Genomic DNA, 254,717 nt, shown 5'->3' with positions numbered 1-254,717 from the left:
AGAAGTAGAAGTAGTAGTACTAGTAGTAGCAGTATTAGTAGCAGTAGTAGAAGTAGAAGTAGTAGTAGTAGTAGTAGTAGTAGTAGCAGTAGTAGTAGCAGTAGTAGAAGTAGTAGTAGCAGTAGTAGAAGTAGTAGTAGTAGTAGTAGTAGTAGTAGTAGCAGTAGTAGAAGTAGTAGTAGTAGTAGTAGCAGTATTAGTAGCAGTAGTAGAAGTAGTAGTAGCAGTAGTAGAAGTAGTAGTAGTAGTAGTAGTAGTAGTAGTAGTAGCAGTAGTAGTAGTAGTAGTAGCAGTAGTAGTAGCAGTAGCGGCAGTAGAAGTTGTTGTTGTTGTTGTTGTTGAATGTTCTCACCCCGTTGTTGTCCGGTTGGTTCCCAGTGGAAGCGCTCGCAGTCTTCAGGAGACTTTTGTGGACTTTGAACTCCTTGGCTTTGGTGGTTGCTACAAACCCGTCTTTCAAAGAGATCAGGATCGGCTGGCCGTCTTTGTTGTTAAACCAGTCGTCCGCTTCGACCGATGGCTCCGGACCGATCGTGTCTGGGTACAGATCCTCCTGGAACAGATCGGACTGCACAGACACATCAGATGAGAGAGTGAGTGAGACAATGAAAGAGATGCATGAATGAACTTGTTTTTATTTTAAGCTCAGATGACATTATTTACCTTGCGGGGCACCGTCATGACAACGGGCTCACACTTCCTCTCGTGGAGTTTGTAGAACCTGGAAGTAAAAAGATGTATTGTTCAAATTTTAGGTAATCAAAGACATCAGTAAACTGTGCATGTCTGAACTGAATGTGGTAGTAAGTTACAGTGTTAAGTGATTATTTTGCTTCTCATATGCTTGAGCCTGTGGTGTAACACCTACTGGCCTGCAAATGGTGCTAATTGATTACTTTGGCAGGATATACTGCCAGTGAGACAGCACCCATAATGCTGTTCTGAAGATTTATATACATGTCTTTCTGTAGAGGAATCACTTTTATGGTGTGTATAAATGGATAACAATGGATTGTACAATGTTTTCCCATAATAAGCCATTCACCATTTTATTTGCATGATTGTACAACAAAAATAAAGAGAACTCCTCATTGTTCCATGCAGGCACTTGATGTTTGCAAGGAATTATGGGTAGTGTTAGGTAGAGAAACTTGGATTTTTCTACTTATGTTCCTGTTCTAGAATAAGAGCAGAAGTAGGGAGATTTTGCCTTCGAACTGGCAGTCATCAAAGAAAACACGTACAATTATTACATTACTCGCACGCAGCTGACAAGCATGTTCAATGCACTATGCTAGTTTTCACTTGTTTTTATAAATATGTAGGTATGTAATATGTTTACCTGGCGATTTCACATTTGTTGACTTCCAGCCCCCTCTTGGGCATGTAGCCCATCCCCTTCTGGCTGTCCTTGCTGCTGTACATGGAGAGGTAGTGGACGTAAGGAGCTTCATCTGTCACCTCAAAGTAACGGATACTGCTATCCCCCTGTGACAAGGAAGTGACGAGTAAGTCAACTGCGTGTGTGTGTGTGTGTGTGTGTGTGTGTGTGTGTGTGTGTGTGTGTGTGTGTGCATGTGTGTGTGTGTGTGTTAATCCCAGTGCCCAAGGCAACACATTTCATTATGGGACAACACCTATGGCTTGTAGAAAAAAAATAGATAGTGCTATCCCCCTGTGACAAGGAAGTGACGAGTAAGTCAACTGCGTGTGTGTGTGTGTGTGTGTGTGCGTGTGTGTGTGTGTGTGCGTGTGTGTGTGTGTGTGTGTGCGTGTGTGTGTGTGTGTGTGTGTGTGTGTGTGTGTGTGGAGAGAGAGAGAGAAACCTCTAACCTTGCCACAGAGGTAGACAATGCCGGTGTCTGGGTCAAAAAACGGCAGCAGGACGCCGCTACTGGTATCCAGCTCTTGCAGGGTCAGCGGCTCTCCAAAGTTGTTCTGTTGAAAAACACAGGGATTCACATACTGTAGGCCAGGCTGACTTCTATATGTTTACATGCTGTCAGATGAAAAAGGTAATATACTGTAGAAAAAGAACTGCAGAACCAGACTGCAGGTAAGCAGAGGAATTAGTGAATTTAGCTTCATGTGGAAGAACAGAGAGCAACACTATGCTTAGTGCTGTAAGCTGTCAGTCTGAAACATGCTGCTGTAAATAAATGACTCCCTTTAATAACTAGCATTTTGAATATATTATAAAAGATATTATAAATAATAATAATAATAATAATGATAATTTCATTGGTTTATGGGCCCAAGGGTCGAGAAACTCACAAAGCACAATAGGGGAAAAAACCCTCCAGCATTGTAGTTAAAAGGTTTTCAGCCTGACAGCAGCGACTGTAGAGACAAACCAAGAACTCGTAAAAAACTTGAGTATCTAGGACTTTTGTCACTCACTGGGTCCCATAGCGCCACCTGCCTCTCACTCATGCGACTGAAGCCGGTGCTGAGGATCTTCCCATCGGACACGAACACCGCTCTGACGGGCCTGGAGCCCTCATGGGGCTTCTCCTTCTCCTGCAGGTGTGTGTGTGTGTGTGTGTGTGTGTGTGTGTGTAGGGGGCAGAGTAGAAAGACAGAGAGGTGGGGCGTTAGTGATAGAAAAATCAAACTCAGAGCTAAGCGCTCAATATTTGTATTACCTCTGTCTGCACTTCATCATATTAAGTCGTCTTGAAATTGACTCTATTTCACATCTATCTATTCTTCATTTAAGTGTTCTTACAACAGCTGCTTTCTCAGAGGACATAGCATTGCTTATTCAAGTTAATAAGTAATAATATTCTAAGGTTATCAAATATATTAAATTTTACATATTAAATATTTAAAATAATAAAAATAATAATGATAATAATATAAGAAATAAGCAAAAATGAAGACATGGTCATGTTTCTATTTGGCTCTTTGCTCATTGATAATAAAATCAAGGTTATGTGTCTTTTGGGCAAATTTTGTATTCACACGTCAAGAATTGCTCATTCCAAACCAAATTCTTGCTTGTTTTGCACTGAAATTAAAGGTCCTCAAATTGCTACTGAAATTAACTATTACAATCCCAAATATTAGAAAAAATGTTCGATTAACAATAAAGATAAGCTTTACAGGCGACACTGTGATTCGTTATTTTATCCAAACTTTGCTTCTTTGTTTTATCTTATCTTATCTATGATATGTGAGTTCAAAGTCACATTTTTGCACTATTTTTTTTTAATAAAGATTATTATGCATTATGGAGAAAACCAATCAGCTAAGCCTTGTCCTCTAAACAGCAGTGAGGGTGCAGAGGAGGGTGAGCTGGGGACCCACAATAATGACGGTGCCCTTGCGTGGGTCCAGCACCCGCAGGGTCTTGTCCTTGCAGGAGGTGAGGATCTGGGAGCCGTCCCTGTTCCAGCAGGCGCTGTAGATGAGATCAGTGTGAACGGTGTCGAGCCGCACCACCGCCTCGCCGCGCACCACGTTCCACAGGATCACCACGTTATCACAGCCTGCAGGGGCGCAGCAGTGAGGCAAAGACAGTTCAGCCACGGGACCTCCAGTTGGTGATCATCATCAGACAAACACCCTCCACTTTATTTTCATACATATTTATATAAATGTCTGGTTTGTTAAGCTATATCGCCGACTGATACAGTGATTCATTGTGATGATGTATAATGTAGGCTATTTTTTTAATTTCTGTACTTTTTATTAGCCTATACAAGACATTTTAGACCGTAACCCTAACCCAATTAGGGACTAAGGTTGGAAATTAGTAGTAGCTACAAACTCTTTTATATTTCAATTGTGAAGTGTAATTATGTTAACTGCTCTGTCCCTATCAAATAAACTACTAAATAAATAAATAAATAAACCTACACCCAGTTCATGAAAGCTTTAACATTTGCTGTTCTAAACACCGGTTTAGAACGGTGAGTACGCCGTTCTCAGCTCAAGTTTGCTGATACAATTTGGTTTCTGAACTGCTGACCGGGCTGTTTCAAGCCAGCAGGGTCAGCCGTAATATTAGCCTGTTAATGCTGAGACCAAAAGATAGTTGAGGAAGTACTGGGTAATGCTGTCAGCCCTTGTTCCTCTAACTGGGTTTGGATGTCAGAGTCTAACACTAAAACTAGCACAAGAGGACAGTTCCATCTAATGCTGTAACTGCAGCTCGGATTGGGTCGGTGTTTTAAGGGGGCTCATTCAGGGTGGAGTGTAGTACCTGCACTCAGCAGCACGTTATGGGCGGTGGGGTGCCAGCTCAGGATGCCAACACGTTTAGAGTGGCCATCCAGCTTCACAACAGGGTCTGTCAGGGGCGAAGTCAGGCCGCCGTCCGGGATCTCCCAAATCTACCACACATCGAATTTAAACATCACATTACAGAGCTAAGAATCTATTGTATACACTCTTTAGTGAGGACCAAAGTGATCATACTGAAAGATTCGGTCATATTGAAAACAGTAGTTGCTGTTGGAGTATTAAAATGCCGTACCATCACACTACAGTCCTCAGAACCGCTGGCGATGATGTTGTCGTTGTGAGGACAAAACTCGATGTCCAGAACGGGACCCGTGTGGCCGCACACAGTGGGGTAGGACATGTCAATACGTCCTGTCTGCAGACAGAGAGAGACAGACAGAAGAAGAGCTGTCAGAAATCAAAACTCATCTGGACAACACACAGGAACAACATGGCAGCTCAAAAGGTCAAGAGGGGGTAAATGTGATAGCTGGCTGGCTAAAACAAAGGATTTCAAAGGTAAAGCACAACTGTGATTTTTCCAATCGAGCAGAGTAGGACACAGGAGAGTTTAGCGCAGGTGGGAGAAGGAAACTTGATCGTCAGCTGATACAAATTGCACAGCTATGCCTCCAATTACCCCTAATGCCTGTTAACTGGGTTAGAGAGGAGAGGAATCCACTGTACAATCAGGAAGATGAACTCCCATGATCCTCCTGGTCCTCCGTAGCTCAGTCTGGGCCGCCCTCCCTCTCCCACCCCGCCTCACACTGGCCCACTTCTGCCTGGACCAGGGCATCCAGAGTTCATTATTTCACTCTTATGTGGATTCAGTTTAGTTTTGACAATCGTTCTTATGATGTTGCATCTGTTTGATCAGGTTGAGCTGATGCTGAGAAACAACTAAACAACCACAAGAGCATTTTTCCAGCATATCATCACAAGAGGCTCCACTGAGATTCTTGAGCTGACTGAGGAACATTGGCAAAAATTGACCGAGTCATTAAAAATACAGCGAGACAAGCTTGACAGCAGCACCGCTCATCCCGGAGCAGTTCATCCCACAGCACATTTTCCTGCAGTTTTAGGCTCTATGGTCCCTCAGCCCTTTTTATTCCCTCAAGAGTTCCACATTACATGAGAGAGAAAGCCATGAATAATGCTGTATATTAAATTCACGGGCCTGAGGAAACATGCAGGTGATCTCAGGGGAAGCTTCTTTGAATGTGAATTCTCGTAAGAAATTCAGATGTTATAACTTAAGACGAGTCAAGTAGACCACAGGGTTTGCAATTTTTCTGGGTTTCCAGGCAGATAGAATGTAATAAAGGAGTAAAGCCACCTAACTTACTCCACACAAGTGACTGCAAAACAACTGTGTTGAGGCCACATCCTGTCCTGACTGATTTGACACTGAAGCTCTCCTAATATGGTGAAAATCTCTCAACAGCAGGGTGAGTGACGTGCGGAGAGAGTCAAAGGCGGCATGAAACTTCCTTATTCAGCTAAATGCGTGATGCCGCTTGGCAATATTCAAATTCTGAAGTGTAAACGTGGTGTTAAAAAACCGCGTCACATCGACTCGCATCTGAAATGTCATGACCAACATATCCAAAAATGGTATTGTCAAGAGGTAGACGGAAGTAGCTCAAACATCAGAGTGCAAATAGGTGGTTTTGAGTGTTTCGTTTCGCTGCAGAGTGAGCATTGACTTTGTTCACACCCACCTTGCTCAGAGGCAACACGATGAAGGCCCCTCCGCCGCTGGCGTCCACAATCATGGCCACGAACTTGGGGTTAACCGAGCAGAAGTTGCTGTCCCATGTCATCTGGGAGATGCGGATGTCATCGTAGCACTGGTCGGCTTTCACCCCCTGGCCGAAGACGTGCCGGAACTTACTGGACCGCACGACCCTCCTAGACATTGTGAACTGGTTGTCGGGAGGGGGGAAGAGAAGCGGGGGTTAATATCAGAAGTAAACTCAAAAAGAAAGGCAAGAATTTCACATCTGTAAGCGGGATGTTGCAGCTGTGACACAACTGTAGAAGAACCCAACTAAACCTTTAAGTCTCTTATAGTGAGAGAGCAAGTGACTGAGTTGAAAAGAAGAGATGTGAGGCTCTCTGAGGTGTGGGTACAAATGCACACAAACTGCCATCATTTGAATGAATAGTATACGAGTGTGCATGCAATCAATGTACATACAAATGGGTGATGATGATGATGAAACTGTTTTGTCTATAGGAGTTTCACTGACGTCCCTTCTGCTTATGAGACTGATTTATCATGTGGAAATAAACTGACAGACACAAAGCTGCAGGAAAGAGACAATACAGGAAAGCTAAGAAAAGAGGAAGCAAAGGCTTTCACAACTACTTCCTCTAGTCTGTCTGAGCGCATTGCTCTCCGCCCTGCTCTCTGTCTTAACGTTTGGGATTCTGTATGTTAAGTACTCACGCATGCACCCAGCTAAAATATGAAGGAGACAGTACAGAGTGTAATTTATCAGCGATACAGGGTCACAGAGTTGCACGGCATCATGCTGTGACACTGTGTTCAGTACAAAGCTGTGTGAAGCAACAGTTACACCACATCCTCCAGCACAAGCAACAAAACCACAGAGCCTCTTCTCTCTCTTTTCTGTCATTCACACACACACACACACACACACACACTGTCTTTTGTTCCCACGTACTGGTGTACCGTGTCTCTTTGCATATGGATACACATGCATGCAAATAATTCACTCAGCAGTCAAGCTAACATATATATGATGCAGCATTTAGTAAAGCTGGAATCAAACCAGTGACTAAAGAAAAATGCCTGTCTTAGCCTTAAGCCTCAAATCAATTGGCATTTCATTCAATATTGACTTATTAAATGCAAACCTCCCAAAATGAACCAACCTTGCACTGATTTTGCACAATGCCACCAAACAAAAAGGCTGAATATGGTTTTGTTTACCTCCATTTGTAGATTTTTACTTCCTCAAATGCACAGCCGCGCCTAAGCTCAGACTCAGAAACGTAGAACTCTTTTGTTGCATGTGCATCACAAGACCGCTCAGGCCGTCCCACAGCTAATTTAATAATCCTTTATAGAGTGAGCCTTAATTTTATCAGGAGCCTAAATGCATGTCAATAATCTCTCTCTCTCTCCCTCCCTCTGTCTGTCTGTCTCTCTTGTGATGGAAAGCATGACTGCTACAAAAAAGCACACACTATGTTTCACAAACATAAAACAGAAGGATAAACTCAACCCATCCACAAAGTGATGCAAAATTTGAATCCTTGACATCCGTCTATTATGAAATGATATCTTCAGTGACTATATCTCAAATGGACTGTAGGTGCAGAAGCATGACAGGCTGGAGAGTGATGCAGAAGGCCTACCTGGGAATTGTGTGGGGATGGTTCGGCTCAAGGAGTTTCAGCAGTGCACCAAACACCCTGCCAGTAGAATGAGGACTCAAGAGACGCTGCTAGGTTAAAGTACATCTCTGTACAACATGGAGGAAGTGAGACTTTCGGCTGGAGGTGGAAGTGGGAGGTGTCTCCTTTGACTTTCACATATTGGGGTTGAAAAACTGCAGATGGCAACCTGATGGGGAAACGCTGCCAGTTTTGTGAAATCTCTCTTTTTGAAGGATAAAAATACCGGGGGAAATGCAGACGGCGGTCATCGGCGCCGTCATATGTGGCACAGTCAGGCCCCTTGGTTCAAAGTGGCAACACATGAGGAGAGATATCACAGTCAAAATCCCTTCACTTCTAGGAGGGACTGTGATCAGAAGCTTCAGCAGGTCATGGTGGGTCGTGGCCGCAAGGATGAACTGATGAAAACACACTTCTAAAAGACGATGGGAGGGAAGTAAAGGCTTTATATGGTGAATGTATGATGCTGTGCTGCTTTCACTGCACCATGATGACACAGTTGTCAAGCTGCTGAGGGCCAAAAGCTTCAGGATCAGCTCTACTTCTGTTTGTACATTGATTTGACCAGAATAGTTTACTTACAGCAAACAAAAAAGATATACTGGGGGAACTACCAAGGAAAAGTAGATACAATTTATTTGACTGCTCCTGATCTGAGCACATACTCTCTCTCACACACACACACAGGTTTCTTTTACTGTGCTTGTGAGGACCTTCCATCGACTGCATTTATTCCTTAACCCCATAATCTAACTAACTTTAACCCTTACCTACACTAAACCTAATCCTAACTCTGACCTCAACCCTAAACCCCAAACTCCAACCCTAATTTAACCCCTTGTAGAAGTGAGGTTGGGCGAAATATCCTCACTTTGGAAGATTTTCCTCATATTTTTCCCTCTGTGAGGACATTTGGTCCTCATAAGGAAGTACAAGAATACACACACACACACACACACACACACACACAGACACCACCACCTCTCACTAAAATGTAAAACAGGACAAAAGACAAGGCCTATAGGCAGGTTTAAAAATATAGACTTCAGTTTATTGCACAATCGTTGCTGGAGACTGAGGAGTGCGAGAGCCTGTCTGTTACACAGGACACTAATGTTGGACAGACGTGTGGACTGACAGACACAGGAAGAAACTGCATGTCTGCGTGTCGTGCACACTATTTGCGAGGACACAGACCGGACAATGAGGCACACGAGGGATGCGGTCGGCACCCTGTTAGCGCATGAGGAGAAAAATATGGATTAAATCAATAGCTACAAACAGATTTCATGCTTGCTGTATGAGACAGTTCATACACGCCCGCGTACACGCATGGTCCGCACACATAAATAAATACCTGGCTTGTGCAACCCTGGACGACAGAAGGGGTTTTGTCACTCCTTGACTGCATACCACTGATGACAGTATCAATCAGTGTCAATTAGTTCCATATACCTGCAGTATGGCTACAGTACGCCTGCAACAGTGCACAAGAACATCCACTAGATGGAGGCACACTCACTCGCTTATAATTTAAAATGCCATGACAGAGTGGACGGGAACAGACAGACCCTCCAGAAAGCTCCCTCCATCCTAAAGGAAAGGGCTCGTCTCGCCATCTGTACACACGTTTAGACAAGTGTCATTATTAGTATCAATTTTTCCACAGAATAACAGTAATCATAATAATAATCATCATATAACAATAGTTCTGACGGTTAATCCATTATAAATAAGTCATCAACAGGCTATCCGGCACCTGCGTTAATTTAAAAAAAGAAGAAAAAAAAATCTGTTTTGTTAGTAACGTTTTCCATACATCATGTCATTGTTATAATCGTTGAACATACAGACAAAGGACAAAGACCAATTTGCTGGCCTAGTTCCACTTCTGAAAAATGGTTTTCTGGGGGGGAAATCCTCCCTCTCCCTCTCCGCTTTACCTCTCCCTTTCAAGTCCGGGCTGTTATCCCGTTCCCAGTCGTACACCCTGTTGACCCCCCCTCCCCCCCCTCCCCAGTTTAAACCCAGCAGTCCTTTCTAAGCAGGCCAGACGGAGAGGGCAGAGCCTGACAGCCATGTTTCAGACGGCAGAGACTAGGCCTTGGATGTTACAGCTACTGTTATGGCACCCTGAGAAGTGGGAGACCCAGGATGTTGGAGTGAAGCCCTCCGTTAAGAGTGGATCAGAGAGTCGAGGGCATCAGAGACACCTGTTTAACAAACACAAATCCACTTCAGTGTATTTTTTCCTCTGATAATGCATAGATAGACCAGTGGTAGTCAAGAGGTATTAACATGCCCGCAATATTCCCCACGATGGTCACAAATGTCTTTCCCACAGATTAAAAAAAAACAAAAAAAGGTTACATTTAAATGATCAAAAGCATTCTTGATAAGGGTCTCAAAATAACAAGGTCTAACAGCTCTACAATAGCACTGAAACCAATTTCAGCTGTTGTTTTTTTTCTGTGTTGTTCACATACATATGGAAATAGCTAAGCAAACTCATGTCTTTGATATTAATCAAAAGCACAGTACCGAGCCTCGGCCTGCTTCCCTCTCATGTTTTCGCCGTGGCTCTGAGAGAGAGAGCAGCGACTGATGTGTGGCATATTATTCATAATATTAATCCCATGTCTTCTTATTTTTCTTTCCTTTTACATACCGTGTATGTATCAAAAATGTATCAGAGTATATTGTTTGCACTGTATGTATATATAACCTACATACATGTATTTACATTATTTATACGGACTTGAAATAAGTTTCATTATCGTAATTCACTTTGATCCAAAGCCCTTTTGAAAACAATAAACAGTGCAGTTTATTTGATAGAGATGTATTGCCTCTGTTCTGGGCCATCGTGTTCCTATAATGGTGTCTGCCCCCCCACCCCACCCCCCCACCCCCAATAGCGTGTAAAAACTTGTCCTGGAGTGAGTGACATGACGTGTGGATGGTTACAATGCACAAGCGCTTCGCTAACACTAGGCTGAAATCCGCCTGTGAGACGTCAGTTTCTGATTCACAGCTACTATCATGCACTATTCGGTTTCATTCAGTGGCCAGCAATACATTAGTTTCGGCTTCTACATCGGGCCATGGTTATACAAGGTAATAATTGCCACAGTGGTGGGGGACGAGCAGACATGTCTGGCTCTTTTGGCAGGCAGGGGGAGCTGACTGTGGGAAATCCTCCCTCACCTGTGAGTCAGTGTTCACACAGGAAGCGGAGGATGTGCTACACCTTACTAGATGTCGCTAATTTGGCAAGATGAAGTGGGGGGGGGGGGGGGGCGAGCTGTGGGTGGGTGTGGCTGTGACTGTTGGCGTGGGAGACAACAAGTGCAATGTTGCTAAGAGACAAAAAAAAAAAAAGAAAAAGTGCTCTTTTAGGTCCATCATCAAATAATCTACCTCCAGAAAAGAAATCATGGTCTCAACCACCAGACTTGAGCAAAATCAAGTAACAAAGTAATCCAGAAAGTAAACATTACTATTACTCAGAGTAGTAACTGAAATACCAGTGCAGAATATAGTGCCAACACAATCATGAGCGTTAGAGTTGAGAAACCGCTAACACACATAGTTGCTCTGGGGAGGGCTAGGGGTTCATTCCTGCCTGGTTAGACCAGCTTAACAAAACACTCCTCCACTTTAAATCAGCCATGGAGTGTGCAAGCTCCCTCTATTCAGGTTAGAAAAGTGCAAGTCGAGCTGGACTCTGTTTCAGAACAGGCGTCCAGCTGCAGAGCAGAAAGCAGTGCATTCAAATGAGAAAGTTAAACGTGGCCACGGCCGTTCCTGGGGCAACAATCCCTCCATCCTGGAGGTCGGCCCTCACTGACGGACCGCCAGCCGATAGGGTTAGTGTAAGAGTAAACATCCGAAAACAGTAGAACCTTGTTCATTTCAAGCCCCCGGGAAAGAAGGTCATCGATAAAAAATGACTTCTTCACAACGAAAATACTTTTTCACCAACATAAATGCGCAAAAATGTGTTTGTGGGGAGAAAATGAGATGCTAATGCTTAGAATTAAAAGATTTTCTCTGACATTCAACTTGATTCGTCAGCCAGGAATTCTGCACAGCAACAAAGTAAGCTGTTTAGGACGCCGTGAAACACAATCCCACAAAAACAATCGCAGCCTCTTGTTGCAGTATTGATATTTCATTTTTTTTCTTCCATAGGGGTGGGCAATTGATAAAAAAAGTTGACACTGACATATCAATATTGCAATAAGAGGCTGCAATTGTTGGGATTGTGTTTGAAACAGCGTTCTAAAAGTATTGAAAACGATGTACAGAAAATTGGGAATGTGCATGCACACAATTTAAAATGTGATGAAATATCCTGCTGAATGGAATACATTTTTTCATTGCTGTATTTTCTGCATATTGTGCCAAGAAGCGGGACGGTTCTTGTCTGGGGTTTGTCTAAACAAGGTTCTAGTGTAAAAATATTTCAATTGTTGAAAATAGTTTAAAAATGTAAAAGTTGGCAACTGTTAAATGGCATCCACTATTTCTTTCAGTCCATCCTGCTGCCATGTGCACAGCAAGGTGTAATGGACACATGCCAGCTATTCAGTGTAAAACATAAAATGCAACCTTAGGAGCATGTAATCACTTGTTAAGTGCCTGTCAACGTCTGTACATTAGAAGCGTTTTTCTTAACAAGGTATATGATAAAAGTATTACCTTTAAAAGTCATAAAATCCCATCTTCCATAAACGGAACATCATAAATAGTCATCAAAAACAATTCCTCTTCCTCACAATGTGAGGTGTCATAAATACACAATAATAAATAATTAGGATGTGGAAGCGTCTCGTTATCCAACTGAACCACCCAAATTGTAAACGTGTGCACTTTTTTTTTTTTCTGATCAAAAATGCCTGAATTTCATTGCCACTGTGTTCAGGTGCAAACTAAGCCGATCGATAACACTGCACTTATCGAGTCTACGGCGCGGTCCGAGCCACCTAAAGGACGTAAACTCAATACACGACATGCTAGCGAACCGAGGAATGAACCCCCTCACCCGTTTTCAACTCTTTTTCCATCTAGCTACAGTGAGGGACGAATCAGACAGACACACAGAGAAAGACAGACAGACAGACAGTGGCAGGAGACAACTGAAACGACGAAGAACGGACAGAGAAACCAATCCTCTGTCATAAATAAAACTAACTCAAGTAGTTCCATTGGACTCTGTGACAAGTCTAGGAGTGCTTTGTGCATCACTACTGACATGTAGTATAAAAATATAGGTGTGAGGGTGGTGTGTGTGTGTGTGTGTGTGTGTGTGATGTGCATGGAGTGAGATGTGGATATGCTGCATAGGTAGCAACAGTGACATCTGAGAGAACTTGAACATGTGATATCATTTAGCCACCGTCTCTCTCCATCAACCGCCTCAACTACTGCTCAAGTAAAACGTCTGTATATGATTAAGTAAAGGCTTTACACTCTAGCAGTTACCCTTGTCTAAAAACCTTTACTAGAGCCTTTACTTAAGGCTTTACAGTATTTGATACTTAGTCGTTAAGTTTACTATGTTTAAAATCTTCCCTTTTACTGCGTGTTTCTGCGTGTTTGTGTGTGTGTGTGTGAAGTGTGTGTATGCGCCCGTGCGTCCATGTTTGTGGCAAGTGAGTAAAAATTTTATGCTTGTGCGTGTTACTTGACATACATTTTGCCCGCATACGCACAAAATATCAAGATGGACAAAGATATGAACATTCTGGGTTTGAGCGCACATGTCCAACACGCCATCTCACCTCCATCCACGTGTGATCTTTTAGGAATTCAGCAGCAGCAGCGACTCCCCCCCTCCCCCGATTTCCCCTCCCGACCCTTACCTTTCCAAACGGCCCTCCTCCCCGCCCCCCCCAGCCCCCGACCCTCCCCCAGAGGTCCTTTAGCGTTGCGTCCCGGCGCTCCTCCCTCCCGGCGGGGGAGGGGCGGGAGGGCGGGTCAGTCCGAGGGACAGTGGTAGCTGTTGATCCACAGCAGGTCGTCCAACACGCCCCAGTGCAGGTAAAGGATGGAGCCCACCACCAGTACGTGCATGATCTGGTGGCTGTTGCACCAGTAGTCAAAGAGGCCCGGGCGGAAGCGCTCCGGGATCCGCGTGATGTTGATGACCCCGCCCAGCACGGCCAGCGCGTCCATGGTGAGGAAGTGGCGTAGCGAGGTGGGGCTGCCGCCGCCCACGCCCACCCAGCGCAGCAGGAAGAAGGAGAAGCGGAACAGCGCCTGCCAGGCGAAGGAGCGCAGCCGGCGCACGCTGCTCCGGGCCGTGACGGCGCAGTAGATGGCGTAGCTGGACAGCAGGATGTAGACGAGCAGCGCCACAGTGCGGGTGAAGGGGTAGCACAGCAGCGTGCTGTAGACGATGGGCAGCGCCCCTGAGGGGAGGAAACACACACAGATAAGTCAACACACACAACCTGCATACATTAGTTCCTTCTGATAAAATTAGAGGTGCACTGATAGTATCTGTACTATCGGGATCGGCAGCGATCCAGCTGCTAAGTAAGCTACGTAAGTAACTAAGCTGTCCTGATAAGGATACTTTCATGAAATGTGCACTGGTGCGATATAAAACTTTTCCAGTGGGAGGAAAAATGTCTCCTGATGTGAAAATGATGATGATGATGAAATGCTGCTATTTGTGAAGTTGATAGGCAGAGTAGCTTTTGTTTAGAAGAGAAGTCTTGGCTATGAAGGCTGAATACTTCCTTTCATTAGGCCTAACCTACTACACTGTTCTTTATCTGTTAACCTATCCTGAATAAACTGGTTTTCCATTATTAAATTGTGTTTGACCAGTGTAAAAACATTAAAAGCTCCATCCTCTAGCCTGTTGTGTAGCCTATTTTCTATTTATTATCATCATAATATTTATTGTTTTATTTAACTGAGGATTGTTATGCAAAGGTCAGTGTATAATTTGATCAAATGAATAAATTAATGCAACTGATGCACTTGTTCCTGTAATTGTTTTATAATAGGCCAATATAGGTGTCACGATCGACTGTAAATCCAGTAGAATTGGATCGGCACTCGCACTGGCCAATCTACTTAATGAGGCACTCAGCACTTGTATTTGTTCTGAAAAACTGGTATCGCTGCACCTCTAAACAAAATACTTCCATGGAAAATCAATTGACCTGACAATCAAAAACAAAACGCCAAACTCAAAGTAAACAGGCAGAAGACAAGAGAAGAAGCAGAGCGAGGAAATGGATCCAAACAGAGGAACAGTGAGAGAAATCAGCCGAAACATCAGGAAGCCTGTGCGCTCACCCAGTGTGTTGATCATACAGATTCCGCACATGTCGAGTTTGAGGAGGGTGTGGTAGACGGGCTCGCCCCCCTCGTGGTTCATGAAGAGGTGGTAGAGCACCGAGCCCAGCTGCGGCGACAGGCAGGCCAGGAAGTGGACCACGCCCAGCCACGTGACGCTGATCTGAGACCAGGGGATGTTGAGAGGCAGAAGCACCAGGAAGCAAACCAGAGGGATGCCTGGAGAGAGACGGGAGGGCATAGGGTCAGTAGGTTGGGAAGGTTAGCAGGGTAATTATTTGCCTTAGTGGTGGTAGCCCAGGACAGGTATTAAACTCAAGACTTTAGTCAAATGTGTGACTTCACATATCATGTCATGAGGCACACAAAGAAAGGAGAATGCCAGTGTCGTTTACTTCTGTGTCTAATTTACATTTTCCCAGTCACTTTGCAATGCACACCATGTGTAATTTGATTTTTTAACATTTAGCCTACTTGTTTTTCTTTGTTTTTAAAATACAAAATTATAGTGTCAAAACTAGCTTTAAATTAACTGTCTTGTGCTAACAAAGACTGCCTAGATAAAAACACATGGATGTGACAGTAAAGTTTGTTAGGCGAGGGATTATTTCCCTCAAAAACCTGACACCCACAGGAAAGACTTCCATCTCTTCCTGTGGGTGTCAGGTGATTGACACCGATATGAAAACACTCAGCTCAGCACAATGAAGTAATGCTAAAACAGAAACGCTGACAAAACCAAATTAAGGCTTCATGTTTACTGTGACGAATAATCTCGCTCAGGCAATTTTCCTGTGGAAGTTGTTTTATACAAGAATGAATGGCAGCAAATGGCTTCATCTGAAGGTGGGAAAACAAGCCCTGGTTTCTCCAACTAAACTGTCTGCAGACACCAGCAGGAATAACATAAAGGAGGGGAAGCCTAGACCATTGATGCAAACGTAAAGGACAATGCCAGCGTTATTGGAGTTTTTGCTCATTTCCTGCACTCCCTTACTGTTTTACATCGCTGTAGATCATTTTCCAGTGTTTTTATGACTGGAAATTTGCTATTTTTCCCTCATCTTAGTTGTTTTTCAAAGTAAATCTTCTGAAATAAACGCTGTCTAAATATTATAAGTTACTCCTGGTAAAGAAGAGGGCAGCAATTTTAAGCCGTAGCTAATTGTGTAAAATCTAGCTATATTTTCTGTTTAATTTTACAGACTGCAGCTGGCGGAAGAAGTCTTTGGTCTGTCTATCAGCTTGACTGGGTTGTGATTGACAGAAAGCGGGTCCTGACATAACTACAGAGAACAGTAGCTATTGGTTGAAAGTTTTATCTTGGAGAGGAAAACACAGAAAACAGTGCGGCAGAAAGCAGAAGTAAGACGCCCCATCCTGTCTCGTCTCGGCTCTCGCGGTGTTCCTGAACCCACACATTAATGTTAAACAGTCACTGGAACTTCTTTTAAAATGTAAAAGTTTATCACCTGATATTAGCGTTCTGATACAACTTTATAAAACTTTATAAAATGTGATTGTCAGCTTCTATGCCATTTGGATTTGAATGGGAGTGAATGAGGCAGAGAGGTATGTCAAAACTGATTTTAAAATATCTTTACTTGTGGCGCATGCATGTACAAACTATCACAATTAACATTAAATGTTTGGAAAATGTAAAAAATGAGCAACAACTCAAATCACGCTGGAACTGCCCTTTAAAAAACACCAGTGTTATCCTTTAAGGGGAAGACAACAGCACCACTGAGCTCTTGTTTTAATGCAGCGGTGGGCCAAATTGCTAATGCACACAGTGTATAAGTTGCTGTATTTGGCAAAGGGGAGGTGCTTACTGCTATGTGAGCAAAATCTGGTCCTTGAAATTTGATCCTTATACAGTTATCATCATCATTTATCACTCTACCACACACACATCACACCCCCTGTCCCCTCTCTTTTGCTCACTCTGCCTTTCCCAATGTCAAGTCGTTTGTCCCAGCCAGGTGATACAGCCAATGCCATCTAACACATCTATTTTAAGTGTGTTATCTCTGCTACTCCCCCCACTCCTCCCTAGCCACTTCCCCTACTCAGCAGCACTCAGGCTGTGCTGCTGGACACGCTGGATAAAGCCTCCGCTGAAGGCCCCGAGCACCAACTTCACACCGCTTCCCTTCCCCGTCCAAGAGCCGGGCTGTGGGCAGGATGTTTTTGGTTTGTATGCAAAACAAACTAGCCCACGTAACATAGCTGAAGTGTTATTATACATTTAAAAACAATGCTGCTCTGTAGATGCCTGAGCTACAAACACATCTGTGCATCTCTTTAATAGAACACTCTAATGTGAACATAATTTCTCAGAATTTGATTAAAGCTCATGCCTTTCAGTCACCATGTTGTCTTATGTTATATAGACAGTGATGTTAAGCAGGCATTTGAGGTCACATGCTCAGTTGACGTCACTTGTTAGTTTGACTGTAATAAAAACTTCCAGGGCCAGTTCCCTGATGGTCACTGATGCCGTTTACTCTGTGTGTGTTCTGGCAGTTGGAGTGCCATGCAATGATGAACATCAGACTGAAGTAGTTGGCAGATTCTCAGAAGTCAATGAACCCATAGATAATGTGCTGTCCTCTCTACAGCTCCAGGATTTGTTTTGATGTAAGGGAGAGGAGAGGGCCAAAGAATCACAGCATGCTTTTCACAATCTACTCAAATCAATCTGAAAACAGAACAGAGGGTAAAACCAGACAGATTGCTAACAAGCCAACACATCAATCTCTCCTCTGGCTGAATAGATTAAGACATATGCTGCTGCAATTAATTTCAGTTTGCACAAACAAAGAATGGCATAGTGTTTAACCATGACATGTTGGGCCAGATCATTTGTCACTTTGGGTAACCCTTCCTTTATATGGAGAAAACTTCATGTCAAACTCCAGTAAGAAATCTGGCAATTTCAATGTTGCCTTGCTTATTTGGTACAGGTACACACCTGGTAAAACATTACTTAAGACCTTTTACTAATCAGTAGGATCCACTCGTCAATTCGGCACACATACAATATACCAAGCAGCACTTGTTTCAATGAAATGTCAACTTTTAAAACTGATTCACTCTACCGCCATTACTCTTTAAGGTGACATTTTATTGAAATAGGTGATGCTTGATGTATTGGGTGTATGCCGAATTTAAGTTGGAACCCTATTGATTCTTAAAATGGCTCAAGTCATGTTGTACAAGGTGTATACATTTGCCGATGAGCAAGTCTACCTTAAATTTTCAGATTTTAATAAGAGTTTGGCGTGACGTTCTCTCCATACGGGAGAACGGCACGGATGGGACTACTGTAGGTAACGGTCACTGTCAACTGCCAGTGCCTGTCACATGCACGAATCTCACCTGCTGACTAAAACTTGATTCATATTTTTGTACTCACCGTGAGTGTATATGTTGCCAAGTTCATTGTGCAGGTAAAACAGGCTTCTGATACAGTCTTGCACAGAAGAGATTGGCCGGTATCCAGTTAGGACGTATTTGTTGAACTGAAGATGAGGAGGTGAATTCGCCCAGTCCAGTAGCCTGGGTCCATTTAAAAATGCCATAGCAACCACGACAGTTAAAACGACGCCGCCAAACAAGTAAAAAAGGGACTGTACACCTATATACACGTTTAACAGGATTATTGCGACTAAAACCTTATGGGATACCATTGGCGTTGGTATCTATCTGAGGTTTTTATATTGTGCTGTTAGCCACATAGCTTCCCACTAGCTAGCTCACGTCAAAATGAGTCTCTCAGCACCACTAACGTTACCCGGCGACGGTGTTTCTGCCCCGCCGCTGTTTGATTTTAATCCCCGGTGCCTGTAGTGTCATCCGCAGGGCTGGACAGAGACGCGGCCAGCCACATACATGGTGTGAGCCCGGGACGGTCATTACATTTGGCATCTAAAAAAATCTCTGAGTACCATCTAAAATCCGTCGGAGGTTGACAGACAAAATGTTCCTCGTCATGGTAAAGTAACTTCCTCGTTAGCATTCCAAAGCAGAATCACAGACTTGAACATGTCCAAGGTAAGGATGCTGTGTGTCTGTGTGCCGCGCATCCATCCGAGCCCAAGTGATGCTAGCTTGCTCGGTAGCTAGTATTAGCTTACATACTTTCTGCCTCCATCCATCCGTCACCTTGATGCAGCCTCACAGTATAGAAGAATGGTTCTCGCCTAGCGGTCAGATGTGCAATGGAGGACTAGGAGGTCATACCTTTACTTTCATGAAAGCAAACCGTTGTCACACGCCGAGGTCAGCCCTCTCTGATGCTAGCTTTCGTAACGCTATTCAAAGACAGATCCGTGATTCTGTTGCTGAGATTTTGTTACCGACCGACACAGCAGCAGATGCGGCTAGCTAGCTGAGGCAGTCGGCTACCGGTGATGTCCTGGGAGTGAGGATGAGGCTGAGATTTGAGCCGGCAGATTCCAAAGACAAACGGTCCGGTCCGTAAAGTTTAGATTTAAAGTCCTCAATTTCCGAAGAACTCAATTCCTTTCCCACCATCATTTCTATCATCTGTGAAATGCGGCGTCTTTCCCGGCCTCAGGTCCCCTGCATCTTCTGTACACCACTGTCAAGCCCGCCAGAATAAAAAAATTGGAACTTCCGGTCAGATTTTTCAAAATAAAATTCGAATTGATGAACATGCTATATGTTACAACCAGGTTACAACGTGTTATACGAGTAGGCTACTACAAAGTACCAACATTTTAGAGAAGAGTTACTCACCCCAGAACTCATTTTTCCCACAATCCTCTTCTTCCTCCCACTTGTAACCAACCCTTTAGCAAATATGAAAATAAAGCATGCATTTGTTGGCAGTTACTTAGAGGTTAGAGAAGCAGGTTTTATCTGAACGTTGCTGGTACAAATCCCCAGACGGGCTGGGAAAATATGGGTGGGGTAAGTGAATACTATCCCTCACCTACAGCTGAGGTGCTCTTGAGCAAGGCACTTAACCCCAGATTGCAGTGAAGTAGCAGAAGTAGTAGGCATCTCCCAGTCCCAGGTGTGAATGTGTGTAACTGTATGAATGTAAAGCAGGACGTTGCTCAACAAGGTCATGCTCAATCAACTTTCCTTGAATAAATAAAGGAAAATGATAAGGAGGGATCTGTTGCAAACACCTATGCAAATACCTCTGGTGTGTTTTTGTTTGGGTTTATTTATTTATTTTCAAACTATTTTGTATACCCCAACACTTATTCTTTTTATTTCAAGTGGGGAAAAAAACGTTTTATTTTGAAGACAAAATCACATAACTTCCCGTCTCACCCCTGCTAATTCTGGGTTATTTGACGCAGCTCGGCTGTAGTTGGCTCAGTAGATGCCGACACAACCCGGGCTGTGGCTGCCTTCAATGACAGGCGGAAATATTGGAATTACCTCTCGAACGAAGTGGTAAATCCGACCAGAGTTGGGCGGTAAGTTATTACTAGTATCTACTAGTAACACAGTCAGTAACACTAACATTATGCTACTTTTCCAGTAAGAAGCAATGTAACTCAATTTAGTTATCAATCAGAAATATTCATTACATTTGCTGTCACTCCTTCTACCAGTGAAGTTTATTTTCTCTAGGTAGAAGTATTCCCACTACTTTGCTTTTAATGCGAAAAGGGATGACAGTAACATTGGACATTAATGATTATTTACACAGAAATCCACAATCAAAGAGCTGAGGAGGCTGGAGCCTATCCCAGCATGCACTGGGTAGAAGGCAGGGAGACAGGTCGCCAGTCCATCACACTGCCATGTAATTGTTGTTTTAAGTAATTTATTATGGAACAAAAGCAGAATATGCACACTGAAAGACGCTCCAAACAAAGGTATTTAAGGTAAATGTGTTAATATCTAGACAGGCGAGTTCAAATCTGTGCGCTCTGCTGCTTGACTTCTAAAAAAAAAAAAAAAAAGCCACAAAAATTACTCTCAATTTGGGGTCCACTATGGGGTTTTTTGGTTGGGGATTTTACGAGGGGCACCTGAAGGCAGCAAGTGACGCGCTGTAATCCTCTAATGGGAGAGGCTGGGTGAGGAGACTGCTGGAGGATCCGGATGAATCACACCACCTCTATCCTAACCCCTCTGCTGCTCGGACCTCATGGAGCTCTATATGGCCCCCGTCACATGCTAATCAGACTTCAATACGATTTCAGAAAGACTCTAATTCCTTTTAGTCAAAGCAATTATTCCTTTTTTTCCATGTGCTTTCACACAGAGACACAAAGAGATGAACAATAGAACAATAAGGCTTTATGTTTACACACACACACACACACACACACACGCACGCACAAACACCAGTGCCAATGTTGCTTTCCCATCAGCAGGATACCTATAAAGGCCTTATGTCAGATCGACCTAACATGGGCAATTGCTGAAACATAGTTTATTTGTTATACTGTACATTGATATTGATATATCAATCTCAATCTCTATTTTGCAAACGCTCTTAGTGCTGTAATCCATAACTTTTCATACTTTCCTGAAATTGCCAGTTCTGTATATTTATATGACTCCCTTTTTACTATATTCGTACTTGTATTTTATTTTTCTTTGCTGAATCTTATTACTATTTGCTGCTGCAGCAGCCCAGTTTCCCCACAGGGATCATTAAAGTTTCATCTTGTCGTATCTTACACAACTATTAGGCCGCTCTATTTTTGTAATAGTCTTTAGAAATTGATCATCAGCGTCTCCTTGTGTTCTCGCCCAGTAAGACCACAGCCCCCCACCACTTCAGAGAAATGATAGGCTTGTGGTGTGTGATACGCTCAGGGCCGGATTAACCAACCATAGGGCCCCTGGGCACACATGGGCCCCCCTCCCCCTGGTATGCACCCACACACCGTAACTCAACGTACTAGCCTTTTTACAAACAATACAAAAAGTAATCTGAAACTCATTTTTAGCTATTACTGCTATTCCTTGTTTCTAGAGCTTGCTCATTCAATTTGAGAGTGATAAAATTTGTCCAGTCCCAAGGCAAGCCCCTTTGTTTACATTTGGATTGCAGGTTGTGACTTTAAGGAGGCGAGGTGACAGGTGGCGGGAATGAAGCACCAATGTTGAAATTTATTGAAAATGTTTGATTATGTCTGTACCTAGACCCCCACTGCCCCACCAGTATATAATTAGTGCACTGTATGTTAGTTGGGTGATATTCACTAAATGCATTGCTCATAAACATACAATCAATAGATGGCAGTTTAATATTTGTGGTTGGGGTCTCTATCAATAGAAATTGTGTTTAGGGTTAGGGCCCTCAATTTCAATCGAGGCTGTGGCTCGGGCCCCATAATCATTCTAAACTGTGGGCTATACGGTTAAGGACCTGAGGCAGGTCATGTGTGTCAGGGTCCCACCTGGCTGCACATTTCAATTGAAATTAGTGAAATGTTGCAAAATGCATTGAACACGGAATGTGTCCTGCATGCCCGGTCGGTAATAAAGGCATGGATACACTTAGCTGGAAGGCCAGGTTCACCTCGGCTTTGCTGTTGTTTGTTAGAGCTTCTCATGCAGATCACCAGCTCCACCCCTTAGTTCTAGGACTGTTCAACACCTACAGAACTGTCAAACCACGTGATTTTTCCTCTGTTCTTATGAAGACCACTGTCACCCACCCCCACCCCCCCACCCCCCACCCCACACACTCATCCAGTCAGTTTCACATGTGCAGCATGATTAGGCAAGATAAAGGTCAGTAGCCTGATTTGCTTTTATAGTAAGTAAGTAAGTAACATTTTATTTATATAGCACCTTTCAAAACCTAGGTTACAAAGTGCTTTACAAAAGAATAAAAGGTTAAAAGAACAAACGATGAGATTTAACAACATTACAACAACAAAGCAACAACAGTTAAAGGCATCACAAATCAAAATCGTGTACATGATTACTCAGTCATAAAAACACATAGAAAGATAGGTCTTCAACTGTGACTTAAAACACCCAAGAGAGTTAGCTGACCTGACTCCCAGGGGGAGACTATTCCGCAGCCTGGGACCCAGGACAGCAACCGCACAGTCCCCTCGTGTTTTCAGTCTAGAACGAGGTACAACTAGCAGGCCTTGCTCAGAGGACCTGAGGGGCCTAGCAGGGGTATAAGGCATTAGTAGTTCACCAATATACTCTGGAGCAAGACCATTCAAAGCCTTATAGGTGAGGAGGAGGATCTTGAATTGAATCCTAAATTTAATCGGAAGCCAGTGTAGTGACATAAGAACCGGGGTGATGTGAGACCGATATGAGGTCTTAGTGGGCGTATTTTTGCAATATTCCTCAGGTGGAAGTAGCAGGACTGAATAACTGACTTAACGTGTTTATCGAATTTCAGCTGGTAGTCAAAAATGACGCCTAGGTTTTTGGAAAAAGATTTTCTATTCGTAGCCAATGGACCGAGTTGTTGGAGGATATTAGTAGAGACCTGATCTGGGGCGAAAACCAGAACTTCAGTTTTACTGTGATTTAATTGAAGAAAAGTTTGAGACATCCAGTTACTAATCTCGGCCAGACACTTGTGCAGAGTAGTTAAGTTTGAGAGGTCACCGGGCCTAACGGATATGTAGTGTTGTGTATCATCAACATAGCAATGATAAAACACACAGCCAAATTGACGGATCAGGTGCCCTAAGGGGAGCATATATAATGAAAATAAAATGGGTCCAAGAATTGACCCCTGAGGCACCCCACAAGTGAGAGGAGCACAGGTGGATGCCTTGTCATTAGCTGATACAAAAAACTTCCGGTTGGATAAATAAGAGGAAAACCAGTTTAGTGCTACACCAGATATCCCAACCCATTTTTCAAGCCGATCAGTTAGGATAGTGTGATCAATAGTGTCAAAGGCCGCAGACAAATCTAACAGAACTAGAATGGCAATTTCACCATGGTCTAACTGCATGAGAATATCATTCGTGACCCTGAGGAGAGCTGTCTCAGTGCTGTGTTTCTGGCGAAAGCCTGATTGGTATTTATCAAATATGTCATTTCCTTCAACCAGTTCCAGAAGTTGCTTGCAGACGAATTTTTCTAAAATCTTAGATGCAAAAGGTAGCTTAGAGATAGGTCTGTAGTTTGTTGGTATGCTAGGATCTAGGTGCGGTTTCTTTAGAAGAGGTATGCAAATATATATTTTATGTAAATATATTTCACTAGGTTTGAATGTTTCTACTTCAATAACATGTAACCTAATGAATTTAATATGGTGTGTCCTTGAGTTATTTAGCATGTGGGAGAAACTGTTCATTTCTGTCACGTTTTCAGCATGTTCCATCAAGCTGAAATGAACATACAATTTGATCTGGTAACTTTATTTGACCAGAGATTACATTTGTTCAACTGATCACTTCAATTTTTAAAACCGCATTTCTTTTTCAGGATAAACCAGCAGTTTGCAGAAGGGCCAAGACTGCTGCCCGACACGCAAGGGCATGGCCCGGGTCGTCATCACCGTACAGCGAGGGGCCGATCTGTGGGGCGACTACTTCACCGCCACCGACGGCTACATGAAGGTGTTCTTCAACGGGCAGATGGTCAGACGCTCTCCCGTCATTTGGAACAACAACCACCCCCAGTGGGACATGACCGTCGACCTGGGCAGCCAGGTTCTGTCGACAGGGAGCAAAATAAGATTTGAAGTGTGGGATGAGGACAGCAAGTGGGACGATGACCTGTTGGGACAATGTGAGCGAGACCTGACTGCAGGAGTGAAGCAGGACCTGTGCAACCTTCAGCACGGCCGGCTGTACTACAAATTGGAGGTGACATGTGCTCCGAGTCTGAGCGGACCTACATGTGCGGATTAGGGCTGAACAATTAATCGAAATTTTATCGAAATCGCAATATGGCCTACTGCAATTTTCAAATCGCAGGAGGCGCAATATTTGTTAAAGGCGAAATGTGTGTCAAAATACCATTTTAAATTAAATATTGTCGTGCTGCAGAGATGTCCTGGCCTACACATCATATTCTACAGACTTAAGAAAACATCTTTGTTTGGTACAGATCCCCGCAAAAATCAAACCATAATCATTTTAATACGTTTTTCAATGAAAATGAAAATAATTATGTAAAAATTATCATTCCCTCTAATATCACAAATCATATCGCAATTGCAATATCAGTCAAAATAATCGCAATTAGATTTCAAAATCGTTCAGCCCTAGTGCGGACTATAAACCTTCTCTTATGAGTCAACATCTGCAGAAGCTGTATGTGTCCCGTCATGCCCACCCCGTCCCGAAGGCCTTCCTGATCAACATTGGTGTGTTTGTGGATGAATCTCGCTCACAGAGCAACCAGAGTCTTTCTGCCAAGAGTCAGCAGTGTGCTGGGATGTGATAACAGCCATCCACAGCCACACTGATGCTCAGACTGAACGTAGAAAATATTAGGGACACTTAACTCTTTTCATGAAGTGCAGTGATGAGGTGAATCCAGGTAAAAGTCATTATCCCTTATTGATTTCCCTTATAAATCTATACCAATCACAAAGGAGGAGATGTGGATAAAGAGATACAGATAACTTAGAGAAGGGTTTTTAAACTTTGAGACAGTTGCAACTCGATATCAGGAAGATGTCCCTAATATTTAGTATATTCAGTGTATATTTCAGTTAAATCTACATTCAACTATTTGTTCCAATTACATTTGACATGGTCAGTTTGTATACTGAAAGATTGAGAGTAAAATGAGATTTGTGTACCGCAGTAGAGAATTTCTAGACAAATAGCTCATCAGCATCATCTAGCTCATCAGCATGAGCAAAACATTCAGATGACAGAAATATGTTGACATAAAGGGCCAAAACATGTTCAAAATATGAATGAAAGCAGCAGTGTACATCTTCTAAAAAGGACTGTACAGTCTGAACTGGTTCTGGAATAATTTAAATTGCCTCTAACAACAAGATAATTTCATAAATCTTATATAACTGCATATTTGCTGCATTTGCTGCATATTTTGCTCATTACACTGTAGATGTTTGGGCCTGGTCTTTAACCGGATAGCAAAACTTGCAATAGGACATCTTAAAGTTACTGCAGTTGTTGAAATGGTGAGTTGAAACAAAAACATTTGTTTTGTAAAACAGTGTTCTATTTAATTGCTTATTCTTTGCAACTTTTGCTTATTCTTTGCAACTTTTGCTTAAACCAGCCCTAATATGCCCAAATACTCTCTTAGTGCTGTAATCCGTAACTTTTCATACTTTCCTTCATACATTTCTATATAACATGTTGAAATTGCCAGTTCTGTATATTTACATGACTCCCTTTTTGCTGTATTCTCACTTATATTTTATTTTTCTTTGCTGAATCTTATTACTATTTGCTGCTGCAGCAGCCCAGTTTCCCCACAGGGATCATTAAAGTTTCATCTTGTCGTATCTTACACAACTATTAGGCCGCTCTATTTTTGTAATAGTCTTTAGAAGTTGATCATCAGCGTCTCCTTGTGTTCTCGCCCAGTAAGACCACAGCCCCCCACCACTTCAGAGAAATGATAGGCTTGTGGTGTGTGATACGCTCAGGGCCGGATTAACCAACCATAGGGCCCCTGGGCACACATGGGCCCCCCTCCCCCTGGTATGCACCCACACACCGTAACTCAACGTACTAGCCTTTTTATAAACAATACAAAAAGTAATCTGAAACTCATTTTTAGCTATTACTGCTATTCCTTGTTTCTAGAGCTTGCTCATTCAATTTGAGAGTGATAAAATTTGTCCAGTCCCAAGGCAAGCCCCTTTGTTTACATTTGGATTGCAGGTTGTGACTTTAAGGAGGCGAGGTGACAGGTGGCGGGAATGAAGCACCAATGTTGAAATTTATTGAAAATGTTTGATTATGTCTGTACCTAGACCCCCACTGCCAGTATATAATTAGTGCACTGTATGTTAGTTGGATGATATTCACTAAATGCATTGCTCATAAACATACAATCAATAGATGGCAGTTTAATATTTGTGGTTGGGGTCTCTATCAATAGAAATTGTGTTTAGGGTTAGGGCCCTCAATTTCAATCGAGGCTGTGGCTCGGGCCCCATAATCATTCTAAACTGTGGGCTATACGGTTAAGGACCTGAGGCAGGTCATGTGTGTCAGGGTCCCACCTGGCTGCACATTTCAATTGAAATTAGTGAAATGTTGCAAAATGCATTGAACACGGAATGTGTCCTGCATGCCCGGTCGGTAATAAAGGCATGGATACACTTAGCTGGAAGGCCAGGTTCACCTCAGCTTTGCTGTTGTTTGTTAGAGCTTCTCATGCAGATCACCAGCTCCACCCCTTAGTTCTAGGACTATTCAACACCTACAGAACTGTCAAACCACGTGATTTTTCCTCTGTTCTTATGAAGACCACTGTCACCCACCCCCACCCCCCACCCCCCCACCCCCCACGACCACCACTTCCTGGCCTGTTTTTTTTTTCTGGTCTTTTATAAAGCAAAGAACTGACACTCATCCAGTCAATTTCATGTGTGCAGCATGATTAGGCAAGATAAAGGTCAGTATCTTGATTTGCGTTTATGCAAATATCTTTCACTAGGTTTGAATGTTTCTACTTCAATAACATGTAACCTAAAGAATTTAATATGGTGTGTCCTTGAGTTATTTAGCATGTGGGAGAAACTGTTCATTTCTGTCACGTTTTCAGCATGTTCCATCAAGCTGAAATGAACAAACATACAATTTGATCTGGTAAATTTATTTGACCAGAGATTACATTTGTTCACCTGATCACTTCAATTTTTAAAACCGCATTTCTTTTTCAGGATAAACCAGCAGTTTGCATCCATCGCCCAACTTCACAGCAACATGTTTCTGTTGAACCTCTGCCTCAGTGCCGGCCTCCTGCTGTCCCTCCCTCATTGCAGTTATCAGTCCTGTACAGCAGGGACAGCCAACCAGTGCAAAGATGCAGAATTCGCCCCGGGGACCAACTTGGCGGGGGAAGGCTTCGACATCACCAAAATGCAACGCAAAGGAGCCTATGTGATCGACATGAACGTGTGGAAGCACAAGGACAAGACCTGCAGGCTGTGTGCCAACCCGTACCTGGAGGGCAGGAAGCAGAAGCTGCCCTTGTCAGTAGTGGACTGGAGACCGAAGCAGGTGTGCAGCATGAAAGTGTCCAGCAAACTGCATAGATCCAGCGAGTCTCTGGTCAGTTCCAGCAGCTCTGCAGTGGAGAACAACTGGCGGGTCAATCTAGATGTCAATGTGGGGAATAAAGCCGGGTCGCTGATGCTGGCTGGCACTCAGTCGAAACTGGCTGAATACTCCATGGAGAAAACCAAGAATGACAAGTTCAGTTTCACGAGCCACAGCATGTCCTGCGAGTACTACAGGTAAGAACATAGCTGTTCCAAAACACATGGGGCCTCGAATAAAACTCTCATCTCTTCACACCCTGAATGAAACATTATTAGCAATGCATATATTTGATATATAATTGTTTATCTTTCTTTTCTGTCTTGCTTCTCTCTTGAAACAGCTACAGAGTGTCCAGCAGTCCCAAGTTGCACAGAGAATTCCGCGCAGCAGTGAACAAACTCCCCAAAACTTACAGCCCTGAGAACAAACAACAATATTACAAGCTGATTGACAACTTTGGCACCCATTACATCACTAAGGTGAACCACAATAGGAATGAGATGGTTGTAAGAAAAAACAAGACAATTTTTCCAAGAAATTCACACATCAGGAGACTTAGAGAAAGTGACACATTGGCTTTCACAGCAGGTGTTTAAATAGTTTCCTCCATCATTCCAGGTGAAGCTGGGAGGAAGTGTCGAGTCTGTGACCAGCATCAGGCAGTGCCAGGCCAGACTGCAGGGCCTCAGCGTGGAGGAGGTGCAGATGTGCCTGGAGGTGGAGGCGTCCGCCAGCATCGGTGAGAACAACATGAAGGCCGAGTCCAAACACTGCCAGAAGGACATGGACAAGACAGAGAGCAAGTCCAGCTTCTCCAGCACCTTCAGCGACAGGCAAGGAACATTTTCTGCAGAATATTTGTTGCGTCTTCTCTCTTCTGTCACACACTTTCATCAAGTTCTTCCCTCTAAACGTCTAAAGACTTTCAAAATCATACAAGGATATAGTAGTTATAATTATATTTGCCCCATTCAATTGACAGCTGGTTGTCCTTCTCTTAGATCCCCCAAACCCATTTTCCTTTTTAGTGTTGATGCATGTTCTGGCTCTACACCCCTTCACAAAATCATCCTGCCTTCTCTCTCTGCAGGTTCACAGAAATAAAGGGCGGCCAAACCACAGAGCCGGAGCTTCTCTTCTCCGCTGACAAAGATCCATCGGCCTACAAGGAATGGCTGAACTCCCTACCGCAGAATCCAGACATCGTCTCATATTCCCTGGACTCCCTTCACGAGTTGCTGCCCGTCAACAGCCCAGTTCGGAAGAACCTGCGCTCGGCCGTCAGCCACTACATCCTGGAGAAAGCCCTGCTGAGGAACTGCAGCGAGCCGTGCCGGGCCGGCATCAAGAGCGACCGGAACGATCCGTGCCTCTGCAGCTGCCACAACGACCCCGCTGTGGGCCAAGACTGCTGCCCGACACGCAAGGGCATGGCCCGGGTCGTCATCACCGTACAGCGAGGGGCCGGTCTGTGGGGCGACTACAGCACCGCCACCGACGGCTATGTGAAGGTGTTCTTCAACGGACAGATGGTCAGACGCTCTCCCGTCATTTGGAACAACAACCACCCCCAGTGGGCCATGACCGTCGACCTGGGCAGCCAGGTTCTGTCGACAGGGAGCAAAGTGAGATTTGAAGTGTGGGATGAGGACAGCAAGTGGGACGATGACCTGTTGGGACAATGTGAGCGAGACCTGACTGCAGGAGTGAAGCAGGACCTGTGCAACCTTCAGCACGGCCGGCTGTACTACAAATTGGAGGTGACATGTGCTCCGAGTCTGAGCGGACCTACATGTGCGGACTATAAAGCTTCTCCTATGAGTCAACATCTGCAGAAGCTGTATGTGTCCCGTCATGCCCACCCTGTCCCGAAGGCCTTCCTGATCAACATGGGTGTGTTTGTGGATGAATCTCGCTCACAGAGCAACCAGAGTCTTTCTGCCAAGAGTCAGCCATACTGAAGCTTACATTGAATGTACAAAATATTAGGGACACTTAACTCTTTTCATGAAGTACAGTGATGAGGTGAATCCAGGTAAAAGTCATTATCCCTTATTGATTTCCCTTATTAAATCTATACCAATCGCAAAGGAGGAGATGTGGATAAAGAGATACAGATGAGTTAGAGAAGGGTTTTTAAACTTTGAGACAGTTGAGGTGTGGATTGTGCAAAAGGGGCTGCAACTCTATATCAGGAAGATGTCCCTAATATTTAGTATATTCAGTGTATATTTCAGTTAAATCTACATTCAACTATTTGTTCTAATTACATTTGACATGGTCAGTTTGTATACTGAAAGATTGAGAGTAAAATGAGATTTGTGTACCGCAGTAGAGAATTTCTAGACAAATGGAGCTCATCAGCATGAGCAAAACATTCAGATGACAGAAATATGTTGACATAAAGGGCCAAAACATGTTCAAAATATGAATGAAAGCAGCAGTGTACATCTTCTAAAAAGGACTGTACAGTCTGAACTGGTTTTGGAATAATTTAAATTGCCTCTATCAACAAGATAATTTCATAAATCTTATATAACTGCATATTTGCTGCATTTGCTGCATATTTTGCTCATTACACTGTAGATGTTTGGGCCTGGTCTTTAACAGGACAGCAGAACTTCCAATAGGACATCTTAAAGTTACTGCAGTTGTTGAAATGGTGAGTTGAAACAAAAATATTTGTTTTGTAAAACAGTGTTCTATTTAATTGCTTATTCTTTGCAACTTTTGCTTATTCTTTGCAACCAAATACTGTCTTAGTGCTGTAATCCGTAACTTTTCATATTTTCCTTCATACATTTCTATATAACATGTTGAAATTGCCAGTTCTGTATATTTACATGACCCCCCTTTTTGCTGTATTCTTAATTTTTCTTTGCTGAATTTTATTACTATTTGCTGCTGCAGCAGCCCAGTTTCCCCACAGGGATCATTAAAAGTTTCATCTTGTCATATCTTACACAACTATTAAGCCGCTCTATTTTTGTAATAGTCTTTAGAAATTGATCATCAGCGTCTCCTTGTGCTCTCGCCCAGTAAGACCACAGCCCCCCACCACTTCAGAGAAATGATAGGCTTGTGGTGTGTGATACGCTGTTGACTGGAAGGCCAGGTTCACCTCGGCTTTGCTGTTGTCTGTTAGGGCATTTCATGCAGACCACCAGCTCCACCCCTTAGTTCTAGGACTGTTCAGCATCAACGAAACTGTCAAACCACTTCATTTTTCCTCTATTCTCATAAAAACCACTGTCACCTCACCCCCTCACCACCTCCTGGCCTGTTTTACTTCTTTTTTTGGGGGGGGGTTCTTTTATAACACAAAGAACTGACACTCATCCTCACAGTCAGTTTCACATGTGCAGCATAAGCAGGCAAGATAAAGGTCAGTACCCTGATTTGCTTTTATTCAAATATATTTCACTAGGTTTGAATGTTTCTACTTTGATAACATGTAACCTAATGAATTTAATATGGTGAGTCCTTGAGTTATTTAGCATGTGGGTGAAACTTCATTTCTGTTTCAGTGCATTATGTAGTCATGTCACATTTGTTAGAGAGCAGCGTGTTCCATCAAGCTGTAATTCTAGCCGGTGGGTTACGACTATGGTGTTGTTCTGCGTTGTGTTCTGGCATTTCAAATAAGGGCAGTACTGGGTCTCAGGTCTTTTAGTGAGGATCTGGTAGAATATAGACAAAAGTACAAAAACATCAGCTGCTTGTGTGTATGACTGCTTGGCTCCCCTCTTGGTCAGTTGGAAAAAGTTTTTGTTTGACCCTAAGTTACAGAATAATATCTAACAGCCATTTGATATAATGCAGTTTCATAGACTGTAGTAGTATAAATCTCATGACATACCATGACCATGAATAGCATGACATTATAATATTGATATAGTCATATGAATAATTAGACTACAATTAGAATTAAACACATAACAGAAAAGACTCAATTAGTAACCAAAAGACCCATATTTCATTACTGTAACAATTAAATAGAATAATAAATAATAAATAAATAAAAAAATCACAATATTAATTCACATTGAAGTTACATTGAAGTTTGTTTACCCTATAAACTACATAACATGCAGCACTGTAGTGTTACCATAGCAGCCACACTAGCTAGACTCGGCTTATATAGCTAGACTTGTATGAATTAAACTATAGGCTACAACCTTTATTCCAGTATAGACTAACTCTCCATACCTGGTAGAATATAGAAAAAAGTACCAAAAAAAATCAGCTGCTTGTGTGTATGACTGCTTGGCTCACCTGATAAAAAGAACAGAACGAACAGAAGTAACATGAAGAGCCCGCGAGTACAGCGGGGTTGTTAAGCTAGCTAGGCAACGAACTCAGCATTCTAACATTAGCCCAATCTCTCCAAAAGGAAATTAATTAAAACTGTGGCTAGCAATCTCAAATATTGACAGGATTTACACAGAATGAAACGGATATCACATAGAACAAGATACAACCATTAGATCACGTTAGAATCACATCTAACAAATTTTATAAACGTTTATCAGGGAGTTTCACTCAACGTAGCCTACCTCTTGGTCAGCTGGGAAAAGTTTTGACCCGCGTGCGCGCGCATGATAAAAAGGTTCACGCACCTACATCACTATGCTGAACACACACACACACAAACCCCAAATGACACCCAGATAAGAGAACAAAAATAATGAACGGGAATGATTTGGTGAAATTCATAAGCTATATTTTTAACCTGTTACATGATTAACAAACATACAATTTGATCTGGTAAATTTATTTGACCAGAGATTACATTTGTTCACCTGATCACTTCAATTTTTAAAACCGCATTTCTTTTTCAGGATAAACCAGCAGTTTGCATCCATCGCCCAACTTCACAGCAACATGTTTCTGTTGAACCTCTGCCTCAGTGCCGGCCTCCTGCTGTCCCTCCCTCACTGCAGTTATCAGTCCTGTACAGCAGGGACAGCCAACCAGTGCAAAGACGCAGAATTCGCCCCGGGGACCAACTTGGCGGGGGAAGGCTTCGACATCACCAAAATGAAACGCAAAGGAGCCTATGTGATCGACATGAACGTGTGGAAGCACAAGGACAAGACCTGCAGGCTGTGTGCCAACCCGTACCTGGAGGGCAGGAAGCAGAAGCTGCCCTTGTCAGTAGTGGACTGGAGACCGAAGCAGGTGTGCAGCATGAAAGTGTCCAGCAAACTGCATAGATCCAGCGAGTCTCTGGTCAGTTCCAGCAGCTCTGAGGTGGAGAACAACTGGCAGGTCAATCTAGATGTCAATGTGGGGAATAAAGGCGGGTCGCTGATGCTGGCTGGCACTCAGTCGAAACTGGCTGAATACTCCATGGAGAAAACCAAGAATGACAAGTTCAGTTTCACGAGCCACAGCATGTCCTGCGAGTACTACAGGTAAGAACATAGCTGTTCCAAAACACATGGGGCCTCGAATAAAACTCTCATCTCTTCACACCCTGAATGAAACATTATTAGCAATGCATATATTTGATATATAATTGTTTATCTTTCTTTTCTGTCTTGCTTCTCTCTTGAAACAGCTACAGAGTGTCCAGCAGTCCCAAGTTGCACAGAGAATTCCGCGCAGCAGTGAACAAACTCCCCAAAACTTACAGCCCTGAGAACAAACAACAATATTACAAGCTGATTGACAACTTTGGCACCCATTACATCACTAAGGTGAACCACAATAGGAATCAAGAAATTCCCGTGTCAGGGAACTTAGAGAAAGTGACACATTGGCTTTCACAGCAGGTGTTTAAATAGTTTCCTCCATCGTTCCAGGTGAAGCTGGGAGGAAGTGTCCAGTCTGTGACCAGCATCAGGCAGTGCCAGGCCAGCCTGCAGGGCCTCAGCATGGAGGAGGTGCAGATGTGCCTGGATGTGGAGGCATCCGCCAGCATCGGTGAGAACAACATGAAGACTGAGTCCAAACACTGCCAGAAGGACATGGACAAGACAGAGAGCAAGTCCAGCTTCTCCAGCACCTTCAGCGACAGGCAAGGAACATTTTCTGCAGAATATTTGTTGCGTCTTCTCTCTTCTGTCACACACTGTTATCGAGTTCTGCCCTCTAAATGTCTATTACTGTTAATGCTAGAAAGGCCAAGCTGTGGTCAACTGAGGGCTGTTTTGAATCTTTGAGTTGAAATATCTCAGATTTCAAAATGTCCCTCCATGACTTTTCCTAGTACAAACCAATGTTGTAAGACTTTCAAAATCATACAAGGATATGGTAGTTATAATTATATTTGCCCCATTCAATTGACAGCTTATTGTCCTTCTCTTAGATCCCCCAAACCCATTTTCCTTTTTAGTGTTGATGCATGTTCTGGCTCTACACCCCTTCACAAAATCATCCTGCCTTCTCTCTCTGCAGGTTCACAGAAATAAAGGGCGGCCAAACCACAGAGCCGGAGCTTCTCTTCTCCGCTGACAAAGATCCATCGGCCTACAAGGAATGGCTGAACTCCCTACCGCAGAATCCAGACATCGTCTCATATTCCCTGGACTCCCTTCACGAGTTGCTGCCCATCAACAGCCCAGTTCGGAAGAACCTGCGCTCGGCCGTCAGCCACTACATCCTGGAGAAAGCCCTGCTGAGGAACTGCAGCGAGCCGTGCCGGGCCGGCATCAAGAGCGACCGGAACGATCCGTGCCTCTGCAGCTGCCACAACGACCCCGCTGTGGGCCAAGACTGCTGCCCGACACGCAAGGGCATGGCCCGGGTCGTCATCACCGCGCAGCGAGGGGCCGATCTGTGGGGCGACCACAGCACCGCCACCGACGGCTATGTGAAGGTGTTCTTCAACGGACAGATGGTCAGACGCTCTCCCGTCATTTGGAACAACAACCACCCCCAGTGGGCCATGACCGTCGACCTGGGCAGCCAGGATCTGTCGACAGGGAGCAAAGTGAGATTTGAAGTGTGGGATGAGGACAGCAAGTGGGACGATGACCTGTTGGGACAATGTGAGCGAGACCTGACTGCAGGAGTGAAGCAGGACCTGTGCAACCTTCAGCACGGCCGGCTGTACTACAAATTGGAGGTGACATGTGCTCCGAGTCTGAGCGGACCTACATGTGCGGACTATAAAGCTTCTCCTATGAGTCAACATCTGCAGAAGCTGTATGTGTCCCGTCATGCCCACCCCGTCCCGAAGGCCTTCCTGATCAACATGGGTGTGTTTGTGGATGAATCTCGCTCACAGAGCAACCAGAGTCTTTCTGCCAAGAGTCAGCAGTCTGCTGGGATGTGATAACAGCCATCCACAGCCACACTGATGCTCATACTGAACGTACAAAATATTAGGAACACTTAACTCTTTTCATGAAGTGCAGTGATGAGGTGAATCCAGGCAAAAGCCAGTATCCCTTATTGATTTCCCTTATTAAATCTAAACCAATCACAAAGGAGGAGATGTAGATAACGAGATGCAGATGAGTTGGAGAAGGGTTTTTAAACTTTGAGACATTTGCTCATTACACTGTAGATGTTTGGGCCTGGTCTTTAACAGGACAGCAAACTTGCATAGGACATCTTAAAGTTACTGCAGTTGTTGAAATAACGAGTTGAAACAAAAACATTTGTTTTGTAAATCAGTGTTCTATTTAATTGCTTATTCTTTGCAACTTTTGCTTACAAATATATATATATATTTTTTTTACAGTAACATTTTCATTTGTAGATTCCAGATAAAGGGCATGTAGTAGCAGATTTATGGTATTGTACAATTGTGTTTTAACATTTTACTCTTTTTATATATTTTATATATGTGTTTTATGCCTAGAAGCATTTTCCTCATGGGTTTTTGACTTGATATTATTTATGCCAAATAAAAAGTAGAGTATATGATTTGTAAGGAGTATATTATGTTTCAGCTCATTACTTTTAGTTTTGATTTGTCAATGCGAGTGTTGAATTTATCTTCGGCGGTGCTGCCCTACATGAGAGAGGAAGTGGTAAAACTTCCTGTGTACGGATGAGGCGTTCATGACGTTACTAAAGAGAACAATGTGTGAAGGTAAACATTATACACAACGTTTTGACTCAGAAACTTTATTTGACAGATAATTTATTTGCTTCAAACTGTTTATTACCCATTTTAATATTTATTTTTAAACATAGAGACAATTTTCTTGCACTTTATATCTACTTTACATTCATCATTCATTTTTCAACATTGGCAGAATGAGGAGACTGGCAGGTTTTGGCAGGTTGTGGATCAACATGACAGACACACACGGGTAACAAATCTCCACTAACAGACAGGAAACACACAAAGACACAAGACAAGGACCTTGAAAAATAAAAAGACAAAACAAAACATAACACAACCGGACAAAAATGGAGTGAAAACACCAAAACAAAAACAAAAAAAAAAAGAAGCTTTAAAAACACATTGCAATGAACACATTATGGAAATAGAAAATGGATCCACTTGAGGAAGTCCAGGTCAGTTGAATTAGCCTGGTTAAAGGCAGACAGAGGAAAAATAATGAGACAATGGTAGCACAATCACAATGCACTACAAAAAATGTCCATCTTAACAAGTCAGTCAGTCTCATAAAATTATATTTCTCTTAAAACAAGTGCAAGTTTCTTCCGATGGGAAGGGTGAGATAAGTTCAGCTGTATCAAGAAAATGACTCTTGATTCAAGGAAATTCTTAAAACAAGTAGATTTGCTTTGGAAACAAGGGAAGTTACACTAAACCCCACTGGCAGAATTTGTCACTTGTTTAATGAAAAACCAGATTTTAAGACCCAATACTATATTATATGAGTCTCTTTTACAGCGTACATCATGGAGCGATTCATGCACCAGTGGTAAACCCTCGTCCTCTCACCTTTGTATCCATTTCCAAGGAGGCCGTTCACTCCGCCGTATTTGCCACCCTGCCCTGCTGTGACAGGATCAACCCAGTTAGGCATTACAAATATGCTCAGGGAGGAACAGCAGCAGTAAACTAATGAGGTCAGAAGGTTGGATGTTGACTTTTATTTCAAGATATACAGTCAGTTAACACTCTATCCACACCGACACTATCCTGTCGTTTGCTGCACATTTTGTTGAGTGACAAATGATCCAAAATGCATTCTAAGTAAAAGTCCATGGTCTGAAAGTGTAAAAGGAAATTTTGTGAGCAAATGTAAGCGACACATAGATTATTTTCCAAAAATAGATTCACCTCCTTTGTTTTACTGAGGATAAAAGTTACAAAACTAGGACTAACTTTGATAGATGGCAGCGGGGATAAAACAGAACTTTGGCCAGATCACATACAAAATCAACAAAACAAATAGATTTTAAAGTCATTTTGTAGCACAGCAAAATGTCCAAAAAGTGTGTGTGTGTGTGTGTGTGTGTATATGGGTGTGTACAGCACACTACACACCTTATTGTAAATGTTGTGCAACGTGACTGATAGGCCACCAGAAAGAGAGAAGCGGGTGAAAGTGGGACATGAATGGAGGAAGTCTCCAGGAAGCTTATTGCTTACCGGCATAGGCCTCTTGACCCGCGCCTAGCTGTCCAGCGTAGCCTTGGCAGCCACATAAAAGCAGAGTTACATTATAAAACAGGGCAGGAAGGAAGTCAGATACACACAAGACCATTATGCAAGACACACACACACTTGCACCACACACACATAGAGTAATTCCTCATGCTATTAACCTCCAATGTGCATTGCAATGTGATGTACTGGTGTTACAAAAGACAGTTGGAGGCTTATGCGTGGTATGCAGGGATTCTTACGTGTGTGTGCGTGTGTGGGTGTGTGTGTGTGTGTGTGTGTGTGTGTGTGTGTGTGTGTGTGTGTGTGTGTGTGACTGCATGAGGGATCACCTGTTTGCTGAGCTCCATATCCTGCTCCACCTCCTGAAATGACACACGCCATGTAAACACATGCACACTTGGGACATATGAGGACATATACACAATGACAGGTACCATTTTTGCAATTAGGTTTCCCATCAGTCTCCAGTGCATAAGCTTGGGAACCCAGAGAGACGGCCAGGTTTTAACAGGCCCAAAGAGACAAGTCACGGTTAGAGAGCCGTTTCCGTCACATGCAAGCTTTTCACACCTCTCTCACACACACGCACGCTCACTCATTCTCACCGTATTTGTTGGCGGTTTTGTCAGCATCGGCCCCCAGGCTGAGGTGCTGAGCGCCGTACGGGTAGCCGCCATCGCCTGAGAGAAGGATAAATGGTACATTTGAGTTTAACCACGTCAAACTATTTCTATATCGGTTATAGCTTGTAATCGGTGGTGTGGCGGTGAAGAAAAAAGAGGGTAAACTACTCTTCAGAAAGCAAACCACCACCAATATCAAGAAAAAATCAATTACATTGTCAGAAAGTCATTCATTTCTTCATTCATTTCATTTTTAATGGGAGTTTTTCCTTGTTCTCATTGAGGGTGTAAGGTTGGAGGCTGTAGTTTTCATTTATTGTTTCATAATCTGGGCGTTGTGAAGCCTTTTCAGACCGTAACAGTGATTAAGGGCCTGACTTGACGCCCCTTTAAAATCCTATCTTCATATAACTTGGGTCATAAATATTGGGTCATAAACATTGGTTTGATATGACTTATTATGATGTGTACTGTGTATATAAATGTGGGCTGAAACAAGTGGGTAAACCACTAATTCTGCAAATAAAAAACTGGGTTTTGCGGACTTACTCTTCTCTACATCCTTGATTGTAATCCAGATCACAAACGCATGTTATCATGCAGAGACACACAGGCACGCACATGAACTGCACATGCACACACACACACAGATGCACACACACAGCTCTTACCATCCAGTCCAGTAGGAATCACTGGAGCGCCAGCATAAGGAAGCTGACCAGCTCCTCCACCTGTAGGAAAAGTCACACGGTTAGATTGACTCATCTCCCTCCTCTCTGCTCTTTCACCTCCATGTGCGATCATACTAGTTTCAGCGTCTGACTCATGGATGAAAAACCACGCAGACAGAAGCCTGACTAAGTGTGTGACAGAAAAGTGAGGCCATGTGTGTCAGCACTGCTCACCGAATTTACCGCCGGTTGAGTCCATTCCTGCACCGAGCGCTCCTGAAACAAGACATGAGGCGCTTCAGCCTTCAGTGATCAAGAACAAATGTGTTTAGACAAAGCTCTCCTCCCTGAATTGGAGGCATAGACCCATGTTCTCTGGCCATGTGTTCACCACTGTCTGTGTGTCTGTTTATTAGCAAGATATCTCAAAAACTTACGGATTTAAAAAATATATATATATATATTGAAATTTGGTGGGAAGATTTAGATTTGATTAGACAGATTTGATTAGATGTTAGTGATGATCCGAATCTGGGATTTCCGCCACTAGACGTTTTTCATTTTTAGCCGCAACTGTTATGCTGCAGTCATGTGCTGTTTTATCGGAAAATCAAACCCGGGGCACAAATGATAAGCAAACTGTTACGGAGGCTGCAGCTTTGCAAGTTGGAGAGTTGTTGAGCGTTGGCAGTGATTTGGGCTGTTCCTTCTAGTTCGCTCATGCTATGTTTATCCATCGGTTCACTTCTCAATTGTCAACTGCATTTCACACCTGTCTGTTTTCAGTTCTGTTCTCCCGTCTCTTTCTACTCTCTGTATTTCCCCTCTGTCTCTCTCTGTCTCGTCTGGTTTATCCCACGGAGCTTCTCAAACTTTTTCATATCAGTAACCACCAAATTATGCATCTGGCCAGGAACCCCCATTTGAGAAGATTCAGCCTACAAACCATGATAATTTTGCTGTTTTTAAAATTGATTTGACAATTAACAGATGAGGCGATAATAGCAAAGAAAGTGAAACCTATGACGCCTGTACTGTTCTCTCAATACATCAAATTCCAGTAAAATGAAACTATTCGTTTATTTTCCTGACGACCTCCCAGGGATTCCCAGACCTCATGTTGAGAACCGCCACTCCAGCCCATGTATGTATTTACCCAGGCCAGAGTCAGTTCCCAGGCCCATGGCCCCAGCAAACCCGCCCGACTTCCCATCAGCCCCCTGCCCCGCCGGGACGACCGGCCGGGCCTGCGCCCCGTAGGCCAGAGCGCCACCAGGACCAGAGCCAGCGCCCCCTACAGACACATACAGGATACTGCATGAAGGAGGATGGAGGGTTACACAGGGAGGAGTCAGGAAGAGGTTAGACAACAACAGAGACGGTTAGATGAGTTGGGGCAAGCAGATGGAAGACTTGATACCTTGTCAGAAATGCTTTCATATTTCTGGCCATGATATAACCCCAAAATCAGCAATTCTCTGTTATCTGTTTCTGTTCGGTGACGACGGGAGAATTGCGTTTTTTTCTCTCTCCATTCAGGTCTCAAAATCACACTTCTAGCACATAAACAAACGCGGACAAAACAGATTCTGACAATATATTAAAAAAACTAGTCGTGTTGCTGAATTGTTTTTAAGTGAATCGCTTTCTTTATGTTTGAATATGAAGATACCATGACACATACCGGGTGCTAGTGGGAGGACAATCACCTCCTCTAATAGTTTTAGAAGTGGTGACAAATTAAAGCCGCAGTGGTGAGGAAGAAGCACGTCACTTAAACACACACAGCTCAGCTGTGTTTTGGTCTTGCAGTTTACTAGAATTGAATTCATAGACAAAGAATCGTAGTGAAATGTGAGCGTCCTGAAACCTATATGAAGCCTATATGTGATATGACTGGACTAGCTGTGTATGAGGTGTCACCAGAAACAAGTGTGTGTTAAACGGTGAGGGGGGGGAAGGGATGCTTCATCACCCCTCACACATAACAAACATAAAGATGAGTAGTTCCTTCCATGCACACAACCTTTTTACACATATTATATTTCCCCTGCGCTGGTTTATTCACTACAGCGTCTGGCAGAGCAACATGTGGCTGTCCCCCCTAATGCTGCTCCATGCTTGACTCTCTTACCATACGCCCCCTGGCCCTGTCCAGCGTAGCTCCCTGCTGCACCGAGGCCTGGAAAAATCAGACCAACATAAACCTACGGGTCAGACAGTGTTGATCTATCAACCGATCCACAGGAAACACCCAATGAAACAGCGTAAAACACCCAAAAACACCCACGGAAACAGCGTGAAAAGAAGCTGCAGGAGGAGGAGATCAGAAAACCAGCAGATAGGACGAGTCAGCCTCTATAAATCAGAGACAATAGCTACACCCAGTGGATAAACTAACACACTGGACGTGTTCGGCAGTGGAAATGTATTTTTCTGTCGGCCTCTCTTTGTTTAGCCGTCACATGTCAAAGGTTAAGCAGCTATAGATTGGTGTTATGACCTGTTATGGGTTTCAGAAGGTTATAACTCGGCAGAATCGTTACCTTCGCTCCTCACTGCTTTGCTCCCAGCAGCATCAGCTAACTCTGCAGGGTAACCAAGCCCTGAAACATAACTCTAATTAGCATTATAATTATGTATGTAAGTGAGGTGAGTTTGTTAGTAGACTGAGCTTGCCTTGGGTTTTTTAGACAGCACTCACCAGCTCCATAACCGTTGGTACCGGCGCCGTAACCATTCCCATAACCTGCTGAGAGGAGAGGCGCATGTTCAAATATTTCATCGATAATTACATTTCAAAACGAACATCAGAGCTCGACGCAACACAAGACTTCTCCACTCCAGCGGGTCAGCGCTGCGTTTGAGATTTCTGTTTGTACCTAGAGATAAGGAAATATTTAGAAGAGAGGGGACGGGATGCATGCACGCAGGCGGACGGTCGTCATGCCGACACCCAAATACCTGCAGACATAAGTGCTTTTGCAGCTGCGTCGCCACCTGCAGTGAGAACAGAGAAGAAGAAGTCACTCCCTGCTGGTGGGGAAACAAAGGATCAGCCTGTCTTAATTGAAGATGATTCCTCCTGTCAGTGACAACCTTGATGCAGATTGCCTCTGACATCAAACAGCATTGAGTATTGAGGGCCGCTAATCCCCGGTGAGTCCATTCATATCTACACCGGCTCATGTTTCAAGGTTAAGGTTTTGCTTCTGTCCTTCCTTCTCTTAAGTGCTTGTTGACTGCCTTGCTTCTATTTAAAGGTTCCTCTACTTTAGGATATCGGTTTACTTGCACTGTGCACAGTTTGATCATCTGCTTTAAGTGTCAACAGTCCCAATAGAATGTGAGTTTCTCTTCATGTTCTGATGAATGGCCGCTTACCGAAGCCATTTCCCGCCCCGGCGCCTGCGTATCCTGCTGCTCCGTCACCGTAGCCTGTGATAACACCAATTCAAAACATGGGGCACACACCCAACTTTTGTATTTGTTTACAAAGAGAAAAGTTTTCCAGGAACAAATATGAAACATGCTAGGGTGTAAAAGTACAATGAGAGGCTGATTTCCATGCATTGGCTTCCGTACCGACAAAGCAAGAGAGAGAGATTTACAGGAAGAAAGAGATTTATGGAATAAATTGTTGTTGCATCCAACTTTTGAAGAATACTATATCAGTTATTCACCAGTTTAAGGAAAGGAAGATATGAAAGCGCTCCCTCCAGTGAGCTCAAAAACAAATTCTGTCATTTTTTCAAGCAAGCCTTGCAAGCAAATTAATTAGTTTACAATGCAAAGTAGGAGTAACATCTGATTCCTGCCCACTGAAACAGGAGCAGCAGTGACTCTCGCCTTGAATCTCCTTCTGCACTTTAGAGCTCGTTTTATTTCAGTGTATCTGGAGGAGAAAACCCTGCGTGTTTTCAGATGAGCTTATAAATTTGAATGGGGTCATGAGGTCAGTGGAGGAGGCCTTTAAAGTGATGTTGAACTAATAGGCGGAAAAAAGTGAGAGACTCATATATTGACAGAATCTGCTTTGTCAAAGTCCTGTCTCCCACTTTTTTTCGCCTATTTACAATTATTGATAAACGTATTATTTTCTTTGTTTCCTTTGACCAGATTTCGGTGTTACACTTGCTCAAACTGAAAGGTTTAATAGCATAAAGAAAGCGATTCACTTGAAAACAATTCAACAGAATGACTAGTTTTTTTATATATTGTCAGAATCTGCTTTGTTCACATTCGTTTATGTGCTAGAAGTGTGATTTTGAGACCTGTTTTGCAATACAATGGCCATACAATGCTGATTTTAGGGTTATATCACGGCCAGGAAGCTACACAACCCAAGGTACCACCAAAGTTCAACATCACTTTTAAGCAAGAGTGGGAGCAGAGGGTAAAGGAGAAAAGGTTGATAAAAGGATAAGGGTAGACCGAGGGACTGGGAGAGAATTATTTAAGAGCCTCACCAGCTAACTTTCCTGCAACACCTTGGGGATAAACACCCTGTCCGAGACCAGCAGCAGCTGAGATTTTTTTAAGGTTTTTTCAAAAAAAAGAGAGAGTGAGTCAGGGGGGAAATGAGAGTGTAAAGCTTTCAATAACAACAAAAGAAAAAAGGAAGGAAAATGCGAATGCTCACCTCCGTGTTTTCCCGCTGCACCACCCAGGTATCCTCCCTGTCCCAAACCTGTGGGCGGGGCATGGCAGTATTTTACGACAGGCTGCGTAAATCTACATCAACGTCCCACTCAGCTAACACGGACTGTTAGTTTTTATGTGCTATCTGTCAGTGTCCAACATTACCTGCTCCATAGCCCCCAGCGCCCAGGCTTGCTCCAAGGTAGTTTCCTGCTCCGCCAATATAGCCTGTGAAATAAGTCAGCACAACCTCAGCATAATCACCTGTGATTGGCTGTGAGCCCGAGGGACACACTCCCTGGATTTATCACATAACACTGGTACGGACCGGTACGGAGAGAAAACATGGGCACCCATCACCCAATACTGCTCCTGGCTCAGAGCCTGAGCAGATACAACAGGAACAAACCCGGCTTTAGTAGGAAGACAAAAGTGAGAATCGGGTTTAAATCGAGTCACGCTTCACCCTCGCTGTCAGTCAGCAGTCAAACACAGAGTCAAAAGTACGTTCTTAGGATATGAAACTAAATCACTGAAGCACCGAGACTGACACATGATTGACATGGGGCATAATTTCCCACTTCATGCAGTCTCCATAGACACAAAGTGGTTGCTGTAGACAAAGAGTGTTTGACACGTGCAGATTAAAGGGGAACAAAGAGACATGCCACCGATTTTTATATATTCACCCGTTATGGATGCTTTAGTGCCCTTTCCTTTGGGCGGATCGATTCCTAAAAACCACAAGGCCAGATTCTAAACCTCCAGACGGGTAACTATTGAACAGTGTGTGGCTACCTGAAACACGCTCCATACGTGACGAGTCAAACAGACAAAGAGACACGGAGACACAGAGATAAGTTTGGTGGGTACTCTAGCATCAGCACCACTTCCTGGAAACCACAACAATATTTACTGAATACCAAGAAACCAAACCAGATGTACTTTGGCCTTCTGTACCTATAATATAGCTATACATACTACAGCATTAACCATCTCAAATCAACTCTGGTAACATTAAGATAAAGACACAAACCAACACAGACACGCTGGCAGAAGTTTAAAATTTTCTTTGAATTCTGATCTGGATCTCCATATCCTGAAGACCAGAACAATTGTTAATTATCAGCTGAATCAACCATAAGCATATAAGAGCCACAATAATGCACAACTTAAGGTATTAGGTCCTGGAGGAGGATCCAAGCTTCCTAATGATATAAACATATTTTTTTCTACTCCAAGAATCCAAACATTGGGTTTTATATATATAATGTTATAAATAAGGTTGTGAAGGATATTAGATCTCTACTTCAGATAAAAATATGGAGCAGAAGATGTATGTTTTGTAGGACAAAAGTGTCTCTCAGGATGTGGTTTGGCAGATGAACGGAGGTTTATCTCTGCTTTTAGCAACTGAAGGTTAAATCGCAAGCCAGTACTTGAAAAAACCACCTGTTGTTGTTAACCAGCCAACATTCACATTTAGCCAAAGAAATGTCATGCTCTTTCCAAGTTATCAGCTTTCTCTGCTCACACACGTCCTGTTACCAAATCGCATGCCATTTTGACATAGACACCAAAAAAAAAACAAGGCTTTATGACAAGCGTAATAGCAAGTTGGTAAGTTGAAGCCCCTGAGAGCCCTCCAGTACCTGGATCACAGCCTGGTACCCAACACTGTAAATAACTGCTGGATAATTTGGCCAGATCAAAGATTTGGAGAGTAACACAAGCATGCAAAATGTTTCACAATTCTATCATCAACTTTTGATATAGCAACATGATTTCTGCCGGCAACTGATGCTCATTTGAGTCAAAACAGATGGATTTACCAATAATTTTAGCACCAGAGAGGTTTCCAACTGCTGGAGCTTATCCTGAAGACCAACAACACTGATTGGTAAAACATAACAACATGACCAACCAACACAATACAAATCCTGGGCATTCCCACAGTGTCCAATGAATACATATGCAGATTCAAACTGATAATGTCTGTAACACAGAGCAATGTTTTATTATTTTTTATCACCAGGTCCATTTGGTGCCTCAGTTGCTGGACCAGAACTTAAAGATCACAGCTACTCCTAGACATTTGAACAAATGCATTAGATTTGCACCTGGTTGGTAGACTTTCAGCTTTAACATAAATTGGTATTATTACAGAATACAGTTACATTGGCAGAAATAGGAACATGTAGAAACTGGCTGAGAGACTAGCAGGTGCTTACCATTGCTGTTAGCAGCTGAAGGCCCTGCTGCACCTGGACCACAACATGGAGACCAAGGTTACTCAATACCAATCAATAATCTAACTCATGTGTGAAGACTGTAGATTAGTCAATGGTTTTTCAACATGCTCCCATTATGTTACAGGCATGCCAGAATGCTTTGATCATATGTATTGCTTTTCAGAGTTTTATATGCACCAGCACAGACACAGAGAGAGACATGCAGGTAGCCATTTACCGTTGACCCCTCCTCCATTAGGAGCTCCATTCACTGGACCATATCCTAGAGACCAGAACACTGATTACTGCTCTCATTAACGATCTGTCAGAGGCTTCATCCTCATAATGATTAGGTCTGGATGACTGTTGTGATTCTCCATCCATGCAAAGGTGAAACTACACAAGAGCACCATTCAGCATGCCAAGCACAGCACACATCCAGGCAGAGGCTTTACCGTTTCTAGCACCGCTGGTCACTCCAGCTCCTGGACCATGACCTGGAGACCACAAACACTGCTTATCACAGTGTGTCAAAATATCATGGTGAACACACAGCTGTTTTAAAACTACACTGCCAGTATCTTTAGCTCTACTTATAACAAGAATACTCAGAATGCTCATTTCATATCACGACAGAGACAGAGTGTGGGATACGAACAGGCTAGCAAAGGTTTACCGTTGTCGCTGTTGGCATCGTTGGGACCTCCAGCCTTATTACCATATCCTACAGTCTATATATCCTATATCCTATTACCATACAATAGTAAGTGGCTCAGACTCAATACTATTAACAATATGTCCTTGATCACAGTTTCCAACATCTTCCAAATGCAGGACAAATACAGCATGCCCACCATCAGAGAACACCATTCACAAAATTCAGTCACGTGCATCAGCATACGTCACACAACACTATTTGCTGTGTGATAAATTTAAAGAATAGAGTAGATGCATGGATGTTTACCATTGGTTTTAGCAGCTGAGGGCCCTGCTGCACTTCGTCCATTACATAGGATCCGAGGTTATTCAATACCAATCAATAATGTAACTTATGTGTGACGACTGTGGATTAGTCAATAGTTTTTCAACATGCTCAATCCCATTATGTTACAGTCATGCCAGAGTGTTTTAATCATATGTATCATTTAAAAAGTGTGGTTTAGTTGATTTATAACATCCAAACAGTTTCATATGCACCAGCACAGACACAGAGAGAGACATGCAGGTAGCCGTTTACCGTTGACCCCTCCTCCATTAGGAGCTCCATTCACTGGACCATATCCTAGAGACCAGAACACTGATTACTGCTCTCATTAACGATCTGTCCGAGGCTTCATCCTCATAATGATTAGGTCTGGATGACTGTTGTGATTCTCCATCCATGCAAAGGGGAAACTACACAAGGACACCATTCAGCATGCCAAGCACAGCACACATCCAGGCAGAGGCTTTACCGTTTCTAGCACCGCTGGTCACTCCAGCTCCGTTCGCAAATCCTGGAGACCACAACAGTGATTAGTCAGTGGCTCAGCTGAAAGAGTGCTAACTGCGTCTGTATAAGAAATTTGGACAAAAGCGTCTGCTAAATGGCATAATGTAATGTAATGTAATCTAATGAAATGTGGGAGCCACCATGATGGCAGTTACTCAAAAACTTTATCTCAAACTACATGTGTTCTTGACTCACGTTTAGCATTTATCCCACCTTCCTGCTACACAGTTTAAATTTGACAGATCCAGACATTGAGATGTTGGAAAATGGAGGTTTACCATTGCTATTAGGACCCTGTCCGTAGGGAACACCGCCAGCTCCGGGGACAAATCCTGCAGACCACAACAGTGATTATTAAGGTGTGAAAATGAGCTGTAGTTTCACAAAGTGAGATAATAGAGTGACAAAATGAATGCACATTGGTAATGGCTGTGCTGTGCACAATATAGCAACTATAATCCTTTAAAGGATTACATATTTAAATCTAATCCTAATGTTTCTGGAAATGTTGGATTGAAACATGCAGTGTCATGCAGAAAACATCTGGAGCACATCGACACCCATGTTGTGTTGTCCCAGGTACAACAGATACATGGAAAAGAATACACCAGCAATGTAACACAGTGTTTTGCTTTAAACTGTGACCCAGGCTCTAATAAGATAAACCTAGGATTGTTTTATGAGTAGAAGCTGAAATTAGTATGTGGATTGATGTGCTGATGGATGACATGATCCATGGCACAGCAGCATGTACTCGATAACCACAGAAATGCTTGATAGATCCCAAGACACAGACGGATGTAGAGACAAATACACAAAAAGCTAAACACAAGGCTAACGACAGACAGGAATGCAGCTGGACATTTTACCATTGCTTTTAACATCTCGATCAATGGGGGATCCTGCTCCATCACTACTTCCTAAATGTCACCCACATGCAGTCAGATACTGTACTTTAATCAGATAATCAGCTGATTATATACTGTATATAAAAAACATAAAAGTCATTAAACCTATACATATCAATCCATACAAATAAGCAAGTTAACCAAATTAAACATTGCAGGATCATAGATCCAAGCAATGTCAGTATTTTTGGGTTACAGAGTTAAGACAGGTGCCGTCACGCAGAGGATCAACTTCCATAAAACTGGGACTTATTAGTTAGAAGCTCTATAAAAGCAAGACAGAAAACAAATAGATACCTCAGAGGTGTCTCGTGAAAACACTGATTTGTATGTGCTGCATACAAAGAGAGGTCACTTTGCAAAGACATTGAGGAAGACAAATTAAGAGGCAAACAAAAATGATCTTCATCCCAATTGTAAACAGACAGTGGGATAACAGATGGAGAGTGAAAGTAATGAGACAAATATAAGTCTCCAGAGTGGACTATGGAATGAGACAACACATCTCTCCCCAAACATGACAATCGTGAAATAAACAAAGACCTTCAGATGGGAAAGAAAAGTCAAAACTTTACCCTTATTTGCTGCCTGGGTATTCTTCCCATTCTGCATTAGGAGGCCGAGACTTTGTGACCCTGTGACATCAGGTTCAGCATGGGAAAGGCTTCTTGCTTCCGGTCCATAAGGAACGTAGCCTTTAGATGGCTGTCCTCCTGCTGAGAAAGTGCCTAAACTCTTGGTTCCCTTTCCATCTGGTGTCACTGGTCCATAACTTTCGACGCCCTGTGGTTGAAGAGTTGCGTGACCGAGACTGCGGCTTTCTTGACCAACAGGCACCTGAGGCCCAAGGCTTCTCAGCCCATGTGTCTCTGCAGCCACAGGCCGAAGGTCTCTGACTCCCTGCACATCTGATACAGCAGATAAATAGTTTCTGGTTCCCTGACTGTGTGAAAGAGAGAATCCGTAGCTTCTGGCACCTTGAGGCAGTCGATAGTTTTTGTGTCCCTGTACTTGTGGTGTCGCAAGACGTTTGCTCTCCTTACCAGCAGCTACCTGAGGCCCTAAACTTTGAGCCCTCTGTGCTTCTGAAGCCAAAAACCCAAGGTATTTCATATCGGTTCCATCTGACACATCACTGGCATGTCCATAGTTTTGGGCTCCCTGATTCTGTTGAACAGATGATCCATAGCCTCTGGAACCCTGTACTTGAGTAGAGGCAGGACCCAGACTTCTGCTGTTGTCTTCACCAACAGGCATCTGCGGTCTCAGACTTACAGCTCCTTGTGTGGCTCCATAGCTTGCGGCTCCCGTACTTCGCGAGACAGCAGGAGCGTAATTTTCTCCTCCCTGTGCTGCTGAAACAGCGAGACCAAGACTCTTGCTCTGTTTATCAACAGGTATCGTGGGTCCAAGACTTGTTGCCCCCTGTGACCTAACCACTGGATCAAGACTTTTGACCTGTATTCCAGAAGAAGGTACACCCATCACTCCAGGCATTACAGGTCCGAGAGTTTTGACTCCTCTTCCAGCAGGAGTACCGAGCGCTCTGCTTTTCACTCCGTTTAGATCCTGAACACCTTGGCCCAGAGTGGCCCTCGCAGATCCACCCAAATCTGCTGCAGACACACCTGGCAGAGAAATATCATCATGCATTCATCATGACTTCTAGATGGCCCAGAGATACCAGTGCTTCTATGTAGATCAACAACACACTCAACAAAATATTTAGTGTTCTGTATCTACATATAATCAAAGAAAAGTCACTGATGTGGATGTGTGTATCAGAGCATTCAATGCAATATAACACATCATCCAACAGACAATTAACAACACTAAAAGCCAAGTACATCAACATGCAACACTGATGAGACAGAATCCATTATGGCCTGAAATTAGCCCTGTTTTAAAGGGCAGAATCATCACCATAATTACAGAGACAACAACAAAAGAGACAACACACAACTAAAGCCACTAAAGTCACAGACAGAGAGAGTCACAACAGACGGACCCACACAAAAAGTACTTCTCAAAAAGTACTTCTCATGTAGGAGCACTGACATGAGCAAACTCCACATGTAAAAAACACACTGAAACAAAATGATGCCATCACAAATTCTTGAAAATGGCATGCGTTAATAAAATATATCAACGTTACAGCGCACAGGACAAAGACACCACCCAACTCGGTCAGCATCAGTGTGTCGCAAAGCCAACTGATGGACAATGACAGACAGAGACACAGACTTCACAAGCAAAAATGAGGTCAGGAGACCCTCCGTGAAACATTGATAAAACATATTTATAGTTACCTACAATATGTAATGGCCACAGCATGTACTTGCAATTATCAGTAAAACTGACGAATTCCATTAAATGCTGTGGAAGTATGGAAAAAGGTGTACAATAAAGATGTTTTACCCGCTTTTAATGGTTTAGTGCCCTGTCCACTGGGTCCTCTAGCTCCACCACCATATCCTGGAGACCACAATGATTATTCATAATTGAAGATAAAAGGTAACTGGAGCGCTTTGGGCATTCAAAAGCCTCGGGTGCTCTTGGATAGGGGTAAAGTACTTTAGTGAAAAAAATGAGTGCTTTGTCTGGGATCAATTTCACATTTTTTCATTGGTTGTTCATAAGGTTTGCTAAAACTAACAAATAAATACTGGAATCTCTGTCTTAAATGATATATCACTGCAGATAACGAGTTGCTTAGTTGATTCAAACAACTAGAATAGCTCAATCAACATTCGGACACATGTAATCATAATTATGGCCCAAAATGAAAGCAGGACATCATACACAACACACAATAACTGAAGGCACTGTCTTAAAAATGTAAAGGATAATAAATGTATTCATAAAGTGTTTCACCCAGCTACTCATCTGCTTACCAACATCTTAAGTCCCATTGCCCACTACACACAAAAATCCAACATAGAATTCACAACATCTGAATTCACACATCATTTATATTGGTTATGTGACATGAAGCATGCATCGGATGCACTGTAACACATCCCACTGTCACCCAGACACTGAGACAGAGGACACAGACAGGACAGGGATGCAGAGGTTTGGGTTCAAAAACCTACACTGCAAAAAAAATATCCATTTGAACAGCTCAGTTAGTCTTATATTGATTAGTCTTAAACTCTTGGTTTCCTTAAAAAAAAGTGAAATCTGACAATGGGGTGAGATGATTCCACTTTTTTCCAATGCAGGTTTACCTGTTATGAGAATTTTTTTTAACACAAGTAACGATGTCTTGAAATATGGTGGATCGCTAGTATCAAGATAATGTCACTTGATTCAAGAAGATTCTTAAACCAAGATGAATTGCAAGATTTCACTTAGAAACAAGTGGAATTAACTTGCTTCATCGGCAGAGGAATAAAGTTTTAAGACTCAATAAACTAAATGACTTGCTCAGATGGATGTTTTTTTTTTTTTTGCAGTGAGCCCAGTAGTAGCCCCATCGGCTCTGGCACCAAACCCTGCAGACAACAACACTGATTACTCAACACACATTAACACACTGATTTACTCAGATGTTCTCAGACTCAAGCCATGGTAATAAGGTTTGGGGAACTCATGCCGCATGCAGTGCAGATGAGACAATGATCCACAAACACACCCACACATAAGCATGTGTACACACTCCTGTACACACAAACATAAAACAGACGAGATAGGGGAGGGCAGCCGGTGATAACACTTGATAGACGTGATTTCATGCAAACAGACCAACATGAACTCGACATCAGCGAATCACAAGACACCGATCTCACAGAGATTACAGACACATCCGACACAGAGCCAAGACAAAGATGCAGGCAGACTAACAGACATGGACACCAAGCAGGGTTGCTGAGGTGAAGGTTTTACCGGGTTTTGGTCCCTTAGCCCCCTGTCCAGTGGGATAGCCAGCTCCAACTCCTAGTGATGGCAGATAAGGGGACTGTCACTGAAATCCTCCAACATACTGACTGGCAGAGAGACCCGGGTCAAAGCCCTATAGGCAGTTTATACAAAGATTGGCATCCTGAAGCTGAAGGACATGGCTAGATGACAAGCTGCCAGTTCAGTGGAATAAGACATATGGTTATATCCAGTGGTGGAAAACGCACTCAAATCCTTTACTTAAGTAAAAGTAGCAATACCATAATGGAAAAATGCTTCATTAAAAGTAAAAGTTCTGCATTCAAAAGTATACTTAAGTAAAAGTATATAAGTATTAGCAGTAAATTGTACTTCAGTATCAACAGTAAAAGTACTCAATCTGAAGAACACTCCGAAGGTTTCAGAGTGTTAAATTATTGATGCATTAACCTGTAAGAAGTATTTTAATATTGTAGGTAGTCCAGGTGGTCTAACTACTCTCTATACTGTTGGGTAGTTTAAACCCAACATATTTGCAACATTTTATGACCTTATCGGATGTTTTGCATGTAAAACTTTATTCTGCAAAGTAACTACATCCGTCAGATAAATGTAGTGGAGTACAAAGTACAATATTACTATTATTATTATTAAAATGTATTATTAGTAAAAGTATAAAGGCTCACAAAATGGAAATACTCAAGTGCCAGTACCTGAAAATTGTACTTAAATGTAAAATGTACTTAATTATTTTCTAGCTCTGGTTATATCAGATAAAGTAGTCTGGAATGGAAAGACTTGTTGATCAAGGTTGTGCAACACAACTCAGCTTCCTGGTTGGTTAAGACGATCTCAGCATCACATTATCTTTTGTGGAACGCATGAAACCAAACTCACAGCAGTGTCTGACTATGACTGACAGTGTGTCCGATGAGTTCGAGAGATAAGGGAGAGGAGAAATTACTCTCCTGCATACAAATACAGGCTGAATAGGAGGAGGAGGGAGGCCTGAGGTAAGATGTGATTGATCACGTACCTGGTCGGGCTCCAGGATAGCCAACTCCGGCTAAAGCTCCATATCCTATAAAGAAGATGAGAGGCAAGGTCAGGGGATGTCTTTAAATCAGACTAGCACTACGATTACATCACTGCCTGGGCTTTTTTCTCTATTGCAAGGCCACGTAATTTATTTGTTGAGAAGCAATCTGCTCCATATATCATGTTTACAGACAATGACAGAGTGCAACTTAGCTGAGATTAATCTAACAAATAAGCAGAGGGCTTGAAGAGGAGTGTAATTCATTGTGTGTACTCTCATTTGTGTAAACAATATAAGAAAATCCTGGAACAGACCAGACAATCACTCACCTGGCTGAACGCCAAAGCCACCGCCATAGACTGAGAAGTCACAAAAATACAGAGTTGATTTTCTTTTAGATAGATTTCTACATATTTTATATAATAAATGGTAGATGATCTTCTCTTTTAAATGTCTAGCTTACCTCCACCACGCTTTACTCCATGGTTCAAGCCCAGTCCCAGTCCATTAAGTCCAGTTCCCAGTCCCATTCCCATTCCTGTGCCAAGACTGGCACCTGCAATCAGAATAAAGGAGAATGAATATTTGATATTTTACTTTAAGATATTTCCTCATCCAGATGGTGCTAATCAGTACAATAAAAGTTGAGGAAAGTTAGTCAGAAACAAGTTGTAAGAAGTGAGTTTGATAAGTGATTAAAATGACGAACCATAGCCTGCCTGGGCTCCATATCCCCCATGCTTCAGGCCTGCTCTGCCTGCTGCTCCTAGACCTCTGTAACCCCCTTTGAAACAGATGAGAGGAACTCATTTCACAATGTTATTGAACAGCAGAGCCTGCATACAAGTATCATCATTCACAATTTAGATACGCAGATCATTTCTTGGAGGCAGAGCTGCTCAGGAGGCAGAAATAATTCCATTGGTTGAGATAAACCTGGATGGCACCAAAGAACTAATTTCTTTAGTTCTTTGGTGCCATAACATTAGACTGAAGCCCAGTGGCAAAGTCAAGGGGTATGAGAGGATGTGGTCAATATTATGAAACCTAGCGCTCTTGCTACTAACTGAAAAATGCAATCGAGCCATATAAGTTATCTCGGTTAGCTAGTTAGCCTAGCTGACCATCCAAGTTCAAACTAGCCATACTAGCCTCTAGCTATCTAGGTTAGCTAGTTAGTTAGCTGCTGACCTTCCAGCATCATGAATGCCATGGTCATGAATGAATGAATAAAGAAGTCATTGGCATTTATATTTTATTCATATTTTGACCAGAGTTCCTTCTTTGTCACTCAAGTTTGCAAGTTGGCTAACCTGCACTCCAAAAAACTGGTTCTTTGGCTCCGCCCACTGAGGTTTAATTCAACTTTCTCTCTCCAGAGCAACAAATGTTTGCACAATTAAACTGCAATCTGCTTTAGATATATAGATTTGTTCTCACACAACTTACCTACACCAAGCTGAGCCCCCGGATAACGTCCAACTGAGATTTAAAAAATGAAAAGACAACAACATGACTTAACCTTGAAAGTAATCATCATTGTGCATGTAGAGAGTAACGAACGTACCTCCAACCTTCCCGGCCTTCGTTCCATAGCCTCGGCTCCCCAGCGCTCCCAGGGCTCCTACACCTGAGAAGAAATCACAGGCAATGTTACAGATTTTATTACGCCATGTGATGTTCATCAGAGACAGTAAGTCTAAAACGCAAGCATGTATGGATGGATCCTACCTCCATTTGTAAATGCTAACAATGTACATTTGCACATCTGGTCTCATGTCTGTCTATATGTCCATCTGTATATTTTACAAGGTCTGACATCGCACATCTGCAGCTCTGCACTCTCTGGACATATTTATGTTACCATATGTTACCATATGTCCTGAATACATCTTTGTAGGCTATATGAGCTGGTATATATTTCTGGATAAATCCATGCATGCTAGTTCTGTATGTAGCCTACATAACATGTAGACTCTTTTCTGTAAATCCATATCTGTAGTTTTACAAGATGATAGCTAACAATTTACATAAATTTAATGTGTAAGCTAATGTGAACACCTTACAATGCCTATTTGCACATCTGGACACATTTCTGTTTATTTGTTCTCCCATCTGTACACCTGATAATGTGAATAGCTAACGATGCACATTTGCACATCCACTTTAACCTGTAAATCAGTCAGTGAAGATGATCACTGAAGTTTTATCTAATTTAATCCAATATTTGGATGACATGAATTGATTAAATTGACATGATTCTTAAGTTTTTTTCCAGGTGAATGTAAAAATGTGTCAAGTTAACCTTTAGACATTAGCTAAGCATTCGGTTTCATGGTAAGCAGAGAATCACTGACCTCCAGGTTTTACTCCTCCAATTCCAAGGCTAACACCTGAGGAAAAATGGAAAAAGAAGTGTAGAAACATACAGACACAGACATGGACAGGATGAGGACAACACAAACTTCAAATCTTAACCTAAAAAATAAGGCAAAGGGTATAGAGGAGGTAGCTAATAATATGAAGCCTAGTGCTGTTGCTACTAACTGAAAAAATGCAATCAAGCCATACCAAGTTATTTAGGTTAGCTAGCTGCTGACCTTCCAACGTCATGAATGTGAATGGTAATGGTAATGAATGAATGAAAAAAGAAGTCATTGCATTTTGACCAGAGTTCCTTCTTTGCCATTCAATTTTGCAAGTTAGCTAACACACACACACACACACACACACACACACACACACACACACACTGTGAACAAGTGTTTGTTACCTCTGCTTGGCAGCAGTCTTCCCAAGGCTCCACTCTGAGGTCTAACCCCTGGAAAATTAAAATGAATCAATTTCCACTAATCATATTATAACATATCAACATGAATGTGCCTTAAAATGATGATGAGTTAGACATATTGACCACATGTTGGCACTAACATTGAGGCCTTCACCATTTCCTCTTAGAAAATGTTAATATTCACAAGGTAAGCACTTTACTGTAAGAAACTGACAGAAATGACTTCAAATTGGTGAGTAGCAAAAATCTCACTAATGTTCGATGCATACTCTGTCGTGACTGGGCAGCTGGAGGAGAGAGAAACAGATCTCCATTGATGGAAATGGAGAACAAGACAAAATGGCGAGACAGTGTGGAGGCTGTACAGTCTTTTCTCACGATGGGTCGTCAGATTTTGACTGCCTCTGCCACCTTGCTTTGATTCTAAGACATCAGATCATATAAACAGATACTTGGCGGGATCACTGTCGTTGGAGCAAGTCCATCTCACTAGGCTCAAGGCAACAAGGCCTTTTTTTCCTCGATCTGACATAGGCATTGGATATTTAACACGTAAATGAGAGTGAGTCACTGAAGAAGCTGATCCATCAGAACTTTGACATTGAAACTTATTTTCATTTTGCTTTTGTCTAATTTCTTCGATCAGTTGAATTTGTCACCCAAAATGACATACAACATATCTTGAATTGACTAAGTTAGAATGTGCATTGATTACCAGGAAAAAAATAGACTGTGATATGAGCTACAAACATAACTTACTATACTGTAATTGTCACTAATATGATAAACACAAAATTAACAAATCAATATCAGATATTCATGCAAATGTAGCAAGACTGTACATCAAATATTAGTTTGATCAGGTCAAAGAAGAGAATTTTGTGGCAATATTTTCTTTTCAACCCAATGGTTAGTTTTGTCCCAACAATAAGAAAAATTAAATGCACTCACACAAAGAGGTAAATGATATATAAAATATAAAATTCCATAAAATTATAATAATTTTATGCTAATAATAATTATAAAAAAATATCACAAGAGGCACCGGTCAATAAATCAGACACTTTTTGCAATATGGTCAACATAAACAATCATGATCACAATCTGTACTTTTGGTGCTGAAATAGTGAAAAATAACCAAATCTGTTATAAGAAAGAGTTAAATCTCACAAAATTATGATCTCAAGTTCAACAAAGAAACTGGAAAAAAGTAGAGAGTGATTTCATACAAAACTGCAATCTGCTTTGGTATAGCGTCTGTACCTAAAACACATTTGTTCTGTCTCCTTTCACTTTCCTCTCATCCTACCTATCACATCTCCTTAATCATCATCTCATCTCCCCTTGCCTTTTCTCTGTGTCACACACATAATCCCAATGTTTCTCTTACCGCCTTGCAGAGTGTGCTGAGCCAGCCAGAGGACCAGCGAGGTCTGGAGTAGAGCTCGACCCAGCATGGTGGAGGAGAGCCGGTTCGAAAAACAGAGCGGGACGGGCAGAGAGAGACCGGCTGGACGGACGGACAGACAGGGCTTACAGCACAACTGGACGGCCCTGTTGTGTGAACTCGTCTTTTATATGGTTTTCTCTCTCTCTGATACACTCCCACCAGGCCAGTCCTGCCCTCTGCCCAGCAACTGGGCATCTGTAGAGCCTCGGCAACCACACACACACACACACACACACACACACACACACACACCCTGGTCTGTTTGGGCAAAGGCAGGAGCGGAGGCCCACTTCGGTCCGTTTCCACAGACAGTGCACACACACCAGGGAGCTGATAGGGGAGAGCAGGGTCAGTGTATCAACACTAAAATGTGATGTGTGTGTGTGTGTGTGGAGGGGAGCAGGACGGTTTGAAGATATTATAAGAAAGGGATCGTGGTTGTAGATGGTAAGGAAGGAGCTTTGTGGGAACGGGACAGGGTGTTGGCACGTGTCAAAATGGGATGGAAAAGTCTGTACTCTTTAATGTTGTAAAGAGTACCAAAACATCCTGCTGAAAGTAATGCTGTTCCTTTGCTAAGTAGAAGTAAAATGACTGGTGTACAAAATCTACTCAAGTAAAAGTAAAAAGTCGGCCATGTAAAATGTACTTAAAGTAAAAGTTACTGAAAAAAACAAAAACAGTCATTGTGACGTTTGATCTTTCCCATGCAGTGTCAAAAGAAGAAGAAGACAGAGATTTCAAACAAGGTTCTTAGAACTGGAAATAAAAAACTTTACAAAATGAAGAGTGTTGACACATTAAAGCATGAGGAATGTCTGTATGTTTTGATGGTGGCATGCCAGGCAAGAACAAATCAGCGTCAGTGATTCCTTACACAGGCAAAGATTTTGTTTCCATCGCTTACAACCACAATCAATCACTTTTCCCTACACCTGAAAATTAATTGATCATTTTCGGGCCTGGTATCATCACTCAGTAGCACATCAGCTCATCGTGTTGCACCCAAAAAATGAGGGATTTGTAAGAATCAGGTTGCATTTCAGCTAAAACTACTTTTCAGCAGTGTATTTGTTCCTATACACTGACAAAGCAAATTTGAATCTGTGTGGGCAGGTGATTTATCAGCATCTATCCACGATTTTTTCACTGGGTGATTGATACTGTAGATCATCTGCCTTGTGTCACAGTAGTAAATCTCGGGTAGGAAATGTTTCAAAATGTCTACTGGTTGATGCAGACACACAAAGAGCAGAGAAATATTGAATTCAAATGTCTCTCAGGGAGACTAAGAGCCAGGAAGGAAATTCTTCTCAGTGAAGACGGCGCTGAAGATGCTGCCCAGAGCAAACACCCAGTGAGTCTGTCTGAGGTCTCCACCACTTACTGCACTGTTTATCGAGTGAGGCTCACACACACACACACACACACACACACACACACACACACCAGTTGTTTCACCCAGACTTTTATTCTTGCCAGGGCGGAAAAGCCTCTGAAACAGTATTTTGACCATCACAGGACACTAAAACTCTAATTTGAAACCCAGACTAATGAAATTCTTTTAGGTGGGTTATGGTGGGGGAAACTCTGACACACACACACACACACACTTTACCCCTCTCTTTCTCATTCTCTCATTGTATATCCACATACACACCAACACAAATACACAATCCCTGCTCAAAAATAAACAGGCGCAAAATGAACTGGAGACAGAAAGATGATTTTGATGTGTTATTTTTGCAGAAAATTGAGTTTTCACAGGTGGAGCGAACTCAACCGACTTCCAAACAAACTGTGTCAATACTCGTTAATAACAGAGACCTGTTTTTGCTAAAAAGGGCCTAACATTACACCTCCTTAAACGGGAGAAGAATGAGAACGAGCAAACAGAATGTGTTCAATTCACGTAAATATCCCCGTGAAAAAAAAAAAAAAGCACCGTAAATTGCAGAGTAAATATGACATCATTTTGGCGGAGGTGGGGGTGGGAAGTACCGCCGCCAGGTACTGAACAACTGAGTGAAAAACATGCAAGAATAAATGTTTAATGTGGAAACGTGTGCACCACAGTAGAAATAATCCTCCATGCTGCCGCCTCTATTAAAACACACATTTTAAAGGAGTTTCCATGGTTTTCTACAGAAGGACATTGTAATCGAGCGCCTTCAAAACAGGCTGTCACTCTCTCTCTCTCTTTCTCTCTCTCTCTCTCTCTCTCTCTGTCTCTGTCTCTGTAGAAACCCGGTGTGTTAGTTTTGTCTGTTGAGACTGTGAACACGAAGCATTGGCCCATGGAGCTGTTGGCACCACAAGCTCCAGTGTCTTCTTCATATATAGTGTGGGGGGTCCCAGGGCCGAGATGAGCAACAACCTTTTCTTAACATGATGTTGAAGCTTCTGTCTCAACTGCAGCCGCCACAGCACTCAATGCAAACATTTCATTGGAGAACCACCTATATTTGCTATGGGGTTTTTGTTTTTTTTTAAGTTATTTTTAGCAAACCGAAGTCACACGTGCAGACCACCACATCGTCTTCCACGGTGGTACTGAGCAGAAGACAATAACATAACCCACGTCTGAGTCATGAAGGGGAAGAGTCCTCTCCATCACCCACGATTCACCTCTAAACATTTACTTCTGCGCATGTTTAAGAAAAAGAAAAAAAAAACAGATCCAACCCGTTTGGAGCGTGTTGGATTTTTCGTGACGAGCTTTGACAAGACGACGTATTGAGAGAGCTGATGGATGAGAGAGGAAAAGAGAGGAGGTGGTGCAGTGTTGGCTCATTTACTCGGAGGATAGTAAGAGAACAGGGGATGCAATGTGTGGAGAGAGACATCTGGAGCGGCTGCTTCAGTGTGGTCAGTCACATTAGAAACACCGTGTGTCCCAACACCTATAGGTGAGACTGAAACGGAGAGGAAAAACACGGGGTGAAAAGTTTTACTTTTAGTTTTACTTACTTTTATGAGTGTGTTCGTCTACTATCCTCGTGAGGACCAAATGTCCTCACAAGGAAAATCCTATAAAGTGAGGATGTTTTGTCGGTCACTACCCTAAAGTAGCCCCTTGTGTAGGTTAGCATTTGGGTTTAGGGTTAATTAAGGTGAGAGGATTAGGTTTAGGCAAGGATAAGGCTTAAGCTTATAGGAATTCATATTATTCTGTTACATCACCAAACGACCATCTTGGTAGGAAAATAACAAGTGATTGTAATAAAGATACAGGTGATTATAATCAAATGACAGCAACAGCCAATGAGCTGTGTATATGGTAAAGCATCATATTGGTGGAAATGCATGTGACATCATGGGAATACTATGAATACACCAAGTTTATGGGAGATTGGCCTGCTGAGTTGAAAACATAGACACTAAAATCATCCATGTGTTCCTGGTAGATGATTAGATCTTAGGTTCGGGAACAAAGACCACACAAATAGTTAGTTAGTGAAATAATAGGTTAGTGAAACGACCTGTAGATTCATTAGTTTTAAAAATTAAATATCATTGACTCAACTGTATGTATCAACTTCTGGAACTATTTCATGTGAGCAACCCTGTATTTTTAGCTGTGTCTCTTGTCGCCCACCCACTGCCGCCAACTCCTCTAGCGACTTTATTTCTCAAAAGCAACTAGTGGCAAATCTAGTTACTTTTTGGACCATGAGGAACAATGCTAATGTGTTGACTCCCGAAGCATTTGGCATTTGTCCATATGGCTGTGGAGCAACATATGCTCAGGAAATCTGAGCCTCAACTGAATCTCCAAACCCCACCTACAACTAATGCAACCACAGGCTGGTAAAATGAACACAGTCGGCGTCGCCTTGGTAAAATGAGCTCCAAATGAGTGACATGCTCATGGCATCGTACTCCAGCTGACATAACTTTAGTCTTGAATGTTCTGGCATGCTTTTTTGCCTTTGCCAGCCACACACTGGGCTGTGGGGTTGTAGTGTTTATTGATGGTTTCATGCTCTTCTAGCACCATGCTGTGTCCAACTTGTAAGGAGCTGTGGGGGGGCTCAGTATTAGTGTTCAGCTCCATGTAGCGTATCCAAAATGAGGGAAGAACACAAAGAGCTACAGAGAGAGCTGGTGCACATGTCTCCATGCAGGTGCTTCAGTCTGAACCTGGTGCGGCTGGCCAGGTTGGGACAGACGGTGGGGAACAGTCAAGGTCTGATGTGAACTCTGCTTACAATAAATCACCAGAAGAGTACATTTTGTTTTTCGAAGACATTTCTGACACCTACTAAACGATGGGCAACCTAAACTCAAACTTCAATCAGGCGGCCGAGAGTAAAGCGGGACTTCACCGTTACCCCAGATGACCTCTCAGCGAGAAGCTGAGAGCGGCTTTGGGGTCAACAGGCGCAGCGATGCCAAGAGGCGGAGGGTGCTGCGTGGGGACGGCGCTGAGTAAACTTTCCTATGGACTCCAGTCTGATGAAAGACTTTGAAAAAGGAAGGAGAGACAGGCACATACAGACAGGCCGGCCTGCCAAACTGACATCACTCTGCCAAACGCTTAGTGCGAAAAAACGTCCTGACAGAGCGAGCGAGCCTGGCCCAGTCCGGTGATCTACGGCTTCCTGCCCCATAGGTCAGGCACAGAGACAGCAGTGAAGTCCATTAATGCCCGGCTATCATCGCGGTAATTACAGAATACTCCGATTTACTGAGATATTGAGACAATTAATCTAGGTGAGCTGATGTTCTGAGACCACCTGGTAATTAACCGCTCCCCGGTGCTGCATATACAGTCCATCATATCTGCTGCAAATGAGGGGGAACTGCATCCGACCGCTTTCAACACCCTGAAACCGGCCCTCGAGGAAACTTCCACTTATTATTGATGCACGGCCAACAGCAGTCAGTCGGTGGTACGTTTCCACTTGCGTGTTAAACTGAAAATGCCTTACGTAGAGCTTGTCAGCTGTACTTAAGCAAAGTGTTAACTAGCTATTTCAGACCTTAAAGAAATGTCCACACTGACGATAATAGAACTATCTTTCCACCCACAACTGTCTCCGTTTGCATGTGACCTGTTGAGGTGAGTGACAGCGTATGGAAGTTTCCATCCTGTAAGTAATGTCCGCTCTCGGGCCGCTCCCCCGTTTCCCCTCCAAATCCCCTGCTGCCTGAGTCAGACTGGGACAATATTGATGGTGGATTCTTGGTGCTCGTGGTTTGTTCAAGTGTCTACAGGCAGCGTTGCCCCTCCAGCAGCAGACAGGCAGCGTCCCTGTCTAGCTCAGACCTATAAAAAAACAACAGGGAGCCAGAGAAACACATTACACCCCTCTACTTTTATAGCAGTTCAGGCTTTTGCATCAGCACATTGTCCTTCTCTACAGAATAAAATGAGACAGATCCTCAGCTCTTCTGTATTCCACTAGGCAGCAGCGGAAGACGCTTAAGGCAGTTTAAGTGTGATTAAAATAAAATAAATGCATGATCCTGAGAGGAAAACTGCACTCTCAAACCAGATTTAAAAAATCTATTAAAAATGAATCTCCCATGGTCTTCATGTACAATGCTTGATAGTGCAAGGCTATTGAACACTGTGTCAGTAGTGAGAGATGTTGCTAAGAGTTTAACCCCGTGACCTCTTGTCTCTCTCTCTTATTTTGACTTCTCACTTTGACTCTCCTCCACTTTCCCCTCAGCTTTCTATTCCTCCCTCCTGACGGCCGTGCGTCTACCTGTCCTCTGCCTCTCTCTCTCGTCACATGTGGGCCGGCATGCCGAACCCGTCCGCTCTGTTTACAATGTGGACTTTCAAAGAATTTCACATTAACGTGTGTCTGCGCAGAGCCTCTCTATCCTTTGCCCACCTAGTGTTAATTTCTTTATACCCTTCCCAAAGACAAGATAATAAATATGTGAATCTATGTGATTCTCTTTTAGAATGGTCTTTTTGTTTATTTACGTCATACATACATACACGTGTCTTCCGAGAACTAAATAAAGGTTGAATAAAAAAAAGTGCCTTTTTATGTTTTGTCAGGTTGTAATGTTTGGACTTTCAATGTTGCTTGAAATAGAGTTCCTGAAAGTGTGAGGACTATGAAGAGCGAAAAAAACATGTGTGGTCATGTTATTTCTGTCCAAAAAAGACAGAAATTCAATAAAGATGTTAGATGTGAATACAGGAGTGTATGGCAAGTGCACTGAAATTCTATAAAGTTTGAAAAAAAAGAGAGAACCAGACAAATTTGTAAGGGAAAGACAGGAAAGACAGCTGTCCAGCGCTGGCATGGCCTGCTTTGACCCCTATCCAACGACACACACACTTACTGCAATTTACTGCCAAACACACAGTTGTCTTTTTCTTGGCATGTGAAGTACACACAGAAGTGTGTGTGTGTGTGTGTGTGTGTGTGTGTGTGTGTGTGTGTGTGTGTGTGCAGGGATATAGCACGGGGTAAACCCACCTAAACTCACTTTACACCCGTTTTTTTATTCGTGGAATAGAGTTTACCCTCCTTTTCAGACTCTCATAAATCTCTTATGATGTAAATTAATAGTATGGATCATAGTACGTAGTATAAAACTGATCAGTTATATTAAGAAAATGTCAATTAAGGGGAAAAAAGCAGAAATAAATACTTTTAAGAAAACGTAATTAATTGGGTTTATAGTGGTGGTTGTTTGCCTTATGATCATCACCGACTGGAAATTATAATTTACCCACCTTTTTATGTACCACTACATAACTGTGTGTGTGTGTGTGTGTGTGTGTGTGTGTGCGGAGTCTAGATGCTTCATAAGGCTTCTGTGTGTGTATGTGTGTGTGTGTGTATGTAAACCCATGCCTCTGGTGGAAATGCTATCCTTCATCTAATTCAAGTAGCAGGCTTTTTGAATTGGTCCAATGTGTAGCGTTGCCATCCATCATACTGACAAGAAAAGGACTGGAGGGTTCGATACTGGAGAGAGACTCAGGAGGAGGTTATGGGCCTTGACAGCATGAACGACACCGATCACACCGACCACGTTTACATGCACACAGAAAATGAGATTGTAATGTGATTAAGACAATACTGTGAGTAAGACGGGACCCATGTAAACACCACACTCTCATTATGTTCTAGTCCAAGTGAGCATAATTGCAGTAACAAATCACTGATTACCTGAGAAAGCAAACGCTGGGCTTATAAACACCTTTCAAAACCCATTGGATAACATGTTGGTCAAGCTGAAACCAACCTGTTTTTTATTTCTATTCCTGAAAAGTTTTGGACATTTCACCTAACAGCAATGATATGTGGAGTATTTAATGGAGACGAGTCATAACATGTATACACCTTCATCGCATTTAAAGAGTACACAAATTTTGAAAGATGTGAAAAAATGGAGTGGGGAGAGAGAGAGTGAATAGATTTGTGTGTCTGTGATAACGGATCATCCATCTCTACTTGGGGCGCAGTAACAATCTTCTAATCGCAAAGCATTTGATGCTGCCAAAGGTGAAATACCTGCCTTGACATCACTGATTGAGCTGTGGACAGAAACGTTCAGCCCATAGAGGGCAGTGCAACTACGATTTTCTGACCCGAGAAGCGGATGCAGGACTCTCTTTCTAAAAATGTTGAAATTAGGCACAGGATTAATGTTTTTCACGATATAGAAGCCATGCAATCATGTTTACAGCTCAAAAGACGTTGATTTAAAGCTGATTTGCTCTTTAAGTGTGGTCAAGTAGTTTTTTGTCATTTATGTTTGAATATTTGCAATGACCCCATGTCACATAAAAAAACTGATTATTAGGGGAGGTTTCACTTTATAGACATAAATGCACTATTGTTTTATTGGGACACTTGGCAATAGTCGTGCCTGCATGTGTCTACCTGCCTGTCCAGGTCTGTGCATTGAGTTTTCAGACCTTGATGCTGTCCAGTGACAGAAGCCTCTGCCCACAGTAACAGAGGTCCTAGATGTTCAGACGGTCCAGACTGGCTGCCTGCAGGACTGAACCAGCCTGACTGACATCACCGCTGGCTCCGGCTGCTGTTTGCACTGGAGCCTGAAGCTTTCTCAGACAGAGACGGCAAACACATTACTAATGGTGTGAAAATCAAGAAGTAACGCTTAGAAAAGGAATATACAGTGGCAAAAGAATGAAGGCAAATGTTTTTCTGCACACTGATGATGTATATCTCTTGTCAAAAGATAAAGACAAGGAAAAATGCAACTGGACAGGTACTGACTCCAGATGTTTCCTTACACGTGAGAACATTTTAGAGCCGTCATAGTTGCTGTAGCCGCTCCGCTGAGCACAGTAGTTTAGTAAAGTAAGTAAAGTTAAACTAAACCACAATATTTATACTTACTTTTAGATAATCTGGCACATCCTAAATGCTACCTCTTGTATTTCAATGCATTTTAATTAACTTTAAGTGACTGACTCGATGTGCAGGCCATCTCACCATCTTTCCTCAAGTTATACAGAGTCCAAACTAGTTTCTCCATTAAACTCTGTAGGAAAACTAGCCAAGAGGAACCCACTGTTGAAGTGACCCTGTATAACACAAATGATCAGTGGAACAGGAGCCATATTGGAAAATCACTACCTAAGATCTCACCTTTTCTCCTAGAACTGAATTCTCTACTTAAATCATTCAGTTTATTAAACAACAAAAAAAGTAATAAGCTATTGAAACATTATGGAACTTTTTTCCCTGAAACCTCTGACTAAATATGTGATATATTTGTGTGTATGTGTACTCCTGTTTTTATTTTTATGTAATTGTCTTTTAAATTTTCCCTCTATGTTCCCACATTTGTGTCCTTAAATTTGATCTATATATATTGTTTACCTGAATGTTTGTATATTATTCCTTTGTTTAAAAAACAATAAAAAAAAAAAATTTTAAAAACAGGAGCCACATTGGAAGGTTTAGTAATAGTCACACTGCCCCATCTGCTGGACAGTCTACCCACAGAGGCTGCTCAGATGTCATTTGTCTTGAGGTAAGAATACCAGTTAATATTGTTTATTTAAGTAATTATATATCTATTAAATTATAATAAATAAGTAAGTAATTATTTAGTTTATTTCTTCACAGAGATTCCCAGATGCTGAGCAGAAACAATACTGGACCCTGATGAGCGAACAGTTGTAGTCATGTTACACAGAGTGGGAACTATTTATGAAGTGTGACGGCCAGCTGGAGCCAATCCAAGTGTGAAGTGAATGGAGGCTCAGAGTAAAGACGATCAGGTCTGACTGTGATTAGCTGATGCTCCTGTCAGTCATATGACACTTGGGCCCCGACGGTGAAAAGTGAGAGTGACCTCACATGCCCTCAGCATGTTCAGCCTCTAGGATATAAGTCACATCTTATATTATACAGCAAGTCTCTCCTGTTGCCAATAAACTGTCAAATCAAATCCCATGTATGTGAAACATATGGTTTGTGCCTTTTGGATAATCTTATGGTTTTTGTTGTTCATTCACCTGTAGGCCTACCATTTTTATACACTTCAGTATGACTTGAGGCCTGCATCTTATTTATGATTAGTAATTAAGAGAAGCTTGCGGCAAAAAATATTAGTTTTTAGCCCTAAATCCCAGGTGAATTGCTTTACAGGTGTGAATAGGCCTGAATTGCAAAAAAAAATTTCTATTCAAGACGTCAGTGTGTATCCAGTCTAGTGCAGGACAGGCCAACTCTGACTGTTTAAATCCTTAAATCCACAGGTGGGCGATGGATTACAAAGCAGACAAATTTAAAATACACTGGATTGTGTGCAGGTGATTGCCACAAGTGAGTGATAGCTGGTTTTAATGCCATTATTTCAGTCTAAGTAATGCAGGCCCATAAAACACCTGACATCGTCCTCAACAGAACCAAAACACTCCCCCCCTCTCTTTTCCTCTTCGTCTCATATCAGCCCGCCTTTGCACTTGCCCAAATATAAACTAAGTTTCTTGGCTCTGGGACAGGTTGGAACGGGGAGGAGTCTCACCAGTGAGTTCAGCTCAGGACAGACTGAAGGACAAACAAGCAGGAAGGCGGAGAAAGAGCGAATAAAATCAGCAAAGGATCTGCCAGAGAAATAAGACGGAAATAAAGCATATTGAATATTGTGTGGATAAAGAAGAGTAAGTTTTCATCTGTTTTCCTTACATTTACCTAGAGAAGAGGTATTGGAGCTGTTGATATTAAATAATACCAGTAGGCCCAGCTTCACCCTTAGATGTTTTCTACATTTTGTTTGTTTGTAGGATATTAGATTGTCATGTTTTAAATAATATGACTGATTTCTCATGCAAATTATCTGCTTAGACATACTGTATATAGTCTGTTAATATGCCTGTAAAGGTGTTCTCTTGTGGTGAGTTGACTTACTCAGGTCTGTCTGGTGTGTGTGTTTTGGTTGAGATTAAAGGTTATGAGCACACCTTTGGTATGTAAATGAAGTATGAGCATAAACATGAGTCATTCTGGGTTTCAAATATATTATCATGTAGCACAATATCAACATATATGAATTCACAAAGCTCACCTGAATATTGTCATTGTTTTTCTCTGTCAGATACGCTGTGTATGTGTGTGTGAGTGAAGTATGCATGTATGATTCAGTAAATTATCTCCGCTGCCAGTGTTTTACCACTCTTACTGTCTTAACCTCTGCTCCTCTGCAGATGTCTCTGTCTCCGGCTGCCTTGGCCGCCCGTCGGGTGTTTGCCGCTGCATCGCATTCAAGCCATGAGGGAGGAGGTCAGAGTGCCTTTATGGTTCCCTTCATATAGTAAATCTGCATGACGGCCTCCAGATTCAGAGCTGTACGACGGCACCTGAGTCACATACAGTTGGAGTGTTTTGTTGAACATTAACTGAAACGTCTACAAAGTTGGCAAACTGCCTCCACATTCATGCCATGTTTATGCCCTGCTGTAATCCTGCAGTTTGGTATGGCAATGCATGAGGATCAAAAAAGCGTTGTTAAATTGTTTTTTCTAGTACTGTTATGCCTAGGGATCCATAGAGGGAGATCTAGTGTAATTTACTTTTTCATTATCCCATAGTTAATAACAGGCTCCATCAGTGCTCTCGTTTCCACTGGGAACAAATTAAGTAGAAAAGAACTGAACAAACTACACTAATAAAGGGAATTTAATTCTAGGCACATGTTGATTTAAGGTAATCGACATGTCAGTCAGGAGTTTAAAGATAATAAACATGTCAAGCAGGAAATTAAAGATAATCAACATGTCGATCAGGAGTTTAAACGAAAGAAATTTGGAGAGATACTTAACATTACTTGGCATAACATGCTTGCAACATTTACCATGACTGGTTCTGGTTTTCCACAGCCAGGACCTGGAAGATCCTGACGATCGTCTTGGCCATTCCTGGTGTCACCGTCTGCATGGTCAACGCTTACATGAAGATGCAGGCGCACTCCCACGATCAGCCGGAGTTTGTGGCGTATCCTCACCTGCGTATCCGCACCAAGGTCAGCCTCACTGTCATTCAGGAGAAATGCACCTTACTATCATATTCCTCCTGACTTTAACATGGTGTGAATAAAACACCACACCTCCAGTAATAGGTAAACATGATATTCTAGAGTGAATACGTTCTTGTGAAAAAGGCTCAAAGCAATATTTTCACCCGATGATGAATCTTCATCAATAAGTCGACTTGTCTCCTTCCAGAGATTTCCCTGGGGTGATGGAAACCACTCTCTCTTCCACAATCCTCACACCAACGCTCTCCCCGACGGCTTCGAGAGTTCCCACCACTGAGGGGGTTCACCGCTGTGTTTTCTGAGCTGTGTTGCCCAGCACTGACTGCCGCATGCTTAAAACCTCCAATCTGTAATGTACCTGGCTTAATAATACTGACCCAGGGTCCAAGCAGCACCGCCGTCATGCGGTGCACCCAGAGGCGAATAAAACCAAACTTTCTGCTGTATCACAATGAGTGGCATTTCATTTCTATTCAGAGTATGGAGATTTTTTTTGGGGAGATGAATGTTTGGACATCTCATTATCTAGACTATGTTTAAGTGTTACGTACATTCATAGTTAGGCATTTAAATGTGCTGTGTGGGGCATTTTAACATCAATACATTTTAAGACACTGGTATAATTACCGTTAAACTAGACTATTGCTGAGAAGATTGGCAGCCTCTAGCGGCCTCTACACTGCATTTTAAGGAAATCTGCTGGATTGCTTTATGGCACAAAATCTAAATAGATGCATATTGTTTTTTATCTGAAGACGTAAGGAGGTGTAAGGAGACTCAATTTACTGTTGAAAAACCATTGTCAGATCACTATATACCCATTTATCACTGTATACCCGAGCTCAAACAACATGAAACTTACAGAAAAACAAAATGATGTTCCAACATATTTATTCAGGGGCATAATTTTACGTGGAACAGGTGAAATCTAAGTATATATATGTGCTATCTCAATCTCTGCTACTCCTCATCTCTATGTACAGAATAAACAAATGGCACCTAGACCAACCCTGATAATTCCAGTACTTCCAGCTAAATGACATTTATCAAATGTATTGAGGACATTCACTTAGATCTCTTTTCTAAATGAAAAAAAATATAAAAAATAACTTTTTAACGTTACAAATGTCATTAGAAGTTAATGGAACGAAGCAAATTATAATACAATTTGTTACATTATGTCATGCTGGGACAGGGCAACTAGGCTATAGTATATCAATTTACACCGAAGTTAGACTAAATATAAATTTAGGCTTCTAAATTATGAAAATAAATCAAAAGGTCAATCAATTCTGTAAACAATGCTGAAAAAAAAAAAATTTCAAACAAGACAGACAGCATGTTTTCAGGTCATCATGCTGTTAAAACCTGCATTTGCACTATTCAGAGACATTTATGATAAATTATCACAACGGCAACTTCTCTGGAAGCTTATTACAAGCCCGCAAGTCGACTCTCACACTTTCTGTGCCCTCTGACTTCATGTCACCACTCACTCTTCCGAAAACATTTCAGTCGTCGCTCAGCTGACAGCGACTTTGGCCAGACTTAGTAGATCCCGTTTCAGAGTCTCCGTACAGTCGGCCTCTCTGGCCAGTCTGCGAAGGCAATCCCCAGCAGAGGAGGAGGAGGAGAACAGTCGAGGAGAGTCCTGACACCCCAGCAGGAGAGACAGGCAGGCCTTGCCCAGCGCTGGGTAGCTGTACCGCTGGGAAAACCAGTAAACCTGGGGGAGGAGAGCGGCCGGGGCCCAACCTCCAGCACCGGCTTCTGAACCGGAGAGGCAGTCCTGAGCAGCTGATTTCAACGGCTGTCCTGAGCTTTCCGTCAAGTTCTTTGGTCTTAGCTTCGACTCTCCTGGATGTGATGATTTGTCCATGATTGATGCACACCGAGATTTGGAAACTGGAGTGCCGCCTGTGATTGTCTTCAGGTCCGAAGTTGTATTAAGTGCCTTGTTGATCTTTCGGACTGGTCCAGAGATAGGGGGTTGTTTACTGTCTGTTTGGTGTGGGGAAATAGCTACAGGATTGTTTGGTTTCTCCGTCCGTCCGGGTAAGTATTCTGCCTGCGCTTCAACACCACTCAGCTCCAACTCAGATGTTCGATTAGCCAGGCTCTCGTCGGCAGACTCCCCCTCCAGGCATTCTTGGTCCATTTTAGACGGGGCCCTTTCCGTGCTCTCCTCTGCGGGAGCCGCTGCAGCTCGACTAGCGGCCTTGGTAGAATGGGACAGGAGAAGAGACACGCAGAGATCCTCCGCCTCCCTCTGCAGCTCAGTCACCAGGAATCTGCACGATCCGATCATCATCTCACCTAAAGGTGTTTTCTGGAAAGCCAGTTCCTCCGTGAAGTGCTCCTCCGTCTCCTGTCGGCGGCTGCCCAGTCCTTCAAGGGCCAATGATCCTAAAAGCTGACACTGTCCTCCGATCCTAACCCCGGTGTCTCCATCCTGTTCCTCTGTGGTTTCTGTGTCCTTGGTGAAGCGGCAGCCATGCAGGTAATGCAGCACCGGCAGCAGCATGCCTCTGCTGACGTCCTTGATGGGGATGGCTCCTCCTGCGCTGCCCTGCGCTTCTCCAAACCCGCCCCTCAACAAAGCCCTGAAGTATTCAGAGCCGACCCCGTCCGTCCCCTCCGCACCAGCCACCGCTTCCCTGTTGGCCGAGACCCGGGTCCCGTCGTCCAGCAGGAAGATGAGGTCAAAGTTCGAGTCGCGGTAAGGACAGAGATCGGATAGGCGAGGCTTTTTCAAGGGAGGGGGCGAACTGACTGAATGTGTTTTGACCGGACTGAGGTGTTTTTTGTCGAGCTCCGTTTTGGCGCCACCCATCAGGCTAGACAGGCATCCAATCAAGAGAGAAAAGTACAGCGAGTGCAGCTGGGAGGTCGGGTCTAAATGTGGTGAATTAAACCAGTCGGAGAGCAGCCTTCCACATTCGACAGTGTGGTCGTCCTCAGCGTCGTCCTCGTCGCAGCCCAGGGGCTGCAGAGCCAAGAGCAGCCCACCGTTGTCCAGAAGAAGTTTCTTCAACAGGGACTTGTTGCTGTGGGAGAAAAAGACGTGTCAAGTCAAGCACCTTGATGAATATACCAAATCCTCAGTCCAATGCTTATTTCAACAAGTAATTAACTTTGCAAACTGTCTGTGCATTATTACAGGATGTCTGCAAGTTTCATAAAGTTAGATCTAAGACTTTTAATGGCAGAAGGAAATATAAGACTAATTTCACTGCTTAACTGAATGTGAAAATGAAAGAAAACATTTTTCTATCAAAAAAGTCTCCATGACTGGGCTGATTTCTCACCAGAAAAACAGCAAAACAAGAAGCGACATTTTTAAGACCTCTAAAACTGAACTGACTTAAAAGCTGCATTTAACAGTGTTCAAGGACTTCTGAGACCCTGAATTTTGACTTGTGATTACCACTGAGCTCACATCCATGTATCTTTCATGTATTGTTCTTCCCACTGAGGCGACGCTGCTACTCACCTGCTGATCAGCGGCAGAGAAAGAGCACAGTTCATCTTGTCAGACTCGGAGCCGGACAGCATCACGTGGGCCAAAACCCCAGAGCCAAACCCAGACTCACACTGCACACGCAGATTACTGAGAAGAGTAAGACCTACAGGGACAAACAGACAGAAGACTGTTGTAAAAATGGCTCTTGGATACAATGAAATGGGCCAGATGTTGTATGTAATTATAAATTGTTTAGTTCTGATTGGCTGAGTTATGTTCGAAGCTGTTGTAAAATTCCTGATAACTGCACACCTGTGACTGCATAGCTGTTATTTTAAATATTAATAATATTGCAATGTATAAAACACACTTGTGACTGAATAACAGTTTAAATATTAATTCGCTACCCAGAAGTCACCACTGCTCAATGTAGTCACCACACTTGTGCTTATGTGCCACTTAGCAACCATTTTGTTTAGCTAATGGTCAAGAAATATATTGCTTGGCAGAAGAATAACATTTAATAATGATTTAATTATCAATTAACATTAAAAATTCATTAAACATTTGCTCTCTCTTTTAAACATTTGCATTCTCTTTCAATTGCTTTACAGTGATTTTGCTCAGAGGGTTTTAGGCCTAAGAACCTTCATCTTACCAAGCTGTTTGACTTTAGCTTTCACTCGGTCCGTCTGCCTCTCTTCTCTCTTCATCCGGCGCTCTCTCTGGCAGAGACGGTGGCGAATCAGCGCCACCGAGCCGGTTCGGACCAGCGCCTGCAGACAGTTGGGGTTGCAGCTCAGTCGGCACAGCATGCGGAAGCACCTGCTGCTGGGGTCTTGGTGCTGGGTGAGGTAGAAGAGCAGGCCGGAGACGACGCCCGAGTTGACCAGAGCGGCACTGGGGTCGGTGGCGTGGGAGAAGCGCGACAGCAGCAGCAGGATGGGCGACTCGGGCGTCCAGGGCTCAGGGTGGTAGGGGTGGTAGGCCGTGGGTCGGGGCGCCGAGGGAGGGGTGTCAAGAGTGACCTTAGTCAAGCGAGCCGCCGGATGAACCCGTGGCCTCTTCCTGTGAGGGGACGAGAACTTCGACGGGGAGATGGGCGTTTGGGGAGTTTTAGTGGGGGAGGAGAGAGCCGGGGGAGAGCTGAGCTGGATTTGAGGTGTGAGCGCACCGGATGGCTGAGGATGGGAGGGAGGCGGATCCACGTTTTTACATGGAGACAGAAACAGCTGGGGCTGGGATGAAGAGGAAACAGGGCCGGGCTGAGCTACATGTTTGGAAGCGGAGGAGGCGATAGGGTGGGAAGGAGAGCAGCTTTTCAGAGAGGAATGAGAATCGGGGTTTGGGGAGGGGGTCTGAGGGGATGAAGAAGGCGGGATCTGAAGACTCCCCCAGTCGCCCTCCACTCCGCCTGAGGAGTCCAGCAGGTCCCCCTCGGAGGAGATCAGTCCCTCAGACACCAGCCAGGACCTGGAGAGAGAGATTTGCAGATTTAGAATAGAGAATAGTATAATAAACAAATCATCCACAGTTAAAATAGATACACAAGAAAGCTGTGTTTGGTTGTACATACCTGAGACTTAGAAAGCTGGATGAACCAAGGCCTTGCTCTTTACCAGCTTCCTCCTTCCTGCACCCTTCAGGAGGGGGAAAGTCAAAGGAATCAAACCAGGACGAGGGCAGGAGCTCGGTGGGAGACACGCTGGAGGCGAGGCTCACGTCCATCTTCTCAGCAGATGGCTCCTCCCCTTTGGCGAGCTCGACTAGTCGGCCGACAAGCAGAGGGACCAGCCCTAACTCTTGCAACTGCTCCATGGCAGATTCATCATAAACGAAGTCGACGCAGGCCAGAATGGCTAGCCGGGAAAGGGGGTGACTCTGATGTGCGGCCAAAAAGCCAATCAGCGCCTCTAATCCGCCGCTCTCCTTCACCTTCGCCCGGTTCACCGCTTCCTTGCAACACAAGCAGAGCGCTTTGAGGAACACTCCGGACTTCAGCGGGTCCCTCTTGACCTCCTCGGCGAATTTCTGAATGACCCCCAGCGGCCCCACCAGAGGGCGCAGGCACCCTTGGGAGCACATGTTGGCCAGGGTTTTCAGCGCCAGCTCTTCAAAAGGTTTGCCGGACTCCCCCGACGCCATGACGCCGAGCTGAGCGAGGACTCCAGAACGGGACACCTCCCTGGCGCATTCGACCCCGCAGCCCCGGCTGAGCTCGTGGAGGGTCCTGAGGGCCACCCGCCGCAGGCCCTGGGGGTATTCTGGGGCGATGAGAGGGGCGAGGGCAGGTAAGGTGCCTTGGGTGAGCAGCAACAGGCGGTTGGAGGGCGTGTCCGAGAGGTAGAGGAGGGCCCGGGCAGCGGACTGAGCGCACTCCATTTTGGGACAGGGGGCTTTGGTCGGAGCAGCGGTGGGCGAGGACGGGGCAGAGGAAAGAGACACACAGAGGAGGAGAGGGGGAACACCACCTGTATTAAAGAAAAAAAGAGAGAAAAAGAGTAATAATCCATCACTGAGAAAAGAGCACAATGACAAACACTGTATTTCTCCAATAACATTTTCCAGTACATAAGCACATGTTTCTGGACACATTTCTTTACATAACGTTACCTCCATACATAGATCTGGTCATATGAAGAGCTAACAATGAATAGCGAACAATGCACATTTGCACTTCTGGACACATTTCTGCACATGTTCCCTCCATCTGTAAATATGGTAATGATGTGAATAGCTAATGTTGCTTCTGGGCACATTTCTATACATAATATGTTATTTCATCATCATCATTTGCACATCGGCCCTGTAAATCTGAAAATGTGAATACTTAAGATGCATATCCTGCATATATGCTCTTGCTCTGGACTGTAAACCTGTAAATATTTAGCTGCAAACATCTGTAAATCTGTCAACGGCAAACATAGTGATTATTCTTTCTAGCCAACAGTAACTCAATATTAATATGATGAATACGTATTGTCAATCTTATCCTATTCTTTGCTGCTGCAACGACACAATTTCCCGTAATAGCAATAAAGTTGTATCACATCTTATAAACTGAACTTCCAGCTGAAAATGATGCAGTGAGGCATATTGACATCGATCTTGTCAGACGTACCAGCAGAGTGGATGAGGGCTGAATTCTCTGGATCCATGGCCAGGTTTCCCAACGCCCGGGCCGCTCTGTTCTGAACGGTCTCCATGGCTACGTTTCTCTTCAGGATGTCCACTGAGAAAGGCAAGAAAAATGTTAAGGATTGCATGTCTGTGAAGTACACTGGCTTATACAATATATTTGCTCATGTTTATGTTGTTATTGTTCTGAAAAATATCAGCGATGACAGAAATGATTGCACCTCAAAATAATAAAAAGTTTAAAAAGTGGATTATTTATGCTAAAACTGATCCAAGAGAACAAATTCTCCATAACCATTTGTGTTTTGACTTACCCACAATAGTTATGCCATCAAGCTTGCGAACCTAAAATGGAAGACATTTTAAAAGTTAGCGATTTTAATGGCTGATTTACAGAGGTGTGACCAAGTCAACTTGGCTTTAGTCCCAAGTTAGTCTCAAGTCTTGAGGCACAAGTCTCGAGTCTAAAAGTAGAACAGCAAGTCAAGTCTGAACAAATCAAGAGTCCAGTATCAATTTAATATCTTAAAGAAAACAAAATATCTAGGACTTTTCAATGCAATATGGTTTTAATAGGATAAAAACTTGGTAAGAGCATCATGAGTTTGATTTCTATAATCAGTTTCAACTTCAATAAATTCCATCATTGCACACAAATTCAGAAAACAGAATTTAAATTCAGTGTGGTGGAACAAATCTCACAACTTTCAATCTAAGTCATTTACACAAACACAAGATCTTTTGTCAAGACTTTAGAAACCTTTTCAAGTCATCAAAGTCAAGTCCCAAGTCACCAGAACCCAGGTCAAGTCTCAAGTCTTCTCTTCACGCATCAAGTCACAAGCAATTCAAATCGTGACTCAAGTCTGACTCGAGTCCAAGTCATGTGACTCGAGTCCCCCCCTCAGCTGATTTAAGAATGCAGCTGTCAACACCCCCCCCCCCCCCCCCCCCCCCCCAGCCTCCCTTCACCTCACCTCTGTGCGCGTCTCCAACTCGGTGCAGCAGTTGGCCAGGATGCTGAGAGCCAGGTCCAGGGTCTTCCTGGAGCAGTCGGGGTACCTCAGCAGGTCCAGGAGCGGCTGAAGTCCGCCCTGACCTCTGAACCGGGCGATGCCAGCGCTGCCGCCCTTGATGTGCTGCGTCCGGATGGCGACCAGCGCTCGCCACTGGGCAGCTCTGGACCTCTTGTCCAGTTCCCTGCCGCCGCCCGAGTCCGCCCTGCCGTTACCCCGGTCCTCGGCCGCTGAGCCGGGTTTGGAGAGGTGAGACAGGCACCAGGTCAGCGACGACTCTGGTGCTGATGAGGATCCGTCTCTGCATGGAGCTGGACCTCGAGTCTGTTTCCAGTTACCTTGCACAGGTGCTGCTGCCATGGTCTCACTGCCTGGCAAACACCGGCTTCACTTATCTTACGTTTCCTCTTGTCACTTCAGACACTTACAGACACCGTGGAGCATCATAGCAGGCTTACAATGAAGTACAGAGAAATTAACTAGAATGTTGTTGTCTTTTTTTAAATGTTCAAGTATTCAACATTGGGTTGAAACGTCCTCGTACTGGTTTCATTCGCATGTTTTTGTTTCAAAGTTTCCACAAAACTGAAATTACTGGTCAGAAAACTACAGATACCAGCATGAAAATGAAAAATTGTACCACCTGACGCCACACTCGCTAGTGCTGATGGGAGATGGAGTTCCAATCGCTTCGGTCCACTCCCTACGAAAACAGGCCTACATAGTGAGAAGGCCGAACAAGCGTTATTCTACATAATGGAGGTGCATTTGTTCGATGTAGTATATTTTTGCACTTCAAAGGAAGAATTAAAGCTCTATTTGACCAATGTTTTGATACCAATGGCCGAATAAATTTTATGAAACAAAAAGCAATCGCCTTGGTTAGCCGCTAACGCCATCTTTAGCCAAGCAACAAAACAGGGAGGCGGTCGGGGGAGGGAGCAGGGCGTGAAGGGGTGGGTCGGTTAGATTTATCGTGGGATTTGTAGTTTAAATTGCACTGCCGGGTCTAATCTCGCGGTGCAATTTCTCCCCTTAAAAAACTACAAGCCCCGTGAGAGTGAGAAATGTCACCGCGCTTCTAGTAAATCGCATGGTTCAGGGATTGTAGTTCAGTCGGCACAACAAAACACACAACCCCACGTTTGTAATAACCGAAAAGAACTACATTCCCCGAGCTGCCGAGTGAAGTTGTTATAATCATCGTTTTACTTGATGCGGAAAAATCCATCGGTGCCGCAGAGAGGTTGTTAAATTCTACGATAGATTCAGCACTCATAAAAACAAACAACTTGTAACCGCCGCCGCAGTTGAACAGCATGGAGGTAATCGAGACTATTGTGACAGAAAGTGTTGAAGTGGAGGAAAATGAAACTGTGGTGTCCAATCTGGACGCCGAAAAGACAAAAGCAGGTTAGTGCGTCCAGTGTGAAGTTAACCAGATTTCATCCGGTCATCGCATGCGAGGAGGGCTTGATGAGTTCATGATCAGAGGCGAGACGGTGCCTTGTTGCGTTCATGAGAGTCATAACAAGCTATTACGATGTCAGTCATATATGAATAATAACTATATGTAATCTGGCATCACTACAAATATGATTTTCATTAAACATAGGCTGTGTCAAGTGGTCAAACTTTAAAAAAAAAACAACTAAAAAAAACAATTCATGTTTAGAGCTAGGCTACGTGTTGTTCCATCAATTAATCAATCAACTGACATGATCCACCTTTGTTTTCTTCTCTCCAGAGTTTGTATGGACTCTGCAGGCCACATGGCACCTCGTCAACACCCGCCTTGAAATGGACCAGGCTTTTGACCAGCCAGTATGCAAGAAAAAGAAACTTTGGGAGATGGTGGCAGAGAAGGTGAACATCAAGCTGAGGGAGTCGGGGGTCACCGATGTCACCGTCAAGGCGTACGAGTGTGACCTGAAGTGGAGGAACATGCTGGCCACGTACAGGAAGAACGCAGAGCGGGCCAAGAGGCTGGGGGCGGGCAGCGTGCACTGGGAGTTCTTCAAGGCCATGCACGAGGTCCTGGGCAAGAGCCGGGAGGAGATCGAGGCGCAGCGCAGGGCCAAGCTCAGCGGCACCAAACTGGGCAAGGCCATAGCCAGCAAGAGGTTCACCCCCATCCTCCCCACGCCCCCTCTGACCGCCGCCGCCCCCTGCACCGCCCGTCCGCCGCAGGACGTCCTGCAGCTGTACATGGAGCTGCAGGAGAGGAAGATGAACATGTGGGCGCAGCAGAAGGCACTGGAGGAGAGGAAGATCGAGGCCATCAACAACCTGGCACAGGCCATCTCCAGCCTGGCTCAAAAGAACAGTGCACAGCTGGCAAAGGACGGACATTAACGCAACTCTGAGCTGCCATTTGGGGGTTTTCCCTCTTTCAAAGATGACAAACTTTTATGACACTGCATGATGATGATAGTTTGAATGTGTTTCGAATGGAAGTTTCTGGTTTGAGCTCGGCACTTTTGCACTGTTACAGTTTCCAGAATAGTTCGTCCAGTTTGAATTTTTTAAGAGCTGAACACAAAATTAGATTGCATTACAATAAGGACCTGCTGAACTGCAACAGGTACCAGAGAGAAGTCATATTTCACATTTTTTCATATGAAGACACATTAAAATACAGTTCAAATGCCAGTTGATAAAATAGTTTTTTTTTTTTTTTTGCTGTCAATCTTTCAATGTTCGCAGTTAGCACCCATTTTTTCTACCATAATGGAAAAGTGGAGTGTTTGCTTGAGGTGTAGGGGTAAGAAAAGCTGAAGTTACACACAGGTAATATATTAATGCAGACATCCACCACCACTGCACCAGTCACTGGTTAAATAACATCCATACCCATCAAGCTCTGCTTCCAACCTGTTTCAAAGAAACATAGGTTTCGGTGTTAGTGAATCAAAAAATTAAAAAAAAGTTTTATATTAATCTGCTTCTTCAGCCTGTTTTTAAAGAAAACCTATGCAAGAGGTTGATCCTGTAGTTTTGGGAATAAATAATTGTATAATGCAGTTGCACTTTTGGTTAATATGCAAAAGTAATTGAGGCCAAGGAAATCTGTTTACACCGACGTGCTTCCAAGGGCCACTTTGAAATCTAACTGGTTGTGAAGTCGCCTGTAGGTTTGACTTTGAGTATCGCTGATTCATTCTATGCATGATATTGCATGTCATGTAAATGTCTTGGTCTGATTATCTTAATCAGAGTAAAGTCATAATTGATGTAAGCGTAACCCAGTTAACACAACTAAATTTGTGATCAATCTTAAAATGTATTTGGTCTGATTTAATTCTGTTTTTTTAAATGTCTGCAAGCCCTTTGCCAAATGTCAAAAAGGCCAAAGAGGAAGTCAGCCTGGTTGCAGCAGTGGGGTTTCTTTCAGAGATTGAGGCACAAGCCAACCTTTATGGAGCAACTGCACAACTCTGTGCATGCTGACCCAAATGAAAGAAGAAAAGAAATCTTCCAACATTTTTCATTTTAAATCAAGATGTCTGCAGGCTGGATGTCATTACATCACATCCTTCTCTGAGTAAACTAACCCGACTTTCAATAAATCCATATAAACTAAAGTTACTGGGGAAACCTGTGTGTCTTCAAACAATGTAAATGCTTTAATAATCAAGCCATCATTTTAACCTGATCACAGTGATCAGTGTTGTGTGTGTGTGTGTGTGTGTGTGTGTGTGTGTGTGTGTGTGTGTGTGTGTGTGTGTGTGTGTGTGTGTGTGTGTGTAGACATACCCAGTAAGTTAGAGATTCTGTTTAAATAAATGAAATTTTATAATAAAAAATTTTTCATTTACTTCTGTGAACACAAACTGTACAACAGCCCTTGTCCCTCATCACCACCTCCATCATCATCACATCATGTCCTTGCAGAATCAAAGTCTTTATACAACAGCTGTGAGATGGCGTCCCGTCTGCTTACGCCCTCCTCCTCTTCCTCCCCCTCAGCCTCCTCGGTCGTGACTTCCTCTTTCTCCACTTCTCCCTGAACCTCTTGCCCCATGTCCAGAAACACATTGTGCAATACACAGGCAGTCAACACAACCGCTCTGGCTCGCTCATAATTCCCAATATCCAGATACCTGAGCCTTTGAAATCTGGCTTTCAGGTTAGCAACAGCCTGATCCAGGATGTTAAAATGCACCTCCAGCGTCTTGTTGTACAGATTCTCCCTCGGGCCGTGACTCCCGGCATGCGGAGTTAAAATCTGAGCGGTGAGCGGGTATCCGGCTCCGGCCACCAGGCAGGAGCCGGGCGGCAGCAGTTCGGGACGCTGCCGGAGTTTGTCCCTCAGAGCGCCGCCTCTGCCCGCGTCCGATCCCTTACTGATCCTGCAGTGCAGGAACCGGCCTCTCCGGTCGCAGACGAGCTCCAGGTTCAGCCAGGAGTCGGGATGGGCCTCCTTCTTCATCCTCTTCACCTCGGGCACCGTGCTCTCCACGTCGTGCTTCCCTATCGGCAGGCGGATGGGGATGCGGGTGTGGCCCAAGACTCCCAGGACCTGCGGGATGCCCTGTTCTTCCAGATCCTCGGCTTTTCCCAGCAGACTGGAAAGGGGGAACAGGGCTTCTACTGCCTCTCTGTCTGGAGAAAGGAGAGAGACAGACAGAGAAAACTCAACATTATCATTTGTAGACTCTTATTTACCCACAACCTGTTGCCTTTGGACTGACAGGTATATACTGTCTGTCTGGCTTCTTCATCCCACTGAACCCCCCCCCCCCCACACACACACACACACACACACACACACACAACACGGAAATCAACCCACCCACTGGCCATCTGATTTGCTCCTCCTCCAGCATGTTGACGCGCTCGCAGAAAGAGAAGAAGATCCTGTGGATGTTTCCCTTCTCCAGGCGGAAACGGGTCGACACAGAGCGGTAGCTGATGCGCTTGGAGAGCAGGGTGAGGGACAGCAGGACCGTGTGGGACAGGGATAAGCGAGCCCGTCCGGCCAGCCGAGCCCTGTTGTAATGCGATTTGGAGTTCTGGAGCAGGTCTGTGATGTACTGATGGGATAGTAAGACGAGATGAAAGAGATGTGTGTGTCAAAAGTAGAGCTGCAACGATTGATCGATTAGTTGTCAACTATTAAATTAATCGCCAACTATTTTGATAATCGATTAATCGGGTTGAGTAATTTTTTAAGAAAAATAAGTTACAATTCTCTGATTCCAGCTTCTTCAATGTGAATATTTTCTGGTTTCTTTACTCCTCTATGACAGTAAACTGAATATCTTTGGGTTGTGGACAAAACAAGACATTTGAGGACGTCATCTTGGGCTTTGGGAAACACTGATCGACATTTTTCACCATTTTCTGACATTTTATAGACCAAACAACTAATCGATTAATCGAGAAAATAATCGACAGATTCATCGACAATGAAAATAATCGTTAGTTGCAGCCCTAGTCAAAAGAGCGGTATCCAGAGTCAGTCCGTGGATTCAATTGGTTATTTCAGGTGAAAGTGATCATACACCTGCAGAAACTGTGGGCTGGTTGACTATACACTGCAAAATATGTAATTCTAAGTCATTTAGTCTAATTTTCTGTCTTAAAATCTTCAGTGAAGTGAAAATTATGCCTTTGGGGCAGAGAAAATCTCACTTGCTTCCAATGCAGTTTCATTGTAGGAATTTCCAATAAAGAATGTCAGTATCTTGAGAGAAACCAAAACAAGGCAGATATCACTATATTAGTACCAAGAAAATGACTCTTGAGTCGAGAATAACATTGAAATGAAAGTGAAATCATCTCAGCCCCGTTTGCAGATGTTCTTCTCTAAAGTCAACTAAGATTTTGAGACTCAACACAAGACTGACTGGCTTGTTAAGATGGACAATATGCCGTGTATAGGACTCACCTTGACTGCAGCACTATCCACAGTGTCCGGAGGCTCTTGGGCCCCTGCCGTCTCCTCCTCAACGGGACTGGATGTTGTTGCTTCTGTGGATAAAACCTGTGGCTCCACATGAGCTTGAGTCTGTACCAGTTGTACGTATATAGTAGCAGGAGGCTGAGCTTTAACTTTGGCTATCAGGTCTGCCTCCAGTATCTCTTCAACCGCCTGGTCCAGTCGCTGCTCCAGCTCGCCCTGAGACAGCGGCTCCCACTCCCGCTCCACCATGTCCAGCACGGCTCTGCCTGCCGATAAAACATGCTCCCTGATATCCATCTCTCCTGCTGCTGGACGACCCAGATACTCTCGGTCGATGTGTCAGACCAGAAGTCGTTGTTATCTGTACATTAGCTGCAGGGAAGAGCGGCTAGCCGGACCAGTTGTGGCTAGCACCCGACGAACAACCATTATCGTTGCTGGCAAACGGCTAATCCAGTGAGCTAGCTGGCTAGCTAACGTATGCTGCCTTCAAGTGTTGTCGGAAATCTCGGAGAAAACTGGGCTGCACATAAAAAACGACTGAGGAATATTACAATGATGGGATATAAAGTTTGCTGTGGTAACCAAGTTGCCGAGATGTTACATTTAGGGCCTGCCAGCATGGAAGTCATGTCCATAATTGATGGCAAAAGTGATGTACTTATGTTGTTTGTCGTAAATTCTCATTTGGCACTCGAAATGATTACTGTTACAAGTTTATTTTTCCACTCTTTGGATTACTTTTAGTTGTCACACATCTTTGCCCGTACTTATAAGTTGTCCTAATAACTACAATATGTTGACATTAACAGGTCTACTTACCAGTGCAAATAAAAGTTTTGCCTAATAAACTTCATCAACATTCCTAAAGCGCATTTCCCCTCTTCTACTACTAAAACTACTTTTGTCACAGCCAGGGGTCCACTGTGTTATTTCCGACCAATAGCACTTGAATGCGCTGCTATTACGACTTATGGGAATAGTGGAATTACGAGGAGTACCTGAAGGCAGCATTAGCCAACCTGTAAATTCGTCGTTTACTGATAATACACCCATGGTTATGATGCTCCACCTTAAGTTCCGTTACTTTTTGGCTGCCGACTACCTGAGCTACAAAACGAGCGCACCCACCCTGAACATCCTGATCAAGACCAATCTCACCAGCCTGAAGAATAAAACAGTAAAGTTTCAGTCATGAACTACTGTACTAGCTCAAGGCATATACATGTTATCAGCTGTGCAGCCATGAACTCATTCAGCACTGTACCAATGTATATAGGCACAACAGGGGCATAATAACTGCTATTTCTCCATATTTAGTAGTGTGAGCAAATAATGACAAATCTATAGCTGAGTCTACTTGTGCCTTGTATTCCTCATTTGATGACAAACTGAGTTTGAGTATGCAGCAAAAAGAATCAATACCAGTGTCTCAGTACGTTGCCACTGACCGTTTAGTGTACAAAAGACCACAGTTCACAGGGATGAAAAACAAACAGTTGTTTTAATGTTAACTCAAGTCAGTTACAAGTGCAGCTTTAATCAAGTCCCGTTTTTTAAACAGCCACAATTTGCAAATATTTTTTGTTATGCCTTAATGTCAACAATTTCATTTAACCCCCCAAGACAGAAAATCCTTGCCATGTATTGACGTAATCACATTCCAATGGAGGATTTTTTTTGTTTTTAATAAAAGATTTCTAGATCTGGAAATCCAACTATATGCTTTACTTCAAAATTTCAAATGTACAGAAGATGTTCATTTCCAATTCTCCTTTGGTTTTAGGAAAACAAAAGAATGCCTATTAAGATATTCAGGGGGGATAATACAACACAAGTTGCAGCAGGAAGTAAATGGACAGTGATTCAGGGGGAAGGGGGGGGGGGAAATGTGTCGCCCCCCAATCACAGGCACAGCTCCACAACTCATCACACAACGAACTACCTGTTGAACTTATAACTAACTGATTATACCCACTAAAACATATTAGGTCCACTGATTGGAGCCAACAAGATGTCATGGAAACCTCCAAGATCTCATGAGCTCCAATCAGATGTTGCAGAGGAAAGTTGGTTTGCCTCCCGTATTTGTTAGTAAGGTAAAATAAACCAGAACCGCTTCACAGCCATTTTCAATGGCTGCTACGCGGGTCAGTCATTTCATTTTCGACGTCGGGTCCTCGCCTGTGTCCGGGGAAAAAACCAACAAATCACATCTCAGTAACTTCTGTGAGCCGCTAAGAAACTAAACCTACAGGCATGAAAGGAAAAAAGTACCAACAAACGTTCAATCTCGAAGCCAGATCCTCCGCTGTGTGCATAATCCCACTTTAGATGATTCTCCTGCCAGCAAAGTGAATCCACTTTATTTTCTGGATTCTCCTCATGCACATGTTCTCTAAATAGAATAGTAACGTACAAATCCACAAACTCCTAGCTACTGTCGCAACACATACAACCAGGCCAGAGACCATAAAAATGTTAAATCCTAATATTTTAATAAAGAAAACACACAAACATAAAAAGCCTAAAAAAAAAGTCACGCCTCGACGACTGACTCCCCCCCCGCCCCCCGTTTAAGCCCGCAAAAATAATAAAAACACAAAGTAAGGCGACAATAACCTTACTCTAAATAAAGACTAGAATGAATTAAATAAGGAGGTACGATTCTTTTACGCTCAGCCTTTACCAATCCCATGGATGACTGACAGTGTCGTGACAAATCCGTCAGGTATCTCTTCGGGGTCTCGTGTGAATTTATCGATTTATCTAGCATGCGTTCACCTATTTCAGGATAAATGCGCGAGTGTGAACCCCCCCCCCCCCTCCCCCCTCCTTTACCACCCATCCTCCCATTTACAACAAGGGGAATCCACGTTTGTAATTGTTTTCTGCCCAGCTGAGGATCTGTCGTCGGTAAAACTCACCCGCCGAGGCATCACTTCCCATAAGTCAACCCCTCCCTCCCGTGTGTGTGTGTGTGTCCTCCCTCTGACCCCCCCCCCCCCTCCCCCTCCCCCTCCCCCATGCTTCCCTCTTCTTTTTTCCTCCTTCCCCTTCACTGTACAGCCTGTTCATTGGCTGTGCTGCCCGAGTCCTGGGGCTTCATGACGTCAGGGAGCTCCGGGGGGCTGGAGAACGGCTCGATCCTCAGCTGCTCAAATGAATCATCTGAGGGAGAGAGAGAGAGAGAGAGCGACAAAGACGCAGGGTGACAACAGTGACGAGAGAGAGAGACACACACACACACACAAACAAACAGGGGAAGCAGTCTGAATGAGGAACAGAAAGTAAATCCGATCAGGGGAGAAAATCAGAGTTCCTAGACTTTGGTGCGACTTGACCAAGGAGCTTAGACTGAATCACTCTAATCTTTTAAATCACCACTTGAAACTCACTTTTATAAACTTGCTTTGATGTTAATAATCTTTTATTAATTGTTTCTCACCTCCCCCATATGGTTAATTTTAGGTTTTTTGCCCTGCCCTTTTTATTTATTACCTTGCTGTCAGTGCTTTTGCTGTTGATTTTGTTGTAAACCACTTTGCAGCAGTGCTTTTAAAAGCGCTATACAGATAATTATTATAAATTTAACAGAGGAAAGAGAAAATATGAACACTGTTGCAATTTTTTTCTGTGCTTTGTATTCGTTTATTTCATTGTATTTAACATTTTTATTTTAATTTTGATGTTGTTTAAATTAGTTTTCAGCTCAGATTTGTTAGTTTTAGTAGTTTCACTTGGCTTGTAGTTTTATTCAGTATTTTGATGTCTGAAGCTTTGGTAAGTTTAGGTTTTCCCGCCTCTTTGGTGATCAGGGCCAAGCAGGACGTATCAGAGGAAAGTAAAAAAAAATTGGTGTAAAATAATTATTTAGTGAACGGAGATAAAAACTGCTAAAAAAAATAGTTTGTTTTCCCCCCACAGACTCACCTATCCCTCTGTAAATAACTAAAATAAAGTAATCACCAATTAATCAGTGCCTGCTGAAGTCTTCTGGTCAAAGCCAAAATGACAGTGGAGTACCGGAGTAAACCAGTTAGAAAAGAATACGATCTGCATCTACTGTCAACAAGATTGATACATAACAGAAATATCCTCTGGTAACTCTATAAATGTGTACCTGTGTAATTATCTATTTATCCATCCTCCATTCAAGCCACATGATGCCTGGCCTTCAGCATCAAAATAAATAAATAAAACCTTAAGCAATATTTCCTTTTAGTTAGTGGAACATTTTCATTTGTTAGCACACATACTGTACATCCATATGAGTTCATGAACAGCCGACCATGACTATCTGCTGGGTATTCTCAGTAAAATAACTCTTCTTCAGTTTGAAAACATGGTGTAAAAATTCTTATAACACATTTCCTGCAGTAAAAATTTTTTGTGTTTCTACAGCTGGCAATTGGCAAAAAGGAATAATAAATAAAGACCTAGGTGGGATCAAACAGGTGAGTAGTTGGTACAACAACTACACCACTTAGTAAGAAAGGTTATATATGGAGCACGATCAGAGGACGACGTCTTCTTACCGCTCAGACGGAAAGCTAATCCCACCGTGGCGGGGGCCTGAGGTCGGGCTGTCTGATTTGTGAACCCACAGTCTCCGAGTGTTTTACTATCGTTCAGCACCAGGTCATCCTGGGGAGGGAAAAGAGAACAGAGGGTACTTGGTTAGAGTAGAGTAGAGTCGGGTCTTCATTCACTGGTCGCACATCATCTCATAGAGCCTGTCAGCGCTCTGCATGATGTCATGAAGAGGTTTTGGTGATGGAGAGCTTGTGAAATTGTGATGAGCAAGCCGCCTGATTTGTGATTACTACAGCAGAATAAAATGTAGCAAATATTGTGACTCATTTTTCTGCCCCACGATGTGTATTGTGACATTTTTGTGTTGCGATATGTTGAATTTCGATATATCGTCCCATCCCTAGTAAGGGCATTTCTAAATCCAATTTGATGCTCCGTTTAAAAGAGCATGCAAGTTCCACCAGGCCAGAGCGAACAAATGGGATTTATAAATGTGTTTGGACGGCAGATTACGGCAAAAACAAGTTGAAAGTGTAATCATTGCCAGTTAAATTTGAACTAGTAACTCCTGTAGCTGTCATGTAAATGAAAAGCTGCAGGTAAGGAGCGGTACGAGCTTGACACCATTTTATTTTCGTATTTGAACACTCTGCTGCGTCAGAGAGATGGCTGAAGAGTACATGAATGGGAACTCTGACATTGGTCTAAACTTTCAGGGACACTTTCTATCAACAAATGGGTTTGGAGAACAATAACATCCAACCAGGAAGCTTTCAGTTACAAGCCTGCGGTCCATTAACTGGTCATTTCACTAGTGAGGCAGTTTGTATACCCACTCCAGGAGAACACTATTTTGACTAATCCGTACTTGCATTGCAATTTTGTTGATACATCAAGGTAGATCTCTTAAACTAATAGGGCCATTTACAAATAAATGTGAATACTGTAAGGGATTTTGAATATGCTTTCCCTGTTTTGTCCTTCAGTCTTTCCAACATTTAACTGACCCAAATACTTTCCACATCAGTCGCAGGTCATCATACCTTATAAAGCCTCTGATCTTCAGGTGCCCTCTTTAGGATCCCTTCCACAATGCGCTTCAGCTCGTAGACTGTGGTGGACTCTTTGGCATCTGTGAAGATGGTCGTCTTATGACGTCGGATCATTAGAAACACATCCTGAAGAGAGATTAAGGGAGAGAAAGTTGAAATATGACGGACTGACAGAATATTCATCAGAAACTTTCACTGTTGTCCTTTAAATTCTGTTTTAACAAGCATTAAACTATTAGCTTCTGCAGGAAAACTGCACCCTGAAACAATTTACACATGATTTCGCACAGTTTCATCCAGATTTGAGTGCAAGACCAAGTAGCCTATCTCCTGAAGCTATAAGCAATATTTCCTGGAGCTTTTCCAGTCAAAATTGAAACTTATTCTGTGCACAGTGGTGGAGTATCCAGGATGAATGGACATTTTCTGTTTCAAAACTAAGGAATAAACCTAATTTTGGGTGTAAATTAGTCTATCTGTTACTTGTTATTGATAGGAAAACCTCCAAAAATGTCTCTTGACATCACCAATTAGAATCTTAGTTCTTTGGTTTCTAGCATTGTGATTGTGAGAGTGGTTCATACTGCATTTATGAATATTGATAAACTGGCCAAAATAGGGATAACGTGTAACTTGTTTAGGGTGAGTTTTTGCTTGAAAGCCCCCTACTGAATGTAAGTAGTAAGAAACAACAAAGAATGTGCCAACTTCAGTGTTCATAGACTAATGGGAATATTAAGTTCAGACTCCAAATTTGTCACCTGTCGGTTACTTATTATTGCAAAATCCATCAAATGATACACCTTGTGCAAAAGTAAAGCATGAGCATTCTTCTCAAACCACTTTCTTGTTGAATTGTGTTGAAGAGGGGAGAATGATGCACACTTAAAACACCAAATGATACTGCAGAATAACAAGCTGACAGCTGTGAAACCATCTTAAATAATGTGACAAAGTATTAAGTCTCATTGTACAAATAGATATCAAACCTGTATCATATCAGAAATATATTAATGCAGCTAACGTCATAACAACTCAATGTGTACGGATGGCTACTCTTGGTAAAAGTTAGGCAGCAACTACCTGGTTACACAGCGTTCAAGCTGTGCGTTAAAGCACTGTTCAGTTAGCTGGCTGATAAGTCAGTCAGTCCTCGGTTTATCAACAATCGACAAACAATTTAAACTTCAATTCTGCACCATCATAAGGTGATACCCCGGCCAGAGCCCAGCACACCAGTCTCAAAATCATGGTGGTTGAAGGCAGCAGCTGGCGTCATGAGTTAAGTGGCTAAGCTACAAATTGTGGCTAAGTTAATGCTAGTCGTTTCAACAGCCATACTTAGCTACAATAGCTACCTAACTAAGTTAGCTAAGCAAACTGTAAGGGCCCTAATGTTAACCATTCAAGTACCAAGAACGTTTTTTGTTGGAACGTGTCTACAATATCTAGCAAAGTTGTTTTAAAACGATAGCGTTAGCCGACCTAGCTACTGACAACTTTGGCTAGTTAGCTTGGTACTAGTTGGCTACTTGGTCCAAAGCTAACTGTGTTAGCTGGTCAGTCGTTACACCAAAACAGCGTCAACTTCCAAAGCTTTTGGTTTGGACCCTTCTAAGCTAACACTGCTGTCGATGTGTGCATTGTTAGCTCTAACAGCCTCGGTCAGCTAGCGTTAGCTAGTCTGTTGACGTTAACCAACGTTAGCCTGGGTTAGCTAAACAAAGACATCACTGATGTCATCAGCTTCTTGAGGATCGCTTATTGTGGCAAGCTAGCTTCAGCTACTGACATCACACATTTCAGACGCAGGGAAAAGCTTCATCGATAAATTAACGCTTGTCGGTGAACCAAATGGTCATGAAATGACGAGCTATATTTCTGTTTTCCTCACTCACCATTTCTTGCGGTTCGTTGCACACAGCTACGCCTCCGCTGCTCTCCCACGCTGCACAGCGACAACAGCTGTCAGATCCAGACCCGCACTGCCGCTGTCAACCGGTAGAGGGCGGCGCCTAAACTTTATTCAGTCCAGTTGCGTTCAACGAGCCACAAAGTTTTCGAGGAACATTTGTTGAACACTTTTAAATTTAATTGTTGCTGTGTGAAGCTGCTCAACAAAGGTAGTTTCACTGTCGTTTCCTTCTTTTGCTGTTCAGCCGCTTCAGGCTGAGAGTCCTGCAAGCCCGCAGTTTGGTATATTTGGTTCCTGTGGGAGATGTTTCCTCTTCCTCACTTTTTTTCCTGGGTCTATGGAATTAATAAGTTCAAATCTCCTGTTAAGAAGGGTTTTTAACTGTGCACAGACTACACACAGAGTGTTGTGAGAATAACTCATCATCCCTGTGAAGGCTACTGTTTATTAATTCACCTAGATGTTAAATTATTGATAACGAGGCTGTCAGTGATCTGTTTGATCCATTCTGTATGGACAAACTAGCAAATTAGTACTGTAGTGTTTACATGAACAATGTAATTTGTAATCACAAAAGTTGTAACTTGTAATTGTCTTGTAATTGCCTGTGCAGATACAGATGCAGCAGCTCCTGCATAGCAGATACCCCTATATTGCAGATATGCTGTATATTGCATTTATGGACGGATCATTTGTACATTTTTACAGCAACATAGCACAAAAGTGAACTTGTATCTTATAAGTGGAAAACAAGTCATGGTGGGGACGCTATTCATAGTATTCCCATGATGTCACATGCATTTCCTACCAGTGCTTTACCTTATACACAGCTCATTGGCTGTGGCTGTCATTTGATTATAATCACCTGTTATTTTCCCATCAAGATGGCTGTGTGTTGCTGTAACAGAACACTATGACTAGGCCAACAAGCTTATTATATAACTTTGCTTAAGTGAACAGGCCGATATTGTTTTACACAGGAGGATTTACAGTCTCAGTTTGCATGCTGCATGTCTCATGAAATTAACGACAGACTTAATTAAGACTTAATTCTTTTTTAAAGCAACTTTATTAACAAATTTAACATCATTTCATCACCCAAAATAAAAACAAACAAACAAATAGGGACAGCAGTTAGTAGTCTTATGTTTTCCAGCTCAATGCCTGGTCCGGCTGTGGTAAAATCTGTAAGAGGAAAGGAAAGGAGTGTTAGCTTCCACTCTGTTATTACCACTCATTACTCTGTTATTACCTTCCACTACCAAAAGGATCAACTCATCATGAAACAAAGATGAAAGAGCAATAAGAAATGAGTTTCAGGTAAAGAAAAAACAAAAAACAAAAACATTATTATGTAAAACACGGTAAAATTCTATTCTCTTTTACACATATTTGGAGCGATACTGTTTCTGAGATGCATTTGTAGGACACTCCATCGTAGTACAATGTCAACAACCGTAATAAAATATTACAAATATTACTGTTGTTTCTTTTTTTTTGGGCTTATTTGATGGATTTTCTTGTTTTGTTTCTTATTTATTTTTTTGTTGTTACATGTTAGAAATAAACACAAACATAAATATCCAAAAAGTACGATACAAAAATGAACTGCATATATCAAACAAATGAGCGTCCAATTAATTGATGGAGGGAAAACAAATGAGTAAAATCTGAAATACATTTTGAACTACAGAATGACAAAAATTCAAGAGAGCGAGGTTGCTGTGGAAGTTTGTTGGAACCAACTGATCAAATTCCCTGTCTGGAAAACACCTAAAAACTGATGATATTCCAGAAATCCCATGACCACCGGGGGAACTTCACCTATTATATAAATGCATGTACACACACAAAATTCAAACAATGGACTTAACTCACCAAACGCATGTCAGATATCTCATCTAACCACAAAAGCGCTCTCCCGGATCTTGGAGTAAGCATACTGTGGGACAGAGGGGTGAGAACAGAAGGGTCGTTTTATTTTATTTCATTCATTTTTATTCAAAACCTGAGACAGTGTTAGAATCACGTCCGATGATGAACTTACATTCAGTCCTCTGGGGGCTTGGACAGGCTGAAGTCCCTTGCAGCAGAGCATTGAGAAAGGCCTCTCCTTGGTCTGTGAATGCTCTTTGAAGCACAGGCTGAACACCTTGGCGGGGAGGAAGACGTCCCAGTCGGCCGCATGCTGCTCTATCAGATCGCTTATCATCCTGTTGGGAAGCATCGGTGACAGAAGCTTTAGTGTTCACATGCAGGCTTGGCATATATATACCATGGTAATTTTCAGTTATAGGAGTCTTTAAAGGTGATATGTGTAGCATTTTTGAGGAAAAATCCACCCTACACTTTAACACTGTTAAAAGTCAGCTATTGGTGATGCACCTTGTATTTCTGGGCAACTTCTGGGAAAGCGGGTTCACCAAAAAAGTAAATAAAACACAAAATAACTCCTGGAATGCAATGAGCTTTACAAATTGATGATATATAACAGTGTAAGAGTACTCAAGGGTGGATTTTTCCTTTAACATCAATAAATCATTACCACATTAATTTTGAGACATTATTATAATTACTGTAAACAAACAAGACCATCGCCAAGAAGACAAGCTGGATTGCTTTACAGAACAAAAGTTTTAGCTCAGTTTGCAGCACAAACTGAGCTAAAACTTTCAGAGTGTAAGGCTTTCAACATGTTTATCCTCTTCAGTAAAGACAGAGAGAAAACAAACGCACCCAGAGCAACGCCAGGGACGGAGAGGGCAGGAAGCAAAATCCTCTTTGTGACAGGAAGCAACAGGGTTTATGGGAGATGTAGTCTTAATTTTGAGAAACACTATCACTAACAATATCACTGGTGTGAGATAGAGGCTACCAATCGTCTCAACCATGGTCTCATTTGTTTATAGTAATTATACCAAGGCATCACAATTAATGTGACAAAGAAATATTGATGTTTAAAAAAGCTACACACAGCACCTTTAAGAACCCAAACTGTCATGAACTAAAATCAGAGACCTGTCAATCAAGTGTTGTGTGATCAAATCCGCGGTGCCAGTCTGCTGATGATGGACGACAAGAGAGATGTTGACCTTCAGCTGATCTTTCAGCTCTCTGTTGATCTAGCATAAGGACACATTCACACAGTAGATCCATGTGAGATACTGGCCACTTTGGATCAATATTAAGAGAACGCAGTATTGTAAATGATGATGTGCATCGTAGGACAGTAAGAGCTCACTTTGTGGACGATGTCATGAGGCAGTCGGGAGAGGATTCTGACAGGATAGCCGAAGTGGGAGATGATGTCCGTGACATGCTCAGCCACTTGTGAGGCGAGGCACAGCTGCATCGGGAGAGCCTCCACCCACTTGGAGTAGTAATCTGTCACAGTCAGAATGTATTTGTGCCCGTTCTGTGTCGGGGGAAACGGCCCTCTGACGTCCAGACCAAGCCACTGCCAAGGCTCTTTCACCTGAGGGTAAAACATCAGATCATGTAGGAATATAACATGTGATGGCATGAATTGTCCCAACTGCATTTGTTTGTAATTAATATCGGTCTGTTGCATTAAACCGGGGCCAATATGTTAAATGACTGCTCAGTCTGTAGTCGTACCTCTATTAACTTTTCAGGATCTTCACACTCTACCTGTGGAAATTATAGAACAGCAATTCATTAAATACTTGAAAATATGAGAATCATGGAGTATAAAATGTGAACTATTGTAGTTTAAAATCATGTTGACTACTTACATTGAAATTATCATCTGGAGCCCACTGAGTATCCTGTTGATGCATGTAGAAAATTACACAAAGGCAACTGGGCGACTGCAAATTAAGGAATCTGACAACAAGAGGCACTTGAGCTGCCTAATGTCCCACTATAATCACCATGACATATTACACATAACTAGTTATGCTAACAAGGTTATTAATAACCTAATTACTGTATTGATTAGCAAAAAAATCAATGTCATCATACTTGTCTTCACATAACACATGGGTGGTATTAATATGAACTCTGTATCTTAAAGCATTAAGGAGTTATAGTGCTTCTCTATAGGGGGAACCTGTGGTGTAAGTATGAAGTTTCTATTATGTGTTGTTCTTGAGTTATTGTGTTCAGAAGACACACACACACAGACAGACACACACACACACAGACAGACACACACACACACACACACAGACAGACACCACCATGCACACCATGTACCATGGTGGCGGTAAATAAAAATGTGTAAATATGTATCTCATGAGCCAACATGTGCAGTCATGTCCTGTACCTGTGGTAAACAGTAGTCACCATGGAAGAAATGTGGAAATGACTCGATCTCCATCAGCGCTTCATCCGTTATGATCCTCCACCTGTCAAACTTCTCTGGGTCTCTGAACACACAACCAGAACAGAACGACACATTAAAAGACAGAGACAAAAACCCACATGACTACACATCTAATACAAAACATTTACGAGTTTAGATTCATGGTTATGCTGGTTTGGATTAAGCATGAAAACTTTATTTAGCCATTTGCTCAGAGCTTCCAACGTAAACAATCAGCTGGTGAATTGATCTAACATCACTGCAACCTCCTATTTTCTGCTTAGAGTTTGTAGTAGAGGGTAAGAGCTGCTTCCATTGAGTTTGTGGTAAAGACCAACTGTCACATGAATCTGCAGTGGAGGCAGATGCTGCACCAGCGGTTTCCTCTGGTTAAATGAAGAGGCTAAGACCACAAGGCTTCCCGGACTAGAAGTTACTCACACAGCAGACTCCTCCTCTGTCCGGCTGGGCTCTTGGTTCTGGACTGACGGCTTTGCTGCTGTAGGAGCCGCTGCCGGTGGAGAACGAGCCGGATTCGTCTGTGAGGCTTTAGCAGTGGCCGGCTGTGTTCAGAATACAGGGAAACACACACATTTTCTGAGTTGTGTGTTCAATCATTTCAGGAGTTCCTCCTTATTGTGATTGTGACGAACCATATACTGATGACCCCACACACACAAAAAGCACTTATAGTATCAAGGTACTCCAAATAATTGTGCATGAATATAAATGCTCCAACTGCTCCAAAACCTGATGGTGCTGAACTGAAAAATAGCTTGAATAAAAGTGTTTGTACATTATTTTCCTCAATGTTTAACACAAATCTAATGAAGCCCTGTTGTTTTATTAGTTTAGGGGAAATAGAGCAACTAAGTTAATAAAATCTGTCCACAAATCATCACTGATGAATTTTAACAGTACAATGACAACAACATTATACATCTTCTTACCTTGTATCTCTTACTTCTTGGGTTGATGACGGCCTAAGTCAGAAAGAGACAATTTCAGTGGCAATAGTTGCAGTGATGCTACACAAGAGAAATGATCAGATACAGCTGGACTTGGTTAAAGAGGGGGTTTCGGATTTTACTGTCAATTTCTCAAAACCACTTATGAAAAAACAGATGGACTGAGAGCAGTCTTGGTTAGCGGCTTCTTAAAAACACAAACTGCCCTACTATCTTTACCTCTCAAAAGGAGTTGTTATTTTATTTTCCAATGCTTCGCTGCCACCGAGTGACTCCATACGTACCGTCTTTTTTTCCATGTGTTCAGGGAAAGAGAATATAGTGGGGACTGCATCTTCTCGAAGCTTCACAAATTTGCCGGTTCTGTCGATGTACTTCTCCTCAAAGTGATTAATGCACAGGACGGAGAAACGAGACGGAGTCCAGTCCTTCCACTTCATATTGAGGAGCCATTTTTTGAGTTTCTGACGATTGTACAGTGGAAACCTGTGGACATGGAAAACTGATTACAACAGTCTCTACAACTCTCTTGTATGTAAACGTATGTAAATTAATATAAACGTCACACCAAACTCCATTCAAAGATCTATTTACATATCTAGTAAAACATTACTTAACACCTCTTCTAAAACGTTGGGATCTACTGGTAAATTTGGCATATATCCACCAAGCAGCACTTATTTCCATAAAATTTAAACTTTTGGCTTTTGGTTGAAAATGGTTCACACTGCTCATCACCGCCTGTAACTGTGTATTTTGGTAGAAGAAGACTGTGGGAATAACAGGCACACAATGCAAAGAGTTGGAAGTTTACTGAAATAAGAGCTGCTTGGTGAATAGGGTGTAAGCCAAATTGCCAAGTGGATCCTAACAATACATAAAAGGGCGTAAGCCATATTCTACCAATTTTGTATGTTTGCCAATAAGCCAGGCAACAATAACTGCGAGTTTAATGTGATATTCTCTCCAGATGTATAGGGCTACCCCCGCACCAGAAAGTCAATATTAAATGCAAACAGCATGCCAGCCAACCACTGGCAACAGTAATGAACATCCTATCTAGGTCTACCTGGATCTCAGTCCAATCCATTTTACCATCCACCTTTATATAAAGGCAGGCAGTACTTTAGCTATACTATACTAGCTATCATTTTATTAATAATTCAATAAGACATCTTATACTCCACTGACCATTACTTTAAAAGTTATTGTACACACCCTACCCAGCCTACCCAGCCTACCTTTTATTCTTGGCAATCTCTCTCCACACCTGACTGTCTTAAAGTGAGACAATGCTTCTGGTTAACTGACTTGAATTTGTCTTTCCTTTGTCATTACTAGTCCATACTTGTCTATTAACGCTAGGTAGCTTGGGGTTTTTGGAGATTAGCTGGGAATGAATGAATGAAAAGTCAACCCATGTTGACAGGGACTGAATGAGCTACACTGTTTGGAAGATGGCTTTTCTTTTACTCATCAACATATTGAAATGTCCTGAGCTGGGCACCGTAGCTAGCTAACGGTAAGAGCTAGCTAGATCAGAGTTAACGCTAACTAACCAGTGTTAACTAACTACGTTAGTTCACAAACTTGCTACGATGCCCTGGTCTTAGGTCATTTAGGTTAGGAATATAAAATACTCACTTAAAAAACTTCACATCAGATTGGTTCGAATTTTCGCAGTTAAAGGCACTACATTTAAACCTGCCCATTTCATACTAAACAATGCTAACTTTAGGAGTTACAAATCAATGTTTCTGTTGTCGTCTGCGCGACCTGTCAAGCAAAAACAAAAATACACTTTCCGATCACAATTTTCAAAATAAAACCCTCATGCAATACAACGTTTTTGTAATAATATGAAGTATCGTCGTGAAAACCAAATTTATACTTACGTAGTATTCGTTAGTAAATGAAAATACGATCGTTGTTTCCAAGAAATCATTTTAAAAAATATTCTTTTTATTCACAAGTGACAAATTTTACACTTACATTTTGAAGGCTCCATTTCCGGTATTACTCTTGCAAATTCTAAAAAACTTGACCAAAACCTGTTTGACCAACGGATGTTATTGTTTCTTCTTCTTCTTGGTGTATTTATTGGTTATGCAGTCCCAACAGCGCCGCTTTGAGGCACTGCTACTGCAGCTGGTGCCACAATCAACCATACATTTGTATGACACATTTATGCACAGGGAAATCCAATGTCTTTATATATACTATTTTATAGTAAAAGGCAAAATCAAATAAAGAAATGTGGTGCAAGTCACTTGAATTGATGACATGTGCTCACTGCACCACCTGCTTCCTACTTTTAATTTACCTAAAGAAAAATCACTATTAACTATAATATTCCTAGAAGGACTCACAGTGTATAGTGTATAGTGAACTTAAACTTTGTGGTGTTTTTCTTATCTCCTATGGTATCACAGATATTCCTATATGGACTTATAGTTTTTCTGTAATATTTGTATAGTGTTCTTCCAAAATGTATTACAGGATTACTATGGTCCTTTTTCACTGAGGTTTGGACAAAGAATAAATTAAACAAAGTTCTGGGTTCTTACAAAATGTACTATGACTGTATTCAGAGAATATCAAAACATTACATGATTTGACATAACAATCAGTGAGAAAGTTGGTCCAGGTGTCTGACACTTCAACTGCTCTTTGCTTTCCACTCGACCCTCCACTCATCCCAGTCCAGCAGAGTTCGATTTATCTGCCATCCAGCCGCTTCCACACCTAAAAACAGCAGAAACATTTTTCTATCAGTGAAAATACATAAGATATAGTTGATGGCTTGTTAAACAGGTTTGTGCCTGCTTACCCTTGAGAAATGGATTGAAAATGTGGTCCATCAGCTTGTGACTATCACACACCATTTCCCAATGACCTTTCAAAAAGAATAACAACAGTGTGACTGACTGTAAAATTTAAGCACCTCTATTCATGTCATGGAGGAAAACAAATATAGAATTAAAGGCTCACTTTGTCTCTTTTGTATGAGAGGTTGTTGTGAAGCCCCGGTCAGTGGTGCTTCAGGGTGCAAAGCGCTGCTGAGACAAACAGCTTGACACACCGCTCTGATTTCATCACCTACAGATGCTTCTGGTCCCAAGCAAACACACACACAGCCTGAGAGGAAGAAAACAAAGTTATAAAAATACTGAGATGTGGGCAACTTTAAGATGTTTTATATGGCACTCAAACAAATCGTCATTCTGTGGACTTAAAATGGGAAGAAGACATGATAGGCTAACATACCATTTTTCACTCCTAACAGGAAAGGCATGTTGTTGTTCTTCAAAGCCAAATTAAGTTCCTCTGGGCTAGAAAATGAGAGGAATTATATCAAACTGGGTCGATCTTTTACTGTGTGTCCATATTTACTGTGAAAACAAAACTGGCACATGAAATTACCTCTGTACAACTTCCTTTAGCCTCACTCCAAGTTTGACTGGCACCGTTTTTCTAAACTCTGGAAAAAAAACAAGCCAGAAAGTGTTCATGATTTTGACTTTTAAGAGATTATAAAATATATAAGCAACGTCCGACCACGATTCTCACCCAAGAACACTGGTTCTCTCTGATTGGCTTCTACAGGACTGAGGATCCGCCCGTCTCTCAGGTACTGGTGCAGCACAATGGACAGCCGCGCCTCATTGAAGGTTTCCATGACGACCGAACGCACCGCTTTGTAGTTGGCGTAGAGGTGGAGGATGGTGAAGAGGAAGAAGAGGCTGAGGGTCAGTCTGAGGCGCAGAGACAGGCGGAGAGGGGAGCAGGGGGACATCAGTAAAATGACAGACCCTTCAAATACTCAAAAACAAAAGAGTGATCATTTGACTTGTCATATCTTAAGAGAGTTTCCCTTTGAAAGCATCTTTTGATCATTTATATACCCTATACACTCACAGTGGGTTGTCAGTGACGAGAGGAATCAGAACCAAACTGATCAGCAGACCGGCCAGATTCACCAGAGTCTCCTGTGGAAAATAAAACACATAAACCAGAATGAGTGGTGTCCAGGAACATTATCATTAACATTCCCACATCAGAAACTTTGTTTTCTCAGATTTGGTGCCAGTATTACAGAATTATCATTGATTTAAATTCATAAAACTGCAGCTCTGAAACTATTGTCTCCACGGTACCTTTATCTGTATGAGGCTACATGCCATAGTAAAATATTGTACTGTGGTAAATACCACTGCTTTAATATTTACTACTGTACCTCCTTGGAACAATCAAAATATAACAGGTACTTTGAATCAAGCATTGTACTACAACAGTGTGCCATGTTATTTAACACGGTTGGAGCCATTCATGGATTTAATTGAGAGTAGATGGTGAATTCCAATTCAGTTCCTGCAGTTGGAACTGGAATTGCTCTAAGGAAACAGAATGTGAACTGAATGGGAATGACAGAATTGAATTCCATTGAATTCCGTGAAATTCCACTTCTTAGTCTGAAGGCAGTCTGAACAAGGCTTAAGAGAGGTTATCTGGACTTGCTGCTAAACATTATAAATCAAACATTATGAATCAAATGAAAGACATCAAAAACATTCAATCATAATGGATGTGTTACGATTAGATGTTCTGCATCAAACACAACCTGAAAGGAACCTTTAACATGTTAAGATATTCAGTATTGATAATATATAACACTACGTGTAATCTCAGATATGTGGTAAGAAAAAAACAAAAAAAGATGGAATTTCACAGAACTACATTGGATTAAATTCAACTTCCTGAAATTCCAGTTCAATTCCAATTCTTATTCCTGTAGATTTTTCAAATTCCAGTTCCTCAGTTGAATTGGTATTGATGAGTTCATTCATGAATTGACCCCCAACCCTGTCATTCACCACAGGTTACCACAGTTCACCAAGTTATGTCCCATAGTAAACGGTGTTATGAGAACATGGGTGACACATCAGATGAATCTCAGTCGTACCTGGCTCCCGTCTTTAGCAGAGATGTCGGCCATGTTGTCTCTGCGAGCCTGATGGACCGTCAGAGCCGCTCTGGTCGCTCCACCTGCAACTCCAACTATGGACTGGAACAGAGAAACGCACGACAGTGTTAGTTCAGTTTGTATAAAATCAGCTTATATCCATCACTAAATACCTAACATGAGTTAATTGGACAATACTGAAAAGCGTTTTACCTTGAATATCCCTGCAGTGCAAACAATCAAGGTGAAACAAGCAGGAAAGTTTGGAGCCAGTATTTCCATGAACATGGCGATGTCATTGAGAACGTCGGCGAAAAGCCTGGCAGGAAACACAGAGAGAGGATCTGCTGCGTCAAACGGTAATCTGATACTCAGCGGCCAAACATTAAACACTTCAACACCCAAATACCAGCCATACCTCCATTTCTTAGCTTCAGAGTCCAGTTTACTCCTGGAACAGAGACAAGAGACGACATTAACGATCATGACAAACACTTTCCAGCAGCAGCAGCACATGAGACGAGCTCCAGCAGCAGCTCACCCTTTCCTCCAGGCAAACAGGATCCTCCCCAACATGCCAGTGCCATCTGCAGAGGAACACAGCAGTTTAGTTCATCAGCTGCTAGTCAGCCCGGGATAACACCAACACCTCATACTGTACCGTACTTCTCATGGACACTGAATGTGGTTTGTATTGAAATGTCCTGCATATATACAGTACATTGAATTGTCTCATGCATGTATATCTGCAATTACTTACAGTGCATTTGATTCGGATCTTATCTTTTTCTTCTACTGTTTCTATTTGTTTTTGGTTTGTTTATATACTGTTTTTATTGGTTTATATTGTGTTTTATTCTTTCCGCCTTTTAACAAAGTACACAAGCAACCACTAAGCTAAATTCCTTGTATGTGCAAATATACTCGGCCAATAAAAGGATTCTGATTCTGATCTGACTATGACAATAAATATTTTGTGATGTGTATTTTGTATTTTTACATTTGTGCTGCTGTGTTATGTACAGTATCTTTGATACTTTGATGTTCTGGGTTAATAGGCACACCTGTTCTTGATTACTCATTAACAAAAAAATAAAGAAAAGGAGGAGCCAACCTGTGTAACATGTACTTTGACGAAGATAATATGTTGAAACGTGTCAGTTTTTAACAATAAAGAGAGCTAAATAATAATAATAATAAATAATGTTGCACCCCTATCCAAAGAAAAAACGTTGTGTTGCACCGGCACACTACTAGAAATCAGAGGTGGGGACTCGAGTCACAGTCAAATTCATGATGCACTTACCAAGTTTTTATTCTATTATAACTATTATAACAAAACTGCATTGAAAAGTCCTAGATATTTTGTTTTCTTTAAGCTATTAAATTGATACTAGACTCTTGATTTGTTCTGACTTGACTTGATGTTCTACATTTACACTTCAGACTGACTTGGGACTCGGGCAAAGCGGACTTGGTCCCACCTCTGCCTGTACTCACCTCTCAGTAGCCAGGTGACTGTGGCAGCAGCTACTGTCGCCTCCTGGTTTCCCACTCCGACTCCTTTCAGAGAAGCCTGGGTGGCCAGAGTCCCGGACAGAGAGCTGGAGAAAGCCTGTGAGGAAGAGGAGGAGATGAAGAGCTTCAGTGTGTTCCGATGACTGATGATGATGAGGAAGATGATGATGATGATGATGATGTTCTCAGTCTACTGCTGTACCTGCACTGTATCCCAAAACTGATACTGCAGGTAATCATCACTGACGCTCTCTGGATAGCCTTGAGGCAGGAAGACACTCTGAAATGACAGAGATGCACAGGTGTGTGTGTGGGGGGGGGGAAGCTGTATGAACAGACTGAGAACATGTAAATTATTTTTTTTAACAGTTTAAAGGTTATAATCCTCACTTTGAACACGCCAATAACAGAGTTCCCTCTTGTTCCACCTTCACTCCCGTCTCTTTTCCTCTCCATGGCTCCATCCTTCACCAGATATCTCCATGACTCTCCGGAGCCATATTTCTCAGTTGCCAAAAGCAGACTTGTATCTTTCTCCATGTCGGCTAACCTTTGGAGTAAGTAACGAACAGTCTCGCAGTGTGAAATCCACTGGAACAGGATTATTTTAAGGCCATTTTAGCGACACATATCGCACTGTAACTGTGCAGACGTGTCGGGTCCAGATACTCTCACGTCTTGTTTTTTTTGTTTTTTTCTGTTGCACTTCCGTGTTTTTTTTCCGCCTTCATAGTTTGGAGCTTTCCTATTGGTGGACTGGAAGTTTTAAGGCGGAGCTCCGAATAAAGGTGCGCTCGATTTTTGGACGGAGAGAGAGAGAGAGGGAGAGAGAGAGAGAGAGAGAGAGAGAGAGAGAGAGAGAGAGAGAGAGAGGGAGAGAGAGAGAGAGAGAGAGAGAGAGATATTGTAATCCAATTGTAGGAATAGCATAGTGATAATATAGGAGATTAAAATAAAATACAATAAGGTCACTAAGGATGGAAGTAACTAATTACATTTACCCACGTTTATTGAGTAGCTTTTTTATGTACTTGTACTTTTTTGAGTATTCTATTAAAGTCAGTAATTTTACTTTTACTGATGTACATTTTTAATGTAGTATTGTACTTCACTACATTTTAAATCACATCCATTACAGAGGACAGATTGTATGGCTCTCCACACTTCTACTTAGGTAAAATATCAGCAAAGTAACAATACTTGTACTTGAGCAGGACATTCTTGTACTATTTCCACTGAAGGTCACTGTAAACCCATTATTGAATACCACATGCTATAAGCTTGCTATAAGTCCATAAAGGAATATTATAGTGATTATGAATGAGTCTATAGGTGAAGAGGCTGATAAACATAAGACATTTTTCATCATGGGACACTAACGTGTAAAGTAAATGAGTCAGTGTCTCCTTAAGACTGAGGCTCAGTAAAATTTATACTAAACAATTATTTTATGTTTTTTATACACAACGTTTGACTCCCATCTTCATCCACACCAAATGAACAGTTTGGTATCTCTCATGTTTTTGAAGAAGGCCGTCCCATTTCAAACTTCCACAAATATCGGCCAGTTTAAGTTGACATGTTTAGTATGGCGTCAAAAGAGCAATTACTTGTATAAACCTGCGACCCTTCTGTCATTTGGAAGAGGAACCGGTGTCAGAATTTCAAGCGGTGGCTCTGATTGTGTCATTTGTGTTTCAGCATGATTAAAATTGTCTATGGGAACTCCTAGATAACTTGTTATAACCTCAAAACTGTAACAGAAGCTATTTATCTGAGAAGAAAACAGAAATCACACATTTCTGTTGTGAAATGTGACTTCTGTTCATTCTTCTTGTGGGAATGAATGAAACCCAAAAAATAGGTGCAAAAGTGACATTCACCAGCTAAAAAAGCCTTCATTCCCCCTCTAACACCCAGCTGTAAGTTCAGCGCGTGTGTGTGTGTGTGTGTGTGTGTGTGTGTGTGTGTGTGTGTGTTACTGCTCTATTTGGAAACACCACAGAATGAACCACAGCAGGAGCAGCAGATCCCAATCTGGTGCAGCCTTTATATTCACCTGCCAGTACAAATGTGATTTTCAGAATGACACTTCTTCATCACCTCATCTGTTCACTCTGTTCCACTTTTTGAAATGGAGAGACAACATTTATGAGAAACACTGCGGTGCTGAATGACGTCTCGCAGGAGGCCGACATGTTTTACACACCTGATCTGTGTGAAACCTGGTGTGATTGGACGAAACTCCTCCCTCCCACTTCACTGCGAGGGAAGAGCCAGTGTGTCACAGCGTCGTGACGTCAGGTGTGAAAAAATGCAGTCAGGTAGTCGTCGAGCGCTGAGGCCACACAGAGGAGTAAAAATGTCTCTTATCTGCAGGTCAGAGGACAGAGGGACGGCGCAAGTCTGGAGACGCACCGTGCGGCGTTAACCTGTGAGCGACCACAAGCCTGCTGAGACTCTCTGGAGGGACGGAGAGCAAAATGTTCCAGTGTGATACAACCTGCAATTGTTGTTTTCTTGCTTTGATGTACTAAAAGATGACCGGTTGTTGAGTAGAAGACAAAAAACATGGCATCTATTTACTCTTCCCATGTGTGGAGGAAGATGGTTTTAGAAAACAATAAGGCCAGCTGTCTCTTTTTGTGTGTTTTACCCCAAGGCAAGGCAGGTTTTGACACACCTTTTCCAGGTTCCACTGGAATGCTGCATGGGGAAGGAGAGGAGGAATGGCTGTACTACCCTGTAACACAGTGATTAATGGAGAGAGAGAGAGAGAGAGAGAGAGAGAGAGAGAGAGAGAGAGAGGCCTAACCTGTGGCAGAATAGAGGAACAATGCGACTAAAGTGAAGGGAGAGGAGAAGGGTTGGTGGTTGGATAGTGTGTGGGAGGAAAGGAAAAGAAGAAGGAGAGAGAGAGAGAGAGAGAGAGCGTGAACAGTAAATGGGCGTGGAGGTTTCACACAAGAGTTTCGCTCCCTCCTTCGTTCCTGTCATTCAACAACTTATATGGGACGGGAGCGTTCGCAGGGACTTTCAAGGGAAAAGACAGATCAAAAAGAAAGAGAGCTGTGTTTTTGGATAAAGGAGGTTTTCACTCAGACTTTTATATTCCAAGGGAGAAGCCACATATATATGGCAGCTGTCAACATTAACCAGAGTCCTGCTTAGAAGATAAGAAGACAAACTGCTGGAGTCAACAAAACAGCCTCTAATACCTTTACAAACTGTGAACTTGGCTTAAAGGAGTGGACTGAGACTGCGGATTCAAAGCGTTGCCTTTTCAAATCTGGATCAGGTCTGTACTTGTAGGATTCACCCCTAGTGTGGGGTTTCAATGTGTTCGATTTGTAGGATTTGGTCTTTTTAATGTTGTATTCACTCCAGTTGTACATGACATCTTTGGATTCATTACAAGAGGAACGCTGCTTTGGCTTCAGCGTAGCGTGGAGAGGTGCTGATTGAAGCTTGGGTCAAAAGGTCATGATCCGACAGAAAACATGTATCCAAGGCACTCTTCACATACAAAAAGTAAAAGAGAGACTTTATTATTTATTGGCTAAATGTTTAAAAAGCACCTTTTGCTTTTTAAACATTACTTTTTGTATGGGAAGAGTGCCTCAGATAAAAAAAAATTTCTGCCGGAACATCTTTGGATTTTGTTTTGGTTTTTGTAGGATTATTGAATAGAAAGGTAAAGAAAAAACTCAGGCCAGGATCAATTAGATTTCCTCTCCCATGCCAGTCCTGATGATTCACACCTGTGCAGCATTACATGATGAAACTGATATTACTCCACTCTCAGCACTCCCATGATCCGTTTCCCACGTAGTGACTACACAGTGTGAGGCGTTTAGGCACGGCTCTCTGCTCTTTCACCAAATCACAGATTAGATAAGTTGGATTTGCAGCTTTGATTTCTCCTTGACAGTGTGCCAGACCAGCAGGTGGTTTCAACATTTGTATTGTTAGTGTAATCTTACAAGTTTTTCAGGCTCCTTTTCAGCAGATAACAGGAACAATTGACACTGCAGCCCATGTAACAACATTCAACATTCAGCTTTCTATTTCATGTTGGAAATACCCGGTCAGTTCAGAAGATATTCCTACACTTAGCAAAAAAAAAAAGACAATTTTCATGTAGTTCAGTGTGTCTGGACATGTAGATGTAGATAACATGTAGATGGCATTCATTTGAATCAGATTTTGGACACTGGAAGCACATTTTCTTCCTATTTGTTGTTGACAACATACAGTATGTCTGCAAGTATATCCAAAATATGTTTTGGCCACTCAATTTGTATTTCAAATGAATGTTATTTACATGAACAAATACATTTTTGGCCAATTTTTGTATATTCTGAAACACATACAGTATATTCTGAAGAACTGTATATGTGAAATGCATTTTTTTCAAATGAGTAGACATGTTAGCAATCGATAAGAAATAAGACTATTCAGAATTCACTGCAGACACTCAAAAACTAAAGAGCCATTATGAAACATGCTATCAACAACATCAGACAGTTTGCAGCATGTAGGGCGTATTCCTGTGTTTTCCCAGACATTAACACTGTCACAATTCCTGCCTTTTTTTCATGTGATATTTAGAGAATAACTGAAAGAGAAAACCACAACAAACTACAAATAACATCATCAAAATCTATCACAAGACACAAGAGCAACTGCTGCTGTGTTTCAGATTTTGGGAAAAATCGTTCTCTTTTGGCATAAATCAAAGTAGCGGCCAGTCACTAAAATTAAGAGATTTTGCTTTTTAAAAGACTCCTTATGTCTGGTAACCTGTGAGAGAAGGATTCCTCCTTGGTTTATCATTACCTAGATATGAGTTCAGGTTCAACTTTCTGACTGAGAGCCACTGGCACTCAATAACCAATGAGGCAAGTGTGGTATTTTTTTTGTTTGTTTCTGGCTTGACAGTGAGACATAAAACAACTCAAAACGTCATCTGTCCCATTCTGTCTGAACATTATTCTAAAGAGACAGCGGCGTCCCGTACACAGCTGGACCCTCGGGCGTGCCTCAGCAGCCCTTCACCAGGTTTGAACTGGTTTATCTGGGCAGGGTTCGTCCCTCCAGGCCACCTCCTTAAAAGTGAAAAAAAAAAGCTCCTTCAGGGTCCCGATTTGTTGAAAAAAGCAATACTGTCGAGTGCATTATGCATGAACTCGTCCTTTGTGTCAAGTGTGTTTCACTGGAGAGAGGATTTCAAGACACAGGTCATGAAAACACAATTTCTATTTTCTTTTCTCACACTGCCTCTTCTGTTTTTTCCTCGCAGAAATGTCTTTCTCACACCGGACGGCGGATGAGGAGGTCGGGCTGAACACTGTCGCGGGGCCCAGTGAAAAGTCGGACGTGCAAAATGGCGACACTTACATCCAAGTGAGCACCTGCTGCGGGCAGACGGCCGCCTCCTGCTGCGAGGACAGGCACCACAGGAAACTGGCCATCGGCAGCATCATCTGCGGGATCTCCTGCATTGGGATTGTGGCTCTGATCAATTCAGTCAAGGTATTTTTATCATCTGGCTCTTTGCTTTCTCTCACACCTCTCAGAAGTCAAAGGTTAAAGCTGCACTTGGCACTCGGTTTGAAAACTTTGAATTTCGATATCCAGAAATCCTGTAGTGTGATGTCAGTAAACTGCACACAGCAGCTCATGTTTACCAGCCGGTCTGTGATGGTTTATATAAAAAAAAAAACAAAGAGACAAGAGAGGAAAAGATCTAATGATGGTGAGTCCAGGTTTCTCTGGACGGAGCGCTGCTCACTGCTGGTTCGGAGACAGTTTGGATTTCACTCTGAAGTTCTGATTGGTCACCAACTGGGTGGAGAAGTGTCCATACTAGACATTTCATTTTGGCAAATAGGATGAATCTATGGAGTCTCAGTTAGTGGGGACGGGACAATCTTCTCTATTGTAGCTCCACTTTGTGATTTAGTCTGATAACATGGGTGTATTTTTACATAACATCTTGCCTAGTGCAGCTTTAAATGCTAAAAAACTAGACTGCTTAACACTTGTCATAGACAGCATGAGTTGTTTTTTCTTTTGACTAAACTCTAATTCAAAACCTCTTGTTGTCTTTACTGCAACAGGCCCGTGAGGCACGTAATCCACAGACAGCTGAGCACTTTTCCCGTCGGGCAAGAAAATTTGGCATGATTTCCATCGTGGCGTGGCTGGCTCTTCTGGTCTTAGCCCCGCTATTACTGGCACTGTGTTCATACCTCCTCACTCTGATAGACTGATCAGCTCTCCTGAACCCGCACGCTGGACGGCCGACTCCAAGCTAACATCTGAAGTCGGATGGATTTCCAAATGCTGCTTATAAACTACCAAAGCGACTGAGATCCGAAGAAACTGGTCGTCGCACAAAACACAGGAAGACTGCGGTGTGTTTTAGTATCACCTAGCGATCAAATGACTGCTGGCCCAGTTCACACTTTCTACTTCCTCTTTAACACTCGTCTTATCACGACTTTTCACACTGAACAGAGACAAGACAACCACTCAAGAACTTGATGAAAAAAAACTTTTGAACAAGTGGGGTTTTTTTTATACTGTAATATTTATTGGACGATATATGAACATGTGGACAATGCCAACACTAACTGACCATATAAAATCCAGCATAAACTCTAGTTTGAGGCATGACTCTACGACAAACTTTGACACTTACAAAGTTACATATACATTATATATTAAAGATCATAATTAGCTGTCGTTTCACAGTAAAGGCCCAATCCTTAACATTCCCCTCTCAACTGCCACTGAAATTTGACCTAGCCTTTCTTGCATAATGCAACTGCAGATAATACAAAAGGGAATAAATGAGTAAATCTGTGAATGAAACAATTAGTAAAATAAATGTATCATTAAGGATTGGGTCTTTATTGGAAGTATAATAAAGATGTTATAAAATCTTGGCAGTGCTTCTTCAGTGAACATTGTGAGATGCTGCCCTTGTTTTGTCAACATGTTACATGTTCTCTGTGTACTTGCATTGTTAGCATATTAGCTTTATTCATGTCATATGTATCAAGCTGCATTTTATATTCACACATATAAACACATGAACCATTTTGTAATAAAAATGACAAACATGTTTGTGCTCTGAGTTGCCTGAAGCTTCTTCACATGCCCTCATTCAAATGGTGACGAGATTGTTACAAAGCTGCATACGATACAGACACAGAACGTACAAAACATCTATTTAAACAGCAAATCTTACAGTTAAGGCAATCGTATTCAAATTAGGTAAAGGCATGACAAAATCATACAGGTAGTTTATCAACAGGTTACATTTGCAAATCAAATATAAATACCACAAAAACAATGATCCAGAGAGACTCACAGGTTATAAAAAGGACATGAGAAGCGAACCAGCAGTGGCATCTGAACACAGCAAAAACCTCTTCAGCCGTAAAATTATTGATACAAAAATTGCCCTGAGCTGAATAAAACAACTTATATTTAACTTTCTGTGCTACTTGGAGACACTGGCAGATACATTGTACCTAAATACGACTCATGGACTGAAAGACTCGGGACTCGGCTGTGGCCGGGAAATCTGTTGCAGCGGATAAACACAAAAATCTCTTCTTGGCATGTTTGAAAAGTTATATTCAGCATTTCTTAGGAAAAAAATAGCTGCCTTTGGAAAATAACTTATAACGAAGCTGCGACGTCAGAATCCTAACATGTTGCTTTTATTTTGTGCAAAAGCGGTCGGATGGGTGTAAGGCGTTCTGAATTATAATTTTGGAAAAAGCAGAACGTCACGGTAAGAAAAGAGGGCATGTTCAGAAACGGGTTCTCGACGTTCTAGGAAGGCTCTGTAGATTTGTAAGTCTGGGTAGCGATGAGAAAAACATCCTTCTATGATACTGTACAAGTGTTTAAAGCAAAGATGGCGACTTATTCCAGATGTGAGGGAAGGATGGCCGGGCACAAGGTGGACGGTTGAGGTTTAAGTGCAGAAATGAATACAGTAGCAGTTTATAATACATTTTTAACAAATACATGTATAAACAACTTCTATGAAGCAATACATTTACGGTACTATGTTGTATTTTTCTTTAACTTGTAGGCTACAAATTCTAAACGATGAAATATAATTCTTCAATAATAATTTTGTCACCACAACACTAATAACCAGACTGTGCTGACCAAAAAAAAAAAAAAAAGCACTGGAAGATTCACACGATATGATGAATCTTCATGCTGTAAAGAAGAGCAATAGTTGACTAAAAAACAAACAAAAAAAAAAACATATAGACAAAGTGTTCTTATCTCTTTGTGGTAGGGGTTTTTGTCTTTGTCTGTCAAACAAAGTCACCCTTTGATAGGCATCTGTCAACTGTCTTTCTGATCAAACAACAACCACAAATCCAGCTGATCAAGCTTGGCACAGAGCAGCGTGTCCAGCTCCTGCACGCTGAGGGACGGTTCGTCTTTAGGGTTGTGGTAGCCCCCTCGCCTCGGCCTGGAAGTGGAAAGCCCCGCCTTCCCCGCGCCGACAAGCGGCTTCTTTGGTTTTCTGGCCACGCCGACCTCCGGGAACTCCACGAAACGCTTCACACGCTTCAGGCCAAACAGAGACTGAGAACCGTTCCGGCGACTGAGCGGCATCTCAAACACGGTCTCCAGCCGACTGAAGTACGAGACGGAAAACAACTCAAATTAACGGTTGAGCTGATAGTAGTACGGAGTTAAAACATTTGATTTATTACTTTCAAAGCAATACATGGCTTGGCCCCAGCTTATATTAAGGAAGATTTAACTCCATATGTATAGAAGCATAGCATAGATCTACAGATAAAACTGCTTTGATTGTTCCCAAGTCTTAAGACGAGAGGTGATCAACAATTTGCACCTAAACTTTGGAACAATCTGCATGAGGAAACAATGCACTAAATTATGCAAAATCAATAAAAAATAAATACATTTGTGTTTAACATGTTAATGCTCTCACTAAGCTTAAGTAATTTTGTTGAAATAACCAGAAATTACTAGTATAATTTCAGTTGCGCTGTGTGGGCCTTCTCCTCCCTTTATTATAGAGGTTTGTCTGTAAAACTGTTTTGCATTGCACTGGCTTCCTCCTCCCTGTTGCCATAGAAACCTCGTCCTCCTCCACCCCCCACTCATTTACCTTGTTTGAAAGAGGGTGTGTAATGTTTACGTTACCTTTCAGGGGGCTTGGTGAAATTCTTATTGGTGTAAATTTCTTCCAAACTGAACTCCTTCTTTTTCAGCCTGTGAAAAAAACCCAACACCATAGTAATCAGTCAGGAAATCGTTTAGGAACACCGATCAATGGACAACAGACATACATTGATATTGACATGCATTCACTTTAAATCATAGATCAGTGTTTTTGCCCAGTGGTGACTGGCCTACTTTGTTAACCTAATTTTGTGAGGCACAAAGTGACATTTGCATGATCTGTTAGTCCAGCAGTGTGTTGCATTGCATTAACTTCCAATGATAAAGCGTGACCCTGCAGATATCAGGTACATCAGGATCTCTTTTACTCGGCACAGTGCCAAACAGTGATTTTAAAACAGCCAAGATGTGTTATTGCTGAAAGCCCTCTTGGCTGTTGTACATAAAAAAAATTCTCTGTAAAGCGCTGTGTTGAGTTCCTTAATTCTTTTATAAAATGGCAGTAACACACCATGGTAATAAACAGACAACACAAATGTTCAATAAATCTTGCATTTCTAATCAATTCTAATTAAAAAAAAACTGATATTCTTCGGCCATGCAATATAGTTCTTAAACAGTAGTTAAACAAACTGGTTGCTAAGCGAAACGAGTACTGTTATGAGTGGGGATTTTCCGGTAACGCAACAATATTGAAAACCCATTTGAAGCACACTATTTTACTTTAAGCTGAAACATTTTAATCTCTTGCACTCGGCACTTTCAATCCTACAGAGAACAAGAGAACATCCTTTTCCACTGAAAATAATGAGAAAAAATAAGCACCGTCAAACAAGGATGATGGCAGTCTAAATCATGCAAGAAAGGTTGTGATGCTAATGTATGCGCATACAAACACCACAACACACACATTTCACTAACAAGTGTAACACACTATACAGTACATACCTGATGGGTCTGGGCAGGCCCATGGGGGTGAGATTGTTCTGTGGTTTTGGTAACGCTTTGCGAATTCTAATGGACGACACCTTCCCTCGCTCCTCAAGCTTTTGCACCACCTGTGACGATGAAGAAGGAGATTTAATATCACCAGGCGCCTACGTTGTTTCAAAAGTTTAAAGAATAATAGCAGTAATACCAGAGGGGGCGTTCTTTACTCTGATTATGGGTACAGTGATGATTAGGCTCGGTCTGAAGCGCAGCAGAGTGCCGTCAGCAGCACAAAAGTAGCTAGAATTACAGTAAAGTTCGTCCTAAAGGGTATCATGGCTTTTATACAATGCTTTAATAGAAATAGAAATTGCCCATAATCTAACTTTATGCATGCCCTCCCGTCCTGCAAAATATAATGACCAATTTTCTACTCTTCAGATTCTTGAAATAGCACCAACATGCACAAGAGATGTCGTCACACTCATATGACTCATGTATAATAATTTATACCTTGATTTCAGAATCAGACAGAGCTTTTTCCTCTCTCAACCCTGCATCCTCAAACTCCTGACTGGAGCAGCTTGTGTCCTCGCCATCTTCCTCCTCCTCGCTCTGCTGTCTCGTCTCGATCTCGCACTCCAAGGGAATCGCACTGCAAAGAAGTGATGAATTCACACTCAGTACAGCAGTGACACATCATGAAATGTCTTATTAGAGATAAAACAAGTACAGAAGTCTGTTACCTGCAGGTGGAAGACACAGCGGCAGCAGAGGTGTCAGTTCTTGGGAGGAAACCAGGAAGGTGCCATGGGGAAGAGCTGGATGGGGATGTGGAAGAGGTGAAAACACTGGAGGAGGAAGGAGAGGAAACGTGACCGCAAGTGCTGCTGCTGCTGGTGGCGGCTCCTCTGTTCTCCAGCTTCTTAGAGAGGAAAGCCAAGGGGCTTGAAAGAAAACAGGAGGCAAGAACTGAGAGGGAAGTGCTGGGAGAAAGTTGAACACTGGGAGGCAGGTGTTGTTGGCTGATGCTGCCATAGGGAGCGGATCTTCTGGACGGGTACACCTCCTTACGAAGGCACAGGGGGGCGATCTCCCTCTCCACTTCCACACTGCAGACGGTGTGTCGGCGAGCCCGTCTGGGTGATTTGTGGGCAGGAGGGACGGGAGGAATGTGGGGAGTCTGGTGCTGGTGCAGTGTGTGGATCCTGCCGTGCTGCGGTGAGTGCAGGGAGGAACTCCAGGGCGCGTCGTGGTGGAGGAGGGAGGCGATCTCCGGGCAGGAGTAGCTGCGTAACAGGCGCCTAGAAAGGCCGTTGTTTTCTGACGAGCACGGTCCTGCTGCTCTGGCCAAGTCTAGTTCCTCCTTAGTGATCGAGTTAATCTCCTCTTCATCTGAATGTGCCTTACTACGCAAAACCCTGCACTTTCTCCTTTGCTTATCTGCTCTCCTTGGCTTACTTTTCACCCTCCTCCCACTGATATTGACCCTGTATGTACATGAATCTACCTTATCAAGCTCTTCTCTTGTTTCATCAATAGTTGCGTCCTGACTATGGTTAGTGGCTTCAGTATCGGTGGGAAACACTTCATCTGCCAGAGAGGCAGTAGTCCTTCCTTTCCCATGATTTCTTGTGGTGCCCATTGTATGATTCACTTTATGTTTATTCAATTGTACAAAACAGTCTGGATGAGGTTGAGAGGGTGAAGGAACAGGTTTCTGATTATTTTCCACTGGTGTCATTTCTAAATGCACAGACTCTTCTGAGATTTTATCTTTGTCTTCTTTTGACTGGCTTTCTTTGACTGCCTCATTAAATGTATCCATACTTTTCTTTGTCACTTGTGCACCACCCGACCCAGAAGATTTGACAGATTTCGTACAATCCTTTTTTGGCCTCTTAGATGGCTGGCTCAGTTCTATTTTCCAGCTTTCCTCCCTGTTAACAAGCTGAGAGGTATTCAAATCTGTGGAAGTGAATTCTGATGTCTCCACTGATGCTGCTGAAGCAGTAGAAACAGAAGTGTTGTCTAGCTCTGGAGTTGACCTCTTTTGTTTTTGTGATTTCCGTTTGAGTGGTTTCCTGTTCAAATTCATGAACTCTGGGCTCTGGGACGACTCTACACTCAACACTGGGGAAACGTCCTTCTTTTGGCGGACATATTTTGGCCGGCCTTTGGATGCTGATTGAGACCGGCACAGCTTTGCATCTAAAGGCTGGACAATGACTTTTAATAACCGGATTTCTTTTGCCGAAGTGGTTGTCATAGTGGTTTCCAGATCCATGTCGTCAGCGTTCACGTCAGGTTTACTGAGACTGACATTGGTTCTTTTCTTGGGCCTTTTGCTTGAGCCATTAGTATTCCTCTTCCCGTTACTGTCCTTTTGGCTGTTCTCTGACACACCATTGCTCTTATCCAGTGAGCAAACCAACATAGCACCAGAGGGATTTTCAGTCTCTGTCTGCAACACTGCTTCATTTACTGTGGGAAACCTTTGCTGCCCACCTTTGCCTTTCCTTTTCGTACCTGTTGAAATAGGCGCTCTTGTTCTAGCAGGATTCAGTATTATGTCCATGTCTATGACGGTATTTGTTGAGACACCTTCATTTCTTGGTGGTTTTAACCCTCTCGATTCGCCACTGTCTGACGCCACATTTAATACCTCTCCATTTTTTGTATCTTCTGTACGTTTATCTGCTGTCAATCTTTTCCTCTTCGCTACGTTTGGTTCAATATCTGAGGTCAGTTTCAACCTCCTCTTCGCTTTCCCAAGACTTGCAGCTGAATTCTCCACCAAGTCAGGCTTCAGCTCCCACTCTAGTATCTGCTTTTGAACTGGCTGAGTATCGAGGGTGGGCTTCAGTACACTTTCATCAACACCACCACTGGAGTTCTCCTGGCACTGCAGGCTTTTTCCAACAGAGAAGCCACTGTCTGTTTTCCTGCCATCATCATCATCATCTGGAAGACAGACCGTGTCAGGGGGAGTATAATAGACTGAGGACGATAATGACAGAGTTTTTCCAGTATCATTTGAGTCATTTATTTCAGTTGAATGTACGTGAGAAAACTGTTCACCATTTGCCTTAGGGTTAGATTCTTCCTTTTTAACTTCAGAGAGAAAAATCTTTGAGGAACCTTTCTTTAATACAGATCTATTACCAGTACGTTTTCTAGGCAGTGGCTTCTTTTGAGCAGCCGGTTTGCTTTTCTGCTCCTCCATTTCACTGGACTTCTTCAACTTGGGCTCACGTGAGGCACTTGCATTATCAGAGGGCTGATTCAGCAGAGCGGAGGACTTAGGTTGGTTAGAGTCTGAAACTTGCTCAAAAGTATTGCAGAGTAAGGGACTGTGTTGCAAAGGCACAGAATCATTTGCGTTCGTTTCCTTCTCAGTCAATGTACATTCATCCACCTGTTCTGAGCTGCATGCTGACAAGTCCACATCCAACAGTAATTTCTGAGAACATTTGAGAACATTGAGCATTATTTCAGACGAAGAACTCAGTTGGTCATCTTTAGTGTCCTCATTCCCATTCTCGCTTTGTCCTTCTGTATGAAACGTTTCGCTGGGCTCTGAGTTTTCACTACTAGATGCTCTCATGGCATGCAGCTCACACTGGGTGAGTTCGTCTGGATGGTCGCTAAACTGTGGAGGACTATTAGCTTTGAAGAGTTTAACAGGACTCATGACAATCTCGGTGAAACTGGCCATCTTCGACTTGAACGTCTGAAACAACGGGCCGATCACCCAACTCTTCACGGCAGATGCATTTTCAACAGTGTGTCCAACAGCCAATTCCCCACACGTATCCATGTCTGATTTAGGGGTGTTTGATTGAGGGGTGTCAGGATCCTGTGCGGTATTTCCACCAAACTGTTTATCTACATTTTCTGTGGCAGAGATATTTGCTGTCTTCCTTTGGCTTTTCTGCTCCATGTGCCTATAAGAAACAAATACAGAAAAGGAAAATTTGAGTTTCAGACAAACAAGAATGGTGTCACTCTGCCAAATGAACACCAAAATCTAAGTTTCCTCTATCATTTGGCTGTTGATGCCAAGATCTTCATCCATTTGCCATCCTACCTTGAACTACAGCTGATCCTAGGAAGCCCTGCTCACATTAGACACAGCTTCCCTCATTCTGAAATCCTGACATCTAGTGACTGTCTCCTTCGCCTCTTATACGTTTCCTCCATCCTCATATAAACCTGTCAAACTGAGGCGAACCCTCTGTGACCACTGGTCGCTGCTTTCAAGGATGCAGCCATTTATTTTTTTTTACAGCTCTCATACATTTTGACGGGGGACACTGGAGCAGTTTCTCCAGATAATTATTACATTTCTGATTTGAACAAATAATTATTATGATGCATACACAAGCTGAGAACAATTAACTATCACACTTACTTAGTTGGGCACTCTGATGTAACATCAAAATCAAGTTCATCCTGCAGAAAAAAAAATTCAAATAAAAAGTTAGTTGCTTTAAAAAATTAAGAACAGTTTTTGTAGACGTGCGCTGACAGTATCTGGGAATCAATGCCAATCCAGCTCCCAAGTAGATCAGCAAATGAAGCTGTCCCGATACCAATACTTTAAAGAGCTGCGCTTTGGTGCAATAAATACTTTTCTGGCAGGAAGAAAAATGTCTGCAGTGTGGCGATTCTTTGATCTCAGTGCAGCAAAGTGCCAGCTGTGTCAAGCTAAAGTGCCTGGTGTTGAGAGTGGAGGAGAGGCGAAGCAGCTCACTCACGGCAGCCACAGACAGTCAATAATACCAGAAAATAAAGGCATAAAATCATGTCACATGTCACTGTTATGTTTGGGGAAAAAACAGAATGATTAAGAAATGTTGGTACAAAAAGCCTATATGGTATGTTATTTTTATTTCTTTTTTATTCTAGCTGGATTAGGGTTGACACTGGTAAGCAAAACCAACATGAAAATGTTGTAAAGTCACTATTTGTGAAAAAGAAAATTCTGCTCATTCTCTAATTAATTACTGTCATTATTATTATTATTATTATTATTATTATTATTATTATTATTATTAGTCTTTTGTTTGATTGAGGATTGTTACAACTTTCAGGGCATATTTTGATCAAATGAAGAACTTGTTCCTGTAATTGCTTCACAATGGGCCAATAAGTGGCCTATTATATATATATATATATATATATATATATGAATGAACATTAATTGAGCGTTACTCGGATCAGTACTTGTATTGGTTCTAAAAAATATCTATATATATTTATCGGTGCACCTCTACAATTTTGATCAACAACAAACAAAAGAGTGGACAATGACGATATACTACTCTCTGTAATATCAGTGGTTTAGGCTTTAGTGGGTCACATTAAGACACTTGATTGCTTGTCTGTGCCAAATGCAACAGACCGTGAAGGAGGATTAAATCACCCAATTAACCCTAACACCCCATTCACTGTACAGGTCTCCAGTGTTGGCATACACAGCCATACAGTACGGCTTCTGCACAGATTAGTGACACCAACAGCTTTAATGCAAGAAAAATACCATCAAGGGCATGCAGACAGACATTTGATAGAGAGAGAAAGAGAGAGAGAGAGAGAGAGAGAGAGAAAGAGAGAGAAAGAGAGAGAGCGAGAGAGAGAGAGAGGGAGGGAGGGAGGGAGAGACCAAGAGCGAAGCAAGTAAAGACAAACTGACCTTGTTTTGTTTCTCTTGTACATGTGTGCCATCGGCTCTCAGCAGCTTTACTGACAGAGACTGTGACACTTGCACCTAGAAATCAGAGATGCATGGGCATTGCATGAGCGCTGTATCAGCAACTAGTGGTTTTTTTTTAATTATTATTATTAAAAAGTCTCTAAACAAGAGCTTTAAGTTAAAAATGTCTACCATGCCGCTCTCCCTCTCTCTCTTGGCGGGGGACGGGTTTTGTCTGGACGGTCTCGGTGCTGCCCCGCTGTCCTTGTGGCTCTGCTTTTTCGGAGTCTGATCTCTAACCCTTTGAATGCGACCGCTCCTCCTGATGCCAGATATCCCATCATTCTCACAGCTGTGAACGTTTAAAAAAAAAAAAAAAAAAAGAAAACAGCAGCCTTCAGCCTATAAACAACACAGTGTTTCCAACACAGTGAGAGGAGCTGTATGTGTAAGACTCTGCTAGTCCTAAAAAGCATCGATCCATTAAGTGCGAGGAAGAGAAATGTGCCAAAATAGGCAAGGAGGGAAAAAAATACACCGACTGGAAAGCAAAGAAAAAGGTGCGAGGAGGACTATACCTGGGAGTGACGGAGGAAAGGGGGAGGAGAGGTGGCTGAGGTTCACTGTGGGGGGGTGCACTACAGAAAGGGTTTGGGGGAATAGCATCTTCATCCATTGGACAAACTACTTGAGGGAGCGAGTCAGAGGGATAAGTCAACATCCCCTTGCTCTCTCTCTCTCTCTCTCTCTGTCCCCTGTCTGTCTTCCTCTGTAAATAACAACAACGGGGGGGAAAAAACACAACAAACATGCAGGGTATCAATCCAATATGAAAGCACTGGAATATAGGTATTACAAAATGAGGCTTCACTTACTATCTGGTGGTGCAGGGCGGGGGTTTATTCTGCAATGAAGAATAAGAACAGTAAATAATTAAATGAGAATATAGCTTAACTGGCTGCGATACTAATTTTTATTTTTAAACACAGCCGTTTGAATTGTCAAGGGGATGCACGTTGTGAAATAGCCTTGGTACCAAAATAGAAAATGAGCAGTTCGTATCTTTATCGTAATGACAGTGTGTCGCACTTTTTACCGTTTATTTATCAGTTTCTCTAAAGCGTAGGGAAGGGAATAAAGTCACTACGCGGCAATTAGTAAGTTCGCTAATTGATATAAAATAAGTATATCACGGACATAAATCTAGCTTTACGTTCAAATTCGAATTAATTCCAAACGGATATTTTTCCATCAAATGACAACAGCGATTTGATCAAAATGGAGTGAGGTCTACTTGCTGGAACAGACCCGGTCTCATATTCAAAGTTTCATGTGTGAGGTAATGTTAACATTAGCTAGCTAGCTAGACTGTCTACTCGGCCAACGGTCTCCATAAAATATCTTTAACTAGTAGGTCAAACATTTTAACCACAGCTGAGTAGAGCTTTTATTGGGGCTCCGTGAACGCGGCATGGTTTCCATCGAGATTCATACAGTGAATAACATACAGCCTGGGTTTCAGTACCAGGGAATAGTCATAGCCGTTGACTGTCAGACTTGCCGACGTTAAAGCGCTCTTCTGTGAGGCATTACGCATATTCACAACCCATAGTTTAATTGAATATGGTTTATGTAGCTAAATGACGTTAAACTAACTTACCGGAGATGTCTTGATACACCGCTGACTAATATCCCGTCCTCATCGTAAACAAGACATGCCGGACGGCGCCCTACAGCGACTCGCAGATGTACCCCTTTTTACAAATCCGACAACCAGACAGACGGATCAACCAATCAGAGCTCGACTTCGTTTTCCGCCCGGAAAAACCTGCAGAAATCTAACCAATGACAGACAGCTTCGGGGCGACGTCGGAGAAGGGTAGCCAATAGGAAAGCGGATAAAATTTTTTACAGTCTTTGTCCTCGCCTGACCTGATAACTGGAAAGAAGTAGATTTTGGTTAATGAGTAGAAGTATTTAACTTAATTATTCTATGTAAATATGCTGTGTAAGTTAATACATTTTGACATGTCAAAATGGAATTATGACAAGTCAGATTGATCAGTTGAACACCATTTTTGTGTAAAGTATGGGAAGGCAATTTAACATATGAGCACTCTAACTCAGTAGTCCAAATTATATTTTCACACAAAATGTAATTGTGATTAGTCAGAATGATACATTCAGATTTATTTAGTTTTTTAAAACAATATTTTCCTAGTATTTCTGTATACAAATCCATTTTATAGTTACAGTTCCTCACAGTAACCTGTAGCTCCTCTCCCCTTGGATTACAAAAAAGATCAATTTATAATGTATAATTCACTACAATTCCACTGGCATAGTTCACAAGTCATAAGCAAGTTATAGATGTAAAGTATCAACTTGACTGATCATAATTTCATTATAGATATGATTAGAATTACCACTACTTGTCAAAATTATATCATGGATGATTTATTGCAATTATGACTTGTTATAAATGAAAAAAATACTTAGAATTTGAAATGGCTCAAGTGATTAAATGTTAACATGTCATGCCATACCTTACAAAAGTTCAATCCAATTAACCATTGACCTAACTCTCTCATATTCAACAGACTAACATCATAGATTTTAAAGTCCTGTGGAGGCAGCACTGATCTATCATTAATAACATGCAAAAGATCTAACTATGGCCTGTATTCTGTCTGTGAATACTTGACGCTGTTCCTTTATAATATTCCACTGCAATGAATCCATTATAGCCCAACTTTCCGGCAAGTGTCCCAATTATGAGATTTAAGAAACCTGGATGTAACAGGCTTGTTGCATCTTCTGCTCCCAGTATCGTTAGTTTCCCAAGTGTGCAGCGCTCTGCAGCGACCGGAGTATTCTTCTATTCTAGTGAATATCACCATGTGTGTGACTGTTAGGTCAAATGGCCATATAAACTTCACTAGTTCAGAATCAAATCAGTCTAAGAAGAATACTATGATGAAACCTGGCTCTTTTAGCCCTCAGGAACAAAAAAAAAGTCTCACAGCGACAAGACACAAATGAGTAATTTATTTAAAAACAATATACAGAAAACAAAGCCTCTGTTTTGACACCAAAGCACCGGACGGGAGAGGAAGGAGGATAGACTTGAGAGGAGGGGAGAGAGAGAGAGATGATGAATGATGATAGTGATCATGATGGTCATCATCCATCTGATGCCGCTCATAAATCATGTATAAAGCTCAAAGTCTAGTCTCTTGGAGTTGTAGAACTGAGAGCCTTCTTGGTCCAGCCTCCTGCAGTAAACACCGTCTTTGAAATAGCCTTCATCCACCCAGTCCTGGAAAACAGACAGTAAGAAGATTAAAGCCACCTGGCAGACAGTTAAAGGTGGAGTCAGACTGAAGTTAAAAGAATCAGCACTCGACCTCATGATGTAGTAAACAGTGATGCACCAATACATTTCAGTAGACAGTCCGTATCGGACGATTAGGGCTTTGAAAAGCACAGTAGGAATCGGTCTGATTATATTTTTACAGCTGACTGTTGTATAGGCGAGCTGGAAGTGCCGCCTGTGTGTGTGTGTGTGTGTGTGTGTGTACACAATTCTGCTGTTGTAACTGATAACAAGCAAATTGTATTCAAAAATTCAAAATGAAAAATTAAATATTAGAAAGAGTTCAGGGTTTTGTTTGACATCACACAAAATCACACACAATCATCAAAGCAAGCAGTTCAATGCAATGAACACCAATTTGATTATTTCATTTTTCATGTATAAGCCATATCATGATATATATCGCTATCGAAAAAATCTGGGGTGGAGACTCAAGTCTTGACAAAAGATCTTGTGTTTGTGTAAATTACTTAGATTGAAAGTGATTACATTTGTTCCACCAGATGACTGAATTTAAATTCTGTTTTCTGAATTTCTACGGAAAATAATTAATTCAAACTTTTATTCTATTAAAATGATATTGCATTGAAAAATCCTAGATATTTAGTTTTCTTTAAGATATTAAATTGATACTGGACTCTTGATTTGTTCTGACTTGACTTGCTGTTCTTGAGACTTGACATTAATGACAAGGACTTGACTTGGACATGACTTGATAATCTACATTTAGACTTGGGACTTGACTTGAGACTGAGTTGGGACTCGAGCAATTACCGTTTATTGATATTGATTACGACCATATCGCCCAGCCCTACTTGTTTCACTGAGTCAATTACTTCCAAGAGGGGGCGGCCTTTTATTTATTATTGCTTATTATTCTTATTTATTACTCATGATAACACTTGATTATTTGAAGGTAGGCATGTCTGAAAAGTGTAATCTGTTTTGTACATGTATTTGTATTACATTCTTACAACAATCAGTATCGGGTGATATGAGCAGTGAGAAACTAGATATCAGTATCAGCCTAAAAAATAAAAACATATTGGTGTATCCCTAGTAGGATTTACAGATCAGTTTACAGCTACAGATCAGTTATTTTTTAAGGCACACTGGATAAAAAGTATCGAACATGACAACATAAGGACATCAACATTCGGTGCTTGTTTGTATATAATCAAATACTTGATTATACTTCTAAAACAGATATATTTCAGCCTCATATGACAAGTAACATTAAAACTTTATCTACTCAACAAATATGGACTTGACTTGCTCTGGCACTGCTTACAAATTCCTAACAGCTAACAATTTTTGCTTCCAATATCTCAACAGAGAGAGAAGTCTGCACTCTATTGCTCCATACACTGTTATTGTAAACAAGGACAACGTGTCGATCCTAATGGATCTTCGTCAGGTTTTTCTTATCTCTCTCTGATATGCTCTTCTCAGCACCTGATCTTCCTCATATTTTGTTTTCATCAGAGCCACGATACCAAGCAAGCCTTGATTCAGATTTTTGTGGTGTTTAAGATTGACAGGAAAGAAAAGATATAGAGGCACAACTGTGAAGTATGAGGAGCTTTTTGGCCAAGTGCACCGGTCCACTGAATCACCTACAAGCCCTAGAACTGCTCTTTAATCTCAAACTGCTGCAACAGATCTAGAGCTGAACAATTAATCGGAAAACATTGAAATCACAACTTCAGCTCAGCAATTTCAAAATTGCAGAGGCTACAATTAATTAAGAGAGAGAGCAGCATCCAAAATGGATTTCTGAACAAGAAGCTGCAGGTGATCTTTGGTCCATGAATCAAGTACAATATTGGTGAAAAACTTTCATCATACTCAAACTCAGTAATTCCTGCACTGACATCAATTTTTTTTTAACAAAATCACTTTTCTATAAACAATTTTAAAGTTCTAAACAATTTATGACAAGAAAAACTTGTGATGATATGAATCACAGTTTAAATCGCAATTGCAATATTCCATAAAATACTCTTTTTGTCAATATCTTTCACCACTAAACAGATCTTACCTGCATCTGCTGACTGCTGAAGGGGCCGTAGAGCTCTGAATTCTCCTTATTCTCCCATTTGTACTCCCACATCACTCCATCGCTCACTGAGGAAAGACAAAACGGGATGAAACACAACGGGACATTTTGAGACAATGAAGGTAAACGCACAACAGGAATACAGCGAAGGCGGAGTAACCTCTTTCTCTGTCATCCTCTTCCTCTTCCTGTGATTTGCTGGCATGCGTCTCATCAAATTTATCTCCAAACATATCGAGTTCGTCTTCTTCTTCGTCGTCATCACCACCGCTGGGTTTTTGCCTCTTAGCTGCCTGCTTCTGGCTCATGCCCTTCAGCACGTAGGCCAGTTTTTCATAAGTTTGCTGATAGATCTCGAACATCCCGCACACAACCAGTCTGTCAGCCAGAGCCGTGAGCCTGTCCAGCTTTTCTGCATCCCGTTTGGTTTCCTCTGTGCATTCGCTCTCTTCCCTCAGCTTGCTCTTCTTTCGCCCGCCAAGCCCTCCGAGGCGACGGAGACCTTTGGCCACCGTCTCCCCGGGCAACAGCAGCTCCACCACAGCTTCGGTGAGCTGGGACTGCGTGTAGGAGGCCAGCGGGTCCTCGGCGGGCTCCTTCTCCTCCACGTCTTCTTCATTATCGCTGTTGGCCTGCTGCTCCTCTCGCAGTTTCTCCTCCTCGGCCTCGTCCTCATCGCCCGCTCTGCGTCTCCTTTTGGCACCGAGACCTTTCTTCTTCTGCTTGAAAGGTTGTTCTTTTATTTTCACCTGGAAAGAGGAAATTTTATTACTGCACAGTAGAGCTCGATCGAAAAATCAAAATCGCTTCTGCGATTTCAGAGGCTGCAATTAATTGCTTAAGAGAGAGAGGAGCGTCCAAAATGGATTTCTAAACAAGGTGTTTTAGTGCTGCAGGTAATCTTTGGTCCATGAATCAAGTACAATATTGGCGAAAATCTTTCATCATACTCAAATTCAGTAAATCCTGCCTACTGACATCTATTTTTTTTTTTAACAAATTCACTTTTCTTTAAACAATTTTAAAGTTCTAAAAAATGTATGACAAGAAAAAATTGTGATGGTATTCTGTCAAAATAATCGCAATTAGATTTTTTGTCAAGCCTTCCAACATGGAGCAGAAATCACAAAAATGCAATTACCCAGTCAATGTTGTCGAGCCAGTTGTCTCTGATCTGTTCGTCCTTTTTGATGAAATAGTTTCCCTCAGAGTCAAAGTATCCTTCCTGCATCTCCTCGTCCAGGTTAAAGGGTGTGATGGGAACTCCCTCATCGCAGTCAATCGTTGCTCCCTCTTGGCCTGAAAACAAAGTTGTGATCTTAGGCACTTTTCACTTTTCATCGCTCGTTTAGGTAAAATGTTATCTTGCTAAACTTGGGGCATTTTGACGTTAAGGGAGGGGAGAAAGTTTCCCAGCAAGCCCAAGGATTCAGCCACCTTGTTGTCAAAAGGTCGCTTCTCTAACGCTTCACCCAAACTTGGCTTAAAAGGAATAAGAACATTGTCGATTCAGACTTACCAATAACACAAAAATATGCATTCAGAAAAAAATAAAAACATATCTTTCATAGCGATGTACATGTGGCCACTTGCCAGGCAGACATGTATCACTTCATAGATACAGCCTAAATAATCAATAGACAACACATACCCTCCACGTCATCGCTGGCCAGAATGTCATATTTGCTGCTTTCCTTGTCGTCTCCTTCATCCTCTTCATCGCTATCAAGAGAATGTTTGCCCTTGAACCTGGAGCCGGGGCCACTCACAGCCTCACAAGTCTAGATCACCAGCAAGAGAAGCAACGAAGCAAAATGGTCAGTATCACATTACTTAACTCACCTGAAAAACATATTCAAAACAGTAATCCATCTAGACTTAGTTTTGTCAGTTTTATTTGCTTTGCACTGTTGAATGCATTTGATCTAAACCCATTACGATATACTGTAGCAGACAGACCTACCTGGAGTCACACAAGGCAGAACAGTACTACTGACTGCTGTTAAACACACACAGGCCAAGGCAAACAAATCCTCCCAATAAATTATCATGTCTCATGTTTCCTTCATTTCCTTGTTCTGAAAATATCCAACCCATCGCCATTATCACTTGTGATGGACATTGTTGTCTGGTGCAAATTATATAAAATAATTACATGTTTACATTAATGAAGATATAATTATTAGACTAGTAGACATCTTAGGTCTAAGTAGTAAATGAAGGAAAGAAGCTGCCAAACCAATAAAAAGTGTTTAGATATAAATTTTCTTTAGCAGGTGCGATGTAAATGGGAGTTTCATGCTGGGAGCTATTCTAACTGATCCAAGATGGATGTGCTTGGCATGACAGGAAAAACACAATCCTTTCAGTATTTGTTAGAACTAAAGGACACCAGATTTTGGACAGCACCCTCCCCTCCCTAAACATGTGAACGGGACAGTTACCTTTTTGTTAGGAAGTTCGTCATCCAGATCAAGCTCCCCATTACCGTCCTCAAATGTTACTTTTCTTTTCGACATGGTGCTACAGAGGGCGAGACGGGAATCATTTATTTAACATAGTTCAAGTTACACTTCTAGCAGTACGTAGTGGCTCGTTTACACTTTTTATTTAATAGGTTTTTGTGTTGTTTTGCTAGTTAGCTAACTGGCTCGTGTTAGCCAACAACAGCAGACACACAGCGCGCGCAGAACAAGCAAGGCATTTATCACAGTCCAAACTCCCGCTAAATGTGAGATAACATTTAATTAACTACTTACATGCGTTTACTTATACATTACTGAAGTAAATATAGACAAATACAGCTGATAAACTAATACATAGCTGCAGAAGTGTGGCCAGACCTGGTGAAAACAATTCAAGCGACGTTCGTTATTGGATCTCTGTCATATCCGGATCCGGTTTGAACAGGAAATGACGCCAAATCGATTTTTGAAAATAAAATATTTTTTCAATTCTGGAAGATGACTGTCTCTCCCTGGTCTCTCCTTGAATGTGACATGTGCAATAAGACTATTTTTTGAAGATTATTTTAAGCCCGAGCAGTGGTCACATTTCATCCAGAGTTATAGATTGTACATTTTGTTATATGTTAATTTACTAAATTTGAAACTACTGGTGTTGAGTTTTAGCAAGTCAGAGTACCTCCAACCTGGTCCGGCCTATGGAGAAGTGCAGTGTGGGAAATTGCTCAAGGTAGCTACATCAGACTAGAAAGGAGAAGTGACTTTGGAAAGAACAGGTGAAACAATATGGAGAGCCATGGTGACCTCTGTCTGTCTTAAACCCACAATGATAACATGAGTTTAAATGAAAGATAGTTTCTTTTTTATTTCAAAGATAGCAAAATTATGCTTATTGGAGGCCAGTTTGGAGGTGTGTGTGTGTGTGTGTGTGTGTGTGTGTGTGTGTGTGGAGAGAGAGAGAGCTGGGAAAAGAGGATTTGAGACCTCTGATTATGTAAAACATCACTAGATTTTGCCAATTTCTGACAGAAGCTCTCCATGCCTCCCTGAACAGTCAACCATCAGTCAAGGCACACAACATCAGAGAGTAAACTAAAACTCATTTGAGGGTGAGAAAATTTACATATTTGAACAGAATGTGGAAGTGAGACAGAGAGAGAGAGAGAGAGAGAGAAGGCGGAAGCATCAGACTCCACTTCAGCATCAGGTTTTGCAGGTAACAGTTGTTGCAGACAGTTTGGTTCGGCCAAGTCTGACCCATCGCAGCACAAGGTGGACTGATGCGTAGAGGAGAGAGAATATAATGTGTCAGGGTTTTGTTACCAGGAAGTGGGTCGAGTTATTTATATTTCAACACTCGTCCTCCGGCACCCGAGGGAGGACCGGTGGTAGTAACCTGAAACTTTATATTTAAACATTGTCTCGTTCTGGATGTATCCTGACCAGAGAAAATACAATTGACTGCATGGTTAGGAATGATGAGGAGCAGAGGAATTCATCTGCATGTGTAAATAATGTAAAAGCCTCTGCCTGTGGATGTAGAGTGACCCGGTGAGTGATTCAGCGTTGGCAGAGGTAAGTCTGAGTCACTTCTCTGAGACAGGAGTTGGGGAGTTATGGCTGGTAAACCCAGTGACTGGAAAATATGAGACATGGTTTTATTAGTATTTAAACTACTGAGATATATTACTGTTACTGTCATTATTACCTTGATTATTGATGTTTCTCGTTATATATGAGTTTACTTGTTCGTCCTTGTTGCTTTTAAACATTATGCACAAAGATTATTCCTTGGAGAATAATAAAGATCAGCTGAATTGAACTCATGTGATCACTTATTGTGGTGCAATGTTTAAGTAGTTACTATTTAAAATCAGGTTGACTGATGATTTTATTGAATGTTTTGCTGAAGAAAGTGCAGGACATTTCTTAAAATGTTTGCTTTATGTTGTACATATGATATGCCAGAAAAGTCACATGAAAACCCACGTGAAGTTAAAGCACATGTGCTTTTTGGACGCATGTTGTGAACATGTGAAATGTCCCTTTTCCATTTTCCTATATGTGAAAATGAACCTGTGAATTGTCTCTCTGCATGTGAAATTAAGTTTTCACATGTGAAACAAATCATATGTAATGGCAGGTTAAAACGTGAAAAAATGTTCACGAGAAAAAGAAAAACACTATGAATCACCTATGAATTGAAATTTTTACATCTGAAGTAAAAACTGTCACATGTGATGTCAGAACACAATGTGAAAAAAAACATTGTTCACATATGAAAACCAACATAGGTCCAAAAAGCATTCACATGTGGGTTTCCACATCTGACCAGACTGGATGCACTCTTCAGTCTGGAAACCTTCCACAGTGTGAAACTACTTTCTTCTTCAGGTGTTGTGATGAAGATCCATGAGAAGATTTTAACCCATTACCTATCATGCACCTCTCCTGTGGATAAAGAGGGATATCTCTACAAAAAGGTTTGGGAAAACATCAAACACAGACATACATACAATTGCAGAGTCTTCAATATTCATTTCCATTTGATAACAGGTGTAATAACTTTACTATTTTGCTTTGCTTTCATATATTTCTCCATAGAAAGAGAGGAATGCCTCCTACCAGCGGCGGTGGTTTGTCTTGAAGGCGAACCTGCTGTTCTACCAGGAGCGCCCAGCGGACCGGCACCTACTGGGTGTCATCGTGCTGGAGGGATGTGCGGTGCGCCACTCTGAGTCCGACGGGCAGTTTGCCTTTTCCCTGGTGTTCCAGGGGCCGGGACTGAAGACCTACAGGTTCGCAGCAGAGGATCGTCTGACTCAGGACAGCTGGGTCAAAGCCTTGTTGTCAGCCAGCCACTGTTACCTCTCCTTGCTGGTGAGAGACCTGGGGAGGCAGTATGAAGGTGAATATATTGATTGACTGATCGATTAGTTTATTAAAGTGTCATACACACAAGGAACCCAGCCCACATGGACTTACATGACACTACCAAGTAGTTACATGGGTGTACAACATCATAAAAAACTCAAACTCAGATATCGCACAAACAGAATATCCTGCCTTTTCCCCCCATGCTTTACAAATGAAGCGATATGGAAATATGGAAACTATCCTTTCTAAAACATAGTTCAAGTTTTTCATAATCATCTAAGAAATTAATAAAGACAGGAGTAATTTTGTGATACAACACATTTCTTAAAGCAACTTATGCTGGACAGTCAATTTCTCCCATCACAAGTAGACATGGTCTTTCATCTTCAGGAGTTTTACTAAACCTTCCTGTTTCAATGGCTAGTGGTAATGCACCTGACCTCAACTGTGCACAAAGATCTGTGACTTCTAGATAAGTTTAACATAACATCAGGTTCTGTAATGTGAGTGTTAATTTAGGTTTAAACCAGATACCAGATGGACCACTTTTATTTATACTTTTATATAAGGAACAACTTAGCTTTCATTTCCTGCAAGTCAAACCTTCATCTACTGTGAAAAATACATGATAAATATTTCATATAAAAGACTTATTAGAGATTTCCCACATAAATATTTTTCTGGTGAGCCTGTATCCAGGTAAATTTACACGTCTGTTCCACAAATGAGTCATTGCACATTTGTGTCTGACCCCACCTGGTTCCCACCCTGTATCATATCATATCATATATTGTGGCTTTGTGTGTTTTGTCAGCATACTGTGCTGTTGTATTGTTGGCATGGTTTGGTTAACTCTCTATATTCTGTCCACAGAAGCTAAACAGCAACAAAGCTCTGGTGTTGGTCCGACAGTGAAGGGCCTCAGCCAGTCGGTGACCCGGATGAACCCCGGCTCCTTCTTCCCCACCCAGGGGCCCAGAGCGGCGGTCAGAGAGGGGAGGAGTTACAGTGCCAGCAACGTTTTACAGACGCCTTCCATACCCAATAAAGTGACAAATAAGAAGTCTCCGAAGCTTTGGCCCAAGAGAAACGCTCATGTGACTCCGCTGAACGGGCCGGCGCCTCTGTACGGGGAATGGCCACTGGCCGGTTTGGATCCACTGGAGGAGTTCAGCAAACTCCACGATTATTACGGCCAGGAAGTGAAGCAAGCGAGAGAGGAATGGCTGAGGAGTCGACAGGTGGAGGAGGAGCAGAGTGACGAGGATCTCATCGACCTGGGGTGACACAGACCGACAGAACTCTGCGATTCAGAAACTGAAAGTGAAACTAAACCCTTAAAGGGGAACTGAGATGGAGTGGTTCATGTGTGTCAAAAATGAACTCCACCTTTAGTATTGTGAAGTTATACATAGGAACATACAGTTACGACACTTGTAAATGTGTTAAACATGCCTCCATGTCGTGTGATCAGTTTAGATCAGTTTTATGTCAGTGATTTATCTCATGGCACACTGTGATCTGTCTGATTTGTCAGAGCCAAGCAGGTTCGACTTCGTCCATGTGGTAGAAGTTACCACTAAAGCACTGGTATGAAAAAGCTTTGTGATGCAGGATTTAACAAGGAGGAATGCATATTTTTTATTGCATGACAAAAAATTCATTAAAATGGGTCAATTGACTAAAATGTCTCATAATCAACTAGTTGACAAATGAACTAGGAAGACGCAGCCCTAAATCTGTATATATGATATAAAATGAGAAGCACATAAAAAAATTACAAACATCAAAATACACAATATATTGATAACTTTCTAAACATAACTCTGGTTACACATACAGACACACACACACACACACACACATCATAAAACTATGTGTGTACCATAGAACACACACTTCTACAACATCAATTCATTTATTGTACATGTTTCTGATGTAATGTTGCAATAAATATGCAATCAATATATTTGTTAATTTGCTCTCATATTTACATTCTCTGGAAAAGAAACTGTGAGGATAAGAAGCATCAAAACACATGAAAGTCAGTGGAAGACAGTAAACAGCAGAGGGAGCCATAGCTACAGTCTGTTGAAGCTGGACTGGATTTAATTAATGAAGTCTTGCTGGTGTGATTTAGTCAAAAATAGCACAATGATTTATGGAAGTGTGTAAGAGCCAAGAGACTGCAGCTGGGGCAACAACTGACCGATCGATTAATTTGGGACATTAATAAGTGCAAGTGCCTTTAATTGAGTTACTCACTCATTTACTTATATAATTACACCCAGTTTGGCTTTAATTTACGATCACTCTACTAATAATTACACAGAGCAGCATGATCAGTGACATAAAACTGATGTTCTGGTACTGGAGTGATACGGTTTATAACCAAACCGTTCATTCACCTGCTTTCTCAACCAAGCCCTGTCACACCAGACTCAAAAAGCAAAAGCTGAAAACTAACCTGCCCTCAAAATTGAAATTTACTGTATGGTGATCGATGTAATGTGTCCCAGACGGTGTCAAATAGCAAAACAGAACAACTTGACTGGAGCAGGCAATCTTGGGGGGGCAACACACACAGACACACACACCAGAGTGTTGCGTTACAAACTCTGACATCTCCCATGTCACGGCGGATCCTTAGGTTGTCTCGCCCCATAGGTCGAGCTGGGAGCTTCTCCACATTCCAGCCCCTACAGACAGACATACCAATCATCGAAAATGTGATAGATGGCTTCAGGGGAGCGTGGCCAGACGTGTCATATTGCACTGAACGCCGCTGGAATGTACACACATCTGTACATTAACACTGACAGTAGCAGCATGTAAACACATCATGAGGTGAGACAGTTTTTTACCACCTTGCAGTATAATCAGCAAACTGAGGCAGAGGCTCACACATCTGTCAATAGTTTATATAGAGATACAGATGCAGATACAGATGTACTTTATTAATCCCCATGGGGGGGGAATTTGGGTGTCATCCAGCAGCATTACATAAAAAACATATGAAATGAACAAAACAATAACAAATACAGACAGTTCAACACAGCAGGAAAATGGAGATAATGAATATTTAAAAAAGCATAGATAAAAGTCAACATCAGTATCATCCATTGGATGCAAACAGGCTGCTACCTCATCCTCAGACCAGGATTCCTGTCCTCAATATCCTGTAGTCCCTATCCAGTAAATACATAAATATATATAAACACATATATGTACAAACACACTACATGCTGTGGCTGTGTCCATTTGGGTAAAAAGGCTGATGTCATACACAGTATTGAAGCACAGATCATGTTTTTGCAGGAATGAGAATAGAAAATTTTAACTTTCATCTGATCTCTCACCCCGATCAAGCAAATACAAACAGGTGACACTTTCTCTTTAAGTGTATTAGGCTGAATATCACAGTCAGAACAAGTAGAGAGCGACACGTGCCACATTCACTCCGGGAAAACAAGGTGGTGATAATCCAGAGGAGCAGAGGTCAAAGGTCACTGGGAACGCAAGGGAGGACAGGCTCGGGACGTCCTGGGGGGCCCCGGGATAACAAAGTCTCTCTAATCCAAATTACCGCTGTCTGGGAAACCAGTAAAGACCGCGGGCGTGACTCTGCCGCAGCTCCTCACCTGTCCGTTAACCATCAGACAGAGACGATCTGTGGAAACACAAACAGCCGAGACCGGGGCGAAAATAAATTCATCAAGCAGACAAGATTAGCAAAGTTGTTCCTGATATGAGAAACGGATTATCTCTGGTTTTGACACTGGTAAATTTGGATATAAAAACTGTGAAAAAAAAATATGAGGGGAAGCGTTTTGCTTTGAGGGACTGGACCGTTGGCAGGCTGTCAAGTTTATTTAGCTATTTTGGTCGCCGTCAGCTGTCCCTTTTATATTCTCTTGAGAATGTCTGCTGCCATCACCCTGCCAAGTAATCCCCTTATTTGAAGGGGGGGATATTTGAAAGCGGGGGTGCGGGGCGGGAGGGTCCCCGTCTGAGCGCCCAAACAGGTGGAAACGTGTTCATGGCTGAGGCCGTCACTGCGCAGGGAGCCTCCTGGTGATGGGAAACGAGGACAACAGCCAGAGGTTAACGGTGCTCGTAGATGCCTCACATGGCGCCGCTCACTTAACGCCGCCAACACGACTTGTAATATTCTTACTGGAGGATGAAATGTCAAAAACCAGAAACGAGAAATCCATGCATCCACAAGCCACGACTTTCTAATCACTCATTAGCTTGAGCTTCACAATTCACCACAAGTCACATTTACAGTGTCAGGCTGAAGCTGAAGTTTATTAGAAAACACCACAGCATGAGAATGTGACATGAGACGCTTTTACAGAGAGAGTAAAGTTTACTCTGGATAAAATAAATCAAAAGTTGAATAAATAAAACACAAAAATACATGCTTTCATTATTACTATTTTGACACTGTTCCATTTTATTTATAACACATAATGAAGTGATTTGATTACTAACTTTTAAATCTCCTCATACACATTTTTATAAGCTTGTTTTTATGTGATGCTGTTATGTGACGTCTTTTATCCCATTATTTTACTGTAATGCTGTTTTTACCCTCTGTTCCTATCTTTTTATCTTGATGTAACTTGTTCTTTATTTATTTATTTATTTATTAGTGATGCACAAATAAAGATGATGATGTTGATGATGACAACGATGATGATGACAGTGATTATTATTATCGTCATCATTATCATCATCAGGTTTAAGTTACTATACAACTGGAATTGTAACAGGAATTCATTAATTAATCATGAATTATTCATTCATCATTAATAATATATTCTTGACAGGTATGGCTCACGCTTTCTCAAGCAATCACAACTCAAATTACATTTAGATTTTATTCTGCTGCAGTGGTTACAAACCAAACAAATGTAAATAAACCTTTTACAGTTTTAAAATCTAATCAAAAAACTTGTTCTCATCCACTGTCAGTCCTTGTATGAAGAGGTATTTTAATTAATTTGAGAATGAATAGCCTACATGTCTCCCTCCATTTTGTTTTGGTGCTGGGGCTAATCATTCATGTGCATGTTTGGATTGAGTGATAAGCCAGATGCTTTCGTGCCATTTTAGATGTGTGGGATCCTTGCAGAGCAGTTTCTATCATTACTCCTGTGGCAAAATCCCAAAATCCGACCCTAACATCACCTTATATCACAACCGTTCACTCAAAATAAGAGAGCCAAGCCATGCATGCACATACAGGGTAAAAGCTGTATGAGTTGCTGAGGGGTATAGGATGCTCGAATCTCAGGCTGTAATATCGCAATGGACATCACAAACCAAAAATAAAGTCAGCGAGTGGCCGATGTGGCTGTGTGCAGGCTGATGGAGATGGACGGAGGGAGAGAGGGAGGGAGGGAGGGAGGGGAGACGGTGTCCAGCGGTCCAACGAGCATCAATGTCCTGAATGTCCATATTAGTCCACGTGGGACTGCAAACCTATGGCAAGGTCCCCAAGCTATCAGGTTTACTTAATTCCAAGACTCCTGGGTCTATTTCTGATCTCCTGTAAGGTGATAGCCTGTCCCCCCATTCTGTCTCCTTCACTTTTGCCACCAGCTCATCCTTTACCACTCTCTCTCTCTCTCTCCCTCTCCCTCCCTCTCTCTCTCTTTTATCCCAATCCAAACTTGAGGCTGCGGCTAAAGTTAGATTGGCCGGCGGAGGGGTATATAAGCCCCCGGGGATCCACGTATAACGCGGCTTCACACAGTCTTCTCTTTCTTGACCATCTAAACCTCCACACATACCGTCTCAAGATGGTGAGTACCATCATTCCCTCATCACTGCTCTCTGCTGATGGAAGGCTCTACAGGGGGGAAAGCCAAATCAAACCGACCCTTTGGATTAACCATCACCTTTTGATACGTTTTGGCCTATGTAACAGCTTGAAATAACAAATGCTGGGAGTGTTTGTTTTCACTTCCTATAGATCAAGCATGTTTTGGACATGGCTTTTCCTCATTGGATAATAGGCTACCTGCTGTTCATGGCGATACAGTTATCAGGATGCTTGTGTTTAAATGTGTTATTAATATTATTGGTAAATTGTGGCTTTATGTGGCAGAGAATAATGTACTTTAGGTGGCATGCCAAACTGAAAAATCTGCAGGGTTATTTTGGAGAAAAGAGAGCCTTTATAGATAGTTTAGGAATGCAGAAATTTGTGTTTCTTAACATAAACTGGCAAAAGATTTGAGTTCATAAAACAAATGCATGCCATATTGGTATTCAGATGATACATTTTATGACTAACCTGAGGACTGCACCTGATCTACCGCAGCATCACCTGCCGTACAGCATGAACTGGGGTTAGAGGTCAATTAGCGTCACCGTGGGTTGCAGCCCGGGGCGGACGGATTCACCCAAGGGTTCACCCGTGTGTGTTTTTGTCCCACAGGCACCCAAGAAGGCCAAGAGGAGGCAGGCAGCCGGAGACGGCGGCTCCTCCAATGTGTTCTCCATGTTTGAGCAGAGCCAGATTCAGGAGTACAAGGAGGTGAGGATTTCTCCGCCCCAACATGCCAACATTTACACTTTAGTCATCTTTATGGTCACCGGTTGGTCGATAGAGAAATGGAGAGGGACTGGTGTGATCTCAGCTTGTTTACTCTTGTTTTTACTCAAGGCTACAACCAAAATTAGAGTTTGGTGAAGCCGCTCCTGGATCCATTTTCGCAGCAGTTGCTCTTCTGCTTACTCCCCTCCCTGTTCCCCTTCTGACAATTCAATAAGCAGGAGCATGTCATTAGGAGGAGCTCTGAAATTTCTGTCGCCCTCTGAAGCGCTCCGCTGTCCACTCGCCTCTGACCCCCCAGCTGTCACTCACACATCTCCTTAGGTCTGTTGCTGACGGCTGGGAGGACAACTGGAGCTCAGCAGGCGGACTGTAGTGTAGAACAAAGACAAGGAAAGGAGAATAGGAACGGGTCAGAAGGGAAGTTAATGGGGGGGGGGGGGGCAAACTTTCAAAGGCAAACTGCTTTTTGTGTGCTTTCAAAATTACAATTACGAACGATTTGATGAGCAAAAGAAGGGAGAGAGCAAACCAAAAGGCGGAAGTCTAAAAGTGTGTGAGTGTTGGGGTGTGTGAGGTCAGGGAAAGGGGATTTTATAGGGACGGGCCGTCAAGAGATTGGATTATGATGGTGTCTGTGTTTTCGATGTGTTGTCAAGGGATATGGGCTCCGAATAGAGGGGAACATTCCTCCTGTGATAAGTGATACAGATTTCTTAAGTGCCACTTAGGGAATGTATGACAGGATCATTAGGGCGGTCTTAGCACTCTGCACAGATGGAAAGATGGCAGCCGGGGGAACGCCTGTGTGTCTGTTGGCGTGTGTGTGTGTCTGTGTGAGAGAGAGAGAGAGAGAGAGAGAGAGAGAGAGAGAGAGAGAGAGAGGAGGAGGGAGGCAGAGATAGAAAGAGAGAGAGTGATGAGAGAGGTTGCGGACTGAGTTCAAGTTCAAGTCCAAGAGGTCATCTTAAGTTTCATAGACGCAGCTCAGCCATGAGAAGGGGGGGAGTGAACGGATCAGACAGCTGTACCAAGATGATACTTTCCCAAATTAACATGTAAGAAAAACCCTGAGGTCCACCTCAAGTCCCCCCAACCCGCCAAGGCCACTAAAGTCATTTAACTTTTCTTTGCCGCTGCCTTTTTCCTGCCCAGTATCCCCTAACAAGGTTTACATAGCTTTGCGTCATGAATCCTCACCACCTGACACTTTAATGGACACACTGTTGACTGAGGAGTCCCTAAAATGTTAAAGAGGTGTCACCCTGTGATTTGTGGCCCAGCCTGCCCTTTTCTCCATCTGTCCCATTGGTGACAAGTGGACACACTCCGGTGTTGTTTCGTAAAAACTAATAAACCCTGTTGGTTTGTCTTTTTCTCAGGCTTTCACAATCATTGACCAGAACAGAGATGGTATCATCAGCAAAGATGACCTGAGGGACGTTCTGGCCTCAATGGGTGAGCTGCGCACAGTGGAACAGAGTGTGTGTGTGTGTGTGTGTGTATGTGGTGTATATGTATTTGTGTGTAATCTTAAACTCTGTGCTGTGCAGGCCAGCTGAACGTGAAGAATGAGGAGCTGGAGGCCATGGTCAAGGAGGCCAGCGGCCCCATCAACTTCACCGTCTTCCTCACCATGTTCGGAGAGAAGCTGAAGGGTGGGCGTCTTATTTCCTTTTGCTAATCTGACACCTGCTTTTTACCCCGCTCACTCCCCAACTCTCACTCCCGAGTTGTTGTATGTTTTACGATATAATGAAGTTAAAAGTGTCCGTACAGTAGCTTGGTGTGAGTCACTGTTATTGATACCTTGACTATTCCTGTCGTCCCTCACTAGGTGCTGACCCCGAGGACGTTATCGTTAGCGCCTTCAAGGTCCTGGACCCCGAGGGTACTGGAACCATCAAGAAGGAATTGTGAGCACCTTCTTATTCTTTTTATAATCATATACCACAGCACATGTCCAAATGGGAATAATTCTGAATTTGACCCAATAATAAATAATAATAAATCTCTCTGTGTTTGTCTCTTCCAGCCTTGAGGAGCTCCTGACCACTCAGTGCGACAGGTTCTCCAAGGAGGAGGTAATGTCTCCGACCAGTTAAAGGAATACACAGAGTTTTGGGGAGATTAGTCAATCACTTACCTGTTAAGTGATGAGAACATAGACACCAAAATCATCCATATGTCCCTGGTAGATCGTTCACTCTGGCGCTCCATGCGAACACTTTAGCAGACACTATGTTGAGTGACAGTAGGCAGCTAGCATTATCAAAAGTAAGAAGAATGACCTTTTAGTAATAAAAAAGTTGTGTATATTTTTTAATATATGGCCGGTAGATTCATGAATTTAAAACAATTAAATATCATTAACTCAATATAGCTGATGTAGCCATTTTTATTTTTGGAACTATTTAGGATGAAAACCACATATTCATCCACTGCGCAGTGATTTTTAGCCGTAGAAAGTCTCCTTCACTTCCTACGCAAACAAAGTAGTCCCTGCTAGTTCAGAACAGTATGCTATTTTTGTATCATATTTTGTGTAAATTTTACCAATCTACACAAAACTGCCAGACTTGACAACATAAAATGACTTACCATTTAGTTTTAGAGCTGCTACAAGTTCTTATTTTCTCACTTTTGAGATAATGCTAGTCGCCTACTATCACTCAACATGGTGTATGCTAACGTGTTAGCATGGAGCAATGCAGCTAATAGGGACACATAGATGATTTGGGTTACAAATGGGAAAATCTCCCAAAAATGTGGTGTATTCTTATAATGAATCTCATCATATATTGTATATCATTTCACCCCGTTGCCCCGGTGAGTTGCCAACCCTCGTCTCCTCGTCTCCTCCCTCAGATGAAGAACCTGTGGGCCGCCTTCCCCCCAGATGTTGCCGGCAATGTAGACTACAAGAGCATCTGCTACGTCATCACACACGGAGAGGAGAAGGAGGAGTAAAGAGAAAGACAGAAGAGAAGAAAAACAGCATCCCTTTGTTATTCTGCCCTCCCTTTCTGTCCTCCTCTTCCTTCCCAGCTTACCGTTTGTGTGTACCCATGTGCTCTGTCGCTCATGTTCGAACCAAAGACTCGTCGCACTGACGCATGAGAAGGCCGACGCTCGTGGGATGTCTATGTTTGCTTATGGGGAACTGGGATTATTTTCAATAAAATGATCTTGTAACATCATTTCCATCCACAACCACCTTCTCTTTCCTCGCAACCTCTCTCTCCTCACCTCTACACCTCTCTCTACCTGATTGCTTTTAGCATCTTCGGTGCTTGTGTGAGTGAAAATGTCCCATGGTTTCTCAGGGGGAAAATAGACACAGTAAAGGTTTATTCCACTGTTGTAGCATGGGACGCACACCAAACACGGGGGACCTCATTCCAAATTTTGAAGAAGTCCCCCCCCCCCCCGGGTAGAAAAGGTGGGAAGAGGGAGAGCGTTTTCAGGTTAGCACAGAAAAAGAAGTCTCCTTAAAAAGTGATGACCACTCTTTTTTCTGTAAAAAAGCGACAACAAAGACTGCGAAGGAGAGGAGCGAAAGGGCCGAAAGAAAACATTCACATCTTCGCGCTCTTTCCCTCCGCTCCTTCCGGCATCGCTCTCGAATCGCCATTTTTTCCATAAGCTGTCTCGATTTCATTCTGACTGGACTCTTCCTCACCTTCCTCTGTAATGAATAAAAGGGACAAACTGTGAATAAAACCTCTTTTTGTACAATAGTGTCTCTGTTCAGTGGCTCTGTGGGAGAGGGTTTGAGAGAGGCAACAAGTCTAAAATATTATGAAAACCCCTCATATGCTGCTGGTGAATAGATCTAGTGACATCTAGTGGATCTTCTTCACAGTGCGCAGGTTGAATCTTACTCATACAAAGTAGTTAGTACACATATTGCTGCATTACTGAGGCCAACCACTCTCTAAATAAATCACCAAGACCGGCTCTCTTATTGCAGCGACGTCTGACTTTTCCCATTAACTGTACTGGGGAAATGATCTGCATGGCTGGCTAATGTGTATCTGCGCCCAAATTCATAATGGTTCCCAGAATAGGAGCAGCAGCAGTGTGACTGCAGGTCAGCTCAGATGACCAGACACATAACTTTATTAGGATCTCAGACTTTTAACTGGTCAGCACTGCTATTCTCAGACCTCTGAATGTTTAATAATAGTAATTACGTTGGTTTACGCCAGTTCCTTATTTGACAAGTTTCGCATGTCAAATAAGGGAAACAAGAAAGACAAAAAAAAAGGCGAGATGATTTAATATATTATGGTTTATTACTCATCATCACAAATGTCATTATCATTATCAATTAAATACATCAGGTGTAGATCTTCTGCAGTTAAGGAATGAATTCAATTAGCTATGATTTTATTTCACTTTTCGCCAGAGACAAGTTTCATGTAAACTTAAAAAACACAAAAGACAAACGGGGGTACGGGGGAGAGAACACGGACAAAAATTAGAGAAGCGATTGAGAAGCTTTTAAATATTTGCATCAGCGGGGTCATTCCCAATCAAGTGTAATCAATCACAACGATTTCAGGATCGATGCAGAAACGCACAAAAGGACCTGACGGAAAGTGGATTTCTTGATTTATCCTCAATATTGCAGAGCTGAGCGCTGATTCCGCATCGGGGGAATCGCGAAGAAGTGCGAGATTCATTTGATCGTCGTCACATCTTGAGCCCTCTTGACAAAGAGAAAAGACAAACTTCGAGAGCTTTAAAGACATGAGCTGCGAGGGAAATATTGCTCATCTAATATTGTAATCCACGGGCCTGATGTGTGCTCGGGAAACACCAACCATAGAATTCATTTTCTACGGCACCAATTGTGATTTCCACTGCTAGTAGCGAATGGCATCAAGAGGTGAAATCGGTGCTGCTGTCACCACACACTACCAACAGTCATGTGATGGAGTAAGGTTTGCATAGACGTGTTCAGGTTATCCTCACTAACTACACTAGTCTGCGCTTATAATGGACTGGACTCAAAATAGAGAGGGGGGGTGGGAGGAACGGAGGAGTGTGTGACAATTAATTTTCTTAAAAAATGACAGCGATGCCAAGACCTAAAACTAAGTGAGAAACGGTGAACATGGAGGACAATGTTGGCTACAATTACACGAAAAAGTCCCTCTAATCCTGAACTACGAAAACAGTACAGAGAATCACTGTTAAAGAGCATCAATGTTTTTTTTTTTTTTTGTTGTTGTTTTTTTCCCCAGACCATCAAATGTGTGTTACAGTAACTAGCTGGCACTACGCATCATATACTGATGGGGTTCAGTGCCGTTTAACGTTATGCATAAATATGTTACAGTATAGAAACACTGAGTGTGACTGGGTTAGGGAGTTAGTCGATAATTCATTATGAATGTTACAACACAACTTTGTGAGACAGACACACTTCAGATCTTCAATGACAGAACTATTCAGAGCTCATAAATCACCTCTTAGTATATTATACAGTACGTTTTAAGACCTTCGACTCCCTAACGTTACGTCTAAAACACCCATTCATGTTTATTGTTCTGCTGGAGGCCCATTTTTCCCCTCTCCAGTCGGTTTAATACTGCACTTCAGTAAATATGGAGACTCGTGAACCTAAGATGACCGAACCAACGATGGCGGTAAACTTAAAAATCGCAAAGACATGCATTGAGTTTGTCGTGTAAAAGCAGAGGACATAACGTGCAAAAAATAAAAACAACAACAACAACAACAAAAAAAAAATCTTAAAAATAAACAACACTTTATATGATCCCCCTGCGACTACAACCGTGTGTAGCCGGCCATCGTTTCCAGTCAACCAGGCGTCTATTATTCACATAGAAAAATAGTCAGATCCAAAATAATAATAATAATTCATAATATACTATATTTGATTAAATTAACCACTTTGTACATAAATACATCAGAGCCCGAAGGTCAAAGTTCAGAGGTTAATGCTACATTGGCACACCTGGCACGCCCAGTCAAGTGGCTTCCTATAGGTCCTCAAGGCATAGATTTCCTATGTGTGAAACCCGGCCTGATGAGACTCTACTTTCTACATAACTACCAATACGGAGTGGTCGACTTCAGCGGTGCTTTGTGACAGGGCAGTGCAAAAATAATCCTTCATTCTTAAGAAACTTGAAATCACATTCTACTGGGTTAACGAACGCAAAGGTCCGGACCCATATGAACATTTGGCTAAATAAAATACATATATTATTTTGTTCATCAAAAGCAAAATAATACTAATTTGACAGATGGACATTTGGTCTGCAGGACTCATGCAGGGTCACTGCTGGTAGTATAGCATGTTTTCACACTATCAGTATATCAATATGCTGCACTCTCTCCTTGTTAAGAGATTTAAAATGAGGTTTGCAAACAATAAAAACTACAAAAAAAAAAGAAAGACAGCTTTGAAATGCTCCCTATGTGTTGCTTTGTCAGGGACAAAATACACACATAATTTAAGAATTAACGAACAGCTAGGAGCCACCACTGCAAGGTGTCTGATTCCGGCTAATTCTAATTCTCCGCCTCTTTTCGTCTGCGTATCCCTGTGTACGTCCCTCCGTTTACCCATCGGATTAATTCCTACGACATAAGAAAGCAAAGGGTGCGGGGAGAAGCGCAGAAATGATTCAAGGATGGCATGACGTGAGAAAAAAACAAAATGCAGGCAAAGAGGGCGACCGAAAACAGGGAGGCCACACACAGAACAGTAACACATTTCACTACACTACTAAGGCACACACTCACAACATTTAACGTTACAATAAATATATCCTCCTGAACACCCAACAACATTACTAGCATTGCCGTCTTCAGTGCCTGCGTTTGAGACAATTTCCAAAAGGTTTTCTTTTTCTTTTTTCTCTCTCAGGCATTCCAGGTAACCTGTCCACAGATGAGAAATGACGGGGCATATGGAGCGCTAAGAGGATCCTATATACTGTAGGTAGATTTTTTTATTTACATATTCTATGGCACCATAACTATTTCCACAAACTTTTCGGTTCAACAATTCCTTCATTCAATGTTTTTCTATCCACTGCCATCAATCTGATTAAAACAATCAAAATTAAACCAGAATTTAAAAAAAACAAACAAAAAAAAAAAACTAAAAGAGATAATGACTGTGGTCTTCTGAAATTAGTCAGAGCCTCACAGTCCATGCTCCAGTTGCAAAAGGAAATTTGTCCCATCTTACTAAAACTTAGTGACAAAGAAAGCATTGGGCGAGGGCCAAAATGCCCCCCAGGTGCTATTAAAACCATGATCCAGTTGTCTCCGTCTTAATCCTGGGACTACATTAAGTCTTTAAAATGATGCACTATACAGGAAGCCACCCCCCTTTTTTTTTTTTTTTTTTTTTTATTAATCACTCTTTCTGCTTCTGGGGGTCTTTTGTTCCTCTGTCCTCCTTTTTTTTTTTTTTCCAGCGTCCCCCTTTTCATTCTGCTGGAATGACGGGGTGGAAAACTAGGCCGAATCTCTTGGTGCTGCAGCTCCATTTTTTTCCTCGGCCTCTCCTCCCCCTTTGTCCTTTTTCTTCCCCCCTTTCTCTTTTTTCTTTTCTCTCTCTAGCCTCTCTTTCTCCCTCTTAGACCTCTCTTTGTCAGCCCTTTCCTTCTCCTTCTTTTCCTTCAGTTTTTGCTTCTCGTCCTCTTTTTCCTTCTTCCTGTCTTCTTTGCTTTTCTTCTTTTTCTTCCCTTCTTCCTCTCCAGGTGTTGCCGCGGCCGCTGCTGCCACTGCCGCTTCTTTTTTTGCATCTGGACAGGGGGGCAGAGGGGCGTTGTTTGCAGTGGGCGACGGGATGGTCGGGGTGATGTGCTCAGAGACGATCTTAGGGGAGGGCGACAGAGTGTTGGGAGGTGGTTTGCTTGGTGTTGGGGCCGAAGCGCCAGGCTGGCCCTGTGCTGAAGGGGCTTCTGAGGCCGGAGCAGGCCCAGGTGACGGGCCGGCCGCCGTCCCGACAAGGGGGCTCTGAACGTGGGCTGCCGGCGCCCTGGGACCGGCCCCAGGAAGGGGTGGCTTATGGGCGGGGGCTCGGCTCGGGCTCGAGGTCGCCGCGGGGGGCGGCTGAGGCGGCAGGCCCTCAAATCCTGACGGCCCGGAGAAGGAGCCCTTCTTCATTTGGGAGTGGAAAGGAGTCTTGGACTTGCGGAAGCCGGGGAGCGACAGGAGGCTGGAGGAGGCCCTGAGGGGTCCGGGAGGAGGGACCGAGCTTCCCAGGAAGGAGAAGCTGCCGCCCGAGCTGATGGAGGCGGCGCGGCGTTTGTACTCGTGGATGGCCCTCGTCCCGTGGAGGCGGCGGCCCGGCTGGTGCGTCAGCTCCCCTCTGGACTCCCTCCACTTCCTCACCTGGATGTTGCACTCCCTCTCTATCAGAGCCTCCGTCACTGGGAGGGTGATAATCTGCACAGAGAGAAGCAGAAGGTAGACAGAGGAAGTAAACATTACTTATTTAGGCTACAGTGCAAGTTGACTCATAACTCGTGTCGGTGAGTAAGAACAGGAGTTGGTTGTGCGCATGTGTCTGTGTGTCTGTATGTGGTTTGTGAAGGCCAGAGAGACACTGACCTCCTGTACCAATATGTCCTCTCTGATACTGTCGGGTGAGATGTTCCTCAGACGCTCCATGGTTTCATACATGCCCTGCAGCTCCCGCAGCTTATCCACAGAGCCAAGCATCTGCTTCAGCAGCACCAGGCCCACACGGAAGACGATCTTCACCCCTGAAACCACAGACATTAGTTATGTTTCTATCCAACTAACAAGTACATTTTAACAGAATTTTAAGTGACTTTTAGACAAATGTGTTTTGATTGCTATTTATCACATACTTTCTGTACAGTCAAAAAAAAAAAGAGTGTAAAAATACTTGGATGTAAACCCAGCTAATGACCTAGATACAGACAAGAGCCTTGAGAGCTGCCTGCAAATCAATTCATCAAGGTGCTTGACTGCCTGTGTATTTGAACAGTACCTTCACAGAAGAACATGTCCCATACACGCAGCACACAGGACCACGGTAAGGTCCGTGAGAAGACGCACATGAACCACTCGGTCATGTAGAGAATCGGGTCGATCTTGAACTTCTTAAGGTGACGGTACGCCATGGGACACGTACGCCGCAGCAGGGAGAAGAAGATCTCTCCATCCAGCTGGATCGCTTCCTTTAGGAGGTTTGGCAAAAGGACGAATCAATAAAGCTCAGAAGGTCTACACAGAGATGGAGTATGAGAGACAGACAGACAGGAGTTTGCTCATTCACTCACCAGACCGGCGCTGTAGTAGCCTGGAAGGTATTTCTCACATATCTGGACGAGGCACCAGAAGGCTTGCTGCAAAACAGAAGCACATTATATCAAACAATTAGAGTTTGCAAATTCAAAACCTGGTTCCACTGAGGTTCCAGTATTTCCAGAAATTAGTGAACTGAAACATGTTTGCCAAATCAATTCCTGTAATTGATGACCAGTTTTTTCCTGTTCTTTTTTTAATACAACCAAATGGAAATTTTTAATTCGCTATTTAATCATTTTGCTCTCCATTCTTCCCTGGTCTACTTGTGTAAGTGACAGCGAGGTTGTGACATGATATAGTGAACTCGGCGAGAGGTGAGTGAGTCGTTGAAAGCAGTTGCTTTGCAGCTGAAGCGCATAGCAGCAGAGCGAGCATGGCAAGGATAGAAGGAAGAGATCAAAAGTGTGCCGATAGTTTGATAAAGACCACAAAGTAGACTAGGCAGACGTTAGAAACTAGACATCTAAACTGTGGCTACACTTCGATAAAGACATACTACGCTCCTGTGTCACAGAGAAGTGAACTGAACACACACTGCTACCTGAGCCTCACCACTTCATGCCTCAACCTTGCAGTCAAACACACACACTCGCACACACACATACAGTACAGTTGTGTGATGTGCGTTCAGGCTGAACACATTTTGCAGTCAAGGGTATTGTGAATAACACAATAATAAAACACTATGGTATGAACAGTTAATCATTAATTCATTCTATTTCAGGTTTGGTAGCAGAATTTCAATCAATTCTATCACATACTTAGTATTTTTGGGTTGTTATGAAAGTCTGTAAGAGTAATATTTATGAGAAAGAACCCAGTAAGGGAATAGTTAAGGAATTGGACTGTTAAAAAGGAATCATTAAGGAATCGACATTGATAAAACCTTTTTATTTACTAACCCCAAACCCAATGAACACTAGGGATGGGACAATATTGAAATTCAATATATCTCCATCCAGCTCTCCATCCAAATTATATTAATTACACTTTGTAATGACATTTTTAAAATGTTTACATTCTAGCAAGCCAATGCTAGAAAGATTTTTGTGGCTCAGAAATAAACATAATTCTGCACAGTCAGACTTTGTTGTCACTGAACTTTTATTTATCACGTCGTATCGTGAACCACATATCGCGGTATCGAATCGTATCGTGAGATAAGCGTATCGTCCCATCCCTAATGAACGCTCTATCTCCTATCCATCCCTGCCCCCCCTCCCCTCCCCTCCCAGTCACCCCCCCTCACCTCAGCAGGCATGTGCATGAGCAGCACTGCAGCCACTGGAGCCTGGGCCTGGCAGTAGCCCTCGTCGGGCCGGTAGATGGTGTAGGCCTTCAGGATCCGATACAGATCCTGTTGCCTGTGGGAACCACCGCCAGGGAGAAATTAAGCAGTGGCCAAACACACTGAAATGCCTGACCACTGCATGCACTTTCCTATGACTCATGGAGGGAACAATGCAAATCAAATCAGGGGGTTCTGGGCTCAAGAAATGGAAAAATTAAATGTTCCAAGGCAGACAAGAATAACTGCCTTTGAGAACACTTCACTCCAATGTAAGTGAATGAAAACTCTTATTAAGTAACACTATATTTTCATATATATCATTATATTTTCATAGATGTTTTCATGTTTTCTTTTTCTATCTTTTCTTCCTTCAGTATGATCTACTGCTATCATTTTGCACACACTAGAAGTAATTAATGTATTCATTGATTTTTCATAAATTGCCATTCCTATATCTTCATCTATTTACTTAATACGTTCTAGTTTGATTTGATTTGGTCATTTTAAAACAATTTACATATATGAGTGTATATAGTACATATATAGTGTCTGACATTGTTGCTTGTGTTATGTTTACTATCCCCAATTTCCCTATTCTTATTTATATCCTGTTTTTCTTTGCTGCATCCTGTTATCTGTTGCTGCAAAGGCCCAATTTCCCCATGGGGATCATTTAAGTTTGTTCTAATCTTTAAACACTCATATAAACACTGCGGAAGCATTTACCCATGTCCACCACGAGCAGCAAACATTTCATGGAAGGGGAACTGTCGGTGCAGGTCCTTCTCTATGATGTCCAGCCATTTAGCCTCTCCCTGCTCTCTCTCCAGCTCCTGTAGGTGCAAAAGTGAGAGAAATGTTTCAAATGATTTCTCAAGTCTTGGTGACAAGCACTAAATTAGCTATCAAAGTGGATTAGGCTGCAAAGGCCTGTATGAAACCAGGTTTAACAGACTAAACAACAACTGAAAAGTGAAAAGGTAGAGGAGAAATTGTTCCTCAGACAAAAGCAACAGGCTGCTGGGACCCGGGCCCAGACGAGGCCGGACCCCCCTCCAGCCTGGACAGGGAGGTGGGGCTCTGACAGGCAGGATTACCGGTACTGATAAGAGGCTTACAGCTAGCTAGGTTTGCGCCTGCGCCCCTTCAGCACCCCTGGAGTTATAATTGCCCTACCCAGCCACAACTCCCCTATCCTACGATCTTTCACTTAAGAGTCAGCCACTTAGTCAGAAAACCCTCTCCACTGACCTTGAATGTTCTTAATCAAACTAAAATCCACCGTATAAGAGATCCAAGATCTAACTGAATTTCCATGTGATACTGCTGTGTACTTTTCAGTTTTCTGACTATCCATATTTGTAAATGCCCTCTTTGATAAATGCTTGGCCAGTAAAATGACATTTTTGGCACCATGAGAGCTTGATTACACAATAGAGGGTGTCTCTGTCTTTGTGGTAATGGTGATGTTGGGGGGTTGGTAGCAGTTATACCTCGAATTTCCCGGGATTGGCATCCAAGAGATCTTTGCTGTTGGATAGCAGCTGCCAGGCTTTGGCCCTGAGAGACGATGGAACCCCCTTCCTACAGCGCAACTTCACCTGCGACATACATACAGGCAGACACATGGGAGTTTCTCCAAGGCATTATCTAGTGTACCCAAACCACACCCAAACATTCACATACACACACAGTTCTCATTCCTAATTCTAAACATAAATCCTATGACACATTTGGAAGGATGTGAATACCTTCTGGAAGCGATGTTTAATCCACTTGTCCCAGTTGTTGAACATATCGAGCCATTTCATCTCTCTCTGTCTGGCCACTTCGACTCGAAGATCCTTTTCACTGTAATAATGAGTAATAATATAGTATGAATACGTCATTGATAGAACTGGGAAGTATTCTGTTTCATACTCCATAATATTGGACTCTAGATGTTGATGATGTGTTTAGAGAGTTTTTAACCCATGCAGCACATAATACGGCTCACTTTGTCTTCAGCGTTCACACATACTCCATTACATTGAATTAGTGAGATGACTACATCCATACACTGCCACGAAGGCACCATCGCTACCCAGAGCAAATCAATAAATGTTTTAATTATTCAAGGGCGGAAGAGCAATTAGCCTGTCAGGAAAACTAGAAGCAAATCTGGGAAAAAAAAAGAGGGAGTGAGCAGATGGGTGGGAGCGGGGTGATACAGAGGAAAGACACACAGTCAGTACATATTGAGTCACAAAATCGCTCTCAGCACTATCTGAGTCAGACCAAGGAGAGATAAAGGACAGATAGATATGTTTAGAGCAGCAGAGAAGGAGAGGACAGTGAAGAGAGGGGTGGGACTGGGAAGAATGGAAGATCACTTTGGGGCAGACGAGTGGCAGAGGGAATCAGATGACCAGGGAAGGCCGGGCGGCTGATTAAAAGGAAGACAGGCACAAAGGCAGGCCAGAATCATCACACAAGGATTCACATCTGTCTGTGTAAATCAAGTGACCAGCCACAATCTAATGCCATCTCATATTCCAAACAGTGAGCTGTCTGCATGGAAGCATAAGAGATAACAGAGAAGCTTCCCATTTCCCTCCCTCAAACAGCCATACTGGAATGTGGGCTTATGATTTCAGAATACCTCAGCCATAAAGGAATAAAGCAGTGAGCATATTCAGGTATGCCAGGAATATCTCACTTGCACAGAGGCTGGAAGATATAAGAGTGTATGATGTGTGGTTGTTTTGATGTTTTAATACCTACCCACTTTCGCTGTACTGATTCCCACCGAGGAAGCCATATTTATCAGTGCGTCTGACAGCCAGGCCGTTGATCTCGGAGTCTGAGCCCACAGAGCTCCCATCCTCTCCGAGCCCAGACAGAGACTCCAGCGTCCCCGACATCAGGCTGGCCGACTCCAGGTAGCTGAGGGTGTCGGGAGCCGGCCGGGGGTTGGGGTTGGGCAGGAAGAGGGCCGAAGCCGGCTCGTGGATCACTGGGAGCGAGGGGCTGGGGTGTTCGGCTCTGGTGGGGGTGCTGGGCAGTTCGGCATTCCTTGCTCCGCTGGGAGTGTCAGGTTTTGGGGACAGAGGGGGAGGCTGAGTTTGAGGGTTTTGTGCTCGTTGCGGCGGCTGGGGTTTCTCTTCTTCAGCCATTACTGCTGCTTCGGTTATTGTTGTTTGGGCGGAGCCTTGGGGAGCAGGTGTGGGATCTGAAGCTGCAGTGGTTTGGAGTTGGCTCACTGTCAACTGAGTATCATCAGTGACAGGATTAGGGTTGTGGGTGACATGCACGCTGGGGTAGAGATTAGGTCCAGGATTAAGATCAGGGGAGGGGGATGCCTGTTGCACTACGGCCTGAGCTGATGGCTCACTGGGCTGAGCAAGGGTCTCTGATGTGGTGTTCAAGAGGTCTGCAGCAGCTGGGTCACTGACTGACACCAATCCAGTCTCTGCATCTTTCCCTGCCACTTCCTCATTCTGTGGCACAGCCTCATCTACCGATAGGGGGAGAGGATTCTCAGCTGTGACCCCTCCTGGGACAGGTTTGGGGGGACATAAGGGCGGGCCCGGCATGGGCTTTTGGGGAGACAGGGGTGAACCTGCCGATTGTGTCGCAGGAGTGTTTCCAATCAAAGCTTTGTCATTGTAGAGAGAAGACTTGGGGATGGATGCCTCCTTGGAGAGCTCTGGAGCAGAGAGGACAGCTGAGGGCGGCGGGATGGATGGAGCTGCATGATGATCGCCTAATGCAGGAGGTGATGGGGTTAGGGTGGAGATTTCAGCCATGGTTCCACTCTGATCTCTCCTTTGCAGATAGAGGGAGAAAGATGGAGGTAAGTTTTCTTATGCCAACTAACAATCATCCATTCAGTCATTAATGTTCTTACAAATGAAACTTGCATCTGTTTGGTTCATAAACAATCAACATATCAATGGTGGATAATGAGAAAATCTACTTAAACAGAAATCATGACAATGAAAACTTAGGAAGGAAGTCTGAGGCCAAGTGTGTCTGTTCCTCTTCTTAAAATTGGAACAATAGAGAAGCAGTTCAATAAGTGGGCTAGCCTAAATTTTTGAAATCATGGACATTTTTGGGACATAGTGCTTAGAAATACACACCACTTAATGATGCTGGGCTCAAGTATAAGCAATTAACACCAGGAGCCCATCCAGCCCACCAAACACAGCATATCAAACATGCTAACAGATAGTACACTTTTTACTCTTCAATCATGACATTTAGGTGTACTGTTTATAGAAACAATAACAATGTAAACAATAATAGTAATAAACATCTCTGTTTAATCTTTTGCAATACAGAGAAACTTGTATGTTAGACTTATATTGTAATATGACTTCATAATAAATGGAGTTAGCAGGTGTACTACAGGAGCATTTGGAGAAAATCTCGTCAAACCATATCATTAAGATAGGTTCAGTATATTGCACCATAGCAGATTTAACATGGCAAAACTGGAGATCAAAAAGCTTAAATAAAACAAGTTTGCGATTTGCAATTCCACAATTTCCTTTCATCAGCAGGCAATCCAGGGGCACAAAACAAATATGCCCACAATGTTAAAAAAAAAAAAAAAAAAGCTGCGTTAACGGACCCACAGATTTTTTTATAGATGGACCGGTGCATTAGCAACTATCTCAAAAGCTACCCTGATGACCATGGAGATCCAGTATTTTGCTGATGAAGCAGGTTTATGTCTGTATAGTGGTGCTTCCAGACAGCTAACGTTTACCTGCTAGTAGCTAACATTAGCTACAACAGCTCAGCCACTTTGTTGTCGTATCCTCCCAAGAGGCCTCTCTCAAAGCGACACAACTTCCCGATTCAGCACACAGCAGATATCATTTACTAACAGCTAATAGTCAACACCCTCCCTGCCAGGCCCCGGCCGAGCCCAGACCACGGCCTTGCCCATCCGCTGCCCCGGTCAACCACAACTTCAATCCCGCTACTGAACTCACCCACGGCCGGCGTGTCAATGTGATCCGTCCGCCTGGACAGCCAGGGGGTTCCTGTCCGTGGCCCCCCCACAGCTCCGGTTCCGTTACCTCCTCCGTTAAATGAAAACACGAAAAAACGAGGCCGGGTGACAGGAACAACTGAACTGGGTGAGGACCTGGAGGCGCAAATGTCCTGCAAGTGGCGAGCTAGCTAGCTAAGTTACCAGCTAGCTAACTTAGCTTATTTTAGCTTACAGCCTTAGGTTAGCGGTAGTGTTCTGTTGTTGTTAGCCTAGCTAGCTAGCTGAATGTCTCGGTTACCCTCACACATATCACGTTGCTGCGACCATTCTCACCTACGTGAAGCAACCTTGTTTGTAATATTTTTCATTCTGAAGCAAACTGGACTTTCTTTGTTAAATTATCCAAGTCGATATTGCCTAGCGGCTGGGGCACATCCAACTCCAGCCGCCTGCATTTCCTACTGACAGCTACGTGCGCGTTCTCGTCAGTATCATCGGGTACACACACGCATCTGCACGGGAGCCTCCCTTCCAGTGAACTCATCCGTGAGTGAACTACACTGAAATAAAAAAATAAAAAATTAAAAAAATATGATTCTTTATCCAAATTTGCTATTGTTTCGCTCAGTCAATCTCATTTACCACAAATAGGCCTACACACATTAATAGCTGAATCTCTATCGCTTTCACTGGAAATAATATATATATATATATTAATATAATATATATATAATATAAATAATAACTAAGTACCTGACTGATTAACTAACTAACTAACTAACAACAACAACAACAACAACAACAACAACAACAACAACAACAATAATAATAATAATAATAATAATAGTATAATTATGTTTAATGTTTATTTGATAGCACTTTTTAAAAGAGCTTACAAAGTGCTTTAACATCATATTTAAATTAAAATAAGTAAGAACAAGAAGGCACCACAAAATAAAAATGTACGAATAGAGGGTAAAAACAATGTATTAGTAAAAATAATAGGATGAAAGACATCACATTAAAGCGAGTAAATCACCTACACTATATTGCTATGCTTTTTTTTGCCAGTAGATGGCGCAATCCCCCTTAATTACATCCATTTTGACTGGACGTGAAAAACTGGGTGTGAACGATGCTCAACACCCACACACCCGACCACACACACACACACCACACACACCACACACACACACACACACACACACACACACACACACACACACACACACACACACACACACACACACACACACCACTACACATGTTTTAACACTTTTTTTATGTCACATATCAAGTGTATCACAGGACATAAACATTAGGGATACAAAACAATGATGTGGCCACTTTTCACACACATGGTTTCCAAACACACACACACATCCACTAGAACGCGTACAGATACACGTACACACACAACTTGGGAGTGAGTAATGTTCAACATCCACCCACACACACACACACACACACACACACACACACACACACACACGTACACAGCATAGACGTGCGTACATACACACTCAAACTTACAACCTGGAAGAGAGTGATGATCAACACACACACACATACAAACACAACACACACACACAAACAGACAGACAACCTGGGTGCAACCAATGTTCAGCACACACACACACACACACACACACACACACACATACAAACACACAACACACACTCAAACAGACAGACACAACCTGGGTGCAACCAATGTTCAGCACACACACACACACTGACCTGAAGGCATCCTCACAGTCAGCACTTTGGTAACTTGGACTCCCATATTTGGTATTTATCCATACACATTATGCGTTTGTTACCAGGAAAACAATTATTTTCCTAATAGCACTAAAAACCTGAATGTTTTTAAATGTTTTGGAAGTTTGAGTCGGTTCTTGCCGAAACTGCGGTTTCCATGTCAGTGTTTAAGTAAATATTGTGAGGATATCCATGGAAAACCGCACATAACTGGGGAAACCCAAGCATGTTGTCAAATTGCTCTGCAGAGGAACTCCCTTCTCCTCTCTTACTCATCCTGCTAATATGCCATCCAGCTGTTTGCGACAGAGTATGATGACAGGTTTCCACAGCAGTGCAGAGACCGGATCAGCCATAGGGTTCAGCGCTCTGCACTGCGGGTAAACAACTTCCACGTCTCCATGGTAACACTGAGGTGGAAAATGTCCATCATCCGTGTGGAAACAGTCAGAGGCCATAAACATGAAGCAGATTTGAACTAAAACAGTGATTTAAGATCACTGGTCAGGCTTGCGGCCGTATACATTTTATTCTGACTTATAAAGTAAACTGGTCTAAGATCAGCACTCCTACACTATAAATATGAGACCAATTACAGATTCAAAAATAGAAAAGAAAGAAAAACAAGCCTATTCCTGTTGTAGTGTGAATCCAAAGCTTTATGTGCAGCAACAAAGTCACAATTAGCAATGCAATGTTGAATATATTAAATTATGTTTATTTAAAATTAGATACATGAAACGTGAGAATTAGTAGACAAAGACTTTTTAAATGTGTATATTCTTTAAATTATGAGACTTACACCATTATCAATGGATTACTGAAATACAAGATAATAATCTATTGAATTAATGTTTTTACATTTGTAAACTTTACAATTGTCATAGTTACAAACAATAAAACTATACAAATTCTATTGTACTAATGTTTAAGATGTAAATACTGTATCAAATTCAACACCGAAGAGAAGTATTGAATCCAATGCAATCAAATAAATCAGATCTTCTATAAGATCCATAAGTGCTTCATCTTCATTATCTGTATAAAAGCAAAAGCACTACATTAATATAGCAAATACAGGAGAAACGGATTCATCTGACCGGCTGAGCGCTGCCCGCTGGCCTCGGCTTTGGAATGAAGCTTAGACTGGTGAAATCAGTGTCATCTTTTAAAATCACTAAAAAAACATTTGTACAAAAAACCCCACTGTTACATTACCTGACATATGTTATATACTGCATTTTTTCTTCTGTCTTAATATTGCTGTTATAATATTGTTAATATTATCTGAACTTAAGACTTCTTCAAAGGGGCTGAAAGAGTGGAATTCAAATACAAATGGATTGCAGTGTTTTGAACATTCATTTCTCCCCAATTTCTGAGATTCACTGGGTGTTGAGAAAAACAAAGTCTTTGACTCCAAGATGGATATTGCATTGTGCCCTTAAGTCTAAAACATCCCATTTGATTTGATTTGGTGAAAATTCTTCAGTTAGTGCAACTAGAGTGTGCTGGAAGAAATGACTCCCGCAAAACTCGCTGAGAAAATCATAAATTAGCAGAAGCTAATAATGCTTCTCAGTCCTAATACTGTTCATCAGGGTGGGAACACACTGTGCTGCTTTATCTACATGCAAAGAGAACTTTGGTCTTAACCCGGTTGCTGAAGTAACCTGGTTTTGGATCGACACATTTAAAGGTCATAACTGGGTAAGCTCGACTCTGATTATGAGAAACCTTGTTAAAAAGTCCAGTGCAATGAGAATTCCATTTCTCAATTTCATGGTATAATTTAACAAAGGACCTGTTAATGCAAAGTTACACAAAGTCAAACGGATTTAGAATTCCAGTCTACTTCCTGGTGTAAGTGATGTCACCTACACCCAGGCTTTAATGAATGCTCTGATTGGTCGACAGTATGGATAGTTAATGAGGTGTCCCATAGTCTGTCAGACAATATTCAGCTAGCTACTTGCCAAACTGGCCAAAATTTCTGTGCCTCCATTGTTGCTGGGTGCCGAAGTTCCAACTCTGGATATTTGTTCCCCAAAGATAGGAATATTGTCTGCAGTGGAAGGTTCAGCTCTCACTCAGTCCTACAGGCTTTGGACCATCTGACCATCAAAAACTGAACTGAATGATGCTCATTGTGTTAGAAATCAACATCAAACTTTTCCGGACTGAGTTGACATCACTGCACTGGATCTTTAAGATGTCTGGCAAACTGACATGGGGGTGAGTGGTTAGTGACTGAACTTTCATTTTGCGGTGACTCATTCCTTTAATCGGAGTAATGGCCAGTAGCGGGTTATTCCGCTTCTCTAGGCAGCAGGTTTTAGTTGCACATTAGGAGTCTTTGTCGTTGTTCCGAGGGAAGGTGTCGACCCATTTCTGTGTGCGGGCTCGACACTGGTCCCAGTCATACAGGGGGCGGTACTGGAAGTGGCGCAGGGCTTTGTCGGAGCTCACGGTGAAGGAGGTGCTGGCTATGGACAGCGTGTAGCGATTGAGCAGCGGTGTGAAGTTGCACACGGGCCTCAGCAGCCAGCGCAGCAGGTCGTTGAAGCAGGCCAGGAACCACAGCACCAGCAGCGGCACGCGCACCTGACCGAAGTTGAACGCAGACAGGAACTGCATGTTGAAATCCTCGTAGCTCTTGTAGGGCGAGTCGTCATAACAGAAGTACGCCTCGCCTCCCACCGTCTGCGGCCGCTCCCTCAGGGCTCGGGCCGCCAGAAGATGCATCCATGCCACGTTGCCTAGCAACAAAAAAAACAAACATACATTTTAAAAAAGGGTTAATATCATATTAGGCTGACAATGCCCTTAGTTAAGTCGAGGACACGCTACAAAGGATTTACAAATGATCTCCCATGCTTAATGTGCGAATACTACTACTACTGCTACTACTACTGCTACTGCTTTACATTATACTCAAAGACACCTTACAACAGATAAAAAACAAAACAAAATAGAAACAATAACAATATATACACACACAGTATATATACGGTATATATATATAAACAATGAATACAAAAAAAATAATGCTAATAAACGTAGTAGTAGAACGTAGAAGTATGCATATTACATCAGTAAAATCGGAAACAGTGATGATGGTTTGAATACTAATCTTGTATCCTCCGTGTTTAACGTTTAGCAATTGTCGATTGCTTTTATGAAATGTCTCGTACCTGTCGAATTTCATGTAATGCTCTGATGGTTTAGAATCTACGTCTATTCATGCTTATCATGTTGTACTGTCTATCTGTCTTGTGATGTCACTTCCGTAGTAAAGTCTTTTTGAGACTTGTGGTTGCTGAGGCATCAGACCATCAGAAGTTGTGGCAGGGAAACGTCTTACTTCCTCTGAGTTTTTCATTGTGTGAAAAGTCTACTTCTGCTTCTGGTGCTGGTGTGAACATACGTCACCATGCTAGGTTTTTACTAGGCACTCCTTCACAATGTGGGTTACTGGGCCTTTGCTTTTCAAAATGAGTTGAAAAAAAATACAGCTCGTCTGGGATCCCCAGGCTGGATGATGGCCTGTTCCCTCACAGTAGTGGTTATGACTTGGGGTCGCAAACCAAGAACTTTAGGCTCACCTGCGTAGACCCGCCCGTGTTCGGTGTCGCGCGGGACGCCCCGAATGACCCAGCCTCCCGTTCGAACGCTCAGCATATAGAAGTCCTTCATTAGCTGGTGCTGCTCACCGTAGATCCCAGTGGGCCTCAGAGAGCATGTGTATAGACTCGCCCCTCCGTTCACCTGGACAGACAGAAGAGTAGGAGGGAGCATTAGGAAACCGACGGGAGGGGACCAGGAATGAAAACATTTCCGCAAATGCGGTGAAAAACTGGATTATGGCGGATTTTGAATATAAACAGCAGGAGGGTGGAGTGACACCACAGCGAGACCACGAGGGAATGATCTGTTATTTGTTTTCGGCACTGTGGCAAAGTTGCACAAGAATCTCCCCCCCAGTGTCACAACCAACTGAGCAAATACCAGAGAAAAGGCAAACAGAGAGAAGGCAAACAGCTCTACAGCTTTCAGGTTTGCATGTTGTGCCATTTAGTCTGACAGAGGCAATTCCTGGTATTCAATATTCTAGAATTCAGTAATAATTCAGTAATGATTGTATTCAGTAACAAGAATATGAGTGTTCTTGCTGAAACAGCCACATTAATAAACTCATGTACATACACACACACAGTTAGAGTTACTGTATCTGGATGATGCCATTTAGTTCTGTTTTCTATCCTGCATCTGTAGCTTGTATCAGTTCTTTTTGTTTACCCTATTATGGTTTTATTATTGTTACTTCACCCTCTTTGTTTGCTTTTTTTTATTGCTCTCAGCGTCTGTGTATTCCACAGTGGCACTTAAAATATGCTTTTAAAATTTGACTTGGTTTGGTTGTAAAAACAAGAATGCTGCTGGCCTTTTTGAGTGCAACATCTATAAAAATGAGAGTTGGCACATGATGTAAAATGAAGAGTGTGAACGTGCAGTACCTTGGTGCCGTTAGCTTCAAGCACGATTTTCTCGGCCTTCGCCTTGCTCTTGGGATAGGGCATGGTGTGATTAACGTGGTAGGGCGTGTCTTCGTTACCCCTGTGCAGGACAAACCAGACAAACAGTCAGAGAAGGAGTCGGGAGAGAAGGATACAGTGTTTTCTTGACCCTGCCACATTTATGACTGGAATGTGCTGTGTGACGCCAAACGTACGAACGGCAGTGGAATTACAGACGCAGAGAGAGAGAGAGAGAAAGGGAGGAGAAATAAGATAAAAAGAACTCTCTGGGTCTTCATGCCATTTCTCATTGCAGGCTTTTTGTAGCGTTCACCTCCGTTTGTTTATCTAAATGCTCGGGCAGAGCCAGTCTTGCCTACAAAGACAGACAATGGTTCATTCTTACACTTTGACCAACTTGGTTAACGTGAATGAGAGAGAGAGAAGGCCAGGATGTTGTTCTGAAAAACAGCTGTAGCTATGTACGAGTTCGCACACACACACACACACACACACACACACACACACACACATCTGGAGCAATGTTAATGCTTCCAGCGCATGGCAGACAGACACCGGGGGTTTGGACAGGTTACAAGTATTTTGTTATCTCCTGCTCTTGACACACATCTTTCCAGATGAACAGAAATGCCTTGAAGCAGAAGCTGGTTCCTCCAACCCATATCAACAACTAGGTATGTGATGACGCTCCTCCTGTGGCGCACCTGTGTTGTACCCAAAACACTAGATACGTGGCTCTGAACCACAACAGTGATGATTAAGCCCCGCCAGTGCATGGAGACACTGTGTTTGTCATCTCTGTTTGTTTGTATGCGTGGCTGTTTTTCTTTTGTTCTTCGATGTGTCAACAAGTAAACATGTCATTACACAGGAATGATGCAGACACCCCTTCAGTGCCAATCAGTAGCAAGATGCACCATCCTTTCATCAATCAGTTTCATCAAAGTTGGACCGCCGGTGTGATGTGCCGTGTGGTTACGGCCTTTCACAGGTGCATATTTTAACCTTTAATTATAGCGCCCTCATCTGGCTAATCAGTGTAATTTTGCAAATGCCAGAACATGGTGCCACAGTGTGTCCTCCTGCCATGTTTGGGCAAAAATTACACCAGTGGTTATCAGAGATTACCACCTGAGATAATCATTGTTTATTGGACGAGGGCCGCTATGCATTACGCAACAAAGCTGACTCATTTTTAAAGAATGCTTTAATTCATTAGGGACGCTGAACATCATTCTTATTTTTACACAATGACAAGGCAAACAGGCGGTGCAGCTTGTTAAAGCAGCAAACACATAGCTCATTCTAATACCACATACCACGCCTAGAACAACATTACGTAACATGCGTCTGACATACCAGACGCCCTAATGCAATTCATTACTGTGAACAGAGGGAAAACATCAAGAGAAGTGACATGAAAAGTCGAAATGTGAGCCTCCTAATGTGGACAACAGGCCCTGCTAAATAGCTCATTTATACCTACTTTATTTTGTTTTTATCTACATAAAGCCTCCCTTGATGTTATCACTGGGACACTGGAATGCACCTAGAATAGTGTGTGTGTGTGTGTGTCTACTGTCTCTATCTTTAATTTCAGTCATTCTCTCCTTGTCTGCACCCGGTCATATCTCTCCTTTACAGACTTTCCGATTTCCATGAAGGGCGAAATTCAAGAGTAGAGAAGATAAAAAGTAATGAATTTATAAAACCAGAAGCCTTTGAAAAAGGTAAGATTAAATTGCAAGTATGTGCGTTTGGTGAGGAAAAGAGAACACAGAGACTCGGTTAATAGAATGACAAGTAGGCTGCATGCAGAAACGCGTACAGTAGACTTTGGTAAACACATTAGATGAACATAATTTGAACTTCACCTGATAAATGGGTCTCCTTTGACGTTGGGACCGATCACCTCCATGCTGCTGGTGTAGACCAGGTACTGGATGCTGTTCTCCACACAGGCACTGATCACATTCTCTGTTCCTGAGAGGAGAGAAAACGTCATTTCAGAGATGAAGGACGCTGGGGTTGATAGATCAATATTTCATGAGGCAACTCTCTTTATTTCCTCAGTCCTGATGAAACCCAGATGACTGTAACCCCGTTCTGTATTAAATCAAGAGTGGACATGCAGCGCAAAGAAACCAGTCGGATGGTGAAAAAATAAGACCTCTAACAACTGGATTTAAAGGAGGGGTATATTTTGCTTTTTCAGCAATTTTATATAATTACCTGGTGTCTATCAATACATCCAAAAAGTTTTTTTTAGTAAAAATCGTTTAGCTATATCTTTAGCTATTCACTTTCCAGTGCTTGTTTCCCACCTACAAGTATAGGTTGTTTTACATAAGCAGCTTCTTATGCTAATGAGCTACTGCTCTGATTGGCTGGCCATTCTGGAAGGCCTGCCCCCTCCTCCTCTGGAGAGAGCAAACAAACAAGAAGACATTAGCAAAATGGCTGCCGCTCCAAGACCGTACACGTTTGAGCCCGAATCAGATCCAGAGAATGAAGAGGAGGAACAAGTTCAACAGCGCAGGTCACAGCAAGATGTTTCAGAATAAGTTGATGCCGTGTTGGCTGTTACCTGTAAACTGTTGCACCTTCATACATTAGCTTTATGTAGAGTCTAACTTCCTCAGTCCCAACCCAGATGACTGTAACCCCGTTCAGACCTCTAATAACTGGATTTAAGACATTTGAATACTTTCCAAGACCTTCAATTCAGATCATGTATATTAAGACTCTTTCAGACTTATTAAGGACTTGTTTAATACCTTGTTGTTATTGTTTCAAGGAGGGAGTACAGAGAATAAATTATAAACAGCAGAAAGGGACACAGTTCACAGGAAGCACTTGTTAAACATCTGGTCCAATTTGGCAGAGGATGAAGAGGAGTGAGTCTCCTGACTAAACTGTGCCGGGAATCGCCTCCAGTATGATAAGTGTTCGCTCACACTTTTCAACAAACATCTTAAAAATGGGATATGAAAAACAGTTTGTGATGCATAAGCCACACAACTGCTGTGGGGAAACCGATGCCACAGACGCCAGGAGAAACCGACATCCATGCCAAGAGTGACTCTCTCCAGAGCCGGAGGGAACAATGAGTGCATTATAACTGTATCAGAAAATACCTGATGTGGTGTAATACCATGTGAATGTGGCATCAGTGTCTGTTTTTGCATGTTTTGCTGTGTAAAAACGACTACAAAATGGATTCATGTGGATTTTGTTATCAATTTGATTAAAGAGGAATAGAAACTTCCTTGAAGGGAGGAAATTTAAATAGCAAAGATCTAGTTGTTCATGCGTTGCTAAAAATCGGGGGCTAATTTGCATCAGGGTAAAAAAAATGTGCTCAATCTATCCAATTCACATCAATTTCAAGTCAGACTACATCTTTGGATTGTAATAACAGAAACATTTACTTTTCAAATGTTTACTTTAGAACTGGATCAGCTAAACAGGCACTAGGTGTTTATTTTACAGTGGATGATCCGTTAGCTACAATTCTGTCTTTCCTGCAAACAAAGCTGATATCAGGTCTATCCAGTACATCTCAATGGGTTTTAGAGTACGAAGTGGACTCAGATTCAAAATACGAAAGCTCAATGTGAAATATGTGGTCCATTTATGGATGGAATTTGAGTCTAGCTGCTGAGGTTTCAAAGAAAAAAAAACAAATTATCACCCTCCTACCCTCCTGTGCAAAGATAGAAACAATGCACATTCTTTTTCAGGCCAAGTTTCCTTTCACTTCCCACTGACTTCCACAGTAAAACCTTTTCCAGGACAAATGCAGGCCTTGGTGATAAATACATGCCATATTACTCGTGTATTATAATGTATTATATCATGTTTTGATTATTATTATATTTACACTACAGTTATAATATCCTCATCAGTTATCAATGGAACTATTTCAACTGATCCAAAAACATGCCTTCACAATATGTCCAGTTTTGGAGGTAGACGCAAACAGACACACACACACACACACACACACACACACACACACACACACTAAATAACAACAATAACTTCCAGATGGAAATAAGTTAGCCATTAATAAATTCAAAGAGGGCAATTGATTACTCGGTGTGGCTCACTAACAGATCATCACATTCACCTAAAATAAAACACGTGAGCCAATTTTAAGTTTCATGCAAAGCACCTGACACGCTGCTATCAATAAATCTTCATTATGGTGTCCCTGGTCATGTACAGCTCATGACACACACACACACACACACACACACACACACACACACACACACACACACACACACACACACACACACACACACACACACACACACACACACACACACACACACACACACACACACACACACACACACCCAGGCACACAGGGAAACAGCCACACTATTCATCACCAGTCAAATGCTGCACTGCATCACACCGACGCACTTCTTTGTTTGAATATGTGAATGGCGGCGTTATTGCCGCCGTGTTCCAGGGAAACGAAGGAAGGGAGAGGTGATGAATCCACAGGAACCATCATGGCCCCGTACGGGTTTCTGAAGGCCGATATATCTTTGTAAGCTGCCGATAGCTGATGTTGTGTGCCAAATTGGACCAGTTGGACAAGTTTCTGTGTTTCCCCCAGAATGTTATTCCTGTCAGGGTGGAAAAGCCTCTGAAACAGCATAGACCAGTAGTTCTTAACATGGGGTCCGGGGACCACCAGGGGGCCTTAAGGGGGTTCCAGGGGGGTCCCCAGCAAATTGATGAGTTGTTTAACTTCACCATTATTTCATTTACAAAAAGTTAACACATTTAGAGAAAGTAGAAGAACGACTTCTTTGATCATAGCTTCACTGTTACCTCTCTACCTGCAACACAGATGGTCATGCAATTCTGGACCAACAATAACAATTTGATTCGATTTTGGTCCGAGAGACAAAATGTAATCGCATGGGGGTCTGTGGCCCTAATCTGTACTAAATTAGGGATCCTTGATATGAAAAAGGTTGAGAATAACTGATTTAGACCATCATGTGACACTCAAACTCTCCACTGAACGGCAGACTAATGAAATTCATTTAGAGTTAGCAGCTCTTTAACGCAGGATGACCCACCACACCTATTCAGCGGTAGAAGAAACTCTGGGATACACTGCTGCCTTTAGATGAAGGATTAGTTTACAGAAACATTATTGAACAATTGAATCAACAAAATAATATGCAGAGAAGTTCAAATTTCTTCACAGCTTTGACAGGCTGTTTTCATAGCTGTGGTCAGGGAGGAACCTCCATGATATCGGATCTGGAGAGCCATATACCAAAGGTCAAAGCAGAGTGTGTGCTTCCTCTGTTGCTTTGGTGGTTTCCTACTGTAGATGATCCAGACAACTGAACCGCCTATCATTAGTCTCTCTCTCTCTCTTTCTTTCTCCTCCCTGTCCTTTTCCCCTCTCTCTCTCTTTCCGATTGCTGTTCCCCTTCCCGCTTCTCATGTATTCCCTCCACCCGTGCCTCACCTTTGACGTTGACGGCGTTGATGACGGCCTCTGGGACGCGGTGCCAGACGTCCACCAGGCTGGCCGTGTGGATGACCACGTCGGCCCCGCGGGACACCTCCAGCACCATGGGATAGTCTGTGATGTCCCCCTGAATCACCTGCACCTTCACCCGGTCTGTGGGAGGGACAGGAAGACACAACGATTATCGGGAGTCTGAATCACAGGCAACCAGTGCTTAATTTGTGCCGGATCCTGCCGGAACAGGATCCGGCACCTTGCGGTTTTGGACTACCTGCATTCTGGTACTTATTTGCGTGGACCCAGCACCTTTGGTGGCATGAACGTTTTTTTTTTTGTCTGCCATGTAATAATCCCAGTAGTTGACTCTTCCTTTCCCCTCCATTGCAAAAACCGAATTGGCTCATTTCCATATGAAGACAGGTGATTACCCCATTAGACCCTATTAGAAAGTAGCAGCAAGCGCATAGTAATCACGTCACATGAGTGAGCTGCTCTGCAGATGTGTTATGGTAAACTTCAGACATCGTCATGGCTAAAAGACAGTTGAATTTGCTGTCCATATGTTCGCTGTGTGGACTATTTTTGGAAAATTAGACAAGGTAAGCATGTTTTTTTTTTTGTAAATGTGTTACAGTTCTCTGCTGGGACAATAACATCTAAATTCATATTTGCGTAGATGAAAACAGAAATTATTTGGAGTGCGGACCTGTAAGTCCCACAATTAAATATGTGGGCAATTGCGCATGTTATGTTGAGTGTCCAGAAATAATTGGTAATAAAATTGGCTGACGTGAAGGGCTGTAAGCCACATCAATGTGGGCATTTCAAAAGCTGAGTGTGCACATTTAGGTCTACATCTAGCTGCATGGCATGACCATGGCACGTTTTATTGCTGTCATTTCATTATTCGCTGACATTGTTTCCTACGTTCAAAATAGATAACCTATGAAAGTATTTGTGTTGAATATTAATGCGTAACTAATCCAGCCAGAATTTGTCTGGTAAATGGTTGAAGCCATTGCAGTTTCCTTGATTTGTTTATGTATGATTAGGATATCTCACAGCCAAGTATGTGTGCATTTTTATGTTGTGCACAGCGCAGTTATATCTTTAGTCCACTACTTGAAGGGCAGGTTTGTAAAAACCCATCGGTTTGGACAAAATGAGCATTATGTAGCCTATACAATAATCAAATATTGTTATAGGTCCCCAGTAGTCGGAGCTCTAAGGTCATATAGTCGGTCATTTAGTAATGTTTAGGCTGTTAGGTCTACAGTAAGCTATATGGCTGCACTGAGCACCACCGTGCCTCCAATGCGCTTGTCGTCTTGATATGTTCCGGAACCTTTTCCCTCCAGACCGACCCGCGGGAACACCGACCACTTGGTGTTCCGGGACCTCATCATTTACAAAGTAAGCACTGCAGGCAACAAGATCCTGGATCAAGATTGTTTTCACAAGAACTGCACACTGGCAGTGACGGACTGGGATCAAAAAACGGCCCTGGCATTTGCGACACAACGGCCCTATTTCCAAACTCAACACCAACCCCAATAGTTAACATAAAAAGCTTGAGATAAAACCATACAGACTGACTAGAATGCAGAAATCCGGAACACAGAACACACACGCAACCGAAACACTGCAATCGCTGATGAATGCCGACAACAATGCACACAATACTGTGATTTTCTTTTAGCCTGGCGTAATTTTTCTACCGTGTTCTGTCTATCATATAATACCTCCCATCATCCCTTGTCATTTCCACTAGCTAACGTTGCGTTGTGTAGCAACGAGTTGATCGCGAGAAAATGCGTGTGTATTTATTAAAAAGTACAAATATATGAGGGCCAATATAAAATGTTTTGGGCTGCTGAAATAAGTTATTTTCAATGAAAATCATCAAAGACAAAATCATTTCGTTTTTCTTTTTTTCTTTTGTTTTTTAGATCAATGTGGCAAGGTGGGGCCGCTTGGCCAGTCCGTCACTGCTGGCATGCGAGTTTCTAAGAGCAGCGGAAGTAGAAATGTATCCTGTGGGAAATTGGGGAAAATTTGAATAGGTGTTTGGTCGAAAGTAACGTCACTTTGCTGCCTCATTAACTCCAAAAACAACAATGTTGTTTGAGGACACTGTTTGAATCCTGTTTATAGATTTTCATTTTTACACAAGACAAATGACCTCACACTATACAAAGCCTTTGTGCTTTTTCAAAGCTTTTTAACTTGGAAGGCAACTGTTACATAGGGAAACAACTGTTCCCTTTTCCCATCCTTGACGGTTTGGAACAAAAAGACCCGGCCCTCGTCTGTTCACGCCTTATGTCCGTTGTCCTTGAAATGGGTTCAGCTGATAACCAAAGGACAAAGTGTCCTGCCACGGGAACAAACAGTTTCAGCAGTTATGGTGAGAGACGCAGATCATTGATAATATATACTCCTTCTGAAGTTTGCACTCCATCTGTAATTTTAGAGACGTGTGTCTGCATTCTAATTAGTGGAAACATGAACCAAATTAAGCAGTCAACTTCTCATCTGCCTTGTGCTGTGAGAGTTGGGTTATCAGGGTGTTACTGAGACTATGAGTTCTCTGATTACTGCTCTCTCTCGGGCCTCACCTCCAGCACTGCATCAACAGCAGGCTTCAGTGATGGGAATAAATAATGAAGGCCGAACAAAGCATTTTCCACTGCAGGGGAGAGATCCCCTTCAGCTTGGCCGGGCACATCTCCTGGACTGGCGAATGAAAAAGCCGTACTGTTATTGAATGTAACCTAATACTCTCATCTGATGACATGCGTTTTCACCAGGGAACAGGAAACACACAGCTTAGCATTTTGGTTAAATCTGATTTCTGTTCTTTTCAGGTAGGAAGCAAGGATAAAACAAGACAGAAACAGATAGCATGTAATGAGCCACACACACACACCCTCCAACCCACCCCACACCCACACACAAACACACACACACGCAGGTCACAACCTGGAATTCCAAGTAAATACCTACATAGCTTCACAAGCACTGGAAGTTTAGACTTGAGTGACAAGCCAATGAATCTGATTCCTCTGAAAGCCAGGCAGAGCCGGTTGTAAACTGTCACCAAGTGAGTAATGGGACAGTGATGACAAACTATTCATTGACAAATTCGAACATCCTCATCCGGGACAGGAAATCTAGGGGAGTTGGCCGGGCTGTGGATCCAGGGCCATGTCTCTGCAGGCTGACCTGCTCAACACCATGCAGCATATGGGGGAAATTAATGTTTTCCCACTGTCTCTTTGCATGCCCAGATGCAGAATGCTGCTGTACTCTAATGCTTCATTGCTCTCCTGTAGCCTAATAGGTAACTCATCTTCCATGTTATTCACATCGTACCCTTGGTGTATCATCCCAATAAAATATTGACAAGTGCTTGCCAATAAAATAAAGCCTAGTCATCTCCATTGTTTTCAGTGAGCTGGTGAAAGTGGCTGCATGTATGGTAGCTGGTGGTGCATTTGAATGAAGTCTGCTTCATCACCTAAAATCCTATAATACATATTAAAAGGATACTATACAAATATCCCAGCAAAGATATAAACTAGAATAGTAAATAGAAATATTATTAGAATATTACCGTGATATCATAGGAGATACAGAATACCATGTTGAGCGCGAAGGTCACTATAGACTCACTGAGCACCACAGAAACACTATAAGGAACATTATAGGAATATTACTGGGATTTTTCATTAGGGCTAGCTTGATTTGAATAGCTCCAGCTGGTGTCTGACTGGTGCCTGTGGTAATTCAACGGCTTAACGAAATCATTACAGAAGTTGGCTTTAAACAAACGCAGTTTCATAGGAGAAAAAACAGACCGTTTCGGATTTGAAATAGGGCAACAGCAAAAATACACAGAACAGAACGCCCACGTGTTAGCAAGTAACGTTATAGCGATATAACGTTGACGCAAAGATATGAACTAGCACCTATACGTGCCGTTCTCTCATATGGGGGAAAAGGTTACACCAAAGTTCTATTACAAAATCTGGCAGTTTAATGTGGCTAGCTTATCGGCAAACGTGCATATCGCTTAAAACATGACACAAAAGCTAATCTGAATTTCAAGAGACACTTCAATTCGGCATACATATGATCCACCAAGCAGTACTTATTTCAATAAAATTTGAACTTGAAAATTTGATGCTCAACCTGCTTCCACCAAAATTCGCCGTGGAGGGATGCAGCGAGCAATGTGAACAAATTACAAAAGCTGAAATTACTTTGAAACAAGAACTAGTTGGTAGATCATAGATATGCCGAATTGAAGGAGGCTAGATATAGTCACAAATGCGATAATAGATGGTACGGACAGACAGTCGCAGTTCGGCTTACCTGTGCTGTGTCCATTGAAAGTCGAGTCTACGTGTTTGTCGAACAGTCTGACCTCCGCTAGTTTGTCTTCCTTCTCCAGCAGAACTTGCAACAGGTGTTGGCCGAGAAAACCGCAGCCGCCGGTGATCAAATAGACGAGACCCGACTGTTTTTCAGACATTTTGTTGCTCTTATTGGAGTGACAGCTCTACTCTCGATCCTGAGTCTGTCCTCCCTTCCTCTGCATACCGGTCGTAATAAGTTGCCTGCTGTGCTCAACGGCCAACCAACCAGCGATTCGATGGGCGGGATCTAGCGTCAAGGTAACCGAAATAAACAACAGAACTTCCGGTAAAGACTTTCAAAATGAAATTTTAGTAGTGCTGGAACGTTTTATGGCTAATACAAATTACCAAAGTGAAAATAGAAACACGTGAGGAAGAATCTGCTGTAGATGAAAAAATGGTGCTTTTCCCCCAAAAATGTCCTTGGTGAACTCTGACCTCCAGTCGATGAGCATTATAATGGAGGCAACCACCATTATAAACAAAACTCAACTATATTTTTAGGAAGTATTAATTAATATTTTTTCTCCTGTATATGACTCTTTTTTATATAACTATATAAAATATACTATATTAATAATCAGTTTGGCACTGCTTACTACAATGTACTATACTAATATACTAATATACTATACATTTATCTCTTAAAGACATCAGTCCTAAAAGGAGAAGTAACTCTATTATTATATATATATAAAAAAAGTGAGTAAACTGAGTTAGATGAGTTTACCTTCCATCCATATAGGGCGCTCTTTCATCAGGCACTGTCATACAATATACACTTTTTTTAGTGAATACTTTTAGTATCTATTTACAGCCAGAGCTTCAATCCGTGTTATATGTAATAACTCTGTTGATTTTGATACAATTGTATGTTGTTTTATACACCCAAATACGTTTTTCCGAAGTGACAGATTTTATTATTTTATTTTGAAAGCTTGCTTTGCTTTCAAAATAAAATACGGTGTTTTTGTGGCTAACTCTGGGTGGCTTGACGCAGCTGACGCAGCTGAAAGAAACCTCATGGGAGACTTCTTTAGTTACTTACTTAGTCCTTGAAACTCTGGCCAGAGTCTTCATTATCAAGGCCTTTAGACTCTCCTGTAGCCTTCCACCAGGTGGTCACAGATTAGACAAGGGAGACTGTTCAAGGTTTATTATCCTCTTGTTCACCAGGTCATCCGAAACTGCAGGTGTGCCGCAATACTGGAGCCTAAGGCACACATGCAGTCAGAAGCTCACTGTAATACTTTGATACACAAAATGATACTGATTTCAGCTGCTGGTCTGCTTTATATATCTCCTCTGGTTTGGTCTATACAGCCACAAATGGCAGACTTCCTCCCTCTCCCTCTCTCTCTCTCTTCATTCTTCCTCTTTGTAGACTTTAACTTCAGCGGCCTGGCCTGCACTAATGCTGGACTTCATTCACGTTCTTATCGCCTCTCACATCTGGTCTCTTTGTGTTTGTTGCCTCATCCGAACCTGGCTTCCATCAAGGTTCATTACAACATCACAAAACTGTAAGTCAGTGGTGCCCAAACTGGGGTCTGGGGACATCTCAGCACAATGAAGACAGTTCCTTTCACTGTTATTTCATGCACTAGAGATCAGAACAAAGATATAATGTATAATAATGATAGTGTCTACTCCAATGTAATCTCCTCACCTGCAGTAAACACGGCTATATAATTCTGCATGAAATCATAACTAAATCTTCTCAGATGGGGTTCAATGAGACAGACTTTTATCAAATGGGGTCAGGGGTCAAATGTGGATCTATTTTGGGGTCCCACACATGACAAAGATTGGCAAAACATTTCCTGTAAGTCGTGCAGACAGCGAGGGAAATCACCTCACCTGCTGCACTATGGAGTATAAACACTTTGAGGTAAACACGTAGGCATTTACACACACACACACACACACACACACCCACACGCAAACAGAAGAGGAATTTCCTTTCATTTCAGAGTTCCAGTCAGTCCGTTCGTGACTCAGAGGAAAATCACAAATTATACCTTTCCACGGACAACACAACCGGAAAAGTATCATTTCTGGACCATCAGCTGATCAGCTGGCCTCTCAGATGTTCTTGTAACTGCTTTGTTTTTTTCCTGTCTAACTTGTGCCAATTCATTTCCACATCATCAATCATTCAATTGTTTCTTCTTTATCAACACATTTCTTTATCACTGTAGTATTTTAACTAAACTTTTAACTCAACTAAACTTGAGTCTGACATAGATACTCCAAGTAATTTCAATGCTTGAATTCCATTTAATGATTGTTGCTCTCTCTGCTGTTGTGATAACAGAGCTGATCTCTGTGACAAACAGGATAAATGGTAAAAGACAAATAGTTGCTAGTCCTTACAAAGATGCTGATGGCATGATATAAACAGCGCACCTCACAAACAGCAGTGTAACTGATTTCAACAATATGATCCATGAGTCAGAGCAGAGGCTCCTGTGATTAGGGGGGGAAGCACCTCAACCAGACATTCAATGATTTTCCAACCCAGACCTCCAGCTGGTAAATCAGTGAGCTTCCCCAGCTCTTCTCCTTTTCCTCTGTCGTCACTTGATGACTGTGAATTCCTGTATTCGGAGGTCAGATTTCAACATCTCTCTTTTGCACGTCCTGCTCGTCTGCACAGGAAGCATCGAGGCTGCAGGTGCAATTTCAGTGATGAGTGTGTCCCTGATCTCAAGGAAAGTTTGTAGCAAGCAAGCAACTTCCTGTTTACTACACGTCACTATGCAGATTTTACCCCAAGACCTAGTTGCATGTGATTCTATAGTGGGTTAATTAAGATTTTGCTACGTGGCATGGAAAAAAAACTTTAATTGCCAGTTAGTATGCTCCATATGGAGATAATAACAGTCTGCAAACTCCTCTGACAGTCTGAACCTACAGTGTTTCCAACATTTAAAACCTCAGAACAAAGACACCCAAAAGTTACACGAGAAAAACAACATGAGCCTGTAATTTATTTAAAAAATATTTTAATGCACCATTAATAAAGGGTCCAACGCATTAATACAAGAGAAATATTGCAAATAATATTAAAATAATAATCATCAAATTAAAAGGAAAAAACAATAAAAAATAACTGAATGGAAGGTATGTACATGTTTCCTCCTCATGGAGAGAGGAAAAGGAACAACATATTTACAGCTTGGAATCAGTGTGTTTCTACGAGAAACAAACACCTCTACAATATTTACATTTATTTCTTTGAATTTTTTTCTTTCATCTTTTTATCCTGTAGTAAAGAGGGTTGGTTTGTACTGAAAGGCTTTCATTGCAACAAGAAATATCTTACACAGTTTCCTGTTTGGGAGGGAACAAAAATGAGAAGAGAGTGCTTCTGCTAGTTAAAAATTCAAAATGAAAGCTTAAAAACTTGGGACGGCCATACGCGTGAGCTGAGAAACCATATGAAAAACAGAGACACACCACAAGGGCCATACGCACCCGTCTGTCTGCAGCTTATCACAAACCAGTTGATCTATCTAGCAGGCACACACACAGCTCACACCTACACTCCAAAGAAACTGAATGCAGTACATTTGCTCATATTAAGCGAATAGATTCTTCAGGGAGGGATGTTTCATATGGGGCAAACTTCGGCACACCCTCTTGTAAAATATATATATACTAATGCATTTTGAAGAGGCCAAAAAAAAAAACGTTGGGGGGGGGGATTAAACAAACACTGAAAATTGACTAAAACTAGACATTAGACCTAGAAACAGACCTGACCTAATCAAATAAATGTGCCTTTTAAAAACATTCAGAGCACACAGAGTGACTAAGTTGAACAACACTGACCGCACATCTGTACTGGGGTCTGCAGGAAGTTTGGTAGTAATCTCTGTCTTAATGAAACGGCAAATTAATTAAAGGAGAACTCACAGAAAATGTTTTCCTGACTGTTGAACAAACGCTCTGACATTTGCTGGTTTAAAATAAAACACGCACAGATACCGGGGGAAGGAGCAGATAAACGCACACAGGCAGACAGACACATACACACATACATTGGTGGGGGGTGGGGGGGTATTTTTAGCGATCTTGGTCCTACAGAGCAAACACCCATCGGGTTCTCGTCACGGGACCCTTGGGTGACACAGCATCAAACTAGGGGAAGATGTAAAAGAACAAACACAGTCCAATTCTGTGTAGTGCTGAGCCTGCAGAGGAAAACTCAGCAGCCATGTAAAAACAAAACTTTGCGCTGCAATTTATCTGACCAATGTTTGCACGGTTAAAAGCAACAGTTCAAGGGCCATTACTCTCATCCAGACACCAGGTTGTGGCAAAGCGGGAGAGCCACGCACAGCGGAGGAGGGAAACACTAGTTTTATGGGGCTGGTGAATCACAAGCCACTGAGGACAGTGGGCGGGCACACTGAAGCTCATCTCACTGTAAGATACTTACAGCTAACGCAACTAAATAACAATAACAACAATAATAGTAATATTAATATATAATACTATGAAATGAAAAGAAAGCTCCAAAACAATCTTCATACTTGGAAATCTTGCATAACTGAAGACCAAATCGGTTGGAGTATCTTAAAACTGCGCTCCGAACAAGCGCCTTTAAAAACCCTGAATTTATTTGTCGATGTTCCTGTGCGTCTGTGTGCGGATCTGGGTTGGTGGGTTGGGTGGGGGGGGGTTTGACACTGGCAAAGCAATCCAGGCTGAAGATTACGTGAGCCGAGGCGGACACACAGTACCGGTGTTGATCAGTTTCCATTGTCTTCCTCGAAAAGGTTATTGGCGTGGAAAAAGAAAAAGACCTTTCATGCCTGGTTGCGCGGAACAACTTGGTCGGAACGCATTTCCCCAGTCAGTCGAACAATACTGCTACAGAAGAGCTAATGCTGAAGCAGAGGCCCCCTCATAGTTTTCACACGCCAGGCTTCACAATCCCCTCAAGTAATGGCCTGTGAAATTGCCAAGTGAATGAAAAGTGTGCGTGAAAAGTGCAAGTGTGTGCGTCTCTGTTTCCTGGGTACGGTGAGGACGGCGGTGTGGCCGTCCGGAGGAGCAGGTGTGGGCTGTGGAAGGGTGGCTTTGTTTCGAGGTACAGTCTGATGCTGGCGGAGGGGTGGGGGAGGGAGGGGGGGGGGTCTGGTTGGGAACTCGTCCATTCCTGTTGGCAAGTGAAGAAGAAGAGAAGTGCGGCTGCTAGTTGAGAGTCCCGCGGCAGTTCTCTGTTCCACACAGGCAAGGGATCTTGTTCTCCTCCAGGGGGAATTTGTAGTCGTAGGTGATCTCTTCGTTGACGGCGATGGCCTGCTTCGAGTAGATCACAATCTTCTTCTGGGACTCTATGGTGATAACCTTGGCGTAGCAGTTTGGCTAGGAGACGAGAAAGGGCAGTGAGAGATTGATAAACAACAGCTCAAAAAAAATAAACTACAACAAAAGTGGTTAGGACCAGAAACCTACAGGCCACGACCACATCACGTGACATCAGTGTTCTTATTGTATCCATCAGTGAAATCTGTCACTAGCTGGGTTTTCATCCTAGTATTTTCATGCAAATGATGATGTATCTACATCAAACTGCTGAATGGAAACAGCAAATTTAAATGAAATTTCCTTGATATCGCAAAAAAGTGTTCATGTTCACTTGAGATGGAAAAGTTTTCAAAAAACAAATTATGTGATAAATAGCAATGGAAATATATTTGTTGAATAAATAATGACGCAGGCCTGACATGATCAGTCAAACAAATGGTTCAGTCTCATTTCAAAACGGTTCAAAAGTGGTTTTGGACTCTCTGAAGTAAATAAATAAAATATTTGTCCAAAATGATCTCCAAGATAAGCACTTGAAACTTTGCCCGTTGTGGTTGTATTGTCATTCCAATATTGGCAAGTGCATTTATTTGTTTTCGTCTTCACAGAGCATGAAAAATGGCCAACATTAGCTGTCATGAATTAATAATATCAATTTGTCCAATACTAATCTGTTCTTGAAAGACACTTCTGATTTTTCTCATGGGCGTGTTTTCTGACATACTTTTCCATTCAGGAAGCCTATTTATTCACTCATTTATTCACCTAGCTGATGGAAATGCAGCAAATACGCATTTTTGTTTTTGCAACATTTCTAAATTTGCTTGACAGCTGGATGCAAACGTAACTATTTCGAGTACACTTGCTGATTGAGGATTTCCCGACTCACAGTGCAGCAGTGGTTGATGAATCGTGCTAGGTTGCCACACTTGGTGGCATCGATGATGGTGTCGTGGTCCACTCTGAACAAGTAGCTGCTCCCTATGCCCTGCTGGGCGTACCGCTTCTCTCGATTGTCAGCCACCATCTAGAAAAGACAGAGACACAACCGCACATTCACTCACCGCTGCTGCGTTAACACAAAACCAACCAAGAGGCAGTAACACTTTCTGTGACTGCCACATCTAAAGTGCTTTATAAGGGCACTCGTAGGGAATTATAATGCGCTCGCAGTTTCTAAATTGGAAGCAGTACCTGTCTGATATTCTGGCCCACGTACTCGATGACCATCTCATCAGCAGCGATGGGCTCCATGGCGAACAAGCCCCACTCGTGGATCCTGCTGCGTCCAAAACGAAGCTTCTTCTTACGGAACTGCACATGGACAAAAAGACTCAGTGTCACAACGACCTCCGTCAAGATTTATGTAAGTACTTATGCCCTCAAATTAATATATAGTGTAATTTTTCCTAAAACTCCAGCATGGCACAAAGCTCTTCCCTGAGGTTAATCAGGGAAGAGAGCCAAGTGTAGAGGTATCAGTCAGTTGCACTATAAAACTTTAATGATTCCCATGGGGAGATTGGGTCTTTGCAGCAGCGAATAGCAATAGACTATATCAATGAAAAACAGAATAAAAACAGAAAAGTAGAATATAAAGAAGAGTATAGCAATTTGGGGCAAATTTTTATGTATCATTCAGGGGAAGAGACAAACGTTTCGTATGGGCTCAATAAAGAGTCAAAAAGATTTTGAGCTTGTAAAAAAGATTGTGAGCTTGTGAAATGATTTTTGCAAATAATTTGAGACTTGCAGTTGTATATCACCATTTGTGAACATGTGAAACAATTTTGCATGAATGTATTTGAATGTGTAAAAAAGATTTAAGCAAACAAAAATAATGTGTAAATGTGTAGAAAAGATTTGTAGTTGTAAACAACATTTTGTGAATGTGTAAATAACATTTGTGGACAGATGATTTCAAATGCGAGGTTGCAAAAAAAATCAGAGCAAACAGATATAGTTTTGTGAATGTGTAATGAGAGATTCAGAGCAGCAAACTGCGTGAAAAATGTCGGTCAAAGTTTAAGTCTGTTCATGTGACATCCAGGTTACAAGCACGGATTTTTGACCCCGTTTTGCCTCGCGAGTCTACTAGCCAATGGGAACGCTACTCTTTTGACTATCCAATCAAGGAGTGAGTTTTACTATCTAATCAGGGGGCGAATGGCTCTGGCGCTCTGGTCAAACAGCTGCAGTCCTCCTCGCTGTCAGAGTTCGTAGCAGCTAACTACAGCTGGAGAGCTACAGAACTAAGGGCAGCACATAGCAACAGACAGACCTGCGTTACAGTAATATCTCAGCTGAGTAACTGCAGGCTGCACTGCACATCTGGCATTTTGCTAATGTGTTACCAAATGTCCCAGGAGATATATCGGCAGCGTTCTGACAGCGAGCGGAAGGTTGTGCTTGTTTTTAACACCGGGGCGCTCGGGCTTGACGTAGGCGGAGCTAGCCGATAAAATAAAGTGCTAAAAGGCAGCCGGTAGCGGTGCCTCAAATGCTCCAATATTGCTTCTGATATTATTTTATTTCATAAAAATTACATTGTTTATGATTTTTGACCTAGTCCTCTGGTTGTTGTGCAGCATGTGACGTTTATTTTATCAGCTAACTCCGCCGACGTCAAGCCCGAGCGCCCCGGCGTTAAAAACAAGCACAGCCATCGCTAGATTAATCAATCATGAAAATAATCTTTATTGCCCTATTGTCCACCTTATCAAAACTCTTGATTGTACATGTGCATGAGTGAGTATGCACAGATAAATGACACAACTGAGTGGGTTCAATCAGTGCCAAGGCTGTTGCTGGTTGTACCTTGAGCTGGTTGAGTTTGAGCAGGTCAGAATCCATGACTGCCGGGGTGCCGATGACGGTGAGGAGGCGGCGCTGCTCCGAGCGTCTCTCCGACAGCAGCCGGTTTGTTCCCTGATGGAGGGAGAGAGAGAGAGAGAGGCTCATACAGGGTCATTGATACAGTGTCACCTTATCACATGGCCTTGAGCTGCGAGTGACTGAACCAGGGAACTTTGACCTAAATGTGCAACAGTCATGTTAGTCTGGGGAGGAAGTTCATTTGACACCGCTGACTGACTGAGAGGGCAGATACGGAGGGGAGCAAACGGTAAGAGGAAGGAGGGGGGCGAGATTCTCTTCTGCTTCTACTTAATGCAAAACTAAATTTAGGAACAGCCACTTCATCACTACATATATAGGAAGCATTACTCCACCACCAAACATCCCAAATAAAGATTATGAATACACTCTTCCACATGACATCAGACAGTAATAATAACAATACTACTTATTTGTATAGCCCTTTAAAAAAAAAAAAGAGTACAAAGTGTTTTAACAATTAAATAAATGCAAATATCATACTCATTAAATAAACTAAAACAAGTAAAAACAAGAAGGCGGCAAAAGATAAAGATAATAGATGTTAAACAATATAATAGTAAAATAGGAGGATAAAAGACAAATCTGTCACAAATCACATAAAATCAAATTGGCCCAGAGGAGGAACGCTGCCTTGGCAGCGTTCCTCTGCTGTAGAGAGTTACTCAATGGAAAGTATCCAGACTTGAACAGAAATGTGAAAAACAAATCCAAGGCACTCTTCTCTTAGGAAAAAGTTTAAAAGGCTTTATTTTTTTAAACCGGCCCTCCCAGCAGGACGCTCCAACCCTGCCTGTTCTGATTCAGCAGCGACAAGCAGGCGCTATCATAAGACCAGTTGGCAGATTACAAACAACAATCTGAGGAGTAAGTGCCTCGCAATTCAATTGTCAAATGTATCACAAGAAGCTTTTATAGCACACACTGACTACTATATTTCCTTATCTTTTAATCGGTGTGTTTCAATTTATCACAGAATGCCTTACTATCAAAGGGTAATTTTGAAATATTAAGATGGAAGGCAATTAATGGAGACGTTAGAAGCCTGTATTCTTACATTACAGCAGCAGCAGATATTCGTTGTTGCAGTAATCTGATGATCGTGACGCCTCACTGTCAAAGAGTGAAGCAGTCATTGCTCCTCTTCTCTCTCGATCCGTTATGTTTAGGAGCGGGTTTGTTTACAAGCCACTGCTCCATCTATATACGCTCAATTAGTGCTGCCGCGCCCTGACCAGTCTCCTCCCAGTGACCGGGAGGGTGCCGGGCACCCGTAAATGAGTTCAACCTCATTTTCTAGCTTTTCTCGTCAGATGCAAAAGCCCAACGCTCCAATGAGGCGGCCAATCAGAGCAGCGGTTCATTAGCATCAAATCAACATCCACAGAATGCAGACACTGAGAGGCCGGAACACACACTACAAAAGCTGGATTTAGGTGTTTTTTTCTTTTTGCTATACACTACACTATACACAGATTATACATTATACAGACATTATACATGCCCAAAACCCCCCGTTTGCCTGAGATTGAACTGTTCAGGACATTATGGGTTATATAGCTTGCTGTGGGCGTGGCCAGCGGTGAGCTGGTTGTGGCTGTCAAGGTGAGGCTAGCAGCCACAGTGCAGGGAAATCATAGCAACAACAATAGCGGTATTAAGAAACCAAAGAACACCAAACTAAATGTGCAGCATAACAAGACCCGCTAGATGCTAGATGCAGTTTCAAGGTAGACAGCTCATCAACATGGGTGACAAGGGGGCATGAACTTTACCAATTAAGGGGAAGGAGCGCTGGACTAACAATACACTTTGCTGACTCAAGGCGAAAACTTGCATATTGTAGCACAATTCTGAGACCAAATATCAAAATGATCACAGATAGAGTAACTGAGCAAAACTACTAGGAGTTTGCCTACCATGCTGTCGATGTTCTCCATCTCCTGTATGACCTGTTCAGGCAGGTCCAGGTCCAGGTAGACGTCCTTCTCCTTGCGGCTGATGGCGTAGTAACCCTCGCTCCTGGCACAGCCCGTCACATGCTCACGAAGCTGTCCGTCGGCGCTCTTCTTCTTACGCCGAGGATTCGGCAAGTTGGTAAGTGCAGGCCAAAGGTTAAGGGCAATAATGGGAAAACATGCGATGGTATGCACAGATAGCAAATATTAAACATATAAAAATTAACATTATATAGTTTACAGAGTGGCTGAAATCATCACTGGGTCATTTGGACATTGGTAAACAGGTTTATGAACTTCCAGAGCAATCCTGGAGATAACGTTGAACATTCAGACACCATATTGGAGGCAGACAGTATTGGTTGATAAGGATATTAGTGTGGTTGACCCAGTGGGTGTCGTTGAGCCAGTCGGTGCTGTGGTCGTCCTGCAGCAGCTTCTCATAAGTGGTCTTCAGCAGCATCAGGTCCTCACTGTCCAGACCGGAGTTCCAGATGTCGTACAGGATGGTCATCTGCTCAAACTCGCTACGCTGCTCAAACTTCAATAGTGGCAGTTCGGGTGCCGGGACGGGTTTGGGCCAGCGCTGGGACGATGTCACCCCTGCCTCCTGCAGGAAGAGGCGCTCACTCTTCCTCACTTCTTCAACCTCCTCGTCCTCGGTGTCTGAGCTGGACAGCTCTCCAGATTCGAGCTCCTCCACATCCACATCTTCTTCCGAGTCCTGGACAGAGCAACTTAAGATTACTACAAGGAACTGATATGAACACAACTCTGTACAAGCGCTAAAACTAAGGTCATAAAAATCTTAAGGGCCGAGGGATGCGGAACCATTTATATTTTTATCTAGATTTCAAGATGTAGAGGTTTCATGACGTGAGATATTTACCAAAAAATTATGCCATAACACCAAAACCTAAAAAGGTCATGACTCGTGTGTCAACATTATAGAAACCACCATTGTAGCCACTTACATTTGCATGCACCAAAGGAAACGAAATCCTTGCTACATATGACGCACAGTCGGTGATTAAGACATCCACAAACACTTACAGGAACAAACCCTACAACTTCCCACACACCTCTAGTTTCCGCTTCCTCTGTTTCTTCCCTGGCCGTTCCTTCCCTGGCCGTTCCTTCTGCTTTTTCGTGTGCAGAACCTCCAGGTTTTCCTTGTCTTTCCTTCTCCTCTTTTTGCTCTTGTCTTTTTCCAGGTCGAAACCCTTGCCAGCCATGCCCTTCCTCTTTGACGATGGAGGTAGAGCCATGGCCTTGGCCACATCCCCGGCCTCGCACAGCACGTCCATCCCAGACAAGTAGTCCCCAGTGTCGCCCCTGGGTGGCAGCGCCTCCCCGATAACCTCCTCTGGTGCCTCAAGCACCCCAGAGATAGTGTTGAGGTCTGCAGGGAGCAGGACAGAGGAGTCCTGTTTGGAGGAAGTCCTCTTTGGGGCAGGCGCCAGGAGAACAGGGGGTTTGGAGTAGTTGTGCTCCATGAGGACCGTTACGCCCTCTGGGTTCATAACCAGGGCCAGCGGCTCTGGGGAGAAGAACAGATCCTCCTCCATCTTCTGCTCCTCTGCCTCATCTGATGTCTCCGTCTCCTCAGAGTCCCCGGCCTCCGGGTCCATCTTCAGGGCCACGTCAGCCAGCACAGACAGGTCCGTGGTTGGGGCCGAGGCCAGCTGCAGGAGGCTGGACGCCCCCAACTGCTCCCTGAGTCTCAGCCTCTGCTCACTCTCCTCCTCATCCTCCTCTTCCTCTCTGAGGGAATGATAGGAGGGAGCGGACAGGCTGGTTGTCCGAGGCCGTCCTCTGGGCCGTTTGGTGGCGGGAGGCGGAGGAGGAGGGGCCTCCTCGAAGGCCATCCTGCACATGGAGGCGTGGTCCAAAGGCAGGTTCTGCACAGTGCGACACACCATAACAGGAGGGGCCGGGGCAGGAGATTTGAGGGAGTCTTTGCCTGCACCCCGTTTTCCAGGGGATTTGGTAGGGGTGGTCTGCGGAGACACAGGCAGGCCGTGGAGCTTTTTGGACTCGTCGGGGTACAGGCCGCGTCCAGGCGGGGGCACGATGAGGGCATTGCCTTCGCCCGGTTTGGAGGCAAAGGGGAGCAGCTGAATGCCCTGGGTGGGGTGAACGGAGGGGGTCGGGGCAGCGGTGAGAGGGAAGTCTGGAGGCCTGGCAGGGGAGAGGAGGGGAGATTCGCCCGCCGCCTGCGAGGGCGATGGAGACAACGGCGCAGTCGGCAGCGGCATTTTGCTGTCGTTCTCCTCTGTGGAGAACGAGACGGTCTTCCTGCGTTTCTTGAGGGGGGGCACAAGAACAATGGGGGAGGAAGGGCGCGGGTATGGGGGCGACGGAGGGCGCTTGGTGGGTGCTGCTGCTGTATCTGCCTTCCTGTTCTCAGTTTCCCCTAAGAGAAAAATATGAAAGTTTTGACAGAATTAGCCAAACTGAACATTCATCCAAGTTTAGCCTATGTAATTATTGTCCTATTCTAAAAGAAGGTACAGATTTAGCCAGCTGCAGCGAACTAAATCTGTACCATCTTTTAAAATCACCTCTTAAAACTCAATTTTAAAGACTTGCTTTTATGCTATGATGTAATGATCTTTGGTTAATTGTTCTTGACCTCACTTTTATGGTTTACTTTTATGGTTCTTGCCTTGCTTTTATTGCTTTTGAAGTTTCTTTGTTTTTGTTTTTTGTAAAGTGCTTTTTAACCATGTTATAAAAGTGCTATACAAGTAAAGATGATGACGATGATTATAATGTAAACAAGACTTCTGACCAACCTGTTTTGACCTCTGCCTTTGAAACAGCAGCTGTGGCATTTTCCCTGGAGAAAAGAGCAAAAGAATCGATCATATTGAACAGGTAAGTGGCCACCAACAATGAAATAACGACAAGTAAAATATTTGACAAAGGAATATTTAAGAGGATTGACAAGAAATACATCTTCGTGAGCAGTGCTCCATCAGTGCAGTGCCAACACGGAAACAAAAATACCTGTCATCCTCTTTCTCAGTGTCGAGGGCTGTGCTGTCCATGGTCGACTCATCCATGGTGTCTGGCCCTTCGCTCTCAGCCCTCCCTCCCTCTTCATCCTCATCTTCAGAAGAAGATGAAGATGAGGATGTTGAAGAGGAAGAGCCCTCAGAGGACGAAGAAAGGCTCTCATCATCGCTATCAGCACTGAGGGCGTCATCTGAAAAAGAGGGAAATCAGATATAGTATGTGGTAACACTGCTGCCCTGACCGAAAAGGAAACATGGAAAGGATTTGATATCTGAGAGTGCTGGTTGTGATTTACCATCAGACTCCTTTTCACTTTCTTCTTCCTCTTCCTCATCCTCCTACAGTTAAAAAAAGGGACATAGTTACAACACTACATTTAGATCACTCAATCAGAAGCGAGAGTGGAAGTGCATAGAGAGCAATACAGTGCAATGCTGCCATCTAGCCAACAGTAGGTGAAAACGCCACAGCAACATGAATTCCCATGAAAATGTTAACACAGTGCAAACAAATCCAACCAGTTCTGCACCATATTAATCAAACATTCATATTTGCAGATATAATACTCAGCCTGCAATTTAATGACGATGGTCTAGGTTGTCGCAGTGGTTTGCAAACTTTTTGTCACCCAAGATTTTTCTTTTGCACTCTCAGAAAAGCATATATTTGATAGATAAATAGACATTTAAAAAACCACACTTTTGGAAATTTCAAAATGGACTTCACTTGTCAGTCACCACCTAAGCCCATTTCTGGGGCAGGAAAAACACACACGGTCACAAATATGCGAGCACACACACCTTTTCAGAGGAGGAGCCATCAGAGGTTTCCTCTCCCTCGCTGTCCAGCTCCCAAGGTTTACGACTTCTCGGCTTCTTTTTCCTCCTCTTGTTGTCCCTTTCTGCTCCGTGTCTGTCTGCCTCTGGCCGTCTCCCATCAGCAGCTGGAGACAAGACAAGGGATTGTTAAGAGACACATGGGCCAGGCCTATTAACACCCCCTCCTCATAAAATATAATCATCAGCTCGGCAAACCTTCGTCATCCTCGTCTGGCGGGGTTGAGGGTCGCGGCCTTTTCATGTCTCCCTCTTCAAGCTCCTGAGGTTCTTTCCTCTTCACCTAAACAATCAGACACCAACATTGTTTTTCATACATAGTGAGGAAGACAGCAACTGCCAAGAATGGACTGCAACCATTCTGACTATTTTTGACAAGCTCCCCAATTCTACAAAAGGCCATTTTACTGTGCTGGCTCAACACTAAACTTAACAGGACTGCATTGTTTTCATAGTTCAGTACTTACTTGGCAAAGTTCACATAAGCCCTGTTCAAATTGGATTGGTTTTATCGGGGTCCTGACATTGTGATTATGACTAAGAGTCCACAATTTTAATCCAGTACCAATACGGGAATGTCTGCAATTTTTTTAAATCTGGAAAGTAAAAAAACCTACTGTTTTCCGGCAAACTCAGGCCATCTGGTGAGGGCAATCCAGTTCAGATTTACCTCTCCATAACATAATACTGTGTTACTTTTTTAAATGTTGGTAAGACTGTCTTAAGACACCAAGGCTACTAACTGAAATAACCCAATAAAGGCTGTATTTCAAGAGATTTTTGACTTAGGAAGCAAATGCATCAACCATCAACATGATCTTGTGGAGACCAGTGTCAAGCCAGCCAGAATAAAAATAGAACTTCCTGTCAAAACTTTAAAAAACTTTAATGATTTGTGGTCTCCGATATCCTCTTTCCCTTGCCGCTGAAAGTGCCATTTGTCATACTCATGTGGAAAAAAGTTCTGGTATTATTCTGGCTATCTCTGGCTAGCTTGATACAGTTGAGCATTTGTTCCTACATAGGAAAACTCTTCTTGGTAATAGTAAAAATAATGCTTGTTTGACCCATCAGCGTGCGCATATAAACAGAGGTGTAGATCATATTGTTTTTTGTCTGGGCTGTAAACAGTAATTTAAGGGAAATCATAGAGATCCTTTATCTATCCAGGTCATCAGGAATTACATGCATAGCATGTAAAATTACAAATTACAGGATTTCTCCTGGTGCAAATAATCCAGTTCTACTAGTGGTTTGGTAGTGTCAAATAGATAGATCGTGCCATTAGTCAAACATGAAGATAAAATGTGGTGTTTTTACCTTGAAGGAAGGCAGACGTAGAGCTCCATGCAAAGCAAAGCCCTCCATGCCACCACTCTTTGCCCAGTCCACCAGAGACATGAGAGGCTCGCGAGGACGGTTGACCTTTTCCTCTTTCTTCTCATCGTCCCGTAAGGCCGACACCCCCCTCACCATCGTCTGGAAAGGCTGAGGGAAGAAAAGTTTATAATGATCAATCAAAAACCTCCAATCCAACACGGATCACTGATGAATATAGTGGATAGCAGCATGACTGCTTGCTGCTGAAATACATCTCTGTGGGCAAAGGCACATCAAAGGCAATGGAAGCACTTTGGAAAACAACACCTCCCCTCCCTTGTTTTAGGCAGAGCAGAGAACTTCGCTCAAGGATAAGGCCGGTGTTTTTTAATGCATTGCTTACCGTCAACAAATCCTATGAAAATAACAAAATCAACAATGCGTTTGCTCTACTCCCGTTACTTTCTGTCTTCCCACGTACCGTTTTTAGCCGTCAACCCGGAAGTCATTGGCTCCATTTGTAAGCTAAAAACCTTGAAATACAGCTCACAAAGACATAGTTTCAATTTTAAAAATCGCTAACTGTTACCACGAAAAGTCAAGCTATTGTAGTTATTACCAAATCAAATTCAAATGGGAACAAATTCTTCATTACGCCGGGGACTATTTTCGGTGCTACGGATCTACTTTCCTGAGATCGCAAAGTGTTTACAGTCGGCTTATTAAGTTGTTTGAGGAAAAAGTCGGCTGGCCCGGTGCATCGCGATGATGAAATATGCTGCCAGAGCAACAGCGTGGCTCTGTGACGTGTTTTTAATAGTTTTTTTTAATACAATGGAGTTCTACGGGTGCTGGGACATGAGGCTGCATTGGGCACCAGCTACATGGACGAGACTTGTTGGCAAAACAAAATCATTGCTGATTTTGTGATTTTCATAGGATTTGTTAACGGTAAGCAATGCATTAAAAAACACCGGCCTTATCCTTTAAGTTGAGAAAAGTTCAGCCTTTTAGAGGAGGGTATGAAAGTTTACGACAACAACAACCAGAATGAAAATAGAAAAATTATAGAAGTTGGTAGTTGTTGTCAATCTGATCATAGTCATCAGAGTCAGTGTGGAGCACAGTGGCTGTGTTGTGGGAGATTTCGTCAGAGTTTGAGAGTTGTACCTAAGTACTCTTTGCTGATAGTGTCAGCTACTACAGCTAGTCGCTATGGAAACAAACCCACTTTTCACTATCAGCACAAAAAGTGGTTGAAGCAACGCTTTTTCAACCAAAAAATAGCAGAATAGCATGAACACGAACTAAGACAACAACTACAGCATCACTGTGGCTCTTCTTCTTTACCTTGGCCTTGGTCTCTTTCCTCTCCCACCACTCGTCAAAGGTTGCAAAGGCGATGTTCTCCACCATCTTGCGGTTCAGGTCCCTCTGCATGATGTTTTTCATCTCCTGGATCAGAGTGGCCAGGGCCATCTGCACCGTGGCCTCATGCGGGTTGTCAGCCAGCAGGGGCATCTCCTCCCCTGGAGCTCTGTACTCGTCTCCGTCCCCAGGCGGCATGGTGCCATAGCCAGGTGGGGGCATGTAGGAGGGGTAGTGTGGAGGCAGGACGTGTGGGGGCCAGCCGGTGTGGGGAGGCGGGATGCCATGGTGGGGTGGGGGCGGGATCTGAGTGCCGTGGGGGTCGGGGTAGGCGTAGGGCATGTGGGGGGGCATGTAGCGGTGGTCCTGGTCGTAGTGAGCGCCCGCCCCGCTCCCCTCTTGGTCCATGTAGGGGTGGTGCGTGTGGGGAGGAGGCATAGAGTGGAGATGGTAGGAGGCGGAGTAGTCTGCGGGTGCAGCCTCGCCGGGGGCTGCGGTGCCGTTGGACGAGGACATGCGGAGCTGGTGCAGACGACTCAGCATCTGGGTCTGCATCTGGAAGGACATGGGAGCTCCGCCGCTGTACTGGTTCATCAGCTCCATGGAGCTAGCGTAGTCGTACATGTGGTGGGCCATGGGAGGGGGATACTCGGGGTGCAGCTCCATGTGGGGCAGGGGAGGGATGCCCGGAGGAGGTGGGGGCTGGAGGGAGTAACCAGGGGGTGGCGGAGGAGGCAAGTGAGGGGGGTAGGAGGGTATGGGAGGGTGCATGGAGGTGCCAAAGTGCTGTGCAGAGTCGGAGATGGGCGGGGGTGAAGACGAGGGGTCCGTAGTTTGCGATGGCAGGGCAGCCTGGGACGAAGAAGGGGAGGAAGCTGAGGAGGCTGGGGGCTGATGGGTAGTCACCGTCGTTATGGTGTTCTCCTCCTCCTCGTCGGAGATCTCCATGTCTTCCCCAGAGGAATGAGGGGATGACTGAAAGAAAACACAGAGAATGTGAGTGGTTCCTCAGAGTTAGGACACCATCCTTCTATTTAATGAACCACTGTCCCAGCAATAAACATGCTTTCAAAAGAGAAGAGTTAGGCAGCTTTCATACTATTTAACTTTTTTATACTGCCAGAGCAGTTTCCTTTTACACTAACGATAATGGGGAGTGGGTGCAAGGCGTAGGGAAAGTGGACTCCGGCTGGCTGCTTTTTAAGCAGAGCAGAGCAATTTCTAAAGTTGAGAAAAATTCAACTGTTTCAAACCCTGTCCTCTGGACCCAGAGACCTGCTGGTTTTCTTTGTAGCCATCTAATCAGGGACTATTTTACATCTGGGATGCAGGGTGAATGCAATTAGAAAACCAGCAGTACTCTGAGTCCAGAGGTCTAGCATTGAAAACCACTGGTTTAGAGGAGTGCAATGCTTTTTTATGAGCTGACCAATCACAACAAAGAAGACACAGAGTTTCGCGTGGGAAGCTGGCAGTTTACAACAATAACAACAATGAAAGTGAATAAAGTAGCAGTAGAAAAGTTAGTAGTATTTGTTACTCTGATCATAAAAGGTCAGAGCATGGAGCATGTCAGCTGTGTTGTGGGAGTTTCTGTTAAATGTTTGGGAGTTAGACATCAGTACAGTTTGCTGATAGTGGCAGCTAGTTCTTACAGAAACAAAATGAGTCAATACATATTTTATTGGTCAGCACAAAATGTAGCTGAGACAGCCCTTTTTCTACAAATAATAGTCATAGAATAGTTAAACGTTTAAATAAGCCTTAAACGTTTAGATAAGTATGAGTGTTGAGGATCTTACCTGACTCTGCCCATTATAAGGTGGTGTGTGTGCCCCTGTCCTGCTCCGCAGATCAGCAGATCCAGCCTGTGAAGCTTCCTCCTGCAAAGCCCCAGTCCCAGGGAGGCTGGCCTGGGCCTGGGGATCCTCGGAGGCCGGGATGTGGGGAGAATAGGTGGAAGAAGATGGTGTGGCTGCTGCAATTACAGTGGGACTCTTCCTCCCTTCTCCCCCCTTTCCCTGTTTCCTCCCTCTCCGGCCATCTCTGTCCCTTTCCCCTTTCCTCCTGTGGTCCTTTTCCCCATCATCACCCATCTGATTACCACCCATGTGCTCCCCTGCTGCGTCTCCTAACCCTCCTACTCGCTCTGCTCCATCCCCGCCTGTGCCCCTCTGCCGCTCCTCTTTCCTATCCTCCTCGTCCTCCTCATCCGAAGCGAGGAAAGAGAATTTAGCTTTCTGTTCCTTTAGGAGCATCTCGATACGAGAGTCGAGGCTGCTGCTGTGGTAGACAAACGGCAGGCTCTCATTGGTGGAATCTGGCTCCGGGGAGGAGGAGTCCCGCTGAGGGGGCGGGGGGGAGCTGGAAGAGGAGGGGAGATGGTGGGGTAGGGACGTGGAGGAAGGAGAGGTAGAGGAGGAGGCGATGGAGGAGTGGGGCGGGGAGGAGGGTGGGGGTGTTTTTGGTGGGACGGGTGGGGTGCTGGGACGGCGTTTGGGCTTGGTCCACTGCTCCTCACGGGCCGGACTGTCCTGGCCAAAGTCCAGTGTTCCGAGTGTCTCGGCTACAGCCGCCGCTATGACAGAGGCCGGTGGGAGGGGAGGCGGCGGTGGGGGAGGTGGCGGCAGAGCGCTGTGGTGAGCCGCATGGTAGTCCTTGTCAGCCCCTGCCCCAGACAGAGAGCCCCTCTCCCCGAGGCCGGCGCCCCCGAGACGAGAGGAAGCGGGTGGTTCGTGAGGAGGGGCTGCGGCAGGCTCTTTAGCGGAGGAGTAAGCGGAGTAAGACGAAGGGGGAGGAGACATGCTGTTGGAGGAGGAGCGGTAGGAGTTGGAATTGTATCTGGGGTCAGAGCTGTTGGAGTAGTCGCTGTCTCTGTCTCTATCTCTGTCTCGGTCTCTATCTCTGTCCCTGTCATGGCTGCTCCGTCTGCGGCTGCTACTGCCGCCCCCGCCGCTGTGGTGGTTGTGAGAGTGGTGGTGGTTGCGGTGTCGCTGGTGGCCGTGGTCGCCGGATCGGGAGCCCAGGCTGTCCCGCCGGTAGCCCCTGTCGTCCCTGCGATCTGAATGGTGGTGGGAGTGATGGGAATGGTACTTTGAGGAAGAGTTTGTTTCCTGCTGGTGGTGGTAAGACGACCTCCTGGAGCCGATGCCACCGGCCCCGTAGCGCCCCGCCGAGTCTCTGTCCCGGTCACGGTCCCTTTCCCTATCCCGCTCCCTGTCTGATAGCGGGGGCTGATCGTATTGGGCGGCAGGGGGTGGCGGAGGCATTGCAGAGTGGTGCGCCATGTGTGGCCCGGGCCCTCCGGCGTTGGGGTACGTTGGGTAGCACGGTGGCTCATTGGGACGGTACGAGGCAGTGGGGGGGTACATAGGGCGACCTCGATGGTACACTGAAGGTTCCTGTGGATCCTCAGAGTAGCGGGAGACTTTGTATCCCCCAACCGAGGACGAGACAGCAGAAGAGGACGAGGAGGAGGGTAGCATGTCCTGGGGAGGGTAGCCACTGCCCAAAGCACCGGTGTTGTAGCCAGTATGTCTGAAAAACAGAAATGAGATAGTGTTCAAAATTACTACGTAGTTTTTTAGATTTATACATTACCAACATTCATGAAAACTATACCAAGCAGAGATTCTGTACAGTAGTTAATCAGCTGCCTCTTCTCTCTATGGAGAATACAGTAATGTCAAGCTACTAGGTTTGCTAGTTAACATTAGTAAACATATCTTATATTACATAACTGTATTGTAGCCGTGCAAACTGCAAACTAATTGCAACAAAGAACCATTTCTCGCGTTGTGTGACGGCATGTGAATTTCATTTGAATACAAGAAAAGGATTATGGGAGTTGTGTAAAAATCCACAGCTACAAAATCCACAGTTACATTTTGATAATAACATAATGTTTAATTCCTTTTATTAATTTGACACCGCTCAATAAAGAACAGACATGATATGTGAAATGATTTGCTAAAATTTTGTAAACTGTGATGCAGTTTGACCATGTACAGGTATGGAGAAGTGAAGGTACTCATCTCTGACTCAAAGACCTGAATTTGCCTCTTGACAACGATGAAGCTGTGGCAATAGCGCCGTGGTAAAATCAGAGTTTTGAATGTGCTGGGTTTAAATATCAAACAACTAACCTGCCGCCGGTGTAGCCCGAGTCTTGTGAGAAAGGAGTCCCAGATCTGGAGGTGTAGGGTGTCCCACTGCCCTGGGAGGAGGCAGAGGAGCCTGGGGTGTAGGGTCCTGCCATGGAGGAGGGGGGTGTGTCCAGGCGCTGTTCACTGTAGCCCGTTTCCGCAGAGCAAGGGGTGACGCTCCCCGGTGTGAGGGCCTGCACCCCCGCAGCCAAAGCCGCAAGGTCAGTGGAGAGCCTCCGTCTGATATCTGACGACTGTGAGGGGAAATAAATCATAAATTAATTGTGTCCGACAATCATGTTTGTTAAAAGTGCTCCATAACTAAACTTGATTTGATTAATTAGAGATCAATTAGAGAAGGCGATGACCATTCAATAATATTGTCAAGATTGTAAATATTGCTGCTCAAATGCTTTTCAATACTCATTCACATAGTAAATTTGAGATGCTGATCATTAAATAATTGCAGTGATGATTATGCTGCGACTGTACCGTGTCAGGCTGTGTTGGGGCCTGAGGCTGGAGCCGCTCTGTCAGAGCCTTGCCTCCGAGGGGGACAGTCTGAGGAGTGTAGGAGCCGCTTACTATCAGGTCGTAATACTTTTGCCTCTGCTGGCCTGGAACGAAACAAAGGCACAGAAAAATAAATACAGGGACAGCTTGTGAAATGTATATTAACAGTCACTGTGAACATAAGGCATAGATGACCTCTACATGCTCTTACTATTAGGTTTTAACATCATCTGTATCATTCAAGTCAAACTCAGTTGGATGTAATTCAATGTGCACTATGGCAGATGTGCCTGTATTGCCCAATTAATATGCTCAAATCTTCTTTGCTGTTGTCTTATTTTTATGTACCCATATGTCATGTGTCCATGGTGCCCATCTCTGTGTAAGTTTGATTGACACCTGAGCAGCAAATTAAACCTAGTACCTAAACCTAAACTAGTGAGAGAACACAGAGCCCTACATGTATGATCCAGGGTCTGAACTGGAAGTTGAAGGTCAATGTCCACCATGCAAGAATCTTAGACAACGTTACAAGACATCTAACTGTTATTTCTAGCACGACTACTGGCAAGCTGCTGGAGAAAAGTGATAAGACAAACTAAATACAAAACATCACCTTTCAACTTGGAGATAAAGTGCTTTGAAAGCCACTAAATGGAATTGCATTGCAACTTCTATTTGTTAAAAATAAATACTTCCATGCTTGCTGCACATTTGCCTGCCCTTGAACTAAATGTAGGCGTTTAGAACTACTATTGCATGACAATCTGCCGTGCTTTCTTCAATTTCTTGAACCATCGGTAAACCAGCTAAGAAGTACTGTTAATAAATAAAAGATAAAATCATTGTGGACAATTACCTGTGGTACTAAAGATATGCCCAGCAAAAAGGCTACATTGAAACACAATAAAAATACTGCAAGGTTTTACTCGCATATTTGTGAAAATAGAATAATTATTATCAAAATCTATCTCAAAGGCACAGTAGTATCAATGCAAAACGCAGATAAATCACATTTCTTTCAATGAATTGAAAGTTTTATTACATATGTTCTTCATGTGTAATTACATGTCACTGTACAAACGTTGTGTCTGCAGCATCACTGTGATAATTTGCAAACCAGAACCAGCTCAATCTTTCAAGAAGCCACAGATAAGGCGTTATCTTACCTTTGATATCGAGTTGAGCATGAATGATGTTGCCCATGACCGAGGTGTTGTGCAGGTGTTTGACTGTGTCCTTCGCTCCTCTGGTGCTGGTGAACAGCACCCTGGCCAGGCCCAAGTGCTTCCTGGTCTTGGGGTGGAACAGGATCTCCATCTCCTCCACCTCACCGAACTTGGCGCACATTTCTGCCAAGAAGGGCTCCTTGATGTTGTCATTGAGTCTAGCAAAGGTCACCTCCTTGAGGGGTATGGGACCCACGTAGAATTCATCAAGCTGTCAAGAAAAAAGGAATCAAGAGTCATTACAAGAGATGACGATGCTGGAGACGTGTGAAATAAAAGCAAAGTAGTTATTCTCACCTTAAACTTGGGCACTGGCAGGGACAACTCTGTGTATCTGGACCATATTCTCCGAGGTCTGGGGTCCCGCAGATCTCCCACGGGAGGAAACCCAGAGTCCTGGAAAAAACAAACAGGTTGGAGTCACAAATTCCTCATTTTGGGCACAAACACACACAAATATAGATTCGGGGGGGAAAAGTAAACACCAACTCACTGGCACACTGAAATGCACTCCATCATATCTGTATATTTTCTGTGTGACCCGCCGAATAGCTGGGTCCTGGACGAGCTTGTAGCTTTTCCACTGCAAACTGAGAGCTCTTTGTGTTTCTGCCCCACTGTCTGGATCCATCCTACAACTGGGAGAGGAAATGCATGATTTTAGATGCAGTGCAGCAGATAATGTTTGGGAGCAAAAACACAGCACCAGAATAACACTGGCTAAACAGCTGAGTTATAACATTGTTAACTGCATCTTAATTGTTTTGAAATGATACTCTTCCTACAGACAAAACATGCATGTCCGTTCGTAGTATGTGCCTTGCATGGTAACATTACCATCAGCTGCGTCACACAAATTAGCCAAACATTTACTTTCTTCGACCACTGTCTATGACTATTCAGTTTCTAACACAGAGGAATAAAAATAAAGAAATATGAGCGATAATTATCAAGACATTTTCACACTCGGCCAAGATGCTGCCTGCTGTCAAAACAATGACCACCGTTACGTCACTAACCAGTGAGTTCAGCTAGCAGCCTAATGATAGCTAAAGCTAACAAACACCAACAAAATGCAAAGAAACGGATAATAGCGTCAAGACATGGTTCACATTATACACACGTTAACTCGGGCTCCCAATTATTCCGTCAAACAACCTAACGTTAGTTCACACGTTAGTTCGCTAACGTTAATTCAGTTATCCCTCCTCGGTTATGCTAGGGCAAGTTAACGCTACCATTAGCTAGCGCGCACTGCTAACTAGCAAGCATATCAAGTTAGGAGTCAAACTCTAATCTTTTTTAACCTCTGCCGACAGTGTTATCATCTTGTTGGTGACGTCCGTGGTATGCACCTCTCTTTGACGTTCAACGGACTTATTTTGCCTCCGGTTAGCCTAAAACCCGCACCCGCCTCTTCTGGACATATTGCCCGCTCATCCGAAAGTACTAGCAACCCGCCGCTAAAGTGTAGGCAGCTAACGCCAGGCCTAGGAGACGAACAAGAAAAACACAGAGTCCGTAACAGAAAACGGGCATCTCCGATTCTGCCCTTGAGCAAAACTGATGAACTAAAACGATGCCGCTATCATTCCGGTAGTTAGTCAATGCAATAATACGCCTCTAAAAATGACGAACCCATTGTTTTCACATAAAATCCCTATATTGTTGAGAGAGCGGCCATCGCGTAACCAACCTGAAAGCCTCGCCTGTTCTCCATCAGTCTGTGCGAATGCAGTCTACGATTCCTCATTGGCACTTTCTGCAGAAACCGGCTACTATCAAACATGACTCGAACCGCTACATCGACATACAACACCGCAAATGCTTTGAAAAAATATTAATTTATTTTAAGTAAATAAATAACTTCACGTGCCTTCAAGTCCTTCTTGCTGAAAAAGATGTTTGAATCTGCTAATGAAAACCTAAGGAGAAAGCATAGACTGTCATCGTAGTCAAGGCGATCAATGCGCCCTCTAAAGGCTGCTCTGTGCCAAGAGGGTACCTGTGTGGAAATACCACACACACCAGTTAAAATACACTTTTATGATGATTGGCATTGGAAATAGGTATTTTTTTAAAGATTCAAATTGTGCCCTTTGGTATGGAACTGACACAGAATTATTAGGAGGGTAGTTGAGAAAGTGAACAGCTATATTGGAATAGACAAGACATGAACAGAGCCCAAAAGAGAAGCATTTCCACTAATAGTGGGTGCCATGAGAAAAGCAGGCTAAATTATGCGCCGTGAAATGAGAAACAAAATGGATGCGTAGGTGGAGAGGATTCAGAAAATTTGGAGATTGATTTTGTTAATGTGAATGTAAGGGCTATCTGTTTATTAATATCCTTGCAGGACCCAAGAGTCTTTTAGTATGCCTTTCAGTATTTCCTCTTTCACTGATTGTTTCTACGAAAACAATACATTTTTGCTTAATATGAGGGTAAAAAGTTTCCTTGCCTGTACACCAGCCAAGCAGTACATTACACCAACCCAGACACACACACACACACAAAGAAAAACAGAATAAAATAAGACTGTCATCCACCCTCTATCTCCTGCCTACTCAGCCTACACACCTGCAAAATGCAACTCCTCCACCTCACAAAGCATGAAATTGCTTTATAAGCCCATATGTTTTGGTCTCTTATTGCTTTGTAATAGGTAAAATCCTTTTTTAAAAAAACGTTATTCTTGCTCTAACAAGAATCTTAAAGACCTCAACTACTCTACTATATTGCCATCTTTCCTAGACCTAATAAAACATTAATTAAACTAGATCTTTTGGCCTTTTTTCTTTTATAATCATTTCCAAATATAAAACCTGACAGAGAAAATGGAGGAGAGATTTCAAAAAACAAACAAAAAAACAACACAAAAGAATTATATATATTTCACTGTAGCTGTTAGGAACATCAATCAATTTATAAGGCATACAAATTTATAAATTTTGCCTCTTTGATGAAATTGAATGAATAGGAGAAACTTCATGAATAAGCATTTTTACACTCCAACATTCATTTAAACAAAAAGAGCACAAGAGAGCAAAATATCCACTTTCAATTAATGTGTGTGTGAAAACTAAACTGTACTGAAATTTAAGGAGTTGAATGAGAGAAGAGGATTCAGCAAAAAAAACAACAAAAAAAAAACATACAGGTATTGGTAGATATCTCATCTCATCATCAAAATTAAGTCTGTTTGTAGCTTTGAATTTGATGGTCATTTGTTTTGTTGTAGTTTTTCTTTTGTGGAATAAATGGCTTCCACAAGAGAGCGCCATTGCATTGTCTACTTAGTCAAAGAATTGCGGTATTTGTATTTCTCACACAAACAAATAGCACTTATTATACACAATGTTGCAGCATAGCAGAGAAGGTGGATCTGGTGTCATTTAAACTTCTAATTTTATTATTTTACTAAAACCCTGCAGAAATAAAAGTTCAGAGGTATGCCAGAGTTACAGATAAGATGAAACCTGAATGACCCTCTTGGGGAAACTGAGTCGTTGCCACAGCAAATAATAGGATATAGATAAGAATAAAGGATATGGATAAGAATAAAGGATATAGATATAGTTAAGAATAGAGCAAATAGAACATATTGAAGATAATACAATAAAATGAACATACTGAAAATAAAGACAGGAAAAGATTTCTTGCCTTGGTGACGATTGACAGATTGACAGATTAACAGATTAACAGGTTAACAGATGTCTGCATTTTTACATGTTTACATATTACATATTTCTATACATAACATATGCAGGCTGTGCAGATGTGCACCATTATTAGAATCACAGTGCAGATGTGCAAGTGTGCATCACAAGCTCTTCACATTTTCAGGGATATTATAAGCATCTCTGGTTTCAAGGCTGCACAGGAAGGGCTGTATCCAGAATCCTAGAGGTGACTGTGGTGTACTAGTGGTAGGGATGGGACTATATATTTTAAATTCAATGTATTGCAGAACAAAAATATGACAATGTGTAGCCTATTGTGGGGCAGAAAAATGAATCGTGATATCAGCTCCATTTTATTCTGCTGTAGTAATCCCAAATTTATTATTTACACTTTGTAATGACATTTTTCATTGTTTACATTCTAGCAAGCCAATACCATTGATAGGATAGGGTTAGGATAGAAAGATCTGTGTCTCAGAAATAAACATAATTCTGCACAGTCAGTCTTTGTTGTCACTGAAGTTTTATTCATGGCACTGTATCGTGGTTGTATTGAATCGTGAACATCATATCGCGTATCGAATCGTATCCTGAGATAAGCATATCGTCCCGTCTCTATTAGTATTGTAGTTTTAACTTTCTCTTGCTACAATCTAGGAAACTGACCTGTCTGACACATCTTGCCTCCACAATCACATTTCAGGATATTATAAGACATTATATTAGGCAACATAATACATCTGAACGGTCAAGTGAAAGCTGCCGTCCTCCTCCTCCCTATCCAGATCAGCCTGACGCCTCTCCACAGCTACATTAGTATGAGGGTTCATTGTATTCTACTTCAACTGGTCAAAGACGACCACACTGATGTAACCCAATCTGGTCCAGCCGCCCCCATAGAGACTGCTGACACGGAAAGTTAAATTTAGCATTTGCCTCACCCGCTTCTTGGCCCCCCTTATAAATTCCCACCCTTTCAACCACAGCTACCAGGACATCCTAACACTAGTCTGGGTACCGGCCTCTGTGTGGCTACGGCCTGCAGGCTGCTGTGTGTTTTCATACATAATGCAGCAGTCATCAGTTGGCTACTAACGAATCAATTTGGGGACTAAACTAAATACACTATTACTTGAAATGTACAATTTAAAAACACATCGAAACACAGTTTTCCAATAGTTTCCAGTGCATTTTATTATGTTTGCTCGGACATTCATCAGAAACAGACATAGCTTGTGAGAATCCAATCCCATAATAGATATAAATTAAAATTTCCTTGATCGTTTATTATTTAAGATTATATTAATGCTAACAGATTTTTAATGAAACCACAGCATATGTTTTCATTCCTTTTAAAATGTGAGCCGTTTATTACCACCATATGGTTCGCTCCTTCCCTGTAGATTAAGTTTAAAAAACTCACTGAGCTATGAGGCTTTGAAACAGACCTTCGATGAATTTTTGCGGAAGATAGTCAAACAGAAAAAAAAACAAAACAAACTGGCATGAATTGTTGCGACAGATTTGATGCTGAAGAGTCCTCAGTCCCTCTCACTTGACACCGACAGTTGACTCGCAGCCAACGTTAAGCCACGCTGAATGGACCAGGTGAGGACAGAAACAGCTAAGCCTGACACACCCAAATACTGGGAACGTCTGTTTAGCGCTGGAGAGACTGAGAGCCAGAGCTGCGAACTGCAGTGAGAGAAGCTGTAGAAACCGTCTGAGCCGAGCACTGCTTCCATGTGTGCTTGTGTCCCGATCCCTGTAGTGGTCGTCCCTGTTCACATGGCTTTCACTTTGATCTGCTTCATCTTCATCTGCTTCTTCTCAATCTTCTTCTGCTCACGGCGCTGGGCTGCTTCCTATAAAAAAGAAAACCACAACAAAACCAAAAGAGCTTTAGACCCATGTGTATCGTTGGAGATGACAGCATATTTCTTTGAATCTCTTGGGGTTTCAGCGTTCACACCTCCAGACGCCGCTGTCTCTCAGGATCCTCCTCATTCATGATCCTCTCCTTCTCAGCTCTCTTCTTCTCCTCCCTGCGGGTCTGGGCTGCCTCCTGGCGCTGAGCGTGAGTCTGCTTCAGGAAGTTCTCCTCCACGCGAGCCCGGTTTCTGTCAGCCTTCTGTTTGCCCTGGATACAGAGAGGATAAAGGGACAGATAGCCACACTGGTGAGATATTATATGAGAGAGAGAGAGAACTAAAAGTAGAGTGGTCAGAGAGTTATGAGCGGTGTCATCAGACCAGAGGGTGGGGATCCTGCTCACCTCTCTGTTGAGGCGGAGCTTCTTGACTTTGTCGATGCTGTAGATCACCATGTTCATGAGAGGGAGCAGAGTGTCCATGTCTTTGGGAGAGGTGTTGCCCATGCCAGGCACTACACACACACACACACAAATTGTTCAGTATACATTAAATATATTGATAAAATCAAAAGAATCAGTTATGGGTTAAAGTGAGGTTTTGTGGGAGAGACAATTAAATGTTCACCATTAAATGTAAACAGCAGCGTCTTCTTGGTCTCAGGCAGCTTTAAGGGCTGACCCTCCCTGAAACACAAGACAGTAAGACTCAGCACCACATATATGATAAGAATAACAATACACAGTGAGAAAAAGCTAGATGACTTACACCGTTCAAAAAAAAAAAAAAAAATGTAACCAGTACTTACTCTTGCATAACTTTTGGACCAGAAAATTGGTCCGAGAAATGGATGGACTCAATCTTGTCAGCATGGTTGGTAATAAAATGTACCATCTAAAAAGATAAAAACAGTTCAAAACAGAATGTTAGAATGAGCGCAGCATTGAAGAGGCCAAACAACATAAATACTAATAATAATGAACCCCTAATAACAACCCTATTCTGTACTCCAGGATGATTTTCTCCGGTAGTTTTTTTTGTCTCAACTCTATACATGGGATAGTGTAGCAGGCCGAGTCTCACCTTGCTGTCCATCACTCCATCAGTGACTTCGCCCATCTCTGTTAGAATAGCCAGGGATTCTGGGAGGCCGTATTTGGCCCCAGACTTGGGCTTGTCGCTGCAGAACTCACTCTGTGGACAGTGAGAAAGAATCAAAATTAAGAAAAAAGGTCATGTTCAGGCGCTTATGACTGACAGCTCAAAGAATGAGAGAACAGCAACTACAAACAAACTGGTGTATTTGTGTCATAACATAATACAATATTGCAACAAACATAGCTTCAGATTTAATCAATCAGATTTTGAGAAATTGTGTAGGATATTTACCAAGTCCTGCATCTCCTTCTGAAGCCTGGCCATGGCCTTCTTGGTGCCCACAGCAAACACAAATGTGTCCATGTCCTCATCATTTAGAGTCACTTTGATTTGCTACAGACAGACAGATGGACACATGTTGTTGGTTAGAAAATAAACTGGACTGCAACACTGTTTTTAGAACCCACTAAGCCCACTATTGCAGCCCATTAATCTGCAATTTCCTTTTCACCTAACTGACTGATTTAATTGCTGCTTCACTGGTACCTACCACTTGATCACAGGCTGGCCTCATCATCCTGGCCAGAACATTGAGCAGGTCCTGCCTCTTCAGGAACTGAAATGGAGAAGATGCATGACATGAATGTACATCCAACATAGTACACTGACACCAACACACACCTACATAACATAACTCAACTCCCACACCTTGAGCTGGATAAGCATGCCTTCACAGCACACACGCCCGGAGCACCACAGGTTGTAGATGTGTTCATTTTCCTGGTTCAGCTTCCCAGTGCTCACTGCCTCTTTACTGGTGCCATCGTCACCTGATATGATACAGACAAGTTAATGACAAGGAGAGCCAACAAAAGATTTGCTTCATAGTGACTCAACCGTCCTTTTTTCGTACTATCACCAATTTGGCCATTACCAGGGACAAAGCACAAGCACATACAGTAGTAGCACATTACTGTTGTTATATAATGAGGAAAGAGAAGCCGGAGCTGTGAGTACTTACCCACTAGTGCAAAGTTGCTCTCTAGAAGCTCTCTGTGGGAGTTGAACCAGGCCTGAGCCAGGCGGCTGTTCTTGTTCTTGCCGATGATGTAGTTCATGATGTAGGCCAGCAGACCAGTCACCATCAGGATCTCCATGTAGTAACTCTCCCAACTGTTCTGCAAATGTGCAGGAACCTGCAGAGAAACAGCAGGCTGTCATCACCATGGCAACGGTTATCAGTCTCAATATGCTCTAGTCTAGGTGATTTTGATTTAGGATGAAAACAGGCAGTGGATGCTGAATGCTACTTGAGCAGCAAAATTCCTCAGCAGCTACCAAACAGTGGAATAATCTGCATTTCTTTTGCATCCATTTAGCTGTGGTGGTTGAGTGCGATCAGGAAATTCTGTTATGACGATTACCATCTCACTAATAATTGTATTAACAATTTAATTTTAGTTTTTCCTTAAGGAAAGTGAGTAATAAACTAAGCACATGAAATAAATAAATAGGTCACACACTTAAAAATAAACAATGTGCTGATCAGTGAAGTCATATGTGGCTTTGCAATGAGATCCATGTTGCTCACTGAGCTACACTGCAACGATAATGTCGGACCAAGGGAAAAGAGCATCTGTAAACTTTCAAAGGTTTGTGTGTGCACACTAGAAAGGCCGGACTTTTAATCCACTTCGGAAGACACCAACAGACTGCACAGCGTTACAGCTGATGTCTGCATACACAGCAATCTAATAACCTAATGTACAAAGGAAATAAAACACCATGCTGTAAAACTTTATCTTTGGAATAAAAACAACACAACCGAAACAGTGTCTGTAGGAATGACAGTGGGCAGGAGGATATAAACTTTGACTAATTTGCAAATATATTGGCTTTTATTTGAAAGTTAATAGGGACTAGGAAAATTCTTAAGGTGAAAACAAAACAATGATAACGATCAAACAAAATAATTGTTGTTGGCTCCGATAGTCGCGATCACTCGCAGTTTTATGCCTGCGGCAGCAAAACTGCTCCTTCAGCTAGCAAAATGTAAATCCAATGAAAAACCAAACAAATCATCTAGCCTTATAGCACAGCACTCCCAAAATAACAATTGCAATTACAACAAAATTGCCCATATATCATGCAACAGGCCCAAGATTGAATCTGGGTCAGAACCAAAATGACCCGGCACACATACACACATCTACAAAAAATGCTACAGGTAGAACAGGAAAGTATTTTTTGCTCATGCAGCCAGCAGAAATCCGGTGCAAATTCACAGCTTGTACAATTCACAACTAACAGAAGATAGTGTGAGATAGCAGCTTAGGGGGGGGATTTCAGCAATAAGCCAGGCTTACCGTGTGGATTATGAGAGGGTCCTTCAAGGAATGGCTGGTCTTCTCCATGTCCCCAATTCCCTCAAACTCCTCTTGGTCATATTTGCTGTATATATCTTGATCCTAAAGAAACATGTGAGAAATGAATTAGCATTGCTATTTAGTTAAATTATTGCAATACCTTAAGTAATATGACGAATCCAAACTGAAACTGAGAACTGTGCTCAGAAGTTGGACTGCAGCACTACAGGACAACGTGCCTGTGTCTCTGAGTCGTCAAACCCATCCTGTCCGTCCTCCAGCTCCACTGTGGCTTCGTCTTCATCTTCATCCTCCTCGGGCTGTGAGGAGGGTGACGCTCTGGGTGGAGGGACGGTTTCTGCCTCAGCGGCGGGATCCTCGTTCATGTCCTCAAACTCGGCAAAGTCATTGTCATCGAAGTCGGCTAGGTCTTCCCCGTCATCAAAGTCATCATTGTAGCGCCCCCTGGACACAGGTAGGGCCAGGAGGAGGAGCAGGGTGGGTATCAGGAGGAGGTTCACTCTCCGCATGGTGGGACCTACACCAGCATGGGGCAGCAGAGCAGAAGACAGTTGAAGTAATGGGAGGAGTAAATAGGTAAATAAGGGTGGATTGAGAAGACAGGGAAGGTCAAATACAGAAGGTCAACATGCAAAAAGAGAATACTAAACACTGGATTTAAAAAAAAAAAAAGTTTTCCCACAAACAGAAGGGAAGGGGAAAAGTAACATGAACAGGTCAAACAAGTTCAGAAATTTGCCCATTTGTATATGTTGCAGGGTTAGGTGTAATAACATGCTGTTGTACCAGCCTCCCGTAAATGAGAACTGAGTGCCTTTACATTGCATCATTCTGGGACTAGAGTATTTGATTGCAGTACATGTGTTAAACTCATGAAGGGTAGATAAAGTGAGAAATTGTAGGCAAAAACCCTGTTGACAATGCAGCATGTTTGATTAAGACGAAAAATCCCACACATTTCCCTTGACTGTTGGTCGTCAATTATTCTATATGAGAGGGCCTAAATTACATCGCTCCATGTTACAGTAACCATCTAATCCAGAGTCTCTTCCTTGCCCGCACAGCACGCCTTCACGTGATAAAACCCCAGAGACAGACCCTTATAGACCAAGGCTTACTAGAGAATAAAGAAAATAAGAAAGGGGAAATTCAACTGACAACTGTGCAACTGTTAGCAAACATCTACTACATGTCTCAGCACATCTGACTCGTTCAAACTCGTTATCACCAGCACCAACATTTTGCTGTTCCGACTAGAATAATAAGAAACTACTAAATATCAAGACAAACTGCCTTATAATGATACAGCATTACTTTACTGCGCCGTGAAGACGGCTGAGCCAGTGTTAAAGAGCTGTGTGTGGCTGAATTCGACGACTTTTCCATCAGAGCGTTGTCGCTAGCTAGCCCAACTAACTTTAGCCGATGACCGACGCTTTACGACACACGCTAACTGGCTAAATTAGTTGGCTATATTTAACTTGCTACATTGATGCGTTGGCAGTTAAGCCACAATTAATAGTGGGGACTCATGTAATGACACGAGTAACATTAAACCCCAACCTTAATCATTTCACACCACTCGTCCCATCCCCCAACACTCACTTTAGCTACTTGCAAATCTGGCTTTAGCATGCTAACGATAGCTAGCTAGCGTGGCAGCTTGTAGCTAAACCAACCATGTTCCTGAAGAGAAAACACACGTTTTTCTCATTACAACTTGAACAGACGAATCTTAATTAGACAAAGAAAACCAACTCTACCAGCAGCTTACCTGTTGTATGATATGAAACGCGACGTTGGCTAGGCTTGTCTTGACCGTCCAGCCCCAGCCGAGTCGTGATGAAGATTTGACAGCGTTTTACCCAGAAATCTGTGCGGTGTCCTGGTTCCACTCCGTTTCCTAGCTACTACCGGTCAGTGTGGGGTGAAGGGCTAGCTACATAAAATAAAACAAAATAAAATAAAATACAATTAAATAAAATGAAATAAAAACAGTTTTTACATATGGCCATATGTTATTTTGTAATCATATTAACATACATTTATTCTTTGTTCTACCGAGTCGCAAGTAAGGTCCAAAGGAAATACAGAATTTTTATTTCATAAAATTTCTGTTTGTATTTAACGTTACAGTTTAGAGTTTTGTGTTGTAGGATGCTAGGGTGGCATCGTATGATAGACTGGTGGTATAAGTCAGTATAGCTTAGTTAACTACCGACATTTTCTGTATGCACTACCCTTCGTCGACACTAGTGGTCTTCTTTGTCCCCCTAGTCACATTTTGTGATCGCGGTGGAGCTGCTGAATGAGCTTGTTCAGAAATGGAAAACTTGAACTGAGACCTGAGATTGAGACAGACATTAAGAACGATACAGATTATAACTGTGTTCTGCTCCGATTCACATTCTGAATGAACTGCGAGTTATCTTGTCTTTAAACACAGATGAAGCAATTATTTGTCTCAACTGGGCAAGTGACTCTATACGCACATGCGCAGCTAGGTTGCTTGCGGGTTAAATGCGTCAAGTCAGCTAGTGTTGGCCAGAATAAGGCCGGACGTTAAGCGATTTTACTTTCAAAATAAAAATGAGATTCGCGTTAAATTCATTATATGCAAAAGAATACGACGTTATTTGAGCGTTAGAACTCTTTAAAGCCATCAAATGTATTTTGATTTACTACAGATTCACCCTTAAGTCATTCATTATTTATATGCTAACAATTTGTATAACCTGAAATACGTCAACGTCTGTTAGTCCATGGGTTTATTTTGAAAATTGTGACCGGAAGTGTTGTTTTTTATTCTGGCTTGTTTGACACTAGTTTAGATCTCAGCGAGCAATGCGAGTCTTTGTTAATTAAACTGTGAAGAAATCTTCGTCTGAAGAAAGATTTGTTTAATCGAATGCTCATTCCAGCCACATTTGTTGATGTTTGTTCTTGCAATTAAAAATAATTCATAGTAGTTTGCTTGCAAGACTATTGATTTCATAGTTAGCTTGCTAGCTGGTTAGACAACAACTGTGAGGAGGATGTCGCTCCACGGCAAACGAAAAGAAATCTACAAATACGAGGCGCCATGGACGGTGTATGCAATGAACTGGAGCGTCCGCCCAGACAAACGCTTTCGGTTGGCACTAGGGAGCTTTGTGGAGGAATACAACAACAAGGTGCGTGGTGTGGATATTATCATTTATCAGTTAAAAACGGCAGCTAAGCTAGCTAACGGTAGCTTGCCTTGCCACGGCTATCCTGCGTAGGAGCCAAGGCATAGGAGCACAGACTGACTGTGCCCTTTGTTATCATTCTCAAGTAGCACATACAAGTACTACTGTGGTCACTGGGCCTTTATTAAAAATGTACAACAAGCTTGCTGCTGTTAACTTACTATATGATTATCAAACTACCCTGTAAACACTCCTTTGGTTAGTCTTGATGTAAAGATAAGTGGTTGTTTTGGTTCCTCTATACAGGTTCAGCTGGTGGGTCTGGAGGAGGAGAGCTCAGAGTTTATCTGCAGGAACACATTTGACCACCCTTATCCCACTACCAAGATCATGTGGATACCAGACACCAAGGGAGTCTACCCAGACCTGCTTGCCACCAGTGGGGACTACCTGCGCATCTGGAGGGTATGATATGTCTTCCCTGGACGTGATTTTGTTGTCCAGTTCCTGCCTGTCAGTGGGCACAGTGATAGTCTGTGACTGCACCGCCAAGGGAGAAAAGGAGACATCTCCTTCGCAGTCATGTGAACCTAGTCTTGTTAATGCTGTGGGGATAACGCCAATTTGTTGATTGTTTTGATGGCCGGCTGAACTCTGCTTGATTAACTTATTACATTTACTGGTAGAGGTTAGCTCACTACTAAATCCTTTAAATTTACCCGTCAGGTCAGCGACACAGAAACACGTCTAGAGTGCTTGCTGAATAACAACAAGAACTCAGACTTCTGCGCTCCTCTCACCTCCTTTGACTGGAATGAAGTTGATCCCAATCTGCTGGGTAAGAGAATCACTGTCTGACATTAGGAGAGATGTTGTGTGGAGTTGGTGCTGCGATTTTTTTTTTTTAACGTTATTGTTCTTTTAGGGATGCAAGCGTCAAGTTTGAATTTCTAACATGTTGGTTCACTCTGCAGGCACTTCCAGCATTGACACCACCTGCACTATCTGGGGGCTGGAGACGGGTCAGGTGTTGGGACGGGTCAACCTGGTGTCTGGACACGTCAAGACCCAGCTCATTGCTCATGACAAAGAGGTGTGTGTGTCTTCAAAGAGTGGAAAAATGACTGTTGAACTTATGTATTTGCAAAACTGAGATTTATCAATGCAAAGAGGAACCTTGTGCGATGTTTACTTATGTGTGGTGGAAGCACAGCCTGGAGAGTCTCTACAGCGTCGTCTCTGTGTGTCTGTATAGGTGTATGACATTGCGTTCAGCCGTGCGGGAGGCGGTCGGGATATGTTTGCCTCGGTTGGAGCTGACGGTTCCGTCCGCATGTTTGACCTGCGGCACCTGGAGCACAGCACCATCATCTATGAAGACCCGCAGCACCACCCGCTGCTCCGCCTCTGCTGGAACAAGCAGGACCCCAACTACCTGGCCACGATGGCCATGGACGGCATGGAGGTCGGTTTGCCTTGTAGCAGTTCAGTCTGTCAGGAGCTGTGTTTCCATCCAACTGTCAACCAAATTTGAAGTTGTTTTAAGTTTTAAGTCATTTTAATTGTTTATTCCTCTCAGCTAATTTGGGCCATATTTCATGCTGTCCAAAGACAAAAGCAAAGAAACGCACTTGGCATCAGATTCTTCAGTTCTTTGAGCTTCTTATAATTTATAGACAACATTTCCAAATATCCCAAAGCCACTTTTGAACTGTTTTGCAGTGAGATAAACCATTTTTCGGAGCGATTATGCCAAGCCTGCATTATTATTTATTTGCAAAATGCCTTTGCATTGCCATTTATCACATAAAAACATTTCCGGTGTAAGCAAGCATAAAAACGTTCTCTCAATACTGAGGATATTGTATTGAAATTTGCAGTTTTATTTCATATTTTCTAATTTCATAAATCACAATTGCCATGAAAATACTTGGATGGAAACCCAGCTACTTCTCAGCATCTTTGATTTGAGTGTTTACCCTGTGTTTCTTCTTTGGCATTAATTGATGTGTCTGTGTGTTAGGTGGTGATCCTGGATGTTCGTGTGCCTTGCACGCCGGTGGCCCGGCTCAACAACCACCGCGCCTGTGTGAACGGCATCGCCTGGGCCCCCCACTCCTCCTGTCACATCTGCACTGCAGGTGGGCTCAAACTCCCCGCTGTTAATCAGTTGTGTTTTCTTTATCCCCTGCTCCCCCGGTCTTGAATAATTCTTTTAATACCCGCTCTGCGTGTCTTCCTCCTCCCTCAGCGGACGACCACCAGGCCCTGATCTGGGACATCCAGCAGATGCCGCGGGCCATCGAGGACCCCATCCTGGCCTACACCGCCGAGGGGGAGATCAACAACGTGCAGTGGGCGTCCACGCAGCCGGACTGGATCGCCATCTGCTACAACAACTGCCTGGAGATCCTGCGTGTCTAAACCCACGGACACTTGGATGGAGAAGAGAGGGCCGTTCCTTCAGACCTGGACTTAATTTTCAAGTGTGAGATCTTGTAGTCGTCATCCCGCTGCTTTCAAGACGAGGATGTGGCGACGAGCGAACTTTCTGGACTGTTTTTGGAGTATCCCGTACCCCGCTCCACACTATCCCGGTTTACATTTTCTTCCATGTCTTTACTCCGTCGTACTTCTGTCAGATGTATTTTATGCTCATATTTATTTTGCTTACAAGGTAGCGTTCAGTTATCTGCACAGCAGCTGTAAAGTGCGTCAGCGCTTTGAACTCTGGGCAGTCGTCGGTGAAAATCAGAACAGAATTTTTTTTTTTTGTTTTACTTGCTTCTTGGTGTGAGTTTTCACTTCAGCCAGCCGTGAGATTATCATGAAGGTTTTAGATGTTGTGCTCAGAGGTGTTTGGTATGTTTGAGTTGAAAGGTTGACACGAATCAGTCGGTGGAAGATGACCTCTCTAATATTCAGGAAAATGTTTCAGTAGCCTTCTTGTGGTTTTCATACCATATTAACGGTGATTGAAGTATCAATATATTACAGTCTTATTTACTCCTGTGGCAATTTTGAACTGTTAAATTTTCAAATGGGTGTGTGTTCAGTATCCTCTCTCCAAATGATTGTATCCAGGCTAAAAATTTTGTCCCTTGTGACCTGTGCAACTTTGAGAATTGTAAAATAACCGGAGAGGGGTTCATATTGTCACTGCAGTGGTGTCCGTCATCATATGGTGTGTTTTGGCTTTCTGTTATAGCTCGGCTGATGATGCCCTGTCAAATAAGACTCAGAACCTACCAGAGCAATGTCGTTCAGCCTTTGGCCCCCCGATGATTTTCTTCTCCCTTTTTTCAGTCGACATTGCTTGGGAAAACTGCATCTTCTGTTGTGTGAGAAGTGAGTTGTGGAATGGGAGGAAAGTGAAACAGCTGTTTGACCCTGTCTTCTTCTTCGTCTGCCTCTCTTTCTATTGTTTTCAATACTTAAAGGTCAAGACCTTGTAGCATGCCAGTACAAGGGGAAATGTACATACATATAAATATATTAACTAAGATATTGGTAAGGCAAGTGTTCATGTTGTAGCTTTTTTCATAAAGTTTGTATTATTGAATTTGCTCTACTAATAAATTGTATTCCTCCATGTCTTAGGAAGTAACCTGTCATTGCATTATTTTATTTAGTTGGGCTCGGTTTAAAATTAATGATAAACCACATTATGTTGTGTTCCTGTGCTGTTAGAAACACACGACTTTCTGTCTTCAATAGCAACCACAGATGTAGTCACAGCAAGGTTATGATGCACATAGCTAATCAGTGTTCTCCAGGCATAATGGCTGCAGGCCCAGGTGGAAACATTATACATTATGCATATACCTCAGAGACAAGGGAACATTCATTGAATTGAGTTCCTATTGATCTGCTGCCAAAGACTACGCCCCCCTGACATTGTGAGCTACCAGTATTGTTGTTTTTGTCCTGCTGAATGGTTTGGAAACAGCAGAAGGTCAGAGCCATGTGGACAAAGGGTTTGAGGGAAAAGGGGGCACCCAGATTTGAACTGGGGACCTCTTGATCTGCAGTCAAATGCTCTACCACTGAGCTATACCCCCTACACACAGAGTAGGATGTCACATTCTCACTTCAAACCTGCAAGAAAAGGCTAATTTTTTCCACCAAAGGTCAAACTAAACTCTAAGACAAACGTTACCTCTTAGATTTGAATAGGTGTGTGTGTAGGTCTCTGTCCCTGAAATTCCTTCCCCAGGTGGTTGCTGTAAATAACAACGTGTTCTTGGTCAACAATCGCCCTGAAATCTACATAATGACCCACAGGCCTGTGTGCTCTCCCCTCTCCTCTCCTCTCCTCCCTTTACACCAATGACTGCACCTCCAGTGAGCTTCAGTCAAGCTGCTCAAGTTTGTAAACGACGCCACTTTAGTGGGCCTAATCAAAGATGACGACGAGAGAGGTAGCCAACTGGTTTGCCAGCAACAAGGTTTGACTTCCATGAGGACCCACAGGCCCATCTGCCCCCGGTAATCAACAGCGCTACTAGGAGCACAGTGGAGATGTTCAAATTCCTGAGCAAAATCATCTGAAACCCCCTCAAAAGAGATGAAGAAACGCTCAATCTAATCAAGAAGACCCAGCAGAGGATCTTTTTCCTGCATCGTGTGCCACAGCCAGTCCCGGTCTAACTCTACAGATCTAACTCTAAGTTTATCTATCTATTAATAAAGTTTATCTATTCATCACTGAAAGCTTCTTCACATCATCCATCAATGTCACATGCACACACACACACACTCACACACACTACCCTAGACTGACTGACCTGCTAATCTGCACAAGGATTTTGATAAAGATATTCAGGCTTTCTATCACCTTAACTGTATTTTTTCCACATCTGTCATTCATGCATCTTTTGCTGTTTATCAAGCTGGTTGTATTTTGTGTAGACTTACATACTTGCAGTGTGTACTTGTAGAGTGTTTGTTTTGTCTACTGTCACCCAGTGCATCTTATCTGCACTACATGTGAGATCCTGTTACGTTTTGTCCCGCACCTTGTGTGTCACTCCTGTATCGTGTGAGTGTCTTGTAACGTGTCAGCACCAATAAACCAGGTCAAATTCCTCGTGTACTTGGCAAATAAAGGCGATTTGGATTCTCATTGTGATTCTGTAGTGTGTTATAAATAATCTTTAATCTAAAAAAAGATAAATAACAGTTAGGAATTTGTGCTTCAAGAAACCTTATACAGAATTATAAATGCTTGAAAAGGCATTACATTCACCTGGTGGGTGGAACTGTGAAAAACCTGTTGGCAGAGCGGCAGGGCGTCGCCGTGCCAACAGGTGACTGACAGTTACCATCCACTTCACTTTGCCACTCAGATGGACATTTAACAACCGCAACTGTGTTTCCCTTAAGTACTTAGTAAGTTGAGATGAGGGAGACCGAGCCCTCTAATGTTGGCACCTTTAGTTAAACGCGTCAGGTACATTATTCAATATGAAACGGTGCGGCCGTGCCACTTTGTTAAACACAGTCAACAGACATTGCAGACGCACGTTCATCTGAAAAATAGTTGACGCATATTTAAGTGTAACAGCACAGATATATAGACACAGAAACATGGGGAACCAAGCAAAGCAGTTGTAATGCTTTGTAAGGGCTATAGTCTACAAGAACCTCTGACGTCTTCCTGCTCTGCTTGGTTCTTTACATGGTGATGGCTTCTCATGATCAAAGGACATACTTACTGAGCGACGTCCATTCATGTCAAAACGTCAGAACAGGAATTATGAGATGAAAATTATACTTCACTGGTCATTCAAAGTTGTCCCACCATCATTCACAGTGTGCCAGACAGCTATGGTATTTGCCTTTTGATATTTTTGTCCCTCTTACACCAAAGCAACAACAGTGTGAAATCTATAATTTTGTACACTCATAACTATCACATTTACTAGATGTACGGTTCTTAATGTAACCGCTACACCTCTAACATTAGGAATAAAACAATTTCAGTTCCAAATAAATGATTACATCTTTCTATTTTTGAGTCTAAATGTGCAATTCTTCTACAACGTGAATGTAGATACTTCTTCACTCGTGACAGGAGCGTGGTGGAGCCGTCCCTCGACGTTTCACCTCGGAACTGGGCGCAGTTCGCGTAGCTTTAAGATCCGGGGGACTGCATGGCGCGTGTATATGTATGTGTGCTTATTGTCAACTCGTTTTTCAGAACTGTTCCTTCCAGTCGGGCGGGATTAATCTCTTCGTTGCACAGGACCTGGAGAGCGAGGTGACGCTGGAGCACAGAACTACGGCAGCCTGCAAGGGACGCTGTGAGTCTGTTCGTAAGAAACAAGAGGCGCTCCGCTGGACCCTCAGTGACGCGGAAGGCGAGGCGGCCCACGCTCTGCAGCAGCATCTTTACAGGACAGGGGGGGGTTTTAGAGAGACGGGGCAGTAAGGAAGTGGAGAACATATGGCTGACCGTACGTATGGCTGCCCTGCATCCATTGTAAGGGGGAGCTGTGGTTGTAAAGGACCAGGTTTTTTAGGTGGTGGTGGTGGGGAGGGGGGGTAGGGGGTTCTAGCTGCCTGGCAGGACGGGGTCGGAGACGTGCCTCTGGATCTCCTGCACCTCTGCGGAGCTTTCCAGGTGCTCGGGGAGGGAGGGGAAGCGCTGGCTGCCACACAGCAGTCCAGGAGGCGCTTGGGCCCCAGAGCACGACAGCTGAGGAGGGGCGAGGCCCACACAGGGCAGGTGGGGGGGGTCGGCCTCCGGGGACAGGGACATGGTGTCGTCGGACGCCACGGTGAGGTGGATCCCACTGGACAGGGAGTCCTTGGACTTGTGCTTGAAGTCGGAGTCTGGGCTCTGAAGAGAGAGAGGAGGATCAAGGCCTGTTCAAGCAGATCAAGCAGTCCATAGGTATTTGGACAGTGACACATTTTTTGTTGTGTTGGCTCTATACTCCAGCACACTGGATTGGAAACCCACCTGTAGCGGTGAGGCGGCGCTGTCGATCTGCACCGGCGGGATGGGAGGGACCGCGTGGATGGTGGGTGCTCCGGTGCCGTACAGGGTGGTGGGGTGGGGCGGGTGGGGCGGGTGAGGGCCGGGTGACACGACGCTGTAGGCGGGCGGCACCGGGGCCATCTGTCTCTGGAGCAGCTGCAGGATCACATTGATGTCTGCCGTCATCCGGGTCTCCAGTCTGGGCAGGATGAAGGAGACAGAGGGACACCGTGAAAAAAAGAGTTTGGGAACTACCTTCATGTTCAGTAAAAAGATAAGATTTTAACTATGCTTGACATTATGTTTCAGTGAATACTTCAATGTTCTTTCAGATACTCTTCTCATTTCTTATTTTCAAAATGTCCACTAGGCTTCTCTGTTGCTCTCTTTCTCTCTCACACTCACACTCACACACACACACACACACACACACACGCACAAGCAGACAGGCAAATAAAAGTGAGCACACACAACCATACAGAGCTTCTCCCAACGTTTTACTGTCTTGTTCCTTCCTCTATCTCTCTCATTCATCTTTCTCTCCTCTCTCCTCCCTCTCTCTCATCACACACACACACACACACACACACACACACACACACACACACACACACACACACACACACACACACACACACACACACACACACCTTACAACCTCCTTCCAGGAACTGAAATACAAATAGAGCAGGAGGGGGAGGGAGGAGTTTTTGCCTAGTGACTACGTAGCTCTAACCTGCAGGCTAACATTGGCCATTAGGCAGAACACCGATAACAGTGACAGTCACATTAACAGGGGGTATAGCTCAGTGGTAGAGCATTTGACTGCAGATCAAGAGGTCCCCGGTTCAAATCCGGGTGCCCCCTCTTTTCTGTCAACAGTGGTAATAGCTCTCCTGGTCATATATACTGATTAATGCAGAAGAGGATCAGGGCCACATGTGAAAAATGTATTTGAGTTCAGAAAATAATCACAGAGTTCTTAGAGTGAAGTCTGAGTTCTAACTAGTTCTTTTCTCAGACTTCTGACATTAATCTCAGAACTCAAATACATTTTCCACATGTGGCCCTAATCCTCTTCCGTAGATTTAGAACCATCAGCGCTCAAACACAGAAGTGACTGACCGGTTGCAGGGCCGGCCCCAGGGTTTTGGTGGCCCTGAACAAGAAATTTGTGGCCCTATAACACTAAACATTACAGCAGTCATCACATATGGAATGAAACTGTACAGCCCGTTACATACCAAAGCAATGAGCTGGGTAAAAGGTAGAACAGGTGGTGTGAAAGGGTCTAACCAGGTGATCTCAGTAATGCAACCCAGGAATAAACTTTTATTAGGCATTTAAAAACTTGTTATAGTCTGAAAACTATTCCAAGCTTACTCAGAGGGATACAATTGTTGACAACTGTCTTGTGCAGTACAGTGTAATCTATCAAGAGAAAAAAAAAATATCATGCAAGGTTAGCTAGTTAATTGTAAGCCTGTGTGCACGGATGTGTGTGTATAGAGCGCAAACCTGGGTAACCTAAATGTAATTCAGTTTCATAAGTATCATTCAGCAACAATATTATAGCCTACTTTCTATCCCTGTTCATTATTATATTGATAACTGGAGAACTCGCTTTCCTGTATGATTTCACTGCAACAGTAGATCTATACACTCAGAGGATTCAAATCCTTGAATTATGAGGCCCCATGATGGAGCACAGACGTGTGTGGCCCTAAACGAGCGCATAAACTGTTTATGCCTGGGGCCGGCTCTGACCGGTTGAGCTGGGACTGCAGCAGCTCCAGCCTGGACTCCAGCTCGCTGGGCCGGTCCTCTGTGCAGGGCGGGGGGTGGTAGGTGGCCCGGACCGAGGAGGAGCGCCTCTGGCTGTCTGAGAACTGGCTGGCTCTGCGGTCCGGCCAGAAGCCGTACAGTCCGGACATGCTGATGGGAGCTGCTGCTGGAACAAGAGAAAGAGACCCGGACCCCATTGACTTCTGTAACACTTTCATTTTCAGTTATTCAAGGAAGTCATGCGAAGAGAGAGACAAGGTAGCATTGGGCTTTAGCAAGAGACAGTCCACTGTGTACTAAACAGGGTTATTATAGTTTGGGATTTTTCAATAGTTTTTATTTTTATATAGTTTTTAATTTTTATCTCAATTTCAGTTTAGTTTTAGTTAGTTTTCAGTCTGGGTTTGGTAGTTTTAGTTTAGTTTATTTATTTATTTATTTTAACAACTGTTTTGTTTCAGTTTAGTTTTCATTTAGTTTCAGTTTTCGTTTGAGTTTTTTTGGGAGGGGAGATATTTTTCAAAGGATTATTGATAGAAGTCCAGAAGGTATTTTGTATATGTTTGCAACAGATAATGTAATACAGTGTAATACAAACGTATACAATACAAATCTAATACAAAATTATTTTTTTTAATTGATTTAGTTAATAGATTTTAGGGACCATTTCAACATTCTCCGCCAAAAATGTATTCTCTTTTTTACCCTGCAAATAGATAAGAAAGATAAAGATAAAAACTAGAAACATTCCACATATATTTTTTATTTTATATTAGTGAAAAAGGAAAAGGGGGTGGGGGTGGGGGGGGGTCTGCCTCTCCTCTCCAAGAAAGGGGTTCGGATTTTTGTAAAAAAGGTGTTTAGAGCCTCTGGAAGTGCGTCAAAGTTTCTCTAGTTTCAAAAACTACATGATGTCTTTAATCCATCTGGAGAAAGATGGGGAGAGATTGATGTTTGATGTTTCTATGAACGGAAAACAAGACACTTAGCAGCAGTAATAGCTTTGACATGTCTGAGAATGTTTTCTGACCCCAATAATAAAGACAATACAGATGTGACTGATGAAAGCATTGATGCTTTAACCCCAGGCACCCTGAGTTTCCCCGTGAATTTCCTCTTAAGTAGCTTCAAAGTTAGAAAAAAACATTTTCCCATGCTGTACGACAATGTCACATATTCTGTATCTGCTCGTTCCAACGCTTCACTGAAGATACAGCTGCTTTTATTGAGTGAAATATTTAAACCCAAGGCGCCGTGTTTTTTATGGCTGCAGCATTACATCAAATGGAAAAAATCGAAATGTTTGTGCATCATTTTCTACACATTTCACTGTAATTCAGCCTGACATATTTGGTATCTTTGGAAACCTTGGGATCTTGACTAGAATTTAAAATACATTTCTGTGGGTTTGAACAAAGCTTGGCTATGAAACATGTGTTTGTAATGATGGTACCGAATGTGGGACTGGTGGATGGAGTCTTTACCCGAGTAGGGAGGCCCTCCACGGTCTACAGGAGGTCCCATGCCCGCCGAGGGTCCGCTGGGCGGCAGCAGGCTGACCACTGCGGGGGGGTAGTCTCTGGTGTCGCCCCCGGGGGGATAGAGCTCCCCCTTGCTGTGTCCCATGGGCTTCATCTCCTCATCGCTAGACTGGGAGCAGATACTGGCGCTGCTGCACAGGTCCTCCCAATGGGAACCTGCCGTCGTGCCCCGGTGGTGGTTCCCCATCGGACAGGACTGGTCGGGGTACGAGTCCTCGCGGTCCGTACCGTCTGCACCGACAGAGTCACGGGACAGCCAGGGAACGACAATACAGGGATCAGACACCAGACAGAGGGTGCATGGAAATGTTTGACCTACTGAACCCCAAAACCCTCACACTTACCAGGCCGGTTTCGCCGACGCAAGGAGCTCCTCCGGTGCCTCGTCCGGCGGTAGCCACACTCAGAGTCCCCACTCGGGGTTGGCTGGTTTATTCTATCTGCCTGATACACATCAGCTTCAGTAATTCAATAACACACACCTGATCTCATGCTTAAAGGACAAATCCACCCTCAGACACTCTTACACTGTTATACATCATCAATCTGTGATGATGCATTCATCACACACATTCAAATAGTTATTTTGTGATGATGGAATGAGAAAAATACACCACCAAATAACAAAATGGACCCACAAATGCAAGGTACATTGTTGTTTTTTTTAAGTGTTAAAAGGTGTTGTAGGGTGGATTTTTACTTTAACTTTTAATATAATTACTGGGCTGCAATGTAAAACAGTACAAAAGTACAAATTAATAGATGAGATAGACTAAGCAGGTGAAACCAGGTGAAAGCTATAATCTCTTTTTTAGTTTAAATCAACTTCATTCAAATTCATGAGGGAAAGATCCATAAAAACAAGTATTTTTAAGCCTTGAGACAAATGAAGCATGGATTATGCAAAAAAATTACAACTCACTATTGGGACGGTGTTCCTGATATTTTATATATTCAATGTATAACATCCACCAATCACTAATGTCTAAACAGCAAGGGGAAAATCCCAACTGTATCTGTATTTTAGAGCTTCAAAAGGTGGTGATCAGACGCCCTCTGGTGGCACTCACATCTCTCAGGTTGAAGGTGATCTCCAAGTTGTTCCAGAACAAGTCGGAGAAGTCGGGATACATGTCCAGCACCTCCAGCAGGTCGTCCCGCAGGATCTTGTGCAGGTCGCAGTAGGTCAAAGCCCTGACGTCAGCGCTGGATTTCCCCGGCCGCCCGTACAGACTGATGGGTTCACCGAAGATATCGTTCTTGCCTGGGGAGACCAAAGAGTAATTTAGAGTGGGTTGATCAGGTGTGTAAATCGTACATTTCACTCCTAGTTTTAGTGAAAATAGATTTGTTTATTGGCAACGTCCTAGCTTGATGGGATGAATCTGATCAAAACAAATGAAAAACAGCATTGCAGTGACACTGATCCTCAGCATTACTACTACTAAGCAGGAAATAATGGCCCCCTCAAACACAATCGAAAGAGAAATGAGATAGCCTGGATCTGAGTGCTGGCCCTATCGGTGATCAATGGCAGTGTGAAATGGAAGTGGAGCTGTGCCCAAACACCTCTGGCAAGGCTACACACCACCAGAGAGAGGAGTGTGTGTGATGTGATGCCCAGCCAGTGTGATCTGTGTAGCTGTGGCTTTGCAGGAAAGAGAGGAGAGAGTGACAGAACAAGCAACAACAGTGCCAGAAGAGGAGTTGTGACATGAGGGAAAGTACTGCAGCTCACCCAGTATGGCCACCACCACGTCGTCCCTGAGGATCTCTATGGAGCCTCTGGAGATGAAGTAGAGGGCGGTGAGAACGTCCCCGCTGTGGACCAGGGTGTCACCCGGCGGGGCGTGGGTGGTCTTGAAGCGCATGGCCAGCGCCCGCAGGCAGCCCTTGTTGGCCCCTCGAAACGCTTTGCAGTTCTGCAGCAGGCTGCGGTTCAGATGGAGGCAGATGTCCGCCTGCAGACACTCAGGGAAACCCTTCAACACCTGCAGGGCAACAGAGAGCAGTGCAGTGAGCCGGGGCTTTGAAGGAGACAGGTAATCAGAACATGGAAAACAAAGTGAATTTGAAAGGGACATAAAAGAAAGGGGTGAGAGAAGGAGAGAGATGTGTCAGATGGCCATCGATTCAGGAGGGCACAAAGGACAGTGGCTCCAAGTGATTATCTGTGCTCAGATTGAATTGGCAGCCGCTAACTCTGCTCTCTGGCTACGTCATGTTCCTGTTGCTGTGCTGTCAGCAGCCCAAGGCTCGCTCCTCTTTGCTCTACCAGCAAGGATGTGACGCACATCGCCAACGCTAAAGTGGGTCACCTGGTGAACGCCTCGGTGTGAACACAAGTTTGCGTGTATTTAGACAAAAGGGGGCACCCAGAGTTGAACTGGGGACCTCTTGATCTGCAGTCAAATGCTCTACCACTGAGCTATACCCCCACATGATTTACAAATGTTATATTGCTTCTGCAGAATGCCATGTATGACGCCCAAAGCCTGGCTCATGTAGACAGAAAATGTCACTTTGAGAAGCAGATGGGTATAGAGATAGAGGGTTGGAGATTTAGACAAGCAATCATATTCTGGAGTCAAACCCAGATTTTTGCAACACATAGAAGTGTTGCTTTGATGAGGTCAGTTTAGGGGAAACTTTAATGATCCCTGTGGGAAAACTGGGTCATTGCAGTGGCAAAGAACAGGGTATAGATAAGAATAACTCAGATAGAGCGTATTGAGGATAGTGCAGCAAATAATTACAACAATAGAATATACTGAGGATAATACAACAAATAAGTATATATTTTATTAGACTTACAGATAGATGGAGGACCGCTAATTGGTCACATGATCAAATTTTTGTTGGTAACATATATAGAGAAATCCATCTAGCCGTGCGGAGAGGGCGCTGCCTGTTCTCACTCTTTGTTGTAGCTGAATGGCTAGTCTGAGGCTTCATGCTAGAGCTATGTGGACAAAAGAGACACACAGACATTGATCCGGACAGGGGGCACCCAGAGTCGAACTGGGGACCTGTTGATCTGCAGTCAAACGCTCTACCACTGAGCTATACCCCCTGTTGGAAACAACTCTGAGAGCCAAAACACTGATTTCTAAAGCTTTTTCAAATGGCTTCTCAACAGCTTTGACACTTGTATAAAACTAGAAGGGCACTCGGAGAGCGCAGACCTCCGCCAAGGTTCGTGCTATTATTGCTTGTTCGTGAGTCGGATCCGGATCCGCTCCAAAATTTAATGGGTTCTTCCTTGGCCCATGAAACACCCTTCCACGAAGTTTCATGAAAATCGGGCCAGTAGTTTTTCTGTAATCCTGCTAACAGACAAACAAACAGACAAACGGCACCGAAAACATAACCTCCTTGGCGGAGGTAATGACAAGTTTTTGTGACCATGTTTGTGTGCATGCCTGTCGATCTGTGTGTGTGTGTGTGTGTGTGTGTATAGGGTTGAATGTCTACAGGAGTAGAAGAAGAAGTAGAAGAAGTTTTGCCTGATGAAGACTGTGCTGGTCGAAACGTTGCATTAATAAATATTTTGGGAGCTTATATATTCAGTGTGCGGACATCCTTCCTCGTGTCTCTGAACGTCTGCAGGACTCACAGCGTTCATGTCGATGCCGTTGGTGTAGGACCAGGCGTGTTGGAAGTACTCCTCCAGCCTCTGCCTCAGGCCTCCCGGGATCTGGTGGAAGCGGATGAACTCTTTGACCCGTAACATCTGGGTGTGGTAGCGGGCCGTGCCTGAGTACAGCCTCTGAATGATGGCTGACACGTTCCCAAAGATACTGGCGTACATCAGAGCTGCGTGGGACAGAGGAGAGAGATGCTGTGTGTCAGGGGAATTGAAGAGATCGGTTCCAAAATTAGATATATCTGTCATTTAAAAAAAACAATAAAACAGTAACTACTACAAAATGAGTCAGAGCACACAATTAAAAAATCCAAAATGAAAGTAATATAATAATAATATTAAAGGATAAACTTCAGGTCATGATGTTTAACTTTTCTAAATAGCATGACAGTTTTTCACACACGCACACACACACACACACACACACACTTTCTCTCATACTAGGGTTAGATATATTTGATATATTGGTTTGCCAATATATCAGGTCAATATTGACCTTTTATTAAATATCAGATATCAGCCAGTCATTGACCTCCGATGTGATGGAGGTTCCTCCCTGACCACAGCTACAGAAAAACAGTCTGGAAAACCTGCAATGAAATTGGATTTTCTTTGCACATTTTATCTATTCATTTAATTGTCCAATAATGTTCCCTCTACCACTCTGGGCAGATAGGTCACTCTGCCTTAAAGAGCTGCTAACCCAACTAAAAAAATAATTAGTCCTGGTTTCAATGGAGAGTTTTAGTGTCCCATGATGCTCTAAATGTTGTTTCAGAGGCTTTTCAACCCTGACAAGAATGCAATTCTGGTGGAAACACTCTATACATGTATTTTTTTAGCATGAAAATGGAAACATTTAAGGATTGAAGGTTTGGATGTTGTCACAAAATATCATTCAATACAGAAATATTGGTATCGGCCTTCAAAACCCATATCTGTTGAACCCTATCTCACACTTTCATACACTCTCATTCTGTCCCTCTCTTACACACACACACACACACACACACACACACACACACACACACACACATACACAAAAACCTCTGAGCTATACCTCCCTTGCAACCAAAGGTGTTTGATTTATTCTGGAGAGTGTCATGTCTGATGCCAAAAAAACAATAAATGTACATGTATTCAAGAAGAGGGTGGGCAGAGATATCACTACTACCACACACACTACGCACACACACACACACACACACGCAGTGCTCTACTCACAGCCAATGAGCATGACACAGATGGAGAAGATCTTCTCTGGGTTGGTGTTGGGGGAAACGTTGCCGAAGCCCACACTGGTCAGGCTGCTGAAGGTGAAGTAGAGAGCCGTCACGTACTTGTCCTTGATGGAGGGGCCGGACGCCGGGTCGCTGTCGTTGTACTGTTTCCCGATCTGGTCGGCCAGGTTGTCCAGCCAGCCGATCTTCATGGCTCCGATGCGGGCGGAGCCGGTGCGCTCCACGTTGCCGATGGCGTACCAGATGCAGGCCAGCCAGTGAGCGATGAGGGCAAAGGTGCACATGAGGAGGAAGAGGACGGCAGCTCCGTATTCTGAGTAGCGGTCCAACTTCCTGGCCACCCGAACCAACCTCAGCAGTCTGGCTGTCTTCAGCAGTCCAATCAGAGTGGTCGTCTGGGGCTGGAGGAGGGAGGTGACACTTACAGTAAATGCTTGATGTTTTTACTTTTTACTTTATATGTGCATGATTGTGTTATTTTAAGATAGCTTTAAAGGGTTTGTCTGCTCTTAAAGTTGTTTTTATGGCTTTCATGTCTTTTCTTTCTTTTATCCTCTTGTTGTGAAGCACGTTGCAAACTGTGTGTTTTAAAAGGTTTTGCTTACTTACTAATATTAGTGACAGGAGGTATTAGCTAGCTTTTGTGCCTGTGTAATAAAGTTGAAACTGGTGAATTATTCGGTTTATCAGTCTTTTGCTAGACATTTAAAGGACAGGAAGGATTTTGAATTTTAAAGTTTAAAGCATCTAAGCAACTGAGTTACAAAATACAAGAGGTCTGATAAAATATTTGGTCAAAATACAGCAAAAATCAATCTAAAAAAAAGCAGTTATACCATGCTAGTCCAAATAGATATAATGACCTCCCACCCCATTACCACCATCAACATCCACTCCCTCCCCCCCTCTTCCTCACCTCATCCGAGCCCGAGCGGAATATGAGCAGGTCGAAGGGGATGGCGGCCACGATGTCGATGAGGAACCAGCCCTTGAAGTAGTGCTGCGCGATGCGTCCCGGCTGGCTCACCACCTCGTCGTTGTGGTTGACGTAGGTGGTCCTGAAGTTGATGAGGATGTCCACGATGAACATGACGTCCACCACCAGGTCCACCACGTTCAGCGGGTTGCAGGTGTAGCCGCAGGTGCGCCTCCGCTCCTCCTCCACCTCGTTGAGAAGGAAGGCGGCAGAGTACGGCGTGAAGATGGCCGTGTAGATGACCAGCAGCAGGATGAGCCAGTCCCACACCGCCTTGAAGGGGCTGTAGTGCAGGATGGTCCATTTATGGATGCGTGGGGCCTGGAGCTTGTACTCCGGCAGCACGTCAGCGCCCAGCGACAAGACCTGGGAAAGATGTTTTTATTAATGGAGTGACAGTGACAAAGCACAAAGCACAAATTTCAAACCGAGTTCAAGGAATACACCAAGTTTGTCAATTTACCCTTAAAATGATGAGAACATAAACACCAAAATCATCCATGTGTCTCTAGATCGAGTTCGGTGCTGCATGCTAACACTTTAGCATCCACTATGTTGAGTGATAGTAGGCAACTAGCATTATCCACAGTAAGAAAAGTGACCTTTTAGTAATAAAAAATTCCTGTTCATTCATACATTTTGAAAATGAAATATCATTAACTCAATACATGTTGTAGCCAGGTTTATTTAGGAAACTTTTTCAGATGAGCGAGTACGCATTCATCCTCTGTGTTACTGCATATTGATTTGTGTCCCATCACCCACCACCTTCACTTCCGATGTAAGTGGAAAGTAGTCCCTGCTAGTTCAAAACAGTACGTTGTTTTTATTTCATATCAATTTTACCAATCTCCTACACTGTGATGACCCTCCCACTCTCCTGGCTCTGCATCTTGCAGGAGCCTGGTGGGTGGAGTCATCATCAGAGCTGATGGAGAGCACCTGGGCCCGGTGAACTCCTTGGGTTTAAGAAGGCCTCGGACTGTCTGTGTCTCTCTCCCTCCTCACCTATGCACACCTTTTGTTCTGTTCTTTTGGTTTGATGTAGTTTGTGTTTGTTTACCCCTTAGTTTTAGTTAATAAATCATTGTTTTAACTTTTACTTTGGCGTATGGCTCCCTCATTGTTATTTCCTTGAGCCAGGTTGTAACAACACAAAAATGCCAGATTTGGCCAGATATCATTTAAAATGACTTACCATTTAGCTTTAGACTTGATATAAGTTCTCATTTTCTCACTTTCGAGATAATGCTAGTCGCCTACTATCACTCAACATAGTGTTTGCTAAAGTGTTAGCATGGAGCACCAGACCAAACAATCTACTGGGGACACATGGATGATTTTGGTGTCTATGTTGTCACCATTTTAAGTCGACCAACGGGCTAATCTTAAATCTTAAACTTGGTGTATTACTTTAACAGCCAAAACTGAGAATTTATGGTAAGTAGAAGAACTTCTCACTTTGAAAGTAGATAGTTCAGAATGTGCAGAGCTTTTTTACACTGTACAGTTTGCAGAGAAACTACAGTAAGGCTAAGAGTTTTCTGTGTTTGTCTTCCAGAAGCAATCCACTGACTCCATCACCACCTTTGAAATTCCAGCCCGAGTTCACCTGATCTCATCTGGTCTCACACAAGAAAACTGAGACAAACTGCATGCCACCTTTCTTTCTATATTAGGCTTCACATTTTCCCTTTTCATGCAAAGATATGACTCTGTACCGCAGGCTGAGCCAGAACAAGCACCAGAAAATAAAGTGTTGCTCTCACCAAACCACCAAATCTATCACCTCAGTGGAACTGGGGCTGATGGCCTTATTAGCTCTTCCAGCACATTCACAAACTCATTCTGTTGTTAATTTAACCAGGGAAAATGTGTATGTGTGAGCATTAATCAGTGGCTGGCGCACACACCGTATATATGCATGCTTGTGTGTGTGTGTGTGTTGTCGCTGTTTGTCACAGCCAATCAGGCTTTAATGTGTAATGTTCTGTGCCTGTAAGGGTAAGCAACAGCTTCCCCCGAAAGGATTCACACCAAGCTTTGGCAGGAGAAGAAGTCACAGCCCTTGACAGCCAACAGGCCACACAGTGTCAGCTTCCACATATGCAACAACAACTTTCAATGCTGCCAAAGGAACAAAGGCAGCTGCAGCCACCATCAGCATGGTGATGAAGACCAATATGCAAATCAAAACAGCCTCCTACCTCATTCTGAGTGATTTGTCTAACACCGTCAACAGGCAGACCAAAGCACAACAGTAAGTTAACAGTGACTGAGTCAACAGAGTGATGAGGAGTTTGATCCCACTGACCGGTACGACGATGAGAGCCTCCATGTCCGGGTTCTCCAGCTCAACCTGGTGCTGGTGGCAGCAGCAGAGGAGGCCGGAGGCTCGGCTCCTCAACGCCCTCGGCAGCCCCACCCGCCTCCTGTGGAACGGCCATCTCCTCTCCTGCATCACTCTCTGACAGTTTTCGGCTGGAAAATCAGCGGCTCTCGCTCTGACAGACCCACTTATCCCCGCAGAGTCCCTGTCTGGCTCTGTCCCCTCTCTCTCCACAGGCGTTTCAGTGGCTCAAACCATTAGCTGGGCTTTTAAACACCCCACTGCTGCCTCACCTGCCTCTGCCTCACCATGTGACCCCCCCCCCCATTTTCCATAGACCATGTGACCCTCATGCCAGTACTCTGGTTAATGGCGGGCCAGAGCGAGTAAGTGCCCCAATAAACCCTGGAATCGACCGGGCCCCATGCACAGAGGAGCGGTTTTAGTTAATTTTCATTAACGCAGGAGGGGTGTGAGGTCAATACTCTGTGTGTTTTATTCAATGCTGATGTCAAAGTGCTCTTCTCCCGCATGCAGTTGTTTATGATGTGCTTCTGATGCGCCGCTGTTGACATCCATATCTACATTAACTAAGTAGCCCCATGGTGAAATACTTTCCATGCTGTCAATGCATCGCTGTCTTTCCATCTGCTCGCTTGCGGTTGGCAAAATTTCCGTCGGTTAGAAACCTCTTTTGCATTTTAGTTTGCATAACTATGAACGAAGCCACCGTGTCAAAAGATGCTGGACTAATACAACCAGAGGGACAAATAAACAGCGTACTGGCCCAGAGGATTGAATATTTTCAACACACCAGCATGTGAAAACCCACAGAGGACTTATTGAATTATTCTAACATAACACAAATCTGTGGGGCTTCAAAAGGTGTTGATCACTGTGTGTGTGAGTGTGTGTGTGTGTACCCTTGTGTGTGCATGTGTGGACATGCGTGTGTGTGTGTATATGTGTTATAATAACATGCACCCACAAAGAAAACATGGGAATGCACATGTGCACAGCTGAGCAAAGATTCACTCATCCGAGAAATTTCAAGTTATTGATATTGTCCGCGGCTCTGTTTCATAATGAGACCCAGAGAGCAGCCGTCACCTCCAGTTTGCACGCAACGCCTCTCTGCAACTTTATGACCATGGAAAGAAGAGTTCAATGTCTGTACGTTCTCACAGAAACTGGATTTAAAAGACAATAGAGCTTCAGCAGTAGATCCTTATAGATAAATAAAATGCAGTGCAATTTCCCTACTCGTTATTAGAGAAGACCAGCCAACTTTTTGATATAAATCACGATGGTGAATGCAAAATGTATCTCCTGTAATAAAGCACAAGGCGCTGTAGTAGCTAAACTGGCTCCAAAGGAAGAGGAAGGGGCAGTGCGTGAAAACAAAATGTCCTCCAAGTACAGACATGACTGTGGATTGTACAATGTGTTTTCTACTATGCTTTGTTTCTGTACAAAAAAAAAAAATCCAATTTACAACTTCAGTTTTTAATGAAGGTGTTCCACATGGGTCTTGAATGGCGGAATTTGCAAAAGCTTTTACAGGTAATTCATTTCATTTAGTGATTATTTTCTTTTCCTCTTGGTAATTCCACTCATACAGCGTTTTAGTTTTTCAGTCAACATGAAATCCTGACTTTTCAGTGGATGCATTCTCCTGTAGCTCTGCTTGAAATCAACAAACAACAGCAAATAGCCTGACTCATGTGAAACCAAACCACTGTGAGAAACTAAAGGTGAAACGTTAAAAGCAAAAGGGCAAAAACACCTGAAGATACTGCACACCAAGTATGTGACAAGTGTCCAATTGCATAGATATGATTATATCTCAACAAGGTGACATGGTGTCAACTCAACCAGGAACAGATGGGATGTAGCTCACCTGTCCAGCAAGGTAAGGCAGAGATGAAGAGAGAGAGAGGGAGAGAGAGAGAGAGAGAGAGAGAGAGAGAGAGAGAGAGAGAGAAAGAGGAGGAAAGGAATAAACAAACAGGGAAAAAGGTGGTTGGAAAAAGGACAGGGAGAGTGAGAGAGCCGGTAGAGCTGAAGTACTCACAGGCTGGAGTTTCTGTTTGAAGCTCATGTTGAAGAGTGTGACGGGGCAAACAGCAGGAGAATACTAAGAGAGGGAGAAGGTTTCCCTCTGTGTGTCTGTGTCTCTCTCTCTCTCTCCCTCTCCCTCCCTCGCTCGCCCCCCTCCGCCTTAGCACCCTGTAGCCCAGCCCTCGCAGTGGGATCCCCGTCCGTTCAAACACGCTTAATAAATGGTCCAGTGGCTCTGTGAGTGTGAGGGCATCCACCGCTTTCCCTGCTGCTAGACAAGCCGTTAAAAACTCAAAGTAGGTCTGCTCCGCATTCCTGCAGCGCCAAGAAAGAGTTTTACTGTGACAAACAACATTTTGACCTCCTCACACAGAAAGAAACACACAGGTTTTAATGCAGGTTATGAAATTAGACCTTTCCTTTACGACTCTTTATTCTTCACTGTTGTCTGTGGCTTCGATTGCTGCCCTTTTCTGGGGATTTACTATGTAAATACTGATATCTGTATTTGTATCTGATGTGTTGTAATCCTGTCAATGTATTTTATGTTGTTTGTATGTTTGTATTTAGTCTTTGTATTTATCCATGCTGAATTTATATGGCGCTGTTTCAGTATGAAGTCCTAACATAGTCCTAAAATATTCAAAGGGATTATGGGTTATGGTATCGTTTCAAACACACCTGACAAAGACCAACTCATATGAAACATTTGTTAATTAATTAAGGAGGTATTACTATTAATACTATACTATTAATATACATTAAACGTTTTTGCTGAGTGGGCTGTTTGTTGTATTTTTAATGATAAACGCATATAACAACAGGAGTTTGGTCAAATCCCAAATGAGCACTCTTACTCTGAAATACTTTGTGAAAACAGGCCCGTGTACTTACCATACACACACACACACACACACACACACTCATTCACACACACATACACTCTCATTCAGACACACTTACACACACTCACACAACCACTGAGAAACTTGTAATGGCAGTGCAAACTTGCAAAAACAAATATAAAATTCCTGCAAATTAAAAAAAGTATCTAGCCTACTAAACAGCCTCTTATATTACTGTAAGCTCATTCAAAGCCAGGGGGCGCCACATAAGCACACTTCTACTTTCCCAAAAGACACACACACACACACACACACACACACACAGCACTAGTCACCATGTGTCGGGGCGCTGCTTCAGCTGTCAGTCTTCTACGAGCTACAGTCCAGTCAATCACATTGTGCGCTTCATGTTATGCAGACAAATCAATACGAGCAAAGATCAATGACAGCCTTCATTTCCCTTTTTTGTAATTTGCCAATCGAAATCCAATTATAAAGGCGGGATAACGAAGAAGTTTATTGTGTAATGGAATGGAACCAAAACAAAAGGCTGCATATGAAGTGTGAAAATAACAGGTCAAAAATATGATGCTTCTTGACAAAACTTCCATTCTGTGCAGAAATAAAATCCACCGCTGCTGCTGCTTTGTTCCGGCAGCTGCCTGTGGCGGTGATAACGATTAGTTTGACCTAAAACCTGACCTGATGGGCTTGACACTCGTCTTTGACCTCATGGCTATGATACCACCGTGAGTCAATTCAAGCTTTATTAACAAGGGGGAGAGAAAACAAGGGGAAAAAAGAGGGAAAAGGACAAGAAGTCAGAATGACACCGATATGAAGGTGGCTGGGGGTGGAGGGGGTGGAGGGGGTGGGGCTGCGGTGCGGTTTGGGAGGGAGTCGGTTGGTTTGGCAGACACAGAGAGAGCGTGCCGGGCCTCTGCTGCCCTCTACTTCCATTAGCCCCAGAGGCCAAGGTCACTGGCAGCGTCAAGCCACCGAGGGCCGCTCGATACGCTCGCCACCGCCTCCCTTTCCAGCTGCACTCCAGCACTCCAGCGGTTTCATAACGGACATCTCGCCAGAACCCCCTCCACTGCCACAGACACCGCCTGTGATCCCCCATCACACACACACACACACACGCACACATACACACTTCTACCATACACCCTCACACACTGAACAGTGACAATACTGCTACCATCTATACTGACATGAAGTCCAAAAGGCATGAGACAGCAGGAGCAAGAAAAAGACTCTTATCGCTAACTTAAAGTAATGATCCACACATTTTCATAAATAAATAAATGTGCATTTTGCTGCTCTCTATAGATGATTGATATAACACAGTAGGGACAGCCGGTGTCTGGTAGGTCTTTCCTGGGAAAAATCCTTTGGCGGAAGTGATGTGTTTGACTTTTCCGGATTGTTTATAATAAACAGAAGAAGAACTGGGTAGTTAGCATGAGCAGACAAATGAACAGACAGATAAAAAGAGCGCCACCTACAGAAACTCAAACTTCATCAAGAGTAAATCCAAGGAACAAGACGTCACAGTACTGGACACACTGTTTGATTGACAGGTGAACTTTGGGAAGTGCGGTGCAGAAACACCACAGCAACGAGCGCTTAGCACCAAAGATGGAGACAAAATCCAAAATGACGTGAATCTTGTAGATAACCACAAAATGTCAATGATAAAAAAAAAAAAAAATCAAAAGAAATAGTATGATAACGATAAAAACTGTATTCTACTTCCTAGCAGAAACATAACGCAGCCTTCCAGAATAAAGGCCCTGACGTCGGTAAGCGTCTGTGTCCCTAGTTTTTGCGGTGTGTCCCGCACCGTCGGCACTAGTCGGACCCTGTCGGCGTCTTTTTGGCCGATTGAGCATGTTGAATCGGCGGCGGAGCCCGTCGGTGAGAGAGATCACTCTGATTGGTAGTTCGTGTTTTGCCTCTTGATGATTGGACTGATAAATTCCTTCAACATGTGGAACTGAACAGGAAAGAGCCGAGCGAAGTTTTTAAAATCGGAGGTTTCATTTATCTCCAGCTCTCGACACAGGTTCGGGAAAGCCCCTTGAGCCTGTCGCTGGAGTATTCATGATTTCAACCATTTAGTGCGGTTTCTCCTTATTTTTCGCCTCCGCCTCTTCCTTTCTTCTTCCACAACCAAAAGACCAAGGGCTGACAACGCCAGTGCCATTTGCAACTTCTTATCAGACATATGGTATGGAGAGTTATTTCCCCTCACGCAGGCGCAGAACGTACGTGCTAGTTGGCCGTCGGCTGTAGTCTTTGCGGTGTGTTCAAGTGCAACTTTTTGGACCAGACGCAGGCGACGTGAGGCGACGCAACAGTCGGCCTTCGTCGCCGCTGGTTCTTTGGTTTGGTGTGTCAGGGCCTTAAGACAAATCCCACTGAGCAGAAAACAAGCACTCCAATGTAACGCTAACATAGAGAAAGTTTCCTTTACTATCCAAGCGAACATGGCATTAATGAAAACAAATAATGAATAAGGTATTCTGCCAGGATTACAGAGGAGTCAGTTTAGGGAAGCCTCTGTTAGCCCACTCCATATTCCCAGAGCCAGAGAAGCCGGCGGTCGATACAGCTCTTCCTCCCGGTGTGAAGTGAGACATCAAGTCACAAAACAGCCCATTCACACACTGTAACAGCACTTCACTCAACTTTAAGACCCCATTTATAATGCATAGATGTGCCTTCAGAAGTTAGGCAAGACAGGCGCACATGAGAGAAGGTGCGGGCCGGTCGGAGAGCGGGACGTCCGACCTCTCTGGCAGCTCCGCACATAATCTGGGTTAGTATGATGCACTGAGGGAGCCCCGCCGCTCCGCCTGCCAGCTCTGCCCTGGACCAAGCAGGCCTTTCCATGACGCTCTGGTTGTGTGTGTGTGTGTGTGTGTGTGTGTGTGTGTGGAGACAGTGTGACAAAATGTGCACAGAGACACGGCGGTGTGATGACAGGTGGCTGAGAGGTTTTTTCTGCTGGTGGTGCCATAGATGTCGCACCTCAGGTGAGATTTTTCTTTCACACTTTCACCCTGTGACTGCAGATGTCATTTAACATCTTCAGCGAGACAGAAGAAAACGCCATTTATAGACTCCGGCTCTGACTGAACTATCTCTGTGGAGAGGGAACGATCTGGATGTGCCAGTGCTGCGAGATCAACAGCAACAACAGCCAAACAGCAAGTGGTGGAAAGAGCACTAGAATGTAATCCTCAAGTAGAAGAGCTGTTACTTTGCTGATATTTTACTTAAGTAGAAGTAAAAGTACGGGTGTAAAAATCTACGTCAGTAAAAGTAAAAAGTAAAACTACTGGTGTAAAAATCTAGTCAAGTAAAAGTAAAAAGTAGATCATGTAGAAAAGAGAACATTGTTAGATTTGGAAATTACAAAATAAAGTGCACAAAGTGAAGCCAGATTACTCACAGTTTGAAGTTACAAATCCAATTTCTGATGATTATGGAGAGCTAAATTTGTACTCTGTAATGGATGTGATTTAAAATGTAGTTAAGTACAAGTACACTAAAAGTTACTCAATTACAGTGATGTGAATAAATGTAATTAGTTACTTCCGCCCTTGCAAACAACTTAACCCTCATCATACAGGACAACAGCAGGGTGGGCTGCAGTGTTGGGGGGTAATAGCATTACTTTTCCCATTAATGAGTAGTATAACCAATCAAAAATGTATCAGATTGAGGCTGAATTACCCAAAAAATACAACCCCCTGATTCATTTTCAGCATAATTAATCATCTTCCTCTCACACTAAGCTGCCTCTCTCTTACTACTTTGATTTTATCAAGTGAAAAGATGACAAGAACATGAGACATCAATGCTGATTACATTTGTCATTAGCCATTAGCAACTCACTGAATCCCTAGCAGCTGTTCTGTATCTGAACCTGACCTTTAACCTCCCAATTTCCCTACGGAGATCAAAGAGTTATCACAGTATTATTTCTCAGGCAGAATAATCTGGAATGATCACAGACATGAAGAGAAAGATCATAAGAAACTAATCAGCCGCTGATCAGTGGAATTGGAAAGTACTAAATCAGAGACTACTTTTTGGATTACTTGTGATTTCTTATTGAATATGACCAAGGTGTCACATATACCTGCCAAACAGGATGAAGCTGAAGGAGGATTCAGTATTTAAAATCATACATTTCTGAATGATTAATCATTGAAGATCAGGACAGTAGCAGTCTCTTTCAGAAAACAATATAATGATACTAATAACTACTAATAGTATCATAGAGGATAGTGATTTTTGGCATGGAAAATGTATTCATTTATTTGATATACCCTTCTGACTTCAACTAACAACCAGAAAACGACTCACACTCATCTTGTGGAGGGTCTGCCACCTTTCATACACAAATCCTCAGCATGCATGACAAAAACAAAGCAGCTGTATCGTTCTCCTCTGTTTACATTCACTGTTGGTGGCTCCAAGAAATGGTAATGAGGTTATAGATAAATGAATGGTGGTGAATTCTCCCCATTGTGCCTCTGAGAGCTTAAGTCCTTTTCACAGCCACATGAAAGAGTGCTGAATAGACACTCAATGGGCCTGTTTGTGGTGTGGGAGCGGGATCACAAGGGTCCGCCACACAATTAGATTAGATGAGACTTTAAAGATCCCAATGGAAAGTAGTAAATAGGAAGTAGGATGAGGATATAGCAAAGAAGAATAGGATATGAATAAGAATGCAGCATGTGGGGATTATATAAACAAACTCAACCTACAATTCCACTTGTAACACTTGGACATATTTAGTTGAAAATGTATGAATGAAAAAGTGCAAAAAAGTATGGATACCAGAATAAGATAATGAGAGATTTATGCGTTATATAAAGGTAGAGAATTGTTAAGGATAAAAATGATAAACTTATCAAGATATATGCAATCTACAACAATGGGAGTTAACATGAGAGTTGGTGATTCAGTTGCTCTTTCAGATAATGATATTCATTTTAAGAATTGTAATAATAGTAATACTCCATAGTCATCCCTCATGTAACTTCAAGCCTTGGTAAATGTAACTGTGATCACATTTTGTAAAGTGTCATTTTGTCTTCCAAGGACTGTAGCTAGTTATTGGCCAACACTGTATCGTGAATACTGTTAAATAGTTTGCTCTTATCCTGAGCCTCTTACAGTGAGTGCAGCAGCAGAATAAGCCGTACTTAGATCAACAAAACTACAAGTAACAAAAAATAAGGAGTGCCAAGAAAAAAGAGTAAGAGCTACAGAGAGACAGACAGGATGATCTCTCTCTCCCTCATGCAGATCACACGGAGCCTGTAGTTTCCCCCGTGGCGTTTCGTCCCTCACCTGCGTGACCTGAGTGACTTTCTCGGTGACGTTCTGGGTCCGGTCTTTCATCTTGCTGGGCGCGATGATCTCGATCTCGGTGGGGGAAGGAGGCCTCATCCGGTCCGAGCCGAAGGTGAGGGCGACCTGGGGGATGCGGCTGATGGCCCGGTGCCTCATCAGGTCCGAGTCCGACGTGGAGTTCAGAGCGCTGGGCTTCAGATCTGCAGCACAAACCGGCACTCATCAGCATATACTGAACACTCAATAAAGGACTCCAAAACAATTCAGGGGAAATAAAAGAACGGGATTACAACGTGGACAAAAATAAACATGAATGGAATCAAAAGTAATGTTAGAAAATTAAAGTTATTCTGAAAAAATACTGTTTACTACTGGGTTTCTTCATTGTCCCGTGATGTAGGCTTAATTCTATTTCAGTGTGTCTAAATGTGTTCAAGTCTAAATTTGTAGGCGACACAAACACATACTGTAGCTGTCAGGACAAAACTTTGAGACACATATAGTACAATTAAAACGTTACACATTAGAAACTTGGCCAACTTTGCCTAATAGGTTAAAAATCTTTCTAATTTTGGCAACATAAATGTCAAAATGTTACTTTTTGTCCTCCCTATTGCTCACAACTGACAAGGGAAGTAGGACAGATCACTGCATCCCCCCTCAGACACAAATATGTTGAACCCTGAGGCTGAAAAAGAAAATGTGAAAGTGAGGGAGAGACTCCAGAAGTGGAGCAGAGAAACTCTGTATGATTGGAAGCAGTATCCTGCAAAAAAAATACAGTTTTCTCACAACGTATTTCCCCTGAGAGAAGAGGAGGGCAGATGTGTGGAGAGTGTGCAATTTTGACAGAACGGAAGGAGTGGAGAGCATGATCCCCTCACACACACACACACACACACACACTGGCAGAGCTATAGGGCAGAGGGATTGATTAGTGTGTCTCTGCTGGAATAACCATCAGGCGGCCGCACGTGCTCAGAGCGATGTGCTGTGTGTTATGGATGTGGCAGCAGACAGAGATAAGTAAAGATTCTGTCAGTAATCGGATGCTTGTAGGTTTGTGGATCATTTTCATATTGTGTGATTTTTTTATTTGACCATTTATGAGCAATTTACAAAATACAGTAAAATGTTTGGAACAGGCAAACTTTTTGGTTAAAATGGTTTTGGATGTCATGGAATATATTTATTGTCGACTATGCATGCAGTTCTGTGGCCCTGATGAAGGCGACTACAACCAAGACAGGTTGGATTTTAAAGGTGCCATGTGCAGAATTTCATGTTATTTTGTCTAAAAATTAAAACCATACTTCCCATAAACCTCTTTGCTTCCTATCTCAATAAGGATGCTCCTACTGGTCCCTTCTGGCATCGCTCAGTTTGTTTTAAAGAGCAAGAAGAAGGATAAGAGCTGATACCATGTTTGATTAAAGCCAATATGCGTTCAGACGGGGTAAGCTGATGTGAAGTTGAATAAATTTGTGAATAAAGTTGTGTATTACTTACAAAGTAAAACTGTTCCTGTTTTGTGCCGCAAAGCAAAACGTCCCTAAACGCAGTGGCACATAAAATGCAGTAAAGAGGCCGGTGATGTAAAACACTGCACATAGCACCTTTAATATTAAAGCTTTTCCTTTTATTCTAGCTGATTTTTTTCATTCTTTAAAAGCTATAAAATTGCAATAATCTGAACAAAATAAAACGATATGTGGGTAATGTTGTATTTGTGGTATAATAAAAAACAGAAAGATATGATTTAAGGTCGTATTGCTGCCAGAGGTTAAAGTTTTGCTTATAAGAAGAAATCATGTGATATCATAAAAAATATACTAATACTAATAGTTAAAATAACAATGCATTATTATTATATTAAAAGGTAAACATCCCTGTCATCCCTTCCCAGTATCCTCTAATCTTGTCCCTGCCTCGGCCTCATGTCTGGTGGATCAGGGAGCTGCAGGACCTGCAACACTCACTGCTGTTGCAGCGCGGGTCTCCGGGCCGGCTGCTCCACTCGGCCCTCATGCCGTCGATGTCGTCCAGCGACGAGGCCCTCCGGAGGCTGCGGACGCTGTCCCGGGAGCAGCTCCGGGGCAGAGCCCCCCGAGGGAAGGCCGATCCCGGATCCAGCCGGTCCGTCAGCAGGGAGCGGCGCTTGGGGGAGGACTGGGGCGGCGGGGAGGGGGGGTCCAGGTCCTGCTCGATCAGAGCCTCCGTCTCCGACTGCATGCAGCTCTCCTTAGACGGGATACGAAACTCCTTCAGAGGGACTTCCTCGCTGTTCGGCTGCAGACGAAAGAGCAGAGGGAGGACAAAAAAAAAGTCACTCTGTATATATGTTTCTTAAGAAATGACACAGCCAGAGTTCAAGTGTTTTTATTAAAATACACTGTTTACATGCACCACAAAAATACACCACAGCCGGAAATATGAAGTGGGGCTGCAGCAGAGAAGAGCGTCCCACCCCACTAAGTGACACCCCACAGATTTGCCTTATTTGCCCAAATTAAATTCTGGTGTCAGTTATGGTTACTGGCAGGATATTGTTTCCATGCAAAACTTGAGAAAAGAGCAAAATACAAACAAATCTTTTAAAAAGCAGCTGAGCGCTCTGTCCAGAGAAAGCTGAACCCACCAGCATTAGATCTTTTGCCTCTTTCTTCCATGTGGTATCCTTTGGTATAAAGCAATCAGTCCTTAAATTTCAAACAGTTACCTCTCACTGCCATTTGGAGCCACTGACATGTGAAATTGCCAAGTGCAACTTTAATGCCCGGTGATTCATGTGTGAAAAATCCTCAGCAAAAGAGTCTTTCGTCTCTAAATACTTTGAGTACAGACCCCTCTTCTTGTATTTGTGAAAAACAGTTATCAGATGTGGTTTCTCAGGCAGCTGACAGTCTTTCTTTTAAACCTCACAGTTTGTGGTTTTGTCAGTGCAGAACCAGTGTAAATAAAGGTTCTTGTAAGAATTCAGCCTGTACAAATGTCATACATGGTACAGATATTGTCATTGGAACTGTTCTTGTACGGATTTGGAACTCGCTATCACATGGATGTCACTATGTATGCAATACAATACACAGTATTATGTGACTGTGTGTGTGTGTGTGTGTAAACCTCACCTGCAGGTAGTCCACCACCACTCCTTCAAACTGATCTTTGGAAAGCGAAGCTCGCCGCATGGAGCGCAGCGTTGGCAGCCTCATCTTCAGCCTGCGATTCTGACCTGCGGGGAAACTCACACGTTCAGCTCAGCCGTGATAAGAGCACACACACACGTACCAGATTATCTCAGGTTCAAACAGGGAAAGACATTCAAGTCCTGTGTCGTATATCTCGATATACAATATTATCTCTATAATTACTAATAAGGTGAAAGCCTTAAAAATAATGGTGTAACATGCTTCAATTACTAATTTATCATCATCAATCTCAAGACATTTCTCTTTTTTAAACACGTTTTAATGTAAGACTGTAGAACATATGTAAAATATTTCTGTAAAATGTTTGATTTTTTTCTTAAACAAAACTATAAAATGCTGGTTTAGCTTATAAAAACTGTATGGATAGTCTTAAACGACACAAAAAAAATCCAAATGAAGTCAAATGCATCTCAAATAAAGTGCTACTGGCCTGCATCCACTTTAACTCGGTAATACAAATTATTGGCGGTGTCATAACCGTTACTGGTTTTTACCGCGATATATAGTGATAATGGTTATTGTCCCATCCCTACATTCAACATATAAGATAGGCAAGATAAAAGAGAACACATACACTACCAGTCAAAAGTTTGGACACACCACATTTTTCTTTATTTTTTACTATTTTTCACATTTTAGAATAACAGTAAAGACATCAAAACTATGAAATAACACAAATGGAATTATGCAGTGACCAAAAAAGTGTTAAACAAATTAAAACTATCTTATATTTTAGATTCTCTAAAGTAGCCGCCCTTTGCCTTGATGGAAAGGCAAAGGCTTTGGAAAGAAATTCATACATAGGCATCAATTTTATATTTGTCTAAGAAACAAATTTCAAGCCTTTAAGCAGAAGCCTTTAGATCAAAATGGCTTTAAGAGAATGAAACACATAGTACATTCAGTCAGGTGTGTCCAAACGTTTGACTGGTAGTGTAAACATGAACTGGTTCACAGTGACCTGCCCATATCCAGCCCTGGGCCACTCTCTGCCTGAGTCCTGATTTCTTCAGTGACGGGTCAATCAGCTCCTGGAAGTTGAGGATGAACATGATGACGAGTCCTTCTTCATTTTTGACTGGGACCACGTCGACTAGGCAAGGCCTGCAGGTCCCTTTGACACAGAAAGACACACACACACTCAACACATCAATAGGAAAAGAGGGGGCACCCGGATTTGAACCGGGGACCTCTTGATCTGCAGTCAAATGCTCTACCACTGAGCTATACCCCCTGTGTTGTTAACATGACTCACTAATTGTTACTGCTCTGAACCCCCGGCGTTTAAACAGTAGTAAAGACTTTCAGTTTCTTTCCATGGCTGTGTGTTTCTCACACTGGAGCCTATTTTATGAGGCCATGCCTTTTAGGAGGCCACGTTTAAGTGAAACCGAGAGAGAGAGAGAGAGAGAGAGAGAGAGAGAGAGAGAGAGAAGCAGAGGAAGAGGGAGAGACAAACAGAGAGAGAGAAAGAAAGAGAGAGAAAACAAGACAGGGGGAGGAAGCACAGTGAAAAAGGTGAAAAGTGAAAAAGGGTAAATGAGCAACACTTTCCTTCAGGTTCGACTTCAAACTGCAATCAGCGTGGTCTAAAAATAGAAATGGGGGGTAGGGTAGCTCAGACACACACACACAGACACACGCACACACACACACACACACACACACACACACACAGACACACACATACACAAACACACAGACGCACAAACAGCACCCTCACAGACACATTCACACATCCAGTCTTGAGAGAAAACTCTGAAGGGGATTTATTTTTTCGGGTAAAAGAAAGAAGAAAACCCAATTAAAAGTATCAGCGTGTGAGAACAGCTGAGCGGGGCTAAATCACGTCGGGTATGAATTTATCTCCTTATCCAGGCTGGGAGTGTAGTGTAAGGCAGCAGGAGACAAAATAAATAGATGCTTAGTGGATTTGAGCTGGCACACCGATCGCATTTCCATGACAACGGCACTCTAGACTGAACGCCTCATGCCCAAATGGCCAAAGTAACAAAAGGCAGGTGTGTGTATGTGCATGTGCCTGTATGTGTGTGTAAATCTAAATGTGTACATGCATGCGTGTGCTTGTGGTTTGCGTTCATGGTGTGTGTTCGTAAACCTCCCAAGCCCGGTGTGTTTGCCTGCCTCCCTCCTCGATGTCATGCGTTTCTGCCTCGCCGCCTTTGTGCCAGTGACAGAGGGACAGGAGGGGGTGATGGGAAGGGCGGAGGAGTAAACGGGTCGCAGGTGAGCGAGGCCAAGGAAGCGAAACTCACAGACACACAGTTCAGCGAGTCTGCAACTGGTGGCAGCGCTGTGACTGACTGACTACACAAAACCAGAGAGAGCAGAGAGAGAGAGTCCAGACTCCATGTAACACGGATCAAAAGTTAAGATCTCTGTCTGGCCTTATTATGTCAGCTCGCTCTCTCACCCAGCTCTCTCTTGGCACTTTCAATGCTCTCTCCCTTCAACACTCTCCTTCCCCTCTTGCTTTCCTATCTATGGTAATAATGATCATTTCATTTGCACTGTGCTTGTCTAAAAGCAAAGTTTGCAAAGAGCTTCACAAGCCAGATAAATATGAAGTAGGGGTGTGAGAGGAGACCTGGTTAGGGTAAGGGACGATAGGGTGAGGAGTGGGGGTTAAGGTTAAACCAACAAACCAAGTATATCAGTAGAAATAAGTCTTAAAAGAAGAAGTGATTTAAAAGACAATGCAGATTCTGCCAGTTTTTGGGTGATTGTCAAAACCCATTACATACCTGTTAAGTCATGAGAAACATCAAAATCATCCATGTGTCCCCGGTAGATCATTGGCTCCATGCTAACACTTTAGCATACACTAAAGTGACAGTAGTTCACAAGCATTATCCAAAGTAAGAAGACTGACCTTTTAGTAATAAAAGGTTAATAGTGGTTTTTAATCACATGATTCAGAATGTTTTTGTGGATTTATACATTATACATTAAAAATGCAATATCATTAACTCAGTATAGCTGATGCAGCCAGGTTTATTTTTTGAACTATTTCACATGAGAAACCACGTATTTATCCGCTGCCCAGTGACTTTTAGACGTACACAGTCGCCCATCACCCATCACCTTCACTTCACTGTTGAAACAGGAAAAGTAGTCCCTTGTAGTTCAAAACAGTGTTTTCTTTTTACATCATATTTCACGTAAATTTGACAAATCTACACAAACCTGCCAGATTTAGCCACATATCATTTAACATTACTTATCATTTAGTTTTAGAGCTGCTACAAGTTCTCATTTTCTCATGTTTGAGATAATGCCAGACGCCTACTGTCTCTCAACATAGTTTATGCTGAAGTGTTAGCATGGAGAAGCAGAGTGAACGATTTACCGAGGACACATGGGTGATTTTGGTGTCTATGTTCTCATCACTTAACAGATAAGTTCACCAACAGGCCAACTTCCCAAAAACTTGCCAAATCACTGCCTCCCTAAACTTCTGTCTCCCCCCCCCCCCCCCCTCCTGTCTTACCTTCTTTAGCGTAGTAGAGGATCTCCACCTTGCGCTCCTCGGAGCCCAGCAGGGCCTGGGCCAGCTGTGCCAGGGCGCTCTTCATGGTGCCGGGACCCACCAGGAACTGGCAGGTACAGGGCTGCTGCATGATCTCCGCCCGCGTGAAGCCAAACATCTGGCAGAAGCCTTCGTTGCAGTAGATGATGCCGCAGTTCTTCATCTGGGCGTTGGCAATCAGAAACTTGCGGTCTGAGGGAAAGAGCAGGGACTGATGCTTAGGGATGTGAGAGAGAGCCAAATAAAAAAAAGACAAAATCCAAGTGGAAATAGCGGCAGGAGGGAGTGGAATCATCATAAACAGTGTCAGAAACTAAGCTGTTATCGCTCCTTCCTTGCTTGTATTTTGGATGGCAAAGAATAGTTCTGTTGTTTGGATAATGCATAACTCCAGCGGGAAGATCCATGGCTTCATAATCTTCCCTCTCTCCTCTCCACAATCAGCTGAAGTGGAACTAATGAAGCCCACCTTTCCATGGAGCTATTAGTGGCCGAACATCCCCAAGGGACCGAGGAGCAGCAGCTGGACACTTCAACATGAGAGTCTGTGTGAGGTCAGCGCCGGGTTCAGCTCCCTCTTGTTATTTAAAGGTTGTTAAATGCTGTCAGCTGGTGGCTTTATCTGTTTACAGGAACTATTAATAAGCTTGGAATTCTATTATCCGACTTTTCTTTTAATCAAAATTGAGTTAACCGCTTTGAATGCTCGTGAGGTATTAATTTCTTGTTTACATAAGCTTTTGGGGGTTGAATATTTAAAAAGACAGACAGTTTTGCCTCCCTGTATGTCAAATTTTTGATGCTCAGTGTCTCCGAGTTAAAACCTTACAATGCCGAGCTTGCGTCTTGTCTGCGTCCTGTTATCGATGACTGTAATGTGCGAGGCCCTGACAGCAGCCGCTGAGCTGAAAATTGTTGTGCAACATGAAAGCGAATCAGGACAGTTTTGTTCGAAGGCTGTTAATGGAAGAGTTCAATGAGCTGAATGAAAAGTACATACATAACCCTCCGCCTCTGTTATCATCCTCCACTGGAACTGGGTTAAACAGCTCTCACTGCTCACTGTCTAAACAGATGAGGGGGAGAACGGACTTGGCTTCGTCCAGAGAAGGTGACCCCCCCCCCTCCCTCCCCTCCCTCTCCCCTCCCCTCCCTCTCCCCTCCCCTCCCCTCCCCTCCCTCTCCCTCTCCCCTCCCCTCCCTCTCCCTCTCCCCTCCCCTCCCCTCCCCTCCCTCCCCTCCCTCTCTCCAAAGTAAATGGGTGAGGTCCTCCGGTGGAAAGCACATCCTATCCAAAAGTCATTATCTGGGGCTCAGAGCGGAAACACCGATCGTCACGCTCGTTGCTAAGCAGCACCGCTGTGGCACGTGCCTCACCTGGTCATGCACATGCACGCGGCCGCGCACGCACGGACGTTACATAATGATGCTTTCTCAAAACAGCTTATAGATTCGAGCTTTATTGGCCTAGATCTGAGAGGTGTTGCACTACTGAGACTGCTGTTGACTGAGAAGCAGGCTTTGCTTTGTTAGACCCCATTAGATGCATATGATCCCATGCAAACCAAACAGTGTTTTTGTTGTTTTATAAACTACAGCCAACCCAGACTCTGTGAATCACTGACTCGCACAAAAATATGAGCTTTTGGCCACAGTGAGATAAAACTAAACCCTGTGGCAGGAGGAGAAGAAGAAGAAGACAGACACAACATCAGTCTTATCAGCACTCACAGTGGACACACGGGGGAGAAAGTAGGTCTATTCTTCCTCAGTCTGCAAGCAATAATCTTTTTCTTTGCAGTTTTTAGTGGAACATGTGAGGTAACGGAACAGAAGCTGCATCACGTGAGCAGTCGCAAACAAACAGAGATTCAGGTGCAATAACCCTCAAACACACAGGACATAAAAGGAGGAGGAGGAGGAGGGGGGTCGATCAGACTATACCTGACGGATACAAATTCGATCAGACATTTCAACATAATGTAAAGCATTCATACAGTAAGTGTGTAGGCCTACCAAATGTACATGCACTACAGCCTGTGTGACACAATCTAAACAAATCTCAACGCACTAAAATAGACCAACAGGCTATAACTTAATTGGGTTGTATTAATATATGGCCACATGACTGCAAAAAGTCTCAATATGCTTCACAGGGCTGAATAATAAATGATATAGGAGGTTGACCCTATAGCTATAATATAACTAACTATATTATGTATAACTGGGCAACAAAAAACACAATCAAAATTACAAGATTTTACCCTCTGTATCCCTTATAATAAGGAAGAAACATGTCTAGCTTGACCCTGTTCCATAGTATATATAGATAACTTTATTTGAACTTTTCTGATATATAACCTGTATATTTATCTATTGTGGGCTCACTATCCCTCCTGATTATAACAATATAATATCATAAACCCAGTCTCATATCATGATGAGCTGTCACTCCCCTAGTTATAATCAGGAATATAATTGAGAGTAAACCTAATCTCCTTTTTTACTCACTTTTTAATTTGCAGAATATGGTTTACCAACCTTTTTTAGGCTGGCATAAATCTTTATGAGATACATTTGTAGCACACATCACAGCCAATATTATCAAAATGATTTAAGTTATATGAGGATAGGAGGGGAAAAAACACGCATTAATGGTTTTCTGAAAGTACTAATTGATTTTTGTTCATATTGGTGGATGTTTGCCTTATGATTATCGCCATCTGGAGCTCATCTTTTGATCCGGCACCGCGTCACATGGTTATAACTTAGTAAATTTGATGTGCACTTACTTTGCCCGTCGAATTTCCTGATGATGGTGTCCAGGTAGGTGTTCTGGAGCGCAACATGACCGCGTCTCACAGGCATTTTGGTGCTGAGAGAAAAGACTTCTCCGACACATGAACTTGCCTAGTTGGAAAACACTTCACAGATAAGAGATTTTGAAACGCCACCAGTTAAGAAATAGGCCTGCTTCCAGAGAAGGATGAGCGTGAGACCAGTTCTGTTTTGGTTTTTTTTTCCCCCAAAGGCTGCCGCTGATGGTGAGGGATGGAGAGCTGGAGACGGATGGAGAGCAGGACTGGTTGCCAGGGCGATAGCAGATGCAGGATGTTGCACACTGACAATGTAAAAAACAAAAAAGTAGACGAGAATATTGCAGAAGGCGTATGCAACACTGCCTAACCTTTAAAAATAAAAATAAACAGTGCATAAACCAGTTGCCTACAAGTCGGAATCTTCTACTGAGTGAGAAAAACTGCTTTGGGGAAAAAACAGAAGAAGTTGTGAGGAGAAGCTGCAGAACACAGGATCCTTCCAGGTTGTTTGTCTTATAATCCCAGAATCCCCCTGAAGTTTGGACAGCTGGCGATAAGGACGGCGAGGAAGAAGCTCCTATTTGCCAGATTCTCTGGATCCACTCCCCCCCCGACCGCCCTCCGTTTGACAGTACTGACAGCAGCGTCAAGTCAGCCAGAGTTAGCCAAAACACGATCGGAAGCTAAGGTAACTTTGCCTTCAAAATAAAAGCATTAAAAAAAACAAACTGGCGCTCCAATTCGATTGGCTGCAGAAACAGTTGTGTCACAGCTGTGGATTAAATTTTACTTTCCAAGGTGTCTGGTGTATGTTTCATGATTGTGTCTTTCTTCATTTAGCCCTATATATAGCTATATATGGCAGCCCTATAGCCTATATATATATGGCAATTTATACAGGTCTTTATGGCAATGAATACATGCTGTGAAAAGCACATTTGGGAATTCATCTACTACTTATTCTTCCTTACATAGCCTATATTCATTTTTTCATTTTGGAGCTTTGCATTACTTAAAAAATGCTGCAACACATTTTTGTCAATATATGGTTTTATTTTGAAAGCTATGACCGGAAGTTACATTTTTTATTCTGGCTGACTTGACAGTTATTTTCCTCATGTAGCCTACTACAGATTCCTCCTAACATATTCTTTATTTTAATTTTGGAACTTTATATTAATCAAAACTGTTGCAACACATTTTGGTCCACAAAAGAGCTTTTATTGTGAAAGTCGTGACCAGATGTTCTGTGTTTTCTAATGTGTCTGGCTTGACTCTGGTCTGACGCTCTGACAGAGTGCAGACTCTCGCATCAGTCTGCCGCTTCACTCCACATCACAAGTCTCTGCGCTCAAAATAGCAGCATCCCCATTCTCTTTGGCTGCCATCACACTTCTAGATTACAATAGTAATCCGACAATAAATTATAGATAACATATGAATTTCACAGCAAAAATATAAGCCCCTTTAGGAATATTATAGTGATAGCATAGAAGATAAAAAACACCATAGAGTAGGATAAGGTCTCTATGCTCTCACCACAGACAGCTTATACATTCCTGTTGGAATACTGTAGGAACATTAAAATGGTTTTGAGCATGCGTGTGCACGTGTGTGAAACTGTGTGTGTGTGTGTATGTACTGTATGTTATGTACATAAGTGTGTGTGGTGTCAGGTCCAGTGTAATTCTGTCCAAAAGATGTCATTCTGTCCAAAAAGCTGCTTTAACGCACTCCAGTGCGTTAAAGCAGCTGCTGTCTCTGGCTCTGGTTTTGTCCATTATGACGGACTGACTGCAGCTGTCAGTGGGACAAAAGATGTCCCAAGATGTACCATCCTGATGAGCCAGATAAGAGACATGAAAGCAGACACAGAGGTGACAAAATGCACAGGAGAAAACAAGGCTACTAAGAAAATGGAGAACAAAACACGGCTCTGAAGCCTGAGGAAGGAGAGAGGTCTGTTGACTGTAACAGGATTGTGATTGGAGGTTGAACAATTTCCTGCTTTGATGTTTCTCCCAGCAAAACAATGAAACTGCACTGCATCTATCTGTCAAACTACCGCTGTTTATTATGCTCATGATGGCTGAAAATGGAGGGGAAAATGTGAGAAAGGAACTTTTGGCTTAACAGGAACCACAATAAGGAGAGGAGAATCACATCTTGGATTGGAGAAACTCTCTCTCTCTCTCTCTTACACACACACACACACACACACACACACACATAGCCTACGCTCATATATTCATCAGAAAACAGCAGGGGAATGTATTCAGGTTCAGTGTTTAGCTGGAGAGACACACACACTTCAGTCTGTTTCTGTGGCTGATGGGACCATATCCCTGTTTCCCAATATGCCTCATAATCCCAAAACATTACAGTTGAAACCTGAGTCTCAGTGATGTCAAATCTGATCTTGTAGTTTTTCCTCATTCAAAGATCAAGCAAAAATCAGCAGGAAGTTTTTTGGAAGTCATATCTAAAAAAGAAAATCACATCAGGGCAGCATTCAGGACCAACACTTCCCTCTAAGTTGCTAGTTTGCTGACCTTCATCTAACAATTTATCACCAAATAATATCTTGTCAGTCATCAGTCATTGTTCCACTTTGTCCCCATAAATTTTGCAGATATAAGCAGGTTTGGAAGTTGGCATTTCATATTAAATGCAGGGACTTTGCCATATCTTAGGGTTTAATGAATTGACGCTCTTGATGCCGCTCTGAGAGCAAACAGAGCTGCAGTTGAGATGTTTTGCAGCGCGGCACGTGTTCGCCGGTCTAGTGGCTCGGTCTCTAAAGGGTGTTTAAAGATCAGAGAGGACGTGGCTCCGGGGCTGGACGGACGGGACGAGGTGGAGGCTCTGCGCTTTGTCTCAATGAGCTTGATGAAATGAGGGCTAAAATTAACCAACAAGCGCACATGCCTTCCCATGACCCTCTGGTGCGAGGGCCAAGTGAGACAGGAATGCGCGCCAAAGAGGGCAGCAGACAAAGAGCCCGAAAGACAAGGAGCGCTGGGCACAACAGTGAATGTCTGTGTGTGTGTGTGTGTGTGTGACCAGTTGATCACATTTTACAGCATCCCATTGATTCATTTTCTGTTTTCCTCAAATAAGAATGGAATAATAGAATATTTTATGGAATCTTTGGTTGATGTTATTTGCTGAAACCATGAAAAGCAACAGCAGGCTTCATTAGGGAAGTGAGAAATGTCTTTGGTGAAAGAAAATGACATTGAACTCATCATAAATTATCATGATGATGATCAGAGCACAAATATGGGTATTTTCACTTTTAAATGGAGGCCTGCACCAGAGTTTGGGTAAATTCATCAATGAACTCAGCAATTCCAATTCAACTGAGGAAGTGGATTTAGAATTGGATTTGGATTTGGATTTGGATTTGGAATTGGAAAAAACCTTTGATGTTTTTCTTACCACACAGATTACATGCAGTGTTATATAGTATCAATACTGAATATCATTAAATGTTAAAGGTACCTTTCAAGTGGTATTAGACGCATATTTGATTTGTTTAACTGTCTTTTATTTGATTCCTAATGTTTGATTATAATGTTTAATCAAGTCAAGACAAACACTCTTAGAAGTGGATTTTAATGGAATTCATTCTGTTTCCTGTCATTACAATTCAATTCCAGTTCTGTTTCCTTAGAGCTGGGTTGACATTCACATTCACACTCCAGGAACTGAATTTGAACTTATTCAACGCATTCTCACTTCACTTCATGAACGGCCCGACCCTGACCTGCTCTACCTGGAAGTCGGAGCCTGTGTGTTCCATGAACAAGTGTCGGCATTTTCTGGACACCTAACCAAACTGAGTGACAGTGTGTTTTCATGTTTCCTATAGCTTACATGTCAGCTGTTCTCACCTCTCACCCGCTGCAGGCAGATAATAACCCAAAAAAAAAGAAATGCCCCATCTCAGTAACCTTTCCCCCCACCTTCCCGCCCCCTTCCTGTCCCGTCCCTCCCCGTCCCGTCCCTCTGGATCTGGACTGGATGTTAAAGTGTTTGGGAGCCAGACGTCAGACGGCCCACACCCGGACCGCCTGAGAGCTTTATCTGCCTGGAATTCCTTCAGCTCCGGGCCGCCTTCAGCACAGACCTGAGACCTTCCATTCCTCAGATAAGAGCCAGGCAAAACAGATACATACTGTACTTTACACACACACACACACACACACACACACACTCAGAGGCACACACTCAGTGACACTTCAATGCAAACGTCACACGTCATCCCAAAGGAAAATGAGACTATACAGTATATTGAAATCTAATTTCTACTTAGATAGGCGTGGAAGGTTATGTGTGAAAGGAGATCAGTTTTTCTTTATTGCCAATGCAAAACAGACTTCGCTGATAATCCTGATAACTCTCAGACAGTTCAGATATCCTGATGAGAAATTAATTTCAACAAAATTTTAAAGGTCCCATATTATTCAGTTTTTATGTTTTTGTTTTGAAATATGCTATGGCTCAGGATGACAATAATGTCCTTCATGATGCTTTGCAAATAAATGTAGTTTAGTTAAAAGGGTTTTTATTGACTGAATCTGAAGACTAATGCTGCGTTCATGCGCTGGTGGTAAGGTCCAACATCTGGCACTTCCAAGTCAGCTGCTAAACAGCTTTGCAATCACATGCTATTTGTTGGAAAATCAAACCCGGAAGACAAACATAGATCCATGGAAACATGGATAATTTAACAAACTTCATTTAAACAAAATGTTGATGGTTAGTGTAATAAAGGTGTGTATAAGTGTATTCTTACTGCTGACTGACACAAAACTTGATTTTGCTGCCATGTTGAGAAGGTTTCCAGTATATCTGATAGAGTGTGAATGAAGAGTAAATCCTCACTGACAGAACAGTCTCAGTACTAGACCCTGATTGGCCGACAACAGCAGCTCCTCTCATTTAAATGAGGTAAACCTGTTGATTGGAGGCTTTGCAGGCAAACTGGCCTGATTGGACGGATTTCAGTGATTCATTAGTGAGGGAGCCAATCAGGACCAAATCTATTTGTGATGCGTTTACTGGAGTTAGACTGAAACTGCCTGTAAAAAAGGATGGATTTTTGAAAATGCAACAACTTTAAATTTAACCACTCCAACAAAGCAAACTTTAACAGTGTCTTCATTAAACATATTTGATCATATATGTATATAAATAGAGGAAAATGTGAATACCTATAATAAGGCCCCTTTAAAACCAAGAGCACTTGTGCAATCTTCCCCTAAGTCTCTCTTACAAGAAGACTGATGGAGCGAAGTTAATGGAAACACTCCTTCTGTGAACTCGAGGTCAGGTTTTAGGGTGTTTGTCAATCCGGTGCGGTTGTTTGTCTGCGTCTGAGCCGACACTATTTTTGTCGTTATTTTTCCTCTGCCCGGACATAATACTCAGAGCGGGCAGCGATATTACAGGAGGTGAACCCATCTGCTCAGCGCTACGGCCTGGCCGACGGGCAGAGACGATCAGTTATGACGAACAGTGTCTGCTGCTGTCAACACTGTAATACCCTGAAGTTAAAGTGACATAGAGGTTGACTGTCACTCTATATAACACTCAGTTCAGTTGGATGTATGCTGATGTAGGCGATGTGCCAATATTGAATCAGAGGCAAAATAACACTACTACGCGTATTTTGATCTTTACTTTATCCTTCATGAAACGCAAATGGAAAAACCAGCTAAGACGTTTAGGAAGAGAAAACACAAGGAGGCATCATTTCTAACAAAGGAAATGTTTTATTGATGTTAACATTTTGTCATAGTGGAGGCCTATAGCGTCGATCAAAACTAAGGTTATATTCACAGCTCATGCAGGGTTTTCTTCGAACAAAAAAAAAAAAGCGCGTTTCAGCCGCGTCCTGCTACAAGACTCAGCAGTCAGAAATCATATCTAGAACCGACAGAAGACAAAAAAAACAAACAAAAGACAAAGACAAGACAAAATACAAAACAGAGCGAATATCGAGAGAGGGTTGGATGTTATTGAGAGGAACAGGAGGAGAATGGGGGGGGTTTGGGTGGGTGGAAAGCACATGGGAACGCGATCACAGTTTGTCCTCGGCGGCGAACACAGCACCACTCTCATTAGCGGCCGGGCCTGTCAGTGTGTTTCAGTCAGCGGGGCTTCCACCGAGGGAAGAGAGAGGGGTGGGGGTGGGTGGGCGGGGCGGGGGGGGGGGGGGGCATGGATTACAGAGTTAGTGCTGTGACATCCGTCCTTCCAACCTCCTTTCTATCCTCCCTTCAAAGTAAAATAAAAGGGTTTCAGCGGACAGCCACGTCTCACCCCCCGGCAGCTGCCCTAGCACCGTGTTATCTCCACAAACACCCTCCTCTGTCTCTGTGTCTCTGCACTATCACTCCAACACTCCACAAATTGGCCCGTGGAGGGAGGTGACGGAGGTGGTGGTGGGGGGGGGCATCGCTTTAACTGGATGGTTGGAGGTTAAAGGTCAAGTCGTTGCTTCCCAGCTTTCCCCCCCCTGGCCCGGCTCGGCCCCGCTGTCACCTCTGCTATACTTAAGTGGGCACGCTCTGACGCCGTCCTGGTGTCAAAAGACGATGTTCGTCTGATATATATCATGACGCGTTCAAGCGGGAGGACGCCACCGGCTGGACGCGCAGGGAACGGCGTTTTCCCAGAGAAGAAGATGAGGGAGGGTGGAGGTGGAGCGATGGAGCTGCGGCGACAGAGGGATGAAACATGAAATAGCACCGGAGGAGGGTAAAAAAAAAAAAAAACAACAACAAAAATCAGCTCACTTTCACCTGTGGTTTCGCCCCAAAGTACCGTCACATACACACACACGCTGTCTTCCCCGTCTGAATCCCATCCTGACTTTACCGCTAACCCCGACTACCTCCTGTCGTTTCCTCGCCACGCTTCACATGCACGATAACCACGCAACGTCAGCCTCCCCCCCCCCCCCCCCTCCACTGGATGTTAGCTGAACACATTCACTACGTTTCAAGGCCTCTTCTATGGCAACTATTCCAAAACGCTAACAATCTGGTCTGTCACTGGAAGTTAAAACAACAAACAGGGTACCAGTAAGATGACTGGCCTACATTCCATATGCAAGCTAATAGTGGAGCTGTACAAGAAAAAACATACATGGATCTTTTTGGGAGTCTAGGAGTATTCGATGGTTATGCCGTGGTCGTGGGACTGTGAAGCACTTGGTTTGTGGGTAATGATGAAGGGGAGAAATAAAAATGGAATGATGTGATGACTTTGATGGGGCAGCTTTGGGGTTTGGAAACAAGAAAAAAGTTGTGGTAAATTGTTACTGAGGACAAGATGGCGCAGGCAGCCATGTGCTGGATTTTAAGGAAGATCTTTGTGTTCAGTCGTTGATTCCTTAATGATCTGAAAAGAAAAGAGATCAGAGTTTAAAAAAAAGAAAAGTAAAATAGGTCTCTGGTGAGTTGCTGTATGTGTTGCAGAAGGCATCAGGTGTGCTGAGCCTGAGTGAATAATGTGTGTGAAAAACCTACTGCATTACACAATGTAGCACACTGCCCTCCAGAGGGGATGGGTGGGAGGTACAGTATGGATTGGCCTACTTCAGTGTGGGTGGGTTGTACTGTGTGTTATCTGTTTAAACACATACCTCTCCATCCCGGGTCTCCACAGTTCGGACCAGGATGCTCCTCTTCACGAGGGCCTCTGGATTTTTAATGTCCAAATTGGTTTCTGAGGGAGGAACAAGGGAAAATAAAAGGGGAAACATTCAGTGCAGTACAGCAAAAACTCCTTTATTATGCTGTTTGATGGCCTTACGCTGCCTTCAAGTGCTGTCGGAAATACTGTAATTACGAGTTGAGCGCATAAGAACGACCCCACAAAGTGGTAAATATGACGAATCAGAAGTCAATGATGCAATCTATTACTGTATGTTATTGTTTGGAATTCCATTTAAAAAGGTTTTGCTGTATGTTTATATTTTCACTCTTTGTCTAACTTTTATTTGTCATGCATTAAATCATTGTTTACATCCCTGACCTGGATTTTCTCCAATTCATTCTGTCACCGCAGCACAAAGTAGCACTGTGCTGCTTTATCCTTAAAGTAAAACATCAGCCACCAATAAAAAACGACTTTGTTACGGGGTTCATTTTGTTCATATTATGTCCGACCAAAAGTATTTGAATGTGTGACAAGTCATATTTACGACCTCCAATCTCTGAAGTAGGAGCTTACGAGGAGCACTTGAAGGCAGCATTATTTAACATTATAACCAGGGATGAAGTGAAGTGTAAATCCACTTAGCTTCAGGCTGACATAAATCTTTATAACCCAAATTTATAGTATACAACATGGTAAGTAGCATCAAAATGATGGAAGTTGTATGAGTAAAAAGGTATAAAAAAAGGATAAATTAATGGTTTTCTGAAAATGGAATTGATTTTTGCTGGTTTTGGTGGTCATTTGCCTTATGATGATGACCGACTGGAGGTCATCATCATTATCAGGACTATGTGTAAGCGTGTCCTCAACCAAAGCAAATACAGCAAATTCAATAAAGGGGAAAAAATGATTGGATGTTATATTCCTTACTCACCTCTGAACTGCAGGTTGGAAAAGCTCTGAACTGGAACAGTGATCCTGGAAGAGGAGAGGAGGGACAAATAAATTCACTGACAAGACAACGACAAGAGTTATTTACATTTCTCCTTTACAATCTAAAATCACCCCAGAAACCAAGCGGCCTGCCAGGCTCCTCCTCACCTGCTCTCCTCCCCCTCCAGCAGTTTCCTGTAGGTGGCGATCTCAATATCCAGGGCCAGTTTGACGTTGAGGAGGTCCTGGTACTCCTGCAGATGTCTGGCCATCTCCTCCTTCAGCGCCTGGATCTCCTCCTCCAGACGGTTCGCCGTATCCTGGTAACCGCCCGCCTCCATGGTGAAGCGGTCCTCCATGTCCCGGAGCTGGCGTTCCAGAGACTCGTTCTGGAGGAGGGGAGGAGAGACGAGATGGAAATTATAATGGCAAAAAACTACTACAACTACTACTGCTTCTACTACTACTACTACTACTACTATTAGTGCTACTATACTACTACTACTGTCTGCTACTATTTATGCATATAATCTGGTCAAAATGTCACACAAGAATCACTTCAGGTTATGGTTTCCCACAGACAACCCATGTAGTATTGATCAATTCTACAATAAATATGTAATCAATCAAACTGCATCATATCCATCACATCGGAGGTGGACGACACTATCTGATCTTTAATAAAAAGGCCAATATCGGCCTGATATATCGGTCTGTCTCTAGTCTCATCAGTTGTGATTAACACAGCCTGGTCTCTGGTTCGGTGGACTCACTGTCCCGCGGAGAGCCTCCAGGTCGCAGGTCACCACTTGGATCTGGCGGCGATACTCGTTGGCCTCCTGCTTGGCCTGGCGCAGGGCTTCTGTGTTCCGATTGGCTGCGTCCGTCAGGTCAGCAAACTGTGCACAAACACAAACAACACCACAACTTGTATGTGATTGTGTTGTGCCTGGTGGACTTTGGCACTTTCAGCATTACTGTTTATTATTATGAGCTTGTTGGTATGATTATGACCTAGTTTTTTAATACCTAGGTTTTAATACTCATTTATTTTCCGTGCTATATATACATTTCAGATTTTTGTGTATTTTCATATTGTATATATTATGTTTTCTTTGCCTCAGTATGTTCTGCTGCTGTTATTTTGCACATGCTCATACATGCTGTAATCCATATATTTTATAATCATATAATCCTAGTTAGCAGTGTTGTAATTGTTGTTGTGTTATGTTTGACACCCTCCTTTTGCCCTCTTCTTATTTTATATTCTGTTGTTCTTTGCTGTATGACCCAGTTTCCCCACAGGGATCATTCAAGTTTCATCTCATCTCATGTTGATGTGTATCTCTCCACCTCTCAGTCCTTGCATGCTTAATGAAAGGCTTTCCTGAGTCTGCTGACCTTGGATCGGTACCAGTCCTCCGTCTCCTGCATGTTTGAGGTGGCCATGGCTTCATACTGGACCCTGATGTCTCTCAGAGCGGAGGTCAGGTCTGGCTTGGACACGTCCAGGTCCACATGGACCTGCTGGGCCACGACCTGCTCCTGGAACTCACGCAGCTCCTGGAACGAGGATGAGATTTTAATGATTTTTCTTTCATCTTTGTCTTTCATTTTCAAATTATTTCCTAATTCACTGTGCTTACCTCCTCGTGAATCTTCTTCAGGAAGTTGATCTCATCCTGCAGGGCATCAATCTTCCTCTCCAACTGGACACGATTCAGAGCCGCCTCATCCACATCCTACGCGAAGAAGGAGCAAAGTAACGGAGCGAGTGTGAACGGTCAGAGATATATATATTGTTTAGATCACGAGTTGGTGAGGAGGAGGCAAATATCAGGAGGATTACCTGTCTGAAGGCATTCAGGTTGTTCTCTGCATCCTGTCGCAGGCCCATCTCGTCCTGCAGTCTGAGTAAGACACAAACAGAAGTGAGAAATTGGAATAAATGTATATCATAGCTCATCATCGGCCATCCTGACTATAGGAATCAAATAATTTAATTTTCCTGCTCCCATTAATAAGACTGCATGTTCTGTTGAAACAAGATCCCAATAATTTCTAGTTGAATTATTTGTAAACATGGGATGACAAATCACTACAAGATGTAATGACATATGACTTGTTGTTTTTATTAACAGAAACGCCATGAACAAGACTGCAACATTCTTTTGAAACAGCATCCCAATAATTTCTAGTTGATTTATGAGTGAATGGGGGACTACATATGATTAAAACATGCAAAAACATATGATTTGTTTAGTTTTTTAGTAACAAAATGCCGAAAACAAGTTATATTGTAATAATTATTAATAATAATAGTGTCATTATTTTTTTTAAATGGTATTACATGACTACAGCATGGAAAGACATATTGTTTAGTGTGTTTTTAAATAACAAAAATTCCATAAAAAGACTGCATATAGTATCTAGTTTAGTTTTCACACATACTGGATGACATACATCAGTCAAAAGAGAAACAACCTTGTAATTCAATTAGAGTAGACCTTTATGATAAAAGGCAAACTGCGGGGATCGAAACCCATTTCAAGCCTTAGTATATGAGGCTGCTGCTCGTCGTGCTGCAGGGGAAGACTGGGGCTCAGCTGAATAGGCAGCTTACGCATCATTAGACATTCACTCCAATCTAGCAGCCAGAGCCTTTCCCACGGGGTGGAGTTTACACACTCACAAAGGATCCACATACACACTCACATCCTCACACGCAGACACACACCGCCCTGCAATCCATCCGCCACACACACACACACACACACACACTCACCCAGACACAGAAACACACAGACGCTCACACAGACGCTCACACACACGCTCACAGACGTAGGGCAACATCTGTATGGGTTCATGCAGAGTTAGATGAATGGAGTGGTGCGAGGAGAGCAGCAGGAATCACAGTGACCTTTGACCCTCTCAGCCATGACCATCACAATTCACTCTGCGTTCTTTCACCGGTGTGGGAAATCAGAGGGAGGAGACTCTGAAATAAGTCTTCTCCGCCTTCACGGATGTTCAATCACTGATCCTCCAGATGAAATCCAATTATAAATTTTACCAAGCTTGTACCTTAAGTGAAGAAAAGTCTTGTGTTTGCATTTGCAACAGTGTGAAGTCCAGTGAATCGGTATTTTGGGATAACAAGCAACTAGCGAACATCTGCCTGGCTGTCTGCACTCTTTGTGGGAAGCTACTATTGTGTTTCCCCTCATTCCTCCACACTGATTCAGTGGCGGCTAGGGGTCCGGCCAGGATCAAGTTTGTAAAGAGGGATCCAGGAGTAAAGCTCGCCCAGAGCACAGCGGTCTGCATTCCAGCAAACCAGAGACAAAGCTAAATCTGCATATAAATGCATTCGTAATAAAGAAAAAAGCTCTCAGGGATGCAACAAGACTCCGTCTGGGTTGTATTTTTGTCTGAGAGACCTCAAATCTCCCTCTTCCTCAGCAAACAGATATTTAAGAAAATTCCAAAACAACCGGTGCAGAACACCAACTTGAGATATATAAATATATATATATACAAATAGAGCCAAAGCCAAGTTGACCGAAATCAAGCAATCCTTGATAATCTAATAAATACTAGATTTACACTTTAGCCATTTAGCTGATGCTCTTTTCTAGAGCGACTTACAAAACTGCAATAAGTGCCAACTGTAGAATAAATGTAAATCAAAAAGTACAAGCAACCAAAATAAGGAGTGCAAAGGTCAGGGCTTTAGTGCCTTTACAATATTCTTGTGAACATAAAACAATCATGTTAAGAGCCAGTGCTAAGAAAGAAATAGAATAAGTGAAGGAGAGAGCTAGAATGTTTTTTTCACTACTATGAGCATCACCCCAACATGACCCCCCCTCCCCCCCACCTATAGGAGCCACACCCTGCCTCCTCTTACCTCTGCTTGAGCGTGGCCACATCTCCAGCCAGGTTGTCCCTCTCTATCTCCAGCCGGGCTTTGCCGGCGGTGAGGCCGTCCACCTGCCTGCGCAGCTCTCTCAGCTCCTCCTGGTAGATGTCTCCCAGGTGGCTGGGCTCCTTCCCCTTCAGCTGGTTCAGCTCCACCACCAGCACCTTGTTCTGCTGCTCCAGGAAGCGCACCTTCTCTATGTAGCTGGCGAAGCGGTCGTTCAGGCCCATCATCTCCATCTTCTCGTTGGTGCGCGTCTCCTTGTACTGGGCCTTCATCAGGGAGTCGGCGGAGAAGTCCAGCCGGTCCCCGGGGCTCCCCAGCATCAGGGCCGTGCTGGCAGAGCCCAGGGAGAGCCGGGACACCGGGCTGGAGTGGGTGATGTGGCGGGGGCTGCCGTGCCAGGACAGGCGGCTGGAAGAAAGGCTGCCGATTCTGACCCCAGCGCCTGTACCGGCGGAGCCCTGGGGCCCGAAACGCTTCCTGTAGGAGGACTGGACTCTCTGACTCTCCATGATGGGGAATGAAGCTCGGTCAGGGGACAAACAGGGCTTTTATAGAGGCTGGCAACACCCCCCCACCCTCCAGTCCAAAGCAGAGAGGCCACTGGGTGGGGCAGAGGGGAGGGAGGGTGGCAGTCAGTGAATGGGACAAAAAGGAGAGCGAAGGGGTGGTTTACATGACACTCAAAAAGCTGTGTGCCAGGGATTGTTTGTGCTCGTCCACTCAACTCCAAATGTGTCTTGGCCATCTCCCTCTCTCCCCCTCTCCTCCCTCGTTCCTGGCCTCTGACTCTCTCTCTCGCTGTCTCACTCTCTCTCCCCCTTTTTTGTTTTTCTCTCTCTCTTTCTGTCTCAACTGAATGAAAAGGAATTTGTGTGACAGAGCCTGGCCACCAATTCAACATGACCACACATGCTCTCTTACAAAAACAGAAACAGAGAGCGATTGGACAAAAGGAGGGAGTTGATGGAAAGAGGTCTGTCCTCCTCGCTGCTAGAAAGTGACGGCGATAGATTGACGGATGAAGTAGATAAATTAGACTTAGAGAAAGAGTAAAATGTTAGGTGTATAGCTGTGTGACGCAATGTTTTGGCCAGTGTCCAAGATATCAAACTAAGCCTGCAGGATTTAGTGGAATTACACTGCTGGGCCCACAGCCACATTATGTGAGGACAGAAGCACCATCTAGGAAAGCAACTCGGCACCGTCGCCTCTCCTCCTTGGATCTCAGTCTGAGGCACAATTACATAACAAAGGAAAACACAGAGAAACAGTTATGAAGCCTCTGCTGCTTGTCTGGGTCCAACTAATAAGTGCCAGCAATCATTCACTAAACTTTGGCGAACTACAATGGGAATAACTTGAAATTAAGTGAATCTTTGACTAAAGTGATGAGAACATAGACAACAAAATCATCCAAGTGTCCCCGGTAGATCATTGGCTCCGGTGCTACATGCTAACACTTTAGCATACACTATGTTGAGTGATAGTAAACGACTAGCATTATCTCAAAAGTGAGAAAATGAGAACTTGTAGCAGCTCTAAACCTAAATGTAGCATAGAGCACTGGAGCCAATGATCTCTTGGGGACACGTGGATGATTTTGGCATGTATGTTCTCATCACTGGGTAAGTTGACCAATGGGACCATCTCACCAAAAACTTGCTGCATTCTTTTAAATTTTATCATGATAGCCACACACACACACACACATGATTATAGCAGAAAGGAGCGGAGATGTGGAAACTAGCAGAGGCTCCAGTCAGACTGTAGGGATATGGGATATTGCTATGTTGGGGTAAGACTTATTAGATGTCCAGTGGGCTCCAAGACAGATGGATGGTGAGACGGGGGGTGTGAGACCTGATCTGAACCTCTGAAGGACTAACAGAGGCTGCGTTACAAATCCATTTCCATCCATTACCATGGCAACCGCAGGGCCAGCTACGTCAAAGCACTTGAAGCAGCTGATCTTTTTCCTGACTTTCTTTTGAAGAGGATGTGATTTGTGGAGATGAAATTGTGACCGCTCCCCCTTCTGAACATTCATCCCAGGAAATAGGTTACTAGAGTCCTTTGCTTTTGACACAACCACTGCCAAGACAATTAGCGTCATAGTCTTGAAATCTGTATAAGGTGCTCAGGTCTTTCACACAACTTTGCATGTTGGAACAAAAGATGTGTTGGCACCTGAAGCTGTGAGCTATCACTCTCTCCAGATGATTCATCCATCTTCCTCTAAATCCCCAATTAAATGTGGCCTTACAACAGGTAGTAAACCCACAACCCCAGAGGGACATAAAGGACTTCTTTGTTACTGGCTCATAAAGTCACAGGGAGTGGAAACCAGTGGTACTGGGAAGCAGTGAATAAAACCCTTTACTATCTGGGTGTGTTTGTTATTAGGGTCGGAAAACAACAGAGTGACTTGAATCCCAATTGGTCTCTGTTAAACCAGAGGGCCCACTGTAAGTCTGGCAGGGGTTTGTTGATTTAAAAGGCTCAATCGCTAAGGATTAACGACGTGGTTGCATCATTAAGGTGACACTAAGTATATCGGCCCCCTGGATTTCTGAGGCCCTCAGCGCCGTTGCCTCAGATCTGGTCACTGAGGTAATATCTCCCAAAGACGAAACATCCAGAGAGAGAGAGCGAGAGAGAGACTAAGAGGAAGACTGAGAGAAAAGAAGAAAGGGGTGGCGCAGACTTCTCCCTCTCCTCCCCCACCCTGCTGCTGGAGTCAGTCGAGGGCCAAGTCAAACAGCTGATTCATGTGTCCGACATGAGGAGCCCACCTCATTTGCACCAGGCAGAAGAAAGGAGACTTTACCTTGGGTGCAGGGCAGAATATTAATGCTGTTGGACCCAGACTGATCTAGGGCCAACGCAACATGGCTGCCAGCTTGGTCCGACTGTGTAACACTCTGGCATTTTACACCCAGAGTCCTCAGTGTGAACCCCTCAGCTACCATCCCTCAATACCCCTAATGGCCACATACCAAATGTGAATCCTGACCAACCAGCTGGAAACCTGACTGCCTCCTCAGCCCCGCCTTCCTCACTACATCAAGTGTGTGTGTTTGCTCCCTTAGCCGGCTCAACATGTAGTCTCCATCCCACTGTTTAATCTCAGTCCTCACATGGAGCTCTGCTCTGCCAAGAAAGCTTTCTTTTATTCCTGCAGCGCCTGCTGAGAAAGGGTCGAACCATCAGTCCACAGGGCTCAGTGCAGATCCACAGCTCTACGATCACACAGTTTATTTTAATCTACCTGGTATCACTGTATCACTGATGATGCAGATTACTATTAGACAAGCTGCAGAACCTCTGGAGCTCTCAGGTACATTTCTGAACTCTGAGGCCGGCGTTACACGTTGACACATTTTCACGCAACTCTGTTTCATCGGAACTGCACTGTGCCACCCCCCTGCAATTAACTGAAAAGTTGCATGCAACCTGGTTGCACCATGTTGACACTGAACTTTTTGCAACTAGGTTCATGCAACAGTCAATCAAAATGCTGATATCATGTCACGTGACTTTCAGTTGGGCCAGCTGATACTGTAATTAACAAAAACAATGGATGGCATACAGCTCGCGACATATACATCCAAGAAAAATAAATCAGTCATCCAGTATTTTGAAAGTTTGTGAATTAACTTTAAAATTAAATATTGTCATATTCCAGGTTTAAGTATTTCCTGTATAGAAAGTTAACTTGTCAGTGGACGTTAGCTGACGTTAGCTAACATAGCTTACATTATGTTAATATTACGCCACAGTGAGGAGATTTAATATACTGACTTATTTACTTAACTGATGTCAACACAAAATAATGATTGCTGTTGTAAAATATGACTTCCCCCATTCAACTGTTTAAACTATTGTCGAGCGTATTGTTGCATGTAGTTTTGATTGCATTTGAAATGCATCGATGCAACTCATAACTCCGACTGATACATGACAGATATTACGATACAGAAGTCGAATGCTGTTGTGGTACTGGAGCAGTAAGGCCTCATGGGAATGGGCTGTGATGGAAAGCAGGGGAGCTTAACTGGGACAGACAGTCCGGCTATATGACTCAGCACCGGCGGGTCCAAACAGAGTGCGGTCACAAAGCGGGGCGGTGGAGAGCCGGTTCAGGCCTGGTGCTGCAGCCTGCCTGTCAGCAGTAATGCCGGGGGCCCAGAGACACCACACAGACAGAGCCGCATGCCACACAGACCCACCGCATACCGA

At 43.1% G+C, this 254,717-nt stretch overlaps 23 protein-coding genes and 5 non-coding genes across 40 annotated transcripts in view; 8 read left to right on the top strand and 20 right to left on the bottom strand.

The window, feature by feature from the left end:
* Nucleotides 1–7,762, bottom strand: part of coro1a (coronin, actin binding protein, 1A) — an 8,852-nt gene extending 1,090 nt beyond the window's left edge. Inside the window, exons 1-10 of the mRNA XM_071895924.2 lie at nucleotides 7,621–7,762; nucleotides 5,955–6,158; nucleotides 4,481–4,603; nucleotides 4,208–4,337; nucleotides 3,310–3,491; nucleotides 2,401–2,520; nucleotides 1,834–1,938; nucleotides 1,343–1,488; nucleotides 664–721; nucleotides 353–568 (exon numbers count right to left, since the gene is read on the bottom strand). Coding sequence (XP_071752025.2) covers nucleotides 353–568; nucleotides 664–721; nucleotides 1,343–1,488; nucleotides 1,834–1,938; nucleotides 2,401–2,520; nucleotides 3,310–3,491; nucleotides 4,208–4,337; nucleotides 4,481–4,603; nucleotides 5,955–6,152 — 1,278 coding nt within the window. The 5' untranslated portion in view covers nucleotides 6,153–6,158; nucleotides 7,621–7,762. The remainder of the gene's footprint in view (nucleotides 1–352; nucleotides 569–663; nucleotides 722–1,342; nucleotides 1,489–1,833; nucleotides 1,939–2,400; nucleotides 2,521–3,309; nucleotides 3,492–4,207; nucleotides 4,338–4,480; nucleotides 4,604–5,954; nucleotides 6,159–7,620) is intronic.
* A 5,882-nt stretch (nucleotides 7,763–13,644) lies between these two features.
* Nucleotides 13,645–19,056, bottom strand: paqr4a (progestin and adipoQ receptor family member IVa). Its single transcript, XM_071895928.1, has 3 exons — nucleotides 18,401–19,056; nucleotides 14,980–15,198; nucleotides 13,645–14,078 (listed from the first exon to the last, which is right to left on the bottom strand). The coding sequence occupies exons 1-3, from the start codon at nucleotides 18,672–18,674 to the stop codon at nucleotides 13,645–13,647; spliced, it is 927 nt and encodes a 308-aa protein (XP_071752029.1). The 5' UTR covers nucleotides 18,675–19,056.
* An 8,745-nt stretch (nucleotides 19,057–27,801) lies between these two features.
* LOC139909015 (perforin-1-like) lies at nucleotides 27,802–30,153 on the top strand. Its single transcript, XM_071895923.2, has 4 exons — nucleotides 27,802–28,372; nucleotides 28,519–28,657; nucleotides 28,797–29,011; nucleotides 29,269–30,153. The coding sequence occupies exons 1-4, from the start codon at nucleotides 27,840–27,842 to the stop codon at nucleotides 30,137–30,139; spliced, it is 1,758 nt and encodes a 585-aa protein (XP_071752024.2). The 5' UTR covers nucleotides 27,802–27,839; the 3' UTR covers nucleotides 30,140–30,153.
* A 1,341-nt stretch (nucleotides 30,154–31,494) lies between these two features.
* On the top strand, nucleotides 31,495–36,235 carry LOC139909014 (perforin-1-like). The gene is made up of 5 exons (XM_071895922.2): nucleotides 31,495–31,563; nucleotides 33,020–33,595; nucleotides 33,742–33,880; nucleotides 33,986–34,200; nucleotides 34,581–36,235. The coding sequence occupies exons 2-5, from the start codon at nucleotides 33,063–33,065 to the stop codon at nucleotides 35,458–35,460; spliced, it is 1,767 nt and encodes a 588-aa protein (XP_071752023.2). The 5' UTR covers nucleotides 31,495–31,563; nucleotides 33,020–33,062; the 3' UTR covers nucleotides 35,461–36,235.
* A 21-nt stretch (nucleotides 36,236–36,256) lies between these two features.
* LOC139912991 (uncharacterized) lies at nucleotides 36,257–57,479 on the bottom strand. Of its 9 annotated transcripts, none has more exons than XM_078284796.1 (31): nucleotides 57,391–57,479; nucleotides 55,983–56,030; nucleotides 55,567–55,602; nucleotides 54,777–54,839; nucleotides 54,659–54,691; nucleotides 53,919–53,993; nucleotides 53,673–53,765; nucleotides 53,539–53,568; nucleotides 53,207–53,251; nucleotides 52,177–52,227; nucleotides 47,659–47,712; nucleotides 47,343–47,384; nucleotides 47,126–47,170; nucleotides 46,344–46,385; nucleotides 46,127–46,171; nucleotides 45,889–45,921; nucleotides 43,823–43,885; nucleotides 43,659–43,706; nucleotides 43,486–43,542; nucleotides 42,401–42,454; nucleotides 41,981–42,016; nucleotides 41,721–41,768; nucleotides 41,563–41,622; nucleotides 41,151–41,198; nucleotides 39,251–39,292; nucleotides 39,017–39,076; nucleotides 38,328–38,402; nucleotides 38,052–38,084; nucleotides 37,705–37,746; nucleotides 37,051–37,107; nucleotides 36,257–36,671 (listed from the first exon to the last, which is right to left on the bottom strand). In XM_078284796.1, exons 1-31 carry the CDS (start codon nucleotides 57,455–57,457, stop codon nucleotides 36,667–36,669), a joined length of 1,530 nt encoding a protein of 509 aa, XP_078140922.1. In that variant the 5' UTR covers nucleotides 57,458–57,479; the 3' UTR covers nucleotides 36,257–36,666. The 9 variants fall into 9 exon arrangements, with proteins under 9 accessions (XP_078140922.1, XP_078140924.1, XP_078140923.1 ...); XM_078284798.1 differs by having other exon boundaries at nucleotides 37,051–37,104; XM_078284797.1 differs by having other exon boundaries at nucleotides 41,721–41,765.
* Nucleotides 57,480–67,426: 9,947 nt separating this feature from the next.
* Nucleotides 67,427–69,392, top strand: cox6a2 (cytochrome c oxidase subunit 6A2). Its single transcript, XM_071900927.2, has 4 exons — nucleotides 67,427–67,573; nucleotides 68,117–68,192; nucleotides 68,789–68,931; nucleotides 69,134–69,392. The coding sequence occupies exons 2-4, from the start codon at nucleotides 68,117–68,119 to the stop codon at nucleotides 69,221–69,223; spliced, it is 309 nt and encodes a 102-aa protein (XP_071757028.1). The 5' UTR covers nucleotides 67,427–67,573; the 3' UTR covers nucleotides 69,224–69,392.
* Nucleotides 69,393–69,833: 441 nt separating this feature from the next.
* On the bottom strand, nucleotides 69,834–77,446 carry armc5 (armadillo repeat containing 5). Its single transcript, XM_071900913.2, has 8 exons — nucleotides 76,525–77,446; nucleotides 75,862–75,892; nucleotides 75,531–75,641; nucleotides 73,986–74,880; nucleotides 73,640–73,882; nucleotides 73,068–73,555; nucleotides 72,440–72,572; nucleotides 69,834–71,993 (listed from the first exon to the last, which is right to left on the bottom strand). Exons 1-8 carry the CDS (start codon nucleotides 76,921–76,923, stop codon nucleotides 70,469–70,471), a joined length of 3,825 nt encoding a protein of 1,274 aa, XP_071757014.2. The 5' UTR covers nucleotides 76,924–77,446; the 3' UTR covers nucleotides 69,834–70,468.
* Nucleotides 77,447–77,789: 343 nt separating this feature from the next.
* On the top strand, nucleotides 77,790–80,402 carry LOC139912975 (uncharacterized). Of its 2 annotated transcripts, XR_013505001.1 has the most exons (3): nucleotides 77,790–77,976; nucleotides 78,311–80,265; nucleotides 80,314–80,402. XR_013505001.1 is itself a non-coding variant. In XM_071900902.2 (2 exons), the coding sequence occupies exons 1-2, from the start codon at nucleotides 77,883–77,885 to the stop codon at nucleotides 78,916–78,918; spliced, it is 702 nt and encodes a 233-aa protein (XP_071757003.1). In that variant the 5' UTR covers nucleotides 77,790–77,882; the 3' UTR covers nucleotides 78,919–80,314. The 2 variants fall into 2 exon arrangements, 1 of the variants encoding a protein (XP_071757003.1); XM_071900902.2 differs by having other exon boundaries at nucleotides 78,311–80,314.
* Nucleotides 80,176–82,915, bottom strand: LOC139912982 (uncharacterized). Its single transcript, XM_071900914.2, has 3 exons — nucleotides 82,457–82,915; nucleotides 81,359–81,599; nucleotides 80,176–81,168 (listed from the first exon to the last, which is right to left on the bottom strand). The coding sequence occupies exons 1-3, from the start codon at nucleotides 82,766–82,768 to the stop codon at nucleotides 80,444–80,446; spliced, it is 1,278 nt and encodes a 425-aa protein (XP_071757015.2). The 5' UTR covers nucleotides 82,769–82,915; the 3' UTR covers nucleotides 80,176–80,443.
* Nucleotides 82,916–83,956: 1,041 nt separating this feature from the next.
* Nucleotides 83,957–90,029, bottom strand: elob (elongin B). Its single transcript, XM_071900934.2, has 4 exons — nucleotides 89,958–90,029; nucleotides 88,051–88,185; nucleotides 87,010–87,118; nucleotides 83,957–85,642 (listed from the first exon to the last, which is right to left on the bottom strand). Exons 1-4 carry the CDS (start codon nucleotides 89,958–89,960, stop codon nucleotides 85,530–85,532), a joined length of 360 nt encoding a protein of 119 aa, XP_071757035.1. The 5' UTR covers nucleotides 89,961–90,029; the 3' UTR covers nucleotides 83,957–85,529.
* A 1,004-nt stretch (nucleotides 90,030–91,033) lies between these two features.
* Nucleotides 91,034–97,268, bottom strand: LOC139912999 (uncharacterized). Its single transcript, XM_078284916.1, has 12 exons — nucleotides 97,262–97,268; nucleotides 95,554–95,755; nucleotides 95,252–95,284; nucleotides 94,743–94,864; nucleotides 94,263–94,365; nucleotides 93,730–93,762; nucleotides 93,593–93,625; nucleotides 93,216–93,449; nucleotides 92,993–93,096; nucleotides 92,022–92,187; nucleotides 91,853–91,916; nucleotides 91,034–91,159 (listed from the first exon to the last, which is right to left on the bottom strand). Coding segments are annotated over exons 1-11 (1,077 nt in total). The 5' UTR covers nucleotides 97,264–97,268; the 3' UTR covers nucleotides 91,034–91,159; nucleotides 91,853–91,871.
* On the bottom strand, nucleotides 97,267–102,432 carry rusf1 (RUS family member 1). The gene is made up of 14 exons (XM_071900923.2): nucleotides 102,141–102,432; nucleotides 101,953–102,030; nucleotides 101,733–101,847; nucleotides 100,774–100,819; nucleotides 100,651–100,683; nucleotides 100,446–100,551; nucleotides 100,233–100,334; nucleotides 99,188–99,258; nucleotides 98,840–99,024; nucleotides 98,693–98,750; nucleotides 98,537–98,601; nucleotides 98,261–98,407; nucleotides 98,100–98,165; nucleotides 97,267–98,014 (listed from the first exon to the last, which is right to left on the bottom strand). Exons 1-14 carry the CDS (start codon nucleotides 102,288–102,290, stop codon nucleotides 97,929–97,931), a joined length of 1,308 nt encoding a protein of 435 aa, XP_071757024.2. The 5' UTR covers nucleotides 102,291–102,432; the 3' UTR covers nucleotides 97,267–97,928.
* Nucleotides 102,433–108,326: 5,894 nt separating this feature from the next.
* On the bottom strand, nucleotides 108,327–119,313 carry prr14 (proline rich 14). 3 transcript variants are annotated; one of them, XM_071900924.2, is made up of 11 exons: nucleotides 119,234–119,313; nucleotides 118,449–118,477; nucleotides 118,152–118,342; nucleotides 117,766–117,925; nucleotides 117,574–117,648; nucleotides 116,290–116,330; nucleotides 112,622–115,822; nucleotides 112,389–112,530; nucleotides 111,894–112,003; nucleotides 110,967–111,035; nucleotides 108,327–110,430 (listed from the first exon to the last, which is right to left on the bottom strand). In XM_071900924.2, the coding sequence occupies exons 3-11, from the start codon at nucleotides 118,292–118,294 to the stop codon at nucleotides 110,133–110,135; spliced, it is 4,239 nt and encodes a 1,412-aa protein (XP_071757025.2). In that variant the 5' UTR covers nucleotides 118,295–118,342; nucleotides 118,449–118,477; nucleotides 119,234–119,313; the 3' UTR covers nucleotides 108,327–110,132. The 3 variants fall into 3 exon arrangements, with proteins under 3 accessions (XP_071757025.2, XP_078140693.1, XP_078140692.1); XM_078284567.1 differs by having other exon boundaries at nucleotides 118,152–118,336; nucleotides 119,234–119,286; XM_078284566.1 differs by having other exon boundaries at nucleotides 118,152–118,477; nucleotides 119,234–119,304.
* Nucleotides 119,314–120,606: 1,293 nt separating this feature from the next.
* cd2bp2 (CD2 (cytoplasmic tail) binding protein 2) lies at nucleotides 120,607–125,895 on the bottom strand. Of its 2 annotated transcripts, none has more exons than XM_071900926.2 (7): nucleotides 125,768–125,895; nucleotides 125,453–125,531; nucleotides 124,660–124,789; nucleotides 124,150–124,307; nucleotides 123,169–123,757; nucleotides 122,991–123,076; nucleotides 120,607–120,892 (listed from the first exon to the last, which is right to left on the bottom strand). In XM_071900926.2, exons 2-7 carry the CDS (start codon nucleotides 125,525–125,527, stop codon nucleotides 120,782–120,784), a joined length of 1,149 nt encoding a protein of 382 aa, XP_071757027.1. In that variant the 5' UTR covers nucleotides 125,528–125,531; nucleotides 125,768–125,895; the 3' UTR covers nucleotides 120,607–120,781. The 2 variants fall into 2 exon arrangements, with proteins under 2 accessions (XP_071757027.1, XP_078141086.1); XM_078284960.1 differs by having other exon boundaries at nucleotides 125,852–125,881.
* A 790-nt stretch (nucleotides 125,896–126,685) lies between these two features.
* On the top strand, nucleotides 126,686–130,250 carry pheta2 (PH domain containing endocytic trafficking adaptor 2). Its single transcript, XM_071900929.2, has 4 exons — nucleotides 126,686–127,048; nucleotides 127,868–127,956; nucleotides 128,078–128,381; nucleotides 129,224–130,250. The coding sequence occupies exons 2-4, from the start codon at nucleotides 127,876–127,878 to the stop codon at nucleotides 129,634–129,636; spliced, it is 798 nt and encodes a 265-aa protein (XP_071757030.1). The 5' UTR covers nucleotides 126,686–127,048; nucleotides 127,868–127,875; the 3' UTR covers nucleotides 129,637–130,250.
* Nucleotides 130,251–134,048: 3,798 nt separating this feature from the next.
* Nucleotides 134,049–138,118, top strand: mylpfa (myosin light chain, phosphorylatable, fast skeletal muscle a). The gene is made up of 7 exons (XM_071900931.2): nucleotides 134,049–134,163; nucleotides 134,802–134,900; nucleotides 136,301–136,376; nucleotides 136,472–136,576; nucleotides 136,756–136,834; nucleotides 136,954–137,002; nucleotides 137,787–138,118. Exons 1-7 carry the CDS (start codon nucleotides 134,161–134,163, stop codon nucleotides 137,886–137,888), a joined length of 513 nt encoding a protein of 170 aa, XP_071757032.1. The 5' UTR covers nucleotides 134,049–134,160; the 3' UTR covers nucleotides 137,889–138,118.
* A 1,076-nt stretch (nucleotides 138,119–139,194) lies between these two features.
* On the bottom strand, nucleotides 139,195–150,954 carry tbc1d10b (TBC1 domain family, member 10b). Its single transcript, XM_071900930.2, has 10 exons — nucleotides 150,528–150,954; nucleotides 148,306–149,346; nucleotides 147,294–147,393; nucleotides 147,036–147,143; nucleotides 146,269–146,375; nucleotides 145,501–145,615; nucleotides 144,224–144,289; nucleotides 143,932–144,121; nucleotides 143,526–143,680; nucleotides 139,195–143,360 (listed from the first exon to the last, which is right to left on the bottom strand). Exons 2-10 carry the CDS (start codon nucleotides 149,328–149,330, stop codon nucleotides 142,425–142,427), a joined length of 2,802 nt encoding a protein of 933 aa, XP_071757031.1. The 5' UTR covers nucleotides 149,331–149,346; nucleotides 150,528–150,954; the 3' UTR covers nucleotides 139,195–142,424.
* A 2,065-nt stretch (nucleotides 150,955–153,019) lies between these two features.
* hsd3b7 (hydroxy-delta-5-steroid dehydrogenase, 3 beta- and steroid delta-isomerase) lies at nucleotides 153,020–166,940 on the bottom strand. The gene is made up of 6 exons (XM_071900916.2): nucleotides 166,715–166,940; nucleotides 162,335–162,490; nucleotides 158,703–158,811; nucleotides 156,808–156,907; nucleotides 155,896–156,058; nucleotides 153,020–155,049 (listed from the first exon to the last, which is right to left on the bottom strand). Exons 1-6 carry the CDS (start codon nucleotides 166,872–166,874, stop codon nucleotides 154,637–154,639), a joined length of 1,101 nt encoding a protein of 366 aa, XP_071757017.1. The 5' UTR covers nucleotides 166,875–166,940; the 3' UTR covers nucleotides 153,020–154,636.
* Nucleotides 166,941–169,777: 2,837 nt separating this feature from the next.
* setd1a (SET domain containing 1A, histone lysine methyltransferase) lies at nucleotides 169,778–191,075 on the bottom strand. The gene is made up of 21 exons (XM_071900921.2): nucleotides 191,062–191,075; nucleotides 189,859–190,003; nucleotides 189,663–189,761; nucleotides 189,306–189,576; nucleotides 188,116–188,240; nucleotides 187,624–187,877; nucleotides 185,281–187,015; nucleotides 183,461–184,453; nucleotides 182,111–182,278; nucleotides 180,989–181,073; nucleotides 180,755–180,897; nucleotides 180,250–180,292; nucleotides 179,946–180,144; nucleotides 179,732–179,775; nucleotides 178,016–179,349; nucleotides 177,309–177,657; nucleotides 176,895–177,076; nucleotides 174,898–175,008; nucleotides 173,275–173,394; nucleotides 172,970–173,107; nucleotides 169,778–172,137 (listed from the first exon to the last, which is right to left on the bottom strand). The coding sequence occupies exons 2-21, from the start codon at nucleotides 189,994–189,996 to the stop codon at nucleotides 171,964–171,966; spliced, it is 6,705 nt and encodes a 2,234-aa protein (XP_071757022.1). The 5' UTR covers nucleotides 189,997–190,003; nucleotides 191,062–191,075; the 3' UTR covers nucleotides 169,778–171,963.
* A 2,806-nt stretch (nucleotides 191,076–193,881) lies between these two features.
* On the bottom strand, nucleotides 193,882–200,247 carry ccdc47 (coiled-coil domain containing 47). Its single transcript, XM_071900922.2, has 13 exons — nucleotides 200,179–200,247; nucleotides 198,623–198,921; nucleotides 198,384–198,485; nucleotides 197,039–197,213; nucleotides 196,726–196,847; nucleotides 196,568–196,633; nucleotides 196,309–196,410; nucleotides 196,003–196,113; nucleotides 195,728–195,813; nucleotides 195,547–195,605; nucleotides 195,324–195,433; nucleotides 195,021–195,188; nucleotides 193,882–194,913 (listed from the first exon to the last, which is right to left on the bottom strand). Exons 2-13 carry the CDS (start codon nucleotides 198,911–198,913, stop codon nucleotides 194,833–194,835), a joined length of 1,473 nt encoding a protein of 490 aa, XP_071757023.1. The 5' UTR covers nucleotides 198,914–198,921; nucleotides 200,179–200,247; the 3' UTR covers nucleotides 193,882–194,832.
* A 979-nt stretch (nucleotides 200,248–201,226) lies between these two features.
* On the top strand, nucleotides 201,227–205,168 carry dcaf7 (ddb1 and cul4 associated factor 7). The gene is made up of 7 exons (XM_071900920.2): nucleotides 201,227–201,577; nucleotides 201,881–202,039; nucleotides 202,301–202,412; nucleotides 202,549–202,667; nucleotides 202,830–203,039; nucleotides 203,598–203,715; nucleotides 203,826–205,168. The coding sequence occupies exons 1-7, from the start codon at nucleotides 201,440–201,442 to the stop codon at nucleotides 203,996–203,998; spliced, it is 1,029 nt and encodes a 342-aa protein (XP_071757021.1). The 5' UTR covers nucleotides 201,227–201,439; the 3' UTR covers nucleotides 203,999–205,168.
* A 395-nt stretch (nucleotides 205,169–205,563) lies between these two features.
* Nucleotides 205,564–205,635, bottom strand: trnac-gca (transfer RNA cysteine (anticodon GCA)). Its single transcript has one exon. It is a non-coding gene; the product is annotated as a tRNA-Cys (tRNA).
* A 2,495-nt stretch (nucleotides 205,636–208,130) lies between these two features.
* Nucleotides 208,131–237,992, bottom strand: kcnh6a (potassium voltage-gated channel, subfamily H (eag-related), member 6a). Its single transcript, XM_071900903.2, has 16 exons — nucleotides 237,917–237,992; nucleotides 235,086–235,316; nucleotides 232,536–232,688; nucleotides 231,494–231,597; nucleotides 230,345–230,654; nucleotides 228,363–228,565; nucleotides 217,689–218,114; nucleotides 216,756–217,173; nucleotides 215,502–215,701; nucleotides 213,624–213,876; nucleotides 212,956–213,149; nucleotides 212,230–212,329; nucleotides 211,829–212,116; nucleotides 210,327–210,510; nucleotides 208,542–208,758; nucleotides 208,131–208,418 (listed from the first exon to the last, which is right to left on the bottom strand). Exons 1-16 carry the CDS (start codon nucleotides 237,990–237,992, stop codon nucleotides 208,131–208,133), a joined length of 3,645 nt encoding a protein of 1,214 aa, XP_071757004.2.
* Nucleotides 209,355–209,426, top strand: trnac-gca (transfer RNA cysteine (anticodon GCA)). Its single transcript has one exon. It is a non-coding gene; the product is annotated as a tRNA-Cys (tRNA).
* trnac-gca (transfer RNA cysteine (anticodon GCA)) lies at nucleotides 214,252–214,323 on the bottom strand. Its single transcript has one exon. It is a non-coding gene; the product is annotated as a tRNA-Cys (tRNA).
* On the bottom strand, nucleotides 214,887–214,958 carry trnac-gca (transfer RNA cysteine (anticodon GCA)). The gene has a single exon. It is a non-coding gene; the product is annotated as a tRNA-Cys (tRNA).
* Nucleotides 232,737–232,808, bottom strand: trnac-gca (transfer RNA cysteine (anticodon GCA)). The gene has a single exon. It is a non-coding gene; the product is annotated as a tRNA-Cys (tRNA).
* A 7,322-nt stretch (nucleotides 237,993–245,314) lies between the features above and the next one.
* gfap (glial fibrillary acidic protein) lies at nucleotides 245,315–250,987 on the bottom strand. Its single transcript, XM_071900933.1, has 9 exons — nucleotides 250,461–250,987; nucleotides 248,400–248,460; nucleotides 248,197–248,292; nucleotides 247,952–248,113; nucleotides 247,324–247,449; nucleotides 246,719–246,939; nucleotides 246,552–246,595; nucleotides 245,601–245,683; nucleotides 245,315–245,356 (listed from the first exon to the last, which is right to left on the bottom strand). The coding sequence occupies exons 1-9, from the start codon at nucleotides 250,985–250,987 to the stop codon at nucleotides 245,315–245,317; spliced, it is 1,362 nt and encodes a 453-aa protein (XP_071757034.1).
* Nucleotides 250,988–254,717: the final 3,730 nt, after the last annotated feature.

The sequence above is a fragment of the Centroberyx gerrardi genome, chromosome 7 (genome assembly GCF_048128805.1).
Source record: "Centroberyx gerrardi isolate f3 chromosome 7, fCenGer3.hap1.cur.20231027, whole genome shotgun sequence".
Taxonomy (NCBI): domain Eukaryota; kingdom Metazoa; phylum Chordata; class Actinopteri; order Beryciformes; family Berycidae; genus Centroberyx; species Centroberyx gerrardi.
The sequence above is the reverse complement of the archived record's forward strand: the minus strand, read 5'-3'. Positions and strand labels throughout refer to the sequence as shown.

What these genes read in the sequence shown, in the direction of transcription:
- paqr4a (XM_071895928.1), bottom strand. Translation starts at nt 18,674, where the DNA reads ATGGTATCCCATAAGGTTTTAGTCGCAATAATCCTGTTAAACGTGTAT. An exon ending in TGGCAACATATACACTCACG is followed by an intron (nt 15,199 to 18,400) that starts GTGAGTACAAAA and finishes GTCTCTCTCCAG; the next exon opens with GCATCCCTCTGGTTTGCTTC. An exon ending in CTGTATGATCAACACACTGG is followed by an intron (nt 14,079 to 14,979) that starts GTGAGCGCACAG and finishes TCCTCCCCTCAG; the next exon opens with GGGCGCTGCCCATCGTCTAC.
- LOC139909015 (XM_071895923.2), top strand. Translation starts at nt 27,840, where the DNA reads ATGTTTCTGTTGAACCTCTGCCTCAGTGCCGGCCTCCTGCTGTCCCTC. An exon ending in ATGTCCTGCGAGTACTACAG is followed by an intron (nt 28,373 to 28,518) that starts GTAAGAACATAG and finishes CTCTTGAAACAG; the next exon opens with CTACAGAGTGTCCAGCAGTC. An exon ending in GCACCCATTACATCACTAAG is followed by an intron (nt 28,658 to 28,796) that starts GTGAACCACAAT and finishes CCATCATTCCAG; the next exon opens with GTGAAGCTGGGAGGAAGTGT.
- LOC139909014 (XM_071895922.2), top strand. Translation starts at nt 33,063, where the DNA reads ATGTTTCTGTTGAACCTCTGCCTCAGTGCCGGCCTCCTGCTGTCCCTC. An exon ending in ATGTCCTGCGAGTACTACAG is followed by an intron (nt 33,596 to 33,741) that starts GTAAGAACATAG and finishes CTCTTGAAACAG; the next exon opens with CTACAGAGTGTCCAGCAGTC. An exon ending in TCCAGCACCTTCAGCGACAG is followed by an intron (nt 34,201 to 34,580) that starts GCAAGGAACATT and finishes CTCTCTCTGCAG; the next exon opens with GTTCACAGAAATAAAGGGCG.
- LOC139912991 (XM_078284796.1), bottom strand. Translation starts at nt 57,457, where the DNA reads ATGCTGGGTCGAGCTCTACTCCAGACCTCGCTGGTCCTCTGGCTGGCT. An exon ending in TCAGCACACTCTGCAAGGCG is followed by an intron (nt 56,031 to 57,390) that starts GTAAGAGAAACA and finishes TTAATTTTCCAG; the next exon opens with GGGTTAGACCTCAGAGTGGA. An exon ending in CTATCCTGGAGCCCGACCAG is followed by an intron (nt 52,228 to 53,206) that starts GTACGTGATCAA and finishes TGCCATCACTAG; the next exon opens with GAGTTGGAGCTGGCTATCCC.
- cox6a2 (XM_071900927.2), top strand. Translation starts at nt 68,117, where the DNA reads ATGTCTCTGTCTCCGGCTGCCTTGGCCGCCCGTCGGGTGTTTGCCGCT. An exon ending in TTCAAGCCATGAGGGAGGAG is followed by an intron (nt 68,193 to 68,788) that starts GTCAGAGTGCCT and finishes GGTTTTCCACAG; the next exon opens with CCAGGACCTGGAAGATCCTG. An exon ending in ACCTGCGTATCCGCACCAAG is followed by an intron (nt 68,932 to 69,133) that starts GTCAGCCTCACT and finishes GTCTCCTTCCAG; the next exon opens with AGATTTCCCTGGGGTGATGG.
- armc5 (XM_071900913.2), bottom strand. Translation starts at nt 76,923, where the DNA reads ATGGCAGCAGCACCTGTGCAAGGTAACTGGAAACAGACTCGAGGTCCA. An exon ending in TCCAGCTTTCTAAGTCTCAG is followed by an intron (nt 73,883 to 73,985) that starts GTATGTACAACC and finishes CTCTCTCTCCAG; the next exon opens with GTCCTGGCTGGTGTCTGAGG. An exon ending in AGCTAAAGTCAAACAGCTTG is followed by an intron (nt 72,573 to 73,067) that starts GTAAGATGAAGG and finishes TTGTCCCTGTAG; the next exon opens with GTCTTACTCTTCTCAGTAAT.
- LOC139912975 (XM_071900902.2), top strand. Translation starts at nt 77,883, where the DNA reads ATGGAGGTAATCGAGACTATTGTGACAGAAAGTGTTGAAGTGGAGGAA. An exon ending in CGCCGAAAAGACAAAAGCAG is followed by an intron (nt 77,977 to 78,310) that starts GTTAGTGCGTCC and finishes TCTTCTCTCCAG; the next exon opens with AGTTTGTATGGACTCTGCAG.
- LOC139912982 (XM_071900914.2), bottom strand. Translation starts at nt 82,768, where the DNA reads ATGGATATCAGGGAGCATGTTTTATCGGCAGGCAGAGCCGTGCTGGAC. An exon ending in TGGATAGTGCTGCAGTCAAG is followed by an intron (nt 81,600 to 82,456) that starts GTGAGTCCTATA and finishes CTATCCCATCAG; the next exon opens with TACATCACAGACCTGCTCCA. An exon ending in GCAAATCAGATGGCCAGTGG is followed by an intron (nt 81,169 to 81,358) that starts GTGGGTTGATTT and finishes TCCTTTCTCCAG; the next exon opens with ACAGAGAGGCAGTAGAAGCC.
- elob (XM_071900934.2), bottom strand. An exon ending in AAGATCAGAGGCTTTATAAG is followed by an intron (nt 87,119 to 88,050) that starts GTATGATGACCT and finishes TTCCCTCCCCAG; the next exon opens with GATGACCTGGTGCTGAACGA. An exon ending in ATTAGCTTTCCGTCTGAGCG is followed by an intron (nt 85,643 to 87,009) that starts GTAAGAAGACGT and finishes TCTCTCCCTCAG; the next exon opens with ATGATTCATTTGAGCAGCTG.
- LOC139912999 (XM_078284916.1), bottom strand. An exon ending in CAAGAAGTAAGAGATACAAG is followed by an intron (nt 94,865 to 95,251) that starts GTAAGAAGATGT and finishes TTCTGAACACAG; the next exon opens with CCGGCCACTGCTAAAGCCTC. An exon ending in ACAGAGGAGGAGTCTGCTGT is followed by an intron (nt 94,366 to 94,742) that starts GTGAGTAACTTC and finishes TTGTGTGTTCAG; the next exon opens with AGACCCAGAGAAGTTTGACA.
- rusf1 (XM_071900923.2), bottom strand. Translation starts at nt 102,290, where the DNA reads ATGGAGAAAGATACAAGTCTGCTTTTGGCAACTGAGAAATATGGCTCC. An exon ending in AGTTTTGGGATACAGTGCAG is followed by an intron (nt 101,848 to 101,952) that starts GTACAGCAGTAG and finishes TCTTCCTCACAG; the next exon opens with GCTTTCTCCAGCTCTCTGTC. An exon ending in AGTCACCTGGCTACTGAGAG is followed by an intron (nt 100,820 to 101,732) that starts GTGAGTACAGGC and finishes GTTCCTCTGCAG; the next exon opens with ATGGCACTGGCATGTTGGGG.
- prr14 (XM_078284566.1), bottom strand. Translation starts at nt 118,384, where the DNA reads ATGTTTGTTGTGTTTTTTCCCCCCCGTTGTTGTTATTTACAGAGGAAG. An exon ending in GAGAGAGGGAGAGCGGCATG is followed by an intron (nt 117,649 to 117,765) that starts GTAGACATTTTT and finishes TCTGATTTCTAG; the next exon opens with GTGCAAGTGTCACAGTCTCT. An exon ending in TTCACCAAGCCCCCTGAAAG is followed by an intron (nt 110,431 to 110,966) that starts GTAACGTAAACA and finishes CTCGTACTTCAG; the next exon opens with TCGGCTGGAGACCGTGTTTG.
- cd2bp2 (XM_071900926.2), bottom strand. Translation starts at nt 125,527, where the DNA reads ATGTCGAAAAGAAAAGTAACATTTGAGGACGGTAATGGGGAGCTTGAT. An exon ending in GGCTCGACAACATTGACTGG is followed by an intron (nt 123,758 to 124,149) that starts GTAATTGCATTT and finishes TCCTCTTTCCAG; the next exon opens with GTGAAAATAAAAGAACAACC. An exon ending in TCAGCAGTCAGCAGATGCAG is followed by an intron (nt 120,893 to 122,990) that starts GTAAGATCTGTT and finishes TCTGTTTTCCAG; the next exon opens with GACTGGGTGGATGAAGGCTA.
- pheta2 (XM_071900929.2), top strand. Translation starts at nt 127,876, where the DNA reads ATGAAGATCCATGAGAAGATTTTAACCCATTACCTATCATGCACCTCT. An exon ending in AGGGATATCTCTACAAAAAG is followed by an intron (nt 127,957 to 128,077) that starts GTTTGGGAAAAC and finishes ATTTCTCCATAG; the next exon opens with AAAGAGAGGAATGCCTCCTA. An exon ending in CCTGGGGAGGCAGTATGAAG is followed by an intron (nt 128,382 to 129,223) that starts GTGAATATATTG and finishes TTCTGTCCACAG; the next exon opens with AAGCTAAACAGCAACAAAGC.
- mylpfa (XM_071900931.2), top strand. An exon ending in GGACGTTCTGGCCTCAATGG is followed by an intron (nt 136,377 to 136,471) that starts GTGAGCTGCGCA and finishes TGTGCTGTGCAG; the next exon opens with GCCAGCTGAACGTGAAGAAT. An exon ending in GGAACCATCAAGAAGGAATT is followed by an intron (nt 136,835 to 136,953) that starts GTGAGCACCTTC and finishes TGTCTCTTCCAG; the next exon opens with CCTTGAGGAGCTCCTGACCA.
- tbc1d10b (XM_071900930.2), bottom strand. Translation starts at nt 149,330, where the DNA reads ATGGCTGAAATCTCCACCCTAACCCCATCACCTCCTGCATTAGGCGAT. An exon ending in AATCAGTACAGCGAAAGTGG is followed by an intron (nt 147,394 to 148,305) that starts GTAGGTATTAAA and finishes TCATTATTACAG; the next exon opens with TGAAAAGGATCTTCGAGTCG. An exon ending in GGACATGTTCTTCTGTGAAG is followed by an intron (nt 143,681 to 143,931) that starts GTACTGTTCAAA and finishes CTGTGGTTTCAG; the next exon opens with GGGTGAAGATCGTCTTCCGT.
- hsd3b7 (XM_071900916.2), bottom strand. Translation starts at nt 166,874, where the DNA reads ATGTCTGAAAAACAGTCGGGTCTCGTCTATTTGATCACCGGCGGCTGC. An exon ending in TTTCAATGGACACAGCACAG is followed by an intron (nt 162,491 to 166,714) that starts GTAAGCCGAACT and finishes TCCCTCCCACAG; the next exon opens with ACCGGGTGAAGGTGCAGGTG. An exon ending in CAACGCCGTCAACGTCAAAG is followed by an intron (nt 158,812 to 162,334) that starts GTGAGGCACGGG and finishes CTCTCCTCTCAG; the next exon opens with GAACAGAGAATGTGATCAGT.
- setd1a (XM_071900921.2), bottom strand. Translation starts at nt 189,996, where the DNA reads ATGGATCCAGACAGTGGGGCAGAAACACAAAGAGCTCTCAGTTTGCAG. An exon ending in TACGTCTGCCTTCCTTCAAG is followed by an intron (nt 181,074 to 182,110) that starts GTAAAAACACCA and finishes CTGATTGTTTAG; the next exon opens with GTGAAGAGGAAAGAACCTCA. An exon ending in TGGGCCAGAATATCAGACAG is followed by an intron (nt 173,108 to 173,274) that starts GTACTGCTTCCA and finishes TGTCTTTTCTAG; the next exon opens with ATGGTGGCTGACAATCGAGA.
- ccdc47 (XM_071900922.2), bottom strand. Translation starts at nt 198,913, where the DNA reads ATGCGGAGAGTGAACCTCCTCCTGATACCCACCCTGCTCCTCCTCCTG. An exon ending in GCATGCTTATCCAGCTCAAG is followed by an intron (nt 196,634 to 196,725) that starts GTGTGGGAGTTG and finishes TCTCCATTTCAG; the next exon opens with TTCCTGAAGAGGCAGGACCT. An exon ending in GGCCAGCCTGTGATCAAGTG is followed by an intron (nt 196,411 to 196,567) that starts GTAGGTACCAGT and finishes GTCTGTCTGTAG; the next exon opens with CAAATCAAAGTGACTCTAAA.
- dcaf7 (XM_071900920.2), top strand. Translation starts at nt 201,440, where the DNA reads ATGTCGCTCCACGGCAAACGAAAAGAAATCTACAAATACGAGGCGCCA. An exon ending in TGGAGGAATACAACAACAAG is followed by an intron (nt 201,578 to 201,880) that starts GTGCGTGGTGTG and finishes TCCTCTATACAG; the next exon opens with GTTCAGCTGGTGGGTCTGGA. An exon ending in ACTACCTGCGCATCTGGAGG is followed by an intron (nt 202,040 to 202,300) that starts GTATGATATGTC and finishes TTTACCCGTCAG; the next exon opens with GTCAGCGACACAGAAACACG.
- kcnh6a (XM_071900903.2), bottom strand. Translation starts at nt 237,992, where the DNA reads ATGCCTGTGAGACGCGGTCATGTTGCGCTCCAGAACACCTACCTGGAC. An exon ending in CAGGAAATTCGACGGGCAAA is followed by an intron (nt 235,317 to 237,916) that starts GTAAGTGCACAT and finishes TCTTTCCCTCAG; the next exon opens with ACCGCAAGTTTCTGATTGCC. An exon ending in GCGCCGCCTCACCGCTACAG is followed by an intron (nt 208,419 to 208,541) that starts GTGGGTTTCCAA and finishes CTCTCTCTTCAG; the next exon opens with AGCCCAGACTCCGACTTCAA.
- gfap (XM_071900933.1), bottom strand. Translation starts at nt 250,987, where the DNA reads ATGGAGAGTCAGAGAGTCCAGTCCTCCTACAGGAAGCGTTTCGGGCCC. An exon ending in GTGGCCACGCTCAAGCAGAG is followed by an intron (nt 248,461 to 250,460) that starts GTAAGAGGAGGC and finishes TGTCTTACTCAG; the next exon opens with ACTGCAGGACGAGATGGGCC. An exon ending in TGGAGACCCGGGATGGAGAG is followed by an intron (nt 245,357 to 245,600) that starts GTATGTGTTTAA and finishes TTTTCTTTTCAG; the next exon opens with ATCATTAAGGAATCAACGAC.